We start from the raw sequence: 203682 nt of genomic DNA, 5'->3' as shown, positions 1-203682 counted from the left end.
TGTGAGAACTCACCAGGGTCCTAAAAGCACTAATTCCATCTAAGGGCAGAGCACCTAATGACCTAATGACCTTCTACTAGGCCCCACCTCTTAAAGGGCCCACCATTTCCTACTATTCGTACACTGGGGACCAAGCTTCTAACACATGAACCCTAGGAACCCCTGGGGGACACAGTCAGACCACTTCCAATAACATGACTTCCTCTGCAGGATCCCTTTTTGTATGAAAATGGTAGAGTCACAGGGTCCAGAGACTGGGACAAGAACATTTTTAAGGGGCCATTTTTCAGCCTACCAAAGCTTTATTATTTCTGAATTTCATTTCCAAATGAATAGTTAAGAAGGAATTACAAATTATTTGCTCCAAAAAAGAAACTAGGGTTTTTTTTTTTTTTTTTCCCTTCCCTCTTCCTGAACCATCCTGGGAAAAGATGATAATCTTCTGCCTGAATTCTACTTTTTCTTCTTTCTTTCTTTCTTTCTTTTTTGTGGTGCTGGGATTGAACCTAGGGTCTTGTGCATGCAAGGCAAGCACTCTACCAACTGAGCTATAGCCTCATTCTTAATTCTTTTTTTTTTTTTTTTTTAATTTTGGGACAGGGCCTTGCTAAATTGCCCTGGCTGACCTTGAACTTGAGATCCTCCTGCCTCAGACTCCTGAGTAGCTGGGATTGTAGATTTGCACCCCTGTGCCCAACTCTTTCGCCTGAATTCTAGTGCAGAATAACGTGGGTTTGCATAGTAACTTCACCACTTCCTCGTTCTGTGACCTTGGCTGAGGGACTTAACCGCTCTGTGTCTCGATTCCCTCATCCATGAAATGAGAATCACAACCAGGTGACAAGAAAAGTGATGGACCTAACACTGCCCAACCCAGGAACACTCCAGGGCAGACCCATAACGCCATCGCCACCAACACCCCTGGGGGCTGCAGAGGCAGAGAGAGGGGCCCTTAACGCAGCCAGGAGCCAGGGAAGACTTCCTGGAGGAGGTGGCCCTGGAGTGTGTTAATACACCACATCCCTATGCACTTGAGAAGCGCCTTGCACAGTGCCCAGGAAAGCCCAACACTCAATCACCTGCAACTTTTAATAGTTATGAAACTGAACTGAGAGTACCCGGATGAGGTCAAATGTGGTTACATAAGCAATGGTGGAAAAAATCAGGATGTTGCCCCATGGAAAGGGCTCTGCTGGGAGCAAGAGCCTCCTCTTCTGCAGGTTCCTTGGGACCGCTGCCTGAGGCCTGGGCCTTTCACTTCTCCTTCCCACCCCCTCTTACAGGTCACCAGAGTCAAGTCACAGGCCGTATGTTTGGTACCAGGGATTAAACCCAGGGGCGCTTAGCCACTGGGGCCATGTCCCCGGCCCTTTCTGTTTTTTATTCAGAGACAGGGTCTCACTGAGTTGCTCAGGGCCTCACCAAGTTTTTGCCAAGGCTGGCTTCGAACTCGAAATCCTCTTGCCTCAGCCTTCCAAGCTGTTGGGATCATAGGCATGCGCCACCGCGCCCCACTGAAGGCTATTTTCACGGAAGAGTTTACCGTGGTCAGACTTTTAAATCCAGACGGATCAATAAAGTTGCTTTGTGAGCCACAGTGAAGCCTGAGGTGAAAGGAAAAATTAGTATTAAAGCACCAATTCTGTCTTTATTTAAAATGTTGATTTTTTTTTGGGGGGGGGGGATCCTCATAGATTTTCTTGCATTGATTTTTATAACTTAAAAGATTGCATTAAAATTTTATTTATCCTGCTGGGTGCAGTGGTGAGGCTGAGGCAGGAGGATCATGAGTTCAAAACCAGCCTCAGCACAAGTGAGGTGCTAAGCAACTCAGTGAGACCCTGTCTCTAAATAAAATACCAAATAGGGATGGGGATGTGGCTCAGTGGTAGAGCACTTAGCACGGGTGAGGCACTGGGTCCGATTCTCAACACCACATAAAAATAAATGAATAAAATAAAGGTCTATCAACACCAAAAAATATAAATAAATAAATTAAAAATAATTTATCCTGATCGCTGAGTTTTGGGGCATCCTCTTCCGTTTGCACCCTTGCCCTGACCCCGTCCCTCTCTGTGAGGCTTCTCTTGGGACCACAGGATGGTGGTAGAAGACAGAGATGCATGTATCAGGACAATCTGGGTTTGGGGTAGACTTGGGCGTTGAAGTCCTGGCGAGAACACTGCAGGGAGGGGTTTGGTAAGAGCTGGCTGCGGAGAGAAGAGGCCTCTCAGCTGTAGGAGGAAGGGAGAAAGGGTGGGGCTCACCTCCAGAAAGATGGGGACAGCAGGCAGGGCCAGGGCAGGGGGAGGGGTAAGGGCCTAGGCCATGGGCAGAGAGCAGGATCAGATCCCGCTGGGAGTTTCTTGGTAAGGCAGCCCTGGCATTTGTATGGGCAGAGGGTCTTAATTGCCAGTGCCCCAGCCAGGAGCATCATTAGACATGCAAATTTTCCAGTCCGACCCACCATCAGAATCAGAAACTCTGGAGGGTGGGGCCGAGGGTCTGTTTTCTCCAGGGGATTCTCTAACATAAAGAAGACACAGAAGAAAAATAAAGTGTCAATGAAACCACACCCATTGTCATATGCCAATGCTTGGCCAGAGCTCCTTGAGAGGACGTGGGGAGGTTCCAGAAGCTTGTGCCCATTTCTGATGAATGTGCTTGGCCTGGAGAAGATAGTCCCTTTTCTATGGAACAGTGTCCACAACTTTGCCTTACATGTTAAAATAAGTGCTAAATCCATGGGGCCTGCTGTCCACAAAGAGCGCAGCCACAAATACAGGTATGTTGTGCTGGTGGCTCTAACATGAGGGGCACTTTGTGCGGGGAATGTAGCCCAGTGCTTGCCTAGCATGCACCAGGTCCTGGATTCAAGTCCAGTACTACAAACAACAGCAAAACAGTCCTTTACCCTAGTGGTGGACAACCCTTGACAAAGTTTTCAAATGAAAAGTATTTCATTTTTTTCCTGCCACTGGGGATTTAACCCAGGGCCACTCTACCACTGAGCTCTGTCCCCAGTCCTTATGATTTTTTTATTTGGAGGGTCTTGTTACCCTGCCCAGACTGGCCTCCAACTTGCCATCCTCCTGCCTCCCATTACAGGTGAGCGTCCATGTGCCTGGTTCCCCTCTACTTCAACACCCTTGCATTTCTGGAAATTCGGTGGAAAACACTTTCTGTGGATATAGGAAGTGGAGTTAGGTTTTGACTTCACATAATTACAAACAGGTTTTACATCTAATAGGTGTCTTGAAGAGTGGTCCATTATTTTATTTTGTGGGGCAGGAGGGCTGTCCAGTGCATCACAGAACACTTAGTATCCTGGGTTCCTGTTCAGTAAATGCCAATGACTCTTTTCTTGCATCAGCAAGACAACAAGAAAATATGCCCACAGATTTTCAAATACCAACTTATAGGGTCTATAGAGTCCCCTTGCTATGGGTAGTGCTGAGGCCTTGCCCCAGGGATTATGGAGGAGGTCTCGAGGGATCCAGAACACTGAGTGGGTTTCAGGTTGGGCAAAGTGGGGTCATTTGCTAAAATGGGGAGCAGAGCTGGAGCCATACGTTGGGAGTGCGTGTACCACATGCAGAGGTGTTGGGAGGGGTGGAAGAGAAGTTCCCCATTACCATCCACCAGTACAACTTCCTTGGTGTCTGGCTCATGTCCCTTTCTCCCTCTCCGCCTCCGCCCGGGGCTGTTCTCCCCAGGACCACAGCAGCACGCGGCCCAACGGACCATTCTCTGCCACAGCCATCTTTCAAGAGTGGACCTGACTGTCACCACTCCTCCCTCTTCTCCCAGTGGGGCCTGTGCCTCTGGTTGACAACCTGCTTCCTGTTTCTTTGTGAAGCGGCTCTCCAGGCCCCCATGCCGGTGGCTGCCTTCTCTCCCTTCACCTGTTAATCCAGCTCACAGGCCTTAGGGCACATCTCTTCCTCAGGGAAGCTTTCTCCGACCCCACTCCCTTGCTCCCCAAGGACTTAGCTGGGTTTCTGGACACTTAGAAGAAATTCATAAAACAAGACTAGAGAACCACTTAAAAAAAAAAAGGTGCTGAGTTCCAACCCAGGGCCAGCAGCTTGCTAGGCAAGCGCTCTACCTCTGATCTACTGTCATCCTCAAGCGAACTCATCTTTAAAATGCATTTAGTAATTTGATGAACCCGTCAAACTTCCGACGGCACGCCTGATCTACTGTGCATTCTGTAGGACAGAAACTGGTGCGAACTCATCTTTAAAATGCATTTAATAATTTGATGAACCCGTCCAATCGCCGACGGCACGCCTGATCTACTGTGCACTACAGAAACTGGTTCAATAAACATTTCACAAATGAACGAAGGAACCAACGAATTGCTGCAGACCGGCCGGAGGAGCTCGGGGCGCCGGGTCCAGGGGGTCTACTTCCTGGTCCCTGCATCTCCTCTCTCCCTGTCCCTCCAAGGAGAGCAGACGCCGGGCCTCAGTCTCCCCACCCGGGCCTGTGCAATCGGGTCCCGGGGCCAGAGGGGCGGGTGCCTGGCAGGGGCGCGGCCGCGGGGGGCGTGCGCGTCCGGGCGCGCGGGGGACGTGACCGGCCCGCCCGGGCCTCCGGCCGCGCACGCGCGCCGCCGCCCCTCCCGCCCCGCCCGCTCCCCCGCCCGCGCTCGAGGCCCGGCGCGCGCCGGCGCGGGAGGCGGGAGGCGGGGGGCGGGGCGGGGGCGGCGGACGCCGAGGGCGAGGGGCGGGCCCGGCCCGGCTCGGCCCGGCCGCCCGCGCGCGGCTCCTGCAGGCCCCGGGCCCGGCCCGGCGGCGGCGGCGGCGGCTCTAGCTCCAGGCCTCACGCGCCGCAGCCATGGCCCTGGTGACCCTGCAGCGCTCGCCCACGCCCAGCGCCGCCTCCTCCTCGGCCAGCAACAGCGAGGTGAGCCCCGGGCCCGCCGCCCCGGCCGGCAGAGCAGCGGTGGTGCCAGGCCTGGGCCGTGCGTGCGGGGCGGGGGGCGGCGGCTGGGGACCGGGGCGGGGGTCCCCGCTGGACCAGCAACCTGAGCAGCTGGACTGGGGAGCCAGTGCGGGGGACTGTGTGCGACGGCGACCCCCGCTATGGGGAGGCCGGGTCTGAGATCTGTGACCCGTGGCGGGTCTAGGCCCTTCTCCCGTGTGCCTGGCTCTGTATATGTGAGACCGTGGGTGACTTTGGTCCGTGTGTGACGTTTTGACCTGTCCTCTGCCGGGGTTGTGACTGTGGGATGCTGAGTGAGCCAAGCCACCAGGGCTGTCTGAGCAAAGGTGTGCGATCTTCAACTGCACACCTCTGGAGTTCTGGCTGCAGATGGGTCTGCGCTCTGTGTGACAGCGACTGAGTGTGCCCTGGGCGCTGTGTGACTTCATGTCCCTGTGTGTGCAGCTGAGACTGGATTTTCACCTTTCATCACTTCCTTTAGGGCTGCGGGTTCACGTGCTTGTGTCTGCTGCCTTAGCCCCTTTGGGGATATGGTGACTGCAGGGGTGCTTTCCGGGGCTGAGGGCCGGTGGCTGCCCTGGCCTGGTTTTTGAGGGCATTTATGTGACCTAAGCTCATGTTTTGCTAACTCGTTGCTCTGAGGCAAAGTGGGGAAGTGGCACCCTGAGTCTGCAGGATGGGAGCCCCACGCCTCCGAGCAGGTCACTCCTCTTCGGCTACAGGGCTGACCCTCTTGGTCCAGTCTCCACCACCCCCTTAGGGAACCTTTAAGGGCCTCTCATCCAGATTCCTGACCTTGCCTTGAAGACAGGGCAGCCCCTTCCTCTGTTTAGGGAAGGCCTGGAGGAGCCCTGCAGGCCCAGGAAGTTGTCAGGCAGACTCTCAGTGGGGGAAGTTGACTGGTTTGTGAGTCTCTGTGAGACAGGGAGGGGACTTGGGCTGGGTTTAGCAGCCTTGTCTCCGGCAATGTTGCTTTTCTGCATCGTTTTTGCTGAGATTGGCAGGAACATTTGCAGCGTGGCTGTGAGGTTGAACCTCCACAGCCCACTCCTCTCTGAGGAGAGGCCGCTAATGAGTTATCTCTTGTGTAGACAGAAGGTTCTAGCACTCCCCCTCTGCGAGCTGATTAGAGGCAGAGGAACAGTGGTTGCTGCTTACTGCTACTTGTCGCCTCTGCTCCCCACAGAGATCTGTTCTCCTACCCCACTCCTCTTACTTCTGTCTGGCAGTTTACAAAGTACTTTACAATGCACTTAATCTCATGTTGTTTTCACAAAAAGAATGGGAAGAGCTTGGCTTCAGGAAGGAATTGCATGGAGCCTCTCAGTCTGTTTCTGATACCTGACTCCCTCCCCATCTATTCCTGCCTTAGACACATTTTCCTGAATTTCATTTTTAGTTGAGATGTAACTCATATAACATAAACTCACCATATTAAAGTGTCCAGTGCCGTGGATTTTAACATAGTCACAAGATTGTGCAACCATCACCACTATCCAGTTCCAGAACATTTTCATCCCTGCACGAAGAAACCCCATGGCCATCACCTGAGCCTCCCCTTCCCATTCTCCCCAACCGTAGGTAAGGGCTCACGGACTCTGTCTCTAACATGTTTGTTCTGGACATTTCACGGAACTGGAATCATATAATATGTGGCCTTTTGTGTCTGGCTTTTTGCACTTGGCCAGGGATCATGCATTGTAGCATGTGTGGTACTTTATGACTTTTTTTTTTTTTTTTTGGTACCTAGGATCGAACCCTCTGAGCTTCACCTTTGAGCTACATCCCTATCTCTTTTTATTTTGAAACAGGATCTTGCTAAGCTACTTAGGGCCTTATGAAGTTGCTGAGGCTGGCCTTGATCTTGCCATCCTCCCGCCTCAGCCTGCCTAGTTGCTGGGGTTGCAGTTGCAGGCGTGCACCACCTGACCGGGTTACCTCATTCCTTTTTTTTCCGTGTTGGAATGCTATGTCATTGTACGGAGGTACCACGTTTGGTCACACATTTGTTTTCTGTCCACAGGACACATTTTAAACTATTACATAAAGTGTTTTATATCTATATCTATATCTATCTATCTATCTATCTATCTATCTATCTATCTATCTATCTATAGATAGATAGATATTTTTTTTAACCAAGCACCAACAACCTAGTTAAACAGAATAAAACTCAGCCAGCTTTTATTCGACTTTAGCACATCAGCAGCCTTTCTTGCCCAGTGAGGGAACAGAGATTGACCTGTTCCCAGGAGGGTGAGAGTGTCTTCCAGATGTGGGGCTGGAAGTGAGCCAGATGGGAAGGCAGGTGTGAGCGGAGTCAGAAGCCCGGGTCTGCCTCTGGTCTGCCCTTCTAGAGTCGCTTCCCTTCTGCGTGCCTCAGGTCCTCTGAAGGACAGGCTCGCCTCTTACAGATGTTCTTTGGCATATTTCGCTTCCCTGGAGTAACCGGCCTCACCTTGCCTTTCATCAGAGAGCCTCAGGGGCTGACCGAGAATCAAGTGGCTGTGAATTCTGTACCCCGCATCCCTTCATCACCCATCACAACGTAGCCCCTTCCATGAGTCACACATCAGCAGCTCCCGACGCAGCCGGCTGGCTGCCTTCCGTGGGACGCTGCGGGAAACCACAGCCCCGGGCCCTGAAGAGCTCTCTCCTCTCAGGACTCTTCTTTTTCCATCTGTAACTATCTCGTGCAGGAACCTTATCTCGACTCCTTTGTGGGACAGGCAGAGCAGAGGAGTAGATACATCAACAGCTTTCAGGAGTGGATCATAACATTGTTATTTTTGACAAAGATTCAAGGTGACCAATTTCCACAAGCAAATTGCCAAGTGCTTCTTTGGGTCTGGCCAGGGGGCCAGGGTTTCTCAGCCTGGACGCTGCTGACACCTGGCGCTGGACGTTCTCTGTTCTGGGGGCTCTTCCAGGCGCTCTGCTGTGTTTGGCAGCATCCCATCCCATACCCACCGGATGCCAGCAGCACCCTCCAACCAAAAAACAGCTCTGGACGCTGCCCAGCGCCCCCTGACCAGAGCCTACCCTGTGGAGCACCACCGGGTTGGAGCTGACGTTCCCTTCTGAGTTTGGCATGACTGTCGTGAGAGTGGCGTTGTGCTTCTCTGCAGGACAGACTCTCACAGCCCTGTGGCCAGCAGGGCCTCCTGGCTTCACTTCTGCAGTGCAGGGACGGGGCCTGAGAGGCCCCACGTGTCTGCTCTGCACAGTGCTGAGCAGACGAGATCGCCACACCGGCTGGGGGCTCCAGGCGCATTCATTCGCGGCTGGAGTCGCCACCTCCCTCTTGGGGTGTGTGTCCCTTGGTGTCCTGGGCCTGCCTCCTCCTGTCCTCAGTCACTTCCCATCTCTCCTGGCCACCGCACCCTCCCGGGGCTTTCTTTTCCATTCACTGGGCTCCAGATGTAGCATCAAAGTCTTGCCAGGTCCCTGTGGTGCAGAGGGCTTTGGGGGCGTGTGTGATTTCTGCTCCTTTCTCTCTGGAAAACCATAAAAGAAGAATAGTGATTGGGGCTTAAGTCGTAGTTAGTTTGGGAGTTCAACCTCTCGGACTTTCACTTTTAGACACTGTTAGGTATTCCTTCCTTCCGTTTATATAAATAAACCAACAGCCTAGAACCTTCCATATCAAACATTTAAGTCTTCTTGAGAGCCACCGAGAGCTTCTGAGACCCACCAACAGCCCGATTGCTGGCTGCCCGCCACGGTCCAGGACTGGCCTGGCGTGGAGTTTTCGAACGGTCTTCCTCCATTGCCTGGCTTGGCAGGGGAAGCGGATTCCAGTTAACTCGGCCCCTTCCCTTTAAGAGCAAAAAACAAACAACAGCAGCAAACAAAACCAAAACCCCAGGACACGATCCAGAACACGTCTAAGGAGTTGAGAGTGCAGGGCTAAAGGAGCGGTCGGGGCATAGTCTCCCAAGGGGCAGGCGCACCGGGTGGCAGGAGGGTGGGGAACACGGAGCAACCTGGAGGTTCCTCCCGGGAGTCACTGTGGAGGAAAGCAGACCCAGCCAGCCAGGAAGGGCAGGGCTGTTCAAAGCAGCCAGGTTTCCTGGACATCTTTATCTCTGCCCGACACCAGGGCAGAGAGCGGGGCCTGCTGTCTGAGGCTCGTTGGCAGTGCTGCCGGCTGTGACATTCTCTTTCTTTCTCCCTAGTTGGAGGCTGGCAGCGATGAAGACCGAAAGTTAAACCTCAGGTAAGGAGGCCTCGCGTTCTTGTTGTTAAGCCTTCTTTCCAAACAGGCACGGGATACTCTTGTTCCCTTCTTAAGGCGAAAACCCTCCAAAAGAATGCACCGAATGTTTTAGTGCTTTGAAAATTATCCATAAAGCACATATAAATCTAAAAGTACTGCTTTAAAAAACGTGCACGTTGTCAGGCCAGGTGGAGACGTGTGCCTGTGATCACCCCACCTGTGCAGGAGGCTGAGGCAGGAGGATCACAAGTTCCAGGCTAGTCTGAGCAACATAGTGAGACCCTCAGAGGAAAGAAAAAAAAGATTATACATGTTTAACCATAAACAGCTTTGTGGGGGTCGGGGGCTGGAACTAGGGTCCAGGCCCTCGAGCATTCTGAGCCCCTGCTCTCCCACTGCCTGTACCCCAGTCCAGTACACGCCTTTTTAATAACGTGCAGTAACATTTGAAAAAGGAGGAAAATAATAAAATAATTGCCATTATTCTGCCATCTTAGCACTACCCGTGTGCACTTTTATATATTTTCTTGCAGATTTTTCCTCTGATTATTTGTTTTGTTTTGTGTTTTGTTTTTGCAGTACTGGGAATTGAATCCAGGAGTGCTCTACCACTGAGCTACAGCCCCAGCCCCAGCCCTTTTTATTATTTTAACTCGTCAAGTTGCTGAGGCTGGCCTCCAACTTGTGATCCTCCTACCTCAGCCTCCCGAGTTGCTGGGACTGCAGGCATCTGCCACCCCACCTGGCTTTTCCTCTTTTTTTTTTTTTTTTTTTTTTTTTTTTTTTTTTAAAGAAAACAATTATTTTAATTTGCCCTCATTTTTTCATACTGCTTTTGATAAAGCAGCCTTTTGAGGTAAACATAGCACTCATTTGAAATAGACATTTAGTCCCTAAGTTGATAGTTATTTGAGGTGATTTTTGCTATGCTCATTAAAAAACAAAAATTCCCTTAATATATTGTCCTCACTATATTCACTACCAGACAGCAAAGAAATTTTTTTTTTTTTTTTTTTCCTCTCTGTTGTTTTTGCTTTGTTTTGTTTTGTTTTTTTGCAGTACTAGGGATCAAACCCAGAGGCACTGAACCACTGAGCTACATCTCCAGCCCTTCCTTTTTATTTATTTATTTTTTTATTTTGAGATAGGGTTTTGCTAAACTGCTGAGACTGGCCTCGAACTCACAATCCTCCTGCCTCAGCCTCCTGAGTAGGCAGGATTAACAGGCGTGCACCTCTGGGCCCAGCAAGGCCTTGTCTTTTGGAATGCTTTGGTTTGTAGAGGATCCAGCACTTCATTATTTAAAGTATTCCTCTGTACCAAGAAGCCGGTCTTGAGATTAGACCTTGGAAAGTTAAAAAAAAAAAAAAAAAAGTAAACGCATTGTCTGGGATATCATTCCTTAAAGACAGATGTCTGCTTTATCTGGTGAGGAGGGGGAGTGTTAATTTGAAAAGAGGTCTGCAGAAATGGCAGTCAGCCATCCATCCCTGAGAGCAGGTCGTGCTGTAGTTAACCACTCGCACAGGCGTGGTAGGAACGGGCCTAGCCTGCCCTCACCTGCCCTCACCGTCTCCGCTGTTTGAGGGCAGGAACGGGGACATCTCACTTGGACCGTGGCGTGTGTCCTCCGTGAAGGTTCCATGGGGAGCACTAGCCTGCGGAAACCAAGGCGACGCCTACTGGGTCGCTGCAGGCTCAGGACCAGGGCAAATGGGCTCTTTGGCTCTGGGGTCTGGCTTGGGCCCTGGGGATGGGTTGGTCAGGTACAGGTCAGGGCTCCCAGGTGCCCTCCATGCGGGTGGAGGAGCAGACTTGGAGGGGACCTGTGAGCGGCAGCGCCCCCCGCCTGGCCCTCCCTCTCCAGGCCGCGCTCCTGCTTAGACTGCCTTTGGACTTGGGTTGTTGGCTGACTAGGGTTTTGAATGTTTGCAGTGAAGAACTTTTAAGTGGGCTCCCCTCTCAGTGGTGAGACGCCCCTCATCCCTGCCTGTCTGGAGCTAGGTGGGGCCCTAACGAAGGGTGGGAGTCATCCTCAAAACCACCCTGCAGGGGTTTTCCCAGCGGCAGGTGAAGAACGCGCGTGTCTCGGGAGGTCGGCCACAGTGAGGCCCTGTGGCTTCTGGCACTCGGGCTTCTCCTCCCAAGCCTCCTCTCTGGAGACCAGCTCAACTGTCAGTCTGCCCTCTTGGACCTTGACTTGAGGGAACTTGCCTTGAGAGCACCCAGGTGGCCCCAGGCTGCCCCAGGTTCCAACCCGGGGACTCCTGCGACACTCAGGCAGGGGCTTCCCAGGATGGCCAGTCCTCCAGCCCTGAGTCCCTCTGCTGCTCACAGCAGGTCCTCAGTGCCCATGACCAGGGGAGGCCCTGGCTGGAGCAGGGCCTGGGTGGGCACTGGCTTCTGGCCTTGTTCCCACAGGTTCCCTTTTAGGCCCCCTCCTCTTGCCTTGCCAGTTCACCCCCCCACCTTTTCAGTCAAAGGACACCCTCCTGCTTTCTGATCCCCCCAGCCAAACAAGGACCTCCTCCTGTCCTGGTTTAACCTTTGAAGGAAGCTCGTCAGCATCCTTGTTCATTTGCATTTGGGGCCTTTTCTCTCTGAGCCGTCTTAGAGGAGAACTTCAGGAATGGCCGGTTGTTTGACAGGTTTGCTTGGGGGCAAGAGAGGTAGGGAGAGGCGATTGCTCTCAGCTGCTGTTATTTAGTTTCTAGGGGTGGGGGGGGGGTTCCTCTTTCCTCTCTCCTCTTCCTCTGTCTGTCTCACTTGTAGTCAGTACCCGTGTCCTTGTTCTCCATCCTAGGATTCAACCAACTGTGGATTAAAAATATTCAAGAAAAGAAAAGTGTCAGGAAATGTCACACTGTTGCTGTTGAGGGGTATGCAGCTTGGCTCCGATGGCCATGTCCACACTCAACCTGGACAGACCTTTTTTTTTTCTCGCTAAACAATAGGGTAGAACAATTTGCACTGCATTTACCTTGAATTGGGGTGATAAGTAATTGAGAGACGATTTAAAGTGCACAGCGAGTGTCCTAGGTCATGCGTGGGTGGCACACCGCGGTATATCTGGGACTTGAGCATCTGCAGATTTTGGTGACCTCAGGGTATCCTGAACCAATGTCCTGTGGGTAGCAAGGGGCGACTGGTGGTCACATCTCTCAGTGCATCCGAGAAGTCACACTGGCTCAACCCTGTTCAGCTCGTTGCTGAATCCTGGGGATCGGGTCTTCTGAGTGTCACCTGCCTCTTCCCTGGTCCCCATATCCCCCCTGTTGTATTGCAGGGCTGCCCGTCCACCCCTGTGGACCCTGTGTGCCTTCGCCCCCCCGTCCTGGTCCCTCTGCATCCTGCCTTCCCTCCCCCGTCCTCTGGGCCGTGCTGCTTTCATCTGATGGGCTGTTCTCTGCTTCCTGACTCTGCTTCGGCCAGGCTGCTTGCGTCCTTTCCCAGGGGCTGCTCTCCTCGTGGCCCGCTAAAAGTGCTCTCAAACGAGAGTGTGCGGCTTTCCTCTCAGAAAGCAGGTAGCGCTCCGTTTCCAGCTGTGACAGAGGCTGCTGCAGCTGCCTCACAGCGCAGGTCTCTGTGTTTCTGTCCCAACAGCTCACCACCCCTAGCGTCAGTTCTCTGCACATAGCATCTACGTGAACTTTGGACCCTGCGGTAAACTGCAGGCCTGAAGACCAGCAGGTGCAGAGGAGAGCAAGTGGCATCTGCGCCTGTGCCCCGCGGTCCGGTCTGGGCGGCAGGGCAACCTGCTCCTCTCGGGCTTTCCAGAGCTCTGCGTGAGGCTCCTCGCACAGAATCGGGAGCTGCGGCCTTCTTCGTTATGCTGGGTCTTCACGTCTTACCCCAGCGTGGAAGGACTCGTCGGGTCCTGAGAGGGCCACACCGTGGTGCTCTGTGGCTGGGAGCAGGCTGCGTTCCCAGAGGACGCAGACCCTGTGGCGCACAGCGTCCCGTGGTGATTGGACAGTTTCTCTGCAGGCCTCTGGGAACCGTCTGGAGCGATCACCTCTCGCTGGGAATGGAGGTGATGGGTGTGTGGCAGTAGTGCTCTGAGTCCCCTCTCTGAGCCCTGCTCCCTGCCTGTGCGCACGTGGCCTCTCGCAGGACCCTCTTGGAAGCAGCGCTCCTCCGCTGTGGGAGTGGGCGAGCAGATGGCCCTGCTGGCCACGGCCCCGGCTCCCTCAGCGTCACGGGAGCCGGCCCGCTGGCATGAGACACAAGTGGTTGTGTGCCAGGCAGGGCGCCGGGAGGTGATGGGGCTCCATCGTCCCTGGAGCACGGGCCAGCAGTGAGCATTGGGAGCCCTGCGGTTTGCTTTCTGTTGGTGGCTCGCCCCGCAGACGCTGGGGCCAGAGCCGGAGCCCGAGCGGCTGGTTTTGTCTGGCTCCCGTGGAAAGCTTTGACCTCCCCTCCACCTCTCTGCTCCGCCCTCCACTCTTCTTCCCCTCTGGGTCGTCATCTGGGTTCCACGGAACCCCGGTCTCCTCACAGCCTTCGGAAGCATGGTGGTCGGGCTGGTGGGGCCGGGCGTCCATCCCCAGCAGGCCCCGCCTCCCTCTGTCCTTGAGCACCTGTGCCCCTTGGGCTTCTGCTCTGCTGTTTGGGGTCATGACCTCTGTTGTCACTCTGTCCAGATAAGTCCCGCATGGGCTGCGGAGCCCTGACATCCGGCTTCCGTGTCCCGTGCTGGAGGTTGATACGAGCGGAAGCCACTGTCCGTCATCTCGTGCCACCTTACAAGTTACCACAAACAGCAATTAAAACAGTGTGTGTCTGTTGGCCTGGGTTGGCGCCCCGTGGCACAGTACCTGCCTAGCAGGGTTCCACCCCTAGATCCAAAAAGCCAGTCCCCGATTGTCATCTTGAAGTTGCCATGTGTCAGGACCTGGGCACATCCTGCCAGGTCCTCTGCTGGGGTCTTCCAAGGCTGCAGTCGGTGTCGGCCAGGGCTGGTGCCACCTGCAGCTCCGGCTCCTCCGGGCTCCTGTGCTTCTTGGCCAAATTCGTTTTCCTGCAGCTGTGGAGGTCATGGTGGTTTGCTGCCTCAGGCGACAGGAGAGTCTGCGGCTCAAGTCCTCCTACCTGTGTGCTCTTGGAAGTGGCCAGACCGCCCTGCTCAGCCTGGCAAAGGGAGCAGCGGTCCCCTTGTGTTTGCTGGTCCTGGCCACACTCACGGATGGGGGCTCTGGAGATGCCCTCAGCTGGTAGAGAAAGCGCATGCAAGTGGGGGAGACCTGTGGTCCCTGCCACTCGGAAGGCTGCGGCGGGAGGATTGCAGGTTCAAGGTCAGCTTGGGCAACTTGGCAAGATCCTGGCTTGAGCAAAAACCATGAAGGGCCGGGGAGTGACTCAGTGGTAGAGGTTCAGTCCTCTGTGACCCTCAGCCCCCCCAAAAAAGGGACAGCACAGATAAGCAAGTGGACTTCCAGTGTTACAGACGTAGGGGAGGCTGGCGTGACGGTAAGTGACACCCAGCAGCCCTGGGGAGGGGCACAGCCTCCCGCACCCACATGCCTGGTCCTGCTCTGGCCTGGGCATCCCTTGGACTCACCCCACTCAGATGCGGTGCCCTGAGGTGCCACCTCCAGTGGCCTTCACACTTGCTTTTCCTGGAGCTTTAGGGGAGGACCGGCCTGAGTGTGTTCCTGCCCTGTCCGGTGTCCCCTTGCTAGGTATGCTGCGACCTTGGGCAGGCTGCAGTTTCAGATAGGCAGAACAGGAGCGCAGGGTGCAGCTCAGTGAGAGCTTCTGGCCGGCGGGGCCCCGGGTTCCACCCCTGGCACCACGAACAGAACCAGAAGCAAGTGGCCACGTGGCATGCAGCCTGTAGGGCTGCGGTCAGAGCCTCTTCCCGTGGTGGACAGTCAGCATGCTTCCTCCTGACCCTGCCAGTGCGGCTGCTGTGAGGAGGGACTTGTGACTCTCCCTAGTCCTGCCCAGCGGCTCTCTCCACTTGGTGCTCTCGTGGACTGGCTATGAGGGACATGCGCCTCGGTGCACAAGCTTTAGGAAGGGCGAGGGAGACGAAGAGGGGCGGCCCAGCAAGCTTAGCCAGGCGTGGCCAGCACAGCCCGCCGGAGCTTGGCCCCACTCGCTTGCCCTGGACCCTGGTGGGCCTGGCGCCCCGAGACGGGCTTTTCTAGATTCCATTCTGCACTGTGCAGCTGCAGGTGGCCCCAGAGTCCAGGGACGGGCTTCTGCCTGGGCCTCTGTGCAGCTCTGGCCAGTAGCACCTGCTCGGGAGCCTCTCTTAACACAGGCACACGGAGCCCCTGTGCACCCGGCAGTGCGGAGCGCCGGGGTGAGACGCTGGCTTCCCGCTGGGCTTGGCGCCCGGTGTGTGGCTTCACTCCTGTGCAGTCCTGTCAGGAGGAGCGAAAAGCCAAAAGCCCGTCACTCTGGACAGGGTGGCCGGGCCTCAGGAGGTCAGGGCTGCCTTGCAGAGCAGGCAGCGGTCCAGCCGCGGCTCCTCCACGTCTTCCAGGGACTCCAAACCCAGCTCAGGGAGACGCCCGCAGGCGCCTCTGCTGAGCTCCTGCCACAGGTCCCTCACTAGGCGGCAGGATGGAGTCAGCTGGAGGACGGCTCCGCAGGGCCCTCCTCCGCCTCGGGACGCCCTGGCGCTCTCAGCAGGTCCCCGGCTCCACTGAAGCACCGGCGGGACCTGGCTGAGCACTGGGCGGGTGGCTGTTTCGGGTGCCTCCGGGGTGGACCCTGGGCTGTGCACTGACGCCGCCGGTTACTGATGAGCATGTGGTGGATGCGCCCAGCCTTGCAGCTGCTGTTCAGAGCCCAGGACCTCCCGCTCTGTGCCCTGCTGTCCCCTGCCCCGGGTCCTCTCGCAGGGCCCCGGGGCCGCTTCTAACGCTGGGTTGCACAGTCCTGTAAGGCCCTGGGCCGTCACACTGCCGGGCTGGCCCTGTCAGGTGGGATCCCAGCGTCGTGTTGCCTCGCTTGGTTTTAAAATCAGAATCTGCCTTCAGTATTCATTTTTTTTAAATGAGAGAACTCAGAGTGGGGACAAATGAGGACGGAGAGGTAAAGAATTGATTTGATTCTGTCAGAGCTTAGTCAAACATGTTCAGGTTAACTTACACTGAATTATATTGAACGTTTGAAATGCCAGTACGTAGACTTCCCACGAATACCACCGGACGCGCCTCATTCTTCCCAAACCCTCAGCACCCGGAGTGTGTGTGCACACTCATGCTCATGCACACTCCTTTCACAGGTGACAGTGGTTCCACTGCTCATCCTCCTGGTAAATGGGGCAAATCCGTGAGAGGGAGTCACCAAACGCAGGTCCTGTATTGAGATGTGTCATCTGCTGTGCAACTTCAGGCAAGTCACTTTACTTCTCTGGGCCTCTGTTTCTTGTGTAAAGTAGAAAGTCAAGATTAGATTATAGCTTCCAAATCCAAGAATGAGAGTCCTCAGACCCACCAGTCACGAGTCTGGTTCTGTATTTACTTTGCACATCCAGTCATCTCCATAGGTATGTAACAGATTGTCAAGAATTTTATTCCCTTGATAAGAACAAAATCATTACTTTTTTTTTTCTTTTTTAAACTTTGAACTCAGGGGTGCTTTACCACTGTGCTACATCCCTAGTCCTTTTACTTTTTTGAGACAGGGACTCCTTAAGTGGCTCAGGGTCTCACTAAATTGCTGAAGCTAGCCTCAAACTATGATCCTTGTGATCTTCCTGCCTTGGCCTCCGGGTCCTGGGATTACAGGGGTGAACACTCTACCTGACTCCCCAGCCTTTTCGTTTTTTATTTTGAGACAGGGTCTTGCTGAGTTGCTGGAGCTGGTGTGAACTTGTGCTCTTCCTGCCTCCGCCTCCCGAGCAGCTGGGATCGCAGGCATGAGCCACCAGGCTGGCTTAAAGCTATTTTTAAATAGACCTTGTTCTGCAGAAGGCAGTGGAGGCCTGCGCTAGCAGGCTAGTGCCCTCCCTGCCACCATTCCCAGGCAAGGCTGGCCCGAGGCGTTTCCCCAAACCTGGCCCGTCTGAGCGCCCGTGGGAGGGCCCCGTGGGGGTGGCCTGGAGAGGCCCTGGGCTGCTGTCTCCGGAAGCCACTCGGCACGTCCCAGGTTCACGGGAACCGCCATGCCGGGCTGTCTGTTGCAGGTGGAGGTCTGGGAGTGACTTAGAGGTCTGGGGTGGGCCACTGGCTTCTCAGGCGCCGGAGGCCTCCGTAAGGAGCCTGGTCTGCAGCCTTGGAGTCTCGCAGGTAGCCCCCCACCCCGTGTGGGGGCCGGGTGTCTCCTGGGAAGCAGGCTGGTAAGCGGGGAGGGTTTTATTTAGTCGTTTAGTCGTTTGCTTTATTCGTCACCAGCCAGTGTGGGTCTGGTGGCTGTCTGTGGACTCTGCGGAATGCTGGGGATTCCAGGTTGAACCCTTCTCCCCACCCCCAGCATAACTCGTGGGCTGTGTTTACTGTCGCCTTTCCAAAGGGATTCGAAACGTTTGTACATTCATAGAGAACCACAGAATTTAACGTTAGAGAAAACACTGGAACATGTAGACAGTAAGAAGGGAATAAGGTAAAGTTATAGGAAGGTTTATTTGTGGAATGTGCGACTTACTAGAGTTTGGCTACAAGCCTTACTTTGAGCTTCCTAGTAGTCAAAGCAAACAGAGAAACAAGATCAGTTGTTCAATTCCTGATATTCTTAAAATATCAGCAAGTCAGAGAGCCTGGATGGTCATGCTCACCTGTAGTCTCAGCTACTCAGGAGGCTGAGGCAGGAGGATTGCTTGAGTCCAGGAACATAAGACCAGCCAGGGCAACAGGGAGACCTCATCTCAAAAACAGCACAACAAACAACAACAGAACCCCAGCAAGCCAGTTCCTCTGTAGAACCTTCTGGTAGATGCCTGTGATGCTCATAGAGCCCATGGTGAAGGCTGAGCGAGGCAGGTTGTAAGTGTGGCCTGAGGCCCACAGGAGAGCCCGGGCTGCGTGCCTGTCCCACCAGTTAACCTGGTACTTGTGGTCTTAGGCGAGGTCAGCAGCGGCACTCAGTGCCAAAGCTGCCGGCAGCCAGAACCTTGTGAACAGGATGCTGAGTCACATCCTGCCGGACCTTGGCCTCCCAGCTCCATGTGGCCTTTACAATGGGAGGCCCCTCTGTCCCAAACGTGGGTCTCAGAGCAGGAAAGTGCTAAACTTAGGTCTTACATGGGCAAGACTGTATGTGGGAGGCCCTCAAAATCTGGACACGAAGACCAGAGGAGCCGGCAGAGCCCGGCTTCCCTCTGCACCCAGGGAAGGTGGCCCAGGCGGGAGGCTCCCTGGTGAGGGTCAAAGCATGAAGAGTTGGAAAGTCTTGAAACGTGCCAGTAACCATGCCCGTGGGGGGCCAGGGGTGGGGCTCCGTGGCGGATGCTGGGCTGCTGTGCGCAGGCCAGGTCCCTCCCGGGCGCTGGGGGGAATAAAGAGTGACCATAAGCTTTCGTCCCCTACCAACAGGAAAATCACACTTGTAGTATTTTACCAAAATCCGATTCGGTTGGGTTTATGAAAACAATTTTTTAAGACTTGAAATCATTTCAGACTTACAGAGAAGTCATTGCAGGACCGCCTTCTGTAGTGAGGGGACGCAGCTCAGGCCGGCGGGAGCGCTCGCTGCCTCCGAGCTCCCTGGTGGGCGGGAGCCTGGGGCGCCTCCGGCTCCTCCTGCTGGGCCCGGTGCCGCTCTGGCCCGTGCGGACGCGCAGCTCCTTCAGGAAGGGGCCTCTCCGGGTGCGTCGCGCGTGCGTCCCGCCGGCGTGCTCATCTGTTAGTCGCCCTGCTGCCTTTAAGGCACGGGCGGCCCCGTGGCCCGCGGGTCTCCCCCAGCCGGCTCCCGCGCCCGCCTGCCCCAGGCCCGCTCCGAGCAGCCCCCGCTCTCTCCGACTGGCCCTGCGCTTCCTGCCCACCTGGAACGCGTCCTTTCTGGGAGCCCCGGGACCTCCTGCGGGGAGTGGGATTCACTCAGTCAGCTTGGGTGTGCTGACTGCTGGGTTTCGCCGCCCGGCCTCCTCTCCGGGAGGAGTGCGGACGTGGCCGCCGGCGCCTCTGCCGTCACTGCGGTACCTGTTAAATGCCCCCAAAACCCCGGGCAGGCTGGCAGCGCCCATTCTGGCGCAGCTCCTCTGGGTCATGCTGGTTTCCTCGCCATATCCACGGCGCCCTTGTCCTGTACCATGATAGTGTGGTCAGCGAGTGCCCCACCTCCAGCAGCGTCCCCTCTCGACGGCTGTCCCTGTCCTGCATGGGCGCCCTCCTCCCCTGACTCAGCATCGGAAGACCCCCAGCTCAGCTGCAGCCCAGCTCTGCCCCACCTTGGGTCTGAATGGTGTTCGACCCTGTTTTCCCAGAGTGTCGCTTTGGCAGAAATACAGTGCTGACGGGCAGAGGTTCCAAAGCTGGAAGCCTGCTTCCCTCTCCAGCGTCTCCGCTTTGTGACCCGGGCAAGTGGCTTGACCGCTGAGCCTGTTTCCCTATAGGTAGAATACTCAGAGTCGGACACTGAGGACTAACGGAGTGCAGATGCCTGATGCACTTAGTGTGGTGCTCAACAGAGGCGCCCAGCATTGTGTACAGTTACTGAGCACCCACTGACTTCTGGGCTCTGAGAGGGGCCAGAGAGGACTCACGGTCCTAGCTGTCCAGGTGCTCAAGGTGATGGGGGCTCTCGGATGCTGTTTGAAGCTCTTGGTTGCCATGGCACCTGACCCCAGGAGGCAGTCCCTCCTCACACAGCACAGCATTCAGTCAGGGGTCTTCCCTTCCGCTGCTTCCTCAGTGTGGGGGGCGCCCAGTGTTCTGCTGCTTGGAGATGACCAGGGTGCGTGAGCTGTGGAGTGCACTGAGGTGGGAGAGGGGGACACCTCGGCCAGTTTGTGTACCAGCATTTACTGTGGATCCCTGTGTCAGGCACAGAGGGAGGATTTAAAGTGGGGTGTCTTCTGGCCCCCATGCCCCATCATGAAGTTGAAGTGTGCTGGAAGGCAGGTGCCCACCAGTAATCCCAGTGACTGAAGAGGCTGGGGTAGGAGGATTGCAAGTTCAAGGCCAGCTTCAGCCTTGAGACCCTGTCTCAAATAAAAATAAAAAGAGCTGGGGATGTGGCTCGGTGGCAGAGCACCCCAGGGTTCAGTCCCCAGTGTGACAGGGTAAAAAAAAAGGTATGTGTGGCACAGTCATTTCACACCAGTGGGGAGGCAAGCTGCACAGACAGGTCAGGCGACACCTGGAAATCAGAGGTCTTGGGTTCCTGTCACTTTCTCAGCATATGACCTTGGACAAGTGACTGAACCCCTAAGCCTCCGTTTCCTCACCTGCAAAATGAGGAAAGAGGAAGAAGATGCCGAAAGGGAAGAGTCATGGCTTGCAGCCAGGAAGGCTTCCTGGAGAAGGCACAAAGCTGAGCAGGCCGGCAGGAGCTGTGGAGAGACCCAGAGTCACTCCTGGGCCGGTGGCATGGACGAGAGCAGAGCAGAGATTGCGCCGCATGGAATATGGGAGAGAGAGCAGGCAGTTCCAGGAGGACGTTCATTAGGAAGTACTTTTTTGGTGGAGGCGGGTCCTGGAGGTTCGTCCCGGGGCGCTCTACTTCTGAGCCACATCCCAGCCTGTTTCCCATTTTGTTTGGAGACGGGGTCTTGTAGCATTGCCGAGGCTGGCTTTGAACCTGTGATCCCCCTGCCTCTGCCTCTCGAGTAGCTGGGATTTCAGGTGTGTCCCGCATGACTGGCTAGAAAGTACTTTTTCTAACTCTGCTGTAAGTACCTTGAGGTCGGACTGTCAACCATGTAAGTTGGCACAAGAAGTTTGGGCTCTGTAGATGTCACATCATGGAACGTTCTGGGGCTGAGAAAGAATGTAGTGGGAACAGTGATTAGAAACTGTGCAGGGTGGGCGTGAGGCCAGGGAGGGCCCTGTCCTGATTCTCATCAGGCTGAAAACTCCTGAGCTGTTAGGACCCAAGCCACAGCTGCTAGCCCCACATGGCTAATTAAACTTAATTAATTAATTAACAAATTCAGTTCCTTGGCCACAGGGAGACCACATTCCAGGTTCCTGGAGGCTTCTGTGGCTGGTGGCTGCCGTGTTGGACGGTGTGGAGAGAGGACACATCCGTTCCCAGGGACAGCTCTGCCTGCAGGGCATTCTGAGCACTCGGCACAGGGCGCGGGTGCTGCGTGACTCACAAGGGTGAGCAGAGCCAGCACTGGGTGGACAGCAGATTGGGAAGGAAGGGGCACCTGGAAAAACTGCGTCTGGGTGACTCATGAACATGGCTGAGGCCACATACCAAAGAAGGGCTAAGAACCTGGGGCACTGGACATGATCCGTTCTTGGAATTCTTGAGTTGTTTCAAGAACATTTCTTTCGCGTGCCTGTTGTTTCTGGCCAGCTCCACTGTCTTTGCTGCCTCCGTGCTTCCTGCGCAGCGCAGCCTTGTGCCTTCTGTCCCCTGGTGTGCCAGATTCGTAGAGGAGGACCATGTTAGCTCTGGCTTCCGAGGGCCCAGGGACTCTTGGGGGACATCCATAAGCTCTCCTCAGGGTTTTGCGCCAAATCAGGGCTCATCAGTTGCTGTCTTGTTGACGTAGACACGAAAGTGCTGCCCTTGTGAACCCGCTGGTGGCCTCAGCCGCCTGCTCCCACCCACGGTGTGAAGAGAGCTGTGTGGCTGGCCCCGAAGCCTCGCTGTCTGAAATGCTTCTGGACATTCCTTCTCTCTGAGAGAAGCCTACGCCTTCCAGCCAAACAATACATGCCCCAGCAGCAAAGCCACTGTAGTGAGCTGCCAGCGCTGCTTGCCTGTGACCCCTTTCCCCAAGCATAATGCCCTGCAGAGCTGGAATTTCCCTCTTCTCAGCATTATGTGTTTAGGGGAACAGTTTGGGAACTCCAGCTGACAGGTGTGTCCCTAGAGCTACTTGTTTTCTCATTCTCTGGAGAGTGGTGTTTGGAACAAGGCCCTTCCGATTGCAGTGGGCAGTGTGAGATCAGAAAGCCAGACCTTGCTACAACTTGGGGTCTTTGTGACTTTGAACTTGGGTGCAAAATGAGGGAGGACCTTTTGGGAGAGTAATGGAAGGAATTTTCCATCCCATCTGCAACCTCTGGTTCATCTCTCAGTGCTTCTCTTCGGTCGCTTTTACATCTTTGTAAACTTCGCTTTGTTAGGAATGGGCTTCTGAAGCTGTTGAAATCACTGCCAGGAGAGGTTTTGAGTCCACTTTGTTCCGTCACCTTCGCTTGCTGCTGTGGTTGCTGCAGGTCAGATGGTTCTGCCCCCTGCCCTGGGGATTTAGCCGGAAGGGTGTTGAACTTGGAGCTTCTCAATCTGGTTCTGCCCCTGGTAGCCATATAACCACTGACAAGTCATTTATCTTATCCAAGTCTTGGTTCTTTCATCAGAAGAATGGAATTGTAAGAATTAAGTGAAAAAATGTAGGGGCAAGCTCTCTGTGAACTACAAAGCACCATTCACATTGAAGCTATTATTTACTTATTTAAAAGGGTACCAGGCGATCGGGTGCTGAGGCTTGTTATGTTGACAGATTAATGGCTCAGCCACAAGCCCAGGGTTTGGCTCTTGGCTCTGCACATTCTGCAGCTTGACTTTGTGAATTCACACAGGGATGATCAAGTTCTGAGAAACCAGTTTGTGCTAACCAGGCTTACAAGGAACTGATGTATAAAGCAGAATTTATAAGCTCACAGTTACAAATCCAAGTAGGGTCTTTTGTGACACAGGTCAAACCCTCTCTGTTCATGGTGAGGCTTGTGGAGCAGATTCTTTCTGCTCTCTTGTTCTCTCGCCTCCCTGTTCAGTGCTCCTGGGGGCTTTTCCAGGAAGACTCCCGGAGCCCTGTGTGCATGCACCTTCTGTGAACCTGGGCTGGGTGGAAGTTCCTGCCCCAGGCCTGTCTTACCTTGCTCCTCCCTGAGGCTTCTCCAGCAGAAACCCTGTCTGGCTCATTTCCGAATTCCCCGGGTTAGCGCTGTCTGGGCACAAGAGATGCCCAGTAAGTACCTGTTCATCTAACTGGAATTGACAGGACCTCCTCCTTGGAATGCTTACTGACATCCTTCTTTTCTATAGTGACAGCTTTACATTGGTTCCTTTTTCCCTAGAATCAGCATCAAGTCCCCTGAGCTTGTGCAGCGCTGAGTTTGAACAAGAGTTAATTCTCTCCGTGGAAAAGCAATTCCGTTAGCTTTAAACAGTTCTGCCAGTTTGGGACCCTGACAGAGCCTGGACCGTAGGCTGCCTCTGAGTTTTGTGAGATCCAGCATAAGGAATCCTACAGTCACCTCACTGAGCACCTTCCTGTTTCCTTGTGTGTGATAGCGTGAACGCCTGCTCGGTCTGCCTCAGAGTTCCCCAGGGACCCCGGCGTCCCTTGGCCGGGTGCTTGGTCAGCAGAGGTCTGCTCGGCTGTCGCTGGCCTCCTCTCATGTCACCGTGGTCACAGTTCCATTGTTAGACAAGATCATTTAGGCTCGTGCAGGGGCCTGCTGCCCGGTTTCGCGGCTTCTGAGGGGACGGCTTCTGGGGTTTGGCCCTGGCGTGTGCGCCCTTCACCGTGCCTGGCTGTGCCGCCCCTCCTTGAGGATCCTGGGCTGCTGCAGGTGACTTTTCGGATTTAGGATCTTTAAGAAGGAAAGTGGCCCTCGGGTGCTGAGGAGAGACGCAGGTGGAAGTGGAGTCTGTTGCTCACGGGTCCTGGGGCCTGTGGTGCACCTGGAGGCTGCACACACGCGGGCACCCAGGTCAGCAGCCTGGAGGGCAGAGTGGGGCCCAGGGTGCACTACAGACAGTTCCTGAGGGAGTTTGATTGACGGGTCTAAATCAAGCAGGCGCAGTTCCAGGAGGTCACGCCATGACTGAGAGGTGGTCACTTGGCATATCTGCACATCCACTTGACAAGAGGATTAAGGGGACCCCTCAGCAAGCTGCGGCTCGCCGTGGTCACCAGGAGGCAGAGATGGGGATGACCACCTGGAGGGCTGGGAGGAGGGCTGGGAGCTCTCCCAAGGGTGACTGGGTCTGAGCCCTGCTCCCGAGTTGAGAGTGTCCAGCGTAGAGTCACCGTGGATGCTCAGGCAGCATGAAATCGTTAAGAATTCACTGCTGCGGCAATCAACTGATCTGGTTTTTTTCCCAATAAAAATATAGAGATATTTTAATTGACATATTACGTGAATCAGTGTGAAGTCATAATTCACATTTACATGTTCCTGGAATTTCCAGACATCTTCCTCAGAGTAATTGGTCTCTGTGCGAGACTGAGACGTCCAACGTATGTAGTTTGTCTCGACGGCTACGGAGTTGAGAGTTGCTGCTGCACTATCCCCACGTCAGTGCAGAATCTGTCTCTGCATTTCTCCAGCAGCTGCGACACTGTCGCCTGGGACCCCCTCCACCCTGGGAGGGCTGAACACTCCCTCATGCTCTCATCCCAGATCGAATGAGTGTCTGTCAAAGGTTCTTGGTGTTTCCAGTCGTTCTCCCATCGAAAATAATAGCAGCAACAGCTGGCTGGGTGGGTCCTCCAGGGTTGGTGAGGTCCTGCAGGGTTGGTGGGTCCTGCAGGCTTGGTGGGGTCCTGCAGGGTTGGTGAGGTCCTCCAGGGTTGGTGTCCCGCAGGGTTGGTGTCCTGCAGGGTTGGTGAGGTCCTCCAGGGTTGATGAGGTCCTACAGGATTAGTGGGGTCCTCCAGGATTGGTGTCCTGCAGGGTTGGTGGGTCCTGCAGGCTTGGTGGGGTCCTGCAGGCTTGGTGACATCCAGGGTTGGTGTCCTGCAGGGTTGGTGTCCTCCAGGATTAGTGGGGTCCTCCAGGGTTGGTGACCTCCAGGGTTGGTGTCCTGCAGGGTTGGTGTCCTGCAGGGTTGGTGTCCTCCAGGGTTGATGTCCTCCAGGGTTGGTGTCCTGCAGGGTTGGTGTCCTGCAGGGTGGGTATCCTGCAGGGTTGGTGTCCCCCTGGGTTGGTGTCCTGCAGGGTTTGTGTCTGCAGGGTTGGTGTCCTGCAGGCTTGGTGTCCTCCAGGGTTGGTGTCCCCCAGGGTTGTTGTCCCCCAGGGTTGGTGTCCTCCAGGGTTGGTGTCCTGCAGGGTTGGTGTCCTGCAGGGTTGGTGTCCTCCAGGGTTGGTGTCCTGCAGGGTTGGTGTCCTGCAGGGTTGGTGTCCTGCAGGGTTGGTGTCCTCCAGGGTTGATGTCCTCCAGGGTTGGTATCCTCCAGGGTTGGTGTCCTGCAGGGTTGGTGTCCTGCAGGGTTGGTGTCCTCCAGGGTTGGTGTCCTGCAGGGTTGGTGTCCTGCAGGGTTGGTGTCCTCCAGGGTTGGTGTCCTGCAGGGTTGGTGTCCTGCAGGGTTGGTGTCCTCCAGGGTTGATGTCCTCCAGGGTTGGTGTCCTCCAGGGTTGGTGTCCTGCAGGGTTAGTGGGGTCCTCCAGGGTTGGTGTCTTGCAGGGTTGGTGTCCCCCAGGGTTGTTGTCCCCCAGGGTTGGTGTCCTCCAGGGTTGTTGTCCCCCAGGGTTGGTGTCCCGCAGGGTTGGTGTCCTCCAGGGTTGGTGTCCTCCAGGGTTGGTGTCCTCCAGGGTTGGTGTCCCCCAGGGTTGTTGTCCCCCAGGGTTGGTGTCCTCCAGGGTTGGTGTCCTCCAGGGTTGGTGTCCTCCAGGGTTGGTGTCCTGCAGGATTGGTGTCCTCCAGGGTTGGTGTTCTCCAGGGTTAGAGGAGTCCTCCAGGGTTAGAGGGGTCCTCCAGGGTTGGTGTCCTCCAGGGTTGGTGTCCTCCAGGGTTAGAGGGGTCCTCCAGGGTTGGTGTCCTCCAGGGTTGGTGTCCTCCAGGGTTGGTGTCCTGCAGGGTTGGTGTCCTGCAGGGTTGGTGTCCCCCAGGGTTGGTGTCCTCCAGGGTTAGTGGAGTCCTCCAGGGTTGGTGTCCTCCAGGGTTGGTGTCCTGCAGGGTTGGTGTCCTGCAGGGTTAGTGGGGTCCTCCAGGGTTGGGGTCTTGCAGGGTTGATGTCCTCCAGGGTTGATGTCCTCCAGGGTTGGTGTCCTGCAGGGTTGGTGTCCTGCAGGGTTGGTGTCCCCCAGGGTTGGTGTCCTCCAGGGTTGGTGTCCCCCAGGGTTGGTGTCCTGCAGGGTTGGTGTCTTGCAGGGTTGGTGTCCTCCAGGGTTGGTGTCCTGCAGGGTTGGTGTCCTGCAGGGTTAGTGGGGTCCTCCAGGGTTGGTGTCCTCCAGGGTTAGTGGGGTCCTCCAGGGTTGGTGTCCTGCAGGGTTAGTGGGGTCCTCCAGGGTTGGTGTCCTCCAGGGTTAGTGGGGTCCTCCAGGGTTGGTGTCTTGCAGGGTTGGTGTCCTCCAGGGTTGGTGTCCTGCAGGGTTGGTGTCCTGCAGGGTTGGTGTCCTCCAGGGTTGGTGTCCTCCAGGGTTGGTGTCCTGCAGGGTTGGTGTCCTCCAGGGTTGGTGTCCTGCAGGGTTGGTGTCCTGCAGGGTTGGTGCAGTCCTCCAGGCTTGGTAGAGTTCTCCAGGGTGGACATCATATACTGGGCCTGGAGGTTCCCGGCAACGACGTGGTGCCGGCTACACACAGAGCTATAAGCCTGACCTGTTTTTGCTGCTTCCAGAAAGGATGTTATGTCGTTTTCTCACCCTAGAATGATGTCCTTTCAGGGCACCTGATCTGCTTCTGAGAGGGCCACACATGTGTTTATCGATGTTATCTTTTAGCAGCAACATTTATCTGCACCTGTGTGTAACATATTTTTTTGAAGCCCACCAGTACTGAGGATGAATGCAGGGGTGCATCCTTCTTATTTTATTATTTTTTTTATTGAGTTTTGCTAAGTTGTTGAGGCTGACCTCCAACTTGTGATCCTCCTGCCTCACCCTCCCAAATCACTGGGACTACAGGTGTGCACCCCCTGTGCCCAGCTCCAGAAGTGTGTCTTCAGTTCAGGGATCCTTAACCTTGGCTGGTCATCAGAAGCACCTCTGAACTTTCTAAAGAGCCAATATTCTGTACTCTCTGCAGGGCTTCTGAATTGGACTGCTGAGGTTGGGTCTGACAAGGATGTGTTCTAGGGTCTCATTGGTCACTCATGTACAGCAGCGATCTGGGGCGTCAGCAGGATTATCCGTAGTGTGATGTGTCCCCATGACCGATTTTGTTCTCGAAGGAATTTGTTTCTGAGCACACACCTCACCACCAGGATGTGTTCCCGGTCCTTAAAGGAGACAGTTCTTTTTGTCTTTACCCACGTGCCCCCATTCTGGAAATACTCAGCCATTCCTTTGAACAGAGAGAACCATGTATATAGCGGAACATCAGTAGAGTCCAGCGGGGCTGGGGGCGGAGCTTGCCGAGCACGTGGGAGGCCCCGATCCTCCCACTGGGAAAAATAACCCCAAAGACAAGAAAACCCTCAGAGGGGTTCCCAGGCCAGCGCGTTGCTTTCTTAAACTTAGATGTGCGCCGGAACCTCGAAGGGCATGGCCCGCGCTGTCCCTAGAGGTTCTGGTTCAGAAGCTCCGACTGGCTTTGCCCTGTGGAAACGCACTGTGCCTGCTGCCCAGCCGCGGGCCCTGGTGCCCAGGCACCACCGCCTCCCCCAGTCACGGCCACGCGGTCGCTGCCGGCAGCCCTGCCCTGGCAGTGGGCGGATGAGTGAGTGGTGCCCCGGGCCACCTCTTGGGCAGCAGAGGAACCCATGCCAAGGCTCGGCTCCTCGAGGGGCGGGAGTCCGAGTCATTCCTTCACCTTTCCTGCACCTAGGTGTCGGGAAGAAGGCCTGAGGACCCCTCGGCACCCTCAGGGACAAGGAGGCACCGCGTGGGGCTGTGCAGCCACCAGGGCAGGCGTGGGCAGAGGACAGACAGCTGGACTGAGAGAAGGAACAGCCTTGGGGGTTAGGAAGGAGGGCGTGGGGGGCGCCTGTGGGGACCTCCGCTCCAGGCCGAGCAGTTTCCTCACATGGTAGTGTGTGACGCAACCTTCCAGTGAGGACTGGGTGATCTGGGAGCTGGGGAAGTTTCCAGAGCCCTGCTCACGGTGCCTCCTTCACCAAGTGCGCCAGGTCCGAGACTGGATGCTCCGCTCCCCTGCGGGCCCCGGCGGCCTTGCTCTCTGCGGCCTGGAGCCCGCTCTGCGCTGGCTGCTACCTTACCAAGCTCCCGTCACGGTGGAGGACAGGCTGCGGACACACAGCTCTTGGCGGCTCCTGCCCACTGGATTCTGCAGTCGCGTCTCCTGCAGGGTCTGAGCCACACCTTATCTCTGCAGCCTGGCCTGCCTGGACACTGTGCCCTCAGAGCTCCTCGCAGGAGCCCGTGTGACCCCTCTACCTGGAAGGCTCCCCACAAAGGGTCACCAGCCGTGTGGAAGCATTTTCAGGATGTAGAAGTGCTTTTGGGAATGCAGAGTGACTGCCCGTGGCAGCTGCCCGCTCCTGTCGGCTGGGCACATGGTGACTTGAAGACTGAGACCACCTTGAGTGTGTCCACTAGCCAGGAGGGTCCTCCCGCTGCAGGCCATTGCTAGGTGGCCAGCCGTTCCCCTCCCAGCGCCTGGGGCACACCCTGCTGCTTGTTCCCAAGGCGGGGGAGCCGTGGGAGTGAAGTGATGAGAGGAACTCAGCCCTGTGCTCCCTCTGAATGGGCCTCTTTCATCACGAGATCTGGGACAAGGGCCTTTTTAAGCCAAAATATCAGGGAAAGGCAGGAGTGCCCCAGGAGCCACTTACTCTTGTGTGGGACCACCGTCTGAGGAGGACTCAGCTGCCCGGGGAGGAGCCCGCCAGCCTCCTGTCGCCCGCCGTGTTCTGTGGGAGCGGACGGCAGGGCTCCGCGGGCGTTTGCTGGGAGGGCTGAAGACGTGACTACAGCAGCCATGAGCCTTCTTTATCTTTCCGATTTCTGCATTTTCCTTCGGCCGGCTCGGTACTGCTGTGGTTCAGAGGTCTCCAGCCCGAATCAGTACGTGTGACCACCGCCGTTTGTCTTCCTGCTGCGTGTTGGCTTCTAGATGGCACTCGCTGTTTGTATGCAGAGGGCTGGCATTTTTTTGAGGAGCATCGATTGAAGGTCTTGTCTCTCTTCCATGCTTTGTAGAAGCTTCATTCTTGTGACATCTTCCCAAAGGGCAGTGTCTGGGAACATATTTATGTTGCATAGATAAAAGCCTTGAGCCCGGAGGAAGGGAGGGAGGGAGGGAGGGAGGAAGGAGAGTCCCTGGGTCTTTTTTATTGCCCGTCAAGATTTTTCTCAAGGCAGTGGAGGAAGACGTTTCTGTGTTTCCTGTCTGGGTCAAACCTTCTTTAACTTCAGTCTTTTTAGAGCATTGAAACTTTTTATGAGAAGGTCAATATTTTGGTGGCTGGGATGAGTGACTGGCGGGTGTGGCTTCCTTCCCTGAGTACCTAGTAACGGCGTGCGTCATCACCAGCAGGGATTTCTTAAAGGACCTCCTGGCCGGCCGTCTAGGATCCCAATGGATGGGGGTTCTGTGCCTCTCAGGGCACTGGCAGAGACCCACACCAAGCCCTGGCTATAAGGAGAAGCAGGTCTCAGCCACGCCGCAGGCGCAAGCCGGGAAGCTGGGTGGGGAAGAACGTCTGCATCTGTTTTCGTAGATCGTGCCTGCCCACCACAGCCCTGGGGCTTTCCTCTGCTGAGTTCCCTCACTGTATCCTGGGACACAGGGGATCTCGGCCTGGGGATCCCATGCTCTCTGGGCTTCCCTGCGGGCTTCAGACTCCTCTTCACAGAACCGAGGCGAGGCATCAGGCCCCGCAGCACGGTGCCCTGGCGTCACATGTGGAAGGGGCTCTGATTTTTACTGGGCCGAAGGCCAGCTGGCCTTGTGGCCATCACAGGGTAAGACCAGCCTGCCTTTTGCATTGTTCCTATTTCCCCAAGGGACACGCGAGGGAAACCAAGGGGAATTTTTCCCCTTGATTTCCAAGGCAAAGGTCACCGTTAATGGTTGACTGTTTCCAGAGTGTGGGTTCTGGTCAGTGTGAATCCCCCACCCTCCCAGACTCAGGTACAAAGCAAGGGATGTCGCCTTGGAAGGAGCCCCCCGCTCTGCTGATGAACTGATGGCTGTTTTAATTTTCATGGGTTGGGAGTCCCTGGCCCAGCTCTTTGAGATTTGGATGAGAATCAGTCGTAAGTGATCCGCGTCTAAAACAGAACAGTTCTGGAAGCAGACTCGGTGGTAAAATGGGAGGAAAGAAGAAGATGATAAGATTGAGAGGTGGAAAAAGCGTCAGGGGATCTGGAAGCAGCTGAAACGAGAGAGCCTGGTCGGCAGATTGGCCAACCTGGTGCTGAAGAGCATCCTTCCCCGAGGGTGAGGGTGAGCTTGCAAAGACAGGTGCTTCTCCTCCTTCCTGGTTGCTAATCCTGGGCTCCACCGGGAGCTGGAGCCGGGGTGGGAAGCGGCACAGGCAGACGTTGGCGGTGGCCGGCCGAGAAGCGGGTGCCTGTGTGCGTGCCTGTGCGTGCCTGCGCGTCCCGGGGCTGGGATGCCCGCTGCAGTGGTCCAAGGCCTGCGTGTGACAGGGGAGGGCCAGCTGCCTCATGGCCACGCAGGCCCTGTTTTTAGCATGAGAACTCACCCAGAAAATCAGCGGGCGTTATCCTGGACTTGACATCGTAGAAGACGCGTCTTCCCAGGAGCTGCCGACGTTGAAGGCTGGCTCGCGAGGCATTTCCCTGGCACTTAGACCTGCAGTTCAGACTTCACCGTGTTTTCGTTTTTGTTTTTATTCCAGGATTACAACGTTTAACTACTAACATTAGATGTCTGGGGCAAGAGTGAGCTCACTTCCTTAAGTTACAGAAAATATCCGTGTATTTCTGCTGGGGATTAATTTGCTGAAGACTGGGGTACTTTTTTTTTCCCCAAGAACTGCATTTTATTAAACAAGAAAGAATTGTTATATTTTTAGATTCCTTATAACTGTGATCTTTCACAAAATTAAAAATGATTTTTATTATAAAGTGTCATACATATTTCATATTATTTCGAAAATCATAAAACAGCCATTTAAAAAAGCTAATATGTCTTCTGGGTGTGGTGGCCCATACCTGTAATCCCAGTTACTTGGGAGGCTGAGGCAGGAGGATCAAAAGTTCAAGGCCAACCTCAAGAACTTAGTGAGACCCTGTCTCAAAATAAAATTTGAAAGGGGCTGGGAATGTCACTTAGCACTAAGGCACTTGCTTAGAATATACAAGGCCCTGGGCTTAATTCCCAGTACCACACACACAAAGATAAATAAATAAATTTAAAAATAAAAGTAAAAGGGCTGGGGATGTAGTTCAGTGGTAGAGTAACCCTGGGTTCAATCCCAGTTACTTGGGGGGAAAAAGTTAGTATGTGAAAATTTTGGAAAACATTAAGTAGGAAAAAGATAATCATAGATGATCCAACCTACCAAAAACCACTGTGAATAATTTGGGACCCTGGGCATATAGTTCAGTGATAGAGTGCTTGCCTGGCATGCACAAGACCCTGGGTTTGATCTCTACTTTAATAATAATGATTTAAAAATAATAATATTATGGGTTAATGATAATAATATAATAATAATTACTACTTATTGGTGTGTTTAATGGGTAATTTTCAGAGTTTATGGTATATTTTAATAATTGATAGCTGGGGCTTTCCTCTTTTTTTAATTGTAACTTTTTCTTTGCAGTGCTGGAGATTGAACCCAGGGCCTCCTGCATGCTAGGCAAGTGCCCCACCACTGAGCTGCATCCCCAGCCCAGGTTATAGATTGAATGTAAATGTTTTGCTACTTAAAATAACAAAGGCCAAAGATTCAGTGGATCAGCTTGAGACTTTCCACAGGAGTAGTGGACAGAGCAACCTTAACTAAGTTAAGTCACAGGTCAGTGGTCACCACTTTTTTTAAAATGCAAACAACTGGTAAAAGTATAGTTTAACCTGGACCCACCCAGGGAAGGCACCAGGAAGCAGGGAAGTGGTTGACAGGGAGTCAGAAGCACAGACCAACAGTAAGAGCGTGAAAACTTCCCAGAGGGCTCAGCCTCTCCTAGTCAGGGTGGTTCTCAGTTTTAGAAAGCACTGTATTGCAGGGAGCTCCCTTTCCAGCGCCCTTTCGGAAGGGGCTCTTGGTCCTGCAGAGCCTGTGTGGAACTTCGGGTGTTTTAGCCGAAGCATTATTCCATGAGGATCGCTCCTCAGAAGCAAGCTTGGAGCACAGCTGAACGGGAAAGAGGACTGCGGGGAAGGGCTGTAAAAGCACCTGCGTCCACTAGCACTGTGCTGCCTTTTGTCCACGCCAGAGTGTTTTCTCTGCAGCATGTCTTGACCCATTTTCTTCTGGATTCAGTCTAACCGTGCTTTGGTTTTATTCTTCCCAGCTTAAGCGAGAGCTTTTTCATGGTGAAAGGAGCAGCCCTCTTCTTACAACAGGGAAACAGCCCTCAAGGCCAGCGAAGTCTCCAGCATCCTCACAAGCATGCAGGTGATGGCTCTACATTGATTCTCTGAAGTTGGGAATTCTTAGCCAAGTACGGTGGTGCGTGCCCGTAATCCAGTGACTCAGGAGGCTGAGGCAGGAGGATCAGAAGTTTGAGGCCAGCCTCACCAACTTAGTGAGACCTTGTCTCAAAGTAAGAAAGGTCTGGGCGTGTAATTCAGTGATAGCATGCCCTTGGGTTCAATTCCCAGTACCAAAAAGAAGAAAGGAAACAGAAAAGAAAGAAGTGGGGCTCTGTCTGTGTACTTCCTTTGGTGGTGGTGGGCAGTTTGTTGGGACTCAAGGCCAGAGAAATGGCGGAACCCAGGTCTGTACAGCCCAGTGCAGGTGGAGGTGCAGGTACTCTTGAACGGCACTGGGACCAGGGAGCCTTTTAGACCCTGTGTGTCTGCCGGGAGGTCCGAGTTCCTGGACACGGGGGATCAGGTGACTGCGGATTTTAAGTTACCGTATGACTTTCAAACAAATGCGTCCAAGTGCATGACAGCCTGATGGCCTCTCGAAAATGAGTCCCTGGGTGCTGCGCAGCTGGTTGGGGGACTGCTGTCGGTCCTCAGAACACCGCGAGACTCACGCGGTGCGGCACAGGGTGTCTGAGGCCTGGCCTTGTGGGACAGCAGCTGGGCCCTGTGCTTGTTGCTTGTTTCCACTCTGCTTGCTTAACCTCCAGCCAGCCAGCTGCATCCTCCATCTGAGCCTCTAAGGGTGGAATTTCATACCGTGATAGTTTTAGCAATTGCTAAGCTATGGTCAATGTTTTCACATACTGATAGGTATCATCAAGACTTAGGCCTGTTTTAAGCTAAGGAAATAATTGTCCTGTGCAAGAAGGCAGTGTGGTTTGTGGAAAGAATATTTGCTTTGGCTTCTGAACCAAGTTCTGCAACTTACTGGGCAGTCAGTCCCTCTGAGCCTCAGTATTCTGATCTTTACAATGGGCATCAAATACTTCAGACGATGGAAATGAAAAATCATGCATATAACACACCTGCCTTCTTCTACCAGGGTGATATCTATAAACAGGTACATATAATACCGATAATTAGCTAGGCATAGTGACCTCCCTGTAATCCCGATTTGGGAAGCAAGTTCAAGTCCAGTCCGGACAACTTAGTGAGACCCTGCCTCAAAATGAAAAATGAAAAAGGACTGGGGATGTAGCTCAGTGCTAAAGCACCCTTGGGTTCAACCCTTAGAACCAAAATGGAAAAAAAAGCAATACATATAATTGTGTGTGTGAGTGTATATGTACATATATGTATGTATGTATATGATCATAGCTACTCATACACATACATGTATGTAAGCATAGCTGTGATTACTACAGTGACTTCTAGTACATTTGAACTACACAGAACAATTATGCCTAAATTTGCTAGTTTTTTTGCCCTTTTAGGAATTTAGCCATATGTCTTGACTACGATGCGGACAACAGAACAGGTGTTCAGACTTGTTCAGCAAGTATCGAGTGCTCCTGGGCTGTGTGTGCTGTGAGGAGCTGGCCCGGCCACCTCCCGACTGCACACCAGGGCAGAGGCCACCGAGGCCAGTGAGCTCTTTTTCCTGGAGGTCTGGAACAGAGAGAGCTATGGAAGGCCGAAGGGCCACTGGTGTCTGGGAACTCGCAGCAAATGACCCTGGACAGGCCCAGACTAGACTTTACACTGGTTCCTTTTTTTCCTAGAATTTCCATCAAGTCCCCAGGCTGAACTGCTGTCCCTTGTAATCACCATGCAGAGCTGAGACCAGTCGAGGGTTAATTCCACCCGTGGGAAAGTCATTTGCTGGGGTCCGGGCAGGCCAGGCCGTTGGAGGCCCTCTGCGGAGCTGCACTTCAGCCGGGCAGTCTCTGGCTTTTTGAGTGTGCACGTCAGGCTGGGGCTAGGTTTCTGTCTGTCAGCAGTTCCACGTCGCAGCAAACAATCCCACTGCGACCAGCGTCTGTGTGGAAAATGCCCCTTTCATTTCGGTGCTTATCAGCCATGGGGTTGGGCTTTGCTTCCACCGATGTAGTTCTGTGACTTGGGTGGGGGAGGGCGGGCCCAGGCAGGTGAGGGACCAGCGGGTGGCTGTGTGGTGCCCTGGGGTTGGAGGCAGGACAGGCGGGGAGCTCCATTCTTCCTTTGATTAGCCCGCCATCTCCAAGGCCTTCCTTACAAAAGCAGTGCCAGCGTGGCCGTTTGCTGTGGAGCCCTGTTACTGCAGAGAACAGAAGAAAGTGTTTTTTTGAATGTAACTTATCGTGGGAAGCTCTCTTAACACGTCTGCCCTCCTACCTAGAAGTGCAGGTTTCTGATAACGCGATTCCTGGCTGAGACCCGAAGTGCCATTCAGACATCATCTGTCCTTCTGCCTTAAAATGGAAACATGCTTTTGCAGAAGGAACAGATGTGACCCCCCACGGAGTGCTTGAGGCTATAAGCTCTTCCAGGGTCCTCGGCATAGTCTTCAAAATAGTTGGTTTTAGCTGGGTGTGGTGGTACACACCCGTAACTCAGGATGAGGCAGGGGGATCCCAAGTTCAAGGCCAGCCTCAGCAACTTGGTGAGACCCTGTCTCAAAATAATGGGGATGTAACTCAGTGTTGAAGCACCACTGTGTTCAGTGCGCAGTTCCATAGCCAGGTAGGTAGGAAGGTAGGTAGGTAAATAGGTAGGTAGGTAGGTAGGTAGGTAGGTAGGTAGGTAGGTAGGGAGAGATTTCCCCCCTTTGGTGTTGGGATCAAACCCAGGGCCTTTGTGTATGCTAGGCAAGTGCTCTACCACTGAACCACCCCGCAAGTCCCATAGGGTACTTTATTAAAATTTGAGATAATTCAGTTTCTTTGGGGTGTTGCACAATATTGAAATTGACACAGACTTTTGTGAGCTCTTCCTTGCACCCTCTAGATCTGCGTCTTTATAGATGAATCTTGTCTTAAGGAAGAAACCTGTGCAAGCTTTAAGGAAACTAAGCTAGGGAGAAGCAGCAGAAGAGTCACTTGCTCCTTCCTAGTGGCACACCTCAGTTACAGGGTCCCTGCCACCTGTGGACACCTGCTGCCTGTCAGAAACTGTCCTCACCCCTGCCTGGAGGCGCCCTAGACCCTGCCCTGTCCAGGCCGGGTGGTGTACCCCGGAGTCCCCAGGCAGGAGCGTTGCCGAGCCAGCCTGCACGGCCCAGTTAGACCCCGTCTCCAGAACAGACCTTGCCCTGGGTTACTGCCTGTCCCAAGTAACGAAGAGAAGAGAGTCGGGAGAGTATGATTTTTAGCAAGACAAGAGAACGTGGCCAATGGTCGTTTCCTTACATCACCTCCCTGGGCACCCAGTCACCCAGACGGTGCCCCTGGGCAGAGAAATAATACCTGGCGCTCACGGAAAATGCAGAGGGGTTTGAAGAGGAAGAGCGATGCTTGGCTGTTTTGCTCGCGGATACACAGCCTTGTGCGGCAGCTGGGTCCTGCCTGCCCACCCTGCCCGGCACTGTTGACTTGAGTGAAATAACATGTTTCTTTAGATGTGTCTGTATTTTCCAAATTTTGTATTAAGAGCACCCATGTTGCAAGTATTTCAGCAAATAAGAGCACTTTAGTGACAGGACGGCAAGGGGTGGCCGCCCACCTCATCACCGGCGTCTGGCGGAGAGGAAGAGGCAAAATCGAACTCCGAACCTTCCTCCAGCCCTGAATCAGCCGCTCAGGTTTCTTCCCAGGAAGCAGCCGGGTGACCTAAACGTTCCTCACTGGCCCGACAGGTGACCTGCCCCAGCATCTGCAAGTCATGATCAACCTCCTGCGCTGTGAAGACAGAATCAAGCTGGTAAGCCCGGGAGAGTGGAGCTTTCCTTTTCAACTGAGGTGCGCGGGAGCTCTCCATGAAGACGGGAAGGCTGGCGCACAGTTCCGCGGGTGGTGGGGTGGGGCTCGGGGTAGCCTATGCAGCCCTGGGTCGGTCAGGGCGGAACCCCAGGGGGGCCAGCAGGGGGCCGCAGCAGGGCCCGGCAGCCTTGCCTCCCGCGAGCCTCTTCCCTGGATCTCGCTCTGTGCTCACCGCGCTCGTTTTGGGTGCCCCCGTGAGCTGGGCACCATCCCCGGTGCTCAGGAGACAAGCGAGCTGGCTCCTCTCGCGGCAGTGGCAGCCTGCCTTCTTCCCTGGGGGAGGCAGAGGGAGGCCCTCCCGGAGGACAGGCCAGTGAGCGCGTCCCTGCCCCCTGCAGGCCGTGCGTCTGGAGAGCGCCTGGACAGACCGCGTGCGCTACATGGTGGTGGTGTACAGCAGCGGGCGCCAGGACACCGAGGAGAATATCTTGCTGGGAGTGGACTTCTCCAGTAAGGAGAGGTGGGTCTCGCGGAAGGGCGGGTCCCGTGTCCTGGGCTGAGTGTGGGATGAGTCCCGACGAGGTCGGGCAGCGACTGAGGCCCGGGTCGGCGCGTGCCACTTGGGCTCTCGGCTGCCGTGTCAGAGGCGGGCTGTGCTGGCCGGGAGGCCCACAGCGTGCCCAGCGGCTCCTCGCGAGCAGCCTCTGGAGGTGAGGCCTTCCGTCCATTCTCTGTTGCTCTGAAGAAAAGAGGTCTGTTCGGCTCCTGGACCTCGAGGCTGAAAGCCGCGCCGAGGCAGCTGTTTGGCGCCTGGCGAGGGCCTCACGGCAGATGGCGCCACAGTGGTCAGAGCCTGTGCAGAAGGGCCCGCAGGAGGCAGGAAGCCAAGGGAGCCGGCCAGGCGAGTCATGGAAACGTCCTCCCAGAGACGAGCCCGCTCTGCAGACCCAGGTCCGCTCCCTCTGCTGGCAGAGCCGTGACCTGATCACCACCGGCCCGCCGCCGAAGGTCTGCCACCGTGTGGACCAGGCGTCCAGCACGCGGCGCTTCCAGGGACACCTCAGGCCGCGTCCGTGTCACTGCAGGAGCGCGCTGCGAGTGTGGAGGGCCAAGCCACGTCAGCCGCAGGAAGAGGGCGCGCTTCCAGGCAGACGCCCCGGAGCGAGCCCTGGCCGGCCTCTCGGTGCCTGGTCCAGCAGGGATGCCCCGGTTCCCCAGGACTTTTGGCAGGCCCTTGGTCAGCAGCTCTTCAGTGAGGGCCAGTCAGCCAGGTGACATCGTGAACCCTGTTTCGTGTGTGAGGCACACGCAAGCTGAGTTGCGTGGGGTCACTGCAGACCCGGACTCGACAGAACCAGATCAAAGCAGACGCCGATCATCGTCCCCTAAGCACCTGTCCCATAAGCACATAGCGTTTTTGTGTTCTCGTGCGTATGCGACGTGGCTGGCCCCAGGGAAGCAAGGAAGCGCCACACACAGGCCGCACGGAAGACGGCAGCGCCAGCCAGGAGGGGCGAGGCCCGGCGGGGAGCAGGCTCAGGCTCCGAGATGTCATGGCAGCTGTTAAGCCAGGTCTTACCAGAGCCCTGGCAGCCAGCAAGGTCTCGGTGGGCGGGGCCGGGAGCCCATCCCAAGTGGTCAGGCAGAGTCGATGATGCAGCAGTAAATGGCCACCGCGATGGCACAGCCTTGACTTCTGAGCTGCCGAGAGTCGCTGTGACTTGGTGGCCATGGTGGACGGAAAGGGGAGGACCTTCCTTTCCCCCGGCTCCTTGTGGCCTGATGAGAGTGCTTCCTGTGGCGCACTTGGGGCTGGAACCGAGCCGGCCTCTGGCCTCGTGGGGGTTGAGAAGCCCGGGTCTCCGCCCGGGGGTGGGGGGAGCTCTAAGGGCCCCGAGGACTGGGCTGTGTCGGGTGCTGCCAGGCAGGGCCTCAGCAAGGCCAGGCCCGTCTTTGCAGGTGGTTGTGAGGCAGCTCTGCAGGGACAGCCGCTCCTCAGACGATCCCCAGCCCTCAGGTCTCGGGGACAGACGCTGCTCACCGCGTGCGTTCATTTAGGGGCCCCTGCAGATCCTGAACCGACCGCCTCCTGTAGAGCACCCGTCACTTTGGCCCTGCCGGGAGCCTGGGGAGTGCAGTCCTCCTCCGTCACAGTGGCCGAGCCCCCAGCTCGGTGGGTGGGCCCCAGCTGGGTGGGCCCTCTGGGAGTGGTGGCCCTTCCTCACACCTGCAATCGCGGACGCGGAGCCAAGGGACGGAAGCGAGTGCCGGCTCAGCCTGGCTGGTGGCCGAGCGGGGCCTGGGTTGGGCCTGCCACACCAGGAGGACCCCTCTATCTCCCGGCCACACTGCGGCCCTCCCACTCACCCCCTGCTCGTCTGTCGTCCGCAGCGCAGGGCAGGCCTGGCCCTCGAGGGAACTGGGAGTCCCCGTGTCCTGAGCTGCACCTGCGAGCACAGGGCGAGAGCCGTGCTCGCTGTCCAGGGTCCCGATGCCAGGCCTGCGCGCCCGCTGCTTCCTTCCCACGCGGCTCCTTGCCAGGCTCCCTCCCTCCATGTGCCCCTTGCCTTCCTCCCTTTCCCTCCTCTCGGCGCCCTGCCTCCTGGACTCGGCCTCCGCTGTGTGCTCGGCCCTCGCGCCCGTGTCTCCCTGCACTGCCTGATCTCGGCCACTGCCCTGCGGGCACCGTCCTCGGGAGGAGCTGGCCTGTGGCCGGTCATGGGTGTTGAGAGGCTGACAGAGCAGGAACCCGGGAGCCTCTGGGCTGCAGTTCTGTGGCTCCCACGCCGTCCGCGTGCCGGCCCTCCTGCTCTCCCTAGGCCTCACCAGTGAGGCTTTGCCTGCCAAGGTCAGGATGCTCCTGTTTTCCCACATTCTTGTGTGAGATCGCGTTTCCTTAGCCCAAAAATGAGAAAGATGAGCGTCACTTCCAGAGGGCGTCCTCACTGGTTCCTGGGGGGAGGTGTCCAGGCAGTCATGTGGGCACGCGGCTGGCCGCAGCTGGCGTCCTCCTTCCGAGCTCTAGAGTCGCCTGAGCCTTCTGGGGAAGCCAGGGCAGCCACCCAAGGACTTGGTCTAGGGTCACTGTTCATTCGAGGTTCAGGAACATCTGAGTGCCACGCTGCTGTGCCTAGGCGTGCGTCTTGCCATCTGTGAGATCTCGGCAGGCCCTTCTCCTGCCCATGTCTCCAGGCCCAGCCAGGCCCCTGGCTTCTCCATTGCTGCTGCCTGGGCCCCGGGGTCTTGGAACCTGCTTTCTTGTAAGTTGGTATCACGCACTTCATCCTCAGGGTCTCTCTTCCCCTAGGAAGATCCCTTCCCAGCACCCCATCTTCACCTGATCCCAACCCTCCTACACTGCAGACTTGGTTGCTGGCCACGCAGGACCTCCGGAGGCACCGTGGCACCGACAGGGATGCGAGGGAATGTGTGGGGCTATTCCAGTCTTGTCATGGCCCCTCGTCTGTGCTCCGGGCTGCGAGCAGAAGTCCTCCGTGGACTGGCGCGCCCCAGCTTCTTCCCCACCCCTGGGTCCCGGGGAGGATGGTTGCGGTGCCCTTGCCTCGTGCAGGCTGTGCTGGCCTCTGCCCCCCCGGGAAGCCCCCTCGCTGTCTGTGCTGGGACTTCCTCTCTTTCCTAGTCCCTGGCTGGCGTGCCGCATGCTGCGGCCGGCACTCCAGGCTGCCCCTGTGTTCCAGGGCCTGTGCAGGATGTCTGTGTATCAGACGTCGGCTGCATACAGCGATCCTTCCTGACACCGCGCCGCTGAGCGGTCCCACGAGCCCGCGGGGCTCAGCGTACGTTCTGTCTTGCGGTTCTGCAGGGGAAATAGCGTGAGCCCTCGGGTGGGGCAGGGCTGCTGAAGGGCAGGGTGGGCATCCACTCAGCCTGAGGCGTGGCCCAGAGCACTGGAGGGCCGCGGTCAGGGGGGCCTGCCTGGTGGGGCTGCTCTGGGCGCTGCTCTGGAGCTCCTGGGCCCACAGGCACTGGCGCCAGCAGGCGTGACGTCACTCCCCGTGGGGGCTGTTGAGCAGTGGACGCGGAAGCTCAGATGCCTGATGGTCGGCAGGGCTGGCCCGGGCACTGCGCTGGCACTTCCCACAGCCAACTCTGGTTTAAGGGCCTGAAGAATGTCTGTCATGGTCCGAGGAGCGCCGCTGATAAGCGGTTTCCCTGGCGCCAGCCTCTGAAGTTGACAAGCACCCTTCACTGTTAGGAAGGCAAAACAAAACCAGATCAAGCAAGTTTGTGAAATGGCAGCCACACAAAAGGCAGCAAGGCAGAAGTCTGAAAGTAAATCAGTTGCGCGGGCACCGTCCATCTCCCGTCACCCCCGGGCAGGCGAGACTCGGCTGGCTGCTGCGGCTTGTCCGTGTGCCCTGGCTGGCCATGGCCCTCTGCCAGCAGCCGTGCCAACCGTGGGTGCTTCTCCACTGCAGTGTGGGTGCGGATCAGCCATTGCTCCCCGTCCCCAGGAGCCTCAGGCAGCTTATGGATCTGTGTCCACCCAGAACGGTGCGGCGTTTCGGCACCTCCCTGAGCAGGGCCTTCTAGAACTCAGTGGCGTGAGGACCTTCCCGGTCGCCTCAGCTTCTTCGATACTCGCCAGCAGCCCATCCCGGTCAGGCGGTGGTTGTCTGTGAGCCGGTGGTTGTCTGTGAGCCGAACGGGCTGGGTGAAGAGACCGGGGAACGCGGGGCCCGTACCTGGGTGGACGCTGACGGCCGATGTCTTCTCTCCCCGTCTAGTAAGAGCTGCACCATCGGGATGGTCCTGCGACTGTGGAGCGACACGAAGATCCACCTGGACGGAGACGGGTAAGGCTGCCTCTCATGGTCCTCCCCGCCGTCTGAAGCCGGCTGGTGGGCCTCCTAACAGTGCTGGGGTCAGGCAGCTCGGGAAGGGACGTTTTCTGCGTGGCGCTCAGGAGCCGCTGCCCCGCACTCCCCCCTCACCTGGCGGGGCCTGTGCTCCCCGCGGGGCTGCCCGACAGCTCTCGGGCGCCACCCAGCTGGCACCTTGGGGACCACAGGAGGAATGCCACGGACCTGGGCAGGTAGAGGGCCCAGAGCCGGCTGGGTCCCTCGCCTTCTCCCAGGGACTGAACTCACCCCTGCACCCGGTTCCGCAGGGAAGAGTGGCTCCGGGAGACGGGGAAGGGAGCACGTAGGATCTGTCGCCGGGCGGGGTCATGTGGACATCTTTCCTTTTTAAAATTTTGTCTTCCATTAATGTTTTCATGTTAGTAAAAAAAAATTAGTGTGTGCGTGGCGCTAGAGGTAGCAGGTGGGCAGGATGGTGGTGGGGCCAGGCGACGCCGGGCGCGGTCCTTCCCGCATGCTGGGCTGCTCTGTGGGCCATTCGCCCCGCGGGGTGGAAGGCACCTCTTCTGCTTTTGCCCTCGTCTTGGGTCCCGTCTCGCCCCATCAGATGGTGGAGACGTGCTTGTTCTCAGACCCTGGCGGGACTGCTCTGTCACCTGAGGGGACTTGGCCCAAGGGTCTGACCCTCACCCAGCTGCCTTTCTTGTTCTTGTTCCCAGTGGGTTCAGCGTGAGCACGGCAGGGAGGATGCACATATTTAAGCCTGTATCCGTTCAGGCCATGTGGTAAGTGTGTTTAAGTGCTTCTGTCTCCTTGGCGGTGTGCTTCTAGCTGACAGCGGGAACAGCAGGACCCCTTACCAGCACACGCCTGTCATCCCAGTTGCTCGGGAGGCTGAGGCAGGATTGCGAGTTCAAGGCCAGCCTCAGCAACTTAGAGAGACCCCCAGCAACTTAGCGAGACCCTGTCTCTAAATAAAAAATTAAAAGGGCTGGTGGCTCAGTGGTTCAGTCCCCAGTATCAAAAAAAGAAAAGAAAAAGAAAAACTCTTCTGAGGGAACCGTTGGAGATGAGGAACTGGTCACGAGGATCAGTGCCATCACCGTATGTGACGCACCCCGAGTCTGTGCCTCGGTGAGACGCGCTGTTGGGGACTGAAGCCTGTATGATGAATGTCACTAGTAAAAACATACGGGACAAGCCCTTGTACTCAGAGGCTCGGGTCGGGGTGAGCACAGCAAAATGCACGCAGTGTAAAACTTGCCATTGGAACCATGGTTTTAGTGTGTGAGTCGGTGGGAAGCATCTCAGTGCAGTTCGGCTGTCCCCATGTCTGTCACTGGGCTCTTCTCGTCATCACAGAGGCGACCTGTGCCAGGACCCAGTAGCGCTCTCCTTTGCCCGGGCCTGGTAACCCTGTTCTTGTGCCACGGTGGACTCGCCCTTCCTGGGAACCTTGTGGGCGGGCGAGGTCAGATCCACCCTCTGTCTGGCTCCTTGCCCCTGCGTGATGTTTTTAAGGTCGCTCCTGGTGTGGTGTCTTGGAATCACTTTCTATTCTTAAAGCTGGCTGGAGTTCTGCCGAGAAGACACCTGGCTGTGCTCTGCCTTCCTCTGTGGCCGCTGTGGGCATGGGCTCTGCCTTCAGGCTGCCTCATCTGTTTGCCCGAGGCCCTGCCTTCAGTTGGGCGGGGTCTTCGCCCAGGAGGGAAGTCGCTAGATCGCATGCTCCTGTGTTAACTTCCCGGGAAGCCACCGGCTGTTTTCCAAGGTGGCTTTGCCACTTTACCTGTTTTCTTTTTTTTGCGACGGGGTCTTCTGATGTTGCTGAGCCTGGTCTTGAACTCCTGGTCCTTCCTGTCTCCGCTCCTGGGTGGCAGGGGTTATCAGTCACTTATCTTATTTTATTCTTAATTGGTTTGTCCGCCTGGAGGCTTGTCTGTGTGTGTGGTACTGGAAATCGAAGCCGGGGCCTTGCCTGCTAGGCAGGTGCTTCACCACGGGGCTCGACCTTAGTGCTTTTTGTTTTACTTTTGAGACAGGGTCCTGCTAAATTGCCAAGGCTAGCCTTGAACTTGGACCCCCCACAGGTAGCTTGGATCATAAGCGTGTGCCACCAGGCCCATCCCACCAGTCTTGTTTTTTATGATCACCATCTTGATGGCTGTGTGGCGGCCTCTTCTTGTGGTTTCGATTTGAACTCCCCTGAGGATTTCTTGAGCATTTTTTTACCATTTGTATATCTTCGCGGGAGAAATATCTGTTCAAGTCCTCCGCCCACTTGTTTTCCATGTCGTTGTTGCCTGTATCCGTAGGCTCCTGCTAATAAATCGTCACCCCAGCACAAGAGCACGTCTTCCTCATGCCTGGCCCGGAGTAGGTGCTGGGTCTCTGCAGACCAGGGAGCAGCACTTGGCTAGACATGCAGCATCTGGTGGGGGCACTCACAGAACTGACCTGATTCTGTCCTGGTGTGGCTTGAAGCCTGCTGGGGAGGTGGCCACAGCACATGGACAAAGTTCTGTGTCACCCAGAGTGCAGGGCAGTCCTCCCAGGTGCCAGGCCTGGAGTGCTTCCTCCAGGGCCCAGGTCTGAGTGCACGCAGGGCTGCCCGGACACGCTGCTTGGGATGGAGGTGGCACTGGGGCAGTGACCCCTTGGACACCTCCCCTGGACTGGCTTGTCCTGGAGCCTTCTTCTCCCTTGGAGGGTCGCGCACACCGCAGGTGCAGCCTGCTCGGCACAGCGCCTCTGCAGATGAGCTACAAGAAGTTCCAGAGGAGCTGGTGGCATCAGAGAGAAGGGTTCTGCCCGAGTGTCCAAATGATCCTGCTTTTCTCAGGGGCAGTGAGAGTCACACAGACTTCTCCCGTGGGCCCCAAATTAACATCATGCCACGTGCTTTACCTCCTCTGTGACTGCACCGCAGTCAATGCAGGATCATTTTGGGGAAGAAAATCATGAAATCATAGTTCTGGCCAGTAAACCAATACGCGTCCCAGATGTTTCTGTGTGTGCACCCTGGATGATCTCTTGTCTCTCTCCAGGCAAGTGAAAAATAGGGCCATGTGATTTTTTTTTTTTTTTTTTTTTTCAAAAACTTTGGAACCAGAACTAAATTTAGTAAACATTCAGCTCAGGTTGGCGCCCTTGGCCAGCCTGGCGACTGGGCACGTTTGTGTGACAGGGATAGAACAGCTCGCGGTGTTTTACACCCGTGTCAGGGCCCCTCTCTGCAGCTGCCCGCCCTCCCAGGCCTCGTCTGCCCTTTGCTGGTACCTGATTCTCCCCAGTGCTCAGGAATTTTCAGCCTGGGTGTCTGTTAAGAGACGTAAATGTGCACAGTTGGCGCTCCTTCAGCCCACGCGGCCTCCCCAAACCTCCTCTTCCACTGGCTTCTGCTCACGGTCCTGTCCTCAGGAGTCTCCGTCTGGATGATGGTCTCTTGAGGGGTGCCAGGGAGGTGGGGGCCGTGTGCCACGCAGCCAGGTTTCTTCCCTGCTGCCACACACAGGGTGACCAGGACTTCAGAGGCCAACCACGATTCTGTAGTTAATCAGTGGAATGTGAAGCATGGCGTGAGCTGGCGTGTGACCTCATGTCACCCACACGCCCTGGTATGTGAGCAGGACTCCAGGAGTCGAGTGCAGGGGCCCGCCCCCGCCCCGCGTGAGCCCTCGTGGGACAGGAAAGCCCCCACTGCTCCTGGCTTCCCTGACCCGGCCCTCTGCCCAACCCCAGGTCTGCCCTGCAGGTGCTTCACAAGGCCTGCGAGGTGGCACGGAGACACAACTACTTCCCGGGGGGCGTGGCGCTCATCTGGGCCACCTACTACGAGAGCTGCATCAGCTCCGAGCAGAGCTGCATCAACGAGTGGAACGCCATGCAGGACCTGGAGTCCACGCGGCCCGACTCCCCCGCCCTGTTCGTTGACAAGTACGTGTGGCGCCTGCCCAGGGCGCACCTCCCTGCAGCCCTGGACCGAGCGTCCCCGTCCCAGAGCCAGCTTTCGAAACAGGGCTTCTGACCCGGTACCCCTCGGAAGCCTGGTGTGGGGACGGTCTGTGACACACCCCAAAGTCACAGGCTAACTTGGCGAGTGCGTTTCTGGGGAGCTCGTCTCGTCCCCTTCAGACGCCCACAGGAACGAGCTGTCTCCACCCTCCTGGGTGATGCTGTGTGCAGGCCTTTCCTCTGTAGGTCCCCAAAGCCACCTCCTCTGCTTCTCGGAGAATCACAGGCCCCTGCTTCCTCCAGTCCTTCTATCCCAAGGGCCGCCCCCCTTTGGAGCAGGGACAGTAAAGCGTGTGGCCCCTTGGGTGGCCGCCAGCGCACTGAGGCCACGCTCTTGAGTCTGGTTTGAGAGAAGGGAGCTGCTCCCTCCTCGGTCAGGAGCCCACTCCCCTGAGTGTGGGTCCACTGGAGGACCCGGGGGTGGGAGCGGTCCGCTGGCCCATCCAGCGCCCCGCCCTGAGAGCCTGTGACACTGCGGGGGCTGGGTGAGGAGTGGACTCCAGACTGCATCCCCTCCGGATCCGCCTTCCGCTCCAGGGCCTCCTCCCGTGGACGCCTGCTGGCAGAGCAGGCCCGGGCCTCTCCCAACCCTGAACCGTGCACACTCACAAGTGGGCTCCGCGGCCAAAAAACACTCAGCTAGGCCCCCCGCTGTCATTTCTGTGACCTCTGACCTCAGGCGGCCTCTGGCCCTGTGCTTCCCTTGGCATCACACTTCTTTCCAGGCCAACCGAAGGGGACAGGACCGAGCGTCTCATCAAAGCCAAGCTGCGAAGCATCATGATGAGCCAGGACCTCGAAAACGTGACCTCCAAAGAAGTAAGAGCCCTCTTCCCGGGGCGGGCCCAGTCCTTCCCTGCAGGGGGAGGGCGGCCGCAGGCAGGACCTGTCCCCAGACCCCTCACCACCCTCCAGACTCCACCTGTCACCACGGCACAGGGCTGGCTGGAAGGTCACGGGCCTGGGTCACCTCAGTGTGAGGGCGGGGCTGCCACTTCCTCGCTGTGGGGCGCAGCCGTGTTTCTTGGCTCCTCGAGCCTCACCTGTGTGACCCCTGGTCACAATTCCGTGAGGTGCTGAGGTCACACCCGGAGCCCGTAATTTGTGCCCTCCCCGCTTCTCTGCCCCAGTTGCCTGCGTTTCGCGTGAGAGCCAGCAAATTTCTTTCTGCACAGGGTTACACCTGACCAGCAAGGCATCTTCTCTCTGCCCTTTAATGTTTTCCTGGATCACTTTTAAAATTTTATCTGTTGCTTTTTGTTCAAGAAATGCAGAGAATTATAACGGCTTAAACTAGGTATTTTTCTTTCCTTTTTTTTTTTTTTTTTAGTACTAGAGATTATCTCACGTGCTAGGCAAGCACTTTACTCTGAGCTACATCCATAGCCCCCTTTTTAAATTTTTCATTTTGAGAGAGGGTCTTGCTAAACCCAGGTTCTCCTTAAATATGCGATCCCCCGCCTCAGCCTCCCAAGTAACTGAGATTACAGGTGTGCACCGTTGTTCCTGGCTTAATTAATGCATTTTCAAAAATCATATGGCAGTGCCTTCCAAACATAAAGAAACTGAACGTTCTCATTCAGATGTATTTGTTATTTAATTGTAAAAGTGTAAGTGCTTAGCCAGGCGCGGTGGCGTGCACCTGTAGTCCAGCGTCTTGGGAGGCTGAGGCAGGAGAATCATGAGTTCAAAGCCAGCTCAGCAACTCAGTGAGAACCTGTCTCTATATAAAATACAAAAAAGGGCTGGGGATATGGCTTAGTGGTTAAGCGCCCCTGGGTTTAATCACTGGTACCAAAAAAAAAAAAAAAAAAAAAAGGAGGGGGGAGTACATGCTTTAAATTTGTAGAAAGGATTCCATGAAATCAGATTCCTCATTCAAAATAACAAATTCCCCCAGTAGAATTCACTGGAGGCTGGGTAATCCACCTCCCTGCCGCCCACACCTGTGCGCCGTGCGAGTCTAAATGCATTACTCTGGGCACAAAGAAGCAAAAGTACACCCTTTTTGAAAACAGCTACAGCTTGTTTGATTATGTTTAAAGTTAATCGTGACTTTAATTGTCTGGAGGTAGGCAACCGTTCCAGTTTTTCTTAACACATCACTTCCTGACGTTTTCCCCTCCACAGATCCGTAATGAATTAGAGAAACAGATGAACTGCAACTTGAAGGAGTTCAAGGAGTTCATAGACAACGAGATGCTGCTTATCTTGGGACAGATGGACAAGCCCTCCCTTATCTTTGATCATCTGTATCTCGTAAGAGGCGCAGCCGTGGCAGTACCTGGTTTGGGGTCATAAGTCAGACCTTATTGTTTGGAGCTTGCAGCAGGTCAGAGAGCAAAGGCAGGCAGAGCCCTGGTCAAGCAGCCCCGCCCTGACTCAGCCCTGCTCCAGCCTGCAGCCCATGGTCTGCTCTGGCACCCGAGGTTGAAGATTTTGGCTCCAGCTGAGCTGTGGGGACTTGTCTGGGAGTGACCTGGCACTGGCAGCTGGCATGTGTCTTCAGACCCTCACAGCCTTTGTCTTCTTCAGCCATTTCCACAGAGGCCCGGCCAGCTACCCTCAGGTGGCTCGCAGGCTGTGCAAACCCAGTTAGCAGTGCACGCTTCGCTCGCTGAGCCCCTGCACCATGCCTAGGCACCCCGAGACCTGAGCAGCGACACTGCTGAGTGCTCTCGCAAGCAGAGCCGCCCTGGCACCTGGGCTCTGCCGGAGCTGTGCTGCTCCCTGCTCCCGGGCCCGTGCTCCCGGCGTCTCCGTGCTGTAACTCCGTGGAAGGCAACTGGCAGGTGTTCCGAGTCAGGCTAGGCAGGAAGTCCTTGCTAAGTTAGCTGGGAGGCTGCGTGTGGAAGCAGAGTCGGGCTCTGCCTCACCTGCTTTGTGACTTGACGCAAGGGTCTCTTTGGCCTCTCTTTTTCTTGATCCTTCGTGATTTTGAGGACTAAATTTAATACATTTTGAAAGTTCTGAGGGCCATTTCCTTAGGTGCTGGTGGTACATGGCAGCCACGATTTGAGGAAAAAGTGCTTCCCAGGAAGCCCGGGAGGTCCTGGGGCTGAGAGCGCCAGTGGCTGCTTCCCTCCTGCCCGCAGGAGGTGGCCGGAGCCCTCCTGATGCTGTCACGATGTGTGCACGGCGGGAGTCCCCTGCCAGAGGTCCCTATTTGTATACGTAGGCATGCGAACGAAGACAGGAGCAAAGGGCTCTCCAGGAAAAGGAACACGGGGAGCGCCCGGCCCTGGCTTGTCCCTGGTGAAGTGACCAGAAGGCCACTCCCCCCTGTCTCTCCACTAGGTGGTGGTCACAGCTAGGGGACACTCGGCTTGCTCAGAGCTCTGGTTATTTTCTTGGTGTGGTTTGGTACTTTATGTCACTTTTTCCATGAGAGATATTAAAGGAATTTTTATGGTTGAGACTCTTTCTCAAATATGAGAGTGCAGCTCACCTCCCATGGCCAGCCTGGCCTGAGCCCCATTGGGCTGGACCCAGCAGGGCTGCCCTCTTGGAGCTCAGGAAAGGGGGCATCAGGGAGCCTGAGGCCGGGTGCCTCTCCCTCTGACTGTCGGCCGCGTTACCTGAGAGCAGGGCGTTCGTGCTTTGCGTTTATTCCCTTCTTGTTTTTTGTATACTCGGTTTATTTTTTAATGACAGCCTTTTTTAAAGTATTTGAAGAATTAAATGAACACATGTTGCAGAAGGCTGGAAAAATAACTCACTCTAAGGAAGAAGAAAGTGCTTGCACGCCCAGAGGTGGTCACCCTCAACGCCTTGGTGTGTCCACTCTCCCATCTTCCGCTTTTTGGGGTGTCTGTGTGTCTTCGCGGTGCCGGGCGTTGAGCCCAGGCCTTGCCCACTGGGTTTCTCTGAGGCCTCCAGCTTTTCAACAGAAGGGAGCGAGGACGCTGGTAGGTTCACGCGCTCTGTGTCCTGCTTTGCTTTCTGATTTTTTTCGTGTGGCATTTCCCTGTGCCACTGAGCAGCCTCCCAAATGACGGCTCGTTAATGGCCCTGTTATGAGGACCCATCATCATTATTTTATTGGTTTCTTCCTGTTGACCGTTGGGTTGTTTCCACTGGTTTATGATGAATAACCATAAACGTCCTCCTTCCTAAATCCGTGAATTCTGACCATTTCCTCGGGATAGCTTTTTGAAAGTGGAATTACTGGGTCAGAGGATAGGAACTTTTCAACTACTGCCAGAATACTTCCCAGAAAAGGCACCCGGTTCCCACTGCCGTTTGTGGTGAGGCAGTCACGGGTCACGGTCCCAGGGAAGGGCAGTCCCTCTGCCCTCGCTGTCTCCCTGAGGCTGGGCCAGGGAGGACACCTCCTCTCGCCCCATCGCGTCTGTTGATGCCGTCAGGACCCTGGGACCCTGGGACCCTGCTGGGGTTTCTGAGCTGCTTCGGTCCCCTCTGGTCTGAGGCCAGGGGCCCACAACAGGGGACCCCACGCATCCCGGAAGCCGCTCTGGCCGACTGTGACACTCACGGGCTTATGTGGTCTGTCCCCCAGGGCTCTGGGCCGACTGACACTCACGGGTTATGTGGTCTGTCCCCCAGGGCTCTGAATGGAATGCGTCCAACCTGGAGGAACTGCAGGGCTCAGGGTGAGTCTGCTCCCCCCGTTTCCCCCGTCCTCCAGGCAGCTTAGGATCGCCCCACCCTCCACCACAGAGGGCCGCCGGGGCGCCTGCCTCCAGTGGCCTGCGCCCTGGTCTCTGAAGTGGCTGGAGGGGCTGATTTGCATAGCTGAACAGTCGTGCTTCCAAATGCCATGTTCTGAGTGATTTGTGGATGCTGGGTCTCTGTGGGGTCTGTGTGATGGTGTCACACAGCCTTCTGAAGCTCACTCAAGTGGTATGTCGGGCAGCCCTGATCCCACACGGCTCTCAGCTCCCTCCATGGCCTCGGCCCCGCCGAGCTGCTGCGGTTCCTTGCATGGACGCACGTCCTGTTGGCTATTTGGCCAGTTAGCAACCCTGAAACCTGGGCCACTCGTGGTTCTCTGAGCTTATGCTTTTGGGCCTGGTCGGAATCTCACAACTAAATACTCAGCGTTGGCCAGAAACATATGCCTGTCTCACATGTCTTAGTGCTCAGCGGTAAGAGTGAAAAATGTCTAAACCTTCAAGAACAGATGTCTGGATTTTTTTTTTTTTTAAACAACACAGCCACAAAAGTCACCGTCTGTGGGTCCGACATGCTGGCATTCTGGAATTACTGCATTTGAAAACCAAGACTAAACAATCTTAAAATATCTCTCTGCAACTACTGGTCAAGATATGCTCTTTCAGCAGCGATCCTGAGACACGGGCTGGTACTGTCTGTGCTTCCATCTTGCTGGGAATAAGCAGATGACTTTAAAGCTCTTTTGGTGCATGAGAACTATTCACTTAAGAAACTGATCTGAGATGCTTTCTAACTCCTGGGATTATTTTGGTCTTTCAGAAATAAAGATACTGACTAGGTTTAGGGAAGTACAGAATCTGGGTTAGCAGACTCTGATTCTTATGTATTTATATCTTGCCTTGTTTCAAAAAAGAATTTAAGTCTATTCCTAAGAACTTAAATAATGGATGGTTTTATTCTGCTTTTTAACTATTTAAGAGTGGAGACTGTTGGTTTTTTTTTTTTTTTTTTAATGCAACTGAATACTATTAATAGTTATAAATTTTGAAACTTTAAGGAATTTAGAAATGTATTTAGGTAACATATGTTTACTCTCCAGAATTAGTTGCTTAGCAATACTTCAAACTGAGTTTTCTTTTATAAGATCTTTTTAATCGAGGTATTTTTGTTTTTGTGTGTATTTGTATCATTTTGTAGAGGAAATACCAAAAAAACTTTCTTTCCCAGCAGCGGGGATCGAACACAGGCGCTCTCCCCTGGCCACCCCCAGCCCTGTGTGTGTTTTATTTTGAGACAGGGCCTCACTGAGTTGCCCAGGCTGGCCTTGAGCTTGCCATCCTCCTGTCTCAGCCTCCTGACTCTCTGGGATTACAGGCAAGTGCCATGGCCGCTGACCAAAAAGAAGTTAATATTAAGGACAAACAAAAAAGAAATTACTAGTGAGGAAAAACAGAAGTCCCGCCACAAGCACACACTTGTATCTGTTTTCTCGGCTGCTGTTGTGCTGCTGTTTTCCATGGCCCCTCCTTCTCACGCTCCAGTTTTTGTTTGTTTTTCTCATTGCAGGGTTGACTACATTTTAAATGTCACTAGAGAAATAGACAATTTTTTCCCTGGCTTGTTTGCATATCATAACATCCGAGTGTATGACGAGGAGACCACAGACCTGCTCGCCCACTGGAACGAAGCGTACCATTTTATAAACAAAGCAAAGTGAGTGGCCAGGGACCTGGTCTGAGGCGGAGGCCGGGCAGAGACCGGCTGGGTGGCACGGACATGGGGCCTGGCAGGGAAGCCACTGACCTGAGGACGCCTTCGTGTCCGAGGGACCTTTGTGGAACCCAGACCCTAAAGGGGAGAGGAGGTGTTGGTCTTCTCCGGATGGCGGCCCCAGTGAGCTCACTCTCTCCCACCTGCTCTGGGTGTGCCACCACCCCGTGTCACATCGGCACCGTTTGGGGCAATGATTCAGTTCCAAGTGGACACAGGAAGCTTTCCCCAGAGTCACTGGGCCAGGGAGGGCCAGGGGAGGGTGCACTCAGCTCTGTAGGGCAGTCTCCTCTCCCCGTCCTCTGCGCTAGAGTAGGGTAGGCGGGTGGGGGCCGGCCCTATGGCCCCTGAGCACTGCTCCCACCCATCTTTTGTCCCCACCTGATTCTCCTGCAGAAGGACTGTCCTATTGAAGTCCAGAACAGAAAGGGACACAGCCCGCTGAGATGCTACCACGAGAAGCACCCTCTTCTCTAATCCTCCAGGCTAAGGCGTGTGTGTCCTTACCAGGCCCAGTTCTCTCGCCTTCCCAGGGGAGACCAGAGCCCCCTCGAGGACACTGCAGCTGTCCAAAGACGGGGGGGACGCCCAGAGATTTGGGGAGGAATTTTAAGCCTGGGGTGCAGGAAACGGCGCCTTCTGCCCGCTGAGGGTCAGCCGTCTAGACTCATGAAGGTCCACAGGCGCCACCCCGACCAGCCTGGTGTTGCTGGGTGTTCTCTGGAGGTATATGTAGGGCATCACTGTATCTGGTGAATCAGCCGCACCTGGAGCAGTACCACCTCCTGGCCAGTAGCAGATCGGCCCGCCTTTCCCACTTGGCAGCATCTTGCTCTTGCCCCGGACCCTTGTGCCAGGGCCTTGCAGGCTGACCCCGTTTTCTAAAGCAGTTCACCTGCTGTCTCCACCTGCGGTAGCGGCTGACCGGCTTTTGCAGCCATCTCGTTAGCTGCCCAGTTCATCCCAGGAAAGGGCTCTCCGTGGGCGAGCCTCTCCAGCGACTGCAGGGTCCCACTTGGTGCCCCAAAAGCAGCTGCCCTTTGGAGCTGTCCCACAGCCAGGCCGGGGAAGGTTTATCTTGACGTCCCATTGTGTGCTAATTGAGTTTGCAGCCAAGGTATTTCCTTTAGAGGGTGTGTGGAATCTGCTCCCCAAACATTACAACATAGGATTTGGGCCACAGCTAACTTCAGAGTTTAGAAAATGCAGTGGGTAAAACCCAGAGAGTGAAGCTGTTGGAGATCTTAATACTGCCTCACTCACACCACTCCGGCCCTGCAGGCGGAACCACTCCAAGTGCCTGGTCCATTGCAAGATGGGTGTCAGTCGGTCCGCGTCCACCGTCATAGCCTACGCGATGAAGGAGTTCGGCTGGCCCCTGGAAAAAGCATATAACTATGTGAAGCAGAAGCGAAGCATCACGAGACCCAACGCGGGCTTTATGAGGCAGCTGTCCGAGTACGAAGGCATCTTGGACGCAAGGTGGGTGCCTGCCAGGGAGAGGCCTTGGCAGGCGGAGCAGAGCAGCTCCGTGGCCAAACTGGCCTAGCCCTGCTCAGCATCCCAGTGCGCCATCGTTGGGCCTGGCAGCGGCTTCTGCAGCTGAAAGTCTGCCTCCTGGGGGGCTGGTTTGAGCAGAACAGCTATTGTCTGGGCTTTGATGAGTGCTTTCCAGGAGGGATCTGTTTGCTTTTGTTGGCACGCACACAAAGCTTGTTTTGGTGCTCGAGGGATGGTGCCTAACTCCTCATCCAAGGCCCGGCCTGCTGTGTGCTGTGGGCATGTGCCCGTCCTGTTTCCTGAGCACCTGCTTTGTGCCAGGGCCTATGAGCCAGCCTAGCAGCGAGGCAGGCCCTGGGACAGCACAGGCAACTGGCCAGGTTCCACCACAGACCAGCTCTGTGATCAGGGAAGCTTGCTGGTCTCCCTGAGCCTCAGCACCCTCTTCTGAGCTAAGAGCTAATCCCCACCCGACTGTCCCACAGGCTGTGGGAGACAGTGTGGTAGTCCCTCACAGAACTAAAAGTGGAGTCACTGTGGAGTCAGCAGATGACAGAAGGATTGAAATTAGAGACTCCGAGAGAGATTTATGCCCCCATAGCAGCAGCATTGTTCACGGTGGCCAGGAGGCCGAGGTAACCCAGGGTCCACTGCGGGATGGATGGACAAACAAAGGTGGCATATAAACACAGCAGAGTATTTCTCTGTCTTCAAGGAAGGCAAGGATAGCTGTGTGAGGTGGCAGACACCCAGCACTCTGGCTGATGCAGGAAGATTCTTGCAGCCCAGGAGTTCAAGGGCAGCCTGGGCAACAGAGCAAGACCTAACTCAGTTAGCAAGAATCACACCTTGGATAAACCTCCGTGGCCACCATGCTGCCACTGTGCAAAGCTGCAAGAACTATCTCAAAAAAAAAAGGAAAAGAAAAAAGGAGGAAGGAAATCCTGGCACATGGTACAGCCTGGGCGAACCTTGGGGCGTAAGCTAGGTGAAACAAGCCCACCCAGTAAAATGTACTGCAGGACCCCATTCACAAATGGTCCCCAGAGGAGTCGGGTTGAAGGGAGCAAGCAGGGTGCTGCTGGGGGGCGGGGGCGGGAGAGGAGAGCGCTAGTGTTCAAAGGGTCTTGTTATTGAGAAGAGGCCAGAAACAGATGGGGTGGGGACTGTCCAGGCCGTGGCCGTGGCCAGCACTCTGGGCTGTACACTCCAGAGGGGTCAAGGTGGCGGGTTTAGACAGTGGTTTTCAACCACAATAAAAAAAATGGGGGGAAAAGAGAAGAATCCACACCACCTGACAGGACTGCCCCGAGGCTGCGTAAGCACCAAGTTCACCTTCACAGTTGTCTGCAACCCATTTCCTAGTAAGTGCCCCATAAATACAGCTGCTGAAATCTCCAACTCGACCCCAAAAAGGTCACCGAGTTCACTTAGCTTCCTTTTATGAGGGGAGATAAGGGACTAACACTGGGGCTTCCTGCAGTGGCGCCCGCCCGCAGTTCCAGCAACCCAGGAGGCTGAGGCAGGGGAATCACAAGTTCAGCCCATCCTGGGCCACTTAGTGAAACCCCATCTCAATGGGGGGTTTCTGGGGCTGTGCCTCAGTTGTTCAGTGCCCCTGGGTTCAGTCCCAGCACCGAAGAAAAGCAGCCCATAAGAGGTGGACTTGCCTGGTCACGGCCAGCCAGGCAGCTGGGCAGGCGCACACCCACTCAGGTGTGTCGGCACCTTGGCGGGGTCACCCCACGCAGGGTCCCTGAGGCCACCCTCCTGCTCGGGTCAGTGGGGCCTCCCAGTGGTTCCAGGCAGAGGCTCAGAGCTCGAGGCTGCCCTCCCTGTTCCCTTTCTGCTCCGTGCGCCCAAGAGACAGGCCTCCCTGTCTGCTCGTTTCTGACCGGTGTTGGAAGGAAGCCAGAGGCCAAGTCCACTGGCTCCTTGGCCAAATGTGGGAAGCAGGAGGCCTGGCCGGGCTGAAGGTCCAGAGCAGCGCCAGCCACCCTGGGCTCCTGCTGCTGCTTGGAGAGGGGCTGCCCGGGTGCCTGGCCGCTGTCCGCGCCGCCTAACCAGTCCGCCAGCCAGGGTCACATGGTCACCTCGACCTCGACTCCCAGGCTGAGGGGACGTGCACAGAGCAGGCAGCAGTGAGGGACAGGAGGCTCCCGCACACCGGGAGCCACAGCAGAGCCTGACTCGCGCCCAGCCTGCGGGCCTTCTCCTCTTGACCTCGCGCCCTTCTGCTCTGTCCGCTTGATCTCCTTCCAGGGAGGGTGGGGGAGGATGATTATTCTCATGCAGCAGAGAAACAGAAACCCAAGTGGCATGATCACGTTCACACAGCGAGATGGGACCAAAGCTGGGCCAGGCACAAGGCGGGCTGCCTGGGCACCTCTGTCATCCCCAGCAGAGCCGTGTGCGGCTTCTGGTGCGGCCGTTCTGGGTCAGGGTCCTGGTGCTGCACACATCTTGACAGCCCTAGCACGAGGCATGGCCGAAGCAAGGCAGAGCCAGCCTGGCGCCTGCTGTCCTCAGACTGTCTCTTGTGCCCACCCCTCCCTGGTGCTGTCCTCCGCACTCACCTTCCTCTGCCCTTTTGGCCCCACAGCAAACAGCGGCACAACAAGCTGTGGCGCCAGCAGACAGAGAGCAGCCTCCAGCCGCCTGCCGAAGACCCTCCAGAGCCCAGTGATCCCTTGACGGAGACCTTGGACGGCATTCCGGACACCCCGCTGCCCTGCTTGGACAATGCTGCCCAGCCCGGGCTCCAAGGAAGCCTGGCTCCAGGGGGGCCCACTCTCCCCTGCTGCTTCCGGAGACTCTCAGACCCCCTCCTGCCTCCCCCTCGTGATGACCCCAGCAGCTTGGTGCACCTGGAAGACCTTGAGAGGGATGCTCTATTGGAGGAAGCGGCTCCACCAGCCGAGGCCCACAAGCTGGCCAGACCCCCCCAGGATGGCGCTGGCCTCTGCGAGAAGGAGGTGAAGAAGAAGCTAGAGTTCGGGAGCCCCAGGGCCCGCAGCGGCTCCTCGCCACAGGTGGAGGAGATGGAAAGGGAGGAGGGCCCGGCCCCAGGGCGGTGGGGGCGGCACCCGGCCCAGCCCGAGAGAAGCCTGCTAGAGCGGGAGAACCTAAATAACAACAACAGCAAGCGGAGCTGTCCCGAGGACCTCGAGGTAGGCCGGGGCAGCCTTGGGGACACCCTCCCCCTGGCTCCCACCCCGCCCGGGCCGGCCTCCCTGGCTCTCTTGCTGCTCTGCGCTCCTGGGCAGGCAGCTCTCCCCACGGGGTCCTGTGGGCCTGTCTCAGGGTGACTCTGGGCTGGTGGGAAGGCAGCGTGTACTGTCAAGCAGCTGGGGTCTGGGGGACACCCATTCCCTGTAGCCGTCTCCCCTGGGCACTGCGTCCGCACCTGGAGCCGGGCTGCCACCCAGCTTCCTCGTCCTTATGTAAGATGCAGTGTGACTCTGCACCCACTTCACTAAGCCCGCCTGGGGTCCTGGTTCCTGCCACCCCACCCCCACCTCACTCTGGATTGTTTCGAAACATGCCAGAGGTATCATTGCTCCTAGGTGCTCTGGCATGTGGCAGAGCCACAACACCGTCACCCCCTTAAATAGTTCCTCGACAGCATCAAGCCTCTGCTCTTCCAGTTCATGTCCCTGTGATAACACCAGCTCTGCTTGTCCCTGGTCACGCCCGGCGGGTCATGGAGCGAGGCTGGGCTTCCGCGCGGCTTTCGCAGAACAGCCTGGTTCCAGCCGGGCCCTGCGCCCTCAGGGCTGCGTGGAGGGGTGTGATGGCGGCCTGGTCTCTTCTCCCCTGCTCTGCAGGGCCCAGGGCTCTCGTCCCAGCCTCCCCTGCCCGCCTCAACAGCCTCTGAGGTTCCCAGGTGAGAGCCCTGGGTCACCTGACGGTCACTTCAGCAGGGAGTGGGCACTGCAGACAGATCTGGGGGGCGATATCAGACTCCAGATCCGAACACGGACCCCCCCAGGTGGGAAGTCCAGACTCCCCCTCACCTACCACATCCCCCAAAGACAGGCAGCACAAAGCCACCCGCAGGACAGTGGTGCCACGGTCGGCAGCACAACCCCAGGCACTGGCCTGGGACCCCGAGGGGCTTGGATGGGAGGGTAGAACCGAACGGGTGACGACACCTGGGAGCAGGACCTGCGGGACCGAGGGACGAGCGTCCGTTCAGGTGGCCGACTCCCGTCCGCCCGGCTGGGCCTCCCTGGGCCTGCGTAGCCCAGGCACCCGCCACTCAGGGTGAGCTCTGCGGATGTAGTGGGCGGCCAGCATTCTGCAGGAGGACGGCTTCCGGAAAGGGCCCGGGCACGGTGGGCGCCAAGGCCCCAGGATGGAGGCAGCGGGCGGGAGCGCGGGCGGCGCCGAGGGGGAGCCTGCAGAGGGTGCTGCGCGTGCCAGGCCTGGCGCTGCTGGCAGGGCTGCGCTGCCGAGGGCCACCAGGAGGTGCGGAGAGGCCTTGATGGGGTGCCGAGCAGGCCAGTGGGGTGGGGGCGCCAGGCCAGAAGGAAGCGGGTGAGGGGCTCAGAGCAGGGCCAGGACCCAGGCACCGCCCTGCTCCCTGCGGCTGGGCCTGGCCCCTGCTTCCGCGGACTCGGCTCTCCCCTCCTGCTTTCCCACCAGTGGGCAGTCACGTCCTGAGGGCAGGGGCTGAGTCTTGGCCACAGCCCTGTGCACCACAATGCCAGTCCTGGCCCCTGAGTCCAGGCCGAGAGAGGAATTCTTTTCCTCCCTGTGCCCCATGATTCCAAAAGGTGCCCTCAAACCCTCCAAGCTGGAGTTCACTGCAGGTGTTATAAGAAAAGAGCACGGAAGCGCTTTGGTCAGAGCTTCCGAGAAAATTCTGGTTCAGGGATCAAGCCCTCATTGTGACGAGGGTCCACTGGTGGACCCAGAGACCGACCCAAGGTTCCTGGCAGAGACTGGAAGAGCCACCTCCCAAGCCCACCCCACACATCCCTGCAGCCTCCAGGACTGAGGGCCCAGTGACCTTGGGACTCCTCCAGTGTCGGGCCACCAAGACTTCCTATCTTGGGAAACTTGAACCTGCTCATCCCTGGAGGCTGGGGGCATCCCCGCCCATCAGCCGGGAGGAACCGTGAGCGCCCCACCGCAGCCTGTGGCCTGGAAGGCTGCTTCAGAGCAGCGCCAGGCGCTCGCTGCTGGACGGTTCCAAGTGTGCCGGCCCCTTGTCTTTCTTGCCTCCACCTCAGCCCAGAAGAGCAGCTCTGGCCAGTCAGTCCTTTGGCACCTGATGGGGTGAAGGATTGCCCCCCTGGCAGAAGGGCAAAGATGTCCTCTTAGACGCCTGATGGCCCAGAGGCAGAGGGTTTCCCCAGGGGGACCACATAACCGTGTTTTCTTTGGGTCTGGTCCCGGCCTGGAGGCACCCGTGTTTGGGTGCGGTTGGAGTTTGTGCCCTGTGCCACCCGTCTTGTGGAGAGCGAGGCTAGGCGGTGTTCCAGAGCTGGGCTGGACACAGGGGCTCCATGGGGCCGCACACTTCCCCAGCGCACGTTCCTTCTGCACCGGAAGGCCCCTCGCTGCATGTCCGTGGCAGACTTGCGATTACATTTTGTTCTCCAGTGCTGTGAGCTGGCTGTAGTTGAAAGCAGGGGTAGTTGCCCTTCTTTTCTGATGAGACCACGGCCCGGCAAAGGGTCACCCTGTGCAAGTGAGAAGGAAGTTCTGGGAGCCCTGCCTCAACCAGACCGGTCACGTGTCCAGAGGTCTGCCGGGAGCATGGGCCCGGCTTCGGGGGCTCGGCTCGTGTCTCTCCGTCACCTCTGCCCCACATTGTTCTGGTCAGGCCACTCGGGTCGGCCCTGGCTTATGCCGGCCCTCCTTGTGTTTCTGGATGATGGCACGTGGTGGCACCGTCTCACAGTGTTCTTGTCCCCTTGCAGCAGGACGCCATGTTCGGGATCCTGAACAAGGTGAAGCCATCCTATCAATCCTGCGCTGACTGCATGTACCCTGCAGCCGGTGGGGCTCCCGAGGCCTTCAGGGAGCGGCGTGAGGACCCCAGCGCTCCTGCCATCTGCACCCAGCCAGCTCTCCTGCCCCACCTCACCTCCTCCCCTGCAGCCCACGTGTCCAGCAGGTCCCGAGCCCTGGAGAAGCCGGCCTTGGGCCTGGCCGACGCTCCCACCTTCCTGCCACCAGCAGGCTCAAGGAGACCCGATGCCAGTGGCCCTGGAGCTGCAGCTGCTCCAGAGCTGCCATCTAGCATTTCAGAACCTTCTAGAGAGACCTCAAGAGTCCTGCCAAAGTCCCTCCTGTTGAAGAATTCTCACTGTGATAAGAACCCTCCGGGCATGGAAGTGGTGAAGGAAGAACTGTCGCCCAAGAAAGAGCCAAAGCCTGCTAAGGACCGGAGGCTTCTGTTCAGTAATGAATCTGAGAAACCCACAACCAACAGCTACTTGATGCAGCACCAGGAATCCATCATCCAGCTGCAGAAGGCCGGCCTGGTCCGCAAGCACACCAAAGAGCTGGAAAGGCTGAAGAGCCTGCCCGCAGACACGGCAGCTACTGGCAGGGACAGCGCCCCCAGCCGGCTGGAGGCCAGCATACCTGAGGAGAGCCAGGAGCCCACTGCCCTGCAGGACCCAGGCCCCCCAGCTCTGCCTGGCCAAGCAGCAGGTGATGAGAAGCCAGACACTGCCCCCCAGCCAGTGGAAGGGGCCTCGCTGAAGAGCCCCACTCCCTTCCTCTGCCGCCTGGATCACACCAGTAACTTCTCCAGAGACTTCCTGAAGACCATCTGCTACACCCCCACCTCCTCGTCCATGAGCTCCAACATGACCCGGAGCTCCAGCAGTGACAGCATCCACAGCGTCCGCGGGAAGCCAGGGCTGGTGAAGCAGCGGACACAGGAGATCGAGACGCGGCTGCGACTGGCGGGCCTCACCGTCTCGTCCCCCCTGAAGCGCTCCCACTCTCTTGCCAAGCTCGGAAGCCTCAACTTCTCCACAGAGGACCTGTCCAGTGAGGTGGACGTCTCCACCATCGCCGACTCCCAGGATGCCAAGTGGGGTGAATCCTCCTGCTCGCTCGAACCCCAGGCTGCCCCCAGGAACCCAGCCTCCAGGCCATCAGGGAAATATGCCCCAGGAAACTTGAAAAGCCCCTCATGGATGAGCAAAAGCTGACCCGCCGTGTGCTCCCTGGGAGCGACGTTGTCACACGACCCCTCCCTTGGTGGAAGGGCCCACCGTGGGTTTTGATCCGCCCCTTACATCTTGATTCGTCTTAAAGAACCAACGTCATCCGGCTTCTCCTGCTCTTGCCATAGGGAGGAGGAGGAGGAACAGGCCGCACAGGAAGGGGAGGTGCCGGTGCGTGGCCTGGGGCGTGTGGAAGCCATCAGCCAGCAGACACAGAACTCTGTCCCCAAGCCGAGGCTTGAGAAGAGTCCTGTTTCAAGACGAGCACATTCAGATGTGCACGCACGTCCAGAACGTTCCGTTTGCAACCTGCAGAGGGGGAGCCGCGGTGACGCACTGTCCGGGTAGCCAGGCCCGCGCTCGGCCCGGCCCTCGGGAGACTCTGGGATGGCAGCCTCAGTCCTACCTCTGTTCTCGCTGTGCTTCTTGTTTTTAAAATACGATGATGCCCAGGGCTCGTTCCAGGGAATACTGCTGTGAGAAGGGTTTCCAAGGAGATCTGCTTGGGACCCCAGAAGCGCCAGACATGGGGCTCTCCCGCACGGAGCCCTGCCAGGCAGAGCCGTCAGCCAAGGCCCCCAGGCTGCTGTTGAGCCAGCTCCAGGCTGAGCAGTGGTCACCCATGCGGTCAGAGCCTCCGCCTGGATCTGCTGCTGCCGGGTGATGGGCGTTTGGTCAGCACTGGGGTCAGCTGGGGGAATGGTGTACGTACTCTCAGTTGGTGGTGAAACACACAGTGCCGCCATCACGGGGGAAAGGACCCCAAACCTGTCCATCTGTTTCTGCTGCTGAACTGGACGCGATTGTGTTGGGCTTGGGCAATGCTGGAGCATCTGGTGGGTGGTGGTTCTGGGGTGCGGATCCTGCCAGGAGCCCCAGCCCTCAGGTTTGTTGGGTCCCGTTTTCTCTTGTTTGGAAAGGGAAAGGGATTTTGGAGGGCAGCCTCTCGTGGGTCCTGCTGGAGGGCCACTCGCAGCAGCTTCTCCGAGAGGAGCGAGACCGTGGAAGAGCTCCGTAGATGTTTACAGTCATCGCTTCCTGTGGGGAGAATCCTACTTCCTGCTTCTCTGGTTCTCCAGCAGCAGCCGCAGGGCAGAGACGGTTTGGTTACAGCCCAAGTCTCCGCTCTGGGCAGCACCTTTAAGCATCAGGTGAGCCCAACAGGGCGTGTGGCCCAGCTTTGGGCTCCGGTCCAGGGGCTCAGCCGGTGTCCCTGAGCACGGAAGAATGCTAAGACATTCCGGAGAGAGACGTGGCCTGGGAGAAAGGCAGAGGGGCTTCGTTCAGGGTTCTGCAAACTCTGATGTACAGCCCCCATCGGCTGAGAATGGCTTTTACGTTTTTAAGGGGGTGCAAGAAAATAAAATAATATGCAACTGAGACCTTGTGGCCCACAAACCTTAGGTATGTACTGTCAGACCCTTTATAGGAGTTTGCTGACCCTGGTTGTATTTGATGACATGGGCAGCCTATGACCCTGTAGGGAAAAATGGGACAAATTTGAAGTCCTCTGGTTCTTGGACACCTCAAGCCAAACCCTTCCCTTGGCCCAACCCCAGACCTTGCAGCCCACCCCACTGGGCTCTCCTGTGGAGGACGGAGGAGTCAGGTGGGGGGGTCACGGAAGCTTTCCGCAGTTCCTTCTTGCCCTCAGTGGGGTCATGTGGATGAGCTCAGTGAGACCGAAAGCCTTCAGGGCCAGGCAGTCCCCAAGAGCAGAAGCATGAACCACCCACTTCCCTTGGTCAGAACTGGGCCCAAAGCAGCTGTGCTAGAGAGACGGGATGGAGACTGCTTCTGACTTCAACTAGTGCACAGAGTTTTTGCAGACACCTCTCCAGGCACTCTTTTCCCCCTGTGGATGATTTTTTTTTCAATCTGTGTTATTTTACTTTATAGGGTTTCTTTTTCCCACTAGTGTCAATTGAAGTCACTTTAAAAGGTGATTATCCACTTATATCTGAAACCCTGTGGGTTTTCCTCCTCTCCCTTAGCCAACAAAAGCATATTTAAAATTAAAAAATACCAAGTTCAATGTTTTGCCAAGTCAAATTTCATGCAGATCAATTTTTGTGTCAAAATAGTTCTTTAAATTTGGCAATGATAGGCTCCTGTTGGTTTTTTGATCGCCTCAGTGTAGGAGAGTGATGTATTTTTGAAAACTTCAATCTTGAAAGCCATGATTTTTCTCCACCAGTTAAAGAGTGGGGGTGGGGAGCTTGACAAATACAAGGGGGTCTTTGGCTTCTGGCTAACTTACCATCCCTTGAGAACCACAGCTAGTATATCAACCAACATCCACCCAGACCAGGGCACGGCACGTCCCGGTGTCCCAGCAACAGGACGCATTCTTGATTGGATCGTTTATACCCCGGCCTGGAAAGAAGGATAGTGTTCTTGGAGACCCAGGTCCACTGCCCGTGAACACATGACAGGTTGGTTTTTAAAGTGTCAGATGAACGGGACAAAAGCATTCTGCCAGATTAGAAGCGCCTTGACAATGACATTTATACTGGTCTCATAAAAGAAATTTGCCCGTAAGCTGTGCCAGAGCTTGACCAGTGCTTTGGGTGTAGTCTTTGGAAAATCCCAAACGTCAGGGCCTAAGGGAGGGGAGCAGACAGGACGCAGAGATTGATGCTGTGCAAAGTCGTCCATTTGGGTGGCTGTCATTTTCCTTGAATGCCTTTGTTGGATGAAGGGGAAGGGAAATGTCCCAATCAGCTTGAACCCAGCGTGTTCAGCTGCTGCTCATTGCCTTCACGCAAGTGTGCGCCAGAAGTGAGATGGACTTTTGCTGCAGCCTCATCTTGCACTGAGGCAGGTTTGGCCGAGCACAGGGTGGTGCTGGTTAGAGGAAAGTCCAGGAGCTTTCCATCCTCCGATGGAGACTTGACAGCGCCCAGTTCCATTTCTTTCTCTTCCAGCTACTTCAGGGTCTTCTAGCAGCAAGCCCTGGTTGCACGAACTTCCTGGGGACAAGTGTCTTTCTCTTTGCATTCCCTGCCTCCTTATTCTCCACCAGGGACCCTGCCCGTCGCTTTTCATGCAGATTACTCAGCAGATGCACACAGGTGACTGCCCTGTGCGGCCCTCCCCTCCCCTGCACACCTAGAGGATGCCTCAGGATGGAGCTGAGGTTGGACAGACCTTCAGGGCAGCCCTGTCCTGTGTTCCAGGGCCCCTGCCGGAAGGTTGATGAGTGCCCCCCTCCCCTGGGGACCGTCTCTCCCTAGTGAGAACGAATACTACCTGAGTGAGTTAAGAGCATGTTAAGTAGCTTCCCCAAGCTCCCTGAAGGAGGAAGCGTTACTTTCTGCTTTTCGTAGGCCAGAAATTGTTGGTTCCAGAATTCATTTCAGCCAACCTGCTGGTTGAATGGCCACCCAACAGGGCTCCCCACCAACACACAAAACCCTCTGAGGGCAACCCCTTCACCTCTGGCAGGGGAGCCAAGCAGATCAGAGAGGACGCCTGGGCAGCCAGGGCAGGGCAGCCCATCTTGGTCCCGCCCCCTGCTTAGCGCCAAGGACACAGGACAGCTGCAGGTGGCTGCTTCACCCGCACCTTGCCGCTGGCTCTGCTCTTGCCTTCTCGGCCCTGAGTCCCAGGGGAAGGCGCCCACCCTGCGGGTATAGGTGTACGCACGCGTGTAGCACATGCATTTGTACATACTTGGGCGCATACAGCTCGAATCGATTACATGTGTCATTTCTCTCATCCACACATCTGCCATGTCACCCGAGCTACAAAGGAATCATCTGGACATTGTGGCATGGTGCCGCCCTGGGCCCTTCCCGAGGTGGCCGCCTGTGCTGGTTTTGCAGTGGGTGCCGAAGCCCGGCCTTCAGCCCCTCCCTGAACAGGACTCTAACAGACGCCCGGCCGCTGCCTGGGCCTTGCTGTATGAGAAGGTAACTGCTTCCTCCCCCCTTCCTACACTGTAATTATTGTTTTACAATCGAGTGCCTTAATAATAGTTTACAAATACTGTGTATTTATGGGAAACTGTTAAGCTCTCATCTTTGGTGATTGGGTACTTGGTCTTGTCGGTGGTGGTTGGTGTGGGACATGAGCTGTCCTAGGCCATGCTTGGGTTGATGCTGCCATGCGGTTGGACATGGTGTGTTCACAGCTACTCCAGGGAGCCTGGCTAGAAACAGCACTGGTAGTTCCTGCGGGTCAGGCCGGCCTTGGCCATGGCCACGTCCCAGGGTAGGACCTGAAAGGATGCGGTGTGGTTTGCAGCCAGCGGGTGGGTGGCGCAGGCCAAGCTCCCGCGCAGCACCTCACCTGTCCCCATCACAATGTACCCTGTTGAATAGAGGTGTCATCGCCACCTGGCCACCCTGTTCTTCCTCTCGATTAGTGTCCTAAACTCTTCTGCAACAAACTGTAGGTACAGGTCCCCCCAGTAGGAACACCACCGGAAGATTAGTCTTTGGTTTTTCAGAAGCTACTGGTGGGTTCCTGTGCGTTGTGTTATATTCATGATTTTTTAATTGTTTTTCTCCTTGTTTTTTATATTATATATTTAAAAGGCAGTATCTTTTGTACTGTGAATTTGCAGTAGAATATGCATAATGCACTTTTTTTTTTTTTTTTTTTTACTTCTGTTGGTGTGTATTGTACATAGTCTGTGTGCTTCTCGTGATGAAAATAAACTTTTTCTTTATAAACGCCTGAAGGACTACGCATTTGTTCAACAGGAAGCTACCTCTTCAGCCCTGGCCAAGACAGTCTGATGCATCACAATCCTTCCTGAGCACCTGCTGTGTACTGTGCTTTGTGTCCAGACCCTGGACAAGTTAGACCAGAGGGAAACCAAACAAAGTGTTGTCAGGTCTTCCCGGGATGCGTCCCTCTCCCTGATCTTTTCAGGAAGGAAGGACAGGCCCTCCGACAGGCCGTCACTGGACACCAGAAAAAATGTTCCTACCAGGATGGGACTTGGCCTTGGGGTGGTTTCTCGAGTAGAAAACAGAAAGCCAGAGGCACGTGCTAGGGGACCAGGAGGCTGGTGGGGCTGAAGACTGCTCGCTGCCAAGGCAGGAAGCCCAGGAAATTGTCACTGAGCATAGCAAAGTCCTACCTTGTGCTCATGTCACACCAGGCAGCTTTTGGTGGCTCTCTTCCTCGGTGCATTAGCTTTCTGTCACGGTGACAAAGTACCTGAGAGACACAAAAGGAGGGAAGAACTGTTCCCTCCCTTCCCCCATCCACGCTGCTGAGGATCAGAGCCAGGGCCTGGGCTGCTGCTGAGCTGAGTCCCACTCCCAGCAAACTCTGCTTGGGCTTGTGGTTCCAGAGGTCTCAGTCCACGGCCAGTTGGTCTGGTTGCTCTTGAGTCAGGCAGGGCAGAATGTCATGGCCCAAAACATGGAAGAAGAACGCTGCTCTCCTCAGTGGCTGGGGAAGCAAAAGACCCAGGAAGGGACCCAGGTGGCAGTTTCCCTTGGAGGGAAGGCGCCCAGCGGCTCACCGTCCTCCGGAAGGCTCCGTCGCCTCCCCATGACACCATCAGTTGGGGACCAAGCCCTCAAGACATGACCTTCAGGGAGCCTTTCAGATCCAAACCGTATCAGTTGGTAAAGCTGCACAAACAACCAAGTTAACAGCCCCCCAAAATATACACACGAAGCCAAATCATGGCTGGGAATTGCCCATCGTGTATGAAATCAAAAGGTTAGTGTCATCGAGCTGCAGTGCAGGCCTGTCTATAAGGTGTTGGAGGACACACTCCCAGAGGGCTGGAGGTGCGGCTCAGAGGTAGGGGGCCTGCCTAGCATGCCAACCCCGGCTTCAGTCCCCAGCACGGCCGAGGGAGGGCCGGAGGGCCCGGGTTTAGGAACTCTTCCTTACAACCTGCAGGCACAAGCCATTCCTCTTTGGGTCCTAGACACAAATCAGAGGGCCCAGCAAGCTGTATGTAGATTCCCTGGGAATTCTGATGGCCAAGTTTAGCAACTACCAAAACAAGACTGATGCAATTGAGCCCGCTTACACTTTACACTTCACATTCCACAGGGGCTCTCGGGAGACAACACCCACATCCCCTAACAGAGAACATGGGTATTCCCAAGACTCACCAGACACTTGCTTATTCGGGGTTCTCAAAGAATGTTCCATAACTGGTCGGTTTTACCCTGATTTCATCTCAGTAAACATCCAAGGCTGGGTGTGATCCCAGATCACACCTACGGTGGTCGGGGGGTGGTTTGCAGGGGAGGATCCGGTGCCTGTTTAAGTCTGGGAAAGCCCCTCTTGGCAAGATGCTTGAAAAAACCTTCCAGAAGGCAGAGTGCAGAGGATACCTTCACATTTTCGGAGGGTTCCTGGGTTGTATGGAGGCCCTTTCTAAAGGAGATGTCCACTCAGGGCACAGAGTGATCCCTGCTAGGAAACACAACTCACCCATCCCCGCACCCTAAAGCCAAGAACCAGAAGGACACAGTCAGTCCTTGGTATCCTTAAGGGACTGATTCCAGACCTCCCTCCCCGTGGATAGCACAGTCAACCGATGCTCAAGTCCCTATGGCAAATGGCATAGTATTTTGTAAGTACCCTTCGCACATCCCCGTCTGCTTTAAATCATCTCTAAATTGCTTATGATGATATTGAATACAGTGTAAATGTTCGCTAAATAATTGTTTATTATTTAGGGAACAGTGACAGGAAGTCTCTGTATGGTCAGTGCAGACTCGGGGTTTTTTCCTGATATTTCCTATGGCTGTTGAATCCCCAAAGGCAGAATGCAGGATGCAGAGAGCCAGCTGGGTTCCTGCCTCTTCTGTGTGCCGGACATTAGGAATCCCTCTGAATCCTCCACACAACCCGGTGGGCATTGTCTTCAGTTTATGGATAAAGAAACAGGCCTGCAGAGCAGAACTAATTTGCCTTTGGTTACATCAAGAAAGCGATAAGCCTGATTAAGACTGCTGTCTCCTATCTGAAGCCTTCCCTAGAGCTGAGTCTCCCAGACTAGGAGTAGAAAGAAGCAAACAGAAGATACATCCTGAGCTGGGGCCATAGCTCAGTTGGTAGAGCACTTGCTGCGCAAGCGCAAGTCCCTGGATTCAACCCCCAGCACCTCAAAAAAATTAAAAAAAAAAAAAAATGCATCCTGATCTCCCTTTAGGTACCAGCAATAAAGCAGCGGGGTCAGAGATGAAGCCTCCAGCCCTAAAGAAATCAGCCCCACTTCACGGTCTGGAGGCTGTTGGGGCCACACAAGGCCTGTCTCCTGCTCCCAAATCCTATTCACCATGCTTTGCCTTTAAAGGGAAACTGCTCATGCATCCTGAAGTATCCTTGTAAAGAGTCCAGTTCCAGCTTCGAATTCCTTTTTTTGTAAACTGTTCCAGCAAATAAAAGATCAACATACACATTAGCAGCCTCTTAATACGGGAAAGGATGTGCTGGCATCTGACACTAAAAGTCCAGTTCTCTGAGCTGGGGATGTAGCTAAGTGACAGAGCGAGTATGTCCCATGCACAGGGAGGGTCCTGTGTTCTGGCCCCAGCACCGCCCATAAAAACAGAAAAGAAAAATTCTCCCTAAAGTGGTACATTAGAGCAAGGAACTCCCTCTGGTTCTTGACATTGGATATCAAAATGAGGCGAGAACAATGCTGTCTACCTCCTGGGGCCAGTCATTTGAGAATTAACTCATAACTGGGATATGCAAGGCCCCTCCCGCATGGCCATGCTGAATGGTCACTATTGTGGGTCCTTGTGAAAGAGGAAGGAGCGGAGGATGGTGGGAAGAACTGTATCTCTACCAGTAGCAATGGTTTCGTATACAGCCGTCCCTGGGGGATCCCTACAAATACCCAAATCCAGGATGCCCATGTCCCTGGCGTGAAAGGGTGTTGCATTTGCAGAGAATCTACACGCGTCATCTCCAGGTTACTTATCACGCCTAATGCAATGTAAATGCTATGTAAATAGTTGTTACGCTGCAATGTTTAGAGAAGATTGGCAAAAAGGCCTGTACTTATTCCATATAGATGGAATTTTCCCCCCCAAATATTTTCAATCTGAGGTCGGTCAGATCCTTGAATGGGGAACCCGCAGATATGGAGGGCCAACTGTATGTTCCTAGGTTGGTCTTTACAGCAGATGTTGAACCTGTTTTACAAAGGAAGAGGTGGACGCTGGGATTAGGTAGCATGGGTCAGAAGCATGTCTCCAGGAAGGGGCAGAGAGCCACAATGCCCCCAATTCCAAGTTCATGCCCTCTCTACCCCACATCTTTCCAAAGAAAATAGCCCCTAATACATTGGGCACAGTGGCTCCTGGGTAGTAGGTTTCAGCGGGTATTTGCTGACAGGGTGAGCCAATGAGACGTACCGTGACGGGAAGACTCAGCTTTGTTCTCCAAGGCTTTGGAAGTTTGGGGACACCCCTGATTGCCTAAACCAAGTTCTTCTGGGACAGGGGCTGCATCCCAGTCTCCTCAGGGACCCCAGTCAAGGTCTGGCACTTTGGGACTGAACCCCAGGCATTCACTGTGAATCGAAGCATCCTGAGTTTTCCAGAATTTTCCAGAAAAATGGAAAAAGCGATGCCAGTCAAGCCTCTGTATCGCACAGATGATTTTGGCACCCTTTCCCCGTCTCTGGAGCCCCTGCCTGTGCCGGACGCTGGGAAAGAGGAAGCTCTTCCATCACTGGGGATCCTGACAGCCCCTTCTGTAAGGTCCTGCTCACAGCCATGGGGTGGGCGGGAAGCGTTTGAGGTTGGTCGGTTGGTTTTGGTGCTGGGGACTGAATTCAGGGCCTTTCACGTGCCAAGCACACCTTTGAGCCCCAACCTCGGCCCCTGAATTTCATTATTTTATTCTTATAACTTATATATTCTTCCAAAACCCCTGCAACAGGATTATTTTTACTTTTATAAAAAACTAAAATATATCATTAAATATGTTGTAAAAATATATATTATCCTGGTACAGTGGTGCACGCCTGTTAGTGCCAGCTACTTGGGAGGCTGAGGTAGGGGGATGGCTTCAGCCCGATAGTTTGAAACCAGCCTGGACAACATAGTGAGACCCTAACTCTTAAAAAAAAAAAAAAAAAATTGAATTCAGTATATCATACCCCAAAACCAAGAGCTAGGTGTGGTAGCACGTGCCTAAATCCCAGCAACTCAGAAGAGTTGAGGCAGGAGGATCTCAAATTTGAGACCAGCATCAATGACTCAATGAGGACCTAAGCAACTCAGTGAGACCCTGTCTCAGGACAAAAAAAATTTAAAGGGCTGGAGATGCAGTTCAGTGGTGAAGAGCCCCTGGGTTCCATCCCCAGTTCCAAAATAAATACATAAAAATAAAAAATAAAGGTGCTGGGGATATAGCTCAGTTGGTAGAGTGCTTGCCTTGCAAGCACAAGGCCCTGGGTTCAATCCCCAGCACCACCAAATAAATAAATTAATAAAAATATACATAATAAATTTAGAATATTTCCTTTGAATTAGGAAAATGCTGAGACTTGAAAAACAAGATGATTTTGTATTGAGCTCACATTTGCTGACACATGGTTCCAGGACAGTCAGCATAACACTTTGACCCAAGGGTCTCTTGTCCCCTTAATGAGGTAGCACAGGTCCCCAAGCAGACAGTGTACTCTCAGACTGCTGTGGCTCAGGGGTGCCAGACTGGGGCTCCTCTCTTCCACCAGCCCCTCCAGGCTGCTGTGCCCAGCTCTCTGAGTGACCACAGCTGACAGTGAGCTGCATAGCATGGTGGGTGCCCAGGACTGGCTTCGGGGTTGCACAGGACGTGAGTCTGCAAAGCCCCCATGCCTGTTCTAACGCTCTGCCATCACAGTCCTGAAATTCCCAATAATTCTTTTTTTTTTTTTTTTTAATTTTTAGTTGTAGATGGACACAATACCTTTTTTTACTCTTATTTTTATGCAGTGCTGAGGATGGAACCCAGTGCCTCACACATGCTAGGCAAGCACTCCACCACTGAGCCCCAGCCCCAGCCCTCCCAATAATTCTTTAACAGAGGCCCAGCCTTTTCATTTTGCACCGAGACAGACAAATTGGAGAGTTGGTCCTGGCGGTATGACGGGTCCATCAAGGAGCAAGACAGCCCTGGGCTCTGATCCCAGCTCGGTAATTTATGCACTCAGTGATTTAATCTCAGTTTCCTCATCTGAAGAACAGGAATAACCTCACAGTGGTGTTATAAAGATTAGAACCATGTTATGAGTACAAAGTAAACACCCCTGGAATTTTTCTGGGGTGGGGGCTGGGGATACCAGGGATTGAACTCAGGGGCACTCAACCACTGAGCCATATCCCCAGCCCTATTTTGTACTTTATTTAGAGACAGGGTCTCACTGAGTTGCTTCATGAGCCTCACTCCTGCTGAGGCTGGCTTTGATCCTCCTGCCTCAGCCTCCCAAGCTGCCGGGATGACATGCATGCAACACTGCACCTGGCCACCCTGGAATTTTTATATTATGCATTATACATGGAATTTAGCCCAGGTGGTGGCACAAAGTAATCCCTAGAGAAGTGCCCTTGATAGTGGGGGGGACGGTGGGCAGTCGTCCCCTCCCCCCACCTCCTTGTCACCTCTCTGAAGGGCAGAGGGGTGGAAGTGCCAGCATTCTGGAGAAGGAGGCCCTCAGCTGGGAAGTGTGCTCCTCCGCCACTGACCCAGCAGAGGACCCGCATCTGCCTCTCTCCAGACACAAACACCATTTGTCCCCGTCCTGGGCCTGGGAAGCTCTTCCCCATGAGCCTTTGAAGAGGGAAACACATGGGCGGCCTGTGAGCGTGGGCTTGTCCCCACTGTGATCCAGAGGTACATCCTGTTCTGCCGTTGCCATGGTATATCCAAAAACATCTGCCACAACACAGGCTGCGCCTGGCGGCTGGCAGTGGGGCCGTGGCCGGGCAAGGGCCCTGGAGGACTGAGCACCAGAGGCCAGGCCAGAGAGTGCCAGCATGAGCCCGGCCTGCAGCTGGACAGCAACCTGGGCAACCTCCCCGCCGCAGCCCACATGCCACAGACATGGGCACAGAGGCGCGCGGGGCCCAGCACAGGCAGATTCCCCACGGGGAAGAGTCCCTGACTCAGTGTTCTTCCTGGAGAGGCTGAGAAAAAAGCCCAAGCCAGGGCCGGGCCCTCCCGACTTCTCACCCCGTCCAGTCCCCGTCCAGTTCACTGTCAGGTCGCACCCCAGGTCCCGTCTCGCTCTGCAAATGGAATTGGCTTTTCTGGTTGTCATTTTTTTTCTGATCAGCGGGTAAACACAGTCATTGTAACAAATCACGTGACGGAGAGGCGCAAGGGCTGCTGCGAGCTGGCTGCTGATGTGGTCTGCATTGGTGGTCACATGCCTCTCCTGAGCAACATGCATGTATAAAGTGCTCGGCTCAGTCCCTGACCCCAGGGCGGTGCACGGCACGCAGGCATCTGTTAAATCAAACAACCTCCACATGATCTCATTGGGCTGGACACCCTGGTGATGCGGGTATTCCTAAACAGAAGAGGCGGTTATAGGAACCTCGAGCTCTGAGCTCAGAACCCCTGCCTGTCCCTGCTTTCCTTCACTCTTCATCCTCCAGGTCTCCGGGTCTCACTCAGGCTGCACTCCAGCCCTGACCTCATTCCTGCGGGGGGCTGCAGGTGCACCTGAGATCACACACTGGCCCCACACTCACTGACGTCACGCTGTCTGAGGCCCTCGGGGATTTTTTTCATTGTTTTACCCCTTGTTCCTGGGGCTCTGTGGGTCTGTCTTCTCCCAAAGCCTGAACTTGGGTGGTGACCACCCCTCCCTGCCAACTTCTTTCTGCTCTGCAGTGGGGGCTCAGCTGGGATCATAATTGTCACTGTGGATGACATCCCTGGAGTCACACTGGACAGAGTGGACTTTGTAGTCACCTTTTCTCAGATGAAGGGATTCAGAAGTGAAATAGCTGGTGAGGGCCCAGCCAAAAGGCAGACAGAATTGCAGGGCCACCTGTTCCAGGAAGCCATCCGTGATAGTCTGGTCTAAACTCTGAAGAGACTTCCGTGTGGTCTGATCACCCCAAAGGCATGCCCAGGGCTGTGAGCTCCCTGAGTGCAGGGTCTGGGTCAGGTTCTGGGGTCTAACCTGTGCCTGACATCGTAGGTACTTGGTAATATCTGTTGAATGACCTAACGAAGAAGACATCAATAAATAAGTGAATGATGGGGCTTATCTTTTTTCTTTCTTTCTTTCTTTCTTTCTTTCTTTCTTTCTTTCTTTCTTTCTTTCTTTCTTTCTTTCTTTCTTTCTTTCTTTCTTTCTTTCTTTCTTTCTTTCTTTCTTTCTTTCTTTCTTTCTTTCTTTCTTTCTTTCTTTCTTTCTTTCTTTCTTTCTTTCTTGGTACTGGGGATTGAACCCAGGCGTGCTCTACTCCTGAACTACATCTCCAGCCCTTTTTATTTTCAGCTAGGGACTCCCAGAGTTGCTGAGGCTGGCCTCAAATTTGCAGTCCTTCCTGTCTCAGCTTCCTGAGTCGCTGGGGTTACACGTATGTGCCATTGCACCTGGTTCTTTTCTCTTCTTGAGACATGAGAGTTTTGGAGGAGTTAGGTAGGCCTGAGTTAGAATCTTCCTCTGCCACTTCCTAGCTGTGTAGTCTTGGACAAGTTACTTAACCTCTCTGAACCTCTGTCTCCTCTTTAACATAGGGTTATAGTCTATGGGAGGGTCAGAGAGGACCCATATTGACTGACATATAATAGATGGTCAATAAACAGCACTACAGGGAGACAACTCAGGCCTTGAGGTAATCTGGGGTTCAAACCTCTGCTCCAACAGTGACTGTCACTGAGCAACCTCGAGAGATACCTTCTCCTCTCTGGGTCTCATTTTCTAGATGCCTTACTTGGGGATGGTAAGAGCACTGACCTGGGTAGGGGTGGGGATCAACAGAGACCCTCTGCATAGTTAAGTCTCCTGTGAACAGGGTTTCCTTGATTAGTGTGAACTCTCAGAGGGCAGGGATGTGAGTCCCTTCTTCACTCCACCCCTAGGGCCTCACTCAGTGCCAGGCACACAGTAGGGGCGCAGACAACTGAAGGAACTGAATCCCCATTTCTGCAGTTGGCTGTGGACGCAGAGAGCCAGCGCCAGCTCCCAGGACGGCCTCCCAGGCTGGCCTCCCAGGCTGGCCTCCCTCACGTGTTTTTCCATCTCACTTCCTGACTAGGTGGAGACAGAGCAGCAGCCCGGCTGTGGCCTTTTGTGCTGAGTTTGGTGGAGGCTGGTGGCAGCTGCTCCTCCAGGAGAGCCCTGGAGGCTGGGGAGGAAGGAAGGAGGAGGGGAGGGCTGAAGGGAGACCGGAAGCCTCTACAAACGCGTCCGGTGCCCCAAGGGGACCGAGCTGCTCAGGAGAGCAGGACCCACGCCTCCCGTCTCTGCCTCCAGCTGTGTGACTATGGGTGTGTCACTTCAGCTCTCTGAGCAACTTCCTGTACAGTGGGGCTGTTGGTAACTGGGACCAAGGGGTTGTGGATTGCAAGTGACGCCTGAGGCACAGTAAGTGCTCCATAAATGTACCAGTCACTCCTGCCCCTCGGAGAGGTTGCAGGGTAGCCTCTGTCTTCTACACATGGGGATACTGAGGCCCAGAGAGGGGCAGTGCCTAGTCCAGGGTCGCAGAGCCTGTATCTTGCTGGTTCCAGTTGGGGCTTTAGCCATCTCCCTGCCTGAGTCCCAAACAGCCGGCAGGGCTGGGCTGTGGGCAGACCAGGCAGGAGAGTCGGGTGGACTGAGGGTGGGAGGGGGAGACGGGCGGGAGGCTTCGCGACAGCCCCTTTGCTGAGGGCCAAGTGCTTTGGTGGGTTTCTCAGGAAATCCTGAAAATCTTGGCAGTCAGTAGCTCCGTCGTCTCCGTCTTACACATGAGGAAACTGAGGGTCAGAGAAGTGAAGCCACTTGCTCCTGAAAGCCCATGATGGTAGGAGAAAGGGTCTCCCAGCCCAGATCTGTTCTTTAATGAAGGAGGAGACAGTGGCCAGGCCAGGTGTGAGGGTATTTTGGGAGCTGAGTCTGCCTCCCCACCCCAGATGAGAGGTGCGAGGGGACACAAGGCCAGCTGCATCTAGGCTTGTGATGTCCGTGAAGCTGTCCACGGAAGGGGACGAGGGGCCTGGTCATCCTCATTCCACTCCACCCCACCCCGCGCCAACCCGGTCCTACAGAAACAAACCCCGGGAGGCGGCCTAGGCGGTCCCAGGGGCGGGGCGGGGCCAGAAGGGGCGTGTCCCCTCTCGGCCCCGCCCACCAGCGCTCTGGCCCGCCCCCTCGGTGCCGGCACAGCAGCCCCAGGACCTGGTTCAACCCCGGAGCGCGTCATGTACGCGTGGGGCAGAACCTACTGCCTGGGCCTCCAGCAGCCTCCGCCTCCAGTACGAGGGTCCCCTCGGCTGGCCCCGCGTGCCTGCGACATCGGGACCCCTCGACTCCTGAACGCCCCCAGGGGGCACCGGAAGGCATTTCAGCTTCGGATTCCCCCAGGGAGGCTCTACCAGTCCCAAGGTTTGACCAGAGAAGCACAGTGGTCTCTTCCCGAAAAGGCCAGCACCTTTGGGAGATCCCTCCCCTCCACTGGATCTGCAGATTCCGGATACTTTGAATCCAGAGGACGTCCGCAGACCTGAGGTCTCAGGACCGCCACCCACTTGTCCAGTGCCTTTTGGCAAACTCCTAGCGCTCTCTGACCCTCAGTTTCCTTAACTGCCACCAGGGATTGGACTTGGATCTTCCACTCTTAAAACAGACCTGACCTTGTTTCTGTGGGAGGAGGTTTCCTGTGGAGTTATAAGGACTGTGTGCATCTGCTCCACTAAACCCCCCACCAGATGACAGTTCTTTCTGGGACCACATGTCTAATTCTCACAAGAGCCCTCCAGGGGAGCTGCTGGCACCCCATCTCACTGGTATGAAAACCGATGAGTGAATGACAGCTGCAGAACTGGTACCCCCATCCCGGCCAGGCCTGCCTGCTCGACTTCAAAGCCCCCCTTTTCACTACAATGCAGGTCATTTCCTCCAGCCCCACAAGGACCAATTCTCTGAAGGGGTGGCTAGGGGTCCTTGCCCTTCTTGCTGGTGGCCACCCCTCCACTCCCTGAGGCCCACTTCCAGCATTACCACTGGGGATCCCTGGGGAGCATCCCTCATGGGTGCCTTATCACCATGACCCAAGCTTTCAAACCCAAGGGAGCAGGCCACCCTCACACAAAATCCAGCAGGGACTGTAATTTGGGAATCAAAGGGTGAGGTGAAGAAGTGGGGGGTGTTGCATGCGGAGTCAGAGAAGGAATGTTCCAGGTGGCGGGAGGGGCTGGTGCAAAGGTCCTGAGGCGGAGCGAGCGCTCTGCTTCCACAGACTCTAAGCAGGGAGGGGAATCAGTGGAGAGCCTGGCCTGGCAGGAAGCGTGACACAGACCATGCAGAGCCCGGTATAGGCCATCGGGATGCTGGAGAGTTGTGGAGAGACTGCAGACTCCCTGGGGAGTGGTCAGCATGTCCCTCTAGGGCTGCACTATCAAAAATTAGCCAAACTTAAAATCATAGTTCCATTCCTCGGTCACACATGCCTCATTTCAAGGTCTCATTATCTCCATGTGGCTGCCCTCCTGGACACAAAGACAGGACATTTCCATCATTGCAGAAGGTTCTATAGACAGGGCTGAGCTACAGAGAGCACTCAAGGTTTGGGGAGGAAAGCATTTGCAGAGAAGGGAGCCAGGGAGGATAGGTCAGGGATTTGGTGAGAGATGCCAGTGGCCAGTTCCTAGCATGGTGCCTGAAACACAGCAGGTGCTCAATGTGACACCATAGCATGGATGAATGGCCCGGATCAGAGCAAGGATATGGTGGCCAGTGGAAGAGGCAGGGTGGGTGTGGGCAGCTGGGTGGGTGGTGGGATTGTTTCCTGAGATGGTGTCTTAGTCTGTTTTCTGTTGCTATAACAGAAAACCTGAGGTTGGGTAATTTATAAAGGAAAGTTTATTTAACTCATGGTTCTAAGAAGCTGCAAGTTCAAGATGATGAACGCCTGGGTCTAGGAAGCTGGAATTTCAAGGCCATTGGGCAAGGGCCTCATGCTACATTGCCTGTGGTGGAAAAACAGAAGGGAAGGTGGCAGAGGTGGAAGAGACAAATCAAGCAGGGCATCCTCACTTCCCGACAAGCCACTCTTGCGGTAATTTGCCCTGTTGCGCAGAAACTGTGGATGTGCCTTTCAGTGACCTAATCACCTCTTCAAGGTCACTCTGCCCTCAGCCCTGTTGGACTGGGACTGAATTTCAACATGCATTTCAGGGTGGGGGAAAAACCATATTGAAATCATAGCAGATTAGAACCCGGGAAAAGGGGGGACCAGGATGAGCTCACAAGTCAGGGGCCTGCGGACATGTTCACGGGGACATGTCCAGGAGGCTTTTGGATGTTTGAACCCAGACGTGTGGGCCAGGCTAAGACTTGGGTGAGGACACGGATGCATGAAGGGGCAGGGAGGGTCCTGGGGACACTGACCAGTGAGAGGTGGTCAGAGGAAAAGGGGAATGCCATGAAGACCAGGCCATAAATGTCAGCATCGCCCGGAGAGACTCGATCCAGCCCAGGAGGTCGTCAGAGCCCCAGGAAGGTGGGAAGGGACAGAAAGTCAGACCAGAAGCTAGAAAGAGGCACGGTGGCTACAGCCTCTTGAAGGATTTGAAGGGGTTAAGGCGGTACTGAAAGAATTTGCGGGAGGCCGGGAAGGATCTGAGTCTGTCCACAGGTTAACAGGAAACGGGGTGGGGGTTGTGCTTGTTGACCGAGTCGACAAATGGTGTTTGTGATATGCGTGAGAGTGTGCATCAGTGCTGACAGCTGATCCCCTGAACACCGGAGGCAAGATGAGTGGCGCACGCCTGTCATCCCCGGGGCTCGGGAGGCTGAGGCAGGAGGATCGCCAGTTCAACGCCAGCCTCAGCAAAAGCGAGGTGCCAAGCAATTCAGTGAGACCCTGTCTCTAAATAAAATACCAAATAGGGCTGGGGATGTGGCTCAGTGGTCGAGCACCCCTGAATTCAATCCTCTGTACCAAACAAAAAACAAAAAGGCCGAGAATGTAGCTCAGTGGTAAAACGCTCCTGGGTTCAATTCTCAGAACTCAAAAACAAACAAAAAACACCAAAATTCCCAGGCAGGAGGGAATAATTTAGCCAGAGACAATGAGTGAACATGGGAGGCGGCTCAGGGTACTGTGGGTATTTTCAAATTTACTTCCTGCCATCATCTCCTCCCCAAATATGGTGTCTTGTGAATCTGCAACCCTATAATGATAGAATTGTGGCAACCATTTATTATGCTCTTATTATATACTTTGCTTAGCATTTAAATGTTATCTTATTATCTCTCACAGCAACAATGAGAGGCAGGCCCTATTATTCTCCTCTTTTTGAGGTTAGGAAATGGAGACACAGAGAGGTGAAGTGACTTGCCCAGGGTCACACAGCATACCTTTGCCAGAGATGAAAGTTTTTTAAAAAGGGTCTTTTTGTCGCTAAAGCCAGTGCTCATCCGTCAAACTGGTTCATGAATGTTAAAGTGATAGCAGAAAAGTTGATTCTTTTTCTCTATCACATCAAGCTTGTCAATTGAGGTGGGGGAAAGTTAGTATCCACTTCTCTCATTTGACAGGCCTCTTCTTCCTTTGGATGTAACCATCCCTGGCCCCAGGGAAGGACAAGGTTTGGTCTGCGGGGAGATTTGATCTGTCTGGAAGGAGCCTGCACTTGTGATCACAAAAGGCTTTTTGAGACCTGAGATCCTGAGGGAAATAGGGACAGATGGGGCCACAGATCTCTTCCAGAAGTGGTCTCATTTTCTTTGCAATTCTGCATAATGAACACGTTGGGGTCAAGAAAGTGGCTGATCGTTTCCCACTGAACTGGGGGAGCGAGAGAGGCAGGGGATGATTATCTGTTAATAATCAACAGGCGTCCATGGCCTTTCCTTGCCTGGGGCACACAGGGTTGATCATGGCGGGTTACAGAGAGGATTAGAGAGGGATCTGAGCGCTGACCCCTGACATCTAGGTGGGCAATGGGCAATCTACCACTGGCAGTCCAGCCCGGCTGGGGGCTGCTAAGCCTCTACTTTGAAAAGGCACAGCCAGGGTAAGGGGTATTTGAGCCCCGTGTGTATTCAAAGGCCAAAATGCTCAGCTTCGATTTGCTGGGGTTGAGGGGAAAGCAGCTATGGCAGAATCCGCCGTCGGTTCTGCCCCAGGACTCCTGAGCCTCGGTTTTCTTCTGATGGTACAGTCAATCCCATGCCCGTCCCTGGAAGAAGCCAATTCTGGAAGTGTGATGATGTCTTCCCTATTCTTTCTCCCGCCACGTCCTTATGGAAAACCATCGTCCACTGGGCGACCGCGCTGGAGTTAACTTAGCCACACTCCTATAAACGGAAGAGCACGTTGTTTCCCATTTCTTAGTGTTAGAAACAGCACTGTGTTGAACAGCTTTGTTCAGCCTAAAACACTGGGAGCACCTGCCATCTTTCCTTAGGTCAGATTCTCGGAAATGATGACCTACTTGCAAGATGGCCCCCAACAAGCCAGGACTTGCAAGTTCCATACCCACGACAGACCGAATGTTGTATCTCTCCAGAATCCACGTGTGGAGCCTTAATCCCCAGCATGAGGGCTTTGGTGGTGGCACTTTTGATCTGGTTACTCAGATTGAGACCAGGTCATGAGGGGTAAGCCCCCAGATGGGATTAGTGTCTTTATAGGACAGTGAAGAGACCAGAGCTTCTGTCCCCTCCATGTGTAGATGCAGTGAGGAGAGGACCTCACCAGAGCCCAGCCATGCTGGCACCTGGCTCTCAGACTTCCAGCCTCCAGAACTATGAGTAAAAAGTTCCTGGGGCTTGAGCTACCCCGCCTCTGGTCGTCTGTTCCAGCAGCCTCATGAGACCGTCCATACTGAATTAGGGGTGGCCTGAGTGGACAATAGCATTTGGGGTGAAAGCAATCATATGTGACCATCAAGGCTAGGTCACTGCAGCTTCTGCCTCCATCTCTTCAATCTCGCAATCAGAGGAAGTCAGCCACCATGTCATGGGGACACTCAGCCTGTAGAGATAACCACTTGACAGGGATCTTAGCCCTCCCGCCCACAGCCAGCACCGGCCTATCAGTCATGTGGGTGAACCGCCCCGGGACTGGAAGTGGGGTCTGCAGCCCCAGAGGCGACCTGACTGTGACCTCAGGACAGGCCGTGAACCAGGCCAGGCAGGTTCTGCTCCCGGATTCCTGACCCATAGAAATGAACCATGATTTCGCTGTTTTAAGCCAATACATTTTGGGTGATTTGCTTCACAGCAGTAGATAACGAATGTACTAGATCAAAGACCAGAGCTCTTTTAGGACTTAAAAATGACTTTTTTTCTTCCCTGTTCATATCCCTAGATTGCCAGTTCTTCGTTGGACATGTAATCAACCTGCATGTGACCTAAGATGGCTTTGCAAAGGAGTTCCTATCAGCTCTGGGGACGTGGGGTGTATTTGGAGAGCCCCCCTGCGCCCTATAGCCCTTTCCATGCTGTTCCCAGAGGAAGACTGGTTTTGGATTTGTGGCCATGAGCACTTCCAGGGCAGGACGCTCACAGCTTGCTACTGTCCCCGGCCGAACCACCTAAAAGCCCAAACGGGACAGTCGAGAAACGGGACAGTCAAGAAACGGGACAGTCAAGAAAGCCCAGCCTACTTTAAGTTAATTGTTCCTTTCTTCTTCTGGATTGTCAAAGTGGTTTTAGGAAGTGTGACCACATCTGGCTTGTCGAAGAACGCTTCATGCGCTGGGCAGGGTGGTGCACACCTGAAATCCCAGCAACTTGGGAGGCCGAGGCAGGAGGATCACAAGTTTGAGGCCAGCTTGGGCAACTTAGCAAGACCCTCCCTGTCTCAAAATAAAAAACAAAGAGGACCGGGGATGTAGTTCAGTGGTACAGCGTCCCTAAATTCAATCCCCCAGCACGAAAACAAAACAAAACAAAAAGTAGAGGCCATGTGATCGAAATAAAGGTCATGTTGCTGGGTGCGGTGGTGCACACCTGTAATCCCAGTGACTCAGGAGGCTGAGGCAGGAGGATTGCAAGTTCAAAGCCAGCCTCAGAAATTAGCAAGGCCCTAAGCGATTTAGCAAGACCCTGTCTCTAAATAAGAAATAAAAAGGGTTGGGGATGAAACTCAGTGGTTAAGCACTTCTGGTTCAATCCCTGGTACCAAAAGAAAAAAAAAAAAAAAGAAATCGTCTTCTATTTCTTTAGCTCATATACTTGAAAGATACCCCATGTGATGCACAGAGTCAGGAATCCCGCATGGGGACATGGAGACATATCTAGGCCTCCATTCATTGATGATTAATATGTTAAGTAAATATTTAGCATCCCAGACTCTGTTGGGCTGTGGGAGAATTCAAAGATGTGGCAGTCATCATGGTAGCTGTACTTGAGATTGTTCACAGAGGCGGCACATGGAGCAAAAAATCTTCAGATACTATAGTTTGAACTAGGTTCCAAGTTCAGCTACCCCATCTACAAACCGTGTGAACCTGGGCAGGGTTTAGACCTCTCTGAGCCTCATTTTCCTCTTCTAAAAAGAGAGGTTAATAATAGAGGATATTTTGAGGATCGAATGAGATACGCCCATAAAACATTTAGTGCCCAGCCTAGAGCGGGTCCTGTGTTCACACTTGAGATGACAGTGACAATGACGAGGGTGAGGGGTGTGGTATTGGGGATTCAGCCCAGGGGCACTGCTTCACTGAGCCACATCCCCAGCTCTTTTTATTTCTTTCTTTATTTTGAGAGAGGGTTTCACTAAGTTGGTTAGGGCCTCGATAAATTGCTGAGGCTGGCCTCCCAATCCCCGGATTTACAGGCTGGTACCACTGTACCTGGCCGAGCATGCTTCCTGACTCACCTAAGCACAGGTACCTTACTAAACAGTTGTGCAGATTATGCGAAGCAATGGATGCATGGGGATGCTCAGCACAAGGAGATCAGTGCAGGGAGCTCTTTCTATAAGTAGGGAGAGGAGGACCAGAAGGGCAAAGAATGCAGCGCCATGGAATAAATGCTGTACAAAGGTCTTCACGTGGATTTGGAGTCCTGGGTGTGAATTCTGAGAAACCAGGCTGCAGTCCCTTTGTATAAGTAGGGCCTTTTTAAAAAAAATGGACTTTTTTTTTTTTTTTTTTTTTTTTAGTTGTCAATGGACATTTACTTTTTGTTTACTTACTTATATGCGGTGCTGAGAAACTACCACTGAGCCATAATCCCAGCCCTAACTAGGATCTTTTTAAACTTAAAAAAAAATATATATATTTTTGTGGTGCTGGGGATTGCATTCATGGGTCCTCAACCACTGAACCAAATTCCCAGCACTTTTTATTTTTTATTTTTTATTTTGAGACAAGGGCTCACTAAGTTGCCAAGGCTGGTCTCCAACTTGCAATCCTCCTGCCTCAGCCTCCTGAGCCACCGGGAGTACAGGTGTGCGCCACCACACAGGGCTCCTGGCTTCATTTGCAAAGAACCAGATGGCTGTTCTACCTGTCAACTGTGTTCCAAGGCTGAGCACAGCTGAGTCTGTGCTTGAATGAAAGATACGGCACCTCTTCCTGTCAGAACTGAGACGTGCATCCAGACGTGGAGGGAGAAGTGCTTCAGGTACCTCATGGCAAAATATTGCTCCTAACAAAGTCGGTGGCAAGAGCGTTTGTGGTCCCAGGCACACATTCCCCCATCTTGGACCATGGGAAAAACCATTTTCTCACCTTGGGGAAAAAAGAGATGACTTCACTTGGGGACAAAACAGACCATCAAGCAGAGATCTAACTTCTGCTGGGGAAGGCAACTGCGGAAGGGGGCCAGGGGCAAAACCCGGGACGCAAAGGGAACCGTGGAAGGACTCGAAGGCGGTGCGCACGCGTGCCCGAGAGCCGCGGCCCGGCGTGAGGCACCTTGGGAATTCCAGGAGTCTCAGTTCTGCAGGGAGGAGTGCGTTCCTGGACGACGTACCCACAGCCCTGACTCTGAGCGGGGGTCCGTGGGGCCTTGCTCCATTGGCTTCTCCACTTTGATTGATTCCTGAAAGTTTCCATAATTAAAAATATAACAGCAACAAAACCACAGCAATAACTCAGCAATTTGGGCCCGGGTTTGCAAGGAGAATGCAGTCACTGATGTCAGAAATGTAATCGGATTCCTGGTTGTGCGAGCTTTAGCTATGGATTCTCCAGTTCCTGCCACTCTGGCAGTCTCAGTTTCCTCTTCTGTAAAATGGGCGTGACAATAGCCCCTACCCCACCCCCAGCCCCAGGATTGCTGTGAGGGTTTAAAGCCACTCTTTCCTGGAAAAGCCAGTGAGACGTAGCAAGACTTCCTAGGTCTGAGTAGCCAGAGCCTCCCAAGTTTGGGCCAAATCCCACTTTGTGTAGGGCGGGGTGGGGGCTGTCCTATGCATTGTAGGATATTTATCAGCATCTTTGTCATCCACCTATAAGATGCCAGGAGCTTGCTCCTATTAGTAATAATCAAAAAAAGTCTCTGGATACTGCCAGATGTCCCCTGGGGAAGGGGGAAACAAAACCACCCCCACCCACCAGTTGAGCCTCACTGGTCTAAGCCTCTGTGGCATTAATGAACAATAATTCTCTTTATGCTAGGCTGAGACGTCTGATTTGAGAGGGGAACACTGGTCAGGTTGGGCATTGGATGCTTTAGCTCGTGCTTTTGCGGAAAGCACAGTCGCAAGGTTTACTGCCTTCATAAGAAGATTTATGTAGATGAACAAGCACTTTAGGTGCCAAAATTCATATTTGAGTATTTTTTTCCTCCAGTACTGGGGATTGAACTTGCTAGGCAAGAGCTTTACATATTTCAGTTTTGAAAAATCTGCACAGGTGAATTATAAGGACATCCTTCTAACTGGGGTCCTACTGAGGATAGCCAAGGGGGATATTGGGTTTGAGGTCTTTATATATACTACCTTGAATTTACTGGATACTTCCCCATGGCGATGGTTAATATTTTGTGTTAACTCGACTGGGCCAGGGCATGTGCAGATGTCTGATTAGACATTATTTCTGAGCGGGGCATGTGTTGCATGCCTATAAGCCCAAATGCTGTGGAGGCTGAAGGCAGAATTGCAAGTTGGAGGCTAGCCTCAGCAGCTTCGTGAGCTCCTGCCTGTCTTAAAATAAAATGTAAAAAGGGCTGAGAATATAGCTCGGGGAGGGGTAAAGCACTTGCATAGTATGCTGAATCCCTGGGTGGAATTCCCCAGTATTGAGGAAAACAAAAAGCAGAAAACACTCTTTCTCCAAACCACATTATTTCTGGGTATGTTGGTGAGGCTATTTCCCCAAGAGATAAGCATTTGAACTGGTGGACTGAGTTAGGCAGTTGGCTTCCCCATTGCAGATGGCTGTCATTCAACTCACTGAGAGCTGCGCAGAACATTCCACCCGTCCATTTGTGCTGGAACCTCAATCTTCTCCTGCCCTCCTGCTTTGCAGGCCTTTGCACTACACCATGGGTCTTCAAGAATCTCTAGGAATGTGGGATGGCAGACTGTGGGGCTTCTAGGTCTCCAAAATCACACGCGACAAAACCACATAAAAATCAATCAGCCAGGCGTGGTGCCATCCCAGTGGCTTGGGAGGCTGAGGCAGGAGGATCAGAAGATCAAAGCCAGACAGAAACAGCGAGGCGCCAAGCAACTCAGTGAGACCCTGTCTCTAAATAAAACACAAAATAGGGCTGGGAAGGTGGCTCAGTGGTCAAGTGCCCCTAAATTCAATCCCCGGTACCACTCCCTGCCACACACACAAAATCATCATCTATTTATCTAACTCCTACTGGTTCTGGTTCACTGGAAAACACAGACTGATACCTCGATAACCCTAATCCTGTCACTCAGAGATGATTTCTATTACAGTGTGTTTAAATTTCTGTGTTTTATAAAAATGAGCTGGGTGCGGTGGCATATAACTGTAATCCCAGGGGCTTGGGAGGCTGAGACATGAGGATGGCAAATTCGAGGCCAGCCTTAGTAGTTTAGTGCAGTCCTCAGCAACTTAGCAAGACCCTGTCTCAAAAGAAAAAATAAAAAGGGCTGGGGACATGACTCAGTAATAAATGCCCCAAGGGTTCAATCCCCAGTGTGCGTGTTGGGGGGGGGGGAGACACTATTGTTTTCTGACTTGTTCTTTTCATCTAACAGCGCATCTGGAACATCTTTACATATCATTAACAAATATTCTTCCACCAATACTTTTATTTTTTCCTGCTTAAGAAGCTTCTTTGGCTCCCAGTGGCCTGGGAATACTTGATCTTTGCAAAGAGAACAGGCTGAGGCTGCACTCCCTCTTCCTGTTGACCTATAGTCCTTTAGAGACCTCACCTGCTCAGTGAAGGCCAGAGACCATGGACTTCACCAGTGTGGAGGCTGGGCACCAGCAAGTCATTTTTGCCTCCAGGATGAGGTGCAGACATTGGTAGCTGCTGCTCATTCTCAGTCTCTCTGTCTTTTTTCTTTTCTTTCCTTCTTTCTTTTTTTTTCTTCTTCTTCTTTTTTTTTTTTTGGTGCTGGGGATTGAACTCAGGGGCACTTAACCACTGAGCTGCATCGCCAGCCCTTTTTTATATTTTATTTAGAGGCAGCGTCTTGCTGAGTTGCTTAGGGCCTCACTAAGTTGTTGAGGCTGGCTTTGAACTGGCGATCCTCCTGCCTCGGCCTCCTGAGCCAGTGGGATGACAGGCGTGCTCCACGATGCCCCGCGGTCTGTTTTTTTCTGATTATCCCGCATTTAGAGCACTGGAGTGTACGAACCTCGCTCCTCTTCTTGTGCAGCAGAGGTGGTTTCCACACCTATCAGTGGTCTGACAAATGTCCATCCCTATACACTGTTGATCTTCTTTGTGGATTCCCCATTTGTGAACTAATGCTCTCCTTTGGGAGGTACTGTGGTTTGGATACGGAATGAGTGAGTCTTCCCAAAGTTCATGTGCTCGAGGCTTGGACCCCAGTGTGACTGCTGGGAGGTGGTAGAGACTTTAAGAGGCGGGGCCTAGTGTAAGATAGTTAGGTCATTGGGGCGTCTCCTTTGTAAGGGTTAGTGCTGGTCTCTCAGAGGGCATGTGTTCTTGTAAGAGTGAGTAGTTATAATGGGACACCACCCCATGGACTTGGCCTCTGTTCACATGGTTGATTCCCTTCCTGTTCTTCCACTATGTTCTAATGCAGACCAAGGGGCCCTCATCAAAGGCCAAAGCAGAGGGCCATCTAATCTTCGACTTTATTTATTTTATTATTATTATTATTATTTTGGTGGTGGTGCTAGGGATTGAACCCAGGACCTTGTGTTTGTGAGGGAAGCACTCTGCCAACTGAACTATATCCCCAGCCCTAATCTTGGACTTTAAATCACCAAAACTTTGAGCTAAATAAATCTTTTCTTTATAAAGTACCCAACCTTGGATATTTTGTTATAGCGACAGAAAATGAACTAATACAGGAAGCGATTAGGTCATACAGGTAGAACCCTCACAAATGATATTATTATCCTTAAGAAAAAGATAATAAATAATATTATTATCCTTAAGAAAAAGATCAATGACTCAGACAATGTACTCTCACCTGACACTAAATCTGCCTTGATCTACGATTTCTGTGTTCCAGGATCCCATCGGAACACCACATTGCACTTGGTTGTGGTGTCTCCTTGGGTTCCTCTTGGTTGTGAGAGTTTCTCTGACTTCCCTTGACTCTTTTGAAGAATGCTGGTCATGTATTTGTAGCACGCCCCTCAAATGGGAACTGATAGATGTTTTTCTTGAGATTAGAATGGGAGTTATGGGGTTTGGGAAGGAAGACCACAGAGGTTAACTGCCAATCTCATCATGTCATCTCAAGGGTCCAAACTATCAATGTGACTTATGACTATTGATGTTGGCCATGATCTCGGGCTGCGGTAGAGTCTGTCAGGTTTATCCACTTGGGGAAAGTGTTTTCCATATTATACTCCCTGGAACTGCTATGCACAGCCCACGTTTAAATACTGGAGTTATGTTCTGATGTAAAAATACGGAGAGGTTGCATACTGTCGGCTTCTTATTCCCTCCATGAAATAAAAATCTATTAGTGTTCCTGCTGGATGCGGACATCCCAGAGGCTGGGGAGGCTGAGGCAGGAGGATTGAGAGTTCAAAGCCAGCCTCAGCAACAGTGAGGCGCTAAGCAACTCAGTGAGACCCTGTCTCTAAATAAAATACAAACTAGGGCTGGGGATGTGGCTCAGGGGTCAAGTGCCCTTGAGTTCAATCCCTGGTACCTCCCCACCCCACAAAATCTATTAGTGTTCCTATGCAGTACAGCAACTGTTTTATTCCTGTTTTTACAAAGTGCAGAGAGCTTAGACAACTTACCCAAGGACCCTTAGCATCTTGGTAGGATGTCAGCCCAAGTCAGCCTGAACCGACACTCAGCCCCTGCCTCTCCCTGAGCTTGGGGAGCAGGAGAGGGCTCTCCCTTCACTTTTACTCCTGCTTACCTCTTTGTGTGCATGTGTGAACCCAGAGCCATGCATATGCCAGCAAAGTGCTCTCCCACTGAGCTACACCCCAGCCCTTATCTTCTTTTACTCTTCGTTTTGAGACAGGGTCTTGCCAAGTTGCCCAGGTTGGCCTTGACCTTGCCATTCTCCTTCCTCAGTCTCCCAAGCAGTGGGGATCATGGGCCTGCACCACTCTGTCCAGCTTCCACCTACCTCTCATCTCCTGCCCTCTGATAGGTGCTGTTGTCTCTGGCCCAGAGTTTTTTCTCTGGCAAATAAGATCTTCCCAACCCTGACAAGGTTTCTATCTTACTCCTAGAGAAAGCACACATTCTAGCGGGCAGTAATGTCAACGCCACTGTCAACAGTATAACCAGGGGCAGGTGACTTTGCCTCACTGAGCCTCTGTAAAATGGGTATAAAAAGGCATAGAGCTGTACTCCCAGTAACTCTGGAGGCTGAGCCAGGAGGATTGCAAGTTGGGGGCCGGCTTCATCAACTTATGGAGGCCTTGAACAATTTAGCAAGACCCTGGCAATGTCTCAGTAGTAAAGTGTCCCTGGGTTCAATCTCCGATACCAAAAATAAACAAGATTTAAATGGTAACTGCAGTTTTATTCATAAGAGCCCCAAGCTGGACACAACCCAGATGTCCTTCAGTGGGCGAATGACTAATAAACCGTACTATAGCCACTCCACAGCACACCACTCAGCAGTGACAAGGAATGAGTTGTTCATACACACGACAACCCAGGTGCCTCCCCAACACTTGCCCCAAGTGAAAAAAGTCAGTCCCAACAGGTTACATATTGTACGATTCCACTTATATGACATTCTTTTTTTTTTTTCTTTTTTTTGTACTGGGGATTGAACCCAAGTGCACCTAACCACTGAGCAACATCCCCAGGCCTCTTTATTTTGTCTTTTGAGACAAGGTCTCACTACGTTGCTTAGGGCCTTGATAAATTGCTGAAGGTGGCTTTGAACTTTTTTTTTTTTTCCGTACCAGAGATTGAAATCAGGGGCACCGGACCAATGAGCCACAACCCCAGCCCTATTTTTTTTGTAGTTTATTTAGAGACAGGGTCTCTCTGAGTTGCTTAGTACCTTGCTGTTGCTGAGGTTGCTTTGAACTTGAGATCCTCCTGTCTCAGCCTCCAGAGTCACTGGGATTACAAGCATATGCCCGCACACCCAGCAATATGACATTGTTGAAAGGACAAAATTGTAGAAATGTAGAACAGATGAGGGGTGGTCAGGGGTAAGGAGAGGATAGGTGCAGGATGGGAAGTGGGTGCAATTATAAAAGGGATTGCAAGTGGGCAATCAGACAGATCCTTGTGATGGAAATAGTTTGCATCTTGAGTGTATCAATGACAATATCCAGGTTGTAATATTGTGCTATACTTTTGCAAAAGTGTTACCATTGAGGGAAATTGGGTAAAGATTTGATATTTGATCTCCTTTATTTTTTTTCTTGGTAGTGGGGAGCCAACCTAGGGCACTCTACCACTGAGCTAAATCCCCAGTCTTTTATTTTGAGATAGGGTCTTGCTAAATCGCTGAGTGTCTTGCTAAATTGCTAAGACTGGCAATTTGCAATCTTCCAGCTTCAGCCTCAGCCTCAGCTGGGATTACAGGCATGTGCCACCATGCCTGGCCTTTCTTCTTTTTTTCTGGTGCTGGGGATTGAACCTAGGGCCTTGTGCATGCTAGTCAAGTGCTCAGCCACTGCGCTACATCCCGCAGGGTCCTTTCTACTTTTATTTTGAGACAGGTCTCTGTAAGTTTCCCAGGCTGGCCTTGAACTTGATCGCATGATCCTCCTCCCTCAGCCTCCCAAGTCACTGGAATTACAGGTCTTCTTTGTATTATTTCTTACAGTAACATGTGAATATATAATTTTCTCAATATGCAAATTTTAATTTAAAAAGGTGCTAAGGTCGGGGGCATGGCTTAGTGGAAGAGCTCATGGTAGCCTACACCAAGGCCCAGCTCCCATCAGTGGGTAAAAGAAAGCATTCCTCAGGCACCTTGGCCAAACATTCAGCAGCTTTCTCGCCTCTGTGTTGCAGAACTAAGTATCCAACGCAGAGAGAATCAAGATTCATCAATGTAGGGTGGATTTTAATATTTTTCAAGCTTCGTCTTCTTCTATCCATTAGAGATGTTACCTTCTGAGATTACCTTAGGGTCTTCCAGTCTCTTGTCTATTTAACATTATTATTATTTGTTAATGCTTCCATGGGACTAATTCATCAGCTTCCGGTTGTCCTGGCAACCTGACTCATAGCCCCATTCGTAGTAAGAGAAACGGGGAAATGATTTGCTCAGAAGCCTCTGGATGCAGGACCCAGAGTGCTCTCTCTTCGTTCACAAGCTGAACGGGGGGTTCAGAAGCATTCTTCATTTTCCTGATCATTAAGTTCCTCTCTCACATCTGTCACTTTAGGAATTACCAGCTTTTGAGAGTGGGAAAGCACTCTTAAATCCAGCATTGTACCTGGACTTAATTCTCTCCACTTAGGGCCAACTTGGACAGAGGCCAAGGTGTTTTTCAGGCCCACAGAGGGGTTGTTACAGATTCAGGAAGAGCATGGTAATGGGCTTTTCTTCTATAGCAAAGGCTTCTACAATGTTCCTACTAGCTGGCCACATTTGGGGCAGGAGCAGAGGGAGGTGGTGAGGTGGTATTGCTTTGGGCTTTGGAAGTTCCCTGTGCAAGAATCATCTCCTTGAAATCAGGGATAGGATGAGGAACGGAAACTGGCAGCTGGGAGGCAAAGTCCTTGGGATCCTTCTATCTCAGCATATTTCACTGATGGCGTTGTGGAGAGATCGGGTATTCCTGGCAGTCCTCTAATTTTATCACTTAAAGAACCGAGAGAAGGGAATCAATATGTTTTAGACAACTAGTATGTGCTGGGTGTTTTGTCCTGCCTTCATTTGTTGATTAAAAGCTTCTGGGAAAGCCGGGTGTGGTGGCGCATGCCTGTAATCCCAGTTGCTCAGGAGGCTGAGGCAGGAGGATCAAGAATTCAAAACCAGCCCAGCAACTTAGTGAGTTGCTTACTCAGTGAGACCCTGTCTTTAAATAAAATATAAAAAGGGCTGGGGATGTAGTTCAATCCCTGGTCCCTGGTCCAAAAAAAAAAAAAAAAACAAAAAAACAAAAAAACAAAAAAACAAAAAAACAAAAAATCAACTTCTGGGACTGGGGGTGTAACTCAGTGATAGAGTACTTGCCCAGCATGCATAAGGCTCTGGGTTCTGTCCATAGAACCCAAACAAAACAAACCCCCTGAAAACTCCCGAATCTTCAGAACCACTTCCTGAAGTAATCGTTGACGTGATCCTCACCGTACAAATGAGAAAAAAGGGCTCAGCCAGGGAAAGTGACTTACCCGTTATCATATGATCTCTAATTCAGCATGAATTTAAACCCACGTCTGTCAGAATCCAAAGTCCATGGTTTTTCTTTTTCTGTCATACTGCCAAAGAGGCAGTATGTCATTGTCATGACTAACTGGCAGGCTCTGCAGATAGATGGATGTGATTCTACCTGGTTCAAGCCATGTGACCTTGGGTAACTGAACTTCTCTGTGTCCGTTTCTTCACCTTTATAGTTGAGGATTAAGAATTCTTTTTTTTGGGGGGGAGTACTGGGGATTGAACTCAGGGTCACTCAACCACTGAGCCACATCCCCAGCCCTATTTGGTATTTTATTTAGAGACAGGGTCTCACTGAATTGCTTAGCACGTCGCTTTTGCTGAGGCTGACTTTGAACTCGCGCTCCTCCTGCCTCAGCCTCCCGAGCCCTGGGGATGACAGGCATGTGCCACTGCTACCAGCAAGAATTCTTTCTATTAAAAAAAAAATTTTTATGGTCACTGTGTTGTTGAGGGAATTTCAAATGGCTCCACGTGTAAGACACTCAGACAGTGCCTGGCATATGGAAGTGATGGATAAAGATTAGATATAATCTGTTTCCAGAAAGAGTTTACTCAGTGGTTCACAGTTCCATCTTAAAATGCTTTATTAATTTTCATTTTCCCCAACTACTCAGAATCTGCTGCTGTGGATCAATACCCTTAAAGATAGAAATTGTGCCTGGTGTAGCAGCGCACGTCTGTAATCTCAGTGGTTTGGGAGGCTGAGGCAGGAATAATTCAAATTCAAAGCCAGCCTCAGCAACTTAGCGAGACCCCAAGCAACTTGGGGAAGACATTGTCTTAAAATTAAAAAAAATAAAAAGGGCTGGGGATGTGGCTCAGTGGTTAAGTGCCCCTGAGTTCAATCCTGGGTATGAAAAAAAAAAAAAAAGATAGGAATTGTAAACTGGGTGCTGGGGTGCACATTTATAATCTCAGCAACTTGGAAGGCTGATACAGGAGGATCGCTAGTTCGAGGCCAGCCTGGGCAACTTAGTGAGGCCCTCAAAAATAAAATAAAAAGGGCTGGAGATGTAGCTCAGAGGTAGAGTGCCCCTGGGTTCAATCCTCTGTACCAGGAAAAAAAGAGTCATAATAACAACAATCTTAAAAAAGCATTCCCCATACCAGTGACTGCACTAAACAAACACTTGACCACCTTTATCTCATTTAAATGAAGTGAGTAGCAAGTCTTGCTGTGGAAAAGGTGCTGTATCCCTCCTGTTAGCAGTGCTGCTGCTACTGCTGAGTCACAGCAGTTAAATGCAACAGGTGCCATATGTTTATTACAAGCCAGACACTGGGTGCATTACTAACATGAGCTCATGGAACACTGAGGGAGGGGCTGCTATTATTCCCATTTCACTGACAAAGAAACTGAGCCCGAGAGAGTATAAGTAATTTGTTGCGAAAGCTATTTTTGTCCAGGTGGACCTTGTTTTACATAACACTCTCTTACCTCTCTTTTTCTATCCCTCTTTCCTTCCTTCCCTCCTTTTTTCCTTCCATTAGGAATTGCACCCAAGGCCTAAGCACACACACACTCTACCACCCATCCACCCCTCCAACCTCTGAAACACAAATTTCTGATGCTTAAAGTGGAAAAACAGTCCCCCCACCTCCTGCACTTCAGAAATTGCAAAGATTCCTTTCTTTGGGAAGGAAATAGCCCTCCCCTTCAGCAGGCCTGCTGTGTCAGTACCCCAGGTCCAGTTTCCCCAAATCTTGGTATTTCACAAAAGGACTCTGGCTTTCAGTTGGACAACTTTATGCTAAAGATTAGGAAATTTTGGCCCCAAGAGGTGAGGGAGCTGCCCCCAGGCCACTGACGGGAGCAGAGAGGGGACTGGAATCCCATCTCTTAAGAACTAGAGCTGCCCAGTTATCAAGACGCTTTTGCGAGGGAAAGGAGGACGCTGAAGTTTCCAATTCAGTCACCTGAGAAATGGGGTGAATCATTGGCTGTCTTCGTGAAAGCGCGGGGGCTAAGCGGGTATGGTCAGCCCACGAGCGGCCACCTGATAGTAGGAATGCGACCAAGAACGGTAGGCCGAGGGCTGGAGCATGTGGAGTCCTCAGAGGTGGCGGAGGAGGGTGTGGCGGGCGCGGGGCGGAGCCCCCGAGGCCCGAGGCTGGGAGTGGCCGATTGGGGGCGGGGACTGCAGTTGGAGCCTTTGGACGGGCAGTGGGTGGGGCCGGAGGTGCGGCAAATAGGATCGCGCGACCCTGGGCGGGGCTCCTGGAAGTCCCGGCAGGGTTTCGGGTCGCGGACCGGCCAGTCTGTACAATGGGAGGGGACCGGTGCCTGGGGAGCAGGGAGGCCGGCTTAAGGGCTTGATGGACATGGGCGGGGCCCAGAGGAGCTGGAGTTCCAGTTTGAAGGGTCTCTGGGGGACTCTCTGAGGAGCCGGCCGACACAGCCTGGCCGAGCCAAGCAGGTCAGTGGGCGGATTCCAGGAACCCCGCTCCAGGTTCTGAGGGGCACTGGGCGTGGCCCGGGGGTGCCTGTGGGCGTGACCCCCAGTCATTCAGGGGAGGGGTGCGTCTGGGCACCGCCTTCTGCGGCCCACTGCATCCCTCGTCGCTACCAGAGGGGGCGCTGGGGAGCACGAGGCGTGGAACGCAGGGTGGGAAGCGGGCTTCCCCTCCCGGAAGTGGGCGTGGCGTGGCGCGGGTCCACGGCCCCGGTTGGGCGCGGCGCGGCGCGGGGGCGGAGCCAGCGCGTGGCGGCAGGGGCGGTGGCGGCTGCCCTCGCCCCTCCCCCGCGCGGCGCTCAGTGCCAGGCGGGAGGCGGCAGCGGTTGGAGGCTTCGCCGGGCTTTGCAGCGGGGACTTCGGCGGCGGCGGCGGCGGCGGCGGTGGCGCCTCAGGCACCTCGGCCCTGGTGAGCGGCGCGTGCCCGGCAGGACCGCTCGGGAGCGAGCCGGGCGGGCGGACCTGTCCTCTCAGCGTGTGCCGGCGCCGGCTGACAGGAGCCGGCGGGGCGAGGGGCAGGGCCCGGTGGAGGGGAGAGGGCTGGGTGGCGCGCGGGGCGCGGATCCTGGGGCGGTGTGCAAGGGGTCAGGGCCAGGAGCTGCTGCGGGGGGCTTGGGGTGGGCCCGGTTGGCCTGAGGGGCGTGAGGCGCGGTTCGGGTGGGGAGGAGGCTGCCCAGGGGAGGGCTTCAGGGGTCGCCAGCCGGGGGCAGCGTGAGGAACCGCGGGCCGACGGGACACCGCTGCTCGAGGGAGGTTCCAGGGGTCAGGGGCCGGCGCCCGGTGGAGCGAGGTGCTGGGTGGGGAGGGGCTGCTCCGGGCTGGGGCGCCCGGGCCGGGGGCGCCAGGCCGGGGGCGGGGCCTGGGCCACCCCGGGGAGCGAGTGGGTGGGGGTGGGCTGGGGCGAGCCGGGCCCTGCCTGGGAGCGGCGGGCGCGGCCCTGGCCAGGGGGCCGCTTGGCTTTGGGTGCGAGGCCCCCGGGGGCCCTGAAGGTCTGGGTCGGGGTCCAGGCAGGGCGGGGCCGGGCTGGAATTGGAGTAATGATGGGGGGGGCGGTGGCCTGGGAAGAGATCGCACCGGGTCGCGGGAGCGGAGGGCTGAGACTGGATCCCGGCAGAAACGCTGCAGGCTCGGGGGCCTGGGGCGAGCTAGTCAACTGGTGATGCGGGGACGTGCTGCTCCATTAGCGGGCAGCTGGCGGGGGACCCAGTGAAAAGGAGCGCGGTGCAGGTGGGGCTCCGCCGCGCTGGAATGACTGAGGATGAGCTCAGACGTTGAGGGTGGAAATGCAGGAACGGAGCCCTCCCGCCCGTCCCCACAGGCGCACGCACACCCGCTTTTGGTCTCAGACCATTTGAACGTACTGGGGGAAGTGGGAGGCTGCGGGGAGAGCCGAGAAGAAAGGGGCTTCCTCTTGGAGGGTGGTGCTGGCCCTGCCGTCCTTTTTTGGGAGTGTTCAAAGGGTTTTGATCGCTGGAAAAGGAAATGTAGGCTTTACGGCATCGTGGTTTAGAATCACATCCTATATTTGGCTTTAATGCAGGCTGCCCTTGTTTTGTGGTGTCTGAAGTGCTTGCTCTACATGTTGCAAACGTGGGATTCAGAGTGAGAAGCAAATTGCAAGTTGTTCATCTCCCTCAGAGTAACAGCATACACTGGCTTTTCCTTCCTGCACAGCGTTTTATTTTTTCTATAAAATATTTTAGAAGAATGGAATATAGTGCATATTTATTGAGTCATCCTGGGTGGCGAATATATTTACTTTTGAAAATAGTTACCACGAAATATTAGGCCCTTTTACCACAGCCTTCCTGCCTGGGATTACATTATAAAGCAGTACTTATAGGTCTCTTAGTCACTCCATGTAATAAAGCATCTCATTGTCCTTATCTGGCAGAACTCTCCTGACAACAGGACCTGCTAGTATAGACAGAAACATGATTAAGTTTAAGTACTTGTTTCCTACTGTCTTGTTTAGTTGGGAAGGCAAATACATATCTGTTTAGTATTCTTTTTCCACATTCTCTGTAAAGCTGAAGAAATGGGCAAACTATTTCAGACTTGACTTTATCATTTCAGAAGACTGATGTAAGAATTCTTTTTTTTTTCCCTAGGCTAGAAGGTATGCTTCATAGTCTTGATGTTTGGCTAGGAAGCCTAATATTAAATGTTGATCTGAGAGCTTACATAAATAGTAAAAAAGTGAAATAAAACTGAGAATTGTGTTGTATCATAGACTGAAAGTAGAGTGTCTTGCAGTAGGTGATAGGCATGTGTACTGAGGATTGAACAAAGATTTGTTGTGAAGATTAAGTACACACGTAAAAAAAAAAATCTAGAATGTGGCTTGTCTGTATTTTTGATTACCAGTGGATGGTACTCTGAAGCCTGATGAGTTTTAATATGCCAATGACATAATACTGCACACAGTATTGAATCTTATATGATTGTTACTTTGTTTGCAGATTGTGTTAATTAGCATTTATGTTTATTTATGTATAGTTTAGGATTAGATTCAGGGTCAAGAACAGCATTTTTTAAACACTTGGATTTTTTTGATACAAGTTTTATGTTTGACACATCTGTCACTTCTGGGATCCACTCCAACCATTTGGAAAGTCACTGTAATGTCTATGAGATGGAATGTTCAAAATGATAAATTATCAGTTCTTAGTTAATATAAGGGGGAATGTGGAAGATTCAGTTCTTTATGATGGCAGAATATTTATTAATATTTTCTTTTGCCACAAACTAGTAATTTAGAAACATGAATTGGACTTTTTTTTACCTTTGACTTCTTTTTCAGGGGCAGAGCAATAATAAATTTTAGTGGGACTTTCATATTCAGGGTACAAATCCATGTGATATAACCTTTTAAACTTGGTTTTCATTTGTTGATTTCTCTGTTAGTCTATCCCAGAGTTATGAAAACTCTTTTCGGGCATTAGTGAGTATGTCTTTTTAAACCTAAGGTACTTTTCTGTATTAAAACATGGAATTCTTCATGAATATTTCAGTGTGACCTAGTACCTAGAATGTTAAGTAATAGAATCTCTCTGGGTTTTCATTGCCCTAGTTCAGATCCCTTAAAGTGAGTGAACAAGATTCTTTAGTTCTTTCTTGGCACTTTGCATTTTGACACCATCTAATGGAATCTTTTTTTGTAATAACAGCTTTGTTGAGATATAATTCATGTGGCATTTAAAGTGTACAGTTCAAGCTGGGAGTGGTGGTGCATGCCTCAGGAGGCTGAGGCAGGAGGATTGCAAGTTCAAAGCCAGCCACAGCAACTTGGCCTTAAGCAACTCAGGGAGACCCTGTCTCTAAATAAAATACAAAAAATGACTGAGGATGTGGCTCAGTGATTAAGCATCCCTGGCTTCAATCTCTAGTATCAAAAAAAAAAAAAAAAAAAAAAAAAAGTGCAGTTCACTGGTATTTAGTGTAGTCCCAGAATTGTACGGCCATTAATCATCATAATTAGAACATTTTCATTACCTGAGAAAGAAACCCCCTACCTGATAGCAGTTTCCTTCCACTGTTCTGTCTTTTTACTTCCCACCTAGCAACCACTAATGTACCTCCTGCAGTTTGCCTATTTTGGACAATGGTGTAAGTAGAATCATTCTGATATTTGGCCTTTCATGTCTCAGGTTTTTTTGTTTGTTTTTTGGTTCAGGGATTTAACCAGGGAGCACTTAGCCACCGAGCCACATCCCCAGTCCTTTTCTATATTTTACTTAGAGAGGGTCTTGCTAAGTTGCTGAGGCTGGCATTGAACTCGCAGTCCTCCTGCCTGAACTCTAGCCACCCTGCCCCTGGCCACGCTGCTGGGATTATAGGCATGCATCACTGTGCCCAGTTTATTTCTCACTTCTTTTATTTAGCATGTTTTTAATGTTTATGTATGTTGTATGTGCAGTACTTGGTTTTTTGTTAAATAATATTCCACTGTATGGATATACCATTTTTGTCATTCATTCGATTGATGGGCATTTGGAGATTTCCTTTTTTGGCCATTATAAATAATACTGATATGAACATTTATGTACAAGTTTGTTTGTTTGTTTTCTTGTCTTCTGGTTCTAGGCATTGAATCCAGAGACATTATTCCACTGAACTACATCCCCAGCCTTTATTTTTTAAATTTTATTATTAGTTAAAAATTTTTATTTATTTATTTATGTACTGGGAATTGAAGCCAGGGGCACTTAAGCACTGAGCCTTATCCTCAGTCTTTTTTATTTTATGACATAGTCTCACTAAGTTGCTTAAGGCCTCGCTTAGTTGCTGAGACTGGCCTCCAACTTGTGATCCTCCTGCCTCAAGCTTCTCAATTATAGGTTTGTGCCACTGTACCCCAATTATTTATTTTTTATTTCACAGTTTATATCTGTATTTTTCTTTTGGGGGGTGTTAGGGTTTGAACCCAGGGCCTTGTATATGCAAGGCAAGCATTTTGCCACTGAGCTACATCCTCAGCCCCCACAATTTAGTCTGGTAAACTAAAGCAGTAACAACATATTTCACAAACTATTTTACAACTTAAGTCTTATGAATTTAATTTCACAAAAAATTAGGTTCATATTTTAGGCTAACCTAAAAACCCCAGCTTTTATTTTTTATCTTGTGACAGGGTCTTTTTATGTTGCTGAGGGTCTCCTTAAGTTTCTGAGGCTGAACTTGAACTTGGTATCCTTCTGCCTCAGCCTCCTTCCTGAATTGCTGGGATTATGGCGTGCACCACTGTGCCCAGCTCATGTACAAGTTTCTGTGTGAACATCTGTTTTCATTTCTCTTGAGTATTGACCTAGGAGTAGTGTTGCTGGATCATATGCTAGTTCTATTTAACCATTGGAGGAATTGCCAGACTGGTTTCCAAAGCAGATGCACCATTTAAAAGTTTCACCCACAGGTTCCAATTTTTCCACATTATCACCAGTACTTGATATTTTCTGATTTTTTTGACTCTTGTCATCCCAGTGAATATAAATGGTATTTCATTTTGCACCCCCCCCCCCCCACCGTGGTGCTGGGGATTGAATTTAGGGATATTCTGCCACTGAGCTACATCACACAGCCCTTTTTATTTTTATTTTGAGACAGGGTTGAGGGCATCATTTGTGATGCTCTTAATCTCAGTCTTCTGATTGCTGGGGTTATAGGTGTGTGCCCCTGTGCCTGACTTTTTTCCATATTTTTTTATTGGTGTATTATAATTATACACAATAGTGGGATTCACTGTTACAATTTATACATGCAAGTGATGTAACAATATAGTTTGGCCAATATCACCTTTCCCTTTCTCTCTCCTCCTGGACTCTTTACTCTACTGGTCTCCTTTCTATTTTCCTTTTTTTTTCTTTTTCCTATCTAGTTTCCACATAGAGAATATTCATCTGCCCCTTGAGTTTCTGAATTTTTGTCTTATTTCGTCTAACATAATTTATATGACTGACTAAAACTCCATTGTGTATATATACCACTTTTTCTTTACCTATTTATCCATTGGTGAACATTTAGGCTGGTTCCATAATTTGGCTATTGTGAATTGTGCTGCTATAAACATGGATATGCATATATTGCTATAGTATGCTGACTTTAATTTTTTTTTTTTTTTCCAGTGCTGGGGATCGAACCCAAGGCCTTGTGCTTGCAAGGCAAGCACTCTACCAACTGAGCTATATCCCCAGCCCTAATTCTTTAAGATGAATATCAAGAAGTGGTAAAGATGGGTAATAGGGTGTTTCCATTCCTAGTGTTTTGAGAAACCTCCATACTGATTTCCATAGTGGTTGTACAAATTTATGGTCCCACCAACAGTGTAAAAGTGTTCCCTTTCCCCTACAGTCTCACCAGCATTTATTATTGTTTGTATTTTTTCTTTTTTTTTTTGTACTAGGGACTGTGCCCAGGGGTGCTTAACCACTGAGCCACATCCCCAGATGCCCCTGACCCCCTTTTTATTTAAATTTTGAGACAGGATCTCATTAAGTTGCTAAGGATCTTGTTGTTGAGGCTGGCCTTGAACCTGTGGTCCTCCTGCTTCAAGTTTCCAATTCCCTGGGATTACAGGCATGTACTACCTTGCTTGGCTATTGTTTGTATTTTTTGTGTTTTTGATGGCTGCCACTCTGAAATCTCAGTGTGGTTTTTTTTTTTTTTTTTTTTTTTTTCCCCCTCCAAAGGCACAGACAGAGGTTTATATCAAGAGAGAGGTCTTTGAGGGTAAAGCAAGAAATATGCTTTCAAGGGGGAAGGGAATATGAGCTATCTCCAGAGGGATAGTGTAGTTTTGATTTGTATTTCCCTAATTAGTAAAATGTTAGACATTTTTTCATATATTTGTTGGCCATTTGCATTTCTTCTTTTGTTAAGTCTGTTTAGTTTTTTTGCCCATTTATTGATTAGGTGTATGTGAGTGTGCGTGTGCACATGTGTGTGTTTTGAGTTGTTTTCTAATTTGTTTTGGTACCAGGGATTGAACCCAGGGGTACTTAACCACTGAGCCACATTCCCAGTGACTTTATTTTTTATTTTGAGACAGAGTCTTTAAGTTCCTTAGGGCCTCACTAAGTTGCTGAGGCTGACTTTGAACTTGTGATCCTCCTTGCCTTAGCCTTCTGAGTTGCTGGGATTACAGGTGTATGCCAGCGTGCCTGGCCTATATATTCTGATTATTAATCCTTTGTCAGAGGAGTAATTAACAAAGATTTTCTCCCATTCGGTAGGTTCTGTCTTCACATTTTTTTTTTTTTTTTCTCCCCTGTACAAAAGCTTTTTAATTTGATGCCATCCCATTTATTAATTCTTGGTGTGATTTCCTAAGCTTTAGGAGTCCTAATGTGAAAGTCATTGCCTGTACCTTTATGTTTGAGTGTTGAATATATTTTCTTCTAGGAATTTCAGAGTTTCTGGTCTGATTCCTTGGTTTTTGATCCATTTTTGAGTTGACTTACATGCAGGGTGAGAGATAGGGATCTAGTGTCATTCTTTTACATATGGAAAACCAGTTGTCCCAGCACCATCTGTTAAAAAGACTGTCTTTTCTTCAACATATGTTTTTGGAGCCTTTGTCTAGGATCAGATAACTGTCGATGTGTGGTTTTGTCTCTGTATTTTCTGTTCTGTTCCATTGGTCTGTGTGTCTGTTTTTATGCCACTTTCATGTAGTTTTTGTTACTCTAGTTCTCTGGTATGATTTGAAGTTAGGTATTGTGAAGTCTCCAGCATTCCTCTTTTTGCTTAGAGTTGCTTTGGTTATTCTAGGTCCTTTATTTTTCCAAATAAATTTTAGGATTGTTTTTCTTTTTTTTTTTTTTTTTTAGGATTGTTTTTCTAGTTCTGTGAAGGATATCATTGATAGTTTGGTGGGGATTGCTTTGTGTATTGCTTTTAGGAATATCACTTTTTTTTTTTTTTTTTTTTTTTTTGTGGTGCTGGGGATTGAACCCAGGTCCTGTGCTTGAGAGGCAAGCACTCTGCCAACTGAGCTATATCCCCAGCCCTGGGAATATGGCCATTTTAATATTAGTAATTAATTGCCTGCCCATGAACATTGGAAGTCTTTCCATCTTCTAGTATTTTCTCAATTTCTTTCATTAGTGTTCTGTAATTTTCATTGGAGAGCTCTTTCACCTCCTTGGTTAAATCTATTTCTAGGTTTTTTTTTTTTTTTTTTTTTTTTTCTTTGAAGCTATGATGAATGGGATTGTGTTCCTTGTTTTTCAGTGAATTCATTATTGGTATATAGGAAAGTATTTTTTTTGGGGGGGGCGGGACAGGGGTATTGGGGATTGAACTCAGGGGCCCTTGACCACTGAGCCACATCCCCAGCCCTACTTTGTATTTTATTTAGAGACAGGGTCTTACTGAGTTGCTTAGTGCTTCACTTTTGCTGAAACTGGCTTTGAACTCTCCTCCAGAGCTGCTGGGATTATAGGCGTGTGCCACCGTGCCCGGCAAGCTATTCATTTTGTATGTTGATTTTTCAGTCTGTTATTGTGACTTTGATAAATGTTTCACTGATGGTCAGTGGCATCAAGCATTATTTCATGTGATTAATGGGCATTTGTATATCTCCTTTGGAGAAATTTCTATTCGGATGCTTTGTCTATTTTTTTGTTTTTTGTTTTTTTTTTGGGTTGCTAGGGATCGAACCCAGGGCCTTGTGCTTACAAGGCAAGCACTCTACCTACTGAGCTATATCCCCAGCCCCTTGGATGCTTTGCCTATTTTTTAATGGAGTGTGTTTTCATTGTTATAAGAGTTGTTTATATATTCTAAGTACCTCTTCAGAATTATGATTTGCAAAATTTTTCTCCCATCCTGTGAATTCTTTTCACTTCTTGTTAGTGTCTACTGAAGCACAAACATTCATAATTTTAATGATGCCCAACTTACAAATAATGGAGTTTTACTACTTAGAAACTAATTAGACCTTAAATTATACCCTCATCAGTATTCTGGTTATACAAATTAAAAGCCAAATGTGAAAGGGTTAGGAAAAGATTTGAATCAGTTAATTTTAAGATGTGGTATACATCAAAAAGGGTTCATTGGGAACATGTCATTTGCCTATTCAGATATTCTGGTCTCTCCAACTCCATTGCCTGTGGAATAAGGTTCAGACTTCCTAATATGATTGTAGGTCAAGGTGGTTTCTGAGGTTAGCTCGTCTAACCTGTTACTGCCCTCCTTCCTAAGTCTTCATTGTCGTTCCTTAACTACCCCAGCTTTAAAGCCTTGTCCTGTACTTCACCCTTCCTCAGTCCCTCTTGGCTTGGGATCCATGTGATAAGGTTTTCACCCTGGAAAACTTCCTTGTCCACACGGGCAGACATTGTCCCTGTCCCTGGTATCTTACAGTCATGAATACTGCCTGCTACAAGGAACTGGAGTTGATTTTGAGTTTATAATTGGAAAGCAGTCTTTCCAGAGGAGGCAAGAGAGAGAGACACTGTGGAAGACTGACTGAGATCCCATTGTTCACAGTGTGGTCAGCAGTGTCTGCTGGACATTACTGAGTGAATTATTATTTTTTGAAGTTAACTGGGAAGATCCCGAGGTCAGTATGTTTCTTGAGATTAACTTCTTTATTACTTATGTTAAAATAGCATGAAGAATAGGGATAATTTTTCTCTGCCTTTCTGGCAACTAAGTTTATCTCTTAACCAAAAACATGCTCAGAAGTAAAATTGATTAAAACATTTTTGGGAGGGCAAACTATTCTTGTTCAGGTTTCTTCCCTCCAAGGAACAATAAAGACTGGCACATAGCCTTCTCAGGAAGGCAGATGGTCAGGGAACACATTTAGTTTGGTGTGATTTAGCCTTTCTGAGTGCATAGAGGCCAGCCTTGACGGTGTTGGGTCAGTCAGTACTGACACTTGTCTCTGTGTGCTCACGAGAAGCAGTGTAAATTGAATTTGAAAAGGAATTAATTACTTTATCCTTTTGTTCATGCTCTCTACCTTCTCTAGGAGTACCTGGCTTTAGTTAGTACTCATTAGTTATATTTTGTGTTCTTCTATTCATCTGTAATACTTTAATTAAAGATATTTATCTTAGTATCTTTATGAGAATTAGGAGAAATGAGTGCATTTGGGGGTGCATGTTGTTGTTTTGTGCTCCTTAAAGTGGCAGGAAGAAGAGAAGCCCCCCCCCCAAAAAAAAAAATCCACGTTTCTTTGTTTCATTAGGCTTAGTGACCTGCGGGTACATCATAGTGTCTTATGGTAAGGAAGCTGGGACATGTAGGCCTGCAGGGCCAGACTGTTTCAGTTTTGGCTGCATTTCTTACCATCTGTGACTGCTGGTTACCTCGCCTCCCTGAACCTTGCTTTCCTCCTGTGTGGCATGGAGACGCTGATACCTACCTTGTAGGGTCATTGTCAACATTAAATAAGGCAAAATATGTGAAGTGCCTAATACAAAGTAGATACCGAATACATTCCTGTTCCTCACCCCCCCCACCCCCCCCCAAGTGCTGCTGATTGAATTCAGGGCCTTGACATACATAGGCACTCCCTGTACCACTAACCTACACCCCAGCCTGGTCCTCACTCTTAAATGTTTGTTAAGGAATGGAACTGTGGAGAAGTTTAATATGTTTTACTTATTCAGAAGTTCAGCTGTTAAGGTGTAGAGTCCTGCTCCCACCTGAGCGTTTTAGTCTTTGAATCAAAGTTGAATCACTGAAGAGGGTGAAAAATGTCTAATTTTAGGAGGGGAAGGTAGTAATAAAAAGCAGTGTTTTTACATCTGTCTGAATTGGAAATGTCTATTCAAACCATCTTCCCTTATTCAGGCCTTCTGCTTGTGTTTATTCTATCTGCCTGCCTTTCCATCCAGCTTAAGGAAAGGGGTTTAGTTACTGGCACAAGTTTAATGTTTTCAGAGTTTGGAAGGAGACTGCACTGCTGTCTAGATATGCTTATCTGGTTATAAAGTGACTGGCAGTATTGTGATAAAGTGTAACATTCTGTGTGGGGAAAGAGCCCCCATAGTTTCGTAGGATGTTAAAAATTAGACCAGTCGTTTGAATCTTAAATTAATAACAAAAAACCAGTTTCGTTTGCTGTGGTAACGAGAAATCAGATCAAAATAATGCAACCATCAGATTGAAAGAGAAACTGGAATATAAAGGGAGACAGGAAAACTTATATATTATATGATTTAAAGCATTAATTTTATAATACACATTTATTTTTCCCTTTGGCCATATACTTATCTAATTTTAAAAAGTTATGAATAATGGATTCTATTTAGCACCGGTATCTCACCATCTCATCACCTTAAAAAAAATTTTTTTTTTAGTTGCCAGTGAACCTTTATTTTATTTATATGCAGTGTTGAGAATCGAACCCAGCGCGTCACACATGCATGCCATCACTGGCTACAACCCCAGCCCATCTCCTCACTTTTTGTTTTGTTTCATTTTTGGTGCTGGGGATTGAACCCAGGGCCTTGTGCATGCAAGGCAAGCACTCTGCCAACTGAGCTATGTCCCCAGCCCCATATCATCACTTTTTTAAAGAATGTATTTTTTAAGGAGATTTGGGAGATTATTTCTTAGGTCCAGAAGTGCTCATTCTTAGCTGCCTGTGAGGATCAGCTGTAGGCCTTTGTGAGGACAGCTGCCAGGGTTTGAGTTCCCTGGTGACTCTGACTCACAGTCAGAGTCGGAAACTCTGAGCTGGTCTACTCCTGGTTTTACAGATGAGGGGTCTATGGTTACAGGAGCTTAATAGACTTGCCCAAGATTGGAAACCTAACTGTCCCTTCTTCCTTACCCCTCCACCTCTTTCTATATTAGCATGAATTCATTTTCCTTGTTGGTAGGGTGGATTTATAGTATAGTGTGGAGTTTAAATTTTTTAATTTTTTTTAATTTTTAGTTTTTACAATGTGACTGGGTCATGGCTTTCCATGACTTTCCATTTTTAGTCTTTGACCCAGTGTTACAGTTCTGCTCTCTTAACTTTCTTCTTCTTTTTTTTTCCTTTTTCTTTTCTTTTTCCAGGCTTTAGTATTTTTCTTTTTTTTTTTCCTTTTAATTGTTTTTTGTAGTTGAAGATGGATATAATACCTTTATTTTATTTGTTTGTTTATTTATTTTTTTAATGTGGTGCTGAGGATCGAACCCAGTGCCTCATACGTGCTAGGCAAGTATTCTGCCACTGAGCTACAGCCCCAGCCCTCTCTTAACCTTCTGTCGTGGTCTCTTGCCAGACCTGAGACTACTTACAGGGCTTATTTTATTATTATTATTTTTTATTTTATCACCATAATTAGTAGCTAATATCTGTATCCCCCCGTTTTTAAGTTGCATATATATTAAACAGGCATAAAGATAACCATTTAGGATTAGCAGAACTTGATCATTGTTTCACAGTGTGGTGGTTCTGTTTCTGGGGAACCAGGATAGACTGCAAGTCTGGTCACATGGTAGTTTGAAAGAGTCTTTCTTGCCCCATTATGGAATTGAGCATGGGTCTCACATGCCAACAATTGCTGAGGTCTTAATCCTAGATGAAAAAAGCTATAGTTTTATAGTTTCCTGAGAGACCATAGTAGCTACATGTGGGAAAGGAAGTGAAACCTTTGGGGTGTATTTTCCACTCTTGGTGTGCTTGACAAAATTCACAAGTACCCCCTCCTTATAAGAAATATTTAATCACCGTTATTTGCGTATTTCACACAAAAGATACTTAAATTCCTTTTCATAATGGTCAAGCATTCTTTTCTAGTTAAAGATTCTAATTCCTTTCATTCTTAAGAACTTACAGAATTGAGACTAACTTATTAATATGAAAGCTCACATGCTGTCTGAGTGGTGACTGAGGAACACATGTTAACTCGAGCTGTCATCTCTTTTAAGCAGAGGGATTTATTAGGAGACTCGTCACTTTACAAGCTAGATGGTGAATTAGTTTTGTGGTTAGTAGTATCCTTAGCTTAACATTGTCATCCGAGTTTTTCTTGGCAAGCGAGACAGAGGCTAGAGCCAATAAGGGCTGACCACAGCTCTTTGGGGTGATATTTAATAAGATATGTGTTGTCTATTTTAGAAAAAGAGTAACTGTCCTTTAGGCTTCCTCTTATGTGGGCCACTGCTGCTTTACAGTGCTACTGTAGGAAAGGGTAAATTGGAAGCCTTTTTCCCCCTTCCTGAGACTGTCAGTCTAATTTTATGCAGTATAGAGATGTCTTAAATCCACTGGGCTGGACTGTGTTGTCAGGTGAAACTCATGATATATTGTACCTGCAAAGGATAGTTGTACCCTGTGTGGTTCTCTGAAAGTAAATGATTGAGAACCCAGATGCAGTGTGTATTTTAAAGGCAGTGTTTACATTCAGTCCCTCGCATGGGACTGAATTGTGTTCCAGACTAACTCAGTTATTTGGAACACACATGGTGGTTTTTTTTTTTTTTTTTTTTTTGGTATGGATTCAGCATTTTAAGTGTGGGTAAGTTCCTAGCCTAGACTGAAAGAATCTGTTTAATTCATGGAATAGCTTTTAAACTGTTTTTGGTGATAGTGGAATTCTGGATCTTGAGCTGAGTCTTGTGAAAGAGAAGTAAGGAACCTTGTTCCACCTCCAAATGGCCTACACCCCTGTCTGTAGGCCAGGCAGTATTCAGAGGCTTCATGCCACAGCACTCAAGTTCTTTATCTTTCTTCATTTCTGTTTTTGAAGTTCCTTCTTTCCTGGTTGTCTGATTTTTCAGTGGTAGTAACCAAGCAAATGAATCAGATTCATTTCCACTAATGTATTCATAGATGATCACAGTTATTACTAGACAGCCATGGTAGTGTGGTATTAGGACAATGGGCTTTGTATTGTTTCACTCATATCTTTAACCCTTTAGAGATATAATATTAATATTTTTAAAAAGGGGCTTCCTTACTGATGAATTCTCTCTGAAACTTTTGTTATCAGTTGGTGTAACAAGGTTTCAGGGGGAGAGTTGAGTGAAGGCATGCCTGGTCAGGCAGAGCCCATGAATGGAGGTTGGTCCTGGTCCTGGAATCGGGAAGAAGCCCTGTTTTTGAAAAGTTCTGGTTAACCTCTAAAAGAATGAATCTGTACCTAGCCTGCACAAAGCTCTGGGTTTGATTCCCCCATATCACAACAACAGCAACAACAATAATAATAAAGTATTTAGTAGAATCCTTTTTTTTTTTTTTTCTTTTCGTTTGGGAACCATGACTTGAAAGGCGTATTGGCTTGTTTCTGTGACCTTTGGGAATGGGTCAAGGTAGGGTAGTGATTATAGGTTAGATCAACTTATGGTGACCAGATGTAGGTCCTGGTTTCTTTCTATTATTCTTTTATAAACTTTTACCAAAAAGTCACTTCTTTTGTCAAATCATAGGAAATTAACAACAACAACAACAATAATAATAGTCTCTTTTGTTATTGCCTCTGTTGAAAGCTTGGACTATTTGGTTTCCAAGAATTCGTTTTTTGAATTTTGAATTTTTGCAGTTCTGGGGATTGGACGCAGGGGTGCTGTACCACTGAGCTGCATCCCCAGTCCTTTTCATTTGATTTGACACAGGGTCTCACTGAGTTGACCAGGATGACCTTGAACTTGCCATTCCTGGCTCAGCTTCACTAAAGTTTGTTGTGGCAGTCTTAATGTTTTGCTTTGCTTTACGTTTATGTATGTATGTATGTCTGTGGTATTAGGGATAAGACCGAGGACCTCATACCTGTGAGGCAAGTGCTCTACCAGTGAGCTACATCGCTAGCTCATTTTATTTTATTTTGAGACAAAGTCTCGCTAAGCTGCCAAGGCTGACCTCATTTGCTGTCCTTCTACTTCAGCCTTCCTAGTAGATGGGGTTGTAAGCTTGCAATACAGCATTCAGCTTGATTTACTTAAAGAATGTGTTAAAGGTTGGAAAATATATTGCAAGCTTCCTCTAATTATTAGCTCTCCTTTTTCTCCTTATTTATTTATTTTTGGTGCTGGGACTTGAACCCAGGTCCTTGTGTATGCTAGGCAAACGCTCTGTGGGGAGCTCTATGCCTGACCCTGTATGGCTTTTTGATGCTGAATTCTTTGATATGGACTGAGTCCTGCTGGAATTCAGGGGACAGGTGTTGGAGAGTTAGTGTTTGAGGGATGTTGAGAGCAAGCCCTGCCTGAGGGTGTGTGTAATAAATAGTACTGGGCTGACTTACAACAGGTATAATTGGGAAAGAGTAGTGCAAGACGGGGGACGGGGGAGGTGGCCCAGATTGTGGAAGGTTGTGATAATAGGTTATACGTTTCTGGGATATGTTTGAGTAAAATGTAAATATAGTTTGGATATGTAGTTAACAAGCAGATAGAAATGTTAATCTGTGGGTGTTATTAACAATAATGATTTCTATGTGAGTACTAATTATTTTTTTGATTAAATGAACAACAAATGAAGTATGAATAGTTACTTTCTAGTTTGTAAATGTGAATACCAGTACTTCTATGTTCTTTGTTCTTTAAAGATAAAGATGTCTTTATATTTTTTTGTGCCTCCATTTCCCTAGCATACTGCCTAGTGCCCAGTTAGTGCTTAATAAATGTTAGTTGAATAATTAAATTTCACTTTTGCATCGTATACTTGTGATAGAGACTACTTTCCTATTTTTCTAGAAAGTAAAATGAATAAAGAAGTTCTGTGGGGTGTAGAAGGAGTACTAACAATAAACATTTATTAAATTATCTTATGACAAACTAACCTTGTCATTGTAAATATGTTAACAAAGTGTGTATGTGTATATGTCCATATATCTTATTTACTTATTTCTTTTTGCAGTCTGGAGATTGAACTCACGGTACCTGCACCCCCCTTTCTTTTCGTGCTGGGAATTGAATCCAGGGACTTAAAGGGGCCTTTAACCACTGAGCCACGTCCCCAGCCATTTAAAAAAAATTTTTAAATTTTGTTGTTGAGGGCCTTGCTAAATTGCTGAGGCTGGCATTAAACTTGAGATCTTTCTGCCTCAGCCTCTCGAGTTGCTTGGATTACAACTATGTGCCACTGGGCCCAACTTTTTTAAAATTTTGAGACAGGTTTCGTTAAGTTGCTAAGACTGGCCTCTGACGTGCCTCAGCCTCCTGAATTGCTGAGACTATAGGTGTGTGCCACCATGCCCATCTGTAGTTCCGTGTTTGAGAAACTGCCATTTTTTTTTTTTTTTTTTTTGCGGTACTGGGGATTGAACCCAGGGCCTTGTGCTTGTGAGGTAAGCACTCTACCAACTGAACTATCTCCCCAGCCCGAAACTGCCATTTTTCAAAGCAGCTGCACCATTTTACATTCCCACTAGCAATGTTTAAGGGTTCTAATTTTTCTGTGTTCTTTCAATCCTTGTTATTTTCTGACTTTGATTTTCACCATCCTGGTGACATGAAATGGTTCCTCATTGCAGTTTTGATTTTCATCTCTGAAATGACTAGTGATGTCCATTTTGTTTTCATATGCTGGTTGAACATTCATATATCTTCTTTGCAAAAATGTGCTATCACACTGGGCTTCCAGGATACCTTTATTTATTGGAACACATTTTGGAGTTTTGGCTATTTAAAGCACTCATTCTGATGAAAAGCACAGTGACATTACGTTTTGGTGCTTTGTTGCAAATTTACTTATGTTGGCAGCATGGGGTTCTTATGGCCCTGTTTTGTAGCACTGGTTAGCAAGTTTGATTTAAAAAAAAATTAATGATGTGTACTTTCCTAGTGAAGGCTTGTTTTCATCTGCAAAGTCTGTCAAAATAGATATTATATGAATCGTGGTTTATATCATGATGAAGACTTGGAGTCGAGATAGGCCATTTAAAAAGCCGAGTTTCCCTTAGCTGTCTTACTCCTTTAGTTCTCATCCTTTGACACACTGACTGCCTAGAAAATGTCCTTACCTCACATTGCCCCTGGAGGAGGTTGTGGAAGTTTGTCTACTGTGAACATGTGAGGGTTTCTGGCCCAGCCCCAGAGGAATCATAGGGCGGGTCTTAGGGCATTATAGTGACTCCTGGAGCCACTACAGTGTGCTTGAAATTTAATGTGTTTGAAATTTATTTTACTTGAGAATCTGACAAGGACTGAATAAGTGGAGCTGGGGAGATAGCTCAGTCGGTAGAGTGCTTGCCTTGTAAGCACAAGGCCCTGGGTTCGATCCCCAGCACCCAAAAAAAAAACAAAACAAAAAAAAAACCAGGACTGAATAAGTTATAGGATGAATTCTGCACCGTTTCATTGATTAAATGATCTAATCGCTTAAGAGTTCACTTACATGTATTTAAGTTTGAAAAACCATAGGTTTTGGTTTATACAGTATTTGCGATATTATAAATGGTAACAAAATGAATTGTTTTGTTATTACATGTGTTATTTCTGGCAGTTTTTAGAGATTACAACAAACTATAAATATAGGTATTTATTTATTTATTTATTTATTTTAAGCCTGTACTAGGGATTGAACCCAGGGGCACTCTACAACTGAGCTATATTCTCAGCTCATTATATATATGTGTGTATATATATATTTTGAAACAGGGTCTGACAGAATTGCTGAGGCTGGCCTCCAACTTGTGATCCTTCTGCCTCAGCCTCCCGAGTTGCTGGGAGATGACAGGTGTGTGCCATCATGCCTGGCTATGTAGTTTTTTAAAAGAATATTAGAGCTGGATGAGGTGGCACATGCCTGTCATCCCAGTAGATCGGGAGCCTGGGGCAGGAGGATCACGAGTTCAAAGCCAGTCTCAGCAAAAGCGAGGTGCTAAGTAAGTCAGGGAGACCCTAAATGAAATACAAAATAGGACTGGGGATGTGAGTCAGTTATTGAGTGCCCCTGGTAAACCACGCCCCCCCCCAAAAAAAAAAAAAACCTCAAAAAGATGGGAAGCTCTTGATCTTTGTTAGTCTTCTACTCAAAATTATTTTAAAATATTTCTTCCTACTTTCATTTGAGGCATAGAGAATTTTTCTTTTAGGTGCTATTTGGCAATTAACATAGAGAGTTAAGTGTTATAATTTTCTTTGCAAGTCTTGGTATAGTTTGGAAGGAAAGTGGATTTTGGATAGTTAGGCTTACATTTTTACCAACTAAGGCTCTAAAATTTTCTTGCAGTTGAAAGTCATTCTAATTTCCTCCTGAAATTGGGCTTTATTTGTTTACTTTTCCCATTTTATTGGAAATGGATGTGTGGTGTTTTCTTTCTAAAGAGAGGCCTTCTAAAGTACTAGGTGGTAGTAAAGTGTTTATTTGGTAGTAACTATTTTTTCCCCAATGAGTTACATTCTTACGGTTTCTTATACTTTGTTTCTTGTACTTTGTTGAGGATACCATATTGGGTTTTTTTTGGCATCTTCCCCACCCTCCTTTAGAGGTGAGCTGACAAGGAAATAATTAGTAATTTTACTAAAAAGGACAAGGCAGACAAAAACATGTTTCTTAAGGTGCAATGATAAGATTGTAAGAGGTATACTTTCCTGTTTCCATAGGATGTCTGAAAATTCCAGAAACAGATTTTTAACAGTTACTAATTCTTTTCAAGTAGCATGTGTAATATGTTTTCTTTTAGGTTCCAGATCGATACCTTCTGGGCAGAGTACTGTAGTGTGTGTGTGTGTGTGTGTGTGTGTAGGGTGTGGGGTGGAGGTGGGTGGGTATTAGGGTTTGAACCTGGAGCCTGTACAAGCTGGGCAAGTACCGTACCACCAAGCTATACATTCAGCTCCTGGATCCAGTTATTAATCTGAAAAGGTAACTTTATTTTGTGGTACTGGGGGATTTAACTCAGGGACACTTTACCACTAGGCTCCGTCCCCATCCCTTTTTAGTTTTATTTTGAGACAGTGTTGCTTAATTGCTGAGGTTGGCCTTGAATTTGTGACCCTCCTGCCTTAGCCTCCTAAAGTGCTGGGATTACAGGAGTGTGCCACTGTGCCTGGCTGAAAAGGTGATTTGAAAAATACTTAGACATATATTTAAAAACGTTTTTACTTTGGTTTTATTTGTTTTGGATGCCCTACTTGTAATGAGAATGCTCTTTGGAGCTGCTGCCAAGAGGTGGTAAGTTTTCCTTAATGCCAGAGAGCTCAAGGAAGGCACTACCACCATCTTGCCAAGTCAGTATTCGGCACCACTGTTGATGTGTCCTCATATCTAAACAACTTTAAATTCACTTGATGTCAATGATGTCAAGTCTTTTTTTTTTTTTTTTTTTTTTTTTTTTTTTGCGGTGCTGGGGATTGAACACAGGGCCTTGTTCTTGTGAGGCAGGCACTCTATCAACTGAGCCATATCCCCAGCCCGATGTCAAGTCTTTTGATTCCATCTATTTGTCTCTATTTCAATTGGGACTGTCACTTACTACCTGGACAAGTGCAGTGACTTCCCTGAATCCTTTCAGAAGTTCCTAACCTGCACATACATTCTGTACTTGCTTTTGGAGAGATCTTTTAAAATGTGAATCCGATTATGCCACTCACATTTAAACAATTTTCTATGGCTTCCAACACTTCTCAGGTAAAAATAAAATCCAAACATGGCCTAGAGAACCCTGTGTGATCCAGTATGACTGACTTGCCAGCCTTGCCCATCTTTGTTGTCTGAGCTATAGCCTCTCTAGGCTTTGTTTAGTAGTCCAGGCTCTGACTGGTTCTGCTTTCCCCCGTCCCCCGCAGAATTGGGGATCGAATCCAGGACCTTGCACATGTTAGGCAAGCTGTCTGTCACTGAGTTACACCCCCAACTTCTTTTATTTTATTTTGAGACATGGTCTTGCTAAGTTGCCAGGCTGGCCTCAAACTTGGAATCCTGCCTCAACCTTCCTAGTAACTGGTACTACAGGTGTGTGCTGCCACAGCCAGCTAGTGCTTGCTCTTGATAAAGACCCTTTTTGGCAAATTAACTTTTTTTTTTTTTGGTACCAGAGATTGAACCCAGGGGCTCTTAACCACTGAGCCATATCCCAATCCTTTTTATATTTTTTTAATTTTGAGACAGTTCTCACTAAATTAATTAGGGCCTCGCTAAGTTGTTGAGGCTGCCTCAAACTTGCAATCCTCCTGCCTCAGCTTCTGGAGTCCCTGGGATTACAGGCATGCATCACCATACTATGCTCGACCAATTCTACTCATTCTTTGTTTTCATCTTAAGTATCATTTCTCTGAGCTAATTCTGTACCCCTGATTATTGATTCTGATCCCTTGTCATCCCAAAACTTGTCTCAGAAGCACATAAACATTTTTGGGAATATTTGATTATGGTGTTTCTCCACCGACTCTGAGCTCCATGAGAGTAGGGGCTCCATGAGAGTAGTAGACTTGCTTGTTCACGGTTGTGTCTGCATTGTCTTGTTTGGTGCCAGGCACATGGTCAAAGTTTACTACAGCTGTCAAATAAATGAATGAGTGGAATTAACAAGCTATTCATCATTCACAGTTGAGTATATGTGTTATTTGTATAACCCTGTAGATGTAATTAATTTGGTTCTTAATGTGTGTGTTTTATTAGGGGTATGTGGACTGTATCAGTCAGTTTTCCATTGTTGTGACAAAATACCTGACACACTTAGCTTATAATGTAGAAAGGTTTATTTCATTTCTTGGCCCTGAGCCTGTGTGCCTATGGTGAGGCAGCCCATCTTGGTGGGGAGTGCATGGTGGAGCAAAGCTGCTTACTTCACAACAGCTGGGAAATGAAAGGGGTCAGGGTCCTAGCATCCCCTTCAAGAGCCTGCCCCAGCAATCACTTCCTTCCACTAGGCACTACCTCCTAAAGGTTGTACCACTTCCCAGTAGCAGTTGCTACTGGCAGGTGACCAAGCCTTTAGCACATTGCCATTAGGGTACATTTTGGATCCAAACCCTAACAGTCCTAGTGAAAGAAGAAATATCTATAGATGCTTAAGCTTAAGCTTGTTATGGGACCCTAAACATTGTTTTAGTTCTCCCCTTTAATAGTTGAAGGAACCAGCAGCTTGAGGACCAGAATGGGTAGGTGACTGTCAGGATAAACTTGTGTTTAATACCCAAATCAGAATTTTTCCTGCTTTCCTGTACCATTCCTTTAAAACATTGTATATGTTCACTTAATCCATTTAATTCCTGCTTGCCCAGGATATGGAATTCTTCAGTTGAAGGTGATTTTTTTTTTTTTTTTTGACATTGCTAGTTTTGCCTATGTCTGGCTTTATGAGGGTTTTCATAAAATGCCTTTTTTAAAAAAATTATTTTTCTAAAGATCTGAGTCCAGTCATTTCATTTCCTGGTATAAGAGGATTGCCAAAGAATTATTAAAATTTTATTCTAAGAGAAACCTTATCTGACTAGCAGAAAACAGACTTAGCAAGTTTGGACAGTCGTACAGTTTTTTTTTTTTTTTTTAACCTGTTGATAAGAAAAGTAGGTCATCAGTATAGCAAGAGTATTTCAAAACACACTCATGGATTAGTTTTTAAGTGAGATTGCTGGGTCACTTATGTATGTAAAAGCTCTGCAATTGAGAACTCTTGGGATTAATTTGGCTCTTTGAGTGTGTCCTGAGACACAGAGCCCAGCTTCTGAGTCTGGTCTCCTGTGGTGCATTTTAGGGAGACAGCTGCAGCCTCGGATGGTTTTCTGTGGTGCCACAGTGTTCTCTGGGGCTTTGAGATGGAGCTTTCTTCAGCAATCCTTCAAAGCTCCAGGGATGGGAGGAAGTAATTATGTTTGTAAAGAGCTGGTGGTAAGCAGAAGACTGGAAAATGCGAGGTACTATAAACATGTCATCTTTGCACATTTTCTTGGTAATAAAAATATATATTTCTGACATCGAAGAACTAGAAATGTCTCCTAAGGTCTTAGCATCTCATGTTTTAATAATTGCAAAATTTCTGTCTTACCATTTCTATCATTTTGGGTGAGTTACAGGGCCCATTATGGTATCTTTTAGTTCATAAAAGGTCTCTAATACAGGTGCGAGAGAGTGAATTTTAGAATTTGTCTTTTCTTCAGGATTGTCGTGTATTGCTGTTTTGCTGTTTTTGCTCATTTCATTTCTTGTCAGATGTGATTTCAGCAGTCATTTTCGTAGCTCCACATTCTAATCTAAATTGTCAGTGACAGTTTATGTTTTCTGTTAGATAGTCCCTAACCTCTCTTTGTAAGAAGTTCCTAAAGTGAGTAGCAATTATGGCTAGATTGGAGCTCAGTGGTATAGTGGCTGTCTAGAGGCGGGGTCCCCAGTCGCTTGTACCACCACCACCACCACCAAAAAAAAAAACAAAACTTTACAGAGTACTGATTGTAAAAGTATGAATTCTTTTCTAAGCTTTAAAAACTGTGAAACATTCATTATATTTTACATTTTAGAAATTGTCACTTGTTAGAAACTGTCACCTGTTAGAAATATATAAATTTCTACTGTTTATGTTCTTTCATGTTCTCCTGGACGATTGAACAGTCATCTGGCTTAAGCCTTAGAGTTTTGATTCTGAAGTAAAGATTTGCTTCCTTCTATATACCTACTGCTCTCTCGTTTGTCTCAGAATACTTGAATTTTTGTAACCAGTTTCTGCATCTTTATTTTTCCATTTTTACTCGTTTATAAAATGTAGGCAAATTAAAAATTCATATTTGAACATTGTACAAACCAGCCAAGTGGAACTGTGGGCTGTTGAGGGAGCATCCCCATGAAAGAGCTCTAAGGATTGCTGTTTACTAACTGGGAGAAGGCACATTGTGTATGTGATGGTGGATTCATTATAAAAAGCATGGAAGTTCCTGGGGCGAGAGGTTGAACTGCCCAGTACTTGGTGCTTCTAAGTCCTTGTGTCCCTCTCAGAAGTTTTTTCCCTTTGCATAGTCACATAGTATCTCTGGGCTGAAAAATGAAGAGCTTGGAATCGATGACTTTGGAACCCTCTCCATTCTAGGTTTCTGTGAGACCTGGGCCTGGATACTTCATGGTAGATCTTTTTTTTTTTTTCTTGTGGTGCTGGGGATTGAACCCAGGGCCTTGTGTGTGTGAGGCAAGCACTCTACCAACTGAGCTATATCCCCAGCCCCTTCATGGTAGATCTTGCTTGCATTTTCTTGTCTCTTTGTTTCTAGAAACATTTAAAATATATAGGGTTTTTTAATTAAATAATTATTATAATGGATAATCTCAGTTTTGGATTTTATTTTATCTTTTACCTATTTGAATAGTGGGATGAAACTGCTTAGAAGCTTTAATGAGTGTGAGTTTTCCCCCACTTTTTCTTATCATTCTTGGTAAACTGAATCAACATCCAGGCTTTTCCATACCACTAGTTAGTCACTCTAAGTGGTCAGCAGGTCATGTCAGCAGTGGGGTGCAAATCTCTTTCAGCCATAGCTGCTATTTTTGAGGAGTTCTGTCATGTATCTGACATTTTGCTGTGCTTTGTAGCAAATGTTGCATGTGGTCTTTTGCTTCCTTTTTAAATAGCTTCTGCTAAAGCAAGCAAATAAAGCACTTGTTTTTTTCTTGGAATTTCTCACGTATGAATCTATTAAAGAGTTGGATGCAATAAAAATGTGTGGTTTATTAGGAGAATTCTTTGAGTGTCACTGGTGGATTTTGTTTAAGCAAATTTGAAAAAGCTCAGCCATCTCATATCCAGAAATGATGAATGTTGCATTTTATATTTAATCACAGTACCACCCATATTTGCTTGGGATGTCTGCTCTGGTGAGTATGTATTCTGTGTAGGCTTACATAATATTATTACATTTTCTCCTCCTCCTTTAAAAAAAAAATATATATAATATATATATATTTATATGAGTGTGTGTGTGTGTGTGTGTATAAATGGACACAATGTCATTTTTTATTTTTATGTGGTGCTGAGAATCAAACCCAGTGCCTCACACATGCTGGCCAAGCGCTGTACCACTGAGCCACAGTCCCAGCCCCTTTTTTTTTTTTTTAAATCCTACTGGAAGTTGACCACAGGTATGCTCTACCACTGAGCCACATCCCCAACCATTTTTATTTTTTTATTTTGAGAAGGGTCTCATCAGTTTGTTGAAGCTGGCCCTGAACCTGTGATCCTCCTGCCTCTGCCTCCCAAGTAGCTGGGATTATAAGCATGTATCACCACACCTAGCTTATATTTCCAACTTCTTTAAAAGGAATTTTTAACTGTTGGTGTTGCCTTTTTTTTTTTTTTTCCTTAGTAGTAGGTGGACACAGTACCTTTATTTATTTGTTATTTTAATGTGGTGCTGAGGTTCTAACCCAGTGCCTCACAAGTACAAGGCAAGTGGGCTGCAACCCCAGCCCAGCATTGCCTTTTAACTGTCTGAGTGTAGGACATTTATCTGCTCATCTGCTTTCCTGTATGCCTCCTATTAAATAGACATGTGATTGCTTCTACATTGGAAAGTGCTTACCATAAAAGCAGCAGCTTAGAGAGAACATGTCCTTGTCCTAATGGGACACTTTGGAGTCTTTATTTCTGTGTTTGCTGCTGACTGAGATAACATTCTAAGCCTACTGAGCACTCCACTGATTGACAATTTAGAATGGTCTGGGCAAATGTGCAGAGCAGGATTTTGCTTTTCCTAGGGGTTTTCCTGTATGTGTTCCTAGCAGGATGCATTTCCTTTCATATGAACCATAGAAATACATCTGCTGAAATCTTTAAACAGATAATTTCTCAATAAACAGGAAAATGTCAAAATTATGTTCATTTTTTTATGAGGTTCATGGAAGTAGACCAAAAAAATATATAAAGTAACATTTACTAAGATGTTTTGAATTTATTTTATTTGATGCCATTATGATACAAAGACTCTTATCTAAATTTTTTTTCCTCCAGCACATATCTTGTATGGTCCATGAGATAAAATTTCTATATGAAACTCAGCAGGACCATAAGAAGCATACCTTTATATTCTTTTAGAGATTGGTGATTGTCAACTGATGGGGTGATGGAAATTCTGTTTTAAGAGTGATTTTAGCAAACTCTTTTGTGACACAAAAAATAAGTCCTTAAGCCACAAAGGTAAATCTTATTTTTACTGGTTAAGAGGCTTACCCAACATGTAAAGAAAATGATTTTTTGTTTCCTTAAATGTTAGATATTGTGAGTATCAGTTATCAGTTTAGATTGTTTTGGAACTAAAAGCAGTAATGTATTATTTGTTTATTAAAATTTTATTGTGATAGTTTTGGGCAATCAAGACCTAATCCAATTCTCTCTTTTGGTCTTCAGCATAGCCTAGAAACTTGGGCAGGGAGAGACAATTGTCCATATTTCTAAAATAGAGGGGTACCACACTACCAGCCCCTTACTTTTTTTTTTTTTTTTTTTTTGAGACAAGGCCTCATTAAGTTGCCAAGGTTGACCGCATACTTATAATGCTCCTGCCTCAACCTCCCACTATTGCTGGGATTATAGGCATATTATGCTGCCTGGCTCAGAGGTTTTAAACAAGCCCCAGAGAAAGCATGTCATAGTTGAGCCTGTGGGGTTTTTTTGTACCAGGGATTGAACCCAGGGGTGCTTAACCACAGAGCCATGTCCCTAGCCCTTTTTTATTTTTATTTTTTTGGTGGTGCTGGGGATTGAATCCAGGACCTTGTGCTTGCCAGGCAAGCACTCTACCAACTGAGCTGTATCCCCAGCCCTTTTTTATATTTTATTTAGGGACAGAGTCTTGCTAAATTGCTCAGGGCCTCACTAAGTTGCTGAGGCTGGCCTTGAATTCACTATCCTCTTGCCTCAGCCTCCTGAGCTGCTGGGATTACAGGCGTGCCCCATTGTGCCTTGAAACTATTCTTCATGGTCTTTCAAAGGCTTCTCAGTTTTTAATTTAGTAAATCCTGTTCTAGATTAGTGCCATTTTTATTGGAAATATGGATAGAATGTTTAGTTGCATCTTATAAGGACTTAGGTAAGGTTTGTAATTCCCACATGTTGTGGGAATTAAAAACCCCTTTGCATTGTTTTCTACCTAAATCAGTTTATCTTGAAATTTGTATACATTTCTTTCTTTCTTTTTTTTTTTTTTTTTGTGGTGCTGGGGATTGAACCCAGCCTTGTGCTCGTGAGGCGAGCACTGTGCCAAATAAGCTATCTCCCCAGCCCTGTACATCTCTTTTATTTGCTTTATGAATGACTTATTGCTGCATCATCTCTGTTTATTACTGAGATGGTCCAACAATTGCTAAGAAAAGATCCTGCTCAGTTTGAGTTTGTACTTGAGAGACCTAATGAGCACGCAGCTTATCCAGGGTTGAACTGTTCTCTGAGACGATGTTTGAAATTAAACCTAGTGTTTCCTTGGACTTTGTGCCTATTGTATTTGCTCATAATTTTTTCATGTATTTTTGATATTATTGAGAATTAGATTCTCTCATATAATAGTTTAGTTTTGGGGGACTCTTTAGTTTTGCGGCTTGAACATCTAATAAAGGAACACCTACCAGGATGCTGTGGTGCATTTCTATAATCCCAGCACCTCTGGTGGGTGAGGCAGAAGGATCCCAAGTTTAAGGACAGCCTCAGCAATTTAGTGAGACACTATCTCAAAATAAAAAAGGACTGGGTTTAATGGTAAAGCACCCCTGGATTTATTCCCCAGTACTTTGGGAAACAAAAACACAAACACCTAAATTTGGTGAGGTGACATCTTAATTTGGAAATTTATAGCTGCACATTTTAAAAAATTAATGCAATAGTAATACCATTTGGCAATGTAGACAGTCTCTTAAGAAGGGAGCCATGGCTTTGCACGCCATGATCCCTACCACTTGGGAGGCTGAGGCAGGATTGCAAGTTCTAGGCTAGCTTCAGCAACTTAGTGAGTTTATTTCTCAAAATAAAATGTAAAGAGGGGACTGGGGATGTAGTTCAGTGGTTAAGCTCCCCTGGGTTCTATTCCCAGTCTGCCTCCCCACCGCCAAAAAAGAAATACATAAAAGTACATCAAAAATACGTAAAAAGGAGTTTTTGTTTAGAATGGTTCCCATTTCTTCCTTTGAAGAGAAATGTTAATGTAATAAATACTGTGCTGTGGTGGGAGAGTTTAGAATTTTGTAGAATCATTGATAACCATTGCTGGTTCTCTTGTGTGAAAATTATCACTGGAGAATTGATTTAGATTTTTGGGTAGGGAAACCTATCAGTGGGCTCTTAAATAATACTTGCTAACATTTATTTGACAGTATTGTACTATATACATTAGAGTCTATGCTAGGCATTACAGATTTTTAAAAGAAAACAGTTTTATTGAGATATTCACATACTATGCAATTTACCTACTTTAAAGTTTATAATTCACTGATTTTTGGTTTGTTCTCAGCTATGTACAACCATCACTATGGTCAATTTTGGAACATTTTTATTACCTTAAAAAGAAATTCAGTCCCCTTTCTTTAGCTGTAGCTTCCTAACCCCCAGTTTTCCTCCTGCCTCCCAGAAGCAATCACTGAATTACCTTCTGTCTATTTTGGGATTTGCCTATTCTGGATTCTCATATAAATTTAATTATAATATATGAATTCTTACGACTGGTTTCTTTTACTTATAATATTAAGGTTCATCGAGTTGCCATATTTATTAGTATTTTATTTTTTTCTTGCAGTACTGGGTATTCAACCTACCGGTGCTGTGCCACTGAGCTATATACTTGGCTCTTTTTTTTTTTTTTTTTTTTTTTTTTTTTTTTTTTTTTTTGAGATAGGGTCTTGCCAAATTGCTGGGGCTGACCTTGAACATTGGATCTTCCTACCTCAGCCTCTGGAGTAGCTGGGATTACAGGTCTGCACCACTGTGCCTGGCTACTTTATTTATTTTTATTGTTGAGTGATATTCTTTTTTTTTTTTTATTGTAAACAAATGGGATACATGTTGTTTCTCTATTTGTACATGGAGTCAAGGCATACCATTTGTGTAATCATAAATTTACATAGGGTAATGTTGTTTGATTCATTCTGTTATTTTTTTCCCTTCCCCCCCACCCCTGAGTGGTATTCTTTTGTGTAGATAATATTACATTTTATTCATCCATTTGCCTAGTGAATAATAAACATTTGGATGTTTTCGATCCTTTTGCTATTGTGAATAATGGGTGCTATGAACATTCATGTGTAATTATTTGTTTGACTACCTTTTTCAGTTATTTTGAGTACATTCCTGAGTGGAGTTGGTGAGTCATATGTAATTTGTAGGATATATTTTATTTTTATCCTCATTTTTTAGTGGTACTAGGGATCGAACCCAGGGCCTTGTGCTTACAAGGCAAGCACTGTACCGACTGAGCTATCTCCCCAGCCCCAGCCCTTTTATTTTTATTTTGAGGGACGTTCTTGCTAAATTGCCCAGACTGACCTTGAATTTTCAATCTTCCTGCCTCAACCTCTGGAGTAGTTGAGATTACAGACATGGCAATCATGTCTATAATTCCTTTATAAATTGTTGGATTTGCTTTGCTAGTATTTTGTTGAGGATTTTTCCATCCATGGTCATGAGAGATATTGGTCTGTAGTTTTCTTGTGATGTCTTTGGTTTGGGTATTACAGTAATACTGGCCTTATACAATTCATTTGGAAGTGTTCCCTCTTCTTTTTGGTGGGGAAGAGTTTGTGAAGAACTAGTATTAATTCTGTAAATGTTTGATAGACGTTAGTGGTGAAGCCATTTGGAACTTGGCTTGTCAGGTATTGGTTTAAATCCTTGTTTTAGGTATCATTCCCTTCATTTTATAGATAGGAAACTGAGCCTCAGAGGGGCAACAAGTGGGAGAGCTAGGATTTGAGTCTGTAGTATTTTATTAATTACTAAGATGATAACAGTTGGCATTTATTGCATGATTAGTTTTGTGTATCTAACTAGAGTGAATGCTATATCATAGTAATCTACCACCACTCTATCGAATCACCAAATGCTCACTTAATCACTTTGACTTTATATAAATTGTATCTGCGTTCTAATAGATAATCTGACGTAGAGATTCAGCGACTTGCCCTACTGAACCATAGCCAGGAAGTAAATGGTACAGCTGTACTTCTCACTCACGAGGCTGTCTGATTCTGCAGTTTGCCCTTTTAATTGCTATTCTCTATTGTGTGCCTGGAGGGCCTGAGACATTCTGTGCAGCAAAAGCAGCTGTGTCACATGTGGACAGCTGAGCCCAGCTCAGGTTTGACCTTGGATGGGATGGGCTCACACTGCTCTTCAGGCTGCATTTCCACATGCCTGATTCAGCACAACGCACTGGAAGCACTGGCGCCTCCGCCCCGCTTCTCTGCTCTGCAGCTAACATTCTGCTCCATGAGGGTAACAAAAGAACCTCTTTATATTATTCTACCCAGATGTAGTTAGGATGAGAATAAGTTGTCACTATGCATAATGTGGAAATAATTTTTAAGGATTTTAGTAAGTCAACCAGCAGATTTGTGTATTATCTTTCAAAGAAGAAATCAGCATTTTACATATTTAGCTTGGTCTTGTGAAGTTAGATGGTATCTAGTTTATTTCAGTGAAGAAGAAAAAAAGTCTCTTTTTTCAAGTTAGAAGTCTTCTTCTAATTTCCATTCACATTTGAAAGTGAGGCTTTAAAAGCTGAGCTGATTCCCGTGTGGGTAGAGGGGCTCTTTGAGTGGTGGACCTCACTAAGGCCAAGTGAGGTCTGATCTCCTGCAGGGTGAGGTGGGTGGTGTCGGGTGTTGGAGCGAGAAGGAACAAGGGCTTGGGCCTCACTACAGAACCAGTGTGCCTCCCCTGGCTTCTGCTGGGGAGGAGGTGGGCCAACCCTGTGGTTATTTAGCCCTGGCGGGAGGGGATCTGGGTGTCCAGCTTATCCTAATTCAGGCTTTCAGCCAGTTCTGTCCTCTCCACATCCCTCTGTAGAGACACTTTCTCTTCCAAGTGTTCTGAGAATTCACCAGGAACTTGGTGTCTCCTCCTGAGTCAGTCACCTGAGTGGCGGACACTCACACACTACAGCTTTCCATCTCCAAGATTTTGTTGTCACATTTGCCCTCTTGCAGGCTCCTTTCCCGTTCTCTTGTCCTTTGGTATTTATACTGCTTTTATTCTTCTGTTTTCACTTTATACTGCTTATTAGGATTTTCAAGAAGGTGGTAAATCCTTTTTATGTTTTTGTAAATTACCTCTTCATGTGTTGCTCAGTTTTTCTATTGGGTTTTGGTTGTGAATTCGTAAAAATGTTTTATATATGAAGGATATTGATTCACATAGCGCAGTCAGCCCTTTTTCTTTCTTGGCAACTTACTTTTGAAACACTTGCTAGCAAGGATTCCAGCTTTTATAACTTGTACAGGTGGTTATATGTAGGAAGATGGAGTCAGAGACCAGCTGGCGACTCTACGTTGGCTTTTGTATGGATATGTTTTCCTTCTGGTTTGCACCACCCCATGGAATCTCTTACCCAACTCATGCTTGAGAAGAATACATAGTGTTTCATAAATGAAAGACCCTGGCCAAATGTAAGCATATCATTTGCCATCCCCTCTACCTAGTACTCAAGATGTATGGTCCTGGGAATCATCCGGAAAAGTCTAGCAACAACAGCTGGATTGAGGAGCACGGGTGCTCAATTGCCTGCCAAGGGCTGTTGCCTTAGCCCAGCCACATGCCCTGGTGCTGGAGAGAAACCACTTTTGCACATGTCTTGGAAGGGTAAATGGAAGCTCTGGCGAAAATAAATTCTCTCTCTTTGAATTTAGCAGTGGGCCCGGGGCCATGAGGAAGAGAATTAGCAACGTCCCACTGTGTGTGCCGTTGGCACAAGTGGACAGGTGTTAGTTCTCCTCTGAACATGGGGATCTGTTTTTCAACTGAGTTGTTGGTGTGACCGTGTTCCAGTTCCATTTAGGTTTTATCTGTGTTCCTTCTGTCCTAACCAATTTGAACAGAATGTCGTATAATAGCAGATAGGAAAATTACGGAGTGCAGTCTAAGAAACCTTAGTCAGATGGGGCCTGGTGATCCTAAGGCACAAAGCTTTGGATGCACATGTGTATCAGGCAGACAAGTGGAATTTGGAGTCTGAAATGATGCATGAGGAAGCTGAGGAATCTAGCTTTCTGTCACCCCCACCGCTCATTCTCTGGTTTATTGGGAAATGACTATGGTGAATGATGAACTCTGGTGTGGAAACCCATCCTGGTTTCATTTCTCCTCAGAATAGTTCCTGCATTTTTCCTTTCCTTAGGTTCTAATAGCCATGTCATTCCAGTTTTGGTTTATTGTCACAGCTTTCTAGCCCAGTACCTAGCTTTTAGCTTCTTCCTGTCTAATTCCTCCACTATGCTAATGCCAGACTAAATTGTCATCCTAAACATGGCTTTGATTGCGTTACTTTTCTTTAAATACTTCTCTTTCTAAGACCTGGTTCTTGACCCATTGGGCTGCCTTACCCTGACTTCCTGTTTCTCACCAAGTGGCCCTTAGCTCTAGGCAGTTGGGACTGAGTTGTTTTAGATTATTATGCCTGACTTAAAAGGAGGTTAGAAGGCTCTTGAAGACAGGGTGGTTGCCTCTCTCTCTTGAATTCCCCACTTTGCTTAGTGGTCTTGTGGAAGGAAACATTGGGAAGCAGGCATGGTTTTCAGACAGCAGAGTGCTGATGTCTGGGGAAAATGTTTGAAAACTAAAAAAATTACCTTGGCAGACTAAGGAGAAAGCCACAAAATCAAAGTTTGTTTTGGACTTTCTTCAGCATCGTATCTACCAGATAACTTTGAAAGGGGTGAGGGTTGTGATTATCCATCATTCCCACACAACCATGAAAAACTAATTTTCCTTCATTCTTCCCTTTAATCTTTCTCCTGAAATTAAAATTGATGAGCTTCTGGATCTTGGATTAGGAATTTTTCATTTTTCTGCAATCCTTTCCTTGACGCATTTTACAGTTTTCTCTGGATATGTGCTGCTAAAGGAAATTTGGATTTGGAATATGGCAATTTTTTTGGAGAGCAAACAAAATACCATACCATTCTGTTTTCCTAACTTAGAGATTTTTTTTTTTTTTTTTCATTTGTGAAAGTTTCAGTTTGCCACATGATCCTAACATCATTCTCCCTCTTCTGCAGACACAATGAGGCGAGTGGTACGACAGAGCAAGTTTCGGCATGTATTTGGACAGGCAGTGAAAAATGACCAGTGCTATGATGACATCCGGGTTTCTCGCGTGACCTGGGATAGTTCCTTTTGCGCTGTCAATCCCAGATTCGTTGCCATAATCATAGAAGCAAGCGGGGGTGGAGCGTTCCTGGTGCTTCCTTTGCACAAGGTGAGTAATTTGACTTCCTGTGCTGTTAGCCATTCTGTTGTAGTCGCCATATTTTTTCGGTTCACCAAGAATTGTGTGTCTTCTGAGACAGACCCTGATGTAAATGACGTTAAGTTCCACATGCCTTACTAATCACATCGGTTTTTCTCCAACAGAGAATTGTTAAATAGAATGATGACCTCTATTCTGGGTGTGCCCTCTGTGCATAAAAAGATTATGATAATGATGCTATATGAGTGAAGATATTCTTTTGGAGGATAATTTTAAAAAGTTTAAATGGGTCGATGCTTGCAAGTTGTTTTGCGTGCACTTTGACTTCAGTGAGCTTCCCAGTTCTCTTTTCCTTACTTTATCCTTTACTCAAGAGAACCTACTTGAAGGTGAAAATTAAACAGGAATTTTAGCTGACCATTGTAGTTCCTGCCTGCAATCCCAGTGACTCAGGAGGCTGAGGCAGGAGGATCACGAGTTTGAGGTTAGCCTCAGCAACTTAGCAAGACCCTGTGTCAAAATAAAAAATCAAAAGGGCTAGTGATGTAGCTCAGTGTTAAAGTACCCTGATTTCAGTCTCCAGTACCACAAAAGAAAAGATTGGAATTTTCACTATTTACACATACTTTTATTAGCAAATCTTAAAATTGGAAATAATGTGGGAAAAAACTACAAAGAGTGGTGAAAAACCATTGTTTTCTAGTTAGCTTGAGGAGCAAAATGAGTATGGTGGGTCCTGAGCTCTGGTGATAAGGGCTCAGTGCTGCTGATAATACAGATGTTGAGTCACATTACAGCTGTTTACAGAGTAGGGGAAGTGAACCTCCTTTGTATCTGAGCCGTGCTTAGTAGGTTGCATTTTATCATAGTGGATCATGGGATTCTGAAAGTTGTCACAGTAAAGTGGATTTTCTGTCACAGTATTGTTTCCCATTATATTTTTATGCTTTTTCCCTTGGGAAAATTTTTTGGTTCCCTTTTTCTCAGAGATGCTCATGACTAACTTGTTTTATTTTAACATCTATATTTTACTTTAGTGACTGGATCGATGTGATATTATACAATAGAATCATCTCTCAACAGAGGTAGGGAGATGGATGCCTTTGGGAGAAATTTTTGATGTGTTTCCGAATGCATCTCCTTACTGGCATAAGGTGAATCTTTTCATTAAATTGGAAAAGTTTTAAAGGAGAATCTTTTCATAGAATTGAAATTTTCCATTTACTTTTATTTTTTGCAGAGAAATTTTCTGTTGAATGACAAATAACTACATTACTTTATTATATCTGTACTTAACCTAATTTTGAAGGGGAGAGTTGAACTAAATGACATTTGTATTTGTGTTCACAACTTTTAACTTATTCCTTCTTTAAGAGCAAGGAGCATCTGGAAACTTGACTTGCTACTGGTGGGTTTTAGGGCAGCCAGCATTTGTCAACCCAGGTCAGGCAGTGGAGCATCATGATCTGTTTTGGAGTTAAAAAGTTTCATTTCCCCTTCTATAAACTGAGGGATAAATTTAAGGTATTTTTTTGTCAAAGAAATGGAACAAGCCTATTAAGAAGCCCAAAATAAGCTTTCCAATGGCTAATCTTCCACCAAGGTCAGATAATTCCCTTTGAATTCCACATCTTCAAAATGCTCTATGTGTCTGTCCTTTACAAACCATGGGAAATTTTAGATTTCCCTTACACCATTTAAGAGGAACCTGTATGCAGTTTCCTAAGCTATCTGGCTCTTATGATTTGGTTTTCATCTGCATTAAAAGGCCTATACTTAGTAGTTCTTGGTTTTAATAGTGTGCTGCTCTTTAGCCAGCTTCACAGAAATCAGAATAGAATATGTTACTTTAAAAATTATGTTTGGATTAAATGTTGACTTTTGGAGGAACCTTAAAGTTTTTCTTCCAGGCTATACTACTCTTTGTAGCTTTTACTTCTTAAATATTAATTTGTTTTAGAGGAAGTGACATTGGTGTGATCTGTAGTCCAGTGACAGCCAATGCTTGGAGTTATTGACTTACATCATTGATAGGCTCACAAGTACTAGAGTGATTTTCATGTATTTAAGTGTGCATCTCACTCTTAGTGTCAGTGTGACACAGAGGAAGTATATGATCTTGGAATTGAGAAGCTGTGGAGCTCAGTCCTGGTTTAGTCACTGACTTGTACTGGGAAATTGATGTGTCTTTCTTTTCCATTTTTCTCTCTCTCTCACATGAGTGCTGTATGTAAAAGTGACTTTCTGCCTTGTTAATTCCCAATGATTTCAGAAGCGCTTCTCATTGCCTGTGCTTCTCAGTTATAATTTCTGAGCAGCTGGTTTGGCCCTCAAAATTCAGCAAAGAAAACATTGTTTTCCCTTTTTGGTCCAATATATAACTTTTTGATAGTAGATACCTTTTTATTTTGACTGCTTTTCTACCAAGACCAAGGCTGAGCCTAGCAGAGTGGTCTTGTGGTCCCTCTAGACAGCTCTGTGCTTGGGACCTTTCAGAAGGATCTGCTGTATTGGCAAAACCTGGCCATGGGGCCCTGGAGTGTCAGATGACACTACCCATTCTTTTCCCAAGATACTGGCTGGCTACTGGGGCAACAGAAACTGTGGAAAGTAAAGCCATCTTCTACATTGTCAGGAAAACTTATGCCTTATGGGATGGCTGCCCTCTTGATACCTACATTTTATTGTGCTATAATCATAAGTATTTGAGTAAGGATTATGAATTTTACACTTTCGTAGTTGATATTTGATTATTTATACAAGTCTTCATTGTTCTTTGATTATCACGTGCAGTGAGTTGGTTGATCCTCTGTAAGCTGAGTAGGACCTACTCTGTGCCAGTGTCTTCCCTTCAGGAGTACCTACATCTAGTTGTTGGTGTGGTCAGTTTCCTAATCTCCCCCAGAAAGCATCCTAGTAGATCGTGGTATTTAAGTGTTTGTCTCCTCTTTAGAAGTGCAAGCTTGAAAGAGAAACATGATTGGGAACCCAAGTACCTGTCAATTCTAATGTAGGACGCTTTGCCCTGGAAAAGAGATACCCACAACTTTTGTCTTAGCAACTATGTAGGTGCTGCTTTTGCTTAAAAGCAAAGAAAATCCAAATTTCCAAATATAATATGAAGTTATGTTGGAAACATAGCTTTCTATGAAATTTTCTTGAAAACTAGTTAGTGTCAGCAGTAAATAGGGCTTATTGTAACCTCATGAGGTTTGTGGTTAGATTCTGGGAGATTGTTAAATAAGTTAGACATGGTCTCTGAATAAGGATTTAAAATCTAAAATGAAAAGAGTAATAGGAACCAATACATTAAAATACACTTGTACGTGCTCATGTACAAGTATATGCACACATGCAGAAAAAGAACACAATAATATATATTTTAAGCTTTTGGTTTACAAGGTTTTTGTTAGGAAGGCTTTATTAGAGAAAGTGGGATTATAAGAGGTCACTGCGTGAAGAATAATGAAAGTCCTCAGCCCTAAGGTGGGGTGATTGAGATTAGCACACGTGATTCCCCATCTCTTTTGTAATTCTTCCATCAAGCTCTGGCATGCCACTTTACTGTGACTTTTCCAGGTGTGGCTTAGTACGTTTTTTTATTCCTTAGTCTTTCAGAGGATGAATAATAAATAGCAGTCTTGTTGAACACTAGTTGGCTTTGTGGTTTTGGCTATGAGAGATGCTTTTTTTTTCCTTGCCATGAATGCACCATCTGCCTTGTTTGAAGGACGCACAGGTTTCCAGCCCCCAGTGCCATCTACCACGTTGGCACGAGCAAGCCTGTCCTCTGTGGAGTAGCCGCATTCATGATGTGTGGCTGAAGCTTTGCCCCCTTTGTGATTGATGAAGGCCCAGACAGAAATCCAGCAGTACTTCTGAAACTTCAGATCATAGCAAACCTATAAATCCTGCCAATTAAATAATTAAGGTGGAGGGATGTTGGTTAGAATTATGGGTTCTTGATCTCTTGGCATTCACTTGGATGGAGGATGCAAGCTGGATGGCTTCTGTCTTTCCTTATTCCTTTCTCCCTTCTTCCCTTGGCTATTTCTGTTGTGAAGGAATTTTGGTGTCTTGGAGTGTGTTAGTCATCTTCTTGTTGCTGTAACCAAAACTATCTGACAAGAACAACTTGTCAGGGAGGAAGAAAGATTGATTTGGGCTCACAGTTGCAGAGTTTTGAGTCCATGGTTAGCCAGCTCCATTTCTTTGTTCCTGAGGTGAGGCAGAACATTATGTCAGAAGCTTGGAAGAGAAAAGCTGCTCGGCCCTTGGCAACCAGGAAGCAGAGGGGGAAAAGAATCAGCCCGCAGAAAACTACTTAAATAACTATTTTCCTAGTTCTCGCAAGTGTGACATAGCTAGGGCCTTCTAGATGCACAGAAGAGAAATTAACTCACTACCTGTAATAGCTGCCTTAGGGCATTAGGACTTGAATCTCTTATAGAGGCTATTTTAAAGTGCTTCTGTCATGTTTATTGAGAAAGCAATCTTGATTGATTTCAGTCAGCATTCTTAGTGCCTATAAATATTTGGTTTCTTCTTACCATTTAATATTAGCTTAAATATTATCTTTGATTTGCTGAGACAGAGCAAATCATTCTTTGGGTTCTTTTTAGTGGCTTGTTCATACCTCTAGTACCATAGGCTATGTTATCACATTCTATTATAATTATTTTCTTATTCACCTAACAGATGGGAGTAGTGGTTAGAATTGTATGCTCCGATCTCTTGACTCACTTGGATGGAGATGCAAACCAGATGGCTTGTTTACATGGTAGCCTTTTGTATAGGTTCCAAAAAGTTTTGTGCCTTACTGTATTGAGGTAGGCAGCTTCCAGGATGGCCTCCAGTGATTCCCATCTCCTGGTATTCATGTGATTCTGTGGTTCCCCTAACACTAAACAGAACCAAACTCTGTGTAACTACAGGATGTGGTATGATTGGTGGAGTTTGACTTCTGAGACTAGATCCTAAAAGCCTATTGGCTTCTTCTTGGTCTCTTTTGGAACTGCCATGTTGTGAACACACCCACCAGCTCTCACCAATAGCCACCACCAACTTAACAATCATGTGAATGTGCCATTTTTGGGGTAACTTGTTACTCAGCAATTGATAACTAATACATATGTTCTCAGACTGTAGTCTTTGACTCATAAGCTGGTCCACACAGAGCTCACACAAGTAATTCAGAATTGTTTAAAAGGCCTTATGGTAGTTTTAAGCATCATCTTTCCATCTCTTTAAAAAATATGATTAGGTATGTTATATAAACGCGTATACCCAAAGATATAAACATATGAACATTCTTAAGTCTTAAAAATTGAGGGATTCTGTGCAACAGCAAGAAAAAGTTATATTACCTGGCAAGATTTTGTTATCCTGTGTCCATGATACCTTAATGTAGCCTAAAAAATTGGGTTGTAAGGCCATAGTCAAGATTTTATGTCTAACTCTATATTATGTTATTTGTTTTTAGAAAAAAGTCTGAAATGTTAATACTGTTATGACTACAGGCAATTTTTATTTTCTTCTGTATAATTACTGCACTTTTTCCAAAATATTTTACAATGAGCTTATTACACAGATAATTTTTTTTCTTTTTTTTTTTTTTTTTCACGGAGCTGAGCATTGAACCCAGGGCCTTATGCTTGCAAGGCAAGCATTCTACCAACTGAGCTTTATCCCCAGCCCCTACATAGATAATTTTTAAAAAATATTATTGGTAATGTTACCAGTCTATTTGGAGCTAATTGTTGCTTAAGCTCTAATGAGATTTCAAACACCAGTTTATTTGTTCATATACTGTTTCCTTAAACCTTTGAGTGCCTGCTCTGTGTCAAGATCTGTGCTGGGTTATTGCTTTTAAAAAACCTTCAATACTGACTGCCATGATCACTCCACTGGGGAGCTTGTGTGTGCGTGAAGTGCCCACTCAACCAGACAGGTCTGAGTCCCTCCTGAGGCCTGGCAGAGGAGGTCCTATTGAATTTAGGTTTCTCCTGTGTGTAGGAGCTAGAGAAGGAGCAGAAGAGGAGCCCCACCAATTTACTGAGCTGAAAAGTTACAAGAGGTGTTTTTACCCAGGAGGCCGGAGAAGGATGTGGTAGCCACATTCCTCATGCAGATTTTAGGATCTCAGAGTTAGATTTACTTTTCTGGTATTGGAGAAATGGGATGTTTCATGGAATGGGATTAAATCATTGATTCATCATGTGGACCAACATTGGGAGTCAAAGGGAGCAGAAGGATAGCTTATTGGTAGAAAAATACACATTTCTTGATTTTCTTCACCCTTCAATTCCAGTGTGAATTGTGTAAATCTGGTATTTTCCTTGTGGAGAAGAACCAATGAGCATTTCAGATCATTGTTATAACTAGATCAACAGGGCATCTCTCCTCTGTATCCTTTTCAGGAAGAGGCGGTGACTTCTGTCGTATTCATAAAAGTGAGACTCAACAATGAGATCAAATTGTACTTGGAGGGTCTCCTCAATAAACAGTGTCTCAGTTTTTGCATTTGGTAGGGTTGCTATCATTCCTCTCTTGTGCAGTTGCAGAACTTACAGTTTCCACTTCTGAGGGCTTCCATTAAGTGCCAGGCTCCATGCTGGTATGTGCCTTCTTTCGTGGGCTGGTTCTAAAGGAATGGCAGTCTCCTGATGGTGCTTTTCTGTGCAGTCCACAGTCTGCCAGCACCTGCTGGATTTGCATTGGCTGCATCTCTGCCTTGCCTACATGCTGACAGGCAATTTTCATTTCTACAAATAGCAGCTCTCTGATTTGATTGAGGGTAGGAATGCTGGTAGCCCTTTGTACAGATGTGGTTGTTTGGCACTGGGTAGCTTCGGTGTTATGGACAGAGAATTTTATTCGATGCTTTATCCTGATGTGTTGTGAGCTGTCCAGTCACCACCTACTCAAAGAGATTCTGTCTTCTGTCCAGAGCACCTTAAACTGTCAAGTGTGTGGGCCGTGAAAGGCTGGGGGATGGCATGGGGAGGGGTGGAGGATGCAGGGGGAGGGCACCAGGTGCAGAACAATGACTTCCAAATTATGTCCTGAACTGCCAGCCCCAGGAGCTCTGCATGACCTCCTTACCACATGAAGTGCCACAGAAGGGCCTTTTCATTTTCTCCTAATGCCTGTTTTCCAGTCTCACAGGGAAGAGGAAAAGGGGAGGGACACCCTGCTCACCCCAGTTAACAATGGAGCACAAAGTCCTGGCAAAAGGAATCTCACAATGTGCCCCGAGGCTATTTTTGATGACAGTGAGTGGCCGTGACTCACGGAGAGTATGCCCTGGCAGATGATGGATTCTAATCCCCCCTCCCCCAAGATGAGCAGGCAGCCTGTCCTTTGTGCCTCCCCTTGGCCAGCTTCTGCTGCTGCAGTTCACTGATATGTCCACAGCAGCCGGCCCTCAGGCCTGACAAGCTCTGACAGTGGTTTTTACCATATATGGTCATCAGAGCTCTGCGGCTGACAGCCAGCCAGGATAATTTCCTTCCTTTGCTTTGATTGGCTGCACAGTGGCTCAGAGAATGGTGGGATCTGGGTGTGTGGTGAAGAGAAGCCACCGAGTCAAGTGCAAGGAATGTTTAACTCTTTCCTGGGTTTCTGGAGAGTGCCAGTCCATGCTGAGCATGCAGGCAAGTTCGGTCTGCAGAATCCCTCTCTGTGGAAAGCAGGTAGCCCTAGCCTGGGAAAGTGGCTGTCCCAGGTCAAGAAAGGGTTCCAAGTGCAGAATACATTCCTGAAGTCATGATTGGTCCAGGAGCCACCTTTTAACCATACATAGCCAGTTGTCTGCTTCTACCAAATTGAATCTCTCTGCCAGTTAGGTGTGGGATCTGAGTTGAGTCAAGGGAAGACTGCACTGGGAGGCAGTGGATGGGGCACATGTCTGCTTTCTCTGGTTTCATTTTTTACAGAGCTTTAAGTAAGACGTAAGCGATGCAGACTATGGAAGTGGTTCTTACTCCAGTCCTCTTGTTTGTTTGCCACCACTACAAGATGTGAACTGCATGGCCATGGAGCAGGAGGCGTCACCCCTCCCCCAGAGAAGTTTTTAATGTTTTTCTCTCCTTCCCTTCCCTCCCCTCCTATCCCTTCCCCAGTATGCTCCACCACGGAGCTATATAACCAGCCTTTTTAATTTTATTTTACTTATCTCACTATGTTGCTGAGGCTGGTCTTGAACTTGCAATCTTCCTGCCTCGCCACTCCTGGCTACTTTTCTGTTTTTTCATCTCTACTTCAGGGAGTGAATTTCAGTGGATTTTCATTTTCAGGCTGGTGGGTAAAACAGTGCAGAACTGCGAGTGGAGGAGCTAGCCCTGGAGCTTGCTCTTCACCTACAGAAAGTCCCAGCGGACATGCCTCCAGGGTCCCTTCTCACTAGGAAGGATTAGGCAGCCAGTTACTCTCCTTTCTGATTTGCCATTGACTGTTCTCATTTCCTGTATTTCACTTATACCCATAGTTCTTTTGCTCTTCAGCTTTTGATTTCAAGCTGAATTTTATTTTGACTAGGTTCTGCCTGTTCTTGGGTTCCTGGTTTTTGTTTTTTTCTTAGTCCAGAAGCATAACATGGAATTACTGGTTTGCAGTGACAAGGAGGAAATGTTAGGTTTTCACTTTATTATTTTTTTGTTAAGTCAGGAAATAAGTATAAATTCTCTGGTTGCTATTGCACATTTAGTCATTATTGAATAAGGAAATGTTAAATTTTCCACTTTTTTGCTTTCTGGTAATAAAATATTCATAACTGTACAGTAACTTTCCTTAAGTTCTTAATAGACTTTAAATATGGTCCATTTAATATTAAACCCAGGTTTTAGAGAGAACCTATAGTGTGAAAATCGTTTGCCTGGCGTTGCCACTTCTACCCTCAAGACTTCTTTTTGACTCCGGCACCCGATGTCTCCGCACACACTGCCTCTCCCTGGCAGCGTTGGGTGCTGGCCTGCCTTACCTTACAGGGTAACTCTATCTGTGTTTCATCCAGAGCACCTCCTCTTACCCTAAGTGTTTCTGGTTTCCTTAAAGGAAAACTTCCTTGGAATGTTTTGTCCCTTCAGTCACTAGATTGTTAACAAATTGTATATTGGGTGTGGCAGTCCTTTTGGTCTGCTGCCGAGTCCCTGTCTTCTTGTCCCTGCCCTTATCCCCTGTCCCCTGACCACAATCACCATAGCTCCTTCCTATGGAGCAGCAGGGGCGTAAGAGATTCCAGCAGAACATGAATCCACATAAATAATTCTGTTACAAGAAAAAGGAAGTTGGGGGAAAAAAAAAAGGAAAACCCACTTCAATAGATATCCTTTTTTGACTCCTTTGAACTTTGCACAGTGCGAGTGAATGGAGCCCTTTATGTTTGGGCTAAAAACTTCCTCTGCTTTCTGAGCCTGTGTTGGACTTCCCGTTCTGCTGAGGATTCAAGAATCTCTTAGTTGAAATTTGGACACATCAAGTGATTTTAATACTCATTATTTCCTAAAATGAAAACTTTGACAACTACAAAGCAGGGACGAGCAGTTTGGAAAATATTACCATCCCTTTGTCCCTCAAGTCGGGTAATGGAAGCCGCCTTTCGCTGTCATCCCAGGACGGGGTGGAGGCTGTTTGGGCCCTCATGTCTTCAGTGACTCCTGTGGTTAATAGGCCCAGAGACTGGGAGTGAGAGGCCACCTGTGCGGGTTAGATGAGGGAGCCAAGTCAGAGAGCAGGAAGATGCCCTGCCGCAGACAGGGCGGGATTTGTCATGAGCTCCAGAGTGTAAACGAGGAAGAAATTGTGTGTGGAATATCTTGAGCGTGTTAAGGGTAATATTTGATTGATTCAAATGTGTGCACTTTTTATCGCCATGGAATTCATTAACCTTGTGAAAACATACGTTAGTTGTGAGAAAGAGTAAGCCTACTGGGTAGAGCAGTGCGTGACTTTAACAAAAAGTTGCATGTCTTCATTCTTGAAGGAACCAGTTGGTTTATTTTATTTATTATTTTTGCATCAGTCTGAGAATCAATCCCAGGGGTGCTCTACCACTGAGCTACTTCCCAGCCCTATTTTATTTTATTTTATTTATTTTTACTGTGATCCTTCTGCCTCACCTGCCCTAGACACTGGGATTACCGGCATGCGCCACACACCTGGTAAAGAATCACCTTTAAAGTTGAGAAATAGTCATTCTGTATGATATTTTATATAATACGTAGGACATACTGGAAGCATCCGGAAGTTGAATTTTGAGGACTTAGAAGGGTGAAAATGTTTGCATTTATATCTATGACACAATATCATTAACTCTTCTAAAAACTCATCCTAGAGTAGAACTCCTTTATTGAAACAGCTGTGAGAAATTTTCTGTGTGTTTGTATGCATTTAAGATTGTGCAGTTGCACAGTAGTACGCCTGCAGTGTGTACCACGAGTACACTTCTTAAATGTAGATTCCTTTTTGGCATGAGGTGGGAGACACATAAATAAGATTCACTATTAGGCTTAAGTGGAAAGAAACTTGTGCTTTTCCATTAACTGATGGAAAATATCCTTGACTACAAATATCATCTGAAGAGTTACATTGGATTTTTTTGTAGGAATGGTTTTTGCAGTTATTTAAATTACAAACATTCCTTTTAGAGCAATTTGAGACAGTTTACATTTACTGATGTTGGCTATATGCATTTTTATTTTCACCCCCACCCTCAAATATCCTTTGGAGGAAGATATTGCATAATTTGGTGGGTTTCATTGAAGCTCCAATCTCTGGGAGTCTTTTTGGCTGCTTTGAAATCTTTCAGGACTTCCCCACACCCAATCTAATGATGGTGCTGGTGTCTAGGATGCTTTCTGCCTTGATGGGAATTACTGGCTATGACTGTTCAGAGCCATCGCCCTTGGGCCAGCCGCGTGGAAATGGTGCCATCTGTGCACATCCTTCAGAGGCTGACTTTCCTCTTGGGCTCAGGTTGCTTGGTTGGGGCAGGCTGCTGGATCTTTTGGGTACTAATGACTGAGCCAGTGTCCTGACCTGTTTCACCAGCGTCCTACGAGTTCACAAACTGGGCTCTGAGCCAGAGCCTTTGGGAACCTTGGTGTTAATCATTTTTGCCAGTAATCCTAACCACTTGCAATTTTATCTAGAGAGGCACGATAAAAGCCATCCTATGGCAAGTGATTGGGACTAGTAAGTAATCAACCAAAGTATTTAAAGGAGATTTAATGACTATTACATTTAGCTAAACCAATTTCTATGTTAGAAAAGTGGTAATATTCTAGATGATGTAACTGAAGTGACTTTCCTTAATGAGATAGTATGCTGATGAGCTAGTAAAATGAATTTATTCTGTATATGACCCTTGGAAAATTGATGAAACATTTTAAAAATAAGTTGCCTTTTAGTTAAAAAAAAAAATCCAAAAGCTGGCATTAACTTTTTATAATTCATCCTTCCAGCCTCAGTAGTCATTTAAATGCTACGAGGAAGTGCAGGTAAGCTGTGCTGTCACCACATCATGTCGGGGATGTCTTTCTGAATGACCCTTTACAGTCTCGCAAATTAGACCTGGATTCCTTGTTTTATTCACTGGTGGTAAATGAGTGTGTGTCAAGACTTGAATCAGAATTGCATTCTCATTCAATCCTGGTGTAAAATGACTTTCAGAAGGATGTTTCCTTATCTTCACCATGTAAGTTCATTATTAGTGTTATCTCCTTAAGTCTCCATGTACTTGAGCTCTTAGAAGTTTACAAATGCCCAGTTCTGAAGTTTTAATGATATATGCTCATTTGAAAAAGTCTATTGTGGTTTTGTTTTGATTTGGTTTTGTTATGAGTAAGAAGATATTTGGAGATCTAAGCCCTTGGAAAGCTAGAGTGCTGATATTCTGTAAGCATCCAGTGTGTCGACCATCAGTGTACCTTTAAAGTATGATTTTCCTTCGTGCTTTCTTTTCACTTTTATTCTTTTATCAGTATCAGTTCTTAGTGAATTCTCTTCCTCATGTACTGCAATACAATGTTACTTTCTCTGTTATATTTGTCATAAGAATTTATGATGGCATCTCAACCAGAGGAAGCAGCTGCTTGCAGAATGTGATTTTTTTAATTAACTGTGTTTCTAGTGGCCAGCTGCCAATAACTTTGACATTACTTCTGTGCCCTTCTCGTTACCCTGGCATACTGGAAATGTTCTTTCCCTATACAATCTAGCATGGATGGTCGTGCTGTCTTAGAGCTCTGCTTCTTGACTTTCTCTGTGCCTCAGTTTCTCAGAGAATGGGGATAACAAAGTTCCCAATTCATAAATGGATATAAAGGTCTCCAGATGGTTCCTAGCTTGTAGTGTAAATAAAAGTGTTTTTATTATTGTTTGGTTTTGATAGTAAGATGGACTTTCATGTCCTGGGAAAATGTACTTTAGTACTTTTATGCTATAGACTTTCGGGGATTGAGATGGGAATGGTAGAAATGCTTATTATTATTCTCAAATAGTCCATTTGATTGAAGATTACTGGTGAATTCCTATTAACTTTTAGTCAAGATTGTTTAATTTTAATTTGTGGGGGAGGAATTCATTAAGCAAACTTCATAATATTGTATATTCAGCACAGGTGGTACTAGTAGTTCCAGAGTCCCCTCAAGATTGCTTTGTATATGAACAAAAATTCTACTATCCCAGATTTGGGGGATAAAATCATTTGTTGTTCTTACAAGTTCATATTCAGGCTAGGTGTGGTAGTGTACCCTCGTCATCCCAGCAACTCAGCAGGCTGAGGCAGGAGGATCACAAGTTTGAGACCAGCCTCAGCAATTTAGTGACACCCTCCACAACTTGGTGACACGTGGCTCAGAAAATAAAAGAGGCTGGGGGTTTAGGTCAGTGGTAGAGCCTCCCTGGGTTAAATCCCAGTGAACCCCCAAGTCCCACAAAAACAGTTCAAATTCAGTATTGTACTTTTCCATTAAGGATGCCCAATGTGGTTTGCTGGGGAAAGCCTAAGAATGTGAGACTCTGAGATGGAACAATTCAGGTAGGAAAACTTTTTCTTGGAAGCAGGGATGAAACTTTAATATAAAATCAGTAGCAATGCATTGATGTGTTTCTCAACTTCATTACATTTTTAATTTTTTCCAAATAGGGACTATATTAAATAAAATAATAGGATACTCAAGTACTGACCTGAAATATTAAACAGATGTTAATCTTTCACCAGGTTTGTTTCATCTCTCTTGTGGGGGGAGGAGTGAAACATAACGGATGTAGCTAACAATCCATTCCCCTTCCTTTCCCCCCCAGAAGCGATAGTATCCTCAAATATGTCCATATTTTTGTATTATTATGTGTGTATATCTCTGTGACACTTATTTCTGTGAGAAACTTTAATGTAAATACTTACTCTCCTACTGAAGGATAGTGAACTGACTTCTACTTTTGCCACTATTTCTAACAGTTCTTCAATAAATATTCTTGTGAAAATTATGGGACCGTTTCTCTCACTTAGACCACTAGAAGTGGCACTGCTGGGCTGCTCATCACTTCCACCCATTGCCTTATTGCTTGCCAAATAATTGTGGGACATTCTCCTGTGGGCTCTTAAGAAAGGTTCTCTTTCTGACATTCTTGCTAGCACTCATATTTAGACTTTACATTTTTGCCAGATTTGATAGATGTAAAATATTCTCATTATTTTTAATTTGCAGTTTCCTAATTATAAGTGAGACCAAATATCTTTTCACATATCTGTTGTTTTTCAGGTTTATTCTCTGTGAACTTTTTGCTCATATCTGGCCATTTTTGTTAAGATTGTTCACTTATTGAGTATGCGTATTGCATATATCTTATCCTGCTTTGTAACTAGTTTTTTCACAATGTTATTGCTAATGTGCTTTTTTTTTTTGAGAAAAACTCACATTGCTGAATTTGGTTTTCTTTCTTTCTCTTTTTGTTCTTTACCTCAGTCTTTGTGGCACATCCCTTATGAGCTTAGTGGCATTCCTCTTTCTGTTCCCTGGAAAAGTCTGATATGATCTCTCTTGAATGTTTGGTAAAATTCACCTATAAAACTATCAGGGCTTATTTTGTTTTTTTATTTGGTGATTGATTAATTGATGAGGGTAGGTGATCGGTGGAGTTACACCTCTGATTCTTTTATGATGTTCATGGTTTGTAATCTTGAATAAGTTTTGATGAGTTACATTTTCCAATAAAATTGTCTCATGAAGTCTTCAGTTTTCTTATCAAATGTTATTCCTGGTTATTTTCATACTCTGTAAATTTCTACCATAAAATTCCTGGTATTTGCTCCTTTTTTCCCTTGATCTATTCAGTTTAATTGATTTTTTAAAAAATTTCTCTTCTGTTAATTTTACATTCTTTGAGTGTACTCTTAATTTTCTAACTTCTCAGGTTAGATGCTTAGCTCATTAATTTTCAGTCTTTTCTAAAACATATTTAGGACTATAAAACTTTCACTGGGATCTGTGTTAGTTGTATGCCACATGTTTTGATATGTCATATATTATTCAGTTTTAACTTTTCCCTTATTCATTATGATTTTTTATACTGTGAATTAGTGAATTTAATTTTTTTCTAGTGTATTGGAGATTTTTTATTAATACATTCCTATTAATTTTTAATTGTTACATGGTATTTAGAGTATGCTTTCCATGATCCTGACTCCTTGGTATTTTTTGAAATTTGCCTTATGGTCTCATAATTGGTCATTTAAAAAACTTGTTTAATGTGTGCTTGGAAAAAATGTATATTTTAAAATATTGGCTACAAGGTTATATTATATAGTTTTTTTTTTTTTCTGTTAATTTAGCCACTTTGTATTTTTGATGTACACCCTTCCCTTTAGATACTTTTTGATGTCATTATTTTAAAAATGTATCTCTTTTTTTTTTTGGCACTGGAGATGGAACCCAGCTAAGCATTCTAGGCAAATGCCTGCCACCGAGCTGCCTCCCCAGTGCTAAAGGTCCCCGTGTCTTGTAGCTGGGTTCTGCCTGCCTCGGAGATCTGCCTTTTAGCTAGTGAGGTTAGTCCGTTTGCATTTACCCCAGTCGTGATTTAGAGGCGGTTTGGTTTCCATCATCTTATTTTGTGCTTGGTTTTCATGCTTTTTGTCCCTTTTTTCCTTTTATTTCATCTTTGTGGGATCAAAAAATTTTTATTCCTGCTGTCTCCCCTCCTCCGGCATACTTTTTAGAAGTATACATTCTTTTTCCTTTTAGAGTTTACCCATAATTTTAACCTGGTTGTATGACTTGGAATCATGTCAACTAGTTGGTTTTCTTGCTCTTCCCTAGAGAAGGGCCCTGAGGCCCTTTGACTCGGAACACACACCTTCTACTTTACCTGCCTTACTTTGATCTGTACTGCATTTTGTCAGTATTACTGGTGTTTTACATAGTTATCTGTGTTTATCATATTGACCAATTATTTTTTCTCACTGCTGTTTGGTGTCCCAGTCCTTTTCCTGGTTTACTTCCTTGAACTTGGTAACTTCTTAACGTTTCCAACGTACTTCTCTATTTCTTTTTTTAATTGCTTTTCTGAAGTTTGTCCATAGTCATTGAGACATCATTCAGCCTTCTTGTCTAGAATGCTTAAAATCATAAAATACCACACATTCAAAAGAGTAATGATTTCTGTACATAAGATAATATTTCCATAAAATAGAGTGAATACTCTTAAGTACAGCGCCACCAGCTTGAGCATAGAACATTACTAGGGGTACAAGTGAAATGACCATCACTTATGGTTTTTATGGGGATGCAGTAAGAGAAATCAGTAAAGCTACCTGGCTTAGGTCCTTATTAGCTGTTCCTTTAAGGAAAGACATGATCTGAGTTGTGTAGAGTGAATTTCAGTATTTGTTAAATTTTGGATAGCATCTGTTGAGCACTTCAAGTGGTGAAATAGTAACAAATGCTTTACCTTGATTGTCTCATATTGTTTTTCCATCAATTCTTAAAGAATGAACTATTAACACACTGGTATTACAGCTAAGAAACTGAACTTGAGAGCTGGAGTAAGTTGGCCAAAAACTCACAGCTAGAAAATAACAGAGACATGATTCCAGCCTGGGCAGTCTGGTTCTCAGCTCTTTCTGCTTTGCTGCCTATAAGTGACCCAGATGGTACCTTTTTATAACACTTGGATTTTATGTAATATGATGTTCATTGATCTTTCTTTCTTTCTTTCTTTCTTTTTTTTTTTTTTTTTTGGTCATATTGATGGTGGGTGGGGATTGAGCATACTAGACAAGTGCTCTGCCCCTGAGCTACATCCCCAGTCCCTGAGTTTAGTGAGGAAGACATGAAAAAACCTAGGCCTTAGATCTTTGGAGAGGGCCATCTTTAAGTCTCATCTTTGAAATTGCCCTTCTCAGCTGACAAACCTTCCCAAGACTCTGACCCTCCACAAGCCTCGTTGAATGTCCTGTTTCTCTGCCCCTCCTCCTGCCTGCATGGACCAGGTCTTGTGCTGCACTACAATTGGCCGATTAAATGACTCTCTCTAGTTGGATTCCAGTTGTCCTAGCTCAGCTAGTACAGGGCTGTTTAGATCTGCGCCTCCAGGACTCAGCACAATGTCTGGCCCATAAAATTTCATAAATAGTATACATTCATTAATTCTTAATGACAAAGTAATATAAATAATATGATGGAAGAACTAATAATCAGTGACAAATTTTTATTGAGTTTTTATTATAGTCCAGGTACAATAATTAAATTTTTTACATATTTTACACAGATAATTATAACACTGAGCTATGATTTACCTAAACATGTTCTCTTATATAATCCTCACCATAATCCTGGGAGTTAAGTATCTGTTTCACAGATGATGAACTGGAACCAAGAGAGATTATTTGACTTGCTTAAGGTCAGCTGCTGTTTAAGTAGTGGAGCCTGGATTTAAAACTGTGTCTGTCTTACTCCAGAGCATGTGGTTTGGCACTTTAGCACTTTGCTTCTCTGGAGATTTCCACAGTTGAGTCAAGTTGGAGAAGTCAGAGAGTTTACTGAGCTTGAAAACTTGCCAAGAAGCCTGCCCCAGCATTGGGACAGTTTGCTAAAATAGGAGAGCAGTGACAACAAATGGGTTCAGTTATACAGTGCAGAAATTCCTTTTGTGTACCTGCTCTTAGAGCACACATACCACCTCAGCAGGGCTTGGTTCTGACCTGTAGAAAAAAGGAATAGCTTTTTCACACCTGTCGTATAACAGCAGTTGTCTTGGTTGACACCAAATTGGTCTGATAAGACTGGTTGGCTTGTTAGATTCAAATATGTAAAATGAGAAAATTGTGGTGGCTACAACAAACATTATTTTATTCTTAATGAGATGTGGATCTGGAGAACAGGCAAAGTCTAAGTTAGTGCTGATTAGACTGGCTGGCTGGCATTTCTGTTGGAGACAGAGATGGAGACATTAAAATATATGTCCTTAAAGCTGGGTGTGGTGGCACACATTTAGAATTCCTGCTATCTGGGAGGCTGAGGCAGGAGGATTATAAATTCAAGGCTGGCCTGGATAATGTAGCAAGATCGTGTTTCAAAATAAAATGAAAAGGACTGGGAATACAGCTCAGTAGTAGAGTGCTTTCTTAGCACGTGCAAGGTCCTGGGTTCAGTCCCCAGTTCTAACAAACAGAACACATGCACACAATTAGCTAAAGGTTTTAAAAGAAACTTTTACTTTGACAATGCCAGTCATTTCCAGAACTGTTAATTTGTATATTCAAAGATACTATCCTTTTGTATTAAGAGTTATGTTTCACATTTTAAGTAATACCAAGGGTTCCCCCCAGCCCAGGTGAAACCTCTATAATTTATAGTTTGGCTGTTCTGATATTATAGTTTGGCAAAAGACTTATGAATTCTCTGTGCTATGTTTATTAATGTAAATAAAATCCTTTTTTTGAGATGCAAAAAATAAAATCTTTTTTGTTTCTAAAAATTTTTATTCTTGTAATTTGACAAATGTACTTGGTAGTAACTAATTCTACAAATGAAAGCTGACCTCTTACTGTTGGCCTTGATGCATGTGAATGTCATCACATGTAGACAACTGAGAGTTTTGGGTAGAATTAGTAAAGAAGGTATAGGCCTGAGAAAACATGTGAGCTCTGTGACGTTGATGTTATAGAGGTTTGTTTCTCTCTTCTTTCAGACTGGTCGAATTGACAAATCCTACCCCACAGTATGTGGTCACACAGGACCAGTGCTGGATATAGACTGGTGCCCACACAACGACCAGGTCATTGCCAGTGGCTCAGAGGACTGCACGGTTATGGTAAGCTCCTAGTGTGTTGTCTGACACCAGCCAGTGAGACTCGTTGCTTTCAAGTGTGTGTACGTGTGTGTGTGTGTGTGTGTGTGTAGGCTTAAAAAGCAGAAAATCATAGCAGTTTTAACTATCCATTGGATTATGCAAGGATTTAGCTACTTTAAAACTTAACTACAGATAAGCCTTTTACAAGCCCTTACATCGACCGATTGTGTTATATTGTCTGCAGGGTTTGTGTGTGTGTGTGTGTGTGTGTGTTTGAATGCATATGTGTACATGCTTATTGACTATTGACATCTGATCTATAGGAAGATTTTGGAGAAAGTAAAATGATTTTCTAAAGAGTCTGTGAATGCTTTTTGACTACATGACACCTCCCTCCCCTATCCAAATAAAAACCTTGCTTGCACAAACTCGCATAGTGCAGTAAGATGCCAAAGGTTATGCAGATAAAATGGGAGCTGTAACAGGTATTGAGAGATAGTAAGATTTTAGCAAGTGCTGTTTCCAAGCCAGTGTCAGAAGGAAGGTGTTTTCTGTTTGGTGGACCCTGCTTTAAATAAGTCTTTTTCATGAAGATACACAATTAAGCAAAAAACTTAAAAGTTCTTTACATTCCTTCATTTAGATTCCCAAAGTAGCTTATGTGTGAAGCCAGACTCGGGGATGTTGTTCTGTTGTGTTGAGGCAGGTTCTTGCTATGTTGTCCAGGCTGGCCCAGAACTTCTGGGGTCAAGCAGTCCTTTTGCTTGAGCCTTCCCAGTACCTTGGACTACAGGTGTGTTCCTCTGTGTCTGGCTCCAGGGTACCGTTTAGTGTAAAGCTTCTTGTTCTTGATTAAATGAGGGTCAGTTCGGATCAGTTTTCAATACCCAAAATATGTTGAAAAGTTTAGCTGTAAGTGTAGGGAGCACTGCTGCCCTTGAAATAAGTGAAGCTCGACTCTAGCGAACCTGCAGGGCGACTCACAGACGTCAGGTCGCAAGCTCCAAGGCCATGCCATGCCACGTGTATTTTCCTCTCTGTTATTTGTGGGCCGAAACATTGTTTGGAGTACTTCATTAATTAAAACTATTTTGCATAAACAAATTAATTCCTGAACTGTTTTTTAAACATCTACCCACTTTTCCTCATGGGCTTTTGGCTGAGGATGACTCCTCCTGTGATATTATGATTTTGGCAGCTAAAGCATATTAAAGAAATATGCTGCTGCTAAAAAGAATTCTTCTGTTTGATATGTTTTGGAAAGCTCATCTTTTTAATGGCTGCAGACATACTTTGCTAAGGGAAAAGACCATCCTTTAGAACTGATGCCAAAGCACTGTGACTTAGTCCTTCCTGCGAGTTTAAAAACCTTGATATGTTGTCTTAAGTCTCATTTTTAATCTGTGGGTTCCTCCTCCATCCTTTTCCTTACAGCGTGTTGTAGGGAAGAACTCTGGCCTTTGACCGTGCTTTTCTGGATTTTGTGGATTGCATGGTGTCATGTTCTTTTGTCTAAATTTCTCGCAGTTTGACAGCCAGGTCCCAAAGAGTGGTCAAATCGAGGCTCAGTCCCTGGGCTGTTGTTAGTGTCAGGTTCTTCCACCAGGATCCACTGAGAAGCACATGATGTGTAGTTTTCATTCTTTTTCATTTGTGTGGCTATTGGTGTTTAATGCCTTGATCCAATAATTCACCAGGGGCTCACAAGACAGTGATATTCAATGCTTTCATTTTGTTTTCAGCTTTTAACTGGTGAGATAAATGCTTGATTATCTCCTTTAATTTACCTAGTTTTCAAGATAACAGATTGGTTCTGTCATCCTCAGAAGGTGTGACCTATTACTTTTGTGGATTTTATTTTTGTTGTTATTTTTTTTTAATTTTTATCTTTTATTTATTTTCTGAAGAATGTTATTTTTATGTTGAAAACTCTACAGTGTACTGTTAACCCAGTTTGGTGGCAAGTTCTGTAGCCTTTGCTTTTTCTAGCTTGGCAGTTCAAGTTACAGGTTTGGACCAGGAACATTATCCCCCTGGTGATGGTGGATCTCATATCTGCCATTGTAATTGGTCCTCATAATTTCCACAGGCTTAGCCAGAGCTCCTTTTTCTTCCAGGTTGACCTGCATGAAGGCAACAATGGCATAGGTCTTACTGTAGCCCACAGGTACCCGTGTGGCCTTCCCCTTGGTGATGCAGTTGGGTGACAGCCTTCTTGGTGTGACACAGGGCAGGCAGGGAGATAACCAGTTCCATGGGATCCACATCATGCATAGTCACCTTAGCTGAGCCTGTTCTGCACCAACGGGATTGATAGCATAAATCCCTCAAAGACAGGTGGTCCTTTTTGCTGGCAACTCTCTTCTCAGCCCAGGCCAGGTCTCTCGTTTCTTCTCTCACTTTGTCTCTCATCTACAGTTGTGGGCCAGCTTAAGCTCTGGGTAACTTTTAGACCAAAAGCTGGGTGAACTGGCAAATCACAGGAGGCACTTGCAGTTGTTGATGCAGCCAGATGTAGTGGGGGCAATTTACAAAATACTAAGGTCCCTTTTGGGCTGGATGTCCTGTCCAGTGCAGTATTCATAAACCTGTCCGAAGGCAGGGAATTTACCCCCTCTTGGCCTGCTTCTCCAGTCCATGCTGGGGCCACCTTTTCCCCTTGGCTTTCTTTCCTCTCAGCATCTTGGGCAGGCAGGGAAGAGAGCGATCTTTTTTTTTTTTTTTTAAGGTGCATTATTTCTTGTGTTTGTTTGTTCTTATGATCTTTCTCGGTTAATCCTCATTTTCAAAGTGATTTTTCTTTTCTTTCTTTTTTTTTTCTTGACTTGTTAAGTTCTGATTTATTTTTCCTGTCTTAAGTTGTTTTCTTCATGTATTTTATCTCATTTTGAAATAGTATTATATTTCTTATCTATAACCTATGTTTGTTCAGCATGCTTGTATTATCTATAGGATGTTATTCTGTCCTTAATTCTTTAAAAGTCATTTTGTGGTTCAGTTTTCTTTTTTCCAAGCTTTTCTTAAGGTGTCTTGGCTGAGATAATTGTCCTAATTTCACAGAGTATCTTCAAGCTATGTTCACAAACATGGTGGCTTGCTTTTCTAAGATTTTTCTGGCCTGTTTTTCCTTGTCCTTTCTCATTTCTTTTGTCCCTGTTAATGCTGCTCTAATTTGACTCCATTCTCTGGGCTTCTCCTTAGTGTGTGTAGTGCCTATCCTGGAAGGGTCGGTTTTGAGACTCCTGGGTCTAGAGTACTCTTGTTCCCTCAGACTTTTTTTTATCGCAGGCTCCTGTGGTCACTGCTGTTGGAAAAGGCAAAACCACTCCCAGTTTCCATTGCTGGTCTTAGCTCTGACAGGTACCCCGCTGGTGTTTCCTCTGCACACCCAACGCTGACAGCAGGCAGGTCACGTAGCTGTTGGTGATTTGCCTCCCATACACTTGTGTTTTTAGTCAGCACCAAATTTTGTTATCTGAAAACCCTGCTGCCATTGAGAACAGCATCTTCCCAGAATTCTCTCATGTTGCCCCTTTATTGTTTTTGCTGGAATGAACATTCTGTAAATTAAAAAATGCCTTGGGGTGAGTCTTCCAAAAAACCCTTAAGACCCTTAAGTATGGAACTGATACTTAAATCACTCTTTAATGACTAGTGATTCCCAAATCATATGTTATTATTGGGTAATCAAAACTTTTAAAACTTAGCAACTGAAATGAAATTGTAAAGAAATATTTGATCTTCTATTCTACCTGTTTCTTAATACCTAATTTTCCACTTTGCTGTCCTACAGGTAAACGAACACTGTACGATAGGTCGAATGATTTCATACAACACCTTTTTTTTTTTTTTTTAAACAGAAAAACTTTCATTAGTTTCTTAAGTGTAGGCTATTGGTAGTAGCTCATGAATACAAATAGTAGATAGTCTAATATGGTCTTATTCCAGTTGGAGAAGGATATCAAGAGCCAGAGTCAGGGAGTTGGGGCTCAAGCAGGTTGCTTAAACCCTCTCAGCCCCAGTTGCCTTACATATAAAATGGAGATGTAGTAATAATGCCTATTGAGGATCAAAAGGAAGCTATCAATGTATAATGATTTTTAAATGAGTTTTGATGTGTATCTATAGTGAATTAATGGCAGCAAGATCACTTTTAGTGCATTTTTTGGTAGAAAAACAGGAGAACCAGTTTATCAAATAAAAGGATAAAATTAATTTTGAGATTGTTTTTGGAATTACTAAGTATTGATTTGTTAATTTTTTGAGCATTGATTCAGTGACAGTTTTTATTTTGAGACAGAGTCTTGCTAAGTTGCTGAGGCTGATCTCCTGAGTAGCTGGGATTATAGGCATGTGCCACTATGCCCGGCCAGAAGCCACATTTTGCTTCTAAGTTATTCAGATTTTTGGTGTTATGAGTTCTTTTTCTTTGACAATATCTTCACATAGAGTTTTTGAGATTGTGGTCTCTGAGTATTTTAAGTGGAGAAATTTTAGCTCCAAGAAAATGATAGTTCTTTAAACAATACAAAGAGCAGCCAAGTTTTGTTTAGTGATTACCCTTATCTGCAGGGTAATAATTAAACATAAATGCAAAAAACAAAAATGACAAATTCAGACAATGGGGTTGCATAGTTGTTTCTTCTAGAGTCTGGGAGATGGAAAGATATTTACAAGCCATGAGTTTTAACTGCTTTTCCATGTCCTGAAGGATCCCAAAATATTAAGTGAACACTTTTCCCCTTCTTCCAAATGAGTCTTATTGTCCTACAGAAAGGAACAAAAATAAACTCCCTGTCTTGCTCATTTTGCGTCTATTGTATATTACCCCAATAAACTTTATGCCTTAAAATAGAAATGGCTGTGATCTGATTCCTTTCAGTCATTTTTCAGGACCTTATAATAGTTCCATTTTGTGCAGATTGCATCTGGGTCATTTACCTGTGGATGTTCTGACCTTGGAAGATCAGAACCCAGCACTCAGTTGTTGGTTTTCCCAAATCCAGTGTTGCTGTCCATGTTGTAGTCCATTTGGAAGTGTCCTGCAGGGATACTGGGTCAGTGTTTTCTGTAGGGGTTTGTACTGCTCTGCAGCTGCTACCAAATCTGTGTGCTTCTTCCTCTCTCTTAAGATCATGTTTCCTTTATTTTCCCTTTGGAATTGGTTTAACTTTTTAAAAAAATAGGACCTTTTGAGGGACTGGCCCTTTTTATGGCATTTACTATAGTGCTTAGCCCAGTAGCAAGTCCATGACGGGTAATTAAAATAGGAAAATAGGGTCTGGAAATGTTTTGTGTGTGCTTTAAATCTGTGCTGTTTGAAAAATAAAACCATTAAACTAATTGTCCTTTACTACTTGAGAAAAACCCAAGTTTCTTAATGTTCCTCGTTTCTTGTGGGAACTGTTCTGCACTGTCCTTCTGCCATGTGCAGAGTTTCACGTGTGAAAACGATGCCAGGGCCACAGCAGCTCCCAGCATGTGGCAAGGCTGCTTTTCCCCGGAATCTGGATGGGTTTTCAATGATTGATTCACTTTTTCATCTGGAAATCCTTGAGATTGATTGTTTTTTCTTTTTCAAAACAAACTAAAACATTGTCATAGTAATGTGTTGTCCGAATGGAAAATTTCAGAAACACACAGTGTATTTATTTTTGAAGTGGGAGGGGCAGTCATTGTCACTCCCACTGTGCTGAGATGCCTACTGGGCACAGTGGAGGATGTGCGTGTTTTCTTCCTTACTTCCAGCATGTTCTTGAGAAAGCTGATTGGTTTTAGAGGACCATGCTATCTGTAGTCATGGGGCAGAGAAAACTCCTAGGCTGCAGAGATCAGGTCTGTCCCCACACAGCTTTCAAACATATGATATCTTGAATGTAAATGTGTATCAATTAAGTACAGTGTTGAATTAATTGGAAGACAGTACTCATTCCAAGAGATCTTGATGTTCAGACCTAAAAATACATATGGGTCATAGTGGACATAACCACAGCAGGAAGAATAATCATGAACATGAAGAAGACTTCTTCTGCTAGGTGGTGTTCCAGGTTTTATGTGCGTGCTTCTATTTAGCCATTGTAATAGGACAGTTAAGGCCAGAATATGAGATACTTTACAACTTAGGAAATACAGACCAGAGCATGGCAATTCTATCAAAGGTCACACAGCTGATGAGAGAGATAACCAAGCCTGATCTTTCCAGCTGCAAAGCCTGTGCTCCTCCCTGTTAGTGGTATTTCCCATTAGGCTAGTGTTACATGAAATGTTTTAGCTCATTTGACCCTTCCAGTAACTCCTCTGCAAGCACAGCTGGTGCTGTTCCACGTATCAAACAAGGAAATTGAGGCTCCCAGAAGTGAAATCCCTTTTAATGCTAACATGGCCAATTAGTGTCTCAGTCTGCTAGAAGCTGGGGTCTTCTTACACCCAGGCCAGTGTCCCAGATTATGAAAAAGACTAAACTTGCACCCAGTGGTGTTTCTGATCTTTGTTGTCTCTGAGCTGCAGGAGGCAAGACCTTCAGTTCAAGAAGTAGCAGACCACACTAAAAAGAGTGGAGAGCCACATCATGACAGGCCTGTGAGTAGGGCTTTTGGGTCACAGCCGGAGGACATGAGTGCTTAATGGAAAGACTCACAGCTCTTCCCACAGCCCACAGTGGAGAGCAGCACCACCTGTCTTTACCGCAGACCCCAGTTCTGTTGTCTTCATTTTGTCTCACAGACTGTCCAAGTCACTACCTCCCTCTGCTGTCAGTCCCTGTGCCTGTGCCATTACCTTTTTGACTCTAGTGCCTCAAGCCTCTTTGAGATGTCGTTTGATGCTGCACGCACTTTTTAGAAGACTGTTTTATGCATCTGTGCTCTTTTATTTTGAGATTGGATACTTGATTTCCTGTTTTCATTTCCTTTCATTAACTCCTTTTCGTTCTTAGAGGTCGTCTCCTCAGAGAGCCTTCCTGGGGGGACCAGGCTCGCTTAGCAAGAAGGTGACTGGCGCCATGTGCATTTTCATTCAGCACTCAGCTTATGCCAAAGTCGGCACAGTGTTGGCCACACTGTGTGGTCTCCTGGTGAATAATACAGGGTGACGATAGCTAATGCTTCCTAGGTGTCTGCCTTAGGCGGGGCATTATTCTCAATGTGTTAAATTCACATTACCAACTTAGTTCTTCAACCACCCACTGAGGGCCAAGTTCAGTATTATCCCATTTTATATAGATGAGGAAACTAAGCCCAGAAAGGGGAGGTGAGTGTCACCAAGGTCCCACCCCTGGTATGTGGTAGAATCAGTTTTCACCATCAGTTTGGCTAGAGCCCATCTCAGCTAGTGCTCTACACTTTCCTGCTTTTGGAAGCATTTTGGTATGCCAGGCCCTGCTCTAAAGGACTCTCCACTCTCAGTCCCCGCAGCAGCCCTGGCAGGTGTAGGGATGACGTTACAATTATGTTGTTTACCCAGTCCTGGGCAGCATTTCAGCCAGGGCTCACTAGCTCCAGAGCCTGTCCTCTAACCTTTATGTCACACCATTTGTATTTGCTGTCTTTACTTTTTCAGTCCAATAAAAACCCTGTGCTTTCCGTTAGACCGTTAACTCCCCTTAAAGTAGGGCCCACATTTAGTCTCCTGGTGCCAGACCTGCATTACAGTGGCTACTCAGTGAATGTGTTGCATGAATATGTGTCGAGGTAGTACAGTGGGTTAGGTGCCTGTATGAAATGCCTGAAGCTAGGAGGGACCATTATAGTGCCTGAAAGTGAGTTAATAAAAACACCATTTCTTCATTAAAAAAATTATATAAGTGTTTTGCTCCATCAAAATTTCCTCAGTTCAAGCAAGAGATAAAGGAGAAACTAGAGAAAGGAAAAGATGAAGCCCTGTTAAGAGCTTTGTTTCTGCTGCTTATGATCAAAGTCTCCCATCACTTCACCCTCATTAGGGATTTAGAAAGCACCGTGCTTAGTTGATGGTCAGTTAGGCAGAGAAGGTTTGGCAGTCCATGTTCAGGGTGCCATCTGCAGATGGCAGGTGGTATTACCACTCTTTCAAGCCTGGGTCAGATTGATCTTGCAAAATGCATTTCCTGTTGAGTCACTCAAGTCCCATTTCATAATTGTTTCTCTGCCAGCCTTATGCTTTGATCAAATCAGTAGCCATTGTTTTCTGTTTGTTCTGCTCAAAATTTTATTCAAAAAATTTGAGTAGCCAAATTTAATTCAGAGCTATTTTGTTAATCATAAAATCCTTGAATAAAAATAACATGTCAGGCTGGGTGCAGTGGTGCACACCTATAACCCCAGCAGCTCAGGAGGCTGAGGCAGGAGGATGGTGAGTTCAAAGCCAGCCTCAGCAACAGTGAGGCCCTAAGCAACTCAGGGAGACCCTGTCTCTAAATAAAATACAAAAAGGACTAAGGATAATACTCAGTGGTTAAGTACCCCTGGGTTCAATCCCTGGTATAAAAACAAAAATCAAAAAACATGTCAGGATGAAAGCAAATGTCATGCTGAAGGGGAAGCAGTTGGGGTGAGGGGGGCATAGTTCAAAGTCTGCCCAGTGGGAGAGGCTGTGGCCTGGGTGAGGAGAGGGCAGGGGAGGCAGTGCTTTTGCTCTCTGTGCTTATTCACACCTGCCTTCTGTAAAATTTGAGTGATGGGGGCTTCTGGGGCAGTCAGGTGACACCTAGGCTTGGGCCCTCAAAAGGCAGATTTGTTTTGCAATGATTTACATGAGGGGTTATACTTGGCTGGAGTAAAATTTAGCCATAGTAATGAATGAATCACTCAACTCAGAATCTTTTCCTACCCTTCAGGATGGTGAACTTCATTCTTATTTTTTGCCAGACAATAGCAACAAGTTGAACCTTAAATGTACCTCTAATCTAAATTCTCCAAAATCTCCTCAGTAGTTGAAAATGAACAGTTTTTCAATTCTTTCTAAAAAATCTCAACAGGGATTCCAACACTTGTTCCACTGTTGAATATGATTTTCACTGACTGGTTCTAAGTTTTTCATGAACTAGTTCCTTAAAATCTTTTTTTTTTTTTTTTACTGTTAAATTACTTATTTTTATCCTCATATATAAGAAGATAATTATTTTCAACTTGAGCCTTTTCACAAACTTAAATATTTAATACCCTCCAGGGTTTTCAGTGCTCCTCAGCTTACCCATATCTAGGTCCTTCCTTCTTAAAGGATATTTCTGCTTCTTAACCTTTAAAACCATAGTCTCCTATTGTCAGTGCCTCTGGTTCTTCCATTTGGCTACTTCCCGTTACCTTCTCCCCCTGCTGCCTAGGCGTGTCCCTAGTTAAGGTGTGGGGATCTTCTGCGTGTCTTCACCGGTCAAGAGGGTTAAAACAGTGACAGCAGCCTTACTGAGAGATGATTCACACAGAACTCACCAGCTTAAAGTGTGCAGTTCAGTGAGTTTTAGGAAATGCATGGAAAAATACAACCACCACAATTTTTTAATATTTTCGTCATCTCAAGAAGAAACCCTGTGTCTTTAGTTATCACCTCTCATTCCTGCTCCCCAAACTAAGCCACCACTGCTCTTCTTCCTGTCTCTTCCTAGTCTGCTCTTCCAGACATTTTTGCATATGAAATGCCACCCTATGTGACCGTCTGTGTCTGAGTTCTTCCTCTGCATGTTTTCCAGGTCCGTGCATGTTGTAGCATTTATCAGGGCTTTATTCCTACTTACGGCCAAGTGGTATTCCATTGTATATTTGGACATTTATCAGTGGAGGGACATTTGGGTCATTTCTACCTTTCGTCTCTTATGAATAATGGTGCACAGCTCCACTAAGACCCACTAGGTCTTAATGGGACTTGGTGCACTCCTGAAATTCCTGCAACTCAGGAGGCTGAGGCAGGAGAATGGCAAGTTTGAGGCCAGCCTCTGCAACTTAGCAGGAACCTGTCTCAAAATGAAAAATCAAAAGTGCTGGTGGTTAAGTGTCCCTGGGTTCAACCCTGGAAGGGGGGGGTATTTTTTTTTCTGGGCTCTCTGTAACTCCATGTGTAATCATTCAAGGGATGGCCAGATTGTTTTCCAGAGTGGCATATCATTTAACATTCCCACCAACAGTTTCTTGAAGGCTCTGATTTCTCTAAATCTTTGCCAATACTTTTCATATTTTTATATAGAACGAAACTTTTTTATTCTAGCTATCTTAGAGCTGCGTGCGAATGATACCTAATGACTGATTTGCACTTCACTTTGACTAACAGTGTCAAGCATCTTCTCACTGCCTTGGACCATTCGTATATCTTAAAATGTCTTTGTAGTCTCCTTGCCCATTTTTTCCTAAGAAGTATTTAATAACAACATTTGCAGTTTTAAACTATTGATGTTCATTGTGTATGCTGGTCCAATGCCACATTGCCTCAAAATTAGTATTTTTAAATTAGTTTTAAAAACCTCAAACACTAAACATTTTGAGACGATTTGGTCCTTTCCCATTTTTAAATTGGGTTATTTGTCCGTATGTTAAGTTTTAAGAGTTCTTGTTATACTCTAGATACAAGCCTCTTATCAGCTGTATGATTTGCAGATTATTTTCTCCCATTCTGTAGGTGGTCTTTTCCTTTATTGGGTCCTTTGAAACACAGGTTTTTATTTTTATGTATTTATTTTTGGGGGGGCTACTGGGAATTGAACTCAGGGGCACTCAACACTGAGCCACATGCCCAACCCTATTTTGTGATTTATTTAGAGACAGGGTCTCACCAAATTGCTGAGGCTGACTTTGAACTCTTGATCCCCCTGCCTCAGCCTCCTGAACCACTGGAATTACAGGCATGCACCACCATGCCCAGCTAGGTTTTTAATTTTGATGAAGTCCAATTTTCTCTCTCTTTCTTTGGTTAGATTTGCTTCTATAGAATATGTTATAAATATTTTCATCTTCCAAATGTAAAATTATGGAAAATATGTTTTTAAAACTGCACCATCACCTCAAAAACCACAGATGTAATTCAGGGTTTTTATTCATCTCTCTGGTACTTTTATGAGTATTTCAATCATTTTGTGTTTTATTTAAATTTTTTTACATTTCTAACTGGAGAGTTTTAAACTTCATAAAGAATTTTTTAAAATCCCAACTAATATTAAATAAAAGAGGAGAGGCATGTTTTATAGGCCTTATTGATATTCTGATCTTAAATATCATGCTACATTTTAAAAATAACTGTACATAGTCATTGACAACAAAATGTGAAATGCCTTTCCTCTAAACATTATCCAGTGCTCCAATTAGAGAGCAAGTCTTCGAATTGATTGGTCACAGTAAACATGATAATGAAAGGTGATAGATTTCATGTGGAGCATCTTCCTTCCTTTTCCAACAGGTATGGCAGATCCCAGAAAATGGACTTACCCTTTCCCTGACTGAACCTGTGGTGATTTTAGAAGGCCACTCGAAGAGAGTTGGCATCGTGGCCTGGCATCCGACCGCCCGCAACGTCCTTCTTAGTGCAGGTAGGCGCACAGCAGTGCTTCCTTGCCTCTGGCCTGCCTTTCCCACCGCCCTGTGTGCAGGCAGAACAGATGTGTTTTGATTGTGTGCTGTAGACAGTTTTGAAGCAGAGAAGTCGTGAACCATGGCGCGGTGCACTTACATAAATTATTTTACACACAGAGGTGAGTTTGTACGCTCCACATATGACCTGCTTTTTGCATTTAGTGGTACATTGTGATCATGTACCATTAAATGTTCTCCATATAATATTTTTTAAAACATTAATCTGCTTTCTTTTTTTAAATTTTTATTTAGATGTTGATAGACTTTGTTGTATTCATTTATTTATATGTGGTGCTAAGAAATGAACTCAGTGCCTCACACATACTAGGCAAGTGCTCTACCACTGAACCACAACCCAGCCCATCTCCACGTAATATTTTTAATGACTTTCCAGCAGTTCTTTTTCTTTCTGTATTTATTAAATCAGTTCCCTATTTCTGGACAGTGATGGTTCTGATTTTTCACTGTTGCACAGCACTGTAGTGAACTGGTATTAGTGTGCTTATTTATGAAACATTCTAAGTTGCTTAAATAGCTGCATTGTAGTGTATGTAAATTATACCTTAATATACTGGTTTCTTTAAAAAAAAAAATACTAATGTTAGTGGCAGAATTTTTAAAGATCTTTCCCCTCACCAGTAGAAAAGAGAGGGTTAGTTTTAGTTTAGTTTTTAACAGGGAGCAGAGGATGTTTGTGACTTATGGTGAATTAAATAAATTTAATGCCAGAGCCTACTGAAACCAAGGACCACTTTTCAATAAAAGATTCCATGTAGGATAGTTTTTTTTTAATAAGCACTGGTTGACCTTGCTTGGGAACTGTTTTAGTCAGCTATTTCCCTGCTGTGACTAGATGATCTGACCAGCACAATTATAGAGGAAGAAAGATTCATCTGAGGCCTCATGGCTTCAGAGGTCTCAATCCATAGACAGCTGACTCCATTTCTCAGGACTTGAGGTGAGGCTGAATATCATGACAGAACAGTGTGGCAGAGGGAAGCAGCTCACATCAGAAAGCGGAGAGAGAGAGAGACTCCACTCACCAGATACCCCTAAGCCACCCCCCAGTTCCCACCTCCTCCAGCCACACCCTACCCACCTCCAGTAACCACTCAGTTAATCCCATCAGAGATCAATTCACTGGTTAGGTTAAGACTCTCAAAACTCTATCATTTCTCCTCTGAACCTTCTTACATTGCCTCACACATGAGCTTTTGGGGGACACCTCACATCCAAACCATAACAGGAACTTGCCCGATGATCTACTCGGAACCTCTGGTAAAAGGAAATGTCCTGGAGGTAGAATTCCATCATAGAAATTCTGCTGCCCTTCTCATTTAGGTCACACATAGGGTGTCATGAGCAGACTTCTCTCTTTTACAAGCAAAGGGCAACATTTGACTGGAGTGGATTGCGTATTTTAGAGACTGTCTGATCTGTCTGCAGTGGCTGCAGTTACCTGTTTGCCTGTGAGAGCAAGGCAGAGAAAGTGTTGACTCTCCATCCCAGATTTTGCTCCATATTTTATACTGTTGTGCAGGTTTTTTATTTATTTTTTTCTTAAATTTCCTACTTCTCCCCATTAGGTAACAGGTATCACAGGTATTAGTGATTAGCTTTTCTAAATCACTTATAAAAATGCTTTATTGGCTAGAACTTACCTTTAGGGTATTCTTTCTTTATCTTGGAACTAGTGTTCTGGAAGCAACACATGATGCCTTTATTTACTTACTTGCAACAGTACTGGAGATCGAGCTCAGGGATGCTTTACCACTGAGCTACATCCCCAGCCCTTTTTTAATCTTTGAGATAGGGTTTTGCTAAGTTGCTGAGGCTGACCTCAAGCCTGTGATTCTCCTGCCTCAGCCTCCCTGGGTTACAGGCATGCACCAACATGTCCAGCTGATACCTTGCTTTAAAGGAGATTGGGACAAGATCCTTTAATGATTTTTATTTCCTTTTTTCTTTGTCACTTTTAGTTTTCAACTTCCAGTAAGTAGAGCCCCTTATCCTCACCTTCTTTCCATGCATTTATTTATATCCTCATGGTGCTTCTAGTTTTCTTGCACATATTGTTGTACAGGGGTTTCTGTACAACAGTCTTTGAGGGACTTGGTTTTACTTGTTTCAGGCTGTGACAATGCCATCATCATCTGGAATGTGGGGACAGGGGAAGCCCTTATAAACTTGGATGATATGCATTCAGACATGATTTATAATGTGAGCTGGAACCGGAATGGCAGTCTGATCTGCACAGCTTCCAAAGACAAGAAAGTGAGAGTGATCGATCCCAGGAAACAAGAGCTTGTTGCTGTGAGTATGCTGGGGGCACAGCCTGGTGGTGTGGCACTTCAGTGACTGTGAACTCCGTGCTTGTAAGGCAGGTAGAACCACTGACTGGTGGGCCTTGCTGAGTGTAGACACCAGCTGTGAAGGAGCAGAGGTGTGTCTGGCTTCTGACGGTCCGCTGTCACATTGCTCTCCAGAGGTGTACATTTGCAGCCTTTACTCACTCACCTCTCTCACGTGGTGACCATTTCTCATGAAGAAACAATTTTCTCAGTTCACTAGTGTCCTTAAGAGTTCATGATTCTGGTGCAGCTAAACCAGACTACATTCCTGGTCTTGAGACTTAGTGCTGACTATTGATTAGTGGTTCTGTACCCTGTTCCAGAGTGATTGCTAAAGAACCTTACAGAGCTGCAGCAGGTTCTCTTCAGGTCTCATCCCCATTTTGGGGAGCAAAATTGATGAAAGGTGGACGTTTGGGTCTTTAATCAGGGTTGCAGTGGCACATACTGAATCCAAGAACGTCTTATTTCAGCCAAGCTCTGAGACCCTTCCTGAGATATGGTTGGTCTGTGGTAGGATTACTTCTGAAGGGTAGTGTGACAGTTGTGACTAGTGCTCATTGAGCACTGGGGACTTCCCAACCCCGTGCAGCTCTTTTCTACCCAGAATCTTCCTAGGGTGGGTACTAACTAGCGTACTTTACTACATAAATGAGGTTAAAAAATGGGTTAACTAACCAGGTGCAGTGGCACACACCTGTAATTCCAGAGGCTGGGAAGGCTGAGGCAGGAGGATCCCAAGTTTCAGGCCAGCCTCAGCAACTTAGTGAGGCCCTAAACAACTTAGCAAGACCCTGTCTCAAAACATAAAGAGCTGGGGATGTGTCTCAGTGGTTAAGTACCCCTGGGTTCAATCCTTGGTTCTTAAAAAAGAAAGAGAGGGGTTAATTAGACCAAACTTCTTTATGTCTGGTGGTGTTGGTAGGAATTATAGACTACACCCAACCTTAAGGTTATAATTTTCTTGAAAAATAAAACATTTGGCAGAGTCCTTTTGTGTTTTGTGTTTGCAGTGCATGGACTTGGGGTGGCAGCAGGATGTGGCAGGAGGATGAGGTTTTTGAGTCAAATCCTGGAGCTCTCGCCTGTTAGCTAGCTGGCAGACCTTGACAGTTCACCTCGTGTTGCTCTGATTCCTCACCGGGGGTGGGTCCTGCTAACACTGGCCTCTCCCATCAGGAGAGTGTGGATGCGCGTGGGGGGAGGTGGCATCAACATAAGGCTTCCCGCCCACCTTTCTTTCTTGCAGTTTGAATGTGCCTAACGTGCCTCTTTGCTCTCACTGCCAGGAGAAGGAGAAAGCACATGAGGGAGCCAGGCCCATGAGAGCCATCTTCCTGGCTGATGGCAACGTCTTTACCACTGGGTTCAGCCGCATGAGCGAGCGGCAGCTGGCACTCTGGAATCCGGTGGGTCCCCCCAGCTTCCCTCATGCCTTCACTTGAGCTTTCTGTTCCGGGCGGGGCTCTGGGTTGTTAAGTTGTGATTGTGGGATTCCAGCATAGTGTTCTGAAACTCCTGCTTGTCTTGAGTTGGATGTGAAGTTCTCATCCTCCCTGGGGATAACTGGTAAATGTATTTAAAAAATACATTCTTGATACTCCCTGGAATCCTTCCATGGAATCTTTGCTGACTATATTTTTAAAAAAGAATGTGCAAAGAATTCAGTGTTTTAGATCTAGGAAATCAGTTCTACACTAATCTACAATCAAATGTCTAAATCAAAATAGTCATGCTTGGGAAAGCATTTGTGACTAGCAGAAGTGGAAAAGCAATCCTAAACTACAGACAATTATAAGTTCTTTATGTCTTTGAGCTTTTTGAAAGTATGTATACATGTTCATTTTATAAGAACGAAAAATATTTTCAAAAAAGAAAATTCTCTCATCTTTGTCACACAGTCACACTGATGTGTGCATTAATTATGTTGTCAAATCAGTATAATTTTCAGTGAGTTTGATCCCTACTGGTGTTTATGTGAATGAAATCATATGTGCATTTTTCAAGCTTTGTATTATTCTTGAAAAATGGCTCACTTAATTCAAGAATGTCTAATAAGGTCATACAAATTTGTCTTTTAAAAATGTATACACATGTACATGAATACATGAATATTCTATTTTCAGAAAAACATGCAGGAACCAATTGCTCTTCATGAAATGGACACTAGCAACGGGGTTTTGCTGCCTTTCTATGATCCTGACACCAGCATCATTTACTTATGTGGGAAGGTAAACTGACTCAGATATTAAAGTGAAAAGTCCTTCCCCCATTTAGTGCTAGGGATTAAACACAGGGCTCACGTGCACTCGGCAGGCACTCTACCACTAAACTAAAGCCCCAGCCCCATCATTTAAAGGTTTTGATTTGTCTCATTTATGTGTCTTAAGCTGAGATAAGGACAGATAGTTTTGGCATGTTTTGGGTCCTTAGACCACCAGTTGTCACTTGTCAATCATGTGGTAATAACATATGGTGTTCCATACTTTTGACTGAAGCAGGGATCAGGCTAGAGTTTTGGGATGGACGCTGTTGGGAATCTTCACTCCAGCACTCTAGTGAAAAAAAGAGGACGTGCCTGGACAGGGTGCAGCTCACTGCGCCCAGCGTGTGTGAGGCCTGGCTTCCGTCCCTGCAACACAGAACATAGGAGGACACACTAGTGTTCTGTTCCCACCTGAGAGTCCTGCAGGATGGTGGTGGTGTCAGATGTGTGACTGGTCTGAGAACCATCAGGTCGCCCTAGATCAGTGTGGGTGTACTTAGTGCAGCATGCCATGGGCCTGTGAGCTCTGAGCCTCCGAGACTCTCCGGGATCTCCCTGAGTGGTTCTGGTTCCCGGGGTTCAGTGGTAGAAACCTGGGCTTAAAGATTGTCAGAAAGTTCCAGAAGGTGACCGCTGTTAGGTACAGGAAGATGCCACACTGTCATCAGAGCACCTTCTCCTACTTTAGGACCTCACTGTCGCTCAATGGTTGATAGCTTTGATGCTGTATTATTTCACTTTTGTAGATGGTAAACTCACAGTTCCTTATTCTTTTGTAGGTTGAACTCCTTAGAACCTTTTGTAGTTGACATAAAAGTTAATAAGAACAGTGCTCTTGATGTATGCCCCCAAACTGTTAGAAAGCCACCTTTGTGGTCGATGTTTTCCTTTCCATAGTTGATGGAGAGCATGCTTCTGAGCTGCTTTGCATTTTTTTTTTAAGATCAGTTACCTAGAATCTTAGATCTTGTCTGTTTCCTTGAAAGTCACTCTACTGCAGATGTTAACAGCTGTTAAGTACATATGCCTTAACTTTGCTGTATCAAAATCAACCAAAGGAGCACATAGCAGGTGTTACTGATGTGAGGTGGAAAATCACTTGGGGTATGCAGAAAATGGCCAGCGTGTGCTGAGCTTCTTTTCCATTGCTCTAGATCTTTAGATCACTGAAACAGATGGAAACCCGAGAACCGAGAGTCTACCTAGCTCTCTGTCTCCTAGTGTGCACACGTGCATGTGTGTATGTTCTCAGGTAGGGCCTCCTTCATGGTTTAGGTTGGTGTAAGGGTGTGACCGTTATTTATACTTAGATTAGCATATGCCTTAGACTTCAAATTTCCCCAAAATATGACTGTTCTAAACAAGGAAACTGTAGAATTTTACACATTGCAATGAGGTAGTCCTATTTTTTGAAGTTTAAGAATAGTCATGAAAACTGATGTTTTTTAATTAGAAGAATCTCACTTTTTATTGTTATCTGCTTGTCTGGTGTTGATGCTGTCAGGCCTGTGAACAGTACTGTGCTGGATCAGTGAGCAAATCATTAAATCAGTCATTGCACGCTCAGCAATTTGACTCCTTTTGTTTGATCTTTGTGGAATCCCAGGGCAGTTTTGGCAGAGATGTAGAGAAGATCTTTAAAGGGTGTGGTAGTGATCCATCAGTAGTGAGGGCTTAACCTCCAAGGAAAAGAAACTTGCCTACTTCAGTTAGGCCTCTTTATGAGGGAGTAAAGGTCAGCCACTGAAGCTTGGTCCCCATTAATGCTGGGGTCATACAGGAGAGACACCTCCCAAACCAGACGTTTCAGACACCATTAAACAAACTCATCTCTGATTTCTTGCAGGGAGACAGCAGTATTCGCTACTTTGAGATCACGGATGAATCCCCATATGTCCACTACCTCAACACATTCAGCAGCAAGGAGCCCCAGAGGGGCATGGGTTACATGCCCAAGAGAGGACTCGATGTTAACAAATGTGAGATTGCCAGGTAAAGAATGGCCCTGTGAGGTGTCACAGTTGTCTGTGCCGTGCTGCGTGCCCAAGGCCCCCGCCTGTGGTATGGAGTCACAGCTCCTTTCCTGCCCGTGCAGCTGGAAGCACAGCAGTCCAGTGGCAGAGCCGAGTGTACTGTACACTTAATTCAGTAGTGAGACCTTCCTCTCTTGACCTCGAGTTGAGGCTGTGGCCACTGTTCCCTGGTGGGCAGACGGGTGAGAACCTGGCCCTGGAATGGAAAGGGGGTGGCTTCCTGCTCTATGTGGGGATAACAGCAAGTTCCTGTGGATCCCGCTGGTCCTAAACTAGAGAATTCAAAGGGTCTACAATGAGTTGTGAGGTGAGTTTGATTTAGGAAAGTCAGCTAGGTCGGGTTATTTTTGATTGTCTGTACTACTCTTACGTGTGAAGTGTGTATCCTTTAACACTAGTGGGCTTCCCAGGGGCCCATTTTTTCTCAACTGGTCAACAGGAGATGCTGAAAACCCCATGGCCACTGACCATTTTAAACAACAGAACAGCACCACAGTATCAGATATGAGGTCATACCACACATTGGTTTAAACAAAGTTCATATAGATTTTAAAAGTTTGTATGGGTTCAAATCCCAGCACCCTAAAACAAGCAAAGCAACAGCAACCAAAACCGTTCTCTCTTCTGGTCACATGATTAAGAATTGATGCTTAAATCTTTAAAAATAATAGGAAAAGAATCTTTATAGACTTTAATTTATTTAATCATTATTTTTTTAATAGCTGGGGTGATGAAGGAAAACTGTCCCAGATAATCTAAAATTCCAGTTTGACCAAACTAATCAAAAGTGAATTTAAAAGGAATTGAATCTGAACTTAAGATTACACCCAATTATTTAGAAACACATTTATTTTACCACCATCTAAACATTTAAAAAAGCCTGAGCTGAGTGGGACCTTCCTGTCCGTCTGTGTGGAGCCTTGATCCCGTGCGGGCCCCTGAACCAAGCTCCCTGCCTGGATTGCCTCTTCTGCGTCTGCTGATGACCTGGGACGGGGTGTTCTTATGCCCATTTTATGGAGGGGAAGCACGGGGCTCGGGAAGCTGTCCTGCAGAGGTCGTAGTCACAAGCCCAGCATCAGTGCTGGCCATCTCCTCCACTGTGTGGTTTTCACTAAATCATTCTTTAAAAAGACTTTTGGTTTATCTGTGACCCAATTGAAATAGTGAATAGGCAGGTGCGACATGTCAGGTTTTTTTTTTTTGTTTGTTTGTTTTGCGGTGCTGGGGATTGAACCCAGGGCCTTGTGCTTGTGAGGCAAGCACTCTACCAACTGAGCCATCTCCCCGGCCCATGTGTCAGTTTTTTAAAGGGTTTGGTGAACACCTTTCCCACGGAGCCACACTCGACTCTCGTTTGGTCTGAGCCTCTGCTGCAGCTCACTGTGGCTACCTCTCTTGCCAAGAACTCTAGAGAGAACTCGATTATGCTCCTTCCTGGCTGGAAATAAATTGGCTTGCTCTCTTCACTTTCATTATAATTTTTTGTTTCTTATGAGATGCAAAAGAAAATTCTACCCCTTTTCCCCACCAATTAGAGGATGATTTTTTGCTCCCTCCATAGGATAATGCAAGTTTCTTTACATTTCTACTCTTTCCACATTTGAGATCATTTCAGATTCTCCCTGATTTAGTTTGTGGGATATCATGATGTTACCAGGTGTGGTGGTGCACACCTGGAATCCCAGCAGCTTGGGAGCCAAGTCAGGAGGATCGCAAGGACCTGCCCCCACAAACAAACAAACAAACAAAAAACTTACCCCACATCAAAATCTTACTTTCTAGGATTGCTTTCTGTTTCTTTTTAAAAGTTGTATTCATACTTCACAAATGTTCGACTACGTCAGGCTGGCAGAAGACCTAGCATGCAGGGTATAGAGACTGCCTCATGTCCAGTGTGTGTCCTCACCTGTTCGCTGACATGGGAACTTTTTCACAAGTGAATCATTATCTGTGTTGCTACTATTTCCACCACGATCCACCTGCCCCAGGTAATTGCAGTCTGGCGGTCACAGTAATCCATGGACCTCTACTCATGTTCTTGTCTCCAGTCTGCCATTTTCTGGCAGAGATTCTCTGAGCCTTGGTTTTCTCATCTGTGAAATGGAAACACCAAGTGCCAGGGTGGATCAGAGGTGAGGGGTAGAGACGCACTCATGACCCATACAGCACTGTGGAGAAGTTACTGATCCTGTTACTCGCAGTCATATTTCACTTTATGCAACTTTGCCTTTATTTTTCCTTTAAAGATTCTTCAAGCTTCATGAGAGAAAGTGTGAGCCTATTATCATGACTGTTCCCAGGAAGGTGAGTGCCCAGTTTTCTAGGCAATCCCTGTTTGTATGTTTTAAATCCCAGACCCAGAACTTTCTCCTTGCTTACTGAAGCGTTTCCCCAAATGTCTTCGGCAGTCTGACCTTTTCCAGGATGACCTGTATCCTGACACCGCAGGGCCTGAAGCCGCGCTGGAGGCAGAAGAGTGGTTTGAGGGGCGGAATGCCGACCCAGTCCTCATCTCCCTGAAGCACGGCTACATTCCAGGCAAGAACAGGGATCTCAAAGTGGTCAGGAAGAACATTCTGGACAGCAAGCCCACTGCAAACAAGAAGTGTGACCTGATCAACGTCCCCAAGAAAACCACAGACACGGCTAGTGTGGTAAGGAGCACAGCAGCTTGAGGAACGTACCTGGCTGACGGCAGCCGTGTCCCCTGGAAAGCCCTCTGTTGTCCAAGGCATTGTCAACTAGTGTTCCCCCCGTGGACGTCGGGGGTTTTCAGTAACTGATAACGTGGACGGGGGATACGAAAGTCCTAGGGCACGCGACTTGATGGGTTATGGTTACCCTCGGCCCCTTCAGCTCTGGTTATTCACTGTTGACTATCTGCTTATTACATTATGTCATTGTCATACACAACGCCTAGAGTATGGAGTAGTCAGTCTACTACCATCTTTGAGAGTGAATAAGACATTTGTGGGTTTTTCTTAACGGTCTTTCCCCAAAACCACCTGATTTGGGTAGAAATGAAACAACAAGGGGGTGCAGGGTCACAGGAGCCAGGAGGAGGGTCCTAAAGGAGGCGAGGTGGAAGCGCTGGGTGCTGCTGCCTGGCATGGTGGCAGGACCAGGCGCCGTGTGGGCTCACAACAAGATGCCCTTGGCGAGAGCCGTGGCCGAGGGACGGAAGCCAGCCTGCCTCTGAAGACCTGGCGAGGAGACGCGCAGGCAGTGCATGGGCTGTGGAGGGGAGTCCGGAGCAGAGGGGAGAGGGCTGGGTTTTGTCACTGAGAAGGGGAGAGGAATGAGGAGGCTGAGCGCCTTGGAGGAGCCTGGACCTCAGAGCCAGTGTCTGGCCTCGGTGGCTGTAGGGTTTCTGGGTCAGCTCCAAGTGAGGCTCAGTCCTCTTTAGGAAAGAACGGTAACAGAGGCCAAGGAATTCCACTCTGAGGCCTCCCTTGGGGATGGACGGAGTCACCCCTCACCTGGTAGGGTAGTGGGGATGCAGGGCAGCCTTGAAGGATCCAGTCTTATCCTATGATTTGTGACCTGACAGAGTCCTTGTCTGGCTCAGTGCACAGGCATGGGGACAGAGGTAGTGCCATGGGACGGTCGTTTTTCTGTGGGGTTTCAGAGGGACAGACCAGCATCAGCCGAGTACTCATCAGGCCTACATGCGGCAGTTTAGACTTCTTTTTCCAATTTGGTGACTTGGCTTGCCATTTGCAAAATAGAAAATTACGTTTAAGTCTTACATCAGAATTGTGTTGAAGTTTGTTTACTGCTTTTTAATTGATGCCCCTTCTTTATTTTTAGCAAAATGAAGCCAAGTTGGATGAGATTTTAAAAGAGATCAAATCTATAAAAGACACAATCTGCAATCAAGATGAGCGTATTTCCAAGTTAGAACAGCAGATGGCAAAGATAGCAGCCTGAAGGTCCCGTCCCCACCCCTCGGAAACATGGGAGCAAGAACTTGTGCTTTGGTAGCTGGTTGTTGGTGTGGTCCTAGGGAGGGGAGAGGGAGGCACTGCCATTTGGAGACATTCCATTTCAGAGTTGTCAACCACGGTGATAGGCCACATTCCAGTAAGAACTCGATCCGTCTCCCAAATTTGCAAAAAAAAGAAAAAAGAAAAAAAAAAGCTGAGCTTTTTATCAGAAAGCTTTTTTGATGTTTTAAGTGTTATGTGACTTGTTGAACTCTTAAAGACAAAAGTGCTACTTTTAAAATCCCAGATATTCTGAATTTTAGAAAACAAATCAATTCCAATTCAGTGTCATGCCCAAGTACCTTTTTTTTTTTAAATGAATAGGGACCAATGCCACACTGCTTTTTATATTTCTTTCTTTTTTTAATGTTGCCAAAACCAAAAGTAGCTTTTTTCCTTTGTATTTTGCTACTTTGCAGTATTTGTGTGTGATTTTTTTTTCCTTAATTTGAAAGGGACAGCACTGTGTATGTTTATAAACTAGATGAAGATATTATTTTGTATAAACATTCATCTGAGAACAATCAGAGCAGTAGCCACACGGTGCTGGCTCGCTGGCAGCACAAACCTGGTCATCTTAATGACTGTACAGAAGGAAGACTTGAAAAATCATGTGGACCCCTCTTACTGCCCCCATTCTGTTGAGTCTTCTGATCAAAAAAAACTCTCATCATATCTCTCCCTTTCTTTCCTTTCTCTTTTTTTTAGAAATTGGGTGGTTGTACCAGATGAAATTTTGCTCCTTGATTCTGTGCTTCAGATGATTATAATCTAACCAAACTAGCATGTGTTTCTGCAGTTTGTTACACAGAGTCTCACATCCAACCTCACGGCTCAGGCTGCGGTCCGTACTTGACAAGGGCACTGGGACAAGAGTGTTGCATGTTGTGGCGTGTCCCCTCTTGCCCAGCTCAGCAGCTTAGCCGGGCAGGGAGCTTGGAGGGGAGCTCTCACCCCTGGTGGCCTCCACTGTCTAAGCGTTGCTGGCGAAGGAGCAACTCCCCTCACACCCACAGGGCCCCTGCCTTCTCCTCGTGGCTGCTGCGTCTCCCTCGGGGCCCCAGCAGTCCTGCCTGTCTTCCTGCCTTTTAGCCCCAATCACATTCAGCAAAATGAGGCCAGAGGATGCTGTCGAATGTTGGGACTGAGGAGAATGGTCTAGAATTAAGCAGAAGAGGGAGTGCAGACCCCTGCCCTAGCTTGAGCACGTGTGGACATGCCCCTTTGCACCCCACACAGAGCAGGCTGCTGCAGCTCACTCACAGCTGCGGTGAGGTACGGAGGCTCCCTGGACCCGGAGGGCGTCAGGCGAGTGCTGGTCCCCTATTGCCGTGTTCTCAATCGCATGTTTGCAAAACCTGACTTAGCGATCCTCTGTCCTGGAAGGACACAGGGGCCATGGAGGGGACACTCCTGTGTGTGTGCACTGGGGCGGGTGCAGGGCTGACTGGAAGCAATGTGTCCAGGAGCCAGGATGGAGCGGAGCGTGGGGGCAGCCTGTCAGACGGCACGACCCCACTGGGTACTGTCCCAGCAGAAGAGGTGCCATATTCTTGACCAACGATGTTGGGGCTGCTGTCTCCACAATTTCAGGGCATCTGAGTGTTCGCTTTTGTGTGTATGTATGTGTGTGTTTTTAATATAAAAGTGGATAATGAGATGTAAAGAAAACAATAATTACAGTGACATAAGTCAAACCTACATTTTTTTTAATCAATGTAATCTGCTGAGGACCTTCATTTCTAAGATTCAGAAATGGTTTAAGGTTCTGATATCAAATTAAGTAAACAGTTTGTGGTTGGTGGAACCCTGTGGGGAAAGTGGTTCGAGGAGGAGAGGGAGGGCGAGGGAAAGTCACCCGACCTTAGTTTGTAGCTTCTGACGTATTTAATGAACGGATGCCCGTCCAGGCCCAGAGTAGGTGCCTGAAGCATTGTGGATTATTTTTCCTGTTTTGTTTTCTTTTTTAAAAAATGCCGTGGCATCCCGGAGGAGGACGGCGAGTCACTCCTTGATCGGCTCTTATAGAGCGCCATAGTGTCCTGTGAAAACACTTGCTTCCATTTTCAAAGATAAAAGTCATGGATTACAAATCGGTGTCCCGTGTTTCTTTCACACCTCGCTGTCTTTTTGAGGCAGCCTATGCCTCTCTGCCATGTGCAGTTTCTCTGACTCTGGGAACCAGCCTGGTGACTCCACTCTCTGAGGTAAGGACAGGGGCTGGGGCGGGCGGCTGAGCGCACAAGGGGCCTTTCAGGGTGAGTGCCTGCTCCAGATCCTGCAGACCAAGTCTGGCCCTGCAGCCAGCTGTGCTGTACAGCTCGTGGCCACCAGGTCGCGCTGATTCCTGGCGTGGCAGCAGTTAATATTCCCGCAGAAGTGTCTCGGTGCTGGTTGAGCTCTCGGTCTCTTTTGACTTCCCTTTTTATATTTCTCCATTGTCTCATGACATTTTAGTGTTTGTAACAAAGAATGTCCCACTGTTGACCTTTTTCTGAGTGTTTGTAGCCATGACAAAACGGTCGTCACAAAGGTGCCTCCTCAGTACCTCATGCTGGGTGCCTGGTGGTGAGCAGAGCAGCAGCCAGGGCTGTGGTCAGCCGAGGCTGCAGGAAGCAGAAGTTGGCAGCCACTCTGGCAGACCCGCAGTCAGGGGGCAGACGCATGGTGGTCTGTTTACAACTGGTTTGTTTTCTGGCTTCAGCTGCCTTGATTCTTTGCCAGAAGACCTAAAATGCCATCACGTTGTCCCCAGACAGCCAGCCAGACCTTGTCTGGGGAGAACTTCCATTTTTTAAAGGTTACTTCCCTTGCTCTAGTGTCCTGTGTCCAGAAAAGCTTTGTGTAGGCTCTTAAGAATCTGTTGACTCCAAGTGACCCTTTTTCCTTCTGCGGACACATTAAAATGAGTTGTCATCAAAGACACAACCTTCCTTCCTAAGGGAGGTACTTGGTGTCCAGGCTGGACAGTGCCCTGTGTTCCAACCCTGCCTCCAGAGGACGCCAGGGTGCTGGGGCTTCTCTCCACTGCAGGTGGCAGCACCTTCCTGGGGGGCAGTTGGTCAGGCCAGCCCACAGTCAAGATTTTCACCTGTGGGAATTCTGTCTCCCAGGAGCCAGTGGAAGGTAGGTTCAGGAATCACAAGATGAAAGTTAGAAGGAATGTGTTTGATTACGTGTTACCTGTTACGTTGAAACACTGTAACATTGTGTGGTCATTTACAGTCACTTTAAAAAAAAGTATCACATAGGAAATAATGAATACATTGCTGAATGCAGTTGCTTCCAGTTTGGGGCTCAAGGATGTTATTTCCTGGTGTTGAGTGTCACCACCCACCGTTTCTGGATATTCAAAGTGTCTCACCATGAACTATGTTGCTGATATCAGAAAGAAAAGTTAAATTTGCGTCTAAAACACAGCTGTCACATCTCTCCCGTGAAACCACTTGGCCATCAGTGACACTGGGTGGCTTATCTGCTCAGCAGAGACGTACGGGAAGGTGGTGCCCGTTAGGCCTTTCAAGAACATGGACAGGCAGGCTGCTTCACTCAGACAGCTGCTTTGTGACAGACCCCTTTAAGAATCTGTGTGAGCAGTTCACATTTATGTGTAGAATAAACACCAGAAATGTTCCTCCAAGCTGTAGGTGGAAGTTGTGAGTCATTATTAAATTCAGTTTTTCTTTTTTTTAAAAGAAAAGAGATTTAATCCAGGGGCACTTTACCACTGAGCCACATCTCCAGTGAGGGAAGGTCTCACTAAATTGCTTAGGGCCTCACTAAGTTGCCAGTGCTGAGTCTGGCCTCAAACTTGTGATCCTCCTGCCTCAGACTCCTGAGTTGCTGGGATTACAGGGGTGTGCCCCCACGCCTGGCTTCAATTTTTCTGAAGGGTTTTTGGTTAATTTCTTCATTTCCCAGAAAGAATAATTAAAATTAAAGTATTGGTGATAAGTGAACAATTATTAAAATAAGCATCATAAGTTAGTGGGATGTAAATGGTGCCATGGCATTAACCCCAAAGTGTGGAGTGAATCACAAAGGAGACATTAAGTTGACCCCACAAAAATCAAATTACTTAAGACTTTAATATGGCAAGAGACAAAGGCCACAGAAACTGGGCAATATGTTTTTAAAAATGATAGGGAATAAATAGACTTTGATAGGCTTCATCTCAATCCCAGTTGTCTCCTGATTATCACTGGATGGGTGTGTAAGATTTTGTCTGACACTGGGTGCGGCTGTGTATCTGTGATCCCAGCAACTTGGGAGGCTGATGGAGGAGAGTCCCAAGTTCAAGGTCACTTAGCAAGAGCTCCTCTTCAGAAGGGAGGGGCTGGAGCTCAGTGCTGGAGCACCCAGGCTCATTCCTGGTGGTGGGGGTGACGTCTGAGTTGGCCACCATGAAGACAGCGGCGGTGCTCATGCCCCGCCCCGAAACCAGCAGGCAGCACACATTCTCCCCAGGGAGTTTGCTAGGAGGCACGAGCCTGGGGCCCTGGTGAACTGTTTGCCAAGGTGCTGGGGGGCTGGGAGCTCCCCAGGTGCCTTCCCAATAGCTCTGCTTCTGCTCCTTCCCCGTTTCCCACCCCACCCCACCCCGCCACACTAGGCCCCTTTTTTCCATCTGGGCATCCACTGGATGAAGACTTTTTTTTTTTATCCTGTTAATATATATTTTTAGTTGGTGCTGGACCTTTATTTACATGTGGTGCTCACACCTGCGAGGCAAGCCCTCCACCACTGAGCCCCTACCAGCCCTGAAGGCTGCTTTTGGCAGAGTGTGAAGTGGACCAAGTGTCCAGCCAGGAAAGGTGTTCAGACTACAGTGCAGTGAAAATCAGCCTTCAAGATTCCAGCCACACATTCCAGCTTTGGGGCTGCGGTGGTGAGGTCAGAATTGGGAAGTTGCTTCTACCTAACAGGAAGTCGCAGTCCATGCTGCGAGGCTCTGGGGTAGCCGGTGAAGTGCCCCTTCATTTGCAGACTCCTGACTGCTTATTGCTGCCTTCAAATACAGTTCCCAGAAGGACAGGTGGGTCGTTCCCAGACCCAGTTTCTTCCAGGGGTTCATAGTTCCACGGAAGGAGACAGGCGGGGGTTCTGAGGGCCACCTGCCAGGCGCCCTCCTCCTGCCCCACAGAGAAGCCAGACGTTGCCTGAACAGCCTCATAACTGGTCTGTCTCCAGCAAGCTGTTCCCTTTTTCACTTCCAAATAATGTTTTCTAGAACAATCTGTCAAGGTGTCTGAAGAAGAGTGGTTCTCCCCTTGTCTAGTGCACAAGGGCCACACAGTGTTTGACAAGCATCTGGGTGCCCATTGCCTGGCAGCGATGACCAAACTCGCCATCATAGCTTCCTGAGCAAGCCTCCTTCCCCAGTCTGTTCTCAAAGCACCAGCCAGGCTGACTTTTTAAGGTTAAAAAGGCAAACTAAGGCCAAATCCACCCTGCTGGAAGTTTCTATATGGCTGGCCCATAAAATAAGAATGGTTTTTACATTTTTAAGTGGTGGACGGGGGCAAAGGGTGAGTGGTTGGTTGGTAGAAACGATGTGCAATTCAAATGCCAGTTTCCGTAAATAAAGTTGATTTGAGCACATCACGGATTGTCCATGGCTGCTTTGACTCTGTTCTCAGAAGAGTTGGGTGGTGGCAGACTGTATGGGAACAGCTTAAGAAGTACATACTGCCCAGTCACTAAAGAGTGCCCGGTGGCCCACGTAGCTAGGCGCAGCGCCCTCCGTGGCCTCCTGTTCCACTCACAGTAAAACCTAGGACCCTTAGGATCGGCTGCGAGGCCCCGTGTGACCTACCCTGCTGCCTCGGCCCCTCAACCAATGCGCCCCTTTGGGAGGCCTCCTGTCCCTCCCCAGCTCCAGTGTCTGCGCCCAGCATTCCGCCTGATGGCCCTGGGAGGTGGTACCCTCCCTCCCCTGCCCACATTTTCCCATGACAAATGCCGGACCCCCGTGGGATCAGCAGCTCACTGAAATTGATTTGTTTCTCAAATGAAATATAAACTTTATAAGGACAGGGACATTTTTCCTTAATTGGGATCCCCAGGATCTGGCACAAGGTGTCAATAAATATTTGTTGAATGAGAATAGAGCCCTGTCTGGGGTGCGGGCATCTGTGGGATTATCTGCTCAGCTCTACTTTTTGCTTCCAGAGTATGACCTCTGACCTTGTCAACCCCAGGCTGGGCCAACCTCCACAACCACCTGCAGTGGTGGCAGATATGAGTTTTCCTTTATGGGGACCTGGGACTTGGGGAGCATGTGGGCAGAGCAGGTGCACAGTGATGGAGAAGGGGCTCTGGGCTCTGGTTCCCCAAGTCCATGCCCGAGGCCCGGCTGCATTTCCAGCGAGGTACCCCAGGACGCCCGTTGACACATAAGCTGGTCTGAGTTGGAGTTTGCGGCCAAGATGCGGGCATCATCTGGAGAGATGCCCCATCAGATCTGCAGACTCCTTGCGATTTGAGGTCTCTTCTGCCGGGTGCCAGCATAGGCCCGGTGCTCAAGGACGGCTGCCCAAGCCCTGGGTTCCTCCTGCAGCCACCCTTGTGGACAATCACCAAGTTAGGAGCAGTGTGACATTTCTTTGCCCTTCAGCCTTCCAGGTTTGGGGCCAGCCCCCTCCTGACCTCCGGTTGCCTAGGCCGCCTGCGAGCTGGGGAGCCCCTGTTCTCGTGTGGGGGAATGGCTTTGCACTGTCCTCTCCAGCTCAGAAACCAGCTCCCGGTGCTGCCAGACGAGCAGCCGGAATCAGGCTGGCAGTGAACCCCCTGAAGTTCTTCCCACTTGAGGAGGGGAATTGAATCCTGGCTCTAGCAAGCCCCGAGTAACCGTTTCCTCTTCTGATGCTTCAAATCAGCAAAGGCGGGGGGAGACGGTGGGGGAGGGCGGGCAGTTAGGGCCACTCGCTCCCAGGTCTGGGCGTTTTGGAGGACAGCAGCTCTGCGCTTGGCCCCTCTCATGAGAGCTTTGCTGGACACAGGACTGAAAACAAAACGAAGACCCACTGCTCTGGAGAAACGGACCTCAAGACCGGCTGGACTGGGGAGGAGGCCGGGGGCTTACGTTGCAGTCCAGCCACCCTGGGCCTTTGCAGAGCCTCGGCTTTCTGGAGGAGAGTGGGCACTGGGGAACGCAGGGGGGATTTGCTGAGGGCTGTCCCCCATGTCCCCCCACCCCCGGTCACGGCATCCTGTTGGGGAGCAGCAGCAGTTCCCCATGAATTAAAGACAGGTTATAAAATCACAGGTAATACCTGACACCTCAGGTGTGGTCCTTGCCCATCGCCGTATTTCCAGGATTCCACACGTGCTTAATTGTTTCTCCTCATTTTCCTTAACAACTGAATGTGTGCTTGACCATCCCAAACAGCAGGTTGCAGCTCAGCGGCTCTGGCTTTTGGTCACACAGTGCTTCCTCTTTGTTCTGTGGGATTATTAGGTTTTTATTAGAGCAGTGATTGAGCAAATTGCAATCTGAGGTCACCCCACAAATGCTGCTTGCAGGCCGCAGGGGTGCCCAGGGGGATGTGGTGCCCTCCAAAAGCTATGAGCGTTTTTATCTATCCGGTGCTCAAATAAGGGAGCCCGGATTTAATGCAGGGACTAGCTCTTAGGAGTGTCCAAGTCAAACGAGGTTGTAGGTTGTTCGACAACCAAATCTTGCACAGGATCTGCTTGCAGCAGAGCTTCAAGTAGCCATGTCTTCTGCTTTAAGATGGGGCTGTTGTGACAGTATCAGGCCCTTAGTCAACACTGAGGGGCACACTTTCCCCAGAAGGCCCACAAACAGCCCTTGGTTCCCAGGCTAGCCCACTACTGGGCTCCAGTGCAGAGGAATCTAACAGCCAGTGGCTGGGCTGACTGTGATTCCTTCTCCACCCGGCAGCTCCCATGCAGGGGAGAGAGGTGGGGAGTGTTGCATCCCCACCGACCAATCCCAGCAAGCATGCTCAGCAAACGATGAGCCAGACACGCCGTGTTCTTCTGGAGCTTCCAGGGAAATAGGCAACAGGCAAGAGAGGGTTCAAAAACCATGGAGTAAGGGTGGGATCTGAAGAGCAAGTGGCAGTTGTGGGACAGTCAACAGCCAAGAGTGCTCCAGGCAGAGGAAATTACATGTGCAAACTTAAGAGGACTTGTTGGGCCCCTGTAGTCCCAGCTACTTGGGAGGCCAAGGCAGGAGGTTCATGAGTTAGAGGCCAGCCTCGGCAATTTGACAAGACCCTGTCTCAAAATAAGTCAGGGGGATGGCAATAGGTCTCAGATGCTAGGTAGGGCACTTTCCTAGCAGGCACGAGGTTCTGGGAGTAATACCCAACACTGGAAAACCAAACAAAACTGAACAGAAAGAGCCGTCACAGAACAAAGGGACAGAGGACAGAGAGTAAGAGAGAGATGAGCGGGAGAAAAAGAAAGGTGACAAGGCATCGCCAGGCATCTTGAGAATTTAAGTCTTTAATTTTAAAAGCAATGGGGAGTCATTGACTCCTGTGTAGGGAGAGAGTCTCTGTACTTGGGGCAGGAGAAGGGCTTCTGTTCCTGATGCGGCACACCATAGCCTAAAGCGAACTTTGCTCTTAAATTTGACAAGAGAAAGACTCGGGGAGTCAGAGGTGAGGTGACTGGGCTGGGTCTACATCTGCAGGGCAACCTTTGCTGATGGCTTGTTTTGTTTCACATTAAGAATTCAAGGGCTGGGGATATAGCTCAGTGGTAGAGCGCTTGCCTAGCATGTGTGAGGCACTGGGTTCAATTCTCAGCACCACGTATAAATAAATGAATAAAATAAAAGTCTATCAACATTAAAAAAAATGGCTGGAAATGTGGCTCAGTAGTTAAGTGCCCCTGGGTTCAATCCCCAGTTTAAAAAAAAAAAATGGGGGCTGGGGAGATAGCTCAGTTGGTAAACTTGCAAGCACAAGGCCCTGGGTTCAATCCCCAGCACCACCCCCCCAAAAAAATAAAAATAAAGAATTCAAAAGTGAGTCAAGCTCAGAGAGCCCAAGCGAATTCCCTACAGCCACACAGCAAACTCAAAGCAAGGATACAATTCTGTTTCTCAGGTCTAAGTTTTTGACCCAGCCATATGCAACAGCCCTGGCTGGTGGCTTTTGACCTGACCACTAATGTATAGGCCCCACAAGAGCAGGGATGGCACTGCCCTGTTTGTGGCTCATCCCAACTCCTGACACCTGTTAGGGCTCACTAACTCATTGCTCCAGAGACACAATCTGGAGCAATTCTGTTTTAACTGCCCATCAGCGGGACAACGGGGCGTGGTGTCCACTTTTTTAGGTCAGCCCACTACAGCCCATGAGTCCAATCTGGCCCTCCACTTGTTTTTGGAAATAAAGTTTTATTGAAACACAATTTTGCTCATCATTTACATATCAATTGTGAACGCTTTTATGCTACAATGACAGAGTCGAATAATTGTGTCAGATCCACAAAGCTGAAAAGTTTACTCTCCGGGCCTTTCTAGAAAAAGCTTCCTGATCCCTTCTCTCGGTAATGAGTTGCTCTCTGGGGGTTCAGCCCATGATGTCTGATCAGGTCCCTAAACCCCTCCAGAGAATCTTCCATGGAGATGATGCTGAGGAACTTTTGGAGAAGCAATGGGATTGGACCCCTGGCTGTGACAGAGCAGTCCTGGGAGGGACAGGGCTGGGAGCCCCAAGAAACACAGGAAACCTGGCGTTTCTTTCCAACTGCCCTCCAGGTGCCCACACAGCTGAAATTGCGTGGCTCCTCTGTAGCCTTTTTTCTCATTTTTTACTGGTGCATCACAGTCGGATTGGCTGGCCCATGCTCGTACATGCACACGGTGTAGCCAATGTCGCTCCCCGGCACTTGCCCCCTCCCTGCCACCCCTCGTCCCTTTTCTCCACTGATCTCCCCTTGATTTTTAGGAGGCCCGCCCCCCACCTTTCTTTTCCTTGTTCCTCTCTGGCTTCCGCATAGGAGAGAAAACATCCGACCCTCGGCCTTCTGAGTTTGGCTTATTTCACTTAACAGGACGGTCTCTGGTTCCATCCATTTTCCTGTCAATGACATAATTTCATTTTTCCTTATGACTGAGTCAAACTCCAGTCGAATACATGAAGGTCACATTTTCTTCATCCAGTCCTCCAACGGTGGACACCTCGGCTGGCTCCATAATCAGCTCTCACAAACTGAGCTGCTGTAAACACGGGAGTGCGCGCGTGTCGCTGTAGTAAGACGACCTTAGTCCTCAGGGTAGATATCGAGGGGCGGTATGGCTGGGTCCTCGGGGCTCCAGTCTAGCCTTTTGAGGAGCCTCCATCCTGACTCCCACAATTGTGGCACTAACGTACTGTCCCACCCACAGAGTGAAGGTATTCCTTTATCTCCTCTTCATCTTTTAAAAACTTTTTTTTATTTTATTTGTTCTGATTAGTTGTCCATAATAGTAGAATGCATTTATACATTTTGATAGATCATACATAGTGTCATCTCTCATTTTTCTGATTATACATATTGCAGGATCATGTCTGTCATGTAGTCCATCTTTATTATTATTATTATTATTATTTTGGTACAGGGACACTTAACCACTCAGTCACATCCCCAGCCTTTTTTATTTAACTTGCAATCCTCCTGCCTCAGCCTCCCAAGTGGCTGGGAGTTACAGGTATTTGCCACCACGCCTGGCAGTTTGTACTGGTGTGAGGTAAAATCTCAGGATAGTTTTATTTTAAATATTTTTTTAGTTGTCGATGGACTTTATTTTATTTGTATGTGATGCTGACAATCGAACCCCATGCCTCGCAGATGCAAGGCAAGCACTCTGCCACTGAGCCACCACCCCAGCCCCTCGGGGTGGCGTTGATTTGTATTTCCTTAATCGCTAAAGATGTGGAAGATTTTTTCATATATTTGTTAGCCATTTGCGTTTCTTCTTTTGAGAAGTGTCTGCTTAATTCACTTGCCCATTTATTAGTTGGGTTATTTGAGGTCTTGGTATCAGGGTTTTGAGCTCTTTATATATTCTAGATATTAATCCTCAGCCAGAAGAGGAGCTAGCAGAGATTTTCTCCCGTCTCCTAATTGTTTCTTTTGTATAGCCTGCCTTTCCGTTTAACAGGTGGTAAATGCTTCACCTTGACAATGACTTTAATGGTCCACCATCAAGGACACGTTTATCGCTGTTCATCCCAGTGGCTTGGGAGGCTGAGGCAGGAGGATCGTGAGTTAAGGCCAGCCTTGAACTTAGTGAGGCCCTCAGCAACTTAGCGAGGCCCTGTCTCAAAACAAAAATAAAAGGGCTGGGAATGTGGCTCATGGGTAAGTGCCCCTGGGTTCAATCCCCAGTACCCAAATAAAATAAAGTAAAAATGATTGCTTCCATCTCTGAAGGCATCGTGGAGGCTCCCTCTGGGCTCCGTTCCTAGGAGCAGAAACCCCGTTTGTTTTGATAGCATTGATCCAGCCGCAGCCCGGGCGGCCCGTCTCTGAGGAAAGCCCGACATTGATTCCATATTGAGCCGGGTGGATTCAGGCGGCAGATCCAGTAATGGTGACCTGCCCACCAGCAGCTCCTTCCAATGGGTTCCCAATTTTGAGCCAAGCCCAGAAGGCTCTCATTGATTTTGGCACCTTGATGCCCCATTTGTGTAGCCAATGGAATCTTCCAGAATGGCAAGTTGGTGAGAAGCGGTCTGAGCGGATGCGAGCCAACCAGCACCGGGCATCATGGGAAGAGGAGGCCTCTGCATTGCCAGCTGGTGCCGCTCAGCCAATCCCAGCTGAGGCTCGGCATACCGGAGGGGTCCCTCCAGGTCAAGGTGGACGCACGTGGATAGGGCGGTGTGGGGAAAGCTCACACTGTTGCTGCCTCTGCTGTCCCTGTCCTGACCACCTGCAAAGGAAACGGGAGAACGTGGCTGGGGCTGGTGCAGGATGGTCACGTCCTTCAGTGCGACTCTAAGGTGACCAGGCAGATGTGCTGGACACCACAGTGACAGCTGCTCACTTGAGTCCGGGAGCACAGCCCCTGTGCTCTCTCCTATGTCCTTAATCTTACAACCACTTCCGTCCACGACAGAGCCTCAGCGGCCAGCAGGGACACCAGCCTCAGGATGACGGGGGTCTGCTGGCTGCTGTGCGATGCTCCCCGAGCTGCCGATGTGTCAGTCATCACAGAGTGACATTTAATACACCTTTGATCACACCCAGGAGCTGGACTTGGAGCCGTCAAGGGTTTGGTCACTGGTGGGGGTGAGGGCCAGTAGCTGCAGGTGCCAGGTAACTAACTTGTGGCTCGGGCAGCGTAAAGGGAGTGTACTTTGAGGTTTTGCTGGTGAGACAAAACCTCGATTCTGCTGTTGTGGTGTGAAAGCCACCACAGACAACGTGAGCAGGTCAAGGCTGTGTTCCAAGAACTTTACCATCACACCGAAGCTTGGCCAGGTGCGGTGGTGCACGCCAATCATCCCAGTTACTCAGGAGGCTGAGGCAGGAGGATCGCAAGTAGGAGGCCGGGTATGGGTGGAGGCGGGGCCAGGGGTGGGGAGGACGAGGAGGAAGGGAAAGAGGACTAGGGGTAGTGGGCAGAGCTGCGGCCACTGCCTCTGCTGGTCTACACACCTGTTCATTTTGAGTGCTTGCGGCTCACAGGTGTGTTAAGACGTAAACTGGGACACATTCAGATATTAAAGGGTTTATTTGTGTAAATGATAATTCATGAGCTGTGCAGCTCTGATCAGAAGGATCTCCACCGAGGGGACCCGGTGGCAGGCTTGTCATGGACAGGGACAGAAAGAGTAAAGGAAGGGCTCTAGGTAGCTCGGGTCAAAGGGCTTGCCTAGCATGAGTGGCCCTGGGTTCCAGCCTCAGCACTGCAAAAACACAATTTTTTTCTTTATAATTGGTTATATGGTGGCCTTATGTGATCTGTGTCATTGGAGGGTTCCTAGTTATATGATCTAACTTTGTTGGCTACTTCCTTTTTCGTTTTGGTACTGAGGATTGAATCCAGGGGCGCTTAACCACTGAGCCACATCCCCAGCCCTTTTAATGTTTTATTTTGGGACAGGGTTTCACTGAGTTGCTCAGGGCCTCGCTAAATATCTGAGGCTCTCTTTGAACTTGCGATCCTCCTGCCTCAGCCTCCCGAGCCGCCGGGATTACAGGCTGTTGGCTATTTCTGATTGGTTCAGTTGTTTATCTTCAATCCAGGCATTTGCAAGAAATAGCTTAAGTTTTGCTTATGTTTGCAAATCACTCAAAGCCTTGGTCACTCAGAAGGCCTAACTGATTTTGTCTGCTCACAGATTCTTCCACCCTGGTCTCCATTTTCACTGACTTTCACAAACGTAAATATGACTTTCACTTCTGAATCGCATTTCATCGAGGGACAGATTCCTGTAGAAGGGGACTTCTGGGGTTTTCTCCAGGATTTCTCTTACGTTAGCTATCGTTGCTTTGATTTGGGAAGGCGTTGTAGTCTTTTCTGGTGTCTATTCCTCGAAGCAGAACCCAGCCTGCTGGGGACTTCTGACAAGTGCCAGGTGTGGCGAGATGTGGTTTCATGGTCATCACACAGATGACAAGAACCGGAATCTTCTGAGCAATTCTTGATCCTATAAAAAGCAAGTCTAGGGCTTAGGTTGTGGCTCAGTGGCTCGCCCAGCACGTGTGAAGCCCTGGGTTCCATCCTCAGCACCACATATGGTTATGGGGCGCAACTTAAGAACAGACCGGTCACCCATGAGAAGTCCAAATTTGAGGGTCTTTATTAAGCCAGCCGGCTGACTGTCTCACACAATGCCCCAAAAAATGGCTATTGGGAGAACAGCCCCGACCACAGGGTTGTAGGAGTTCTTATACCAAAAATCACATTAATCATGTGTCTGTTGCTATGATTTGAAATTACACATTAACATCATGAGATCATCGACAGAGGGGGAAGTGGGTCAGAATGACCCTTACCTAGGTACAAACTAAAGAATGGATGCTAACATCCACACAATCACTGTTCACATGGTACATTGTTTAGGAGCGATAGGAATCAAAAGAGAGCAATTCTTCACTACATAGGAGTCGCCATTGTATATTATTAAACATGTCACACCAAGTAACTGAGGATGGGCACAGAGGCGGGGTGTTCCCATGGGAGAAGCTTATTTCCTACATAACATGGAGTCTCAGAGCAAAATGGAGTCTGTTTAGTCAGTTCCCTTAGAGTCTGGCCTAGAACATTCTCATGAGTCAGATCTGTCTGCCCATCACAATATAAATGAATAAATAAAATAAAGGTATTGTGTCCATCTACAGCTAAAACTATATATATGTAAGAAGCCAGTCTAGCTGCTCGGGTCTTACCTTGGGATAGCTCACCTGCAGCTGCGCAAGACCCTGTCCCCTACAACGAGAGCTTAGGGCTGGTGCGCTGGGTGATCTGCACACCACAGGCTGGAGGTCAAGGTCTAGAGCGCTAATGTCTGCCTGAATTTGAGTCCCGCCCCTGCTGCTTCCCTTATATGTGTGTCCTCTCTCTGAGCCTCAGTTTCCTTATTTCCAGAGACCAAACAGTCATTGGAGGATTATGTGAGCTGATTGGTGCAAAGCTCCAGCATCCACTAGTGGCTCGGGCAACGTGAAGGGTGTGTATTTTGAAGATTTGCAGGTGATATAATGCCTCAATTCTGCTGTTATGGCATGAAAGCCACCACAGACAACACGAGCAGGTCAAGGCAGGTAGCTGTGTTCCAGGAGAACTTTACAATCAAACCGAAGCTTGGCCGGGTGCGGTGGTGCATGCCAATCAGCCCAGTTACTCAGGAGGCTGAGGCAGGAGGATCACAAGTTGGAGGCCAGACTTAGTGACTTAGCTCTCAAAATAAAATCAAAAGGCCTGGGGTGTAGTAGAGTGCCCTTGGGTACAATTCCCAGTCCAAAAAACTCAAAGCAAACCAAAACAAAACCAGAACCTTGAATGTCACAAAATGTTGTGTCACAAAACATAGCCCAACCATTTAAAAATGTAAAAAAAAATTTGTAGTTTTCAAGGTATACCCTGCTCATGGGAGTAGGCCTGGCTTCCAGCTCCCACGAGGGTCTGTTCAGTTTCTCAGTCCCAGAGACCGAGGGCTGGCAATTTCTAAACCTGCTGGGAAAGAGCGTGAAGCAGGGTTCTTGGGTTGTCACTTGCTTTCTGGAGGCCTTCGTCTCCTGTGTGGACAGGTGGATGAGTGTCTGGTCTCTTCCAGCTGTAGCTTCTCAAGATGGTAGAAATCCTGTCACGGGGAGCACCTGCTAGGTTTCTGGCTTTCATTTTTAACTTTAATTTCAATTTTCTTGATATCAAGGATTGAACCCCGGGGTGCATAACCCCTGAGCCACACCCCCGGCCCTTTTTATATTTTATTGAGAGACAGGCTCTCCCTGAGTTGCTTAGGACTCTACTAAGTTGCTGAGGCTGGTTTTAAACTCCTGATCCTCCTGCCTCAGCCTCCCAAGCCGCTAGGGTGACCGGTGTGCACCACAGAGCCCTGCCTCATTTTATTTTATGTTTTTTGCAGTGCCAGGATGAAACCCAGGTGACAGGATGACACTGGCATGCCAGGCCAGCACTCGGCCGCTGAGCCGCACCCCAGCCTGCTGGTGTTCGTTCTAAAACAACCTGTGTGAGGCCGGGCATGGCCTCTCTGCGGGTCCTGAGACCCTGTGCGGGGTCTCTGACAGAACAGGCGAGAAGCAGCGGCTCTTCTCTCGGCACCTGTTCCTTTGGGGAGGGAGCAGCCAGGCTCTCCGGGTGGCGGTGGCCGATGTAGAAGGTCAGGGCTGTGGCTCACCAGGCTCATGGAGAGAGGCCGAGAGCGGGGAGCCACTGATCCCCAGGCACGTTTTTGTAATTGCATTTCACAGCTGGGTCTGGTTTTCCCTTGCACCTGGCTGACCCTGGCCTTGGCCAGGGCTGAGCTGGCCCTGGGCTGCCCCTGCACTCGGTGCTTAGTCGTTTCGAGAGTCACTTCTCCGTGGAGCTTCTCCTGACGGCTGCCCTCTCCCGAGCCCCTCCCTGCCCACACCGGGGTGCACTTCCCACCCGCTGGGTGCCTGGGTGTCGTAATGGTCTGTGGGCTTGTTTACCTGCGGTCCTCGGTGTCCTGCGAAGAGCGACAGGAGAGGGAGGACCTGGCAGCGTGGCCTTTGGGTCTCCTCGCAGCTGGCCGAGGGCATCAGGGTGGACCCAGTGAACAAGGCGGAGGGCGAGAGAGAAAAAGAATCGAGAGCCGTCCTCCTTTACATCTGACCACTCCCTCCCCTCCAGGGTCCCCTCTCGCCTCAACCGCCCCTTACCAGGGGCCTTTGTCAGCGGGTCCCACCTCCAACCTCAGGGCCGCGCCCAAGGAAGCTTGGGCTTGGTGGCTGGTGTCTTCAGGCTCTTGGGGACCAAGGCCGGAGGTGGGGCCGGCAGGTCCTTGTCCTGCTGCCCACCCAGGCTTGATCAACACCAACGCCCAAGCTGTCACAAACACGGGGGTGTGGGCTGTCACGTGGCCCGGCATGAGTAACCACATTCTCGCTTCCTTCTTTCTCGCTCTGCCGTTGGGGGTTGGCAGGGCCCCGGACCCCGGCGGAGGGCGCACCGCGGGGCCTGGCAGTGTGGGCTGCGCCTTGGCACGAAAGCGGAGAAGCCACTTCTGGGCCCACAAGGCGGCTGCCCATGCTCTGCTGAGCACGGTAAGAGCTGCTTTGCAGAGAACCACAGGGAGTGGCCGGGGGGCCCAAGGGACCAGGGGCCTGCCTTTCGGTGACGAGCAGGTCAGGCTGGGACCAATGGGTCCTTCCTGAGCTGCAGCCCCTGGGGAGGGCCAGCCCCCGCTCGGCGGGCTCAGGATCAGGGGTTCCTGGAATCGGTGGCCTCATCCTGTCTCTTCCGGGGCCTGTGCTGGTAATTTCTTTGCTTATGGCTTCTGCCTTGGGGGCACTTTGGAAGCGGATTTTAGCAAAATCACATGCCTGTCCCTAAAAATTGTCCGAACTCTTCCTTTCATGGGTGGGAAACTGAAATCCAGAAAGGCAAAGGGATTCGCTGAGAGGCAGAGCCAAGACCAGGTCTGGAAGGGTCCAGAAAGGAGGAGGGGGTGCGGGATCCGTCTTGAAGCCGCATAAGTTTTGAAGCCATGAAATTATCATCCTGTGACACTTTCGATAGGATCGGGAAGAGGGGCTAAAATATTGACTAAAATATTAAAATCGGGTCACTGTCGTTGGCAAAAGGAAATAGTGAAAATATCAATTAGCAGACTCTTATTCATTTGAAGCCGGGGTACATCAGGGGCGGTGAAGGAGAGTAAGAGGGGCTGGGAGACGAAGCTCGCAAGCGCGCACGCACAGCCTTCTGGTTGCCTGGAGTCCCTGGTCCTTCGCTGAGCTTTTTCCTCCTTTCCCATCTCTGACTTCAAGCCCCCCATGGCCTGGCCTCTCAGAGGGCAGGGGGCTTAAGAGGCGGCTCCCAGGTCTGGGCACCAGAGCGGCTTCCCTGGGGCTTGCCCGCGGGCACGCCTGTGTGAAGGACACCCCCTCACTGGCCTTGGCCTCCAGCCAAGCGAGTGGAAACCCAGAGAGCAGCAGGGGCCGGGCCACCTGCAGGGCCAAGCGCCCTCTGAAACATCAGCTGGGCCCAGAGCCAGGTGGGCTGGGCCTCACCAGAGCACCTGGAGGGGGGACTGTGCCCCCTTTACAGATGAGAAAACCAAGGCTCAGCCGGGAGACGCTGCTCCTACAGCCGTGTGGCTAGGAGGTGGCTGAGCTTGGGCTTGCCACAGCCCCGTGGGGACCAGCCCTGGCCTCTCAGATCCCGCTGCTGACCTGGAGCAGGAGGATGTGGGCCGCCGGGCAGTGGCCGTGCCCATGCCTGTGCCCAGGTGTCTTCAGAAAACCATCACCTTCCCTTTTTGTTTTTTTTTTTTGGTACCAGGGATTGAACCCAGGGACGCTCAACCACTGAGTCACCCCCACACCCCCGGCCCTTTTTAGTTTTAATTTTGAGACAGGGCCTTGCTAAGTTGCTTAGGCTTCACTAAGTTGCTGAGGCTGACCTCCAACTTTCGATCCTCCTGCCTCAGCCTCCCGAGTCACTGGGATTACAGGCGTGTGTCACTGCACCTGGCCCACCATTGCTCTTTAAAAAAAAAAAAAAACTCTGTATATTTTTAGTTGTAGGTGGACACCTTTGTTTGTGTTTATTTATTTTTATGTGGGAACCCAGTGCCTCACACACCCTAGGAGAGTGCTCTCCCGCTGAGCCGCAACCCCAGCCCCACCAGCGCTTTTAAAGTAAAACCAGCTGCGGGTCTCTTCAAATTCATTTGTGCAAAATACGAGGACTCCTGTACAGGAGGCCAGAACATTGGGCTTCCAACAGGTGAAACGTGGTTCTTGGGGAGAAGGAGCCCCCCAGTCCACCCAACGCTGGGCTTGGGAAGGGCCACGGAATATCAAGCAGACCTGCAGCATTAAAATGTCATAGGCTGGGGGGAAGTTAGGGGGCAAACTGAGGTTCCCGGATGGAATAGGGAGATGAGGAAAGCAGACTGGGAAGTCAGTCGACGAGGGACGTGAACAGTCTGGAGGTGGCTGGTGGCTCTGCAGTCCTCTGCTGGGGACCTGGCCTCGGGGCCATGCCCATTCCTCAACGGGCATCCACCCAGCCTGGGGGGCCAGGCCTGTTGGTGCTGGGGACCCCGGGGAGCACCTGCCCTGCAATAGTTCACAGCCGCAGCGCGGGGAGCCAGGGCGCCAGCCTCTGGAGAGGGGCGCGCGGGAGGACGCCCCGGTTCCGCCCATCAGCTGTGCGGGGCGGGCGGCACAATCAGCGACGCAGCTGGGAGCTGACGGGCCGATGTGCTGCATTTTCAGAAAACATTAGAAAAGTGTGAAGACCCGTAGGAGGGTGGGTGGTGCCGAGGCAATCCGGGACGGCTTCCAGGAGGTGGTGCTTCTGCGCAGAGGCTGCGGGGAGCTCTGGAGGAAGTCACTCGGTGTCCTCATTTCGCGCAGGGCGCGTCTTGGTTCCCGTCCCATCCGTGGGACCGCGCGAGCTGGTAACTCTAATAGCTTGTGCCCAGGACTCAGAACAGCGCCTGGCACTGCTGTCTGCCCTCCACACCCCGAACGGGCTTCTGCCTCTGAGACAGAGAGGTGGAGATGTCACAGCCTGCCCCAGGGTGCGAGCTTCCCTGGGAAGGAGTCCCCTGTCCTAGGCCGAATGGCTTTTATTGAGCCCCGTGTGCCAATCACCCTACATGGACCGTCCCCCTCCCGCCCTCCAGACCCCCCCCAGCAGCAGGGCCGCTGCTGCCCTTATACACGTGGTCCCCCCTTTTGGAGGCCTCGACTGGGATTTTGCACAGGGCGTGAAAACGACAAATATTCAGTAGAATCTGTACTTGGATTTTAAAATTTTGATCTTTCCCTGGGCTGATAAAAAGGGCCTGGCGTTAGGTGAGTTTGCCCAGCTGCGGGCTGATGTAAGTAACTCTTCAGTGCATTTCTGATTTGTGATTATTTGCAATTGACCATGGGTTTAGGGGACCTAACCCCACTGTAGATCAGGGGCGTTTATTCCAGATGAGATACCCTTGGTTCAGAGAGGGGAGTCAGGTTGCTCAAGGTCACACAGCCCGTGCAGGGACGGCGTTGGGATTGGACCGGTTTGTGCACCTCAGACCGACCTACTTGTTGATGGGGGGGTTCCCTTATCTTGTGGCTGCCTAACCGCCCCCCCACTCCCCCAGAAGCTCAGGCCTGTGGATTCGGAGATTCCCAGAGGTGGCCGCCGGGACTCGGAAGGGGAGGTTTCCTGAGCATCTCGGGGGCTGGGCGAGGGCTCCTTGCTCCTGCCCGCGGCCTGGGCGGGGCAGAAGCAGCTGGGTTCAGGGCGAGGCAGGAAGCAGCCTGGCCCACTCTCCGCACCTCACTTCGAGACCCGAGCGCGGCGGGGCGGAGCCCGGGGAGAGGCGGGCGGGGGCGGGGCCTGGCAGTGACCCCGCCCCCTAAGCCCTCTTTCCTCGCGCGTGTCCTGGGGGCCCTAGACGGTAGCCGGTGCTGCGCGGAAGGCGAGCGAGGTCACCCAGGGAACGAGCCGACGAGACGGGGACTTTATTTCTCCACCACTTCGGTTACGGCACAATACGTTGATTTTTAGCGAATATCCAAGAGCCGGTCCCCTGTCTGCCTGGCTCCGTGGGTCAGCTCTGCTTTTCCCTCTCGGGCTGCGTGGTCTCCATGGCGACGCAGCATCTCATCCTTCCTGCCCAATGGGCTGATGGCCTGGCTGTCTGCCCAGCCCAGGCCTGTCTCGGGCTGCGAGGTCTCGTCCTGGTCCAGCCCAGGATGGCAGGGACCAACCCTGGGCTGGGGACCTTCAGTACTCATACTGGGAACATCTGGGACGAGCTGGTCACTCCAGGCAGGCCCAGGCAGGGGGATTTGGGCTTTCCCAGAGTGCCACGTCTGATCTCCACAGAGGAGGCCTCTGCTGTCACCCGGACCCGAGCGGCTCTCCTGGCTGCCCACCGTGGAGCAGGGAGGTGGCCTCTCTGTATTGTCCCTGAGTCTGCAGCCTCCCATTCTTCTGTTCCTCTGCCTGCAGCCCTGAAGAGGGTCTCCCAGATGACATTCCCGCTCCTGGAAGCCAGCATCAGGGACCTTCCGCGCAGCATCCCCCTCGAATCTCGCTACTGCTCTTGAAGCCCATTCTACAGGTGAGGAAACTGAGGCTCAGAGAGGGAGGGGCGACATGCTCAAGTCAGTAAGTGGGGGTGAACTGGGGTCCAGGCCCTGCTTCTCCCCTTTACCCTTGGCCACCCTGGGCGCGAGGCATTGTGGGCAGCGGGTGGTGAGCCCGCCTTGGGTCCCTAGCTCTCCGAGGCGGGCCCCAGAGCGGGAGGGCTGGCCTCGCCTTTCTGCCCCTCCCTCCCTCTCGCTTCCAGGAAGCAGCTGAGGGCTCTGCCTTCCAGGAACTGAGAACTGCCCCGTGGGGGCAGCGGTTAGGAACCGGTGACTCTGCCTGGTGGCTTCTCCTCTGGTCCCCAGGCCCAGAGAAATGGGGCCATGGTGGGGCCACGTGTTTTTCTAGCGAGTAGGAGCTCCGCTCCAAGTGCAGAGAAACTCCGCCCCTCTGAAGGCAGGGTGGGAGGAGAGATGCATGCGCATGTTCGTTTGTGTGTGTGCCACATTTATTAAGCACCTACTGTAAGCCCCAGACTTTTTTTTTTTTAACGTATCTTTATTAGTCGTTGATGAACATTTATTTATTTGTACATGGTACTGAGAATCGATCCCAGTGCCTCACACATGCTAGGCAAGCGCTCTACCACTGAGCCACACGCCCAGCCCCAAGCTCGGTACTTTTGAATCCATCTTCTCATCGCATTCTCTCAATGACTTTACGAGAAAGTTCACACAGCTTGTAGGAAACAGAGTTGGGACCTCTTTTCGTCTGATCCCATAGTCTGTTCTTTCAATCCTACACCTTATACTGCACTTGCTAAATAGGGGACTGAACTCTTTTGCGAGGCGCCTTCAAAGTCCTTTTTCTTACTCTGCCCTCTCTCCCCACCTGGTCCCCCACCTCCAGACACAAAGGCACAGGCTAAGCCTTCTTCCGACAAGCATTTGTCTCTTTTGTCTCCTCAAAAGCCTTCCTGAATCCTTACTGGGTTCCAACCCCATCTCGGCCACTCACCTGCTGTGTGTCTTTGGGAAAGTTGCTCCACTTCTCTGAGTTTCAGTTCTGTACTCCATAAAATGGGGATCACTGTTGGGGCCAGATGTGTCTGCTGGAAAATCATGAAGTTTGGTGTAGAAAATTCTTTTAAGAGGTGATTGGATTTGCATTTTAGAAACCCAATACAATTCTAACTGGCACATGAGTCAGAGGGAGCCCAGAAGCAGAGGGCCATGGGTAAGTTCCAGTCACCCAGTGACCCTTGAGCAACTGCTCTCTCCTCCAAACCACGGGTCGGAGGGTGAATGGACTAAGATGTCTTCTGCGGCCGTGCAGAAGCCAGTGAACACAGCCGTCACTCCCCACGGGGTTTTCTTTTGAAATGTTTTCTTGCGATGCAATAGAGATGAAACACGAAAATTTACCATTCTACTCATTTTTAAGTGCAAACGTCAGTGCCATCGACCACGCCCACGGTGTCCTACCCCGATTCGCGCCTGTTCCCCACACTCTTCCCGGCGCTCCATCCGTGAGCAGTAACGCGCCCTCCTCTCTCCCCTGCGCCGGGCTCTCTGCGGGATCCAGATCCTGGGGAAAGACGGGTCTCCTGATTGGGCGGTCCGGCTGGTTCCGCTGGGCCTGAGCTTTCCAGCACCGGCTGACGTGGAAGCCAGTGCGCTAACCCCAACCTCACTCCCCTCCGGGCGGCTGATCTCCGTCGGGGACACGGCGCTTCTCCTTGTGAATAAGGCCCCAAGGAATCTGATCAGCCCGCACCCGTCCCAGTCGCTCCTTTCAATTCCTGGGAGTCGGTGCCTAGGACTGGAATCCTGGGGCCTAGGACGATTCTTTCTCCAGCTTTTGGAGGAACCAGCAAGCTGTTTTCCATAACGGCTGCCCAGTTTTCTGTCCCCACCAGCCACAGAAGAGGGCTCTCGTGGCATTTCCTTGTCAACAGTTGTTATTTCCCATTTTTTCTTACAGCTATTCTGGAGAGTGTGAAATGACCCATAATTTTGACTTTATTAATCAAGAAAAAATAAAAAGCTCAGTGCAGTTTATATTAAAATTTAAAATATTTTTTGGAAAAAGCATGCCATAAATAAACCAAAAGAATAATGTTATGTTTGGGGGAAAAATTGTAATGCAGGTGATAGAAAAAAGTCACATGTATATAAAATAATATATATAAAAATATATAAAAAGGTTCAAAATGACAACAGTCCAAAAGACGATTAGACAGTGAATACAAAAACTCAAACTATTATAAATACTCAAAAATATATGACAAGAAATGGGTATGGTGTTGGACACCTGTAATCCCAGCAACATGGGAGGCTGAGGCAGGAGGATCTCAAGTTCAAGGCTGGCCTCAGCAACTTAGCAAGACCCTGTCTCAAAGTAAGAAATAAAAATGCCTGGGGGTGTAGCTCAGCAGCAAAGCACCCCTGGGTTCAGTCCCATCTCCCTCCCCCCAACACAAGATATTCAGGGACACGAAAAGCACAATAATAATTTAAATGCATCCAACTGCCAAAAATTCAAGGGGACGATGATACCTGTTGCTGGACACATGGGGACAAGAGGAGGGAAGTGTATTGTTAGGTGTAGTTGTGGCAGCTTTTCTGTAGAGCAACCTATAAATCTCCATTAAACATTTCAATTTGGCTGCCATAGGGTGCAGGAACCATCCGTCAGGTGGAGGAGGAGGGAACCTTCGTCCATGCCAGAACGTTCACTGTAGCCTCACTTTTAGAGGCCACACATTTTGAAGTACAGTGATTACTGCCATTATGACGGTAATAGCATATAGTCTGTTCACACCACCACAGAATTCTCACGGGCAAGGTTTTGAATTCTGGAAACACCAGTGAGCGCCAGGGACAGAATAAGAGCCAGGAGCCAGGAGGAGAGGCGTCCTCCTCCCTCGACCCCTGGAGAGAAGGACAGCGCTCCCCTGCAGACAAGCCTGATGGTGTAAGCTCCCGGGGACTGGGCTGTTCTGAAAGGTCCACGTGTCCTCCTGGTCCCAGAAGGTGCAGTGAATGGCTCTGGGCCCTTACGGACTTACGGGGGAGGTGGACTGGAAGAACCAAAGCCCTGGACCCCTGGAGAGCTTGCCACGCAGATGTTTTGCCCACATCATGTCATTCTATCCTCAGGGCAGCCCGGGGGTACGCCCTCATCCCCACTGTCGAGGAGAGGACACGGCCAAAGGAAGCAGGACCAAGCAGAGACGCCGAGAGAGAACCGGGCAAACAGGGACCCTGAGAATTTGCGGGAGCCGAGGGGGTGGGAGTTGAGATAGGAGAGGTGGGCAGAGGGGTGCAAGCTCGGGCAAGGGCCGGACTCAGAGGCCTTGATGTCTGACCAGCAGCTTTACCTGGACCCCACCAGAGGGTGGCGACCTGTGCATGTACCCTCTGTTGATCTCTCTCTCTCTCTCTCTCTCTCTCTCTCTCTCTCTCTCTTTCTCTTTCTCTCTCTCTCTTTGCAGTGCAGGGCATTAAATCCAGGGCCTTATGCCTGCCAGGCAGGTGCTGTCCCACTGAACTATGTGCCTTGCCTTTTATTTTATTTTATTTTTGAGATAGGGCCTCACTGACTTGTCAAGGCTGACCTCAAACCTGCCATCCTCCTTCTTCAGCCTCCCCAGTAGCTGGGATGGCAGGCATGGACCCTGTGTTTGCCTGGCTGCATGTTTATGTCTTGATGAGTTGAATACAGGTACGACTGTGCTCTTAGGGTAAATTGTTAACATCCACAACAATAGGAATTAAGAAGGGAAGACGTGAGATGTTAATAGGACCATAAGCTCTAAGACTCTCTTCCTCTACCCCCATGAATTATCTTGCCCATAAATAAAAAGTTTTAGCCAAAAAATGTTAAGGACACGGTGAAGTTTCTTTATACCTTAGGGAGGATCCTGGATGATTTGATGCGTGTTGATAAATTGTAATAGTTGCTGCCGCTGCAGGGTCCACTCTGTCCAGGTGCATCCTGGCTGGTGGGGACGCCTGTCTCAGGCAAGATTGGCTGCCAGGGGAGGAGCTGGGTGGGTCCAGGCGGGAGGTGTCCTGACGTCTGTCTGCCTCCGTGTCCTCCAGGTACCATGCCCCCACACCTCCTCCTGCTGCTGACCCTGCTGGGCCCGGGCAGCACCCTCCAGCTGCAGGGGAAAGCAGACACCGCAGCTCCAGCCCCGCTGCCTGCTCGGGGACGGAGACAGGTCACCCTGGAGGACTACGAAGACGAAGACTATCCCTTAGAAGCCACAGACCCTCCAGAAACACTCAACAATTACACCAGGAGTGTGGCTGCAGACCCCCAGCTTCTGACTACAGTGGGCACCTCGGAGCAGAGATCTTCTGCAGGGCCGGGGACCCCCGAGCCAGCCACAGGGCCCTCTGCTGGCCCGGGCGCAGGAGGGACAGTGGCGGAGGAGCAAAGCACAGAAACGGCCACGCTGCGGATGCCAGGCACAGAGCTGACCTCTGCCACGGCTCCCATCACGGGGGTTCCAATGACAGAGGGAGCTCTACCCGGGGAGGACCTGTCCACAGGACCAGCAGTCACCCAGGCAGAGACCACTCCGCCTGGAGCCACGGAGGCAGAGACCAGTCCACCAGCTGCCACCCAGGTAGAGACCAGTCCTCCTTCAGCCACGGAGGCAGAGACCAGTCCGCCTGCGACCACCGAGGCAGAGACCAGTCCGCCTTCAGCCACGGAGGCAGAGACCAGTCCGCCTGCGACCACCCAGGCAGAGACCAGTCCGCCAGCGGCCACCCAGGCAGAGACCACTCCGCCTGCGACCACTGAGGCTGTGTTTGTGAAGGCTGTGGTCGTGGAGGCTGAGTCCACAGAGCCGTTCGCCGTGAAGCCCCGGTCCACGGAAGCCCCCGCCACCCCTGTGACTTACCAGGGCGCCATCGCCACCACCCGCTTAGCGCAGAGCACCTTGCAAAGTCGCGAGGTGGGCCCGCCTGGGAGCCCCGCGGCGCCCAGCCCCGGCGGCGCCTCGGGCCTCATCCCCGTGAAGCAGTGCCTGCTGGCCATCCTGGTGCTGGCCCTGGTGGCCACCATCTTCCTCGTGTGCACGGTGGTGCTGGCGGTCCGCCTCTCCCGCAAGGGCCACATGTACCCCGTGCGCAACTACTCGCCCACCGAGATGGTCTGCATCTCCGCCCTGCTGCCCGACGCGGGCGAGGGGGTGCCCACCACGGCCAATGGGGGCCTGCCCAAGAGCCAGGGCCTGAAGGCCGAGGCGGCGGAGGACCACGAGGGCGACGATCTCACGCTGCACAGCTTCCTGCCCTAGCCCCACGGCCGCCAGCCCCTCGTGCCCACCCTCAGATCTGGCCTTCCCGGGAGACCTTGGGGCTCGGGGTCTTTAGGGAAGGGACTTTGGCTGCCCCCAATGGGGCCCCAAGCAGCCAAGGTCCTGGGGCCACCGAGGACTGGCCAGCGGGCCGCCTCCTGCCTCGGGAGCCTGGCAGCCCCGGGAACCATGGCAGACAGCCTCGTTGCCAGACCCTCCCCACATCCCTGGTCCGCATGTGTCCTGAGGCCCCTTTAAGCCTCTGACTTCGTCCCTCTTCCAGGCCCCTAGAGCCTCCTCCCCACTCCCACCACCGCGTTCCTGTCTTGTCTTCTTTTTCTTTTCTGGTGCCAGGGATTGAACCCAGGGGCGCTTAACCACGAGGCCCGGTCCCCAGTCGCTTTTATGCTTTATTTAGAGGCAGAATCGCGCTGAGTTGCTCAGGGCCTCGCTAAGTTGCAGAGGCTGGCGATCCTCCTGCCTCAGCCTTCCGAGCTCCGGGGGTGACAGGCATGCACCCGTGCCCGGCCCCCACTGCTCTTTTCTTCTGGTTGCCACGGTCGCCGTGCAGAAGGGGCATTTCGGAGAGTACTGAAGAACGTCAGGTGACTGAGCCCATCTGTACCCCAGGAGGCGCTGCTCGGGTGGCCTTGGGCAGGTTTCTGGGGAACCAGGGCGAGGCCTCAGCCTGAGAAGGCTGGGGTGGGGTGGGGGTTGGAAGATAGACCTGTCTGGGTGGCTGTGTGGACCAGTGAGCTTCCATCTAGTGACACAGGAACCCCATGTGCTCCCTCTCACCGCCCCCTGTGGCTGCGGTTCAGGGTGGGCTCTGTCTCCTTCTCGGTAGTATCCCTCTCCCACCCGGGACCTGGCCCGGAACAGGCACTCAATAAATGTGTGATGAACGAATGCGCGATGGCGGAATCCTTCACGTGTCCAGGCTGCCGCCTCCAGGAAGCCTCCTCGGCATCCTCCATCCCTCAGTGTGAAGGGCTGGCTAGATCGCAGCCCTTTGCCTCTGGCCCCAGGCCCCTTGGGAAGCTCATGAAAGGCTCGACTTCCATATTCGTTCCTGGGCCACGGGGGCCTCTTGACCCATCCATGAGCAGCTAGGGAGGTCTCAGGCTGTCGGGAGAAAATAAGGGGCCGTATTCACCTACAGAACTACATTTCCCCAGGCTTCAGACAAAAGTGCCTCTATGCGTCCACGCTGTCCTTCCTGGAAGGCCACCTGACTTCTTCTTTCCACGTGGGGCACGTCTCCCACCAGCGCCCAGGGGCAGCTCTGGGCTTTCCCTCAGCTTGTAGGAGGGGTTCTTCAAACTTTGGGGTCATCAAGCCTTTTCTTCAAGGGCCCGTCGGTCAACATTTGATGTAACTCATAAATGAATGCGTGTGGCTGTGTTCTAATAAAACTTTATTTACAAACAGGTGGCAGGCTGGATCAGGCTCTGTAAGTTTTCTGACTTCTGATCTCAACGTCGGGTGACCAGCCTTCCCAGGTGACCAGGCATCCTAGTTTGCCTGGGGCTTTCTGATTTATTTATTTGTTTATGTATTTGGGAACTGGGGATTGAACTCAAGGGTGCTTAACCAACTGAGCCACATCCCCAACTTGGTCTCGCTGAGTTACTTAGGTCCTCATTAAGTTGCTGAGGCTGGCTTTGATCCTCCTGCCTCAGCCTCCTGAGTGCTGGGATTATAGGGGTGCACCACGGCACCCATCTCCCCAGGGGTCTCGTCGCGGGGTCCTCCTGGAGGTTTCCTTTCCCTGAGGGCTTCTTTCCAGAGGATGCTGTGTGACTGCACAGGTTTGGCTTTCCTTCTCTGTGGGAAGAGGGCAACCCTCCGCAGCTCTCTGCTCCAGTCTCTGTCCACAAAGGTGCAGGATTTAATTCGGCATTGCTGATGGGTGCTCAAAACAGCCAGCAGGGGGCGCCCGCCACCAGCTCCTAGCGCCAGGGACGACCTGGTGCCTCCTCCTGTCCCGTGGTGGAGGAGGAAGAAGCCTGCTTTAGTCAGGAACCCACTGGGCGCTAACACCTGGCTCCCTGGAGGGAAGAAAGCCTGATTTGTAGCGTTTGCTTAGTCCTCCGTGGAAACACCTCATGGCTAGTTTTGAGCTGCCAAACGTTAAATAGCAGATAACAATGACAGGTGTAAATAACCTTGAGATCATAGATAATCATAGGATGGAGGGAAGAACTTAGGAAGTGGTGAGTTTTGACCGTCGATGACCTTGGGGTGTGTGTGTGTGTGTGTGTGTGTGTGTGTGTGTGTGTGTAGAACTGGGGATGGAACCTGGGGCTGGCCCACTCGAGGCAAGGTCTCTACCACTGAGCTACGTCACCAGCCCCATGATGACCTTCATTTTTATTTAATTAATTGCTCTTTTTGGTACTGGGGTTTGGACCCAGGAGTACTGTACCACTGAGCTATATCCCCAGCACATTTTATTTTTTGAGACAGGTCTCGATAAATTGATGAGACTGACCTTGAACTTGAGATCCTCCTGCCTCAGCCTCTGGCGCGGCTGGGATTACAGGCGTGCACCACAGCACCGGCTGACCTTGGTTTTTTAATGTAATATGTTTATTAACTGTGGACTGAAAGCTTGACCAGTGGCTTCTGGGCAGATACGGGCTGGCTCTGGTCACTAGTGTGTCCTTCCTCTGCCCAGTGACCCCCTGCCCTTGAACACGGCTGGCTCGAATCTCCCCACTCACCCATCCAGTAAACACATGCTGAACCCACACACATCTGCGGCTTTTTCGTGAACCCCTGGAGCAGCCTTTGAGGGACGTACTTCAATTCTCTCCATTTTACAGAAAACCCTGATGCTCAGAGAGGTGACGTCACCCTCCCCAGCTCAGGCGTGACCATCTGGGATTGGAACTCAGGCCTGAAAGGCACATACCGTCTGGACGTGGGGTTTTGGGGGAATCCCGTGCTTCACAGTCTCACCGCTGCTGACCTTCCCTGGGCCCTAGAAGTTCCCTTTGGTCACCCTTTGCGGCTTCTTGAGGCCGAGGAAAGGCTCTGTTCCTTGGGAGGGCGACAGAGCCCTGCACCCTCTGCAGAGAGCGGGTCACAGGGAGCCAGGGCTGGGAGAGGGGCAGGCAGAGGCCAGGCTGGCATACAATAGCTCTTGCTGCTCACCCAGCTCCGTGCCAAACGCGCCATCGCATCGTCTCATTTGGGCCTCACCACGACCCCACGGGGGCGCAGCCACGATCCTGGGTTACTGCTGGGGAAACTGAGCCCATGAGCGGAGCCCGGGCTCCAACCTGTGCATCTCCAGGAAACTCGACTCTGCTGACTTCCGCGCTGCTGGCAGGGAAGGAAGGAAGGAGGGGAGCCAGGAAGTGGGGGGCAGGCGGTCGTCTGGCTGAGTTTCCTCTGGCACCCTCGTCTCCGACCAGCTGGGGCTGCCGCCACGCTGTGGGGGTTCACCCAGCGGCTGCTCTGAGCAGGGGACCCCCGTTTTGTCCCCTCATGCCCCATCCTCATCTGCCACTCAGGGTGCCAGGCACCGCGCTAGGTCCTCGAGGCCACGTGAGCAGGACACGCTCATGCGTCTAGAGGAGATCCTGGCTAAGGGAATGGCCACCCAGGTCAGAGGGTGCCCGCGCACGGGGCTGGGAGAGGCTCGGGGCTCCAGCATGCGCAGGGGGGCACACCTGTGGGGCGGAGGCAGGAAACGGGGCTGGGGACCCGACTGAGCGGAGCGGAGGCATCGTGAGGGCGGAGTGTTCCGGGCGCCCCAGGGGCTTGCCTTGGGGACAGGGGCAGAGCAGGTGCAGGGAGGAGCGGGCGGCTGTGCGAGGACGCGGGCCCTGGCCGGAGTGTGGAGAGGATCTGGGACAGAGGGAAGGCAGACGCTGGGACCGGGCGGCAAACTCCGGTTCCGATCATCCTGGCGGGACCCTGGGGTCGCCTCCAACTGACCGCGGTGGAAGGGGCAGGTCAGGGTCGGGGTCGGGGCGAGGGTGACCTCCTGAGTCAGGTGGCGTGCCCAGGGCCTGGCGGACCTCGGGTGGGTGTCCCGAGCCTCGTGCAAAAGGCGCTCAGCATCCCCAGCCAGCGGAGGAAGGCCGACGACCACCCAGGGCTCAGAGCCCCGGTGGGCCTGGGACACTCGCACATGGCTGGTGGGCACCACATGGGGCGGCATCCAAGTTAGATGCTGGAAATCACGCTCCCAGGTGTCTGTCCAAGAATGACAACGTCAGGGCGCAAGAGAGCAGTTAGAGTCATCATAGCCGCCGGGCGCACCTGCAATCCCAGCGGCCAGGGAGGCCGAGGCAGGAAGGTCGCAGGTTTGAAGCCAGCCTCAGCAGCTTAGTGAGACCCTGACTCTAAGTAAAAGTGCAAAAAAAAAAATGCTGAGGATGTAATTCTGGGTTCAATTCAGGTACAAAAAAAAGCAAACCTGGAAACAAACCCCAATCCAACTGGTGAAGAGTAAACTAACCGGCGTGGGTAGCACCGAGAAGGAACAGGAACAATACTGAGCGCACGTCTTCATGCAGGACGCTCAACACGTTCTGCTGAATAACAGAAGGCGCACAGAAGGCCCAGCATGAATGGTGGAGGCCTGGGATAAGGAGATCAGGAAGAGGCCAAAGGCATCTGTCTGCAGGAGAGTGATCCAGCCGAGGTCACTCTGCGGGGCAGGGAAGGAGTGGAACCTTCTGGTGAGGTGGGAGCACACTTCCTCCTGGTCTGCTAGAGGTCACGGGCACCCACGTTTGCCTGGACTCAGGGTCCTGTGTGCTCCACATGCCTCAAAAGCAAGCCAGCCAATCAGGGAGCAGCCTGGACGTCTGCCAGGCTGTGTGAGCAGGGTGCACGGGCAGGCTTCCTGGAGTCCCAGACAGCCATGCCTGGGGTGGCTTCCTGTCCCTTCCTGGGACTGAGGTCAGGGAGGCCAAGGAAGCTGCAGTTGCTGGGAGGGTCCAACCCTCCTACCTTCCGTGGTTGCTCCCCTGCTCAGAAACCATCAATGGCTCCCTAGTGCCCGAGGTTAAAAGAAGTATCCAGCTTTGTGACTGACTGCTCACTATCCTGTCCGTGACCCCCTCCCTCTCCCTCTGCCTCCTGTCCTCCTGCCTCTGCTCCTCGCTCTTTAGGGCTCAGCTCCTCCAGGCCCTGCAGATGCTTTTGAGCTTTGGGTGGACCTAGCCCTGCCTCCGATTTCTTTGCTTCCCCCGCTCTCCCTCCTCCCGAGGTGGGGGGATGGCATTGCACCCCACCTTTGCCCAGTCCTGGGCCTTGATTTTCCCATCTGCCCAGTGGGTCCTGTGTCTGCTCCTGTCACGTAAATGACCCGAATACCATTCGCCTGGGTCAGCAGTGACCAGAACTGGGCTCCCTGGGGAGTGACTGGGAATCCCCCAAATCTCCTTGCTTTCAAGCTGGGCCCTCGGCCTGACTTCATGCTGGCTGCAGAATTCCTCCCTGGGGGCCACTCGGAACCCAGGCCATCTCCGTGGACGGAGGGTGGGGGACACACTGGGAAGCTGCCCCTGGGCGCTGCCAGAGGTGCTGCAGAGGGTCCCCAGCAGCCCAGGTCTGCACTCTCGCGGGCCCCAACTTCCTGCGCCGTAAAATGGGAGTCTCCACGGTGGCTCCCTGTAGGGACAGGAAGCAGATGGGGGAGTGACCCAGGCCTGCCCTCTGTCCCGTGGGAAGCGCTCCTGCCCGGTGCGTGGGCCCCCTGGACTCAGCTCCGAGTGCACAGTGAACCGAGGACCCCCCCTGTGTGGATGTGAGCTCTGAGCATGGTGGCCTTGACTTCTTGGGTGGGCGGGGGTGGGTGCGGGCAGCCCCCAACTGCTGAGCCCTTTGGGACACCGGCCGCCCTCAGGTCCTCACCCACACGCATCCCTGCACACGAGGGGAATGTGTCTGTGGGCAGCCACGAACTCTCTTTGGTTCCCAGCCTCTAGTGAGTCCTGGTGCGGAGCAGGTGACCAGGGTCTGTTCCTGGAGTATTCCCACCATTGGGAATAAAGGAAGGAAGGCAGCCCAGCTCCAGTCCGTAGAGCGTCCTCAGCCACCGAAAACGATGCTGAAACATGACCCGGACAAGCCAACGGTGCCGTGTGAAGTGGACTCTGGGCCTCAGTCTCCTCATCTGTGCAAGGGGATAATAAGGGTCTCGCTTCCTAGGGGCAAGAGGAGGATCAACGAGACAGGCATGGGAAGCTCTAAGCACCGTGCTTTGGTGGAAAATAAGTGCTCAATAAATCTTGGCTATTGGGATTATTATCAAGTGGAGGGAAAAGACCAGAAGGAAACACGCAGACTGATTGAGAGGTTAGTCTTTGAGTCTGGCAAGATGGGTGACGTGGATTGGCTTCTTTTGACTTGTCCATTTTTCTAATATTCCTGCTGGGACAGAATCAAACCCTAAGTGTTAGGAAATCTGGGGACCCAGCCTCCCTGGCTGGCGAAACCCTGGTCCCAAGGTTCCCGATGCCCAAACGGGAGGGTTTCACCTGGGTGGGTCTCAGCTGAGGGCAGCTCTGCCCCTGGGGACTTCTGTGTGAAACGCCCCAGGAGATGTGGGGTCCTGAGTCAGCTGTGCCCAGGGGAGAGGGTGGGGCGTCCTCGGCAGGGGGTCCCTTCCCAGAGGTTCCTGGAAATGAGAGGGGCTTGTGTCACCAGGAACTCGGTTGTTGAGCGACCTCTCTGTGGCCGAAGGCTGTAGCCCTTGCTGCCCCTGCTTTGCCCGCGGGGACCTGCGTGCCCAGGCCTGGCAGAACCAGGACATGGCCCCTGAGCGACGTGGTGAGACACACCTGCTGATGCTCTGGCCAAGGAAGGAGAAGGGAAGGCGGCCTTGGCAAGGAAACCTGGGCGGAAAGGTGGCACAGACAGTGTCCCTCTGCAGCCACCGGAAGCCCCACAGGGTGGCCGGCCTCCGCCCCCGCTCTGGGCTGTCCATGGCCCTCCTGGGGGAGGTCTTTCTGGAGGCCCTGTGTCCAGCCTCGAAGCCCCAAGAGGGACAGACAGAGGTTCAGTTCGGCAGCCCCTTGGCAAATCACAGGACGCAAATGCGTGTGTGGGACAGCGGGTGCCCCTCCTCCTGCCAACGGGAGCTCTGGGCCCCAACTCCTGCCTGTGCCAGGCCCTGTCTCATCTCGTGACACGTGTTGGATGAACGAAGGACAGCTCCTGTCACCCCCGCCCCTCTGGCTCTTCCTCAGGTGCTCTGCCTCAGGGCCTTTGCCTGTGGTCCTCACACCTGGCACTCTTCCCAGGGTCCCCCGCTGATGCCTTCGAATCTTTAGGTCTCAGCTGGACAGTCACCTTCTCAGCCCCCAGGGAGTCACTAGTCTGTGCTCCTCTGTCCCTTCCCAGGGACCTATTGAATGGCACCGTGAGAGGGCGGGACCTGTGTTTCTGCTGTCCCTGTCACTGCAAGTGTGTGGCACACAGTAGGGGGACCCAGGGACCATCGTGGGATGGAGGAGAGCACAGGAAGCTTTGCAGGAGGGCCCAGGCCCAGGCAACGCAAGGAGACCGCGGAAAAGGAGGCCCCTGAGGCGGGGACGCGGCGCCTGTTTGGGTCCCAGCGTGGCGGCTTAGCGACGCGCCACGCTGGCCTCTTGGCCCGCGCTGCGCCCTCGCCTCCTCACCTGGGAGGGGGGCCAGGAGCTTCTTCTCCCGGGGCTGCGAGGCCAGGGGACTGGCCAGCACCCAGTGGGCGCCCAGTCGGGCCCATCCCGAGAGCGTCCCGCCGTGGCCCGGGCGGAGCCTCCGAGGGCAGCAGCGGAGGCTTCCTGGTCGGCGGCTGGGCCTGTGGCCCCGAGCTCCGCCCGCCCAGCTCCGTCTTTCGGCCTAAAATTAGCTCCCGCATTCCTGGGCTGCCTGGCTCTGCTTCCAACCGCGATGCAAACCAGATGTCTCCAGCTGTCGGCCCATCCCCCAGCACCGGCCTCCTCACGGCCTCCTCGCAGAGGCCCGGGGCTCAGCTGAGGAGGTCGGTCTGTCCCCTGGGGCGGTGCGCACACCTCTCCAATGACCGACACCTGAGGACCGCCAGCCTCCCGCCGTCTGGGGTGGGGGCTGGGTGGCTGGCGGCTCTACCCCTTCCCGTTCTGCCTGCAGGGTGTCAGCCCCCGGTTGGCTGCTGCCCCACTGGTGTGGGGAGTCCCAGCCCATGTGTCCCTGCGGTGGGTGATCACTGCTGGCATGGTCTTTAAATGCTGGGTGCCAAGGGCTCCTTTTGCACTCCCAAGACCACAGAGAAGTGCATGTGGCCACCACCCTCCTGTTACAGAAGAGGACACTGAGGTTCAGAGTGGTCCACTCGCTTAGGCCACCCTGCTCGAGAGCGGCAGAATGCGGTGGCCCCTGAAGCACGAGGGTCTTGGCTCGTGGTGATGATTTACCTTCTGGCTCCCACCCCACTTGGCCTGTTTCCACCTGGTGGTGGGTCTGGGTCTTGGGGAAGACCCTCTCTGTGAAGCTGTTGCCAGGGCATTTCTGGGCCCTGGGGAAGAAGGCTGACTGGTGGCAGCTGCCAGGAGGAGGGGGCATGGGAACCATGGTGGGCTGTCCCTCACTCACAGCAAAGTCAAAGCCGAGCCCCTGCAGAACCCTCACCATCTGCCCAGGGACCTTGCGACCTCTCATCCCTCTGCCTCCCCTGGCTCACTGCTTCGGAGACCCCAGCCCCTTGTCCACTCCTGGAAAATGCCAGGTGCTGCTGGCCCCAGGACCTTTGCACGACCTTTGCTTCTGTCTCGAGGGCTTCTCCTTGGCTTAACTCCCTGACTCCATCTCTCACTCCACCATCACAGCCCCACAGTGACGCCACCAAGCGATCCCCTCCCCGACCAGTGCCCAGAGCTGAATCCGGGGCCTTGCCCAGGGGACGCAGATGCTCTGCCACTCCCGCCCCCGCCGTCATTTTATTTTTGAAACAGGGTCCTGCTCGATTGCCCAGGCTGGCCTTGAACTTGGGGTGCTCCTGCTTCAGCTGGGATTGGAGGCGCGCACGGCCCCTGCCTGTCTGCAGGACCGTCTTCGAGTCGGCCTCCTCTTCCTAGAGGGTAGCTTCTCGAGGCTGGCCTCCAGTGCCTGAAAAGCGCCGTCCAGCTGTGTGCCCGGGAAGCACTTGGAAAACGGGAGAGAGACAGAGCGGGGGAGGGGGAGAGGGAGGGCGGGGACTGGAGCGCTCACGGTGGGAAGCAGGAGAGCTGAGCCCACTTCCCCAGGGCGGGTGGCCGCGGGCCCCTGGAGGTCAGCCCCAGGCACTCTCTTCCCTCTTAGCCAGCCGCTCCCCTGCCCGAGGGTGTGTGGCAGTGCAGGGTCCGGCCCCAGGGCGCTCGGCGGACATTGAGGCCAGGTCTGCAGCGAGCCCAGGGCTGGCCTCTTAAAACCGCACCACACACCGGCCCTGGGGAATGTAAACGTTTACAAGGGCGCGCGCAGCTGGCTGGGCCACCAGGGCCACAGGAAGCCCCAAGACCCCGACTCACAGCGGGAGGGTGTTGCCCAGAAGAGGAGGATGCAGGGTTCCTGGGTTTTTTTGTGGGGGGGCTATTGGGGATTGAACCCAGGGGCACTCAACCACTCAGTCACACCCTCAGCCCTTTTATTGTTTACATCGAGACAGGGTCTTGCTAAGTTGCTGAGGCTGGCCTCCAACTTGCGATCCTCCTGCCTCAGCCTCCCAAGCTTTTTAACCTTTAATCGAGTCATAAACTACGTAAAGTGCACAAGTCTGAAGCTTCTGGCTCCCTTTCCCGGTATCTGTACATCCCCAGAACACGAACCGTGTTTCCAGTACCAGAAGGTTCACTGGGCTGTTCCCCAGCTGGTACTTCCCAGGGATCACTGTTCTTCTGACTTCTGACCCCATAGCTAAATTTGGCCTTTGTTTAGAACTTCAGGGAAAGGGACACGTCCATTTCTTTGACTCAGTGTGTGTGTGGGACTCAGCTACATCTGACTGGTCATGGGCCGTGGTAAGGACGCACCATGTCAGTCCATCCATCTGTCCCTCCTCCTGCTGATGGCTGTTGGGCTGTTTCTGGTTTTTGGCTATTACAAATAAAGCCACCGGGGACACTTCTGACCCTTCGCCTTCTAGAAAGGGAAACTGAGGTGCAGGTCATGTGGTGCGTGAGGGGCAGAGTCTGGAGCTAAGGTAGGTGTCCCAGTTTACAAGGTCTAACGCTCCCAGGTGAGAACTGGTCAGCACCGAGTCTTACTTCCCTGGAGGTGGTCTCAAGGGGGAGGGAAGCCCTTTCCTGCCTCAGGGCCTTTGCACTTGCTGTACCCTTGGCCTGGATGCTCTTCTGCCTCTGCGCACCTGCTTCCCTTATCCTGCAGCTGTCAGTTCAGATTCCTTTCCAGAGGGGAAAGGAATGTGTTCCTGACTACAATTGCTAAAATAGCTGCCCCTGCCCTCTCCCAAGCTGTTCCAGCTCATCCTTTCGTTTCCCCGACAGCAGCTGGCCGTGTTGGGGTCTTCCCTATTCGCTGGTCGACTCGTTTTCCATGTCTCCCCTGATAGCAGCTCCCCTCGGCAGGGCCTGCTGTCTTGTCCCCACATCCTCCAGTGTCCACGCAGGGGCTGGTGCAGAGCAGGTACCCAGGATATATCTTTCACAAGGACCCAGGAACAAGCACCATGGCATCGGCGTCTCCCTGTCCCTCTGGTCCTTCGACATCTATGCCAAGGCCCGGCAGCACTGCCGTCTTGCAGCCGGTGGGTGGGCGCTTACTGAGCACCTACTGAGTCCAGGCGCTCAGGATGCCGGAAAGGCCTGATTCCGGTCCTGCGAGGCCCAGTCTCCAGGGAGAGAGGCCAGGACAGCCCCGTGTGCCCCGGCCTCAAGGGGACACCCCGGGGGTGGCGGGAGCGTGGGGGAGGCCGCCCGTCTCCCTGCCTGGAGGCTGGGGCTCAGTGAGGGCCTCCTGGGGGTGGCGGGGTGGCGGCGATGAGCAGGGTGCTCGGGCCACGCGGCCAGGAGTGCCCGGCTCCCTCAACCGCAGAGCAGGACGTGATCTCGTCCCGCTACGGACAAGGCCCCCAGGCCCGGGGAGGTTCCACCGCGCACCGGGGCTCCGGCCTGCCTGGACGCGGCCCCTGCGCCTCCTCAGAGTGCCGAGCGGGAGGCCACCAGCGGCGTCCCTCTGAAGGCCGGGCCTGTGCTGAGCCGGGGCCAGGCCTCTCCAGCCACATGAAAGGCTCCGGCTATTTTTGCCCAGAGGGCAGGTCCCTGTGGCCTCGGGCGCTGTCATTAGCAGTGGCCCTGGGCCCACAGGGGCTGCAGCTGGGGGCTGTGGTGGGCGGGCAGCTCTGGAGGGAGGGTCCTGGCAGAGGCCCAAGGGGTGAGCTTCTCCTGGCCTCCTGGCCTCCGAGGCTGTGGCTCTCGCGGCACCGGGAGCCGGGGTGGGGTCTCTGAATGGCTTCCAGGCTGGGCAGAGGGCCTGGCTCTGTTCTGTGCCTCCGAAATTACAGGTGGTCACAGGGTGGTCCAGCCGGCTCCGTGCAGGCCCTGGGGAGCCTCCAGGCCAGGCCGACACGTGTCCCAGAGCCCAGGACTCAGGGGTGGGCAAGGCGCGCTGGAATGAACTCGCAGGGTTAGCTGGGAAAAGGTCGCACACGCAGGTGGGGGTGACGGGGTGACTCAGGGCTGGAGTCAGGCGCAGAACTGGCTCGCTGACTCACGCGTACGGTGACCTTTAGGAGCTGCCCTGGAGGCGTCCCTGTCCACCGCAGGCCCTTTGCATATGCTGTTCTTCCTGCTGGAAACCCTCCTGCAGCTTCACGTCCCTGCATGCCTCTTCTCAAGGGCGGCTGGAAGTCCCCTGCCAGGCCAGAGAGCACACCAGCCCGGTGGCAAGCACGCCCCTGGCCCCGAGCTGCCCCTCCCCACTCTAAGCCCAGGGTGCAGTTAGGGACTCTTTTGTTTGTATATGTGCTGGTGGCAGGTCTCCCACCTGTCCTCTGAGCTCCTCGCCGGTTGCTGTCTCCCAGGGCCTGAGCGAAGCCTGGGTGCAGAGCAAGGGCTCAAGAAATATTTGCAGATGAAAGAAATTCAGAGCCTTTCTGGGTCGGAGCCTGCGGCTGGCGGGCTGGCGACGTGCGTCTAGCCTGAGTCCACATTTAGCTGCAGGCCTGAGCCGGGCAGGGATCCGCGCAGCTGCCCACAGGGGCGCTGCGGCGGGCGGGGCTCCTGCTGGCGTGGTTGCTGTTCCCGCCTGGATGGGGGGTGCGTGCAATTTAAAAGGAAGCGCGCGCGTGTGTGTGTGCGTGTGTGTGTGACCCCGACCTTGTGTGAACTACGTGTGTGTGAGTTCAGGTGTGCACATGTGTGTGCATGGGTGTGTGTCCATGTCTGTGTGCATCCCGTACGTGTGTACCTGTGTGCAAGTGGATGTGTGTGTGTATGTCGCTGTGGTCCTATGGTCTCTGGCCAGGCAAGTGGAGGCAGGAGAGA

At 49.7% G+C, this 203682-nt stretch overlaps 3 protein-coding genes and 2 long non-coding RNA genes across 14 annotated transcripts; 3 read left to right on the top strand and 2 right to left on the bottom strand.

Annotated features, from left to right (window-relative positions):
• The first annotated feature begins 4721 nt into the window (after positions 1-4721).
• SSH1 (slingshot protein phosphatase 1) lies at positions 4722-65112 on the top strand. Of its 7 annotated transcripts, none has more exons than XM_079151291.1 (16): positions 4822-4911; positions 9129-9169; positions 16410-16519; positions 32581-32684; positions 36435-36499; positions 36897-37018; positions 41247-41315; positions 42041-42106; positions 45063-45257; positions 46061-46154; positions 47466-47594; positions 49902-49948; positions 51537-51683; positions 53022-53222; positions 55843-56410; positions 59171-65112. In XM_079151291.1, exons 3-16 carry the CDS (start codon positions 16494-16496, stop codon positions 60416-60418), a joined length of 3081 nt encoding a protein of 1026 aa, XP_079007417.1. In that variant the 5' UTR covers positions 4822-4911; positions 9129-9169; positions 16410-16493; the 3' UTR covers positions 60419-65112. The 7 variants fall into 7 exon arrangements, with proteins under 7 accessions (XP_079007416.1, XP_079007415.1, XP_079007417.1 ...); XM_079151292.1 differs by lacking the exon at positions 16410-16519 and adding an exon at positions 31890-31925 and having other exon boundaries at positions 4865-4911; XM_079151290.1 differs by lacking the exon at positions 16410-16519 and having other exon boundaries at positions 4722-4911; positions 59174-65112.
• Positions 65113-77323: 12211 nt separating this feature from the next.
• LOC306668262 lies at positions 77324-92504 on the bottom strand. Its single transcript, XR_013765800.1, has 3 exons — positions 92422-92504; positions 90456-90911; positions 77324-78884 (listed from the first exon to the last, which is right to left on the bottom strand). It is a non-coding gene; the product is annotated as an uncharacterized lncRNA (long non-coding RNA).
• Positions 92505-92751: 247 nt separating this feature from the next.
• On the top strand, positions 92752-167143 carry CORO1C (coronin 1C). 3 transcript variants are annotated; one of them, XM_079151376.1, is made up of 11 exons: positions 92752-92921; positions 124528-124727; positions 142911-143033; positions 154368-154497; positions 156672-156853; positions 158181-158300; positions 159018-159122; positions 161004-161149; positions 163440-163497; positions 163602-163847; positions 165004-167143. In XM_079151376.1, exons 2-11 carry the CDS (start codon positions 124533-124535, stop codon positions 165121-165123), a joined length of 1425 nt encoding a protein of 474 aa, XP_079007502.1. In that variant the 5' UTR covers positions 92752-92921; positions 124528-124532; the 3' UTR covers positions 165124-167143. The 3 variants fall into 3 exon arrangements, with proteins under 3 accessions (XP_079007502.1, XP_079007501.1, XP_079007500.1); XM_079151375.1 differs by lacking the exon at positions 92752-92921 and adding an exon at positions 93211-93366; XM_079151374.1 differs by lacking the exon at positions 92752-92921 and adding an exon at positions 113981-114209.
• LOC306668249 lies at positions 165413-181670 on the bottom strand. Of its 2 annotated transcripts, none has more exons than XR_013765783.1 (3): positions 181311-181670; positions 172454-172623; positions 165413-168820 (listed from the first exon to the last, which is right to left on the bottom strand). It is a non-coding gene; the product is annotated as an uncharacterized lncRNA (long non-coding RNA). The 2 variants fall into 2 exon arrangements; XR_013765784.1 differs by lacking the exon at positions 165413-168820 and adding an exon at positions 169445-171743 and having other exon boundaries at positions 181311-181667.
• Positions 181671-181752: 82 nt separating this feature from the next.
• SELPLG (selectin P ligand) lies at positions 181753-191343 on the top strand. Its single transcript, XM_079151402.1, has 3 exons — positions 181753-181904; positions 185821-185932; positions 190005-191343. Exon 3 carries the CDS (start codon positions 190010-190012, stop codon positions 191213-191215), a length of 1206 nt encoding a protein of 401 aa, XP_079007528.1. The 5' UTR covers positions 181753-181904; positions 185821-185932; positions 190005-190009; the 3' UTR covers positions 191216-191343.
• The last annotated feature ends 12339 nt before the right edge of the window (positions 191344-203682 follow it).

The sequence above is a fragment of the Sciurus vulgaris genome (genome assembly GCF_902686455.1).
Source record: "Sciurus vulgaris genome assembly, chromosome: 8".
Lineage (NCBI taxonomy): Eukaryota > Metazoa > Chordata > Mammalia > Rodentia > Sciuridae > Sciurus > Sciurus vulgaris.
The sequence above is the reverse complement of the archived record's forward strand: the minus strand, read 5'-3'. Positions and strand labels throughout refer to the sequence as shown.

Coding starts and splice junctions, on each gene's coding strand:
- CORO1C (XM_079151374.1), top strand. Junction 158,301..159,017: donor AGCTGGCACTCTGGAATCCG/GTGGGTCCCCCC, acceptor TTCTATTTTCAG/AAAAACATGCAGGAACCAAT. Junction 163,498..163,601: donor TCATGACTGTTCCCAGGAAG/GTGAGTGCCCAG, acceptor TGTCTTCGGCAG/TCTGACCTTTTCCAGGATGA.
- SELPLG (XM_079151402.1), top strand. CDS start 190,010: ATGCCCCCACACCTCCTCCTGCTGCTGACCCTGCTGGGCCCGGGCAGC.
- SSH1 (XM_079151289.1), top strand. CDS start 4,843: ATGGCCCTGGTGACCCTGCAGCGCTCGCCCACGCCCAGCGCCGCCTCC. Junction 45,258..46,060: donor CCCGCCCTGTTCGTTGACAA/GTACGTGTGGCG, acceptor ACTTCTTTCCAG/GCCAACCGAAGGGGACAGGA. Junction 51,684..53,021: donor CATTTTATAAACAAAGCAAA/GTGAGTGGCCAG, acceptor CCGGCCCTGCAG/GCGGAACCACTCCAAGTGCC.